This window comes from Myotis myotis, unplaced genomic scaffold, assembly GCF_014108235.1.
Source record: "Myotis myotis isolate mMyoMyo1 unplaced genomic scaffold, mMyoMyo1.p scaffold_m19_p_18, whole genome shotgun sequence".
Classification (NCBI taxonomy): Eukaryota; Metazoa; Chordata; class Mammalia; order Chiroptera; family Vespertilionidae; genus Myotis; species Myotis myotis.
In genome coordinates, this window is record NW_023416322.1 from 8,484,215 (window position 1) to 8,700,383 (window position 216,169).

Consider the following 216,169-nt stretch of genomic DNA (forward strand, 5'->3'; position numbering starts at 1 on the left):
CCGAGTCAGGCAAGACCCTGGTCAGTGCCCCCCCCCCACCCCCTCCCTACACACACACAGCAGAGGTGCCGCCTCTTCCTGGGCACCACTTTCTGCCTGGGGAGACTTGAAGCCTCTCTGCAGGGCATGGGCTGACCTGGGCGGTGTCAGAGGGCAAGGCTCACCACAGGCGCTCAGGGCCAATGTGCCAACCCCAGCAAGACAGACGGACAGACAGACAGAGAGACAAGGGTGCAGTGGGCAGAGGCGGGAAAGGGAAGGCACCTGGAAGGGATCTGCAGAGAGCCATTCCCAGCTAAAGACGGTCACTGGCATGATCGATCGGCTGTCTCTCCAACTGAAACAAAGAAGACCATCTCCTGAGTTGGGAAAGCACTTGGGAGGGAGCAGACGGACGGGCGGGGGGCAGAGCACCTGGGACCTGGGCAGGCGTCCCGGCCCTGGGAGGCTGGGCAGCGACTCCTCCTTCTCCAGGCTCCCCACTCAGCCCAGCTCTGTCCCAAGCCCCTGTGACCTGCTCTACTCAGGAAAGACACGCTGCCACGCTCCAGGCTGGACAGGTACAGCCACTGAAACTCCGAGACTGGCCTGGTCCTGCCAGCTGTTTCAGCATCTGGACCGCTCACCGGTCTTGCCTGTGTGACGGGACAGCAGGTGGACAGAGGAGGGTGAGACAACAGTGACAGCCTGATGGGGCCAACTACTGCCACAGATGGCGGGTCCCCCTGCTTCTGGGCACACCGCCTCCCCCACCCCTCATGACAGGAGCAGAGCAGGAGAGACAGTGCCCACCTGGGTGAGCACCCAGCATCTCAGAGCTCGCAGTGAGCTTGGCCCTTCAGGTCACCCACAGCCAATCAGCAGAGCCCAGCCTACCCTTCCGACCGCCAGGCCCCCACCTAGTCAGCTTTCTGTGACCTCACACTGCTGGTTGATTAAAACGAAGCTTGGATCCATAAGTACTGACGTGGAACCGTGTCCAAGATCTATGACAGTTCAAAGTATTTTGCAAGTCATGATGTATTGTGTGATTCATTTTCATAAAATAACACCAACAATCCATGAAATGATGTACATGAAATAACAAACACAGAGGCATGGAACTCAAATCTGTTAAGGGACTTCTTACTATTTATTTTTAAATTTCCCCTCATGTGTGGATCATTTGACAAAGAGCCATGTGACGCTGATCAGGGAGACAATAAAGATGAACATGTGGGTGCCCGCGAAGGAGCCCTCCACCCCACCGCCCTGCGCCACAAGCTGGAGATTTCTGCTTTTCGTCCCTTCCTCTAATTTCTGGGGGGAACAAGGAGTTTGGCTCCGGGAGCCTCCAGGGGTTTGAAGAGCAAGAACCACTTTCTTCTCCCTCTGCACCCCACCCCTCTGCAGCCCCTTCAGCTCTGGGCTGGATGGGATTGGGGGGGGCGGCGGGAGTGGAGGGGGCAGGCCAGACAGCGCCCTTGAGCGGAGCCCGTGCATATGGAAGACCCGGGGAAGACGCGGCACTCGGGCTCGCTCCGCTCCGGTCCCTAAATGACAGCAGATGAGGTAAAGCCAGGGGGTGGGAATGGGAAGGGGTGGGAGGGGCAGAGGAAGTCATCTCCAGGGCCCGAGCGTTGGCTGAGGACAGGAGCCAGCCAGAGAGCGGAGCCTGGGAGAGGGAGGAGCACATCTTGATGCAGAGATGCTGCAGTGGCTCCGGGCGCGCACACACACCAGCGCCCTCGCCCGCCACCGCCGCCAGGGCTGCCGCCACCGCGCCAGGACAGCAGCCAGCGGCTGAGGGAGCAGGGGAGGAGAGGCGGCCGGCCCAGGGGGCTGGTGGCCGGGCTGGCTCTGACTCATCGCCTCGGTCAGCGTCCACCTGCCCCAGCCAACACCCCTCTTTCACCCCAGGTAGGTGGCAACCAATTTTGTCTCCTCTCGCTGCCGCTGCCAGGGGAGGGGGACTCCCCGGGGGTGCTCTTGTGGGCAGGCACTCGGAGCTCAGTGCCCTTGCAACTTAGAAGGGGCAGGGGCAGGGCGGGAACCCCCGCTTCGGGCTGGGGCCAGTCTGACCTCTCACCACTGGGACTAGAAGTCCCCTCCGCCCTGTCTACATGGGTGGCATCCTGCAGGGCCCAGCAGGCCCCGCCTGGCCAGGAAGCTGGCCTCCTGCAGCGTGTTCAAGAATTTAAGCCGGTCAGCGGCCGCTGGCTGACAGCAGCAAATGCCTTCAGAGGGGGCAGTGGCTCTGGCCCCTGCCCTGGCCCCCAGTCCAGGACCAGAAAGTCCCGGAGGCCAAGCCCCAGACCCTGGCCGGCCCCCAGATCTCCCGGATGGAATGGTACTGACTGCCCAGCCTGGAGGCCCCCCTGGAGGCTGCCTCTGCAGGGTGACCTCTTTGCAAAGTCTTGCTTCAGTTCCACAGAGGAGGGAGTGGACCACGAGCTTGGGCAAAGGCCGGTCCAGAAACAGGGACTTAGGGAGGAGAAACTGAGGCAAGTGAGACCCCAAAGGGTAAGGACTGAGCCCACAGGGGCTGAAATTTCTTTTCTTCCCTCCCCCCTCCCCAACTTTGCCTTCCCCCCAAACCCCTCCCTCTCATCTTCACTGGTGGGAGAGAAGGATTTGCATGAAGTTGGTAAGAAAAGGGGCTGGGGCTAGAAGGGGGAGGGACACGGTTTCGGGGTCCAGGAAAAGAGGGCCACCCTTCTCCCCAGCACCATGGGGCTTACATAATGGATCTGCGGTGGGGGGAGCGGCCCCAGGCAGTGCCCAGAGCGGAATCCTGTCACCTGGTCCAGGAGGGGTTGGAAGGCCTGGGAAAGAAGACGGGGGAGTGAGATGAGACAGAGCCTGTGGGAAGAGAGTCCCGGGCCACACGGGACAAAGCCAGGGGCGCTCAGCAAAGACCTCCGGGAGCTGAGCCTGTGTCCCAGGAGGAAACGCTGTCAGTCAAGGTTGTTTGGAGGTTTGGGAATCCAGACAGACAGGATGGGAGGAGCTGTGAGTGCCCGTGGCCCAGCCCTGGAGAAGGATGGGTTTCCAGCCCGCCGGGTGCCTGCCCTTAGCTTTGCCCCCTTTTCATGTCCAGCCAGACCTACCCTCCTTTCCTTTCAGCTTCACTCCTCGGCCATGAACCCCCTTCCCAGCCCAGCCAGCATCATTTCTCCTCTGCTCTGAGGGAGGCAGGCATGGGCACAGCCCAGTATCCCAGTCCATCAGAGCCATCCCGGTCTCCTTCCGGCAGCCGACTCCGGCTCCCCTCCCAGCTCTCTGGCCAGAGAGCCCTCAGTTCCCTCAGCCACGCCTCCTCTCAGCTGCTCTCAGAGGGACCAGAGCAGCCACTGGGGATCCAGGGCAGCCAGAGGTGGGCCACCTGTGAGAGGCTGGTGTGACCTGGGCTCCTGGGGGTGGGGCAGGGGGTGGAGCCCAGGCTCCTGGCCTGGACAGCAGCCCTCTCCAGGGTGCTCACCAGCTAACCCTTACCAGCCAGGCTGCAGAACCACTCCAGCAAGGCTTTGCCACAAGGCCAGAGTTCTTCCTGATCGCCTGTGGGGTCTATCAGGAGTCCCCAGCCAGCAAAGGGGAGGCAGGAAGGGAGAGAGATGGGATGGGGGTCCCTGAGCACATGACATCAGTCACCAAGATCCACCTGTCCTTCCGGTGCTCAGCATGGGCGGTGAGGGAAGCACAAGGCTCCTCTCCCTCTCTCTCTCTCTCTCTCTCTCCCACTCATCCTCTACGCCCCACCTGGCCAAGCCCTCACACTCCTTTCCCTGATCAAATGTGCTCTCCACCTTCAGCCCTCAAATAGAGACACATGTGGGCGGGCCTCTGGGCATTGTGCTCAGTGGGGTGCTTGCACAGGTCCTCTCTGACCCAAACTTACTCCTCAGGGGCAAGCCCTTGGGAGGGCGCCCCAAGGCATCCTCTCTGGTGCTAAGGCTGTCAGGGAAGCAATTCATCTGGGGGGTCCTCCACCCCCCACCCCAGAATGTCCTCAAGCCAAATGTTTGTGAGAAAGTGCATCTCAAAGACAATCTGGGTCTGCGTGTGGCTGGTGTTTGCACTGTTGGAGGGATTCCTGGGGGCAGAGCCAGGGTGTTGAGCAAGAGGAGGTCAATACTCATGGAAAGAATAGTCCAGCGAAGCAGGAGGGACTGAAGTTAGACTGCAGGAGGCACTTCCTCGCCAGAAGGATGAGCCCGAGGTGGGGCCGTCTTTCCAAAGAGGCCATGGGAAACGGGGGTCCGGTCCAAGGTTAAAACAGTCTTGCTTGGGGGTGGAGGTTGGGCTGGATGACCCTGTAAATTTCTCCAGGCTCAGGAATCCTCTTTCAATTGGTAAGAGGCGGGGCGACTAGGACTCCTTTCACTCCCTGCTGCCTCATGCGGGCCATCTCTCCCAGCCTCTCTCATTCTTCTGGACCTCCCCCAGCCCCACCACACACACACGGTTTGCTAACCTGGACCTTGTGGGAGTTTCCATGGACTCTGTCTTGGTGGTCACCATCCTGGAGTAAACAAGTCCTTCCTTGGGTTCAGTGAGTCCTCTTGCTACAAAATAAGCCCGTGTTTCCTTGTTTATCAAAAGAGGATGGGAGCAACAGCAAAGATGTGTGATGTGCTCCCCCAAAACTGAGCCCGTGGCATCGCAGGACACGTGCAGATCCAAGTACAGCTCAGCGTCCTTCTCATCTGATGAGCTGCACAACCATGTCCCCCGCCCCCAAAACACACACACCACACACACATACACACACACACACACACACACACACACACACACACACACAGAGCACCCATCCGGACGAAACCTTGGGGGCCTCCTCTGGCCCCAGCCCACATCCTCTCAATGTCCGCCAGCCGCCACAGACCAAGAGGCTGTTCCACCCATGTCTGCCCGAACGTCGGCCTTCTTGCTGTGTAACCCAGAGGAGCCGTTCGGCTGGGCTCCAGAGCAGAAGCTGGCCTGAGGGGCGGAGCAGGTTCAAGCCCACCCACCGGGCTGGGCGCTGACCGGCCTGCAGGACACTGTCTAGGAGTTGGGGCGTCTCCTTTCTGCAGACAGGAGGGGACATGCAAAATCACTCCCCCAACTTCTTCCCGATTTGGCTCTTCGGAACAAAATTAAAACAATTGCTCTTACTCCTGGCATCTCACAAACGGACCCTCCTCCCCACGCCTCGCTCATGCCTTCATACCAGGCACCGAGCAGGCAGGCGAGTGGGAACCCGAGGGTCGAGGCGCGCCTGCCCCCTGTCCCAGCCCCTCCCGGGAGGATGCAGGCCCTCCCTCTGTCCACATCCCACTCTGAGGGGCTCTCCATGCAGCCATGCAGTCATGCAACGGCAGAGGCAGGAGGGCCAAGGTCTGCAGGCTGAAGATCAAGGGCCAGATTCCCTCAGGGCCAGGCTGAGAGCTCACACACCCACCTTTCCTCAGAGACAGGGCAGTCAGTGCCGGGGCTGGGCCTCAGGGAACCCGCTGCCAATGCAAGAGCCTGCGGACACCTCGGGGTGCGGGGAGGGAGGGAGCACGAGAGGGGGCTGAGGAGGGTCCCAGCTGCACAGCTCCCCTGCCCCCCATGGGGACTAAGAAGGTCCCCAAGCCTCAGGACCTCCTCCAGCGGAGGCCACCTGCCTTCCTCACCGAGGCCTCTCAACCACGGTGCTGCTCCTGCCCGCACCCACCCTGCCTGCCACGTGGCCGCGCCGGGCCACCATAGACCCCTGTCCTCCCAGAGGGGCGTGGAGTGGTCCTGTCCCAGCTGGTGGTTCCTGTCGTAGGCAGAGTCCCCCTCCCCTCTGAGACCCGAGGGAGGGCAGCAGGTGGGGAGGGTTGCGGAGTAGCACCTGCTTGGGGTGCCCCGCGGGTCCTCGCCAGGTGTTCTCCGGAACAGCTGGCGTCTAGATGTGACTGTGCGTCCTGGTGCCCTCCTCTGGGGTGGTGTGCGTGCTGGGCTGGCCCGGGCCCCCGCACCTGGGGGCGGAAGAGGAAGAAGGCACCTGCCCAGATGTGGGAGGCTGTCAGCGTCCTAAACCCGTGTGCGTGCAGCCCCCACGTGGTGACTGTGCAGAAGGGAGCCTGACACAGCCAGGCACAGTGTCTGTGGACATGTCTGTTCCCCCTTCACCCCACCCCCACCCCGACTCTCGCCATGGGCCAGGAATGGTGCTAATTTCACCAGAGTCCCTTGGGGTGGCTACCCCTTCTCACCCCCATGCTGCAGACTGAGGCTCTGAGATTCTAAGTAATGAACACAGTCGTCAGGGCTGTGCTAGCTCGTCAGCTCCAAGGGGGTTGGTTGAGGGCCGCCCCGCTAGTCTGTGCTGTGCTGTGGGGTGGGGCGGGGGCATGAGGGCTCAGGCGGTGCTCGGCGCCTTAAGATAAATCACTTCGTCTCTGCCCTCCCCTGGACGCCAAACTCCCCCTTTGTCTGTCCCCACCCGTCGGAAAGCAGCCCTGGGTGCTCACATCTCCCCCGGGGGTGGCGGGAGGCGGATTCAGGGCCAGGAGCCGGGTGTCCTCAGTGGTCGCATTTAGGAGGCGTGTGTCTTTCATTTTCTGGCTGTTCTGTGCAGGGCCCTGAGCCCAGCATACCCTGCTGTGTGCTAGAGTCCAGCTCTCAGTCTTCCTTCCCCCTCACCCCACCTTCATTGTCCCCCAGGCCCTTTGTTCCCTGGGCCAGCAATCCAGCCAGTGCCCCCTGCAGCCTCTGAACCCCCAAGCAGCCCGCTCCCCCATGTGTTGGTGCCTCATAGGCCCGGCCCCCCTGATGGTTACAGCCTGTGCCCGCCTGTGCCAGCCTGTGCCTGCTCCCCTGTACCGGGCAGCTGGCCTGGGCCAGGCTTGGCTGGCTCGGGGCTCACAGGGCCCGCTCCGGGCCTGGCATAGCTCCACTCTGGCCTGGCTCCTGACAAAAAGGCCTCCCCCATCCTGAGCATTCCAGGATGTGTCACAGGGCAGATGGTATGAGGAGAGGACTGGTCCGTGGGGCTCATGAGCACATCCTCGGGCACATGGCTGGTCCATAAAGGCAGTTTTTGCTACTGTCTCCCAGTGCATAGCACAGCGCCTAGCACATGGCACTAAATGCTGGGAGGAAGTGGACACAGGGCAAGACTGGATGCCACCTGCCTCACCTTCAGGGAGCAAGAAGCTGCAACCTTTGACCCAGACTCCGCCTTGGCACACAGCTGGGCTCAGTGTACACCTGACAGCACTCTCTAGTACCTCTGGTGCAACCCAGGTGCTCCTCCCTCTCAGCCCCTGCCCAGCCCTCCCCGGTCTGTCCCTCAGGGGTGCCTGGGACCCCTGAGCCCTTAGGTGACTGATAAAGGTCTGAGTTAAGCTGAGTTTTAGGAGGAGCAGAACTGGATTATTCACAAAGTATAATAATTACCTGTGGTGACATCATTCTGACCGCTGTGGGGGGAGGTGAGTGATCCAGGATCAGGTCTCCTTGTGGGTCACAGGAGGACAGGGCAGGGCTGGGTTCATGCCCTGTGCAGGCAGGGACACACAGAAACATGCACAAACACATGGGCACACACGTGGGCACACACACAAAGACCAGACATATCCAAACACAGACACACAGAGACACATGCATATACATAGAGACACAAAGACCAGACCTCACATATCCACAGGGACACATAGGCACGACACACAGATACACACCAACATTACACACATGCACGCACACACACGCACAGCCACCCCGCTCTCTCCAGCACTGCGGGAGCAGCAGTGGCTCCTGTCCCAGGGCCCCCAGCTCCCTGGTGGTCTGTCTCTGCTTGGCCCTGGCACACTCAGTGTAAAGCCCTGAGCCCAAGCCAGCACCCTGCCCCCTCACTGAGCTCCCAGACTAGCAGACAAAGGACAGGAATGAGCAAGCAATGATTGAGCCCCTTCTCTGTGCCCGGCTCGGGGATGTGCCACACTAGCGCTAAGGGGGTGTTTCCAAACGTTTTGGAACCATGGGACCCTTAGTTTAAAGCCGGTGTGGGGAACATCGGCTCTTGGGTGGTATAAGGCCCACAAAATCATTCCTTTGGCCCTGCCAAGGCATTAGGGTGAGTTAATTAAATGTTCGATCAAATATAGCAGCTAATTTGTAAGTTGATAATTTTGTATGGCCCGTGAATGATGTTGTTAGAAATATCCAAATGGCCCTTGGCAGTAAAAGGTTCCCCACCCCTGGTTTAAAGGGAACCTTGTGGAGAAGTCTAGTAGATGAAGCAGATGTGAGTGAGGCTGCTCTGGCTGGAGCTGGGGAGGGTCTCAGCCCCTCCTCTCTCTGACCCCATCCCTGCTGTGACCCTGACCCCATAACTTCCCCGGCAGGCACTCCAGTACCTCACTGAACACCAGAACAGTTCTGCAAAGTAATCTCCACTTTGCAGATGAGAAAACAGGCCCCACCGGGGGAATCACTTGTCCGAGCTCACAAAGCCAATAGGAGATGAAGTCCATGTCACCAAATCCTGTCCGTGGAGGCCAAAGCCTGGGCACTTCCCAGAGCCCCAGTGCCTCCCTGTTGGGAGAGCTCCCTGCTTTTGTGCAGCCTCTGGGGTCATACTTCCCGGTTCCTGTGCCTGAACCCCCTGTGACCCTAGAGACCTGAGTGTGTGTGTGGGAGAGAATGTGTGAGAGTGAGGGGTGAAGGTGAGTGTGAAGCAGGGACTGTGTGTGAGAATATCTGTGAGAGAGTGTGTATAAAAGTGTATGAGAGCCCTGGCTGGTCGCCCTGTTGGTTAGAGCATCGTCCTGATACGCCAAGGTTGCGGGTTCGATTCCCAGTGAGAGCACATACAAGAATTAACCAAAGAATGCATAAATAAATGGAACAAGAAATCGATGTTCCTCACTCTCCCTCTCTCTCTCTCTCTCTCTAATCAATTAATAATTTTTTTTAAAGTGTATGAGAGAGTGTGTGAGGGTGAAAGTGTGTGTATGTGAGTATGTGTATGAGGGAGAAAGAGTGTGAGGGTGTGAGTTTGTGAGAGGATATGCGAGTTGGCCCCAGGGTTGTTCTAGGCCAGTGATGGTGAACCTTTTGAGCTCGGCGTGTCAGCATTTTGAAAAACCCTAACTTAACTCTGGTGCCGTGTCACATATAGACATTTTTTGATATTTGCAACCATAGTAAAACAAAGACTTATATTTTGATATTTATTTTATATGTTTAAATGCCATTTAACAAAGAAAAATCAACCAAAAAAATGAGTTCGCGTGTCACCTATGACACGCGCGTCAGAGGTTCGCCATCACTGTACTAGGCTCTGGGGAGCACTAGAGCCTGGTTAGCCCCATCAGTTGTCTATTGAGCTCCACTGTGTGAGTGTGACAGTGATGTGCACAGGCTCCTGGAGGCACATAACACAGCTGTCCTCAAACAGCACCGCACAAGTAAGTGCTATTACGTGCCAGGCACTTCGCCAGGCTTGGTGAGACCTGGAGACACGGTCTCTCCCCTTGGGGGGCTCACAGTCTTCTACGGAGGCGGGCCACGGCACAGTCAGGGTGCGAGCTCAGTTCTAACTGCGTGCTCGTGGGGCATCTTAGGGGCTTGGGTGAGCTTGAATGGGGCCATGCGGGATGTGGACGCGTGTGCCCGGCCTGGGAAGGGCATTTCAGAGGAGGGGCGTCAATGACAAAGGCACAGGGATGGGTGTTGGGGGACGGTCACGGGGCCGGAAGTGCTGAATTTCTCAGTTCAAGTCTGGAACTGAACGTGGCCAGGACAGGGAGGGGCAGGTAGTGGTGAGAGGTGGCCCCAGGCCCTTCCGGACCAAGGCAAGTGGGCGTGAGGCTGGAGTGGGCGGAGAAGGCTGAGGAGGGTTTGGGGACTCGCCAAGGAGCACAGCGTGAAGTGAGGCAGGGAGGTGCGGAGCGTGCTTTGGTTTGCAGACCCTGTGCTGACTCGGGCAGAGTTAGAGTCACCGGCACCTGCCTCCTCCCCTGGCCACCCCCGCCCAGGGGACAGCATCCAGGCCCTCAGCGCCCTGCACTCTCTGCGAGCTCACAGGCTCGGAGCTGGAGGGGACCTTAGAGAGCAGCCATTCTGCAGATGAGTCACCGAGACCCAGGGGGACGGGTTTGCAGACAGTGAGTGGAAGAGCCCCAAACCAGGTCCCCCCTCTCTCCCCTTCCCCGCCACCCCAGAGCCCTCCCCCTGCTCTTAGGTGTCTGCGAGGGGGCAGGCAGGACAGAGGAGCCAACTGGCTGCCTGCTGGCTCCTGCGGCAGCTCTGACAGGGACCTGCGGGATCCCAGTGCCCCAGGCACCCAAATAACCGAAAGCACGCCCCTGAGATGCCACACTCCCTCCAGAACCTGGAAAGCTGGCCCAGAGACGGGAGTGGATGGAGAGGCTGGCCCTGACCTCACTTCTAGGGATGCGGCCCCATCGGTCAGACCGGCAGAGGGGGCTCTGACTTGTTCTCGGGGCCCCCACCCTAGGGAACAGGTTGCCCTGAGCTCCCAAGATCTAGCCAAGACCCCGCTCATCTCCGTGCCAGAGGGAGGCTCCTCCGGGAGCTGCACGGACGCTTTCAGCTCGGGCTTCCTGGCCCATTCGCCCATGTGGCCGGGGCACCGCTTACAAGGCCATATGGCTCCACTGCACAAGACATGAGGACTTACCTGGGGGCACGGGGAGAAGGGGTGCACAGTGAGACCCCTCCACTAGAAGCAAGGCTGGGCCTGAGAGACAGCACAGCTCCCAGGGCGGCTCATTGCCCCCGCCCAGGTAGCCGTGGGGGACAGGGGCAGTGGGCCCCCATTACTAGAGAAACATGTTACTAGTTCCCCAAGTCCGGGCCCGGGCCCTGTTCTCGTCAGAACCCACCCCAAGAGCTATTACAGGTGAGCCGGCAGCTGGCCCTGGCCTCCTGACCCCAGCTGGTCACTGTTTCCCTTCCTGAGGTCCCTGCTGGCCAAGCCCGGGGGAGGGGAGGCGGGGGGGGGGGGGGAGCAGGAGGCAGAGGTAGTGACTGAGCCAGACTCCCAGGGGGCCGTCGGAGACACTCAGCAATGAAAGAGCTCCTTGGTAATAGCCAAGCCCCTTCCCCTGGGCCCTGGGAGGATGAGCGCTTGAGCAGTTCCGGCCTCTCCCAGGCAAGACCCAGACAGCCTGGAGCTGGGAGGGGCGCTCAGCTCAGGGCCCCCACCCTCCTGCCTCCCTAGGTCCTGCTCAGCCTCCTGCCGCACTTTCCTCTCCTCTCCTCCACCTGGGCCTGGACAGCGCCATGGGGACTCTCTCCAGGAGGAAGTCGCAGCTGCTGCTGCTGCTGCTGGCTGTGGCCCTCGTCGCCTCTCCAGGTAAGAGGGCCGCGTGGTCCCTGAAGCCCAGCGGGGTGGTTCTAGGGCTATGTCATTGCTATTATTGGAGCGATGACTACAGAAGTCACTGGCTCTGCAGGGCTGTAGCACTTAACATTTCTGAGGCACTTCCCGGCTAGAATTTCCCCATTTACGGATCTTCCCTCCCTTGAGGTTAGGAGGGGGACTGAGTGTTTGCCCTGTGTAGGTGAAAGAAGCATGATCAGAGGGTGAAGGGCTTGCCCAGGGTCACCCAGCAGGATTAAGGCACAACCAGACCCCACAGCATCAGCCCGCAGTTGAGGCCTCGAAGGCTGCACCGATCAGTAGAGTAGCCAATAGCCACGGGACGATCAAAGTGAAGAGAAATTCCGTTTTAAAATTAGCTCCTCAGTGGTACTAGCACATTTCAAGGGCTGATTGCCACACTGGACCGCAGCACAGATTACAGAACATTCCCGTGGCCGGAGGAAGTCCTACTGGGTGGTGCTGCTCTGGGGTCCCTGCCACGAGCAGGCAGGGATCACACCACGAGGCTGGGAGGGTCCTGGGCACCTGCAGCCTGGCAGACCGCATGGAGCAGGCTGTGGGGAGAGGGGAGGCAGAGCGCCGGGGGCCCAGGCAAAAGGCAAGAGGGACCCAAGCAAAGGCTCTCATGCGGGGGTGCTGCGAAGTGGGGAGAAGGGAGGACGGGCTGATAGGAGGAGGAGGAGGATGGGCTGATGGGAGGAGAAGGAGGAGGAGAGGACAGTGTAGGTTGAGAGGCCAGGGTAGCTGGACTCTGGAGAGGGTCCCGGAGACCCAGCCCGTCTGATAGCAGGAGGATGCTCAGGCTGCCTGCTGCAACTCAAGGGGTTCACTAGCCCCACCACTGGCCTCTCTGCCCTGACCCCCAGCCCGGGTCAATAGACGGTTTTCTCCCTAAGCTCTCCGTGGGAGAAAGAGTCCCCGTGCTCCCCATCCTCCTCTGTCCTCCTGGAGTCCCCGCCAGCTCAGGCTGCACCCACCCCTCCCCCAAGGCTGTAGCCACACATTCTAGGTTCTTGTGGCACCAGGGAAGGACTCGGCTGGCATGCTTCCCACCGTCTCCGTGTGTCCCAACGCCTCTCAGTCCTGCAACCAAGCCAGGGAGGCTGCTGGGAATGACCCAAGGGTGGGAGTCGTCTCCCAGCCCCAGCCCCAGGCCTAGCTGCCTGGGAGGGCCCTCCCGGTCCCCAGGAGCTGCGGGGTTGGGGAGCCCTGGCTGAGGGAGCAGGAGACACCCACCCTGCAGAGAGCAGAGAGGGGCCTGGGCCGCTCAGCATTGCGCCCTCAGGGATAGCTCAGTGCTGAGACCCCCTCATTGGAGGCAAGGGTGTGGGCAGCCTCCGGGGTCCTTAGACCCAGAGATGCAGGGAAGGCCACAGGAGAGGGGACCCGTCTTGCCACGTGGCAGAGCTCCAGAGACTGCAGTGGAGCCTCCTGTGGCTGGTTCCCACCCTCCCAGGAAGGTGCCTGGGCCCCACCTCCTCGCGGCCCTGCCCCAACCGGGGCTGCACCTGCTGCAGGGAAAGGCAGAGGGCTCCCCTCACACTCACACCCCTCGCCCCTCACCTGTGCTTGGGGAGCAGAGTTGCCAGGACAGGGAACCCTGCCTGCGTGTGTGTGCCATGTGGGTGCACATAAGGGAGTGTGTGCGGGTGAGGGGTGTGGGCACCTGCATCTGTAGACATCGGGGTGAGGCTGTGCACACAGCTGCGTGCAAGGAGAAAGCTTTCCCAGGGCGAGAGCCAGTCTGAAAGCATCGGTGCCCCTGGGCCCACTCAGCCGCCCCACCAGGGTTCCTGGAAGACAGAGTTACTGGAAGCTGCTGTTGAACAAGATGGCTCCCAGCAGCCCGGCTGCCTCCGCCCCCCTCCCTCCCCTCCCGGCCCCTCTCTGCAGTCCCAGCTGGGGCAGGGGTCCCCTCCCCTCCACCACCATCATTAACTTGGGATTAAGCCGGGCCCTAGCCGCCATCTCCAAGGCCTGAGGCGGCAGTGAAGGGTGGTGATGGGTGGTGGGGAGCGGGGAGGGGGGTGGAGGATGCATTTCAGGGAGCTCTGCCTCCATCCTCATTCTGAGAGCTGCTTCACAGCTGCCCTCCTCGCTCCCCAGGGTCCAGGCTGGGCCTCAGCTGTAGCATAGGGACCAAGCCCCCATCCCGGGAAGAGGCCTGACAGCTGGATGCGTTGGGCAAGGAGGCACTAATTGGTTCATGGAGACCCCACAGCCCCATGACCCACCCAGGAGGGCCTGGAATCAGCTGCACTGAGGGTGGAGCAATTAGGGGTGGCCTGGCTCCTGCCTGACACCACGAAGGCGCATGAGCCTGGACACAGCAATCGGCACAGGGGCCACTCCCCACCCCCGAGGGAAGGCAGGTGCGACTCGCTCCCCCCTGTGCCCGGTCCCCGCCCTGGTGAGGATGGACACTGGCCCTGAGGTGCCCGTTTGCTCAGCGAGTTCAGGAGACGGAGGTGCAGACCTGTGTGCGCCACAGACTTGCCCCGTGACCCGCACATCATTCCCTCTTCTGCGCCTCTTTCTTTTTTCTTTTTTTCTTTTCTTTCCTTTTTGTTAATCCTCACCCGGGGATACTTTTCCATTGATTTTTAGAGCGAGTGAAAGGGAGGGGGAGAGACACAGAGAGAGAGACATGGATGTGAAAGAGACACATCGATGGGTTGCCTCCTGCAGGCGCCCGGGGCCTGGGATCCAGCCTGCAACCCAGGTGGTAGGTGCCTTTGACCAGAATTGAACCCGGGACCCTTCAGTCCTCGGGCCGACGCTCTATCCCCTGAGCCAAACCAGCCAGGGCTGTGCCTCTCCTCCTTGAGCTGTCACACTGGCATTGTATACAAATGCCCCCAAAGCAACGTGTACACCATCCACCCATCAGAAAGCCTTCCCTCCTCCCAGGTTCCCCCACCCCGCACTTGGGTCCAGCAGATGCCTGCTGAGCACACGCCTGTGCCAGGCTGAAGCCTCCCACAGACCCTGGGAGGGAGTCCACCGTCTCTCCATCGCACAGGTGGAGATGTTGGCTCAGAAGGTTCTAGAACAGCTGGTAAGAAGCTCAGAACCAGGGCCCTTTCTCTCAGGACAACCTGCTCCAGGGACATATATTCCTTCTCCCCCTTTTGACCAGTGACTTCCCACACCTCCCCCGAGGCCGACCTCACAGCCCGAAGACCAGCTTTTCCGAGAGATCCCGACTGCAGGCTCCTTGGGGAACAGGGGCTGTGTCTTACTCATGTTTGCAACACAATGTGTAGCCCAGTGCCAGGTATACAGCAGGTGCTCAATACCCGTGCAGGATGGGTGATCGACTGAACTAACTTGCCCTGATCGGGCCTGTCCACCCTATTTAAATTCCACTTTTAATTAATTGCAATTGAATAAAATGACGAATTCGGTTCCTGGTGGCACTAGCTACATCTTGAGGCTCCATGGTGGCTTATGGTGCCAGACTGGACGGTGCAGAAAACAGAACCCTCCCACCCTGTGAGAGTTCTCCTGGGCGGCACCGCCCCAGAGGCCGGCTCCAGCCCAGTCCCTGAGGCCCTGTGTCCCCATCCACAGCCGGGAGCTCGGCCCGGGGATCCCCGGCCACCTTTGGCCCTGTCTTTGAAGACCAGCCGCTCAGTCTGCTATTCCCAGAGGAGTCCACGGAGGAGAAGGTGACCCTGGCATGCCGTGCCCGCGCCAGCCCTCCGGCCACCTACAGGTGAGACCCCACGGTGGTGAGACCCCATGTGGTGAGACCTCGGGACGCTGTGCGGGCAGGACTCAGGAGGCCCTCCTCCCGCTGCAGGTGGAAGATGAACGGCACCGAGATGAAGCTGGAGCCAGGCTCCCGCCAGCAGCTGGTGGGAGGCAACCTGGTCATCATGAGCCCCACCAAGGCCCAGGACGCTGGCGTCTACCAGTGCCTGGCCTCCAACCCCGTGGGCACCGTGGTCAGCAGGGAGGCCGTCCTGCGCTTCGGCTGTGAGACCAGACCCAGGCGGGAGGGGGGTGCCAGACATTCGGGGGGAGGGGAGGGGGCTGGGAGGAGTGTCCAGAAGAGGCAGGCGGCTGCGTGGGAGAGCCCGGTGGGCGGGAGAACGGTGCCTGAGCACGGCCTGGTCTTCCCTCCAGTCCTGCAGGAATTCTCCAAGGAGGAGCGGGACCCCGTGAAAGCCCATGCGGGCTGGGGAGTGATGCTGCCCTGTAACCCCCCTGCCCACTATCCAGGTGCGTCGGGCCCGGGCCCGTGGTTGGTTAGACAGAGGGCCTAGGAGAGTGCCAGCTGCTCGCAGAGGGTGGATAGAAGGTGGTGAGTGGAGCCTGGAAGCTCACCCTGGGCCCTCAGCCTTAAGTGGTGGTTCCTTCATGGGCCCATCATTTCCTAGCACTGAGCCCTGCCTCCCCCTTCCGGCTGGGAGGTCCCTGCGGGCCGCTCGCTGTCAGGTGCACTGCACTTCCCAGGGGCAGGGATAAAGGGCAATCTTCCCTCTAGGTCTCCCCTCCGCCCAGCTCAGCTCAGAGAACGGGCTCTCAGGAGAGGGTCTGCAGACCCCCACCAGCACGTCGGGGTCCCCCCCAGAGTCGCCTGTTAGCCCAACACCCCCCGGTGTCCTCATACTCCCCCCGTCCTAGGCCTGTCCTACCGCTGGCTCCTCAATGAGTTCCCCAACTTCATCCCGACGGACGGGAGGCACTTCGTGTCCCAGACCACAGGGAACCTGTACATCGCCCGGACCAACGCCTCGGACCTGGGCAACTACTCCTGCCTGGCCACCAGCCACATGGACTTCTCCACCAAGAGCGTCTTCAGCAAGTTTGCTCAGCTCAACCTGGCCGCTGAAGGTCAGGGTCGGCCGGCAGGCCGGGCGGAGAGGGCTGAGGGGCAGGGGGTGTGGGGAAAGGGGTTTCCCTCGGAGGCTGTGAAGCAGCTCACAGGGCACAGGGTCTGGGGCCCAAACCACCGGGTCCTCCTGCTACAAGACCTCAGTCGCTCGGCCCAGGTCCCCACGGGGAAAGGGACTTAGGATGGAGTCGGCGCTGAGCTGGGCTGCGATCCTGGCACGGGAGCACCTGGCCCGGGCCTCTAGCATCCGACCTGCCAAACCCTCTCGCCCCAGATCCCAGGCTCTTCGCGCCCAGCATTAAGGCCCGGTTCCCAGCGGAGACATACGCGCTGCTGGGACAGCAGGTCACCCTGGAGTGCTTTGCCTTCGGGAAGTGAGTGGTGGAGGCGGGAGGGCGGGCAGGACACGGGTGACCCCAGAGAGAAAGGGGGGAGGCGGGGGCAGCACTCAGTCATCTTGGTGCCTCTCTCAGGGTCTAGCAGTGCCAGGCCCACCGTTTGCAGTGAGGCCTAAACACCCGGCCTACCTGGTTCAAATCCCAACTCTGCCACTTGCTGGCTGGGGGGCCTTGGGCAAATTACTTAACCTCTTTGTGCCTCCGTCCCCTTATTTGCACATGGTGATAATAATAGTTCCTGCCTCACAGGGTCATTAGAGGAGGCAGTGAGTTAATATACATGAAGTGCTCAGGACAGAGCCTGGCATTTAGTAAGGCTTCTGTGGATGCTGACAGTTACCTTTCTATTTTATTTTACTTTTTAATATATTTTTATTTCTTTCAGAAAGGAAGGGAGAGGGAGAGAGAGAAACATCAATGATGAGAAAGGATCATTGATCAGCTGCCTCCTGCAGCCCCCTACCGAGGATCGAGCCCACAATCCGGGCATGTGCCCTGACCAGGAATTGAACCCGGGACCTTTCAGTCTGCAGGCCAGCATTCTACTCACTGAGCCAAACTGGCTAGGGCAACAGTTACCTTTTTAAAAACTGTGATAGAAATCATGCTCTCCCAGGAAAAGGATTCACTGGGACAGGCTACGCAAATTGTGGGTGCTCAATACATATCTGTAGAATGACTATCTCCTGCTATTTGAGGAAGCCCAGGCTGTCCCCTGCTTGGTGGAGAGCTATTGGGCTTCCAGATAATCCAGATGTAAAGACTCACTGACACCTCCGTCCATTTTAGTGCACAGGTTACTAACAACAAGAGGCCCTGTGGAAAGTAGAGGTCCAGGCCCTGTTGGAGAGAGGGGGAAAGGGCCCATAAAGACCCAGGTCACAGGCCACTGTTGGCGAGGGCCGGCCCAGGAGAGGCACGGCGGTCAGCACAGGGTGGGGGCAAGAGGGCCAGTCAGCTTCTGGCACAGACCACACAGAAGACCATATTCACGGGTTCCACACTGTTCAGGGGCGTGGAGGGAGGAGGGAGCCCCCTCTCTGTCCCTCCCCTGTCTGTGCTCCAGGCTCACCCGGGAGAGGCCCTTCCCAGGCCCCTGGTGAGTGCCCGCCTCCCCACCCCCACCTGCCCAGCATCTCAGGAGGACCTGAGGGTCTGGGTGTGGGGAGCTGCCCGCACAGGGGCGTCTGACTAGCTCAGTGCACCCCCCTCGCTTTGTCTCCCTGCCAGCCCTGTCCCCAGGATCAAGTGGCGCAAAGTGGATGGCTCCTTGTCCCCCCAGTGGGCCACCGCTGAGCCCACCCTGCAGATCCCCAGCGTCAGCTTCGAGGACGAGGGCACTTACGAGTGTGAGGCGGAGAACTCCAAGGGCCGAGACAGCGTCCAGGGCCGCATCATCGTGCAGGGTACGAGGACCCCTCTCCCCACCTGCATCCTGGTCTCCAACCGAGGCAGTCCATCCCAAAGCCAGGGAGGAGCCTGGGAGGCCCCTTGCTTAAGCCTCGGGCTCCAGGACTGCCCTGGGTGTGGGGACAGAAGAGGCTAGCGCCGTGGCCAGCTCAGCGCTTCAGCTGGTGTTACAGAAAACACGTGGAAGGCGTTAGGAGGGTTTAAGTTGCTAAGACAGCCAGTGGCACGGGCTGCATGTGCCAACTTGCTGGAGCCGCTTCTCACCACATCGCGGGATGCTGACGGCTCCCTCTGCTGTCAGACGCAGGAACTGCAGCGCTGCAATCCCGGCCCATTCCATGAGCTGGAGGCTCCTTCCTGCTCAACTCCAACCTCTCTCTCTCCCTCGCTCCCCACAGCCCAGCCCGAGTGGCTGAAGGTGATCTCGGATATGGAAGCTGACATCGGGTCCAGCTTGCGTTGGGGCTGCGCAGCCGCCGGCAAGCCCCGACCCACGGTGCGCTGGCTGAGGAATGGGGAGCCTCTGGCCTCCCAGGTAGCGGACTTGGGGCTTCCTCCCACGCCCCTGCCCCCCCACCCCACCCCCACCTCTGAGCTAAAGGGTGTTTCTAGGTGCTTCTTTCCATCCCAGAGTCACTTGGCCACAGGCTGGTCAACTGGATAGACTCCCGACTGAGGTCCAGGCACAACTCAGCCACAGAAACACCGTGTGGTCCTGAGTGGGTCACTTCTTCCCTCTGGCCTCGGTGCTGATGTACAGGGAGGCCCAATGAATCAAGTCCTGAATTCCAGGCGACTCTGAGATGGGACCCGGCATCTGAGCCCCTCCTCCAGGGAGCGGGCCCCTCCACCCTGGGCCTCCAGTGGTCCTGATGCCCCTGGCCCACCCTGCGCCCCGCTCTTTTGCACAGACCCGGGTAGAGGTGCTGGCCGGGGACCTGCGGTTCTCCAAGCTGAGCCTGGACGACTCAGGCATGTACCAGTGTGTGGCAGAGAACAAGCATGGCACCATCTACGCCAGCGCTGAGCTGGCCGTGCAAGGTAAAGGGCCCAGGGAGGCTGGGGACACCCCCGGGGGGCACAGGTGGGGCGCTAGGAGCCGACAGGCAGCGTTTCTAAACACACAACACACCTGGCAGTTTTCCTTCGTTTTCCACCAGTTTCTGAGTAGAACTCAGGGATTTAAGAAAGGAGATGAGGTGGCTTGTTCTCTGTCTGGCACAATTTAAATGTTTGTTGCAGTGGGGGGAAAAAAGATGGCAAAGTCATCGGAAACCAGATCAATTAGATTAGCGTTTAGCCTGACCCTTCAGCTCTGTGTCTGTTTACTAATTTGTAAAATGTGGGCAGTAGTCCTGCCCTCACACAGCTGTTGCGGGGATTCAATAAGATGACAGGTAAAGCATGAGGGACCTGCCCAAAGCATAACAGGTGCCCAGTAACTGTTGGCAGCTGCTCATATTCTTATTGTGTGACTCGAGCTCATGAAAGTTTAGTCTTCTCATCTGTAAAATGGGCACAGTGATGCCTACCTCATAAGTTGTAGTGAGGCTTAAGGAAGGCTCATTCATTCATTTGTTCATTCTACTAATATGTATTCAGTGCCTCCTCAGGTAAGGTCTCTGCCTTCAAGTATCTTTCAATTCAGTAGAGAAAGAGGGCAAATAAACACAAAATCAAATCATTAAATAAGATAATTTCAGCCGAGACCGGTTTGGCTCAGTGGATAGAGCGTCGGCCTGCGGACTGAGGGGTCCCAGGTTCGATTCCGGTCGGGGGCATGTGCCTGGGTTGCGGGCACATCCCCGTTGGGGGGTGTGCAGGAGGCGGCTGATCGATGTTTCTCTCTCATGGATGTTTCTGACTCTCTGTCTCTCTCCCTTCCTCTCTGTGGAAAATCAATAAAATATATTTTAAAAAAAAAAAAGATAATTTCAGACAGCCATTAAAAATACAGACTAAAAAAATAGACAAAAAAAAAACAGACTAAAGAAAATCTGATAGTGAGGTAGGAGGAGGGGAGGCGGGGAGGTGGGTGGTCAAAGAAGACCTCTCTGAGGCAGTTGCTTTGAGGATGTGACCCGAGTGTTAAGAAGGAGCCGGCCATGTGAAGATCTGGGGGATTTCCAGTGCAAAGGCCCTGGGGCAGGAAAAAAGGTGGCATTTTCAAAGAACAGAAATGGCCCAGGTGATTGGAGCACACTGAGTGAGGGGCAGAGTGGGGTGAGATGGGATTGGAGAGAGGGACTTAGCTGTGAGTCCCTGTGAGAAGCTGGACTTCATTCTGAGTGCCTAATTCACATTTTAAAAAAGATACCCCTGGCTGCTGGGTGGGAAAGAATTGCAGAAAGAAAATACAGAAACAGGAAGACCGATGTGGGGGCCTTTTCACAGCCCAGCAGGGGGTGTGGGGCTTGTAGCAGCGCGTGGGGGGGGGGGGTAGTGGGTGATAGGAAGGGGTGGATTCCGGGTGTATTTTGGAAGTGGTGTTCTAAGGATCACTCACGGACTGACCACGAAGGTACATAAAGTGCTTAGTACACGCCCCGGGTGACTGTGGGGTGCTCCCCTTTCCTTCCAGCACTGGCCCCCGACTTCAGGCTGAATCCGGTACGGCGCCTGATCCCTGCAGCCCGCGGGGGAGAGGTCATGATCCCCTGCCAGCCCCGGGCAGCCCCGAAGGCCGTGGTGCTCTGGAGCAAAGGCACCGAGATCTTGGTCAACAGCAGCAGGTACCGCCCGCACCCCACCCCAAGCCTCTCCTGCTCCCCCGCAATCTTCCCCGGACCGTGTGCGTCCCCGGGTTGGCCACATCGGCTCTGTCCTGGCTGCAGAGTGACAGTCACTCCGGATGGCACCTTGATCATAAGAAACATCAGTCGGTCAGATGAAGGCAAATACACCTGCTTCGCTGAGAATTTCATGGGCAAAGCCAACAGCACGGGCATCCTGTCTGTGCGAGGTAAGGGTGTGGCGTGGCTGAGGGTGGTGGACTCGGCCACGGGGGCACCATCCCTCCTCACCACCGAGCCCTGGAGTCCCACGTTCCTCCCACTCCAGGACCCGGGTTCATTTGGGACCACCCTCTCGCCCCCATCCAGGATGTAGTCCTGCCTCCTTCCCACACACCCGTGGGGCTGCTGGGAGGTCCGGATACGTTGGCCACGCTGCCCCTCCTCATTCCTGGGACTTAGGACAAACCTCTCCCCTCACCCACCCAGAGGCCTTGTTTTTCTTGGCAGATGCGACCAAGATCACCCTAGCCCCCTCCAGTGCCGACATCAACTTGGGCGACAACCTGACCCTGCAGTGCCACGCCTCCCACGACCCCACCATGGAGCTCACTTTCATCTGGGCTTTGGACGACTTCCCCATCGACCCCGACAAGCCTGGGGGTCACTACCGGAGGGCCAGTGCGGTGAGGGCCAAGGCCGAGAGCCCAGAGCCCCTCCCTCCTTTGGGATAGACAGGGGGCCCGAGATGGCCTTGACCTCCCAAAGCCTTTCCCCTCTCCCTCGGGAACGCCAGCCAGGGCAGACTCGCTCTCGGGTTCGTAACCATCCTCCCTAGAGTGGCAGTTGCCCGTGCGTTTAGGAGAGATGCGGGACAGGCCTGGAGGGCCCTCGGCCACTCACTCCCACTGTTGTGATCCTGCCCCCCAACGCCAATGGCGTCAGTCACTTGGACCCTTGTTGACTGTCTCGTGTCACAGACTGTGTTTGGTCCCCGGGGGGACTAAGTGGGGAGGAGCTGATTCCTCCCACTGAACAGATGGGACCGAGATACAGGGAGGGCCGGACTCAGTGCACTGGCCGGATCTGCACCCCCTGACCTGCCCGCTCCCTGTCCCCCGTGTGCAGAAGGAGACAGTTGGAGACCTGACCATCCTGAACGCCCAGCTGCGCCACGGTGGGAAGTACACCTGCATGGCCCAGACGGTGGTGGACAGTGCATCCAAGGAGGCCACAGTCCTGGTCCGAGGTGACGGGGTTTCCCACTGCCACCCCCACCCCAACTCCCTCAGCTGAGCTATTCTCATCTTTGCTCCCTAATTCCCCGCCTCTCCCTGAGCTGTGGGGAAGTGTTTCTGACAGAAGTTCGCTGAGCCGAACTTATCTGGAGGTTCCTCACAGAGTCATAGACCCTAGATCAGCGGTTCTCAACCTGTGGGTCGCGACCCCTTTGGGGGTCGAACGACCCTTTCACAGGGGTCACCTAAGACCATCGGAAAACACATGTATAATTACATATTGTTTTTGTGATTAATCACTATGCTTTAATTATGTTCCATTTGTAACAATGAAAATACATCCTGCATATCAGATATTTACCTTACGATTCATAACAGTAGCAAAATTACAGTTATGAAGTAGCAACGAAAATCATTTTATGGTTGGGGGGTCACCACAACATGAGGAACTGTATTAAAGGGCCGCGGCATTAGGAAGGTTGAGAACCCCTGCCCTAGGTGAATAGAATCGTCTTCCTCCAAAGCCAACATTTTAGAAAGCGTCCCCAACCACATCCCAAGAGTGGAGGACTTTGCTGAGGCCAGAAGTTTTCAGTGCTGGGAAGTCAGTGCACGTCCCTTTGTGAGGGTCTCTGTGACCCCTCCAGCCTTGGACACATCCCACCCACCACGCAAACCCCATGCCTCACTCTCCCACCAGAGCCTGTGTTTGTGGCGCCCTCTGCTGACCCCACTTGGTACTTCACCAGCCCAAACCAGCCTGGGGGAGGTTGTCTCAAATTGGAAGCTGCCTAATTCTGACCCACAATGCTCTGACCTCTGGTGCAGGTCCCCCGGGCCCCCCAGGAGGCATGGTGGTAAGGGACATCGGCGACACCACTGTCCAGCTCAGCTGGAGCCGTGGCTTCGACAACCACAGCCCCATTGCCAAGTATACCCTGCAAGCTCGCACTCCGCCTGCAGGGAAGTGGAAGCAAGTTCGGACCAGTAAGCATCCTGCACTCTCAGGATGGACAAGGCCTGGCTGTGTGCCAGCAGTGGGGGCAGGGGGCAGAGGGCTGGGGCTGAGCCTGGAGCTTCAAAGAGGGACAAGCTTGGGCCATCTGCCTGCAGAGAGCTCCCAGGCCAGTGGGGAGATGGTGGCACGTGGACAGGGAGAGTTGAAGGAGGAGGCCCTCTGTCTGCTCCCTGAGCACTGGCAGGAATGCTACTGGGGCAATGACTGCATGCACGGGGGTGTGGGGTGCCCACGACACCAGCAGAGGCTCCAGGGCGGGGAGGACTAGTTTTCTGGGCATTTCTGGAAGAGGTATTGAGTGCTCTGTATGTGTCAGGCCCCACCCGAGGGCTGGGCACAAAGAGGTGGGCCAGGCTCCGGCCCTGCCCTCTCCATTCAGACCACCGACTCCTCCGTGCCTTGCAGATCCCGCCAACATCGAGGGCAACGCGGAGACCGCCCAGGTGCTGGGCCTCACACCCTGGATGGACTATGAGTTCCGGGTCATAGCCAGCAACATCCTGGGCACTGGGGAGCCCAGTGGGCCCTCCAGCAAAATCCGGACCAAGGAAGCAGGTCAGTCCTGGTGTCCCAAAGTGCAGTAACTTCAGGCACAGAAACTAGCCCTCCTCCAAGGGAGCCCCAGGCCAAGACCAATTCACAGAGTCCCAGGCCTGCTGACCGGGCTTCAGACTCTAACGCAACATGAAACGACGCAGGCCAGGGCCAGCCACTGCTCTGCACACAGCCCTGTGCACTGACCATGGCCTGACCAAGGCCCTCATTAAAACATGGGGCAACCTTACAGCTCCATGTGAATCTACGATATCTCAAAACAAAAATGGTTTTTTACTGGGGAAATAAAACACAACGAAGTTTGGAGAAGGGAAGGGTCGCACTGGCAGAGCCTGGACTTGAACCCAGGACCCTGGGGTGCTGGGCAGATGTCCTCCCTGGAAGTGCACGAACTGCAGAAATCAGTTATGAGGAAGGTGTGTGTGTGTAAGTGTGAGTGTGAATATATGACTGTGTGTGAGAGTGTGTGTGTGAACCTGTGTGAGCAGGGGTGATTGTATATGAGTGTATGACTCTGCGTGCGTGTGTGTGTGTGTGTGTGTGTGTGAACCTGTGTGAGCATGTGTGAGTGTTTATGAGTGTGTGACTCTGCGTGCGTGTGTGTGTGTGTGTGTGTGTGTGAACCTGTGTGAGCAGGGGTGATTGTATATGAGTGTGTGACTCTGCGTGTGTGTGTGTGTGTGTGAGAGTGTGTGTGTGAACATGTGTGAGCATGTGTGAGTGTTTATGAGTGTGTGACTCTGCGTGTGTGTGTGTGTGTGTGTGTGTGTGTGTGAACCTGTGTGAGCAGGGGTGATTGTATATGAGTGTGTGACTCTGCGTGTGTGCGTGTGTGTGTGTGTGTGAACCTGTGTGAGCAGGGGTGATTGTATATGAGTGTGTGACTCTGCGTGTGTGTGTGTGTGTGTGTGTGAGAGTGTGTGTGTGAACATGTGTGAGCATGTGTGAGTGTTTATGAGTGTGTGACTCTGCGTGTGTGTGTGTGTGTGTGTGTGTGTTGTGCAGGGGCCTCGGGAAGCAGCCAGTGTCTCCCAGTCCTCCGGATGGTTCCCTGGGGAGCAGGAGGAATGGCTGTCTGCCCACAGCCCTCCTGAAAGTCAGTGTCCGAATCTGAGTGGGGCAGGAGGGGGAGACGGGCTGGTCAGCATCTGCCGAGAGGCTCCTGCCCGCCCTCTGAGCCTTTCCCAGGCAAAGGCCCAGCACGAGAGCCTGTCTGTCCACCAGCCCCAGGGCAGGGTCCCAGGACTGGAAATCTACCCCAGAAGTGGGGGCAGGGAAAGACCTGAGAAAGAGGCAGGACACTGCCTGGCAGTTAACAGAGTTTAGGAACGGAAACAACATGGGCGGGGTCTTGCGGCTGCAAGATGAAGTGGACATTCCGTGCCGCCTGCCGGCACCAGAAGTAGATGGGTAAACGGGGGAGTCGTCACAGCTACTAACTAGGCTCTACAGGTGCAGGTGCGGGAAATTACTCTCCCTCTTAACCAGGTCAGGACAAGGGCCTAGTCCAGGAACCAGCCGGAAGCAGGAGGAGAGCTGGTTTATGTCAGACTAGGCATCATGCCGTCTCTATGAGGGTTTTGGAAGGACCCTTTGGCTGGAAGGACACGTCCTAGAGCAATCTCTGGTCCACAGAGCCCTGGGGCCCCGGCCGGGCAGCAGGGAACCAGGACCCTGCCTCCCCTTCTCCTGCCCCACAGGCCTGCCCCCTGGAGGTACAGTGGGGTCTGCCTCCTCGTGCCCCTTCCACATAGTTTCCTGGGTGCCCCGGGCTGACTCCGGGCCCTTTCTGAAACCATTCCACAGCTTTGACTGGGACCCTCCTGAGGACGGAATTCCAGGGGCACGTGGACTGGGCTTCCGGCAGGGCCAGGTGGGAGGGCGGCAGTCTCCTCACTCTGCGCCCCAAGAGTTCATGAGCACACAGAGGCCGCTGTGACGCAGAGGAAAGATGAGGGGCTTTGGGATCAGAACTGAGTGCACATTCTAGCTGTGCCATTTCGCTCTGTGACCTCAGGCAAGTCGCTTAACCACACTGGGCCTTAGTCCTTCCGCCCTGAAAGGGGGACAATGACGCCCAGCTCGCAGAACCAGATGGGCACTGCGATTAAGCGCTCCTTGCAGGTGACAAGGCCCCAAGCTATGGTCATCAAACCAAGTCATAAGACTCTAATCGCTGCAGAAATATTTTGATCCTCAGCCAAGTTACCCCCTGTCAAGCTTCATGAGCTGATGAACTATATCCTTGTTTTAATATCAGCCTTGTTGAATGATAGAGACAATTGGGAAATTAATTCTGCCACAAAAGAAAAAAGTAAAACACCCTGCAACCCAAAATAAATGTTTTTGTGTCAACTACATTCTGAATTACTCATTCCCCTGAATTTAAAGCACACGGGAGCTGGTCTCTTATTTAGTTTCAGCGACAGGAGGGAAGGAGGCAATCATCATTGATGGAATACACACACACACACACACACACACAGAAACACACACACAGAGAAACACACACACACAGACACACACACACAGAGAAACACACAAACACACACAGACACAGAGAAACACACAGAGACACACAGAGACACACAGAAACACACAGAGACACACAGAGAAACACACACAGAAACATACACAGACACAGAGAAACACACAGACACACACACACACAGACGCACACAGAGAAACACTCACACACACTCGCCACTGTCATTTTTAATCTTATTCTCTTTACAGCCCTTTGAGAGGAACAGAATCCTCCTCCTACGGAGGCAGAATCAGGCACAGAGAGGTTAAGTAACTTGCTCAGGGAAGCACAGCTAGTAAATGGCAGAGGTGGGATTTGATCTTGGGTCTGCCTGACTCCAGGGCCCACGTCCAGAGGGACTGTTAGAGGACAAAACCAGGGCCCATCTGAAGGGGGGCCCCACCCTAGGTCACTTCACTGGCTCAGGCTCAGGGCTCTTGTTCCCTCGCTGCCCATTCACCAGCCCATTGACATCTGTGTCCCTTGGTCCCCACAGCCCCCTTCGTGGCACCCTCCGGGCTCAGCGGAGGCGGGGGAGCCCCTGGCGAGCTCATTGTCAACTGGACGGTAAGCGCTTGGACAGAGGCGAACCGTGCCTCCAGTTCTCTGGGGGACAAGTCCTTCCCCCTCCTTCTCCCCCAGTCCTGACTCGCCTCTGGGCGGGGCTGCTGCAGGGAGAACCCAGACAGAGCCACTACCCAGTCCCACGCCACCGCCCTCTCCCTCCCCGGCACCCGCGGCTCCCGCAGGAGCGCCTCCTGGTGAAGGTTGGGTAGGGGCGCAGGATGGGCAGGGAACGCACCCACGGCCCTCACCCGTGCCACGCTCTTGCCCCTCAGCCCATGTCACGCGAGTACCAGAACGGAGACGGCTTCGGCTACCTGCTGTCCTTCCGCAGGCAGGGCAGCGCCGGCTGGCAGAGCGCGCGGGTGCCCGGCGCCGACGCCCAGTTCTTCGTCTACAGCAACGAGAGCATCCGGCCCTACACGCCCTTCGAGGTCAAGATCCGCAGCTACAACCGCCGTGGGGACGGGCCGGAGAGCCTCACTGCCCTCGTGTACTCGGCGGAGGAAGGTGGGTGACCCGGGCCCACCCTCTGCCCCCCCTTCACGGCTGCTACTCCCCCCTCCGTCCCGCAGTGGGGTGGAGAGGACGCGGGGTGCCCGCGGGGAACACTCCCCCCTCCGTCCCGCAGTGGGGTGGAGAGGACGCGGGGTGCCCGCGGGGAAGACTCCCCCCTCCGTCCCGCAGTGGGGTGAAGAGGACGCGGGGTGCCCGCGGGGAAGACAGGCCTGGGGCTCTCAGCCGCTGGCCTCCTTTCCAGCCCTTGCCACCTGGGCTCTCCTCAGGCCTGGGAAGGAAACGGAGGCCCTCGGGGACCCCGTGGCCTTGGTCCTGGACCCTGGGACCTAAAGATCTTAGCAAGGGCCGTCGGGGTTGGTGGCTGCTCGGTAGGACGCGAGGAGGCCCTGGGAACCCAAACCCCTTCTGTATCGGTCCCCAGAGCCCAGGGTGGCCCCGACCAAGGTCTGGGCCAAGGGGGTCTCCTCCTCAGAGATGAACGTGACCTGGGAAGCGGTGCCGCAGGACACGAACGGGGTCCTCCTGGGCTACGAGGTGAGCACTGACCTGCGGCCTGGGAGAGGGAGGAGGCTGGGGTTGAAGGTTGGGGGAGGCCGCCCAGCCGGCGGGGCTCAGTGGTTGAGCGTCGACCTGTGAACCAGGGGGTCGCGGTTCGATTCCAGGTCGGGGCACATGCTGGGGTTGTGGGCTTGGTCCCCGGTGTGGGGCGCGCGACGGGAGGCCGATCGGTGGTTCTCTCTCTCCCTCTCCCTCCTTGGAGCACTCATTCACTCACCTGGCAAACAGCACCCAGTCTGTGCAGCACTGTGAATGCAGCTCTAGCTGAGAACCAATGGCTGGTGCCCACGGGGAAGACAGGCCTGTAGACAGCTTTGAGATGCTAGGCCAGCACCTGCACGGGAGCTACGGGAGCCTAGGAGAGGAGGGGCCTAGGAGAGGAGGGGCCTAGGAGAGGCGGGGCCTGGGGCAGGCGGGGCCTAGGGGAGGCGGGGCCTAGGGCAGGCGGGGCCTAGGGGAGGCGGGGCCTAGGAGAGGCGGGGCCTAGGAGAGGCGGGGCCTGGGGCAGGCGGGGCCTGGGGCAGGAGGAGGGTGGAGGGGCCGAGGGTGGAGGGGCCTAGGCCGCAGTGGGCAAACTGTGGCTCGAGAGCCACATGCGGCTCTTTGGCCCCTTGAGTGTGGCTCTTCCTAAGCCTTAGGAGTACCCTAATTAAGTTAATAACAATGTACCTACCTATATAGATTAAGTTTTAAAAATTTGGCTCTCAAAAGAAATTTCAATCGTTGTACTGTTGATATTTGGCTCTGTTGACTAATGAGTTTGCCGACCACTGGGAGGGGCCTAGGAGAGGAGGGACTTGGGGAAGAGGGGCAGGTTCTGGAAGGGGCATGGCCTGCCCCTCTCATACCAGAGTCCAGCTAGCTCAGCATCCTCAGGGCTGCAGGGAACAGCATGGCCCCCTCTGGGTACCAACTGATCATCCTGTCCCTACGGAACTCTGGACCCAGCGGTTTCTGACCTGAGCCCTGGGCCCACCGATGAGCCCACACTATGGGGCGAGGTAGCCAGGAGGAAGGGGTGAAGAAGCAAGGATGTCACTGCCTAAGGAAGCCATCCGCCCGGTCCCCAGGGATGTGGTTCATACCGTTCCATCAGAGTCAGCTGGGTGTTAGCACTACAGGTTAGGCAGGCCCCACTGAGGAGTTACTCCCCACTCAGGGAGCAGGAGAGGAACAGAATGTGGGGGCCAGGTCCGGAGTCGGGGGAGCCCTGCACTGACCGCTGAACCTAGGGTATCCCGGCCCCTTCAGATCCGCTACTGGAAAGCTGGGGACAAAGAAGCAGCCGCTGACCGTGTGAGGACGGCAGGGCTGGACAACACTGCCCGAGTTACTGACCTGCACCCCAACACCAAGTACCATGTGACCGTTCGGGCCTACAACCGGGCGGGTACTGGGCCTGCCAGCCCGTCTGCCAATGCCACAACCATGAAGCCCCGTGAGTCTGCTGGCCTGGGGTGGGAGACAGTGTGTTTGGGGTGGGGGACAGTGTGTTTGGGGTGGGGGACAGTGTATTTGGGGTGGGGGACAGTGTGTTTGGGGTGGGGGACAGTGTGTTTGGGGTGGGAGACTGTGGGGGACAGTGTGTTTGGGGTGGGGGACAGGTGTGTTTGGGGTGGGGGACAGTGTGTTTGGGGTGGGGGACAGGTGTGTTTGGGGTGGGGGACAGTGTGTTTGGGGTGGGGGACAGGTGTGTTTGGGGTGGGGGACAGTGTGTTTGGGGTGGGAGGGGGTGTCTCTAGGATCACTCTTTCCCCCGGTGCAAGACAAATGCTCCAGCCCACAAGCCTGGCTGGACGGAAATGAGGCAGCAGCCTCGTGAGAATGGGACTCGGATTCACAGCCTCTCCCACCTGTGGGTTCTCAGGGGGTTTGTTTCTGAGGCAGCTGTGACGGATGTTCTGGGTGCAGCGGCTAGGCGGACACTCAGGAAAAGGCTGGCCAAAGGCAAGGGGTGGGTGGTGAGGACACACTCACAGGTCAGCCCGCCCAACTTCCTCCCTCCTCCGGCAGCTCCTCGGCGACCTCCCGGCAACATCTCCTGGACGTTCTCGAGCTCCAGTCTGAGTATTAAGTGGGACCCTGTGGTGCCTCTTCGCAATGAGTCTGCGGTCACGGGCTATAAGGTAGGAAGGGATCGGCCAAGCACTGGATGGTGGGAACGGCTCGTCTGCATTCGCAGGGAACACAGAGGGCTGCGCTTTGTAGCAGAAGGGACCTGCGTTAGATGTAAGAGGAGATATACGAATGGGTCTCCAGGTAACTTGTAGTGGCCACTATAAGAAAGGGGGCGAGGTGGTATGGCTGCAGGAAGGCAGGGTTCAGGGGGGCCGTGGTGGCCTGGGGGAGCCTGGGGTCCTTCCAGCCTAAGGGGTCTGCAAAAACAGTGCAGCTGGCTGCAAGCTTTTCTCCACCAATGACGCGCTTGCTGAAGAGCCTGGTCCTGGTCAACAGGAAACAGGAGGGGTGAGGACGCAGGCCCTCCTGGGCCCGGTGCCTCGGGCCGAGGGAGGGGGAAGAATCGGCCCTGGTGTAAGTGACGCCACTGCCCAACCTTCCCACAGATGCTGTACCAGAATGACATACACCCGACGCCCACGCTCCACCTCACCAGCAAGAACTGGATAGAGGTTGCCGTCCCTGAAGACATCGGCTATGCCCTGGTGCAGATTCGGACCACGGGGCCTGGAGGCGACGGAACCCCGGCAGAAGTCCACATCGTGAGGAACGGAGGTGCCGCCTCCCCCCACCCCTTCCCCCCGGGAGTCTCAGGGTCCACTCAGATGCCTGACGAGGGAATCCTTCCTGCCCAAGGCAAACCCAGTCCAGCCAGACCCCAAGGGGAAAGGGGACAGCAGGCAGGAACCAAGTACAAAGTAGTCCTGGAAGTGCCCTTGCCCCCCCACCCCCAACCCTCACCCCTCTGAGAGCTGGGGAGGTGAGCATGCTCTTCTCAGGGGGCCAGGGGGAGGCTGAGGCCCTGAAAAATCCCGTAGGAGTGTGACTCTCAGTCCGGAAGCCTGCCCTCCATGAGCCTCCATAGAAAGGCCTGGGTCCCCTCGCAAGAGTGGGGTGTGGTGGGGGTCGGGGTACCCAGCCAACCCTGCCCCACGTTTCTGCCTGCCCCTTCCAGACACAAGCATGATGGTGGAGAACTCAGCAGTCTGCCCGGCCCTGCGCCCCAGCACCATCCTCTCCCACTCCATGGCCATGCTGGTCCTCATCGGCCACCTGGAGCTCTGACCCTGGCGCCCCGCCCTCCACCGCCGGACACCACCTCCGAGGATGCCGCCAGCTGGCCCGGCCCCTCCCGATGCCAAGACGGCCCAACACTGTGCCTGAGGATGGCTGGTTTTAAATACCTACTGTAGACAGTGCCCCTTTCGTAGGAGGTAGAATATTTCATATTCTGCCACTGGCTAGAACCCATGCGAGGATTTTTTTTTTTTTTTTTAAATCAAGAGGCACCAGGCAGTAATTTCCATGATGATACGGAACCCGTGCCGGGCCCTCTGGGTGCCAGGCCTATGGGAAGAAGGGCATCGGAAACATTCCCTTCACATCCTGGGACTGCAGATGGACTCTGTCCCCTGAGGGCAGCGCCCCAGACCCAGCAGGAGCACTGGATGTGACCCGGCTGAAGTGGAACAAGGCATACACATGAACATCCCTCAGTCTAAGGAGAGAGCCACCCCGGGACCAAGGATCCCCCTACTTTCTCGAGGGGCAGCACGGCTGGACCCTGGCACTGCCCTCGATGACTCCCTGGAGGCTCCTGCCACCTGACCGGGTGGCTGAGCACCAGGGCCCTGATGGCTGAGCCCCTACAGCATTGGGGGTGATACTCCAGACTGTGGGGGCGGGAGAGGGAGCTAACAGGGACTGAGAGGCTGGGACACCTGGTGGGGAGGGGCACCAGACTTGGCCTGACGCTGCCCTCTTAGCCAACACTGCCAACCCGACCTGTCACCCAGAGTGACAGCAGCCACCACAGGTGGCTGGGTGACCTAAGGGCTTGCCTTGGGGAGGCCCCCCACCCACCAAGACCCATTCTGCACAGTCCCTCCAGGGTTGGGCAGGAGGCCAGAGACGGGTGTGTGCCCACCCCCTCTCCAGCGCGGCCTGCAGGCGCAGGACTCCACTCCCCCCGCACGGACCCGCTGGCGCCTGGGAGAGTGAACCGCAGGCTTCTGAGAAGGACAGAGGATAAACAGGGCCCTGCCTGCGCCCAGGAAAACCCGATCACCTGGCCAGACCCGTCCCCCGGGCTGCCTCAGACCGTTCTTTGGCATTTCTCCAGAAGAAAAGGGGTTAATAAACGGGACCTCCTGCCTTGTGCTCTGGGTACCTTACCAGTCACAGAACATGAGGCTGTAGAGCTCACCTTGTCCAAGCGCCTCACTTTACAGAGGAAGACACTGAGCTCGAAAGGCTCAGGGTCACACAGCGAGTCCGCGACGGGGCTCAGATGAGAACTCCGGCCCCCTTGTTACGGTGGTCAGGGACAGTGGGCGTGGAAAATTCTGCTTCTGGAGACTCTGGCGGGTGATCACGGGGTGAGCAGCCTGGCTGGGGCCAACCCAAGGTGTGGGCAGATTCTAGGAGACATCAGGCCCTTGCCTTCGGAGCCTCGCTTCTGCTAAGACCTCACTATGCCGTGCTGGCTTGAAGCCCCCGTGCCCCTTACCCTTGTTCCCAGAGGCCAACGCCAGGACAGGGATTCCCCAAACCCAAGGGGCAGTGGCGGCACAACCCGTGCTGACTGGTGGCCCTTGGCATCCACAAGCATCAGGACAGGTATCTCGTAGGGGACGGGCCCCCATGCCTGGTTTTTGTCGTTTACAGTGAGAGCCCTATTTTGCTATGGTTTTTTAAACTTTTAAGTCCTGCTCTATTTTCCAGGGCAGGTTTATGTTGATGTTTTTACCCACTACAGTTTTTTCAAAAATGTAAGCTCACACCTCTTCTCCCCACCACCTCTGCACCGACACCGCCCCAGCCCAGGACTGCCTCCCTGGAGACCAGGCCACACCCTCCTCGCCTGCTCCCATCCATCCCCCCAGGCAAGGTGCTGGGCTCAGCTCTGTGACCCTTACAGGGACCACAGACTTGGCCTCGCCTCCGTGCTGACCTCCGTGGCGGTGATCAGGCCATGCCTTGCTCTGTCAGAAAGGGGATGCTCACAGGAAGAAACCTTCTTCCAAGGTTTAGCTGATTCTGTCCTCACTGCCAGGGGAGCAGGGGACAGGCGTCTGTGCTGGGCCCTCACTGCCAGGGGAGCCTAGAGCAGTGGTTCTCAACCTTCCTAATGCCGCAACCCTTTAATACAGTTCCTCAGGTTGTGGTGACCCCCAATTTCATTGTTACAAATCGAACATAATTAAAGCATAGTGATTAATCACAAAAACGATATGTAATTATATATGTGTTTTCCGATGGTCTTAGGCGACCCCTGTGAAAGGGTCGTTCGACCCCCAAAGGGTCGCGACCCATAGGTTGAGAACCGCTGGCCTAGAGGGATGAGGGGTTTGGCACGGTGCCTAACCAGCGAAGCTGGAGGCTGCAGTCCTAAGCTTGCCTGAGTCAACAGACACCACCAGTGTCTTAGCTCTGAGGAGGCCCATTAGCAAAAGGGAGGAAGGCAGGTCTCTGGGAGCTGAGGGGGGGTTCTCACTGGGAAAACTCAGTCCCAGGGTAAGTGAACCACTGTGCCGGGAGGACCTGTTCCAGGACGCAGGACTACACTAAAACCACGTCCTGGCGGCTGGAGACTTCAGGGAGCGCTCAGGTTGAATGAGGACACGCAGGCTTGTGAAATAGAACAGCCTCTTGGACAGGAGCTCGCCTGGGGGCGGAGTAGAGGAGATGGTTTCTCGGAGTCTCTTCCTGCCCCAGGGGCCTCCGATTTTCATCTCCTCTGCTGCTCGATTCTGGGTCTCTCCTCTCTCATCCCAGGCCCAAGCAGCAAGTACTGTGTCCCCCCCAGTTTAGTGGCCAGTAAGTGCCTTGAGGACCAGGGACAGAGACGGGGGAGTTTCTCTGCTCAGTGTCCACGGGCTCGGCCCGCAGGCTCCTCACCGTGGCCTTGGCTACCTGGTCTCGTGGCTCTGACAGGCCCAGGGAGGGCAGCTCTCTCAGGATGGGGTCTTGGGGCCCATCAAAGTCAGGTTGTCTACTATCATCAAATGATCCAGATGCTGCCAGGAAATAGAAGGGCCAGGTCAGGGGCGGGGGGAGGGGGAGGAAGGGGGGGCTGGGGAGGCTTTTTCTTTTGATAAAGAGACTAAAGTGAGACAGAAACACCTGCAGCGAGAGCCTGGATAGCAAGAAGCTTCTACCTTCCTAAGAAAGCCTTGAGGAAGGTGGGCATCTAAAGTCTAGTGAGGTGAGGCCTGGAGGGGGGAGATGCTGCGGGGTGTCCCTCCAGGGCTGAGATCCTTAGACCCAAAGGTGCCGGCACAGGAGTCCTGGGGCGCCCATCTGCGGTGGCCCCGCCTCATCACAGAGGGAGGGAGCTCACCCAGGCAGCCCGATGCCCAGCACTGCCTCCTAGCCATCCCGAGAACCACCCAGTCCGTGCTCTGGACAAGAACCCAGGCTGGCTGACGATTTTACTCCTGTATCCCTTCCCAGCCAGAGGACTGTCCTCCTGGTCTCAGAAGGACTGCCACCTGGGCTCCTGTCGCAGGGACAGAAGTGTCCTCAAACCCGGCCTGAGGCCCAGGTGTGGTGCCGATCTCCCTGGGGAGGCCTCACTGGGCTGTGTCCTGGGGATGAATGAGGTTGCCAGAGGCTCCTGGAGTGGTGTGAGGGACTAGCGAGGCATTTTAAAGGGACGCCAATGAGCCCCATGGAAAGAGGTGCCCGGTAGCTGTCTATGTATATGGTCATAGGTTTGGGGAAGGTACCATAGAAGGAAACTGGAGAAGGGAAAAATGGGCCAGGTAGCTTTGCCTAGAGCCCAGGAAGCCTAGCGCCCTTTTGGGCTGGGCCCTGCCTTGGTCCCCGCACTCCAACTTACCCACCTCTCCAGGGCCTGCAAAGCTGAGAAAGGCTCCGGGCCCGCAAGACCTGGGGCTTCCTCGGACCAGGGACCTGACTCTGTGTTTGTACAGATGGAACCACTCCCACTGGCCTGTTGTCTGTCTCTCTCTTGTACTTCTTGTAACAATAGTTATTGACTCTGGTAGCAGGCAGTTCTGAAATAAAGACGGTTTCTCCACCTGTGGAGGCAGCCCGCCAGCTATGAGTGTTTTATCATCAGCCCCAACACACCTCCTCCTCCTCCTGTTCCCTAACCCCGGGCTCCTGTCCATACCTCCCCTTGCCCCCAGACAACTCAAGGCAGTCACACCGTGCAGCCCGTGCTGCTCCATGCAGTCCTGCGGGGGAATCAGCCAGGTTTAGGGCAGCCCAAGCAGCACACGGCGGGCATTCTGCCAGACAACACGATGGGCAGTCAACAGTGCCTGTGTGATGGTGCTCTTTCAAGGTGCCCCGGGTTTTTAAGACATTGGAGGTATTGACTCAACTCTACCCAAGAGACACAGCGACTCCCACCTGGAGAAAAGGTGCCTCCAGTGTCCGCTCACAGCAGCCAAGAGAACTGGAGTTCCTAGTCAGAGCTCCCAGCTGCAACCTCTCTCAGCATCAGCCGACACCAGCCACACTTGCGTTACGTCTGAGTGCGCGCAGGGAGCCATTTGTGCAGCCCTGTGTTCCATTCGTTCCGTGCACAGCAGGCAGGGATCCTCCCTTTTTCAGGGAACAGGGAGGCGAAGGCAGGCAGAGGCCCCTCTACTCGCTACTCAGCCTGTGCCTGGAGCTGTGCAGCAGCAGCAGCAGCGCCAGCTGACAGTGGCCCCTGAGGGGCCAACGTGGATGGCAATGATACCTCAACAGGCTCTTCCCTTTCACTTTGCACCCAAATGGGTGGCTGGGACCATTGGCCACTCTAGACCCCAAATTTTAGTCCAGCCAGCATCTCCTTGCCCCTCAAGGCTGATTGATTACATGCACAGAATTCAATGAACCGAATTGGGTTTGAGTCTTCACTAACACATCGAGGGCCTTTTGTTTTCTTCCCTGTTCAATCACTTCCCACTCTCAAGAGTCAAAATTCAAGAGTGCCATGCAGAGGCTATAAACCTAGCTCTGCACAACATTCCTTCCATGCTTGGCCACCGACGTGCTGCAGAAGTGACAGAAGTGACTCGGCTCCTCTTGGGTCTCAGTGTCTCCATCTGTAAAATGTGGAACCGTACCCCCATCCTCCTCCCTCCTCAGCAATATCATCTCGAGTTACCTACACAGATGTTGTTTCTATGGCCTTTGAAAGTATAGTAAGCTCTCTCCTGACGGCTCCGGCAAACTGTCAGGCAGTGAACTAACAGACATCAGTAATAACTCTGCCCCACTCATGCCCAGTCCTTCAGTCTACCAAGCAGTTTTACTCACAGGCTCTCATTTGATCCTTACAATCAAGTGTTTCAAAGACGAGGACCTCAGAGGGTCAGAGCTTGCTCCATTGCACAGTCAAAAGTAGAAACAGAAGCAGAACCCAGGTCTTCTGAAACCCATCCCCTCTGAGGTAGAGAGAAAGGGAGGGGAGCGTGTATGTGTGTGTAAAATGTAAGATCTCAAAATAAGAGCAGTAGTAAAGACTCCCTGTGCACGGCCTAGGCCAGCGGTCCTCAGTCTTCACTATGAAGCGGAATGTCCTAGGCCCGTGGCCGGCAAACTGCGGCTCGCGAGCCACATGCGGCTCTTTGGCCCCTTCAATGTGGCTCTTCCACAAAATACCGGCTCTTCCACAAAATACCGACTTCTGCGCCTGGGCCACAAAGTTTCAACCGCACGTGGTATTTTGTGGAAGAGCCACACTGAAGGGGCCAAAGAGCCGCATGTGGCTCGCAAGCCATGGTTTGCCGAGCCGCAGTTTGCAGACCACTGTCCTAGGCCACTCCCACAAAACAAACATGCCTTGACTTGTGGTTTCTATGTCTCTAGGACACCGAAAGGACCTAAAAGCGGTGACTCCCCAGTGCAGTAAGCACATCCGGTCCCAGCCCTTGGTGTCTATCCCCACACTCACAGGAGGCAGAGCTCCCTGGAGAAACAGCAGAGTCCGGTTTGGAGAAAGTCCAAATGTGGACCTGAGACTCTTATACGAGGAAGCAAGGACATATTCGAAGTCAAATGAGATCACATCTAAAGGACAAAGAGCTGCCTTGAAGGGACTCCTCCTAGCCAAAATTGGGGACAATTTGAATATCAAAAACATGACAACAGTAATGAATTATATACAATTCGCTGACTAAAAACGAGGATCCATTGAGACCTCAAAAATAAAGAGTAAAGAGAGCAGCTCTTCTTTACAGAAAATTGCAGGCTAATAAACACAGAAATGATGAATGTAAAGAATCAACAGTTTGCAACCCCCACATGCCATCATAAGGATCATGAATGGATTCCAAAATGTTTGTGGACATTTTTTTTAGAAAACCAGATAATCACAAAGTATCATCCCACAGATTAATTACAAAAGGGAAAAATATACTGGGGTGGGCAAAAGTAGGTTTACGGTTATAATACAAATAAATACAAGGATAAACTTTTGAGTACTAGCTGTAAACCTACTTACCTACTTTTGCCTCCCTCCCCTCCCCCACCCCCATATATACCTCTGGAGAGGCCTAGCAACAGCAGTTCAAACTGGCATCATGCACCTACTGAGGTGATGCAGTAAGTACATGTCATCGTTTACATAGGCTCTTGTCAAAATGTTTAAGATTCATTCCTCGGAAGCTTATCATCAGGAAACAATGACAAATCCAGATTTTGGGACACTATTCAAGACAACTGACCTAGCTAAACTCTTCAACCAAATCAATGTCATGAAAAACAACAAAAATAGCAGCCAATCTGTTGTAAAATAAGGTGTAAGAGAAACAACCAAATGTAATATGTTAACTTTCACTTGCTCCTGGATCAAAAATTAAATTAAAAAGCTCTAAGATTTTAGGAAAATTAAAAAACACACACCAATTCTATGTGAGATTAGGGGACAGTTCATTTTCTTAGATGTGATGAAGATATTGCCGTCACACAAGGGAATGCCCTTCTTAGGAGGTGCATACATAATGTAGGACTAAAGGCCAGTGTCTGTGACTAGCTTTCAAGTGGTTCAGGAAAATCAGTATTTAGGAAGATCATTGCAGCAAAATGTTCAAAGTTGATGAATTTAGGTAAAGAGTCTATGGGTGTCACCAAACCTTTCAACTTCTCTATGGGTTTGATGTTTTGTTTTGGGTTTTTTGAAGAGAACCACTGGTCCAAGTCTTGGTTTCTACTACCTCCTCTGTAGCCAGAGAGACGTGAGGTGAAGAAATGCTATAATTTTCTCAGAATTAGCTTAGCTGCAGCCAAGAGCCTTTTCCCTGCTGGTTCTACAAGCCAATTATCTCAGACAGTCTGAATGGCCTCTGAGGGTCTTAGATTGGATTTCCCATGGAGGAAGGTACTAATCCTCCCTTAAGGGGCCTTGGCTGCTGTAAGAAACCAAATACACTTGACCTTTCCAGGAACACATGCTCCAGGGCACAGAGAGAGCTAGGAGAGAAGCAGGGGGCAAGCCAGGGAATTTTTCAGGGGAAACCTGTCAGATGAAGACTCCGTGTTTTGCCAGGAATCAATGTTACACTGAATACAGAGAGTTCACCTGGGAGGATGCACCTGGGAGGGTGGAGAGGGGCTAATAAATTATTAACATTTAGTGAGGGTCTATGATATACTGAGTCAGATGTCATGGCTAACCTTGGCTCTGGTACACAGGGGCCTATGCCCCACTACAAAGCAATTTGTTCAATATCTATTCTAAGAAATTTGAGGAAAACGAAAGCCCAACTGATTATGGGACAATTGAAACAAGCGCAAGTGATTTTTAACTAAAGAGTAGGAAAGATGTATCTCCATTCAGCTACTGTCCATTATTTTTATTGAGGAAAAAAGTGTTTCCACTAGAAAAGCCATTACTAATATATACCCTTCTATGTGATTATGCTGCTCAGAAGGGAGGAGGTGGTGGGGAGGCATTCAAGATGTGAAGGGTAGAAAATAAATGCAAGTTTGGAAGACAGAACTGTCCCCGGCAGAAGGGGAGATGCGTGCAGTAAGGTTATCTGGGTACCTAGTGGGCAGGGAAGTTCAAGAAGAGGTCCATCTGGGACACAGTTGAGATACTGCCCATTGCTACCAGGATGCTGTCCCTTCTCCACATCCCCACTCACTCTTTTGGCTCTGGAAGCCCTCCCTCTGGCTGGTCCACAATCAGGCAGCCAGAATGCTCCCCTGAAAATCGAGCTTGGCTTCCTGAGCAGTCAAGTCCCACTTCCTGGGCAGCCAGCCCTTCAGGAGCAAGGCCTATTAGGTCTAAAGGTTGGCATTGCTATGGCCCACCCTCTGCCCACTCCACAAGGCAATGCCCAACGACACACTGGCAATCACTCCACTAGCAATTCCTATTCCCAAGGCTATAGCCACCTTCTTTCTCCATGGTGGACGGGGAGGCCTGGAATAGTTACCCAGATCCACTTCCAGGCCCTCATCTACTAACTTCTGATCCTCGGTGAGGGACTGCTGAAAATCCAGCTTCACCAACTGAGGAGGAAGGACCCTCACCCCAAAATAGAGCCTCTTGACAAGTCTCAAGTTTTTTAACAGCTGCACATCACACCGGTAGGTCCCAGAGTCCTCCTCGTGAATAGATCTAAACTTCACAAAGTGGGAACTGGCTCGGAAGGGCTTGAAGACTTCATCATCAGTGGAGATGATACCCCGAGCAAGCCTCCAGGTGAACTGGAACGCTTCCTGCCCGATCTCCAGGATGTCTGAACTCAGACAGCTCAGCTCAAATTTCTTGCCTGCGAGAACGGTGAAATGGAGCATCCCACAGACCCAGTTGGTCAGACATTCCAAGCGCTGAGACTTACACTTCCTTCTCACTCCATCGGGGCCCACCTCACAGACGGTCTCCTCCTTATAGCCAAGGCCACAGGTGACCGTACAGGTGGTGGCGTTGACAATGACTTTCCCCACAGCTTCTTGCAGCTTCTCAGGGATGGCCAGTGTTTTAGGCAAAGTCATGACAAAAGGCGGACAGAAGGCCAACACCAGGCTTCCAAGGATAAAACTCATGGCCAACGTCATCATGTCTCAGTAGACATGTCACCGCCCTCGGACAGCACCTCCAGGTGTTCCAGTTGAATCTCCTCCATGATATCATTAACTCAATTCCTTCGACATGAGATATCCTTCAAAGTTGGAAGACAGGATGCATTGTCAATAAAACATTGCCACTTCATAAGCCAACGTCCAGTCCTTAACAACAGGTGAGGCCACAGGCAGGAGTCACAATGTTGCTGCTTTACCACCTCTGCTTGTTAGTGACACCCTTACCAATCCTTTCTTTCCAATCTTTCAATGACTTTAAATCCACCTCTTGGGAAGACAAAGATCTCAGAGGCTGAAGTGAATTTCCAAACCACCTCAACACATGACTTCAAAGAGTGAGTTTCCCTCACTCTTTCCCCTCCCCGCCAAATTGTGGATCTAATTTAAAGGGTTTCAAAACCCCAGTTAAATCTGACCAAATAAGAAATCAAGTCTTAAAAGAGAGGACTAACTTGAACTAAGTTACTGACTCTCAGTGCTCCTAAACCTTCTATAAAAAGGATTAAGAACTCTGGACGAGAAGGCAAGTGACTTATCCTTCCTGAACCGCTGTCTGATTTCTCCTTTGGAAGTTAAAACCTTCATGTCTATTTCAGGAAGGTCATTTTGAGCATCAAATGAAAAAGTGTACACGAAAATACTTTGTAAAGTGAGAGACACTGTTCCTGTGTAAGGAATTTTACATAGAAATGAAAATTCATGAAGACAAGGGCCAAGAGCTCTTTTAAAATCAACTGTTCCCACCAAGGTACCGAGATTAAAGGCAGCGCCTCTCCACCTCCCAGGCACTTTTCCTTCCCAAGGGCACCGAAGGTGTTTTCTGGAGGAGAGGACGCATGACCCTAGGCCTGTGCCCTTCATTCTGGAGGCTAGAGCAGCTCATCTTTCACTTGGGCCAGCGTTGCTATGAAACAGCTATGATGTCAAAGGCAGATTCTGTCACATAACAGAAAAGATTAGCAGGCCAGCACTCAGACGTGATGATTAAAATCAAACACTTAAGTAGCCTTTATGAAACATCTTGCTTAAGAGATGACTCGTATTCAGTGGGTTCTGAAGCTATTTAATGTAGGGGGAAGGGGCCAGTAAAGGGGACCCGAACTGTGCTCATGCGTGCTACGCTCCTTGGAAGGAAGCTCCTCGCATGCGTTTCTATAACCTGCAGAACACCTCCTCGCACTGGTGGTGTTCTGGTTATGGGACAACTGAAACAAACGCTGGCCTCTACTGAGTCGGTACACACACTTATACTGAATTTAAAAATATGAAGAGATCATTCCTAGATGATCTTTTTCACACCTTTTGTTTGAATGGTTTATTTATAATCTTGTCCAGAGGCAGAAACCTGGTTACCTTAGCATCCCTCCCCCTCCCAGCTCTGTATTTTCACAAAGATCCTTTTCTGTCATAAAGCAAAGGGGCAGGTGAGTTTCAGAAGTGGTGAGTGCCTACAACACGCATCTACACCTGTTCTTTAATAAACATCCAATTTTATTTACAAAGCATTAAAGCTTCAGCAAGAAGTACCCAAGGCTAAGTCTCGTCTTGTACAAAACTACAGAACATTAGAAAACAGAAGGAGGGGGATGAAAAAGGGAAGAAGGTAATACGCTTATATTGTACAAATTGAGAAAATCACACTGAAATGGACAGATTTCAGGAGCTGAAAAAAATTCCAAAAGCATAAATAATTATGAGGAGCTGCTGCCAGAACCCTTTGTATCACAGTTGGCACACTATTGCAGTGCATAGCACACAGATTTGGAATGGAATGTCTGCAAATGAAAATATGTCAGCCACCTACTAATCTCAACCACTGGTCTGAGATGAAATATGAAATTCACAAAACATGCATTTGAGGAAAAAGTAGTGGCATCTAAAAATATAGACATATTGCAACTGACTCAAGGACAGATCATCAACCACGGAGTATTTTGGTTCAAAAAGATGGAAGAGGACAGAGGCTCTTACTGATGTGCTCTACTTTGATTTCCATCCCAAAATCCAAAAGGTAACCAACCTGTTTGGCTCCTAGAGGAGCGCCCACCAGCTGATAGAGATTTCACAACAAGCAATGTGCAAACTCCCCTTTGAAAACACTGTGAAAATGATGATGCATGTTAAGCACTCTGGTCAGCTAAAAGCTCTCCTCAGACCAGTGAACTCCCCACTCCCGCCTCCCCACCACCCCCCCACATACACACACCTGGTTTCTTTACTCTGGATTTTCAGAGAATTTCAAACACCTAATGTACACATCCATCCAATATGCTACCTTTTATATAAAAGAACAGCAAAAGCAAGATGTAAAAAAATTTTTAAAAGCTAAGCAACCTTTCATAGAAAGGAAGTGACTGGAACATGTCATAGGAAAAGGAGCTTGGATACAAGGAGGGGAAGATGCGATGACTGACAGAAGGACAGATATTCACAAGCAATGATAAGAAAGTTTTGTTCCTTCATCTGTGATTTGAACTGTGGCTGCTGCTTTGATTTTGGGTGGTTTTACTGTCGTTCTTGCATAGATTCCCCAACCCCAATAAAAAATAAAAAAACTGCTGAGAGACACCTTGGTTTGTTTCCATCTCTGGAAGCCAGCACAAGTGAAGCAATATAAACTACTGATGATTCTTTGCTGGAGACAAATGAAACTAGCTCCCTTAAAAAAAAAAACAACAAAAAAAACTATAGACACACACAAAACATGATTAATGCGAATGAACCAAACTGGAGGGAAACATGCAGTGAAAGGAAAACAAAAACCCCTCTTGAAGCCCAGCTTGAGCAAAATGGGGTCCATTGGGAAGAGGAGCCTTTCTCATCGTTCTCCCCTTTCTACAAATGTCAAATGTTTCAAGCACTCTCTTCTTTGCCCATCCTTTGTACACAATATGGAAATACAGGAGGAATCTGGCGAAAGGGTAAGTTTCAAAATGGAAGAATATGCAACAGAAGTTTTCCAAGGATACTGGCAGCAGAATTTCAGATAAGAACAAGTTACTCAAGGACGTGCACTGAGGATAGAAGGCAGGTAGGAAACAGGTCAAAATGATGCGGGGTACAGTGAGATTAGATGAGCAAAAGAAATATCTTTTCTCCAGCAACATAACTCATATTAAAGTGTAAATGAGTCAAACTCCCATGTGATGTCTTCACAAACCCGCATTCCTGAGAGCCTATTTGGACTTATGCTTGAAAGGGAAGGGACGTATACTCTTCGTTCATAATTCACTTCTTCATTCAAACATAAAATTCACTCCTTCCACCTCCTGGGCGAAGCAGAGGCATTTACTTTAAATTAAAGTCACTTTCAAATGACTGAACAGTGTCCAGAAGCCACATGATGGAAAAGTGGGGAAGACTGAAGCACTTCAAGGATCTTCATAACAGTTCAGAGATTGCTCCCCCTGCTAGAGATCAGACACAAAAAGATTTCTTTTAGTATCAATTTAGACCGGTTACTCACAAAACACTGATGGATGCTGACTGATGCAGGACAAGCACACATGGGCTAAGAATCCCCCCACTTTAAGCTAAAACCAACTCCATCCCCACTTACTCTTCTTCACTGAGGCAATAATCCAAAGCCCAACCTCCACCCCGTACTTGCTCGGTGCGGCCCCAAAGGGCAAGTAAGGCAAAATGATCAGAGTTCTACACACTTTCTAGGCTGTTGTTAACCATTCTCCAAGGTGTTAACAAATATTGCTTTATAACCCAAAAAGTGCAGTCAGTAAAGGAAATTCTAGGGCCCAGCATCTTCAAATCTTTCATATATGAGACTAATTAGACACTAAGTGATTAACAGTGAGCAACAAACCCTTTCCCAAGCACCCCTATTCCTTAAGTGACATTCTCATCATCACCTTAGAATTTCAAGTAGGATGAAATGTTAATGAAAACTACCGTTGGTATTTCTATGTGCCAACAACTGATCAATAAATAAAATCCTCAATAGTAAAATCAAATGAACACTTTCCTGATTGTTCCATAGAAGCTGTTCAAGCTCTGAGGGACATCCTTACATGGGCTGCTGTGAAATATTAACTAGGAAGTGTAAAAAGAGAACAAGGTGAAGAAAATCCTCCCAGGTGTCATTGGGAATGGGAGAGAACATGCCACTTGAGGGAAAATAGTTAAAAAATAATGGCCCAAGTTATGGAAGTACCCATTTATACCCTTCGCTTTAAACCTGATTTTTAAAGTAAAAATTAAAGCACAAATGAAAACTGGCAATAAAAATATATTTCCATTTGCCTGAGAACAGACTGAAATTATAAACTCTTCCTGGATGCTATATTGTCAAAAATCAGATTTAAACTTTATATAGTTCAGTAAAATAAAAGTGTAGTAAGCACCTATTATGCAGATCTCTCTCAACAAAAACATAGTAATTAATCTCTTGAGTCCATTTTTTAAAAGTCTCGAGATAGAAGAATCTATGCCACTTAACACTTTAAGGTTAGTTTTGCTGACTGTCCCCTCGGGTACATACCCTAATCAATCTAGTTTTAACAGTTTAAAATGAACACAACATTGACATTTTAAGCCTAAATCATGACAGGAAAACCAAAATAAACCAAAACCAGAGCAATCATACTATGAGCAAGACAAGGTACACAGAAACAGCAGCACAAGAGAAGACCTCCAGGCATTTAGTCTGCTCAAGGACACACATTATTTAGTTGCAACAGAAAGGCAATCTACAATAACATAAAATTCAGCTGAAGAAGAGCAGCTACTACTAGTACCTTTCAATAGCAGCCCAAGCCAGAGTGGCCTAAGAAAATACTGGAAATGGATTTCTTAAAATAAATGTGTTTTATTGATTTTACAGCAAGATGAAGGGAGAGGGAGAAAGGGAGGGAGGGAGAGAGATAAAGAGAGAAACATAGATGCTCAATCAACTGAGCCACAACTGCCAGGGCTCGATACTGACTTTCAAACATTACCTTAGTCAGCTAATAAAAATCACAAAGAATGAGAAAGAATATCTAAATAGTCATCTGATTTTAGCAGAAATTCATAAATTATTTGATAATTTTTTAAAAAGCAAAGAAGGGAATTAAAACGGTCACTCACTACCAAGCATTCAAAACAATCTCAGATTCGGGAGATGGTTAGGAAGCCCAGGGTGGTAGGCCAGCATTAGGCGGGGTAGTGGGAGGCCAAACTCAGGGAAATCTCCCCGTGCCTGTCCACCCCCAGAAGCAGCGCCTCTGTTCATCTCGGTCACTGCACTCCCATTAGACCCAAGTGCACACCAATCCCTTCATGCCCACCATCTCACGAGCCTTTAGACCACATATGCTGACAGACCACAGCTTTGTCACACTTGCCACTGATGTTTACTGCTAAGGAGCCCTAGTTCTTGGGCAATCCTTGAGCGGCCACAGGGCATTGGGGACACTGGTGGTTCTGCTTGCATCTCACATTTTGATCTGAGGACTGTCCTCTGGAGAGTAACTAATAAGGAAATTATGGGGAGCCTAATAAGTGCCATATTGGTCTGGTCTTTCCAAAAAGTCCCAAGGTCACGGTCACCCTCACCACATTTCACGGATGGGTCTTCCCTCATCACAAAAAGTGTGTCCTCATGGATGTTATCCAATGCCGAGGAGCTGTCTGTTAGGGAAGAATTTTCTGTGGCTCTAAATTCCAGAGAGCAGATTATTTCTATATGACTTATGTGTCTTCCAACCACCCTTTGAAATGCATAACATGCTGTTGCAATAGGAACACACTATAGTAGCTTCATCAGGGCTAATCAGGGCTTACGAAAGGGTTTCTTCAATAACTCCTAAATTGTAGATATTAACAGTTGTTATTTATGTAACTTGAGCAGTAACACAACCTACACCTATAATCCTGCCTTCAAATCATTTAGTTCAAATGCAAAGCTAGGGCATTTTGAGGGAGGCGACCTTGAGTTGACCCTCAGACTGAATTGATTTGGGGGGGATCCTTGCACAGGGGCCATGCTCATCTCTGGAGCATCCCAATTTTAGTGTATGTGCTGCTGAAGCAAACACCTGAACTGATTTCTGAAGACGGTTCAGCCTCAGGCATTCTGGGTCAGATTTCATTTCTGAATACCTCAGGGAAATCTATCTACAGTGATTGTATGCTGCGTTTTACTGAGAATCTCCAAGGTGTGGAAGAACATGAAACTCAAATACCAGAGTTTTTATCTCTATGGCCATGGGGAACTATCTGAAAATTAATAGCATGTGTCAGCCAGCCTGTGCCAGCCACCTGTGCTTGCTCAGGCCCTCCAAGCTGACCATCGTATTGGATGAAGCCCCACTCTTGCCCGAAAAATCCTACACAAAGATATGATGGGTTGTCTTGCAACGGAGGCTTCTACTGGAGTTATCTGTAATCCCCAGTTGCACCACTCTCCCCAGATTTGCAGCCATCACAACGATCCTAACCAAACTGCAGCTGGTCAACAAGCTGGATGCAGCTCTCCGAGAAAGTCTTGGAACCACACCACAAGGCCCCTATGAGGTTTCTTAATGACCCTGCCCCTCAGCAAACTCGAGTTTAATCTGACCATTTCAGTTTTGAGGCTTCCATTCAACAAAAGGTCAGGGCACCAAGGCCAGGGAAGAAAGGAGACAACAGCAGAAGGAAGCCTACACACGGGGAAGTACGCATGCACACATCATGAGAAGTTGGTGAAATGTTTGCAATAACTATGCAGTTGTTTTGTCTGTGTGTTGTCAGAAAATGTGTCATCACCCTGGCTCTGTTAGAAGTCTCTAGTTCTGGTAAAGGGTAAAGCTATTAAAACAGTTGTGTCTACTTATGGTTGACCAACTCAAGTACCTAATAATGTAGAAATAAAAATCCAGCTTGAAGCGTCCAGCTATTCCAAGATAGAGGTTCTAGTCTTTAATGAGGTTGGTGCCTCATTTATCCTGGTCGGCAAAGTGAGTGGAAACAAACTTCCAATAGGCCCCTGATAATGGTTTCTATTCTTTCTAGAAGGAGCTTTGAAATGCTGATTTGTACCAGTACTAAAATATGTAGTCCACATCTAGTTCAAAGTATCCCTGAAAACTACATTCAGTATTTTGAAAAGTTTACTGAATAAAAGGGCCCATTCCTTTAAGGTTGAGGAAACTTGCCAACATTGTGATTCTGACTCTTCCAGACCTTCCTGAAGCCCAGCTGAGAACCCACTGCTGTTACACTCTGCAGACGCCAGCAGCACCTCACCGGGTGCCTGACAGAAACCCAGTTTGGCGAATGTCAGAGATATTTAGCTACTGCTAGTGACCACACCAACTAAACATAAAAGTTGAAATCACTCTATCATAGAGAGAAAACTTAATGGTTTATTTGCCATACATTTATTATCACAAAGCAAATGATTAATTATAGGAGCGAGGAGACTATGTCCTAGAATATTTCAATTAATTCACTATGTTTGGCCAACTTTTAAATCACCCTGAAGCATTTCGGCTCTGTGGGCCAGAAAAATCTACTTACACCTTAAATTGTGTCTTCTGTAGTAGCAAGTGTGCAAGAAGTGGGTGATAAAAGAATCAATTTTATTTAATATGTCAATTACTAATCTGCAATCTTTATTGACGATACCCATATAACTCTTTTAGGCTATTTAAAAATATACAGATTGAGCCTTTGGTGGCTTGAATGTGGAGGTGATAACTATCAGTGAAGCACCATAAATGTTGGGAAAAGTGGGGGTTCTCAGTGGTAAGGTGTTGGGCTGTGAAAAGTGGGGATGTTCAGTGATAAGGTGTTGGGCGGTGAAAAACTAAAGTCTAGCTCATTTGAGGCAGAATACTCAAAATGATGAGTCACTAATCCTGCTTCAGCTTCTCTGCAGAAGAGAAGTCATGTGCACAATGACTTAAGGTATAAGCAAGGAATTCTGTCTCACATCCCAGTGCATCTCATCATCATATATTCATTACAATTGTAAAGCAAGGGGGGAGGGGCTGAATACAGCCAGATATTTTATCATTGGGGCGCTGAGTCTACTGACCTAGCCACCGAAAAACTGAGAGTACTGTATTAACTAAAGTAACGCGTTGTACATAAAACAAAGTTTCTAAAACCCAACAATGTTTGAATAGAATGGATTCTAATTTGATTACTAGTTTCCAAACAAGAGACCAAAGCCTAGAGTCAAAAATATTTGATAGAAAACTGAAATTGTTCTCCCATCCCCTAATAAAAATTCCTCAATCATATAAAAGTAAGAAAACTCAGTAAGTTTCAAAAGGCTTAGGTGTTAAGAAGCTACAAAGATACTGTAGTTCCTGTCTTTTTGGTAATCTCTTGTTTGAAAAACAAAAACAAAAAAAACAACTCATCTTCTTTTTTTATCATGATAGTACTACCAACAACTTAATTATTGCTTCTAGACCACTGGCAGAGAGACAGAGAGAGAATGAAAAAGGGGGAGGAAGGAAGAGGGAGGGAGGGAGGGAGGCCACAGTTAAATAGTCAGGGGCTATATAAAGCAAGCTTATATTCTGGTTATCTGCATGGCTCTTTCATTTGAGACAAAACAAACATCTAAGAGCAAATACAGATGAAGGAATGAATTAAACTAGGGGTTGTTTCCCCTTTTCGGGTCATGAATTCCGATAGGAAATCTAATTATAGGTATGGGCATCTTCCCTACACAAATATTCACACAATATTCTGCATTCACATAGTATCAAGGGAATGCAGACCCTTAAACCTACTTAGGGACCCAAGTTAAGAGCCACGGGATTAAGCCAAATCTGTTTGAGCCTGCCCTTGTTGGAAGCTTAAAACTCAGAGAACACCTGCCACTTGGAAAAAGGAGGAAGGAAGAAAAAGCGCTGCAGGAACATGAAGTCACGGGCCGTACACAGCAAGGCCACAAAGCAAGCCGGACAGCGCTCCCATGTGTCCTTACCTGTCAGGGGCTGGCTGAGTTCCGCCTGCACTTTACCCTTCGCTGATCCTTCCAGAGGCAAACCTCTGTCCCCTTTGTAGAGTTTCGGTTTAAATGGAGAATCTTTCTCTTTACCTTTTGATCCTTTAGGCCGGCCTGCTTGCTTCTTCTTGGATTTGCCATCCCCCTTCACACCCAGTAGTGGATGGACTTCTGTAAAAGGACAGACAGGCATGGAAAGGAATCCAGACACCACCAGCCCCATCACCCCAACTAAGCACATGGCATGCCACCTATCCAGGAGCAAAGGATGTTGCCCTTATGCCCAGATCCACTAATACAAGGAGAAAAATTTGCTTTATTATTTATAAAACTATACAAAGAATGGCCATTGAGAAATAGTTGCTTGGCCAAAGGGCACATATAGCCTATGTGGACTGCACCAAACCACGGCAGCTCTAAATGGAAAAGTAGCTGAAAGACACAATGACACTGTACACACCAAGGCAGAACAGGAATGCACACAACCAGAATGTCATGTGAGAACAGAGAGGAAATGGGCTTTGGAACTAGAGTCCCGGGTAAGAATCCTGACTCAACCACGTGATTATTAAGGCTCCCCAAGTCAGACTGCAAAGAGTATGTAGGAAGAAAGAAGACTGTCCAAGTCTGACTAGTACTTTACCACCTAATAAACTCTTCAGGGGCGGGGTGGGCAGCAGCGATGGAAATGGTGGCACAGTGAAACAAACTCAGAGCCAGATGTCAGAAAACTTAACATGTGTCGTAATCTTAGGCAAAGTACAGAGGGCAGAACCTCCCATTTTGAAAGAGAAGTGAAAGCACATGAAATCATTACAAAGTTGTAGAGACTCATGGGAAAATTCCTTCAAGGTAAAATCACTGAAACAGGAAACCACCAGATTGTGTGAAGAGTAAAAAGTGGTGTCTCTCAGGAGGCAGAGAGGAGGCGGCTCTCACCATCATTTGGAACTCCTTGAAGTTCTATATTGGTTGTTTTGGGCTTCTTCTTAGGTGGCTGGGACCCATCTGCGGAAGACTGCCTCTTCTTCTCTGAACTAGCCCCTTCGTCTATCAAGGAAGTTTGGACGGCATCCGGTGGGGGGCCATAAGGATTTTCTTCTGGGTCTTCTACCTCAGGGGCAATGGGTAAATACAATAGAGCCTTTGAATCTTCCAGCTCTTCATCACTATTTGGAATAAGATCAGACAAGGAATTGGAAAAAAAGAGGAGACAGTTGCTTAAATCAATAACCCTTCCTCTAGGACAGAATCACCTCTATTAACCATTAGCAATTCCAGGTATGGATCTGGAATTCTAAGAAAGCCAGCATGAATGAAAGGAAATCAGACAGCCTGATTAATAAAATCAGTAGTAAAATTAAGTGGCATAAATGAGTTATTCCGGTTTCAGATGTTCTAGCAGGGGAGAAAGGAAGGGACTTCATGTATACAGAAGCAGCTATCTCTTGGGGCTAATAAGCAGATGGGACTGAAGGGCCAGCCACGGGGAACTGCAGAGGAGGAGCGTCCTGAGGCCTAGGCCCGAGGTGGCTCACCTGCTACAGAAAGCAGCAATAGGGTCCACACTGGTGACATCCACTTCTTCATCCTCAGCAGCATCAGCCCCTGCCGGACAGACAGACAGCAGAGGCGTGAAAAGTGCAAAACTGCTTTTCACTTGTGGCTCATGATTTTCATAAATGGAAATTCAGGAGAAACCAAGGAGGAGAAGCAAACGGTTCGTTTATTTAATCATTCAACAAATATGTGCTAATTGCCACCATGTGCTAGACATGGGGACTACAGTGAAACCAAGACACTTGGGAACAGTTCTTCAGTAAAAGCTTCATAGTCTAACTGGGAAGTCAGATGTTAACAGATCATTTCAATTCAACATAGTAAGTGCTACAGTAAAGGTATGTTCAATGTGCTAAGTAGATGAGAACAACTTATGTGAAAGTCTGAAGCTTCACAGAACACAATCCAATCATACCGATAGTCTAGCACATGTTGTGGTCCTGCTAACACACATGAGGCGTGCAAGTTCCCTATTCTTACAAAATAGGGACCTAATTCCAGCACCATCAAGGTGATCTGTGGCATTAACTACTCACTGACAGTGCCAACTGGGCAGAATGAGCATTCACATACTGAAACTCCCACTAGATATAAAGCCCTTTGTTAGAAACCATGGGATAAAAAGTCAAATCTTTATTCTCAAGGAGTTTCCTACCTGGAAGTTCAGAAGATAGAGAAAAATATCAATGATCATGATCATAACGGGATGCCTATCAGAACTGGCACTACACTGAGTGCTTTGGGTGCAGTACCTCATCCATTCCCCACAACCCTAAAAGGCAGGCCCTATTATCCCCACTCTTATACACACGAGGACATTCAGGTTGAAGGAATAAGTTCTGAATACAATGTGACTCCACCTGAGCTCTTCACCGTCACGTTACTGACAAGGAGAGACAACACATGACACAGCTGAGACTCCACATGTGTGGGAGCTTTGCTAAGTGCTGCAGGTAAACCCTCAACTAACCATCTGTAACTGACCAGGAAATGCAAAGTGAAATGTCAAGAGAGCTGGCAAATCCTAGTAATAATGTCCATGTAAGCTCTAGTCAATTAAAAAAGGTGACGTTTTAGACTAAATGATGAAGTAAACTTTCAACACAAATTAAAAATGAATACTAAATAAAGCAATCAGTTTTCCTTTGAGAAATACTGTCTGCAATGGAGAAATGTTACCTGTCTGTTCCGGCTCACTCTTATCTTCATCTTCAATATCAAACTCTGATTCCCTTTCCTCGTACTCTACATTTTCATCCAGCTCTTTGAAGTCTGGTGCAAAGGCACTCCAATTTTCCTACGCCACAAACAGAGTACATAGCCATCTGAGAAAGCAAGTCTGTGCTCTAGACACTAATTACATATGTGAGAGATTTACACATAAAAACAACTTAGAATTCGGAGATCAAATTTGATGGATAATGAAAATCAGGTATCTATAGGTTTTACTATATTAAGGTATTTCCTACCTTAAACATTCCAAGTTATTATTAACTGTAGTTCTTTCATTAAAAAAAAAACCTGCCATCTTTAATCTTTTTAAGATGTAAAACCAACTCCATCCCCACTTACTCTTCTTCACTGAGGCAATAATCCAAAGCCCACCCCGTACTTGCTCGGGACGGCCCCAAAGGGCAAGTAAGGCAAAATGATCAGAGTTCTACACACTTTCTAGGCTGTTGTTAACCATTCTCCAAGGTGTTAACAAATATTGCTTTATAACCCAAAAAGTGCAGTCAGTAAAGGAAATTCTAGGGCCCAGCATCTTCAAATATTTCATATATTAGCCTGATTATGAGTACACTGATTATAAATATAATGAAAGGTGCTTAAAATAAAACCAAGATATAAAACAGAAACTGAGCTGAAAATAAAAGCAAAAGAATACTCTATCTCAGATAAAGAAACAGAAAAATGTAGCAGAAAGTCCACTAGACTTCTCGCTGAAAACAACTAGTAAATTGGCTATTGCCCAAGACCATCCCATCAAAATAAGGCAAATCTAGGTGCACTGAACCTATTTAGGTTACAAGATTCATATGCAAGCCAGCTGGTGTGGCTCAGTGGTTGAGCATCGACCTATGAACCAGGAGGTCAGGGTTCTATTCCCAGTCAGGGTGCATGCCTGGGTTGCTGGCTCGATTCCCAGTAGAGGGTATGCAGGAGGCAGCCGATCAATGACTCTCTCTCACCATTGATGTTTCTATATCTGCCTCTCCCTTCCTCTCTGAAATCAATCAATAAATAAAAAGAATCATACGCAAAAAAAAGTAAATAAGGTAATTTTTAGTGTACTATTTGTAAAATTCTTTGATAAAAAAAAGGGGGGGTTCCTAGTTTCAAAGTAATTAAACCAGAAAAATACTTACTACTTGATTCTGTGCCCAGATGGATACCACTCCACTAGAAATAGATGCTATGATGGGTCGAACAGGATGCCACTAAATTTAACAAAGGAAAGAACAACCAGGTCTAAGAAGGAAGCCACACATCGGTTACAGAAGTAACAGCAGCAACCCCTCATCCCACTCACAGCCACATCCAGCAGGAGCTCCCCTCTCGTCCCGTGGAGGATCTTCACCAGGTTGCCTATGCTCTTCTCCCAAATGTACAGGGCGTGCTGCCGGGCTGACCCGGCCACTATGTACTCCCCGTCCCCAGAGAAGCAGCATTTCTTCCACGGGGTCCTAAAGGACACAGAAAGCACCCAAGGAAAACTGGAACCTGAGCCCAGGTTACGAATCAGCACACACTCTTCTAGGGTCTGCTACCCACCTATTGACCAAGTCCTGTAACTTCTGCATAGGTTCCGGCTCTCCATCTCTCCCACAGGTTAAGATTTCCCTGCCATCATAAACTCTGATTATTCGATCTGCCGTGTTAATTAAAAAGCAACTGCAGAAAGGAGAAAAATCACAAGTCAGGAATCTGTTTCCGTTAACATTTTCTATTACAACCTGTTACTTAGAACAGTGCCATAAAACACCGAATAAACGGGGGAGAAACTGAGTGAAGACCTAAGTAATGTGCTCAAATGCCTATGCATCTCCTGCCACAATCCAAATGAAAATTTAATTTGAAGGAAAATATTTTATATACCTTCTGTGCATCCTTGAACCCTGCCTGTGCAAACTAACAAACCAGTCATCAGTACTGACTGAGATCCAAGACCTGTAAATTGAAACCAGCTTGCTGAATTCCCAGTTAAATGTATATAAATACTTCATTTCTCTGGCCTGTTTCATATATAATATATTCTTCTTAATGAGTTTATAAACTATTTCAATTTAAAACGTTCCTTTGTTTTTTACTGTTAATAACTTTAGAAATTTGTCTAAAATATATTATTACACACGCTTCTTCCAGACTTTACTGACAAACCTTTTCTTAATTGAAGAGAATGTCCCCGAAGCATTAAGGGTTCCTACATGAAATAGGATGAGTGTTACCTCTTTTATTGACAGCCTATTTCTTCTTGTCTCTGTTGATATGTCTACTTCTAGCTGGATAACCAAACTTACCAGAAAAACACTGGAAATTAAAGGGGTAAACAGGCTGGTTTTATGTGAGTAAAGTGTATGTTCAGTTACTCTGTGAATTGTGACATCTATTCTAATTATAATAATAGCTCATCTTTACACAGTGCTAACCACATGCCAAGCATTGGTTCCGCACATATCACTCAGATATTCTTTCTGTAAAGCAACTGCCTGATAACCTCCTGATAAAGAAGATGTACTAGTAAATGCTGGTTCAATGAAGTAAATTTAAGAACCAGATATTGACAGTTTCTAATAACCATTTTTAAAAATATTTTTATTGATTTCAGAGAAGAAGGGAGAGGGAGAGAGAGAGAGAAACATCAATGATGAGAGAGAATCACTGTCCGGCTGCCTCCTGCATGCCCCCCAATGGGGGTCAAACACACAACCCGGGCATGTTGCCTGACCAGGAATCAAACCAGGACCTCTTAGTTCATAGGTCGATGCTCAACCACTGAACCACACTGGCCGGGCTCTAATAACCATGTTTAAAGTAAACTTTTACAAAATTATAAGTAAAATATACACAAAAAGTGTGAACCAATGTATTTTTGCATTCCACTCAATTTTAAAACTGTCCCTAAAAAGACAAGGTCTCACCTCCCCTTCCGGGCAAACTCTATTGACTTAATGGCTGTGGTATTGCTTGTTCCAGTTGTTACTCTGAAGGAAGCAACAAGATCTTGAGAATCTGTTTTTAAGACCAAAATCTAAAGTTTAAAAAAAAAAGTTAAAAGTAAGTAAGTATTCAGGTAACTTACAGTAATTGGATCTGGCTTCTGTTTCTAAAACTGGGAGAGACTAGGTAAAAATATAAACATCTTTATTCCCATGTATTCAACTTGATTAACTGGTATTGCCTTTTACCTCTTCAAATAAAGGACAGTGTCTTAATCTATTCTTAAAAGAGAATGTTTAGTGTTAATCACAATGATCAAAAAGTGAAGCAACCCAAGTATTCATCAACAGATGAATGAATAAAATGTACATACATACAACGGAATATTATTCAGCCTTGAAAAGGATGGACATTCTGGCACATGCTGAGCATGGATAAATCTTAAGGATATTATACTAAATGAAATAAGCCCGTCACGAAAAGACAAATACTGTATGAGTCCATTTATATGAGGTACCTAAAGTAGCCAAATTCATAAAGACTGAATGATAGTTACCAGGGGCTGGAGGGAGGGGTAGGGGTGTAGGAACAGGGAGTAGGGAGTTATTATTTAGTGTTTTGCAAGATGATGAATGGTGGTGATGGGTGCACAACAATGTGAATGTACTTAATACTCATGAATTATACATTTTATGGTTAAGGTGCTAAATTTTATGTTGTATGTACTTGATGGGTTTTTTTACTACAATGTGCCCTAGTTAAAAAAAATTAGGGTGCCTAATGGAACTACAAACTCTAAGCTTAAAAGGTACCTTAGCACTCGTCTAACCTGACTTCTACAAAACTACAGGTTACGCTAGCCTGAATTATACAATATTTACAGAACTAAGTATTTTCACCAGCAGTAATATAATTTAGAAATGACCCTTCCTTAGTACCCAGTAAAGGCCCTTCTATCTTTTTCTAGGCCACATAATCTCTGACCACTCTAAATCCAAAGAACAGAAATTATTAAGCATGAGAGAAAAATAAGCTGTATTTGCAGGAGGCATGCTTAGAGTGGGGGTAAAAGAAATTTCAAAGGAAGTAGCACAAGTACACATGAAGTGAGGCAAAGCACAGGATGACTGAGGGGTATTTTGCTGGCTTCTAAGCTTACCTTGCCTTTTGCGTTTCCTGTATAGATATATTCCCCTCGCCTATCAAAAGATGCAACCACGTTCAAGTCCGAGTCATCGTCTACCGGTAGAACAACATGTTTGGAATCTGAAAGGGTCAACATGACAGGAGCAGATTTCATGGGACACACGAGAACCTTGTTCCTGTTTAAAAATATGAATAGTACATTGGCTGTTGCTTTGGTATCAGAAGGTTGGTACCCTCACTTACTCTTCTAGCCCAAGCAAACTGAATGCAATGAAAGCCTAAAATCTAACTGTCTCATGATAGAGAAATGACTGAATAGTTATGGAGTCCTACCTTGACAAAATAAAATGTAATCACTAAAAATAAAAATGTAGCAAGCTAGTAAAATATGTATGAAATTAAGTAAAATACTTATGAAAACCATGTAAAAAATACATATTTATGAACATGTAACATGGCACATCTGTGCTTTGTGAGCTTTATATAACCACCTTTATATGTAAAAAGAACTTGACCAGAGAAATGCAGACAGTTATGTCTGGGAAACAGAATGATTAGGTAATTCTTTCTTAAATGCAGTTTAATACTGAATAATTTCTTCTACTAAAGAAATCCAAAAATGGGGAGGGAAGAGGGCAGGTCAAGGACTAGTTATTATACTTATTCCTATCTTTGTCCATTTCCAAAGTCCTATTTTTGGCCAGCTTTTCACTATATAACTCACTCCTTAAAATCTATTTAGTAGAGCCAACCTAGACAGGAAGACTTTTTATGTGGAAGGTCTAGGGATGTGTGAATTTGCTTCCCAAAACCTTAAACTGAAATTGTCATGAGCGTGGAGCTAATCCATATAAAATCAGACCCCACCCCAGGAAGAACAGCTCAGATTAAACATACTGATCTCGTGGATGATACTGGACTTTTAAGATGGGTGAAGGGAACCGAAACCTCTGGTCGCAGTCTCCTGAGAGAACATCCCACTGTGACACTATGTTATCAGTGGAAGCACTCACGAGCTTATGACCATCTCGACTCCAGCTGCGAAGGGAAAAAGAGTAACTTAGCACATGTTTTAAAGTAAAGTATATCATACCACTCTTATGGGCAAAACCGCTTGAGTCACATTATTACCCTAATTGTATAGGGTCAATATTTCTTTTTTATTTTTTTTATTTTTATTTTTTATTTTTTTAAAATATATTTTATTGATTTTTTACAGAGAGGAAGGGAGAGAGATAGAGAGTTAGAAACATCGATGAGAGAGAAACATCGATCAGCTGCCTCCTGCACATCTCCTACCGGGGATATGCCCGCAACCCAGGTACATGCCCTTGACCGGAATCGAACCTGGGACCTTTCAGTCCCCAGGCCGACGCTCTATCCACTGAGCCAAACCGGTTTCGGCAATATTTCTTTTTTAAAAACATATCCACAACAGGCTCTCCCAACTAAGCAATAAATAAGCATGCTTTTGTGACATTTTCATATCTAATAACAGAAGGTCTTAACAATTCAAGATAACACTACAAGTGGCTCTGTGAAAGAACATGAGCATATTAGTCTACAATCAGCAAGCACTTAAGTGTTGATTTAACAAAAACAGGTTATTTTCTTAGGGGTGGAGAGGGAGTATCTGAGTTTTCTGATTGCTCCTCCAGTAGTACCTTCAGAGCTTAAACAAATAATAAAGATAAGTATCTGTTATTTAAAACTAGAGGCCTGGTGCATGAAATTTGCGCACGGGTAGGGTCCCTAGACCTGGCCAGTCATCAGGGCCAAACGTGGCCTTCTGGCTGCCGGCTGCTGGCCAGGGCCTTCCTTCATTCCACACCACCCCCTGGGGGTCAGCGCACGTCACAGCAAGCGATCAAACTCCCGAGGAGATAATTTGCATATTAGGCTTTTATATATATATATAAGATAATTAAGAAAGGAATGAAGGAATGAATTCCTCCTGCTAACTATAGCTAAGCACCTAGACATTATATACAAACAAACAGAAAAAGACTCTGAAAGACAGACAGAAGACAACTAGCTAGAGACTGCAGGATAAAGAAATGACTTAACAGTTCACTGGGTGTTCTTTTTGCCTCCCATGTCCTAGACCAGCCGTGGGCAAACTACGGCCCGCCGGCCAGATCCGGCCCGTTTGAAATGAATAAAACTAAAAAAAAAAAAAAAGGCCGTACCCTTTTATGTAATGATGTTTACTTTGAATTTATATTAGTTCACACAAAACTCCATACATGCTTTTGTTCCGGCCCTCCAGTCCAGTTTAAGAACCCATTGTGGCCCTCGAGTCAAAAAGTTTGCCCACCCCTGTCCTAGACCAAGTGATGGAGAAGCCAACAACACAGTAATACCAATGGGCACACGCAAAAAGGCTAGAGAAGAGCCTGTTTTCTTTGACCAAAGAACCAGGAAAGGACAAACCAGTGAGACAGAAAACGTTTAGACAATAGTCACTTCACTCCAGCAACCACCACAGGAAAAACTGCAACCCCCGTCAACAAGGTTTACATAGAGAGTCTAGACTTCCACTGCTGCCCAGTTCACAGCACAGCACTCTTCCCTCCTAGCTGGTGTCTTTCACGCCCACCAGGTGGCAATGAGGATCTCAGCCACAGAATTAGTGTAGACCAGGCGGGGAACAGGAACAAAGCACTTGGAGCCTTCCAGGCAGGACAGTATCAGCCTAGGAGGCCCAGTGGGGAGGCTGAGTTTCCAATCTCACCCAGCATATGGCAGCCAAATGAGAAACGTGGGCTTCTAACCCACCTGGCAATAACAAGATGGTGCCCTCCCTTCCCGTTGGTGCAGTACCAGAGGAGGCCTGCTAAAACACAAGATTTAAATAATAAATAAGCTCTACATTCTTACAAAACAGCACCTAAAATGCCCAAGTTGCAAATGGAAATCACTACCACCCAAGAACAAAGAAAATTTCAACTGAAATGAGAAAAGTCAATCAACAGATACTAACACAGAGATAACATAGATTTAGAATTATCTGACAAGGATTTAAATGCAGCCATCATAAAAATGCTTCAATAAGAAACTGCAAACATGCTTGAAATAAATGGGGATAAAAAACAAACACGAAAAGTCTCAGCAAAGAAACAGAAGATACAAAGAAGAACGGAAATGGGAACTTTATAATTGAAAATTATAACTAAAATTAAAAAACAGCTCAGCTGGCATGGCTCAGTGGTTGAGCATCGACCTATGAACCAGGAGGTCACGGTTCGATCCCCGGGCAGGCCACATACAAGAATCACCCAATGAATGCATAAATAAGTGGAATGACAAAAAAAAAAAAAAACAAAACACTCAAGAGATGGGTTCAGCAGCCAATGAAGAAGAAAGAGGAAAGAATCAATAAATAAAATTTAAAAACTGCAATCTGAATAACAGGAAGAAAACAAATGGAAAAAAATGAACAGAGCCTCACAGACCTGTGGGACTATAATAAAGATCTAAAGCTATATTATCAGAGTCCTGGAAGAAGAGAAAAAAAAGTAGGGAATAAAAGTATTTGAAGATATAATGCTGAAAATTTCCCAAACTTGGCAAAAGATTATATAACCTACAGATTCAAGAAACTGAATAGACCTCAAACAGGGTGAGCTCAAAGAAATTTACTCTAATACCCAGAGACAAACTTCTGAAAACTAAAGACAACGAAAAGAATCTATTTTTTCCTCATTCAGCAAAAAGGGTTTATTGGGTCTGGGGGAAGCCTGAAATCCAGAATGTGCAGCCAAGGCCAGCTGGGTGGAGGTTTCTGCCCAGAGGAAAATGGAGGAAGTTCAAAGAAAAAAAGTCTTAAAAGCATTAAGAGAGAAATGACACCTTACCTACCAGGTATATGGAACAATTCACATGATAGCAGATTTCTCATCAGAAACCATGAAGGTCAGAAGGAAGTGACACATTTTTTAAGTGCTTAAAGAAAAGATCTGGCCGAAACCGGTTTGGCTCAGTGGATAGAGTGTCGGCCTGCAGACTGAAAGGTCCCAGGTTCGATTCCGGTCAAGGGCATGTACCTTGGTTGCGGGCACATCCCCAGTAGGAGATGTGCAGGAGGCAGCTGATTGGTGTTTCTCTCTCATCGATATTTCTGACTCTCTATCTCTCTCCCTTTCTCTCTGTAAAAAATCAATAAAATATATTTAAAAAAAAAAAAAGAAAAGATCTGTCAACCCAAATTCAATATTCAGTGAAAATATTCTTCAGGAACAAAGAGGTAAATCAAGACATTTGTCACCAGCAGACCTACCCTAAAAGAATAGCTGCAGGAAGTTCTCTAAACAAAAAGGAAATGATAAAAGAAGAAATTAGAACATCAGGAAAAAAGAACAATGAAAAGAGTAAAAATATTGGTAAATAAAGACTTTTTTTCCTTCTTGAGTTTTGACATATGAAGCAAAAATCAAAATACAGTGGGGCCTTGACTTAAGAGTGTCCCGACTAATGAGTTTTTTGAGATACCAGCTGTCTCTCCGCTGATTTTTTGCGTTGAGTTGACAGAGTAATTTGAGTTAACGAGCTCCTTAATGAGCTCGGTCTTGGAACGAATTAAACTCGTAAGTCAAGGCCCCACTGTACTGTCTTATGTGGGTCTCAATATATACAGAGGAAATATTTAAGACAATTATAAACAAAAGAGGGTAAAGAGAGGAAAGGTTTCTTACACCTCATTTGAACTGGTAAAATGTCAACGCCAGCTAATGGTGGTAAGTTTTATATATATAATATAATTCCTAGTAGCTACTAAAAAGCTAAAAACATACTACAGGTAAATCAAAATGGAATTCTAAAAAATGTTCAAGAAACCCACAGGAGACAGGAAAAAAGAAAACAGAGAATCAAAAACAGAAGGAAGAAACAAAAAAAGAACCCCAAAACCAGTACTTATCCAAATTTTGCAACAAAGAGGAATCGCTAATGAGGACTTAGCAGGCAATACATCTCCATGGTGAAGAACATGGGCTCAAGAGTCAGACTTATGCCCGGACATTACCACCTTCTGGCTGTTTGATCTTTGGCAAGTTATATACCTTTCTAAACTTCAATCTCCTCACCTATAACACAGGAACAGTAATAATTACTACCCATAGGAGGCTGTTGAATTAAAATCCATATATATAAAAGGCTAAGTGAAGCCAGTAGGTATGACACACACTGACCACCAGAGGGCAGGCGCTCAACGCAGGAGCTGCCAAGTGACAGCACCTTTGCAGAGTGCCCTCTTGCACTCTGGGACACCTCGGGGGATGTCGGACTGCTGGTTTCAGCCCAATCCCCACAGGCCAGGCCAAGGGACCCTGCTCACTCCGCAGATGCCATTTGTGCCCCAGTGCCGCCCCAGGTGCAGCCAGCCTGGGAGGGACCGCAGGAGGTTGGCTCCAGGGCATGTCTGGCCCTTCTCGCCCATTCCCACCCCGCTGGCCACCTTCTAATTAATTTCCTTTCAATGTGCACGAATCCGTGCACCGGGCCTCTAGTATCTTAATAAAACTGTTAAAAATAAATCCTTATGTAAAAACACAACAATAAAAAAGAAATGAAAAGCAATGGAGCTGGAAGGGACGTAAGAGATCACCCAGGCTGGTGCTCTCCCTTTGTATATTAGAGAAAAGTCCTGCCCAAAACCACCAGTTCATTAGTGGCCAAAACTAGACTGGGATTCGGCCTCCCCCCAATCCAGTGCTTTACAATACTTCTGCTGCTTCTACTTAGACAAAAGAAAATATGTTACTGTTTAGTAAATTTAGATTTGATTAGGTGCTTTTTTTGGCCCCAAGTTCATTTAAAAGAAGTGCTGTGCCAAAATAAAATTTTCTAAATAGTCATCTCAGAGAGTAAGAAAGTAATCAATAGGAATTTATATTAAATCAGAGTTCAACTCAAATTATCTGACAGGAAGCCTTAATAACTATACAGTTCAATGAAGAAATGGACATGCTTTGGATAACTAAAATTGCTGGAATCAAGAACCTGGACAAGGCTGGACTAGATAACTTCCAAGCTTCTCTCCTAACCCAAATTTTTTTATTTTAATGAAACATCTTTATCACAAACATTATTACAGGTACAATCAGTAAATATCTCTTTTCAGTACTGAAATATTCTCAGACAGAGCTTTATACAAATCCATATCATTACAAAGGAACTTGAAGGACAACATAAGATCAAGGTCTACACCAGCTATGAGTAATTACATTACTAGTGGCTGGATTAGTAATATTAAATATTAAAATATCTACAGTAAGATTGCCAATTACACAGTCACCATTCATCCCACTACTTTAACTCATATTAAACATAGTAATATTAAAATTCCTTACCATAAAGAACAGACTGGATGGATATGTGCACTAATTATTTTAGCAATGCCTCTTGTCAAAAAATCCCAGATGACAATTCGGCCATCATTACAGCCAACTGCAAGCAGCGTGCCCCACCTGTTAAAGGTGCAAGTCAGGGCCATGCTGATACAATCCAAAGTTCCATCAGCTTCCTAAAATTAAAACGAACACAAGAATACAGACAATAATACCCAGGTGTGCAAATTATTTTGTAAAGGTTCTCTACTATCTATGGACACTTCTGTTGAATTTAAATCATGTTGTACACAATAACCTCTACGTACGTTCTTGTATCAATTAAACTAGTCAAAATGAAGAAATATTTATAAAAGCTAACAGAATATTTGGAAACAGGTGTGATCAATTTCTTACACTACCACTGTAACTTTGTACACACACTCTAGAGGACAGCTAGGCCAAATATAACAAGATTCATTGAAAGAGTCATCCCATTGACCCAGTAATCATATTTTTTTTATTTATCCCAAGAAAAATACTTTAAAACAAGGACCCTAGAACAACCTATATGTGTAACATTAGAAAAGCCAAATAAATTTTTTATATTATTATCAAGCCATTTAAAATAATCATGACTACAGTGAAATATATTCCAATTATTACACAAAATATTTTTACATTTAAAAAATAATGCACACTTATAGCATACATATTGATTTATTACTATGTAAAAGCATTGATCAAAACTAGAAAAAATCTATATACAGGTGATGGTGCTGTTTGTGATCCTTTAATCAAAGTCATTTTTAATTTAAAGGGAAATGAACTATAATATTTACATTATGGTGAGCTTTCAGGCTAACTACCTATCTGCCTCCCCAACTTAAAATTGAACATTTAGGTCCTCATTATAGCAAAAGATATCATCACATTTAATACTTGTCAAAAAAAAAAAAAAGAGATCAAAATGCATTTCCCACTCAAACACAAGAGCTAGTGAGTTATCATGTTCCTAAGACTCACAATACTATACTCTTACCTCTGGATAATTCTGCCCAAAGGACTCTGCAACAAAACAGAGAGAGAAATGTGATGGAACACATGTGGCACACCAGGGACCCTACAGCTCATGAATGGTGCATAGCAGTGACCTGCAAAATGTGGATGGGAACTGAAGCCCTTTTCTATTGTCATTATCATGTCAAGACGGTACTTGCTTTTTTATCCTCATTATCTCATGTTTATAGATGCGTTCTCCTGAAGCTATATGACCTATGATATTGCAACAGAGTGAACGTAGAAGCAGATGTAAGAAAACTGCCAACTTCTATTTAGGCAAACTTTACAGAGATTTGTAAAAATGTAAAACAATGCCACTCTTCTCACTAAATTTTATTTTGTTTTAAAGTACCTATTTTCCATAAAAATGTGTTACTTATTTAAACATGTAATGATGTTATTATGCTTATTTTTAAATAACAAACTTTTAAAAATCAAATCAGTCAAATTATCTTAAGTCCCAACTACTCTCTAAAATCTTTATTAACAACAGCCAACCAGCAGTGATCATTCCCCTTATTAATAGCATTTAGGTTGTAACATAATCTGGCAGTTGGTTAAGCACATTAAGCAAACAACATTTTGGTACAAAAATCCCCGACTGCAATATTAAATTTGGTATTTAAACATTAGAAGTAATAAACATTTCAAGCTATGGCTATGATACCGCCTGCTTGCCAAAAGTTTAATTTCAGCCCTAGCTGGTCTGACCCAGTGGAGTGTCAGCCTGCAGACTGGAGGTCCGGGTTCGATTCCGATCAAGGGCACATGCCTGGGTTGCAGGCTGGATCCCCAGTAGGGGGTGTACAGGGGGCAGTCAATAAATGATTCTCTCTTATCAGTGATGTTTCTATCTCTCTCCCTCTCCCTTCCTCTCTGAAATCAATAAAAATATATTTTTTTAAAAAAGTTTAATTTCAGCAGCAGCACCATCTTTGCCAGTATTTACTTAGATTTTATTACAATGGTTTTTAAACTATACACTGAGAACTACAGGTTCAAGAAAGCTGCTTTACATATAGGGCATCCAAATAAGATATGTTTCTCTCTCTCTCACAATGAAGTTTCTTCTTCTCTTCCGTCTTCCTCCCTCTCTATTTAAAAGAAAAAAAAAAAAGTCTGAAAACCACTTTCATTACATTTTGTTCTTAAAAAAAATTAATAGAAAACATCAAAAAAACCCAGGCTCCATAGTTAAGAAAACCAAAAGAAAGATGAAACTCAAGGTAACTAATTGCCAAAAAGGGTAATTATCTTGATTTATCTAATGTGCGCATGTATTATGTGACTTGCTTCTTTAACAATATATACTATACATTTTTCCAAATCAATAATATAGCTTGATGTTCACATGGTTGAGAAACAAACAAAAATTTATTTAAAAATTAAAACCGGGAGGCAACTAAGATGGCGGCATAGGTAAACACCGGGAAATTGTCGCCTCACACAACAATTGAAAATTACCGCAAAGGACTGAGCAAACATCATCCAGAACAACAGGAAGGCTGGCTGAGTGTAAATTCTACAACTAGAAGGAAAGAGAAGCACGCTGAGAGCCAGAGGCGCTGCGGAGGTGAAGTGCAGAGGTACGGCGGCTCGCGCGCGCGAGGAAAGGGGGTAGCACCTGAGGACGCGGCTGTCTTTTTGAATCACAAGCTCCCTACGGCTCTGAACTCCGGTTCCGGGAAGTCTCTGGGGACCCAGGACTCATACGGGGAGAAGCTGGTCTGTCCGGCAGCGGGCGAACTTGAGGGCGGCTTTCCCTCAGAGGTGCTTGCAGCCGTTACCGGGTCACTGAGACGCGCGACTCCGGAGAATCGGCCATAGCTGCTTTCTCCGCCCTTTGACTCCCTGAGACCCCGCCCCACCCAGGCTGCGGCAGAGGCTTTTGCATGTGAATGTACCTAACTGCAGCCCAGCCAGGCAGACCCGGAACTTCCAAGGGAAGGCCCAAGGCCCCGCAGCGGCTTGCATTGCTTCACAGCTGAGCCTCTTCGTGGCTCCTGCTGTGTGGCCTCAGGCAGAGGCTGAATTAGCACCTCCTTAGATCCAGGAGCCACTGTACCCAGTGGTCAGAGGGGGTCCATCCAGACTGCAACTCCTCAGATCCATAAGGGACACACTCAGGGGGCAGACTCGTGAGCACCAAAGCCCCACTGAAGCAAGTCTTGCCCCAGAAGGGTGTCTTCAGCACAGAAGTTCTCCCACTTTAGACACAGCTGATTCTCACAGCCAATTGGCCTGGAGGTCAATTCCTCCCAGTGATTCTACAACAACCAAGGCACCAAGAGTGCACCAAGAGTGTCCACCCCAGGTAACTGGGGAGGCTGAGCTACTGGGCCCTACAGGACACCTGGCGCACAGGGCCACTCTATCAACACGGGGAAGCTGCCAAAATGCGGAGACAAAGAAACAGGTCACAAATGGCAGAAATGGAGGAAAGCAAACGATTGGATATAGAGTTCAAGGCCACGTTTATAAGGTTTTTCAAGAATTTTATGGAAACCGCCGATAAATTTAATGAATCCCTCAACAAGTATAGTGAGACCATGGAGGACATGAAAAAGGACCAACTAGAAATTAAGCATACACTGACTGAAATAAAGAATAATTTACAGAGATCCAGCAGCAGACAAGAGGATCCCAAGAATCAAGTCAAAGATTTGAAATACAAAGAAACAAAAAATACCCAACCGAAAAAGAAAAAAGAAAAGAGATTCCAAAAATATGAAGATAGTGTAAGGAACCTCTGGGACAACTTCAAGCGTACCAACATCAGAATTATAGGGGTACCAGAAGGAGAGAGAGGGCAAGATATTGAAAACCTTTTTGAAGAAATAATGACAGAAAACTTCCCCTACCTGGTGAAAGAAATGGACTTACAAGTCCAGGAAGCGCAGAGGACCCCAAACAAAAGGAATCCAAGGAGGACCACACCAAGACACATCATAATTAAAATGCCAAGAGCAAAAGATAAAGAGAGAGTCTTAAAAGCAGCAAGAGAACAGTCAGTTACCTACAAGGGAGTACCCATACGACTGTCAGCTGATTTCTCAACAGAAACCATGCAGGCCAGAAGAGACTGGCAAGAAATATTCAAAGTGATGAATAGCAAGAACCTGCAACCAAGATTACTTTATCCAGCAAAGCTATCATTCAGAATAGAAGGTCAGATAAAGAGCTTCACGGATAAGAAAAAGCTAAAGGAGTTCATCACCACCAAACCAGCATTATATGAAATGCTGAAAGGTATTCTTTAAGAAGAGGAAGAAGAAAAAGGAACTCTTACCATTTGCCACAGCATGGATGGAACTGGAGAGTGGATAAATACCACATGATCTCACTCATTTGTGGAATATAATGAACAACATAGGCTGATGAACAAGGACTGATCCAGAGACGGAGAGGCATTGATTGGACTGTCGGGACTTGGAGGGAAGGTAGGGGAGGGTGGGGGTAAGGGGGAAAGATCAACCAAAGGACTTATATGCAAGCATATAGGCCTAATCAATGGACATGGACAACGGGAGGGTGAGGGCATGAGCGGGGGGGGGGAGGGGGGAGTAGAGGGTAACTTGGGGACAAGGACACATATGTAATATCTTAATCAATAAAAAATATATTAAAAAATAAAAAAAATTAAAAAAAAATTAAAACCAACCCTGGGCAGCGTGGTTCAGTGGTTGAGTGTCAACCTATGAACCAGGAGGTCACAGTTCGATTCCCCGTCCGGGCACATGCCCAGGTTATGGGCTCGATCCCCAGTAGGGGGTGTGCAGGAGACAACCAATCAATGATTCTCTCTCGTCATTGATGTTCCTCTCTCTCTCTCCCTCTCCCTTCCTCTCTGAAGTCAATAAAAATAATAGTAATAAAAATAATTTAAAACAAATTAAAAAACAAAACCTAAAAATATACTACACTCAGGAAGGACCAAGTGTGACTTGGGCTGTGTTGGGAGGAGGGAAAGCCACACAAAAGATTCTGAGAGAACCCAGCATCCAGGACCCTTTTAATGCACGATTACCCCTCAACACATGTTACCTCTGATTTTGTATTTTTATATTTTGGGGTGGGTTTCTTTTTTTTTGAGGTTCATCCTGGTTAACAGGGGTACAATAAGGAGTTAAAGGAACACAAAGAGAAAGTGAACACAAAAAAGACTAAGCTGGTTTGGGACACTTTGGTTGAAGAGTCTGAGCGAGAATGCCATCGCGCAGGGTTAGGAGAGCACAAGGCCTCTCCTCGGAATGCTCAAGACCACTTTCGTATTCTCCATCCTCCCACCAGCTACCATTTCCTGTCACAAGTAGACTACTTAGGCTTGGTTAAAGACCATTAAGGGGAAGATATGAATGCCGAAGAGAAATAAACCCCGGTCAAACCCTTTTTTTCTACCAGGATCCTTTCTCCAAACTGCCTTTGAGCTTCACGGGCCTTCCCAGCCTTCTTCCTCCCAGCCTGGTGATATGGGAGAATGTCTATTCTCTAAATCAGGAGTGAGGAACATCGGGCCTGCGGCCATATCAGGCCGGTGAAATCATTTGGTCTGGCCCTGCCAGGCACCAGGGGTGAATTAATTAAATGTTTGACCAAATATAGCAGGCTAATTCTTAAGTGGATAATTCTGTATGACCCAAGAATGATGTTATAAATATCCAAATGGCCCTTGGCAGGAAAAAGGTTTCCCCACCCTCTAAAGTGAACATCCCCTCCTTGACGATTTGATTATCATGACTCTAAAATTTCATGGTCTTTTCTCTCAATGTTCCTATTATTTCCTACTTGCCAACCAATTCCTCCCTTTGTAGCAGTTAGGTCCAGAGTAGCAGTTTCCATTCTGCTCCCTCAATCTAACAAGTGATGACGGAGTTGGTGGCATTTCTTTTAAAGAAATGCAACTGGCAGGTGTCTAGATCACTGAACCCACAACACCCACCCCAATCCAATGCATCACTACCATAATCACTACATTTCCTAGGCTCCAGTCTTGCCTCCCTCAACACTTCTTAAAGTTGCCACAACTTTCTAAGCCCCAAATCTCATCATTTCACTTACTGCTAAAAAATATCCCTTGCTAAACAATATACTGAACTCCTAAGAATAATTTTTTAAAATATATTTTTATTGAGTTTATTTAATTCAGAGAGGAAGGGAGAGAGGGACAGAAACATCAGTGATGAGAGAGAATCCTCCTGCATACCCCACACTGGGGACTGAGCCTGCAACCTGGGCACATGCTCTGACCGGGAATCGAACCGTGATCTCAGGATTCATAGGTAAACGACCAACCACTGAGCCACACTGGCCAGACCTAAGAATAATTTAAAAAAGCAATTTCAATCTGGCCTCAGCAGGGATTTTCCTATTTCTCTTTGGCTAACTCCCCATCAGCACTTAGTATGGAACTTGTATAATCCACCCTAAGCCCCAGCTATAAACAACTCACTGTTTCCTGAATATGCCACACACATTGTACCACCACTGTTCTCTGCGCTGGTAATCACCTCTCCAACTGTCCCTCTGAAAAATCCTACTTCATATTTACTGTCTGGGTTAAAAGGCACTTCCTCTTGTAAAATCATCCCCAAATTTTATTGTCAGCCCCAACAATACAGAATTAACTGTTCTTTCAGCTGGTTCCAGTTATCTCCTCCTAGTTCTATATATTTATCCAGGGCAAAGGTTGTATCTTATTTCAATGTTTTTCAAACAGTAGGGCCCAATCCACCATAAACGGATAAATCGATTTAGTGAGCCACACATTTTTAACATATTAGCAGACACCAGAGGACACAGTGTTAACAAGGATTAAGTGTAATTTTGAGAAACTTAGTTACATATGTTAAGACTAAATAATGGGTTGTGATAGAAAATACATGTTTATTGTGAGTTGTGGGAAAAGTTTGAAAACGCATGTAACTTTGTATCTCCAGTGCATACTGCCAGACACACCTCAAAGGCTCAAAAAGTGGTTGCAGATTTAATATCTTGAGTGTCCACATTAAGAACACACTATCAGCCTTAACTGGTTTGGCTCAGTGGATAGAGCGTCAGCCTGCGGACTGAAGGGTCCAGGGTTTGATTCCTGTCAAGGGCATGTACCTTGGTTGCGGGCACATCCCCAGTAGGAGGTGTGCAGGAGGCAGCTGATCAATGTTTCTCTCTCATCGATGTTTCTGACTCTCTATTCCTCTCCCTTCCTCTCTGTGAAAAATCAATTAAAACAAAACAAAACACATTATCACTCATTTCCTGCCTCTGGCCAGACAGCCCTTAGCACGCTCCCACAGCCACATCATTCCTGCTCCTTTCGCTCTGTAACACTGCCTTTCCTGCTTTAAAACTCAGTCACCCCCATAGAGAGCTGTACCTTTTGGACCTTGCCTTCTTTAATTTTATTTTAATTCTTTTTGTTTGGTTGGTTAATCCTCACCCAAGGATACTTTTTTCCATTGATTTTTAGAGAGAGTGGGAGGAGAGAAAGAGACAGAGAAAGAGAGAAATATCCATGTGAGAGAGAACACAGTGGCCAGTTGCCTTCCACACACTCCAACCACTGAACCACACCAGCCAGGACAGAACCAGCCTTCTTTTAAATTGCATAACCTTCCAATACTCACTATTCCTTCCTAAGTTCCACCCTCACGAATTTTCTGTATTTAAAACACACAACACACAAACAAAAACAGCCACCTTTCCCATGTGCTATCTCTTTGAAGGTACTAGCCTATCATCTTTCCTCTATATTTTTAGTTTTTAAAACTAAGGATCAATTCTTTCCCTCCATTTTGTCTCCCACACCTTCCTAAAATCGTTGTAGGTTGGTTTCTGCTGCTCAGGTTGCTGAGGGGGCCCCAAGCTGCTTACGGACTAAACAGAGCAGCCCTTTTCCAGCTCTCAGCCTCAAACGCTCTGCAACTGGCTTCTATGGCAGACTCCACACCCACCTGTTTGGATAACTATGTGGAAAGCACCTAAAAATATGCCTCGCTCACAGTAAGTACTATGTAGCTGTTAGTTAACTTATTACCATCGATTTCTCTTCCTACCCCTAAAATAGGCAATTGTCCGAGATTCGGTCCTCAGCAGTTTCCTTTTCTGCCCCCCCACTGACTCCCTTGGTCTACCTACTCACAAGGTTTCAAGGAGCCCACCTGTAGGAAGATTACAAATCCCTCCCACAAACGCTACCCTACCTCCTGAACCACAGATCCACACTCCACATGCAAAATGCTGCCCTTTGCCACGCTCCCTAAGTTATCAGCAACGCCGCTGTGGGCTCCCATCCTTCGTCACTCAGTCTCTTCTCCCATCGGCACCGCACTGATCCTCACATTCTGTCCACTCTGCTTCCGGGACATCTCCTCGTCTGTTCCCAGCTCCGGCCTCCCACACCACTCCTCTGCTCCAGCCCTGCAAGCTGGTTTCCACCCTCCAAGACTCCATGAACAACGTCGTCCGGCAAATCTTAAAAAGAAACCCACCGCTTTGTTGGCGCTACTAACCAGGTCAAAACCCTTCCATGGATCTGCCATTCCTTCCTTAAAAAGCACAGACTGTCCAGCTGGGCACTCAGGAGCCTCCCCAGAACAGAGGGCACCAACCCCACCCCCTGACCTTCTCTTTACTCACATGCCCACAACCTGGCCCCGCAGGGACATCCTCCGGGCCTCCTCCCGCCGATGCCTTCAGGCACCCTCCCCGCTCCGTCCCACCACAGTCTGCCAATACTTTACCGATCGCCAATGTCCACGCCAAACCCCAAGGCCTCCACGCGCTTTCTGTTCACGGTACCTTCCTTCCCCTGCCCCAGGGACATTCCTTCCCTCTTCTGAAGGCTCTCGGCGATCCGTAGTGGCTCTTAAAGGCCTCCCTGTGTTCTGCCATACCTTATGGCTATTCACATGGCCTTCTTAACCTTGCTGCCTAACAGAAATCTCCTTAAAGGTAAAGACCATTTAAGAATCTTGCCCTGACCAGTTTGGCTCAGTGGCGCCGCTAGAGCGTCGGCCTGGCCTGCGGACTGAAGGGTCCCAGGTTCGATTCCGGTCAAGGGCAGGTACCTTGGTTGCTGGCACATCCCTAGTGGGGGGCGCGCAGGAGGCAGCTGATCGATGTTTCTCTCTCATCGATGTTTCTGACTCTCTATCCCTCTCCCTTCCTCTTTGTAAAAAAAATCAATAAAATATATATATATTTTTTTTTTAAAAAAAGAATCTTTGTAGCCCCTTTGGACAACCAAAACCACCTTCTGATTACTTTTTTTTTTTTTTTTTAAGAGAAACCTATCCATAAAGACAGCAAATCGTTTAGGAGTTCCGGGAACTCAGGCCTTCCTAGGCCACCGTGCTAAACACACAATGAAAGCCTGAAGGAAGAGCCTACGGTTTTTAAACACGAGGAACTGACTCGGAGAGAGGGGGGGCAGAAGGCAGCCTCCTCGACAGTTCGCGCCCGTGTCGGACACACCGTCCCTGGCGGCTGCGGGGCTTCTTCCATAGCAAATGGGGATACCTGGGTGCCAGGGCCAACTGTGCCATTTGCTTGTTTAGTGCCTTCAAGTCGCGCCCCGCGGAGCCCTTTTTTCATCTGTTCAACGAGGGGCTTCCACTAGTGGTTCTCAACCTTCTGGCCCTTTAAATACAGTTCCTCATGTTGTGACCCAACCATAAAATTATTTTCGTTGCTACTTCATAACTGTAATGTTGCTACTGTTATGAATCGTCATGTAAATATCTGATAGGCAGGATGGTCTTAGGCGACCCCTGTGAAAGGGTCGTTCGACCGCCAAAGGGGTCGCGACCCACAGGCTGAGAACCGCTGCAAGATCTCCACGTTCCCCTCCTTGGGCCTCCCGCGTTTCTACAAAAAGGCTTCACCTGCCCGGACACCCAGATGCCCCCCGACAAGTCTTCAGAGCTTCGCCCCGAGCCTCGCTCCCTCCGACTCCTCCTTCTCCAGGAGCTCAGGTCCCGCCTGTTGTGCGGCACTTGGGCACCTGTGTCCCTGTCAGCACAACTAAGTCACAAACTGCCCCTAGCTCTCCGACACGAACGAGAAAGTGGCCTCGGGAACGGCGATGCATCCCGCGGGAGCAGAAGCTGGCTTCCTCCTGCTGCTGCTGCTGCTGCTGCACATCGGGAGCGCCCCGGGACCCGCAGCACAACTAGGTACCTCAGGCTGCAGCCTGAATGCCCTCCCGCCCGGCTCCCTCTCTTCCAGGACCAAAGGCTTCTTCTCTACGCCGCAGCCACAGACTTCCTTACCGAGCAACTCGAGGTTCATCCCTGAGAACTCTGGACGCCTGGTCTCAGCTCCAGCGACGACGCCTTCCCCGCGCCGGCTTCTAAGACTGCGTCTCAAAGGGGGGGCGCTGCGAATAGCCCGGCGCTAGCTCCGGAGACTTTCTGGTGTAGAAGACCCTTCGGCTTCCGCTTTCTTCCCCCGCCTTCTCTGTTCGTTTCAAGTGGGCTGTCCAAATATATGCCTAACCAAAAAGGAAAACAGGCTCTGTGGAAATCGTTTGATTATGATATTTATTAAGGAATAAAAGTGTTTTCGTCACTTTGTACTTTAAAAAGCGAGGCGCATGCACTTGAGGATGTTTCTTCCCGGGTTATGTACGTGAGCTAGAAATTTCAGGCATATAGTTAGACGACTAGAACTGCTCTGTTATGTGTTCAGCGGTGTTGTCCCGGGCGGCAGCCTCGGCCTCCGCAGGAAAGGTTCCGGGCAAACACGACTGACAGGAAAGCTGGAAAGGTCAGCCCCAGCGATCCAGTGTGGAGCCGAGGCGCGTACTCACCTGTATGTAGCTAGTTATTGTGTATCCGCCTTTACATTTGTAAAGCTATGCCATTGATCCCCTAGAAATGCGCGACAGTGTTTGTTAGGCCTTTACCTCAGGCTTTCCCAGGGTTGACCAGGGCACTGAAAAGGAAGTGGAATGAGAGGTGGGCTGAGTACCCCGGAGCTCAGGCTGTGATGAGATACACAAAGCAATTAGAGACAGCCAGCTGATGGTAACTAACGAGGAGGCAAACTCTGTACGAACAAGTTTCAACTATGGATGCTGTGGGCTATCACAAAACAACAACTGCGTTGTAGGTCGCTGCAAAAAGCCAGATCACCTGTGTGGGTTTAACGCCAGGAATCCCAGCTCCACCCTTTGGGCAATATTTTATTCTCTGTGCCTCAGTTTTCTTAGATGTAAAATGGAGGTGATAGTAGTACTTACAGAATTACTGTGACGATTACATGAGGTGGCATGTGAAGTACGTAGAACAACAAGTGCCCCGTGAATATCAGCTACTATTATTTACAAACTAGTGGCCCGGTGCACGAATCGAAAGGAAATTAATTAGAAGAAATATTTTTAATATCGCTGTCCGCCCTTTCTCTATAATAGAAGTGTAGACCAAATATGTGATCGACAATGACAGATCGAAACACACGCGTGTGATTGGCGCCAGCGAGAGCTTTATATGTATCGCGCATGCACAAGTCAACAGCCTTTCGTGTATATAGAATAAACTTGCTGAATTAGACCTGCTTTCTGATTTAGCTAGACTTTTCCCAGCCCAGTGAAGCACCCCAACTTCTCTTTCAGGTAATTGTCAGAACACAGAAGTAAATATCAACCCGACGCAGATTATTATTGTAGATCACGCAGGGAGAACAAAGGGTAAAATATTTAACTGCAGCAGTGTTTGACTCTATTCTGTGCGGTGTGAAAACCTGAAGTCATTTTCAAGGTCCACCATTTATTACTTCTTTTCAGTCGGGTCAAGTTTCTAAGCTTTCTAAATCTCCATTTTCGGGCTAATGAAAAGATAATAGGATTCCACGGAGCCTCCTGTCTATCTACTGCAGGACTTCTGTGAGGATCCAATGAGATGAGGCACGGGAAAACGCTTCACAGACATTTGCTTAAAGTGTAAATGTTTCCACCCGACTATAAAGCAAGTCGTGTTTCTGGGCTGAAGAAACTCCAAGGAGGCTAGTCGCTAGGGAGAGGAAGCCAGGCGTTGCTACATGACAGCATTACTGGGCACCCACAACGACCGTTTCCGGCTGGCCACGGGTCTTGGCAGCGTCGGCTGTGATTTCGTGGGGTGTTGCTGGGGGGTGGGGGTGGTGGTGGCGGGGCCTGTGTCCTACTTGGGGGAAGCCAAGTGTTGCTTTGTGGGCGCCAGGTCGGCGCTGCCCTTTCTCTATAAATGGCCAGTGCACATCACGGCAGCTCCTGCGTTGAGTGTCTGCCCCCTGGTGGTCACTGAACATGTCAGCTGGGCAAAGGGACACTTAGTATATTGGCCTTTTATATAGATCACTTTCCCCTAAGTTATCTCACTTCTTTCAGGCCGTTAGGGTAGATATCAGTCCAATTTGACCAAATGCAGTCACTGAGGCTCAGAGATAATAGACAGTTTGCATTCTGTGACATATCCAAAACATTGCCAAAAAGTCATCCAAAAATATGGTACTCCGGCAATGACATATAGGAGTATTTCTCAGCACTCTTGTAATCAGTTCATTATCATCAGTTCTCACACACTGACAATTGAATAAATGAATAATGTCATTGTTACATTTATTTTCATAATGAAGATGAACAACACTTCACATGTGTAAATGTGTGTTTTTCTCTTCTGTGAAGTGGCCTCTTCATGTCCTTTGCCTATTTGGGGGGTAGAGTCTTCATGTTGTAGGATTTTAAAAGCAAGGAATAAGATCAGACTGCTGCTTAAGAAAGAAAACAAGGACAGAGTAGAGTAGGGATTCATTAGAGGAATGGAGAGCAATTAAGAGATTACTGCTGTAATCCTGTGGAGAGCCGAGGAAGACCTGACTCAAAGCCACGATAAAGGGAAGAGAGAAGGCAATGCCTTCAAGAGAGATGTAAGAGACAGAACTGATAGAGCAGCGGTTCTCAACCTGTGGGTCTTGACCCCTTTCACAGGGGTCGCGTAAGACCATCGGAAAACACATATATAATTATATATATTGTTTTTGTGATGAATCACTATGCTTTCATTATGTTCAATTTGTAACAATGAAATTGGGGGTCACCACATGAGGAACTGTTTTAAAGGGTCACGGCATTAGGAAGGTTGAGAACTACTGTGATAGAGGGTTAGCATGACTAAGATGTTTCTAGTTGGGGCGACTCCATTTGCCATAACAGGGAATGCAAGGAAAGGAACAGCTCTGGCAAGGCAGATGGAGAGTCCAGATTGGTACATGTTGGGTTTGAGGAGCCTGTCGGAAATTCAAGTGACCATACAGACTTGGAATTCAACGAAGAGATCCAAGCTACTGTATTTTATCAATTCTAATATGGACACTTTACCACACTTTAACATCCCTTGGCTATGAATTGCCCAAACTGTATTCAGAATTGAGCCGCATCTCACTCCCCACTGGAACATTCCACTGCAGTGGTCCCAGTATTTATCGCGATGGTCCATTTTTAACAACTGTCACTCAGTTTTCTTTAATAATCCCACCATCACAGTGGCTTCTGCTTCTTGGAGCCAACCCCTCCTTGGGTGTAGTCATTGAAATGCAGCAAATTATCAAAGTTACACCTCAGGGAAAACTTGGGCCCAGCTGGTCTTCACTCCCCCTCCCCCCAACCCCACATCTTGTGAGCACTTGGCAGCATCCTCGGGCAGCCTGTCCCTTCACCTGCCCTGGCCTGCACCCCTCGCCCCAGCTTCTGGTTCAGCAAGCTCCTCCAAAGCTATTCTTGCAACCCAGGGCAATTTGGAGGATGACACCAGCTGCCACAGACTCCTCCTTTTGCCTGAATTGGATGGAGAGTCCTACACATGAGGCTGTGCCAGACCCCATGGCTGGAATAGAGATGAAGAAGCTCATTTGCCAGCCTCCTCTTCAACTCAGAGGGCCAGTGGGGAGTGTAATTAAGAAAGGAAAACTGGCCTTGGAATGAGGGGACATGGGAGTTAGTCTTGTCCTTGCCTCCAACTAGCTGTAAACATACACTACAATATACAGATGTTGTATTATAGTTGTACACTTGAAACCTATATAATTAACTAATGTCACCCAATAAACTCAATTAAAAATACATTAACTTTGAAAATAATTTAATTAGCTGCGTTAATACATTTAAAGTGTTTATATTAAGTACTGACAAATTGGTCTTTTGTGGCTATATTCACCTCCCAACAATATAGGAAAGTAGTGCTCGTAACCCACACTTATAAAGAGATTTCTAATATTTATCTTCAGGAATCTGATAGATGGAAATATCTTTTTGGTTTTCATATGCATTCCCCCTGGTTACTAGGTAGGATAAATATATTTTTCAAATTTTTAATTAGGCAATTTGTTTTTATTTTTGATTTGTTTCTTCATATATTAGGGATATGAATGTATTTATCAGTTATATAATTATTCTCTCCAAATTAATGATCTGTCTTAATTTTGCTTTTGGTGTCTTTGGATGTATATATGTTCTTTATAATTTCTATCATTTTTTTCTTTATGGCTTTTGGGTTTCTGATCACACCCAAAAAAGTTCTCTCTTCCTCCAAACAATAAATGAACATACTTACACACATTTTTTCCTGGAAGCAGAAAGCATAGTAGTTAGTTGTAGAATGAGAGGTTCTGGAACTGGACTTCTTAGGTTCAAATCCCAGCTCTGGCATTTATCAATTGCATGACTGTGGTACTTAATATTCTCATCAGTAAAGTGGGGTTCTGGTGAAGGTTAAGTGAATATATCTATGTATCTATATATGTAAATATATAGATAAGATATAATTTAGAATAGTGCCTAGTATATAATAAATATTCAACGTGTATACCATTATCAAGTTCCTTTATAGTTCTTTTTAATATTTAGATCTTTAGTATGCTTTTTTGTGTGCATGATTTGAGTCTATTTTTTTCCCAGGTGAATAGCTAGTTTTATAACGTCTATTTTTCCAGATCTGAAATACCACCTTTAGAATATACTAAGGAACAGGCCATCCCTAAGAGACCTCAACCAGTTCAGTGGCCACCCATGATAACTGCACTTCACGGACACCTTGGGGTTCTACTAAAGGTAGAAATTTCTAAGTTAAATTGAACGGTGTTCAGAAACGTGGTGGACTCTCCCCTTGGAACCCCACCCAGTCACAGGACCAGGGAGGCCACCCTGTTGCCTTACTCAAGTAACAAGCGTGCTGAGCGATGCGTTCTTGGAGAAGCATACACAACCTAAACATGTATACTTATACTATAGGCTATTTTTTCCAAAGTAGTAATGGTTAGAGAGGAAGTTAAGAGAACTCACATGAACTCTATACAGCACAGGGCACAGCATGTGAGATGGGGTGTATTTGGCTGTGAAGGGCGGGCTGGGATTAGTGAGAGTTTCACAAGTGTAAGAAGCTCATGTGCATTACATGCCTTTTGTGTGGGGGAAGGCAGAGAACCACTGAGATTCAACGTTAGCTTTTCCTTTAAGACAAAAACAAAACAAAACACATAAGCTGTTTAAGTTGTGCTGCCATCTCCTGGCTGAACTTGTGTTGCAGTCAAATCACAAGCAGTTACAGCACAAAGTGATGCAGCCATATAAGCATGAGATAGTAACCCAGACAAGTGCACCCTGCAGAAGGTGGCATGCAGCCTGCTGACACTTCCTGGTGACCCCTGCTGGTGCCCCTCTGCTGGCAGTGGCCAATGCTGGTGCCTGCCAAGCACTGCCTAACAAGCGCATCAGAAGGCGGGGTGAGCCTAAATAGAAAATTCAAACATTCCAAATGCAGATGGTCCGGTATGTAGATTCCAGCCCCAGAGCCCCTCACAGTGTGATAAAGAAGAGCTAGGCTTGTGCATGAGCTCAGAATGCTGCAAGTTTGTGCTGGAGAGAAGCTGGAGAAACGTGTGTGAACCTAGGAAAGGCTCTGAAAACTAGATTGCTATCGCCACGCCTTGCCCTCTCTTCTCCACTGTCCCACCTCCCATTTCCTTGCCCCACTTTCTGGTCGTGCTAATGTCAAGTACCTGGGAATCAAGAGTGATCTATGGGGGGGCAGCATGTTCTACCGTATCCACCTCTAAGACAAACTGAAAGACATCTGACTGCAGAGGTCCCCGTGGAAAAGGGACAGAACAGGGAGTGTCCTGGTGACACGGGGGAAACAAAAGCCAAACACACATGAACTTAAAACGTTAATGCGGTCTTTATTATACAGCACATCTGCTATTTGTACATCCAAACAAGTATACAGAATACTCTATAAAACCAAACCCAACCCTTTAGAATTACACGAAGCGAAGGCTTATCCCTTTAATTGTGTCTCTTAAAAATACGCACAATTAACAGGGTCCTGCTGTAACAATGTGGAAATGTAACAGTGTGGAAAGAGACGGGGAGCACAAGAAAGGAGAGCGGGTAAGGACTGAAGTTTGTGCCAAAGTAATTTCTCTTGTTATTGCACTTTTATCTACACACTTAGTATGTTACACTTTTATTTAACACTGTAATAAACATTAGTGCTTTACAACAAACAAAAATATTACATAAAGACAAAAGACAACAAGCTGTCCAGACCGATTTCTTTTTAACCCTCTGGGGAAGAAGGCCTACCCAGTGCCAGGTGTTCAGTCTCTGCCATCCTCTCAGCTGGACTGGATGTTAACACAGCAGGTGAAGTTAAAAATAAAACCCTTGTAAGAACAGTAGTGCTACTTGAAACCCCCAAGGGAGTTTGCAATGTAAGTTTCTCAAGGTTATTCCCTCCTTATCTATTAACCTCCACTAGCCCTAACCACCCCACCTCCGTATTTAGAAGGATAAACCCTCTCTTTTTTTTCCTCTCTTAAAGAGAAAGTGGGTTATTTGAGCCAGCAAATCCCAAAATCAAGCTTTGAAATCTCAAAGAAGCTCCTCTATTGGCAATGGACTCTGGGAGGGCCGTTGAGACCGCTCTGATGCACTGTGGAGTTTGAAGGTCCCTGATTGGGCAGATAGAACACCAAGCATGCCTTCTTGCCAAAGCAAGGCCAGAGGGCGTCTCTATTCCCCCAAGTGCTACTGTGACCACCAATCCCCCCTGGTTTGTCAGTGCTGACCAATCCCCCGTGGCTTGTCAGTGCTGAATAAAAACCAAAAAATAAAGTGTCATTCAGTGCATGTATCATGTTGCAGCCCAAACCACTTCTCCGGTAACAAAAAAATGTTTCCAACACCTTTGACAGCTCAAGCAAAGGTGAAAAAAAAAATGCATTGAAGAGCTGACTGGTACTAGTTGAGAGGTCTACCAAGCCCCTATATCTGTGGTAGTAATATATCCTTTCTTCACTGTTTCCTTGACTTTTAGTGTTAAAAATTAGGAGAAGCTGCTGCCTATGCTCTGTCCCCCTGCAACTGATGTAGTCACAAGTGATTCTTTGGTCTGGGAAGAACCAGCACGTTCCAGAGCTACTCTCTGCAGAGGATCAAGGGGCTAGGGCATGCCTGTGGAAACCTCACCCAAGCGAGCATTCCTCCACCCATGACTGACCTTGCTTTGCTGCTGGCTCCTTAGGCACAGGTCAGCCACTCCTGGCTCCAGACTCCATTCTTCCAACTGCTCTGCAGAAAGGTCCCCCACTCAGTTCTGAAGCAACATAAGTGATCAGACTGCAAGGGCATTAAAAATGGCCAGGTGATCCTTTTCGGGCTGGGGGAAACTGCCATAATTAAACTGACTAGAAGAATAGAACACAGGGTAATTATTTCATCTCATCCTTCTCTGTGCCACCCTCCCGCCCCCCACCCTCACCACTAGCCCAAAGCTAGGAGGTAAAATCTTCAGACTTTGGTCTTGCTGAGCCCTTAACAGCCCAATTGCCACCAAACTTCTTTAATACCTAGTATCTTCCCAAGTAATATACAATACAGTACATTTCACGGCATTCCATTACTTTAATAATAATGGGTGCCAAGGAAAAAGGAGTCTGAAATTTGCTAACAATGTTGTAAAACAAAAGCACAGTATACACGTGTTACACATATGTACTCCTGCACTCAGCCTGCTGAGTGTTTAAATAACACCTCCAAGTGTCTACATGGGGCTTTGATAGCCTGAAGACTTTCAGGAATATTCTGCACCTTTTGTCAGAATGCCTTTTTAAAAAAAACTTAATGAACTGTAACACAATTACACGTCCATTAGCCCTTTCCTCCCCACTCAGGCAAAAAATATGGGGAATCTGTTAGAAAACTGATGTTGGAGAGTTTTTCAGTTTCTCCCTAAGCCACAGGGAGAAATTGAAAAGGGACTCGGGGTGGAGGCAAACCTAACCTCCCATGTCTGAATGGGGGTATGAACTAAGGCTTCCGAAGAATGTTAGGAATGTGGTCTCCATAATGGGAGCACAGACTCCTGAGTATAGTCAGAGTTAAAATGACTAGAAAAGGGAACTATATAAAACTTTCTTGAAATTTCTAGAAAAAGGAACTACTATATAAAGCTTTCTTGAAATGTCATACAGAACAAGACTTATACAGATTTTCCATCAAGTAGAGACTACTCGCCTCTACTTTTTAAACTTGAAACATGGCTTCCTGGAAGGCCCATCATAGTCCCCAGAAGGGCAACGAGTTAATGCTGACAAGAATAGAGTTATTTGAAGTAAATAAGTGTTAAAAATTCTAAGAGATACACTGAACATTCCACCAAACAAGGCTGGAGCCTATAGAACCCAAAGACCAGGTCAGTCAACCTGTCATTTGCAAGTCAAAAGGACTCTATATGGGTTTCTAAAGGGCTACAAGTGCTCAAGGGGCTACTATACTCATACATGTCATAATCAGAGCCCAGGAGAGGCAGAGTTAAAAACTGAACTTTAAAAGTTATATGAGCCCGGCCGGTGTTGCTCAGTGGTTGAGCGTCAACCTATGAACCAGGAGGTCACAGTTCGATTCCTGGTCAGGGCACATGCTCAGTCCGTGGGCTTGATCCCTAGTGTGGGGCATGCAGGAGGCAGCTGCTCAATGATTCTCTCTCATTATTGATGTTTCTATCTCTCTCTCCCTCTCCTTTCCTCTGAAATCAATAAAAAAATATTTTTTAAAGTTATATGAAAAAATTTTTGTAGACCCATGTATACCGTTAATGTTTGAGAGATGGACACTCTGTGACAACCCTGGAAAATTCCAGCAACGAACCTGCCCATTATCTTACACACCTACTCAGGGACCTGTTTCCCAGTTTGGGACTAGGCACAGGGTCAGACCACAGTGCTTGGGGCTGAGGCAGATGGAGAAGTTACTCACTCCACTGTCTATTCCCTCACCTACCTCTTTCTCTAAATTGAATGGACTATTTGGTTGAGGGAGGCTTGAAATGGAGATCTGAGATGCACCAATGTTTAAATTGTTCCCCTTCCTTTGACTGGCATAAGAATTTCTCTTCTGATGCACACTTCATGGCAAACTCTCTCAAAGACCACCACCCACCTTCTGAATGCAAGGGAGGGGCCCTCCCCAGGCACTAACACCCAGGGGTAAGGGGCACACACGGAACTACAAAAAGTGTTCTTCTCTTCCAACTGCTTCTTTTCTGCTAACATTTAAAATAAGGAAAAAAGAAGGGACAAGTGGCAGAAGAAACCTTGGTTAAAAAGCTCAACGATCAAATTTAAAAACATCAGTGTGTTAGATTCAAACTCAAAAGGAAGAGTTTCTGTTTGTTTGTTTTTAAGTTTTAAAAAACAAGCTGGTATCCGTCTAGTGGGTTTGTATGGAGACCCATGGCCTCCAGATCACTGTCCACTTCTCAGGCTCACTAAATACTTCACACTGAGTCAGTTTTACTCAGACACTCACCCCTAAGTATCTTGTTAACTGGTGCTTCCTCATCTTGAGGATGAAAAGAGAGAAAAAAATGAAGACCCAAGGGTAGAAGAGATTCTGTTTTAGGAGTAGCGGTAACTCAAAATCCAATAGCACGCACACACTTTTGTCTTTGTGGCCTCTTGGTGATGTAACTGTGAAGTACTCTCCCAGAAGTCAGGGCTATGTGGTCCTATAAGTGTAAACACACTGGCATTGGAAGGAACAGGAGCTTTGTTTCTAGCATTATCGCTGGGGCCTCTGGCTATTGCAACCAGAGATCTCTGGGTCTCAGTATCCACACGTTAAGTTTTTGCGCTTATGTTTTCACAATTCCAGAACTGAGCTTACATGTTCTAATGGTTCTGACAACTGGATAGAACCAAACTATCCCTAGCTAATGCCAAAACTACGAAAATTATAGTTTTTAATACTATTGCCAATGCAGTGTCCCACTTGTCTTAAAACCATACAGTGAAACAGACAATGGTAACATTTACCTCCTTTTCAGTTCTGAGGCCAGAACATTGCTTTCTTCAGCCTTTTACCCATGTCCTAGACAATCTTTTGCTAAAGAAATAGCTTGAAGCATCAGTGAACTGCTGAATATGCTCAGCCATTCGGACAGCACTATCCAGGAGTCACCTCTGCCTGGGGAGGTCTCAAGCTGCCCAGCAAACATCAGTTCCCCCTGGGAGCTCTCTTAAAAAACTGTCAAATTCTTTCCATGGCCAAAAAGTGGGGGAAGGAAAGAATAAAGAGTAAAAGAGAAAGGTCTTTGCTTTCAAGTAGAATCATCTAGCCCTCTGTTTGGCTGCTCAGAATTGGACTTGCATAGCCGGTCCATGATGCCCTGCAGCATGGGCTGGACAATGCCCAAGAGAGGTCTCTGAGAGGGGTCGCCGTCCCAACACGCTTCCATCAGCTGCCAGCACTCCTCATCAAACACAGGAAGGCGCTCGGGGCGGGCCCCTAGAGAAAGGAGCATGGAAACAAGACCAGAGTTAGTGAGAGGGCGACCAATACAACAAACAGGCATGCTCAGCTCTCAGGCTGATGACCCAGCTGGGGCTCGGGATGCTCAAGAATGTAATAAGCTTTGACTTCAACTGCAAATACCTAGGTTGGAACCTAATAGTAACAGTGACGGTAAACTGGAACACACTGGCATAGCAAGTTGAAGAGTTGGAAATTTTAAAGAAAAGCCTTTTTGAGATAGTTCCATAATGTGTTGCCGGATGGGAGGCGCTGCTGCAGTGCCTGGTCTCAGTCTGCTCTTAACGGGGGAGTTTGGATAAAGTAGGGCTTGTGGCTCTTACCTCTCCGCACATTGTTCCAGAGATGGTCTTTGCTGGCACACCTCTCAAATGCCTCAGGGAGCTTGACAGAGCCTGAGCAGATATACCAGAAAAGAATGCCAAACGCGTAGACATCCACGGAATTATCATACTTCCCTACAGCAAGAAGGGGTGACAAGCAGTGAGCCAGGGAGAGACAGCCATACCATCACCACTAACTTGCACCTGCAGAGGTCTTTACACACTTTTATCTAAGGCTTTTATCATCCATTTTCTCTCATAACAACCCTGTTAGGCAGGACACATTCATAATGCCCATTTTACTAGTATAATAAAAAGAACTATGGCAGTGAAGGCTAAAGCTAGATATTAAGAGCCCCAAGACTAGAACTTGACAAAGGAGAAAGAAAACATGCCTTTTATTTTAATGGGACAGTCGAAAAGATTAATTTCATATTAGGTCATATTAGGGAAATAAAGTTAGAAATACTGGTGGGTGGGCAAGTTGGAACCAGAGTATAAAGATTTTTATAGGCAGACAGAAGAGTCGGGAGTCAGTGGACAGCAGAAGTCATTTATGCTTTAGAGCAGTAGATGACATGAAGAAGAGTATTTTAGAAAGATTATTCTGACAGCAACAGAATGGACTGCAGTAGAAACAATCAAAAGAATTTAAATATGAAGTAACCACAACACATGATAGCAGGGGAAACAGAAATTTAATTTTTTTTCTTTAGTTTTGAACTTTATTTATATGGAACCATATCATATGTGCGGTGTTGTATTTGGTTTCTTTGCGTTATTGTTTTGTGAAATTAATCCATGTTTTACTAGATGCATTTCATTTTCATTGAGATTCAGTATTCCAATGATTCTCTCAGAATTTAGGTATTATATTAATAGACATCTAAATAGTTTAGATGTCTAGTTTAGCTTAGAGCTTCTATTACTTGGTTCTGCAGAAATTTAATTTTAAAGAAGTAGTCTAGAGAAAGAAAAAGGATGACTGTGTCCTTTGTTCGATGTGGGCAGGACTATCGCCCTCCAGCTAAGTCCTCATCCTTATGTAGATCACTCAGTGACGGGCTGGGGGAGGACCTGTGCATGAGGCCGGTGAGAGGAATTCAGACAGATTGCTAATTTAACTACTACCATGCCACCTTCCATCTTCCCCAACAATCATACAACCCCTCCTCATCCACTCAGACAGGATCAAATCTTGGAGTGATTGTTTAGTCATTCTTTTCTGTTCATCACTCATATCAACTTTTAAAAAAACTTGCCCATTCCTCCTCTGAATTATTTCAAATCTGTCACTGTTTTTTGTTTTAGCATGACCTAATCATGAAGACAGCCTCCATTTCCCTATGTTGGTTCTTGCCACTCAAGTTCCCTCTACCTACTCCTGCTAAGCTAATCTTCCATAAACATTTTTCATTCCTTACCTGCTCAAGAGTGCAATAGCACCTTACTTCTTCAACATTAATTCTTCACTCCTCTGTGTGAATTTCAAGCTCATTGCATTTTCCCTCCAACCTGGTTTGCTAGTATTCCCCAAATGGATTTATTTCCTGTCATGCTTATTTCTATTCCGCATTTTTTCTCATATTTTCCATTCCTCAGCTTCCAGAATTTTCTTTCTTTTATGATACATGGTTAGACGCTAGAGACAGAAAGACCTCGATTCCATTCCTAGCTCCATGACTTCTAGCTCAGTGTCCTGGATGGATTCTTCAGCAATCTGGCCTTGACTTAACTTTATCCATAATATAGACACAAAAATGCATCAATATCACTGCAGAATTCTAGTGAGGATTAAATGGAATAAAATATATGAAAAAATATATGCTGCCTAGCTCAAAGAATATACTTAATAAATATGAATTCCTTTCCCACTTACCAATTTTTCCAGATCAGACTCAAGCTCTAACTAAAATATTACCTCTACCACAAAACTATCAGACATTTCAACCTTCATTTATCCCTTTTCTGAATACCAACATTACATCATGTAGCATTTAACTTAGCACTTTATCACATGTTGTCTTATACTGCCCTCTTAAATTATTTTACCTGTTAGTATATCTCTGCTATCTATAAGTTCTTTAATAATAAGCAACAACTCCTAACATAGTATAGGAGTTATCAATAAATTCTTTATGATTAAATAATTGGCTGATTACGGCAGTTATGGCCCAGAGAGACATCCAAAAGAATAGTTGGCGACTCCTATTTGCACTTTGCCTCTTTTCCTCTTTACTTTCCCCTACTTGTCTTAGTTTTTCCTGCTCTCTTTTCTCCCTTGCCTGTGCTGGATCTGCCAGGACTACTTGTGTACACTGCCCGTAGCTCAAAGGGTAGCACTCAGGTTAGAGTACAGAGCCCCATCCAAACCCACTCCCTGCCCTCCAGCTTACCTGTGAAAAGTTCAGGGGCCATATGGATTGGCGTCCCCACAATGCTGCCTGACATCATGGCCTCTGGCTTGCAGAATCCTAAGTCAGTGATCTTGGCTCGGTTCTGCTTGTCCAACTGCCAACAAAGCAGGTAAGAGTCACCCTGTGTCTGATCCTGCACAGAGCATTCAGCTCAGCTGCATCCCCAAACTCGCAAGTAGGTGTCTACCTCATAGCAGCACTTAACCAATCCTGCCTCTGCCTCCCTGTCTCCAGATTCATTCCCAATAGTATCTTCTCCCCAGACTGTAATCAACCTGATGGGGGGACTGCCTTTTTCATCTTGGGGTTCCCAGCACTTAGCATAGTGCCCGGCACTTTCAGGAGCTTGAAAGAATCAGGAAGAATGAATAAGTGAAGAACACTGTGGAAAGTATTTCAGTTCCTGATTTTTATCCTCTGACCTCCAGGCACCAGGGAACAAAGCTTCTAAGTAAGAACACTGAGGTCCTCTGGCCATCTGAAGGAAGTTTCTGGAATTCTCTGTAGTTTCCTTTCCTAAAGGTCCAAGAGAATAAACCTGTGTCTGATTTGGAAATTGAGAAGCCTCTTAGATTTCAGCCTATAATTTTAGGAAGATCTTTCCTTTCCCCCAAATTGCTGTCTTTACACATCATTTAAGTGATGCCAGAGACAACCCAAGAATAATCCAATCTGTTCTTGAGAGGAGTACGTCAAAAGATTCTTTGTAATTTAGATAAGAGTCTCATGACATTTTAAGGAGCATTTACCCATCTCGGTCCAGTATTTCTGATCAAACCCTAAGCAATAACAAGACTTGGAATCCTTAAAAATATCACTGTCACAAAGCGAAAATGGCGGAAGAACTATTCTAGATTAAAGGAGGCTAAAGAAATATGACAACAAAATGCACTGTATGATCCTTGGCTTGGATCTTGGATCAAATAAATAGACTGTATGTGAGATAATGGGACATACTTGGGACAACTGGAAAATGTTAATACAGACAGTATATTAACTAATAGTATTGTATCGATGTTAAATTTCTTGGGTGTGATAATGGCATTTTAAAAAATATATTTTTATTGATTTCTGAGAAGAAGAGAGAGGGAAAGATAGAACACCAATGATGAGAGAGAATCATTGAATCTGCCTCCTGCACAACCCACACTGGGGATCAAGCCTGCAACCAATCATGTGCCCTGACTGGGATTCGAACAGTGACCTCCTGGTTCATAGGTCAATGCTCAACCACTGAGCCATGCCAGTGGGCATGATATGACATTTTAATTACATAGAAGATACCCCCCCCCCTTTTTTTAGGAGATACAAGCTGAAGTACCGGCATACCTCAGAGAGATTGCAGGTACGGTTCCAGAACACTTCTATAAAGCCAATATAATATTGCAATAAAGCAAGTCACATGAAGTTTTTGGTTTCCCAGTGCACATCAAAGTTATTTTTATATTATACTGTAAGTCTGTTAAGTGTGCAATAGCAATATATCTTTTAAAAAACAAGGTACATATATTAATTAAAAAATACTTTATTGGTAAAAAATGCTAACCATCAGGATGGGAGCTTTGGCCTCAGACTGATGGTGGCAGTAGTGCAGATGGGCTGGGCAGGGACCATGGCAGTAGCGGCAGAGGTGGCAGGGGCAGGGTGGCTGGTGGTAGAGGAGGCTGCAGTCTTTAGGGAACTGTAGGTGGAGGCATGGTTCGGGCCAGGATCGAGGAGGCCTGAGGGGCACTTCGGATGTCACATGACAGCTTTGAGAGCTTTGCATAGGAGTGAACAACCAGCCCTACTTCTGTGAGAGTGGTCGCTGCTACAGGCAGCCTGGCTGCTGCACCTACTACTACAAGCTCTGGTGGTTCTGGCCGCTCTGGACTGTCCTCATCCCCTTTAACTACTGTTGCACATTCCATCATCCACGAGCTAGACTCTGGCTGCAGCCACAGCAGCGGCAGCATGAGATTAACTTGTTGGCCCACCACGGAGCATGCCACAGAGCATGACATGGAGCGGGCCCTGTTCCTACCAGCTCACTGCTTGACCTTCGCCTCCTCAGTGCCTTCAAGCCCCCCAGCCTATGAGGATGTGGTTCACCTCCCAGTCACACCACCTCCTTACACTGCCATCCAGGTGCCCCTTGACTGTTCCCAGGGAATGACTGCGGCTCCTCTACTACTAGCTGTCCTGCCCACTGCAAAGGAGCAAACACGAAAGGTATTTCTTCCTCCCCCGAGTGCCCCCCTCATCAGCAGAGGGAGCCTGGGGCATGGGTTGAGCCCTGTCCCCATATCCTGACGCTATTACGAGCTGCCTGGTGACTTGGGTATGGAGCTCTGCCCTTATTCCGACTCCCGCACGGGTGAGTCAGTCAAGGAGGCTAGGGCTAGATCTGGGGACCACGCCCCTTGTACATTGCCCCTAGATCCCATACCCCAAGTTTCTTCTGTGGGGCTGGTCCCAACTCCCTGAGTTCTCCTCGGGCTCTCCCTGCCCTCCCAGAATCTGTCTGAAAGGGCTGGAGTCCTGAGGAGAGGGGCTGTGCTGGAAGGACTGTGCTAGCTCTACCTCCAATGACATGCACAGGAGCCTATGATCTCACTGAAGAGATATGAACAACAGCAAAAAATGCTAACCATCGTCTGAGACTTCAGTGAGTTGTAATCTTTTTGCTGGTGCAGGGTCTTGCCTCAATGTTGATAGCTGCTGATTGAGCAGGGTAGTGCCGGCAACAATTTCTTAGAACAACAATGACGTTTGCTGCATCAATTGATTCTTCTTTTCACTAACAATTTCTCTGTAGCATATGATGCTGTTTGATAGCATTTACCCACCGTGGAACTATTTTCAAAATTCAAGTCAGTTCTCTCAAACCCTGCTGCTGTTTTAACAACTACGTTTATGTAACATTCTAAATCCTTTGTTGTCATTTCAACAATCCACTTTCTTTGCTCATCCATGGGAAGAAATTCCTCATTCATTAACGTCTTATGAGATTGTAGCAATTCTGTCACATCTTTGGGCTCCATTTCTAATGCCTCCACTGAAACTTTGACCCCCTTTGAAGACATCCACGAGAGCTGGAATCAGATTCTTTCAAACGCCCTGTTAATGTTGATATTCTGACCTCTTCCCATGAATCACAAATGTTCTCAATGGCATCTATAATAGTGAATCCTTTCTAGAAGGTTTTCAATTTACTTTGCCCAGATCCACCAGAGGAATCACTATCTATGGCAGCTGTAGTCTCACAAAATGTATCCCTTAAATAATAAGACTTGAAAGTCAAAATTATTCCTTGTTCCATCGGTTACAGAATGGATGTTTTGTTAGCAGGTATGAAAACAACATTAATCTCCTTATATATCTCCATCAGAGCTCTTGGATAACCAGGAACATGTCACTGAGCAGTAATATTTTAAAAGGAATCTTTTTTTCTGAGCAGTAGGTCTCAACAGTGGGCTTAAAATATTCAGCCAACATGTTGTAAACAGATGTGCTGTCATCCAGGCTTTGTGGTTCCACTTATAGAGCACAGGCAGAATAGATTTAGTGTGATTCTTAAGGGCTCTAGGATTTCCAGAATGGTAAATGATCAGTGGCTTCAACTTGAAGTCACCAGCTGCATTAGCCCCTAACAAGAGAGTCAGCCTGTCCTTTGAACCTCTGAAGCCAGCCATGGTCTTCTCTAGCTGAGAACCTCATAGAAGGCCTCATCTTCCAATAGAAGGCTGTTTCATGTACACTGAAAAGCTGTTGTCCAGTGTAGCCACCTTCATTAATTATCTTAGCTAGATCTTCTGGACAACGTGCTGCAGCGGCTACATCAGCACGTGCTGCTTCATAGTTTTTCCTTAAACCCTGTGAACCTACCTGTGCTAGCTTCAAACTTTTTGTCTGCAGCTTCCTCACCTCTCTCAGCCTTGAAAAGAACTGGAAAGAACTAGGGCCTTGCTCTGGATTAGGCTTTGACTTAAGGAAATGTGGCTGGTTTAATCTTCCATCCAGACCTCTAGGCCATTCTCCTCATCAGCAATAGGCTGTTTTGCTTTCTTAGCATATGTGTGTTCACTGGGCCGCACTTTTCCTTTCCTTTGAGAACTTTTCCTTTGCATTCACAACTTGACTAACCAGTACAAGAGGCCCAGCTTTTGGCCTCTTGACTTCCGACGTGTCTTCCTCACTGAGCTTAATTATTTCTAGCTTTTAATTTAAAGTGAGAGATGGGTGATGTTTCCTTTCACCTGAACACTTGGAGGTCATTGTGAGGTTATTAATTGGCCTAATTTCAACATTGTTGTGTGTCAGGGAATCAGTAGAGCAGTCAAAACACACACATTTAATAATTGTCACCATATATGGGTATGGCTTGTGGTGCCCTAAGACGATTTCAATAGTAACATCCAAGGTCATTAATCACAGATCACCATAACAAATATAACAACAAAAATTACCAAAATGTGACACAGCGACATGAAGTGAGCAAATGCTATTGGAAAAAAGGCACCAGTACACCTGTTTAAGGCAAAGTTGTCACAAACCTTCGATTTATAAGAAACACAGTATCTGTGAAGTGTGTTGAGCAAAGCACAATAAAACAAGGTATGTCTATATTTAGGAATGACAGGTTATCTGCAATTTATTTTCATAAGTGTGTGTGTGTGTGTGTGTATAGAGACCACTAGGAAAAATAAAGAATATGAATCTGGGTGAACAGTATATAGGCTTTCATTGTACTGTTCTTTTAATTTTTCTATAAGTTTAAATGTTTTCAAGTGTTGGGAGAAAAAACCTAAAGCAATATGAACTGGGTCTCTGATGCAAGTCCCCCCTCAACTTTAAGTTCAAAATAACCACCCAACTACTCTGCTATTAACTCTACTACTTTCCCTCCAGTCTTCTCCTAGAAAGACCACTTAACCCAGCGGCAGCACGTTCTGCTGGAGAAGCAGCTCTTCCTTACCAGCACATTCTTCAGTTTGATATCACGGTGGACGAGTCCCTGGCTGTGCAGGAAGCGGATTCCTTCCACCACGTCTAGTGCTATCTGCAAACGTGTCTTCAAGGTCAGCCCAGCCTTGGGGAAACAAAAGCTTATTTGTCACTAGCAAGACAACTTGTCAATCCAATCTGCTTACACCAACGAAGAGTTCCTTATATGGGGTCTGAAAGACTGGCTGCACTAGGGTATACAAGGACAGAAAAGTGGATGGAAAAAAGGGGGAAGAGGAAATCAGTTAGGAGAGGGAAATAAAGAAAAAGCAAAGAAGAGCAAGCTATGCAGGCCAGATAGAATCCCTTGGAGGTTGTATTTTAGCTGGATAATCCCCACATGTGACTAGGAGAGGTGCACCCAAACGACTAGAGGCATGAGCTCATTCTAACCCCTAAGCACCATACTGACTTCTCATGGTTCCTGCAAGTATTTCTAAGGATTCTTCTGTCCTACTTCTGGAAGCTTCCAAACAAACTGGTACAGGAGAAATCTATGGGAAGGGGCCTACCCAGATATTCTGGGGTTAGCTTTCCCCCCATTCTTCTAAGCTCTGGTCCATAGACAAAAGAAACCTCTAGTCCTTTTGGTGGTTATTTTATTTTATTTTTTATTTTTTAAAATATATTTTATTGATTTTTCACAGAGAGGAGGGGAGAGGGATAGAGTTAGAAACATCGATGAGAGAGAAACATCGATGAGAGAGAAACATCGATCAGCTGTCTCCTGCACACCCCCCTACTGGGGATTTGCCCGCAACCAAGGTACATGCCCTTGACTGGAATCGAACCTGGGACCCTTGAGTCCGCAGGCCAACGCTCTATCCACTGAGCCAAACCAGTCAGGGCAAAAAATATATATATATATATTTTTTTTTACAGAGAGGAAGGGAAAGGGATAGAGAGCTAGAAACATCGATCAGCTGCCTCCTGCACACCCCCTACTGGGGATGTGCCCGCAACCAAGGTACATGCCCTTGACAGGAATGGAACCTGGGACCCTTCAGTCCCCAGGCCGACGCTCTATCCACTGAGCCAAATGGGTTAGGGCTTTGGTAGTTATTTTAGATGAGGGAAACGCAGCATCCAACTGAGGGTCTTTCACTCGAATAAAATCTTTTGATAGCTTCTTGCTATCTATTAACAGAATTTGAATTCTATGGAAACTCTGAACATTTTCAGTCCTCTATAACTTGCTCCAAACATTGCTTGACACATTACCCCCTCACCCCTCAACAATTCCAAAATGAACCAGCTCTTCCAATGTTGATGAGTGTCCTTACTGGCCTTCCAATGCTCTTGGCATTGCACTATTTCCTCCCCCTGGTATGGCCTCTTCTTCCTAACTGTCCAAATGTTAGCCATCAGTGTGTACTTGTTACACTCAAGTGCCCCATCTTCACAGAATATTCACTGACTATAATTCTCTTAAAAGTCCTGGTAATTATACTTTTTGACTCTATGGTGCTTAATAAAGGGCCTTGTACAAAGTAGTCACTACTACACATATGTGTTGACTAAACAACAAAAACTGGTTTATACACTGACAGCAAAAAGGGAGAGAACAGCAGCGTTACAGGAAGTTTGTCTGTGCTTCTGAGTCGTCTAGATATCCCACCATAGGACGGAAAAGTGGTTACGTTACAGTATTCTGGATATGAACTGGGCCAAAAAACAGATTCTGAAAATTTTTAAAGATTTTTTGGAAATAAGGGTAATAAAGCTTGATTATTCCAACAATGTCTTATAAAAGGTTGAAGCTCTAAACAAACAAGAAAGGATGAAAGGCCAGGCAGGAACCTGCGGATCTGGCTGTCAGCTGGACCTCACTCTCCCTGCCTCGCCTCACCTTCAGCCCAGTGTAGAGGTCCCGGTGGAGCCGCTCCATAATGAGCAGCACGGCAATGCTGGAGCCACCACCATAGTTGTAGTCGATGACAGAACCATGGAGGTCCACCAACCGCTCATGCTTCGGCAGAGACCTGGCAGGAAGGAGAGAGGTCTGGGCTATAATGCACAGCATGCCACATGTGGGAGGAACACCCTGAAGACAGGCTTAGTCTAGGCCCATAGGTAATGGCCCTCAGTACAGAGAGAGGGCACGGAGAACGGCTTCTCAAACAAGGACAAAGAATTATGGAATCTAAAAATTGATAGGTATTAAGAACTAAGGAAGAAAGTCAAATGAAAGGATGAGTCTGAGAAGTCAGGATGTTGGGAAAGGGCAGCCAAACACAGTAAAGACCTTGAAGAGAGCAGTTTCAGACCAGACATAGAAATACTGGTCCACACATTCTTAGACCTGGGTGTGGAGGGACCCGGCATGCTGTAGCTCTTGGTACAAAATTTATGCCAGGCTTCTGGCTTCTTCTCTGGACCTTTTTCCCACAGAGGTGAACGAGAGCCTACCCACCTCATGTAGTGAAACTCCAGGGCCAGGTCATTCCAGTGCTTCTCATCGGGAGGAACCACCGACTTGAGGGCGCAAGGGAAGTGTCCCCCCCAGTTGTCACAGAGGTACACCACACCATACTGGCCTCGGCCCAGTTCCTGTCCCAGTTTAGGTTTATCTACAAGGTACAGAGACAGAGATAAGGCAGGAGGGATGGGAACTTGCTGGGCAACCTCCCCAAAATTCTTAGCCATGGACCTGCCTAGAGGCAGGAAGTCATAAGTATGCTTGGGAGAGATTCTAATGTCATTCGAAGCCAGCAGAAAGTAACCGAACTGGTGTGACAGAAATAGACCTCGGTCCTGTTCTTTGGAGTACATAAATAGCAGAACCACACACACTTCAGGAATGCAACAACACATCAGGGAGTGCTAGGCAGCTTCGCAAGGACGCAGCTTTGGACACTCGGATTCTCCAAGGCTGAACAGGAGCACCCTCCTCCAATTTACTGTGGAAGAAAGGACTCACGATGCAGCAAGACATCCTGTAAAGAACGGCTCTCCAGAGAAAGGCGCGCCAGGCGGGGGGCATGATCTTTCCGAACCTTCAGCCACAGATCCTCAGTTTTCTCCAATCGGCCTGAGTGGCCAGCTTCCAGCTGGGAGGACACACACACAAAAAAAACATGACCTAGTTAAGTCCCTAGCTCTGGCTTCCTCCCCTGTTGTATAAGAATAATATCTGCCTCATAAGAATAACTGTGAGAATTAAATAAGATGTATGTAAGATATTTAGCTCAGAGATTAGTCATAATGGGCTCTCAACAAGTAGCAATTTTTCCTCCTGGAGGCATATCACATCTACCCACCCTCACCCAGCACACACATATAACACATATTCTCTCACACACATACACCAAAGGGACAAGCAGATGTCATATAATTACAAATTAGTATTGAACTTGGATAGTCATCCCTTTCTGTCATCAATCCTAAAATTCTACATAAACTTACACAAAATTCCTGCCCCTTGATTTTTATTCCTTATTCAATGAAACGGGGAGAAATTAACTGATTCCCTGCATTCTCCCTAGAGTTAAAATAGAAAAATATCCACATGAAAAACTTATTAACAAAACTTCCTTAACGTAGAGGGTGGGAAACCTTTTTCCTGCCAAGGGCCATTTGGATATTTATAACATCAATCACAGGCCATACAAAATTATCAACTTGAAAATTAGCCTATGTTTTCTACATTTGGTCAAACATTTAATTAATTCACTCCTAATGCCTTGGCAGGGCCAGACCAAATGATTTCATGGGCCTTATATGGCCTGTGGGCCAGACACCCTTTAACAGAATAAATATATATATGACTTCTTAAAAATTATGTGAACAGGAGCAAAATATTCTCCAATGCATGAGGTTCTTCTCTGCTTGACCCAGCTGTATCTCCCTCCCTACATACCCACCTGCCTCAAGGAGGCTGCAAAAGCCTCATGAGAACTATTGAGCCGGGTCCGGAACTGGCTGCAAATGCTTTTGGCCAACTTGGAGGCACTGAGGCTCTCAATGGCTTCCTGGGCCACCTTCCTCTTCCACTCTATTGTGACGGCAGGTGGGCTCACCCACGTGATGCGCTGGATGATCTGCCAGGACAAGAACAGTAAGAACACGGAGGGATGGGAGACAGAAACCACTAAAAAACACCAGACCCTCTCCATTCCTTTTAAAATATTTTTAATTGATTTTTTTAGAGGAAGGAAGAGGGTGAGAGGGAAACATCAATGAAGAGTAAAGCACAGATCAGCTGCCTCCTACACTCCCCCTTCTGGGAATCAAGCCTGCAACCTGGGCATGTGCCCTGACTGGGAATCAAACCAGCAACCTTTAGGTATATGGGACGATGCCCAACCAACTGAACCTCACCATCCAGGGCGGGCTCGCTCGCTCCCTCCCTCCCTCCCTCCCTCCCTCCCTCCCTCCCTTCCTTCCTTCCTTCCTTCCATTGATTTAGAGAGGAAGGGGGAGAGGGAAGGAGGGAAGGAGAGAGGAAGAGAGAGGTGGAGAGGGGAAAGAGAGGGAGAGAGAGAGAAACACTGATTTGTTGTCCCACTTATTTGTGCGTTCCTTGGTAGATTCTTGTATGTGCCCTGATGGAAGATTAAACGAACCCACAACCTTGAAGGGTCAGGATGATGTTCTAACCAACTGAGCTAGCCCGCCATGGCTGGTTTATCCATCCTTAAGACAGAAGCCCTATGAAGTCTAGGACTCCACTCTAATTCTATCTACTTCAAAATCAGGGCTCAGCCCAAAGGAAAGCATTAAAGAACAGGAGGCCTAGTCTACGTGCTTACAAACTCTCAATACATTATATCCAGTACCAGGAAGTACCTGATAAATCCCTCAGTGAAGTTAGTAAATAATTCCATTTAAAAGGAACCACATACGGCCTCAGGCAATAAAGCCTGGTTCTGAGAAAACATTTAGGTTTGGACAAAGAAACATGAAAAAGCTAGTGAAGCAGTCTTACGGCTCCATAAAATAGAACTTAAACACACCACGTTTAGGAGTTCAAGGTAGCAATGTTAACAATTACATTAGAATAAGCAAGAACCAGAATCCTCCCAGGAAGGCAAACTAGGGAAAATGGCCACCTCACACTAACAGATCCTAGATATTGTGACTAAGATTCATTCGAGTCAACTAAAGGCTGACCATTTTTTCTCTAAGCAACCTCTACCTGTTTGATTTGCTCCCACAGCATCCTTGTCACCGAGGAACCTGAGTGAAACGTGACTTCCACATGATAGGCAGCATTTAAGATCTGGAAGAGAACACACAGAAGAAAATCAGTATGCCCTAAGTGGTTTTTTACAAAAGGCAATAAATGATACTTACTTCAAGAATATAGCCTGGTCTCAAGGTTCTCAAACTTATCCCTCAATATAAGCGCAGAGTCAATGCAAGTTGATCATCTATGTTGGGACTATTTGGGCCCCTTTCCTTCACCTTCCCGCTCATTGCCTTAACTGCAATTGTACAGTTCACGAGCACCCCCCACAGGCAGTGGTCATGACAAGAAAACAAAACAAAATTCTAACTGGATCAGCAAAATGTTGAAAGGGAAATTGCTGGCTACCTTGAAGTTGGGCTTGTGTGTGGATTCTGTTTCATGTGTTATCTGTAACATGGTGTCTTAAACACTCTTTGAGTACCTGTTTGAGATTATTACTGGTGATGTGAACTGAGATATCCTGAGACTTCTCTAGGCTCTGCAGACACCGTTCCAGGGTTCCAACGAAGCTCTCACGTAGGTAATCCACCGAGCTGATCAGCTTATTAGCCACCGCCTGATTCAGCCGGGAGATGATGAGTTCCTGGATCTGTCGGATGCAGCATTTGATCTCTCTGGTGCCCACTGGTTCCCCATTCTCAGGAACAATGACATCTGCAGAGGCAGAGAAATGAGCTCGGTGGCAGGGAAGGGCGGGCACACTGAATAAAGGCATCTCCCAAGCCAAGGAGCTACCATGACAGTGGCTATAAAACAAATGGTCAACTGATGAATTCTGACCCTCAGGATGATCAGGGGCCATGTAATCCTCAAGTACTTAAAGGAGCTAAGAATCCTAAGAAGGAACAATTGTATATAGAATAAGCCTACTGATTTTGTTAGCTTTTTGGTCACATTTATAAGATGGGAAGAACATTTATTGAGTGCAGACTCTTTGAGAGCACTATAGTAAGTATTTTACATATGTAGTCTAATTTAATCCTCACAATAACTTTGTCAGGTGGGTATTATTGGTTATATTTTATAGATCAGAAAACAGCCTCACAGAAAGGACAAACTGGGCATTGGAAATGTCCAGTCAGGAAGTACTACAGCCAGCATTTGAACCCAAAGCTCATGAATTCCAAAGTCATATTTCCCACCACCTAGCATATTGAGAAAAATCCCAGAGTTAGGCATTCAATTCTAATCAATTACTAGGTAAATATAAAAAAATTATATAGCCGAAACCGGTTTGGCTCAGTGGATGGAGCGTTGGCCTGCGGACTGAAGGGTCCCAGGTTCGATTCCGGTCAAGGGCATGTGCCTGGCTTGTGGGCATATCCCCAGTGGGAGATGTGCAGGAGGCAGCTGATCGATGTTTCTCTCTCATCGATGTTTCTGACTCTCTATCTCTCTCCCTTCCTCTCTGTAAAAAATCAATAAAAATATTTTTAAAAAATTATATAAATATAAAAATTGGAGCATTGGTTATCCCCACTAATGGCTGTTTTGCAAGCCAGAGGACAGAAGAAGTTAAGAGGAGATAAATTACCTACAAAAACTCCACTCCTAAAAAGGCATTCTTGTGTCTACTGGTGAAAATTTAATGTCACCTCTTTGGAGGAAATCTGGCAACATCTACCAAAATTCTAAGCTCACCAACTAACAACAAGAACAAAAAAAAAAACCCCTATATACCCTTTGACCTAACTACTGTGCTTCTAGAAATTATTTTTCTAGAAATACACCCTTACAAGTCCCAAAGATATATATGGACAACAATGATCAATGCAGAGCAGTTTGTAATAGTAAAAAAGAAAAGAAAAGAAAAAGAAATAGACTAAATGTCCATCAGTAGGGGAGTAGTCAAATGAATTTAGGTATAGATGCATTAGAAGAAGACAAACTTGTATGCACATTTATGGAAAGATCTCTAAGACATGAAGTAAATGTAAAAACAAGGGGCAGAAGATATGGAAGAAAACTGGGGGACAGTATCTTTGACACCTTTGAGTTAAGTACCATGTATACAGGTATTATCTTTTCAAGCAACAAATATTTTACAAAGTATGTATGTCTTGATACTAAGTGTATATGCATTATCTTTATTAAAAACAACAACAACAAAACAGTAATAAGAATCTGGCTTCATAGAACATGTGGTAGATATCTCCTAAATCTATTTATTGTTGTCTCAAGAATACCCAGAAAAGACTTAGAACAACGTAAGAAGTAGGCACATGGCCAACCAGGTAAGAAGATCCACAAAAACACAATGCAGTTAACAAAGCCAGACATGATCTATTTGTTTCCAGTTACTCCTACGTCTGTTGAACTAACCATTGTATCCTAGACACCAAACATGATATGCCTGGCACATAATAGGCAATCAAATATTTCAATGCCCAACCTAGCTGCCCTATGTGCTCTATGGTACCAGCACTGCCACTCCAGTCTCTCTAATTATTCAGGAGACTTCCTAGGATTTCCACTGCAAGTGAGCATTTCTCAGCAATTCCTCCCCACTGTAGGAAGTCAACAAAGAGGTATTTTTGTTCATCTTTAGAAATACAGGTAAGAAATGAGGCATCCTCTGTATCTGTAAGTTTAGCAGCCATATACCATCATTCAATACTCATTCATTCTCCAAAGATGTACTATAACAGACTGTGCTATTTGCTGCAGGGGATATAAGATCCAGATCCTATTCTACTTCACCTTTAGGATTTTAGAAAATAGAACAACATAATTATTAATAACTATAATAAAATAGCTAAGAAAAGTAAAGAAACTTCATGAAAAATGTTACTTGGAAGAGGCTTGAAGGGTAAGTAGCATTCACAGACAATATAAGACATTTCCGGTTTAGAACAGGGCATGAGCAAAGGAAAAGGAAAAGGAACATATAGAGGACAGCAAGCAGTTGAGAGCAACCCAAGCAGAAATTACAGAAGGTGCATAGTGGGAAATTAGACTGGGAAAGTTGGTAAGGGCCAGGCTTGGGAAAACCTTTAATACTAGGCAAAGGAGTCTAAACGTAATCTGTAGGAACAGGGAGCCAATAATGATGAACTGGCGAAGCAGAGAAAGATGTCACTGAGATCAATCAGGTAACAACAGTTTCATTAGACTAAAGAGGAGGAATAGGAAAGCAAAGGGAGATGTACAACATGGAAGAAGACACATCAGGAATTGGCAACCAACTGGATGTGTGGATGAGAGAAAGAAAACAGTTAAAGACTATGCCGAGGTTTTGAAGCTGGTTACCAGGAAGACAGTGGCATCCAGCACCTAAGAAGTAAAGCATATGAAACAGAGTATTGGCTCAGGAATCAGACTATATCGATTTAAATTCTGCCTCTACTACTTAGGAGTTGTGTGACCTTGAGCAAATTAACCTGAGCTTCAGTTCCCTCATCAAGGAAATGGCAATAAATAGAATTCACCTAGGGAGGCTGTTTTTGAAACACACACACACACACACACACACACACACACACACACCAGATGCTAGGTCCCATGTCAGAAATTCTGATGAATTAGTAGTCTCGAGCATCTCTATTTTCAAAAAGCCTCCCAGGTGTAACTTGCAAACCATGTCATGGTAATGGGTAGTAGAGCTAATGTTTATGCAGCTGTCAGTATACAAAGTCAACAGCATCTAAAACCAAAAGATCTGACTAACCACTTTGGCCCAACTTTATTCATAGCCATTTGTAAGAAAGGGACCACCAGAGAAGCTAAAAACACTACTTTGTGAAATCCTTCTAAGTTGGGTTTTAAGAGCAACCTGAAAAGAAAATGGACACCATGGCTCACACGCAAAAGGACCAATAAAGTATGGGGCTCTGCCAAAGGAGCCAAGCTGAAAGCATGACTTAGTATCATTCGTCAAGCAACTCTTCTCCAGCTCCATTAAGGTCAAGGGACCCAGACATAGACTGGAGATTACAGAGCACTATTAGGATGGATTCACCGGCAGGTGGCCTGAGAGTCCTGAGAAGGAATGACAGGGGCATCTTCTAGGAAGGTCTCTGAGAACAAGGGGCCACCTAGGCTGAATGTTTACAGTGGCTCCTGCTGATGGCAGCGGTGTACATGAGACAAGCCTGAGTTTCTCCATTTCCAGCTGGAAAGTGCAGAGGCTCCTGTAGTTCCGGCACCCCACCAAGCGAGCTCTCAGGGACCTACCTTTAAACTCCATGTTGGCAGCTTCATCCAGAAGTTCCTCCTTCATGGTGTTAAGCGTCTCAACAATCATGTCCTTCATTTCCTCCTGCTTTCGGTTGGCAATACTCATCAATGATTCATACAACTCATTTTCCATTTTTCGCGTATATTCCAGACGTTTGGGAGTAATCTGCAGGTCCCGCTGCATGTCAAAGGCCTGGTTAATAAAGATGTCAAGGCAGCAGCAGTGCACCAGGTTCAGGGCCTTGGCTGCGTCGACCAGGCGAGCCTGTAGCATCTGGTGAGAAAATGTGCTTAAGTGCCTCAGCTTCTCACTTTGTTCCACCAACATGCTCTGAGCTTTAGTGTCCTGGCCAGCGGCCCCCCAGTTACAGTGACTGATGCTCAGATAGCCCAGGTCAATGAGCTGGCGATGAAGTGGTGATCGTTCATTCTCCATTCTTTTAGTCGGGGAGTCGATTATCTCTGAGCCCAGCTTCGGTACTTTGAAAAAGAATATGGGAAAAGAGAAATACTTTCGGATTTCCTGAAGCTCTTGCTCATCCCTCTCGGAGAGTTCATCTTTGTGGAATGCATAGGTTATCACAGGCAAAAAATCATTCACCAAGTCACCCAGAACATCCACTGTGGGCCGGAGGCCTTGGCACGGTGCTACCACAATGTCCACTTCCTGGAAGGGTAACGGGGTCATATCAGCACTTCAGAGTCAACCAATCCTTGCCTCCCCAAAGTCCCACACTGAGAGCAAAGTCCAGCTCTATAATGAGGCAATCGGGCTTTGGCATGCCCTAATCATCTGTCTGCCTCCTACCCCCCTCCCTGGTGTAGCCCATGCAGGCAGGCACTCGTCTAGAGAGAGTGAAAAAACAAGTAAGTAGAAAGGATGGCAGACCTTCAGCCATTTCAGATGAAGAGAATACTACTTAGTCCCTGCCTTCCTCTGTTGCTTGGAAACTCTCACTCATTCTCTCTGATGAAGAAATGAGGCAAATAATGGAAGAAAGAACTACTATGGAAATTATCAGACTGAGAGTGAGTCTGCCTGGATGGAACATGCCTGCCCCTCTTGCACTCCTCTCACACCCCCACCCCCACATCTCTAACCTGGCTAACTCCCAAGCATCCTTTAAATCTTGATGTGTATGTCCTGTCGTACCCTTACATTCTTTCCTATTACATAATCCCAAGCACTCTTTACCTCTCCTTTTCTTAATGTTCGACACATTTAGAATTTATTTATTTAAAACACATTTTTCCCATTAGCCAATAAACTCTTTAAGGGCAGCGACCATGTCCATCTTGTTCATGATTATAACTCCAGTGTCTAGCACACAGTAAGCCCTCAATATTGTTGAACCAATCAAGCAATAGCAACCTAAAAGCCAGGTTTGCCCAACATTATTACTGTTCTATTCTGAGAGTCTACAGGTATCCCAAAATCTTAGCCACCTGAGTCTTGAGAATACCTTTTTTCTCATGATTTGGAAAGGCAATGTCCTCTACAGACAGGGGTGGCCAATTAAGTATGCGGGGCTTCCAGGAAAGCTCTTCAGAGGGGATATGATTCTATGATCCTACCAAGAAGTATGCCCTTTGGCCTTGCCCTTCTTGCCTGGCAGCACAGCGATGGTCATAGGCAGCTGTAAGGCAAACCTCTGTGCAAGCCAGAGTTAAGGATGACGAAACGAAAAGAAATAGGCCGCCTGGAAACCTGATGACCACAGAGCTGCCACACAAGCCCTGAACTGCCTAGCTCCAGACTTCTTTTATGTAAAAAAAAAAAAAACTTAACCTGTGTCTTATGTAAACTAGCTCCTGCTTTTCTGATTGTCTTTTACCTGTGACTCAACCCAAGCATAACTGATATACCCACGTTCCTAAAGTGAGTTTGGTTTAGGAACAAACCTTCTACAGGTTCTTTTCCTAGCCAACAGTTTCTGCTTTGTGTTTTACCTCTTTCCTGAGGATCTTGAGGCACTTTGGAGCATATATTTCCATCCACTGCATTGCTGCTCCTCTATAGCTCTGAAATTGTCTACTGTGCCTGGCATTCCAGACCTAAGGGTTGACCAGGAGACTCACGCCTGTATCACCATTTAGGCACAACAACTCCTGATGTCTTCAGGGGGGTCCACAAGCTCAAAAATCAATCCTCCACTGAATTCTAGCACATTTTACAGTTATAAAAGAACTCAACAACAAATCTGCCCAAGTCTGTCTCCTTAACAATTGTCAGATGCTGAAATTGTACTTTATTTGAAATCTAAAAGATACACAATTTGTTTATTTTCTTTCAGATTAATGTTCTGTTTTCATTCCTTACCTTATTTCAGCAACATGTATTTCTGATTAAATATTTTTAAAAATCAAAACCTAGGCCCTCTTCCTTTTTGGTCTCCTTCTTTAGATAAGTAAGAAAGGACTAAGAAATGCCAGCTTATTGTTTCTCATGCTGTGTGTGTGTGTGTGTGTGTGAGTGAGAGAGAGAGAGAGAGAGAGAGAGAGAGAGAGAGAGAGAGAGAGAGAGAGAGAGAGAGAGGGAGGGAGAGAGGGAGGGAGAGAAAGAGAAGTCTCCCATTCCCAGCAAAGCACAAAGGTCTCACTTCCCCAACAAAGTGCTAGTAAATTTTACCCTAAGGTGGGTCACATAAGTGTCACTTGGCTGGCCACTTTGAGCCCCCTAAAGCGAAAAGTGCTTTTAGCATCTCACCATTTGTATTTGAGCAAACACATCATAAATCCATCTGTTTGCCATCCAAGCCTAGGCCAAGAAAAAATCTGCTGATTCATCTGTGCCTCGAATTGCACGGAATGTTTTCTGATTGGAAGGTTAGTCTGACATTCACACTCATGTTCAAAACAAACCCTCCTTGCCCCAGCCGGTTTGGCTAAGTGAATAGAGCATCGGCCTGCGGACTGAAGGGTCCCAGGTTTGATTCCAGTCAAGGGCACATGCCCAGATTGTGGGCTCAATCCCCAGTAGGGGGCGTGCACAAAACAGTTGATCAATGATTCTCTCATCATTGATGTTTCAATCTCTCTCTCTCTCTCCCCCTCTCCCTTACTCTCTGAAATCAATAAAAATATATTAAAACAAACAAACAAAAACAATCAAACCCTCCTTCAGTTCCGAGTCCCTGCCACACTTCCTGAGGCATATTCATAAAAAAGGTAAGAGCTTCTAAGTTTAGAGTTGAACATACAGCTACCTAAATGCCAACATTATAATTGCATATAATAATTAGAAAAAGACTAGATGAAAATCCCAAGAAATGAAAGTTATAGTATGGTAGAGAATTATAAGTGAAAATGCTCTAAAAATATTTATTTTCAAATTTCAAAGCTGTCTTAAATATACATATTTTAAAGATATAAGTCAGTCAAACTTATTACGGGAGTATTACAGAAGAAAGCCTAAATAGTCAAACCAAATAAGTGTTCTTTAGAAAAATTTCAGGAAGATTTTTGTTTGCTTGTTTATTTGATGGATTTTCTTAAAATTCTAAAATAAATTTCCAGGTTTTCCTCATAGGGCCACTTCGTGTGCAACAGAACCATGAGCCAAAGCTCAAGTCCATTTGTAGAAGCAATACCCTTTCTAAGACATAGCTGACTTTATTTGCTCAGAGCTGCAAATTCATTTTTTAAAATGGATTCAAGGTTTTCTAAGGGTAGGTACTGCCTGATACAATGGCACCTAGAAAGAAATTTTCCACTCCTAAGCATTTCTTGTACTAAAAAAAAAAAAAAAAAAAAAAAAAAAAAAAAAAAAAAAAAGGATAGAAAACAAGTACCATACTCTCTCTTCCCCATTCCTCAGTTAATAAACTCCTGCGGTGATCTCACTATTCTGACTAGCCTAACTTCTAGAGGACGGGCAAGAGCTGCTGGCTGAGCTCCTATACAAATGAGACTGGAATGCGATGTGATTCTGCAATACCGACGGTGAAGGGATGACTCATGCCTGACAGTTATAAACAAAAAGGAAGCCAGCACTGTCTCCTGGAGACAGGGAGGAAAAAAAAAAAGGATGAACCAGAGCCTGACCTCCAACTATCTTCTCCTTCCCAGCACCTAGAACAGTGCCTGGCCTTCATAAGTATACAATAAATAAATGTGAAGTAGATGGGTAAATAAATGATGCCTTTCCTACTTGTTCAAATCACTTTCAATACCAGGAGAAAAACTTTCTATCTTTCAATCCACATCCTATATATTTACCTGGAATTGCTGTTTGCCTCTCCTCCAAGGATGAAGCAGTAAGCATTTTGCTCCTAACTCAATGAAGGAATAAGAATCTCAGGGAAGCATGAGAATATCCCATAATTCCATTTTAAGTCACAGTAAATTCCTAAAGAAGCTTCTTTTGTGGAATGCATTCCGTACAAATCTATGGAATCTATAGAAGTTGATGTTACCATCAATTTTCTTGGCAAGATTAAGAGAAGGTAATAGAGAGGAGATTGCTACCCTGCAGACACCAGAACTCACCTCTTGGGTTTTGTTTTTGATATAAATGACACAATCTTAAATGCCAAGAAGAAATCAGCCACCAAAGAAGCCTGGCCGCTCCCTGAGAATGCTGGCTCTCTCACTGACAAGAACTCCTTACCTGTTCCGGGCACAGTGCCAGCACTCCGTTATAGCTAAGGAGGACTATGCTAACTGATGGTTCAGACAGAAGACAGGAAGGATAAAGCTGTCTCTGCTTTTGCTACAGTCCTGAAAGCTCAGGTTTACATCACAAGAAGAGAAGTACACAAAGATATAACTGTCCTGCCCTCGCTCAACAATGGACACAGCTCGACCTCCTCCCTGCCTCCATATTCTCCCTATTTTTACTGCCAATTCTTCTCCCAGGCCAGTCTCACAGGGCGGTTGAAAGGTTCTTCCTGTTTGTTTTTACACAGGGTTGATTCTTCTACATTTTCATATAGCTCCCTGAACTCACTATCACTCTTAAATTTATTTACATATTAAGAAAAATACCTATTCCTGTTATATTGTAGAAAATACCTTGACTCTTATTGGTACAAATACTCTCCAAGGGGAGCTGTAACTGCAGTTTCTGGGCTATAACATGCCTGCCCCATAAGCAACTGGGACTAGTCTGAAGCTAACCCAGAGCCTTATCCAGCAGCCAACATGGAATGGATACAAGTTCATCTCCTACCTAGTAAAAGTATCAGTGTGGTTAACTCAGATGCCAAAAAACACAACCCCAACCAAAGCCCTAAACTAGCCACAGAAAGCATCATGCCAACAGTGGAAATATATTTACAATCCCGAACACCCCAAAACAGGGGCTCTGCATCTCAGCTGATAAGCACGAAGCCCTAAGGACCAGAACTTCTCTATGTTGCATACTTGTATGAATCAGGTAAACAGACAAGGTGACAAGAATGTACTAAACAGACACTATGCATTCTACCACAGACACACATAAAGCAGGAATCTGAAGCTTTGGTGTCTTACCACTTACTAGACTCGAGGGGATGGGGGAGAAAGAAGGAGAGGGAGAGAGAGAGAGAAAGGAAACAGGACAGTGGAGAAGAAAGAAGGAGGAAGGGAAGACTTTACCTTTTAACTTTATGACTTAAACTGTTGTATTATTAACCTTTTTATAACATTTCTCTTATTTCATTTTATTACAAAAGAACTTCATAGTGAGTTATGAAGAACTTTGTCTCTAATTAGAGCAGGATAATAACCATAAGTACATGGGGACCAGGAGGGCTTAGGTTTGACAAAATGAAGGAGTCCCAGTGTGGATGGTTCTCAGGTGGGTGACAGAGAGGCAGGAATCTTCTTCTCAAGGACACAGATTCATTCATACAAAGGGAGGAGGGAACTGGCTTACTATGTGCCAGACCCTGTGCTGGGTGCTTTACAAACACTCTCTTATTTAAGCCTCACCCCAGTCCTAAAAGATATGGATAACTACCCCATCTTACAAATGAGGGGACAGTCAGTTAAGTAACGAAGCCAGGATGTAAACCCAGGTCCATTCAACTATAAAGACCATGGTTAAATAGTAACTGAAGGTCCACCGTATGTCAGGAACTATCTGTTAGGGACGTTCTGAAAGAACAAAGATTGGACAAGATGATGTCAGGGTTCCTGACAATCCTTGTGTTCTATGTTAAGTATATGTTTGCTGCAAAGTAAAGGCCCAGCTATGAAACAACCCTCCAAGGACTGGGTGAGAAATCACCAAAGAAAATAAGTTTCATAGTCCCAACAACAGTTTTGCATGTTGACAGTACTTTCAACCTCTGTCTCTGAATTAGGGAAGACCCCCTACCCCATCATCCTCTACTCAAAGGGATCGGAGACAGCAGAGCTGAGACAGTGAAAACAGAGAGGGAAGTCATTTGATGCAGGAAAGAGGCAGGATCCTAGAAAAGGGAGAAGACAAAAGAGGAAGGTTACGATTATAATCGCAGCCAGATTTCCTCCCCAAGAGCTAACCTTGGAAGGCTAAAAATTAATCACTGGTGGTGAATTGAGAAAATGCAGCCTCAACTTCAAGCTGTTCCTAAGAGATATCAAGTCTTCTCTCATGCGCATAAGGATTTTTTTAAACTTGCCTTTAAACCGCACATATCCTTAAAAGGTAAGTTAACCTGTAAGTATTCCCAGGTTTCTTGGCAAAAAAAACATGTACAGAGGATGGTTACATTCCACCATGTATGTTAGTGTGTGTTAGGGGAAAGGCAAGAGAGATGTTAAATTCGAAAAATACAGGGTTATTGTCAGAAGGAATTTATAATTAATGACTTGCCTGAACTTCCCATATCCTTTATTAACATATATTTTAGTTCCCCTTTCTTATTGCCCCACAAAAATCATGGTTTCTTTATTTTAATATCTCTTGAATATCATTATTTTTCTCTTATATCTGTTATCCTAACTTCATTATCTAACTAAAATTAAGCAACACACAACAAATTTAGTTCTAAAAGGTGCCATATTAAATGACAATAACTAGACAAAAATTGAGAGAAGCTAACTTTCTAGCAACAAATACTTTTCTGTAAATTTTGGAATTAAAACTGTACATAAACGTTTATTATTTTAAGTAAGACCCTTTATAATAAATTGGGGTTGTGAAAGTGTTAACTGAGAAATTAAAAATATCAATGTCTATAAAATTTTGAAAAGAACATTTCCATTGAAATCTATTGATTGAGGGTTATAGAAAACTTTACTACTCCAACTGGTTCGAGTTAAAAATAAGTTTTTAAAAAAAGTTATTTGCAAGTTATACCTTTTCTGGAAACGTCAACCTACTTCAGTTCCCTATCAGACATCACTATGAGCCAAAAACCATGGCAGCGTGCGGCAGCCTGGCTGCCAGGTGACACGTCCATTTTTCCCAAGGGCCAGAAAACACCTGGTGGGGACAAACAGGCTACTGATAAGCACAGAACAACCGAGAGCTACGGGCCCGCCACGGTAAAGAAAACAACGCTGCTGGAAAGCAGGATCTCAGTTAAGCTCAGTAAATTTAATCTTCTCTGCTTCTTTTTATTCCTTTCTTACAGATGTTCATAGGAAAGAAATACACAGACACCCCCACATCAGACTGAGACAACGCTGAGGCAGACAACTGTGTTCCACTGGACTTACAAGAGGAAGAACAGAGGAAAGGCGGTGGGTAGATGGATGTACGCAAAGAAAGGGGTGAGGGTGCAGAAGGGGAAGTATGTCCACAAAGACAGAACTAGTGCATATGGAGAATGGTGAAATGTGTTGCCAATTGGAAAATGCTGCTTTAAATTGAACACTAAACAAGGTTTTAGAAACTAATGGCTTGACTACTGAATTATGAACCAAGAATCTCCGGGGACCAGAAGTAACAAGCTGGGAACACACAGCACTATGGGTTCATGTGAGTTGGCCTATTTCTAGAAAAACTGAAAATGACTAATTTATGAAGACTTTAAAGTAACAGATCAGAAGAATGACCATTGTATAAGAGGGCAGGGGAAATTCTGCCTTGACAATCTGACAGTTGCAAATGAACATCCATTTCCCCTAATTCAATCTTGGTTTCCTTCAGCTAAATGTTTCTTTTCTTCACCACCCCTTTCATACACCAAATGGAAGGGCTGTTTAGAGCTAACTCGCTGGTCCTAAATAAAAAGAGAGCTAAACAAAAAGATCTTTCTCACTGGCATGAAACATCTTCAAGGTGGCTGTGAAATGCTCCCAGCAGTGAGCTGAGCATGGCTGATGGGCTTCATGGAGACAGGAGCCTGACTGTAGAGACAGGGCAGGGCCTGCGCTCCACAAAGGCTGCCCCTGTGAGGCTCAGCATCAAAGGGATCAAACTTGGAACCGTTGGGGTCCGTTGCTATTTCTACATCAAAACCATTAGTGAATAAAGCAGATCCGGAGAAACATTGGCTAAGGAAGCCTCAGAAACCACATGAAACAGAAACACAGGCTTGTGAATTCCTCAAAAAAAAGAAGAATATTCCTCAAGAAAGAATATATATTTCAACTGTGTGAAGAGACAGCTGGTTTGGTATCTCAACTCCCCAACTAGGTAGCCTCCTCAGGTGTCATCTCAGTCTGAGTGCTTAGCAAGATCAGGAGCAAGCACCACTCTCAGCAGTAAGCGAGGCGCTCAGCCAGGCTCCTGGGGGAAGGCTCTCACTTTCCCTCCTTGCATCCCCTCAATTCATAGGACAAAAGTGAAATGAGCGTTAAAAATGAAAACCAATAAAAGAAATAAATATTTAAAAATTGAAACCAATAAAATGATGGGGTACAAAGAAATAAAATCATTTGCCTCTCCTGCGATGGCTTTGCTCACATTCCAAGACTGTTTTTAAAAGGCAATAACAGGAAAAATCACTACCCAACCCAGAGCAGGCAGTCATTTCACCCATTTACCCTGTTCTTAAGCTGCAGGTCACAATGTATGAGGTCATAGCAACCATTTAGTGGTTGCTATCATCATTTTTCAAAATGAAGTCAAATAGAATAGAAAGAAAAATATCAGTGTGTTTTGCAAGAAGTAAAAGTATTGGTTCGTGAAACTTTATTTCAAAGTATATGTGTATGTATGTACTGGGTCCTGTTATAAAATGTTATTTCTTACAGTGAATTAAAATCTAAAAAAGTATAAAAACCACTGAGCTGCTGAAAACTGCAAGGAACCAGACCAGGGCAGTATACTATAGACAGATTATGTATGGATCAAATATTTATGCCTGTGAAGAAGCTCATGGGTCAACTGAGGAGCCTCAGTCAATATACAAAAATTACTCGCAGAGTTATCTAAGAACTCTCACAGTGTCCCTGAGCTGAGAAATGCAAGCTCAAGGTGTGAAAACAGGAAAGTCGCCACTGAAACTGACCTGAGAGAAAATGCTGCCCTATATACATAGTCCCCTCTAGCTTTTATCAAGATAAAATAGACCTGGACTCTGGAAGGAAATGAATTTCTATTTCTAGAATGTCACTGACCATGGCTACAACCAAAGGACTCATTCATTGACTGGGAGATCAAGCCTTATAGAACAAGAGTAGGTGAAGACGTTATAAGAAGAAAGAAACCGCCCTAGCTGGTTTGGCTCAGTGTTTAGAGCAGTGATGGCGAACCTATGACACGCATGTCAGAGGTGATACACGAACTCATTTTTTTGGTTGATTTTTCTTTGTTAAATGGCATTTAAATATATAAAATAAATATAAAAGATATGTCTTTGTTTTACTATGGTTACAAATATCAAAAAATTTCTATATGTGACACAGCACCAGAGTAAAGTTAGGGTTTTTCAAAATGCTGACACGCCATCACTGGTTTAGAGCTTTGGCCTGCAGACTGAAGGGTCCCAGGTTTGATTCCGGTCAAGGGCACATGCCCAGGTTGCAGGCTCCATCCCCCATGTTGGGTGTGCAGGACCCAGCCAATGATTCTCATCATTGATGTTTCTATCTCTCTCTCCCTTCATCTCTGAAATCAATAAAAATGTATTAGAAGAAAAAAACCACTCTCCTAGTCCTGCCAAGCTAGCCCGTCCTTCCTAGCACAACTAACCAAGGTGATGGACCCTCTATGCTGAGAGTATCTGCATCCTCGTATTCCTACCCACTCCTGACCCCTGGCATAGTCACACGCTTTGTCCATCCCCATTCAGTCTACTCAAATAGCCCAATCCCAGCTATACAGGAGGAAAGGAAGCCTAGCACAAGAGACAAGTCCTTCCTAAGTGGAGACAGCAACACCAGACAGGCAATATGATCTCTTAGGATACGCCATACGACCTGTGCTCTCTTTGCGAGTTTACTTGAAAAGAGAAGCAAATGATATTCTCCAGATCTCATAACATCGAGCCAGACCTGTCTTCACATTCCCAAAATTCCTTAGAAAGTAGGAAACATGCCTGGCCAGTGTTGCTCAGTGGTTGAGCATCTACCCATGAACCAAGAGGTCGCTGGTTCAATTCCCAGCCAGGGACAAGCCTGGGTTGTGGGCTCGATCCCCAGTGGGGAGTGTACAGAAAGCAGCTGATCGATGATGTTTTTCTCTCATCATTGATGTTTCTATCTCTCTCCCCCTTTCCCTTCCTCTCTCTCTAAAAATCAATAAAAACATATTTTTTTTTAAAAAGTAAGAAACATGATCTGTCCCACTTAGCAAATAATGGCTAAGCCTAAGGAAATACAAAATTCTTCACTTGTCTCAACTCTAATAAGTGCATGCCCTAGCCAGTGTGGCTCAGTTGGATGGATGCCATCCCAGGCACCAAAAGATTGCCAGTCAGGGCACATGCTCTAGTTGCCGGCTTATTCCCCAGTGGGGGGTGTGCAGGAGGCAGCCAATCAATGGTTCACTCTCACATCAATGCTTCTCCTCTCCTCTCTGTCTCTCTCTCTCTCTTTCTCTTAAAAAAATCAATTAAGAGATACATATATTTTAAAAAACAACAACATTAATTATCCATCATCTTATTGTTCCTTTTAGAAAGGAATGGCTAGAGATAATCCTAGAACACGTTACTGCTAAGAAAGAAAAAAGGATTTCTACCCTTGAACATAATCATTCTGTAAAAGCATGGCGAGATGCAAGTATCACATTCCTTCTATTTTATTTTATTTAAATATATTTTTATTGATTTCAGAGAGGAAGGAAGAGGGAGAGAGCGATGGAAACATCAATGATGAGAGAGAATCATTGATCGGCTGCCTCCTGCACACCCCACACTGGAGATCAAGCCCACAACCCAAGCATGTGCCCTTGACTGGAATCAAACCCCGACCCTTCAGTCTGCAGGCCAACACTCTATCCACTGAGTCAAACCAGCCAGGGCACATTCCTTCTATTTCAGAAAGGGAGACAGGAGGCAAGGAGACAAGCCAGTTGCTTAGGGCCTTGCAGCACAGCAGCAGAGGCAGGGATGGGCACTGCTACAACCTTGTGTGTTTTCAACTTCCTATACTATGTTCCTTTAACTCCATTAGCTGATGTTCAGAGCCAAGGGTATATACTGCCTCTGAGAAAGTTCAAATACAAGAAAAGTTGGTATACAGTTGTATAAGTATGAGATTGGTACCTGTAAGAGAGCATGCTGCATCGTCACCTCCAGTTCGGCTAACACATGGGCAGCATCCTCACTGTCCTCTTGGACCTCCAGGTCCTCCTCAGGGATGGTCTCCCAGGCACCCTGGTGAGCAACGGGAGTGTGGCTGACCCGAGTCTGAGTCCCGTAGGTGAAGCGGAGGCGCCGGAGCTTACAGCTCTCCTCACTGCCCAGCTTGGTGGTAGGAAGCACCTGCACCCCCAGTAGCAGGTTCAATAGCTGGCACTTGACATTACAATCCTGGCCGAGGATCAAGATGCAGGGGAGGCAGTCCACAATCTGCTGGAGGTACTTCTCTTCCTTAGGTGGGAAGGAAATGCAGCTCAGCTGGCCTGGTTGGGGAAGGGGAGGGTGGAGAAGGAGAAAGGAGGACAGAGAGAAGAGTGAGGAGGGGTAGAGAGAGATTCACACAGAGACCCCATTGGGATGCCAGGGTCCTAGAGAAAAAATTCCTAGGAAGCTCTTGGTTGAAGGAGACATCAGGAAAACATCCCAGTCAGAAAAGGCTCCTTATATATCAAACAGAATTCCCCTCCCTGGCTCGTCCCCAAAGCAGTTGTTTCTATCCAGAAAGGTAGCAGTGACCTGATCTACCCTGCCCCGTCCTTCTCCATCCAGGGAAGGGACAGCCTAAGGCAGTGGTCAGCAAACTCATTAGTCAACAGAGCCAAATATCAACAGTACAACGATTGAAATTTCTTTTGAGAGCCAAATTTTTAAAACTTAAACTATATAGGTAGGTACACTGTTATTAACTTAATTAGGGTACTCCTAAGGCTTAGGAAGAGCCACACTCAAGGGGTCAAAGAACCGCATGTGGCTCGCGAGCCGCAGTTTGCCGACCACTCGCCTAAGGAGTTTACAAGGACTCAGATCATTAAATTGACAAAGCCATTAACCGGGATGTGAGTCCAAGGAGAAACCACACCTGAATATGTTAAAATGAAAACCTTCCTTAGGACAGAAGATCTAATACTTGAACATATTCGACCTTTTTAAATGTCGCTACCATGTGAAGTTTTAGCTTGTTATTTTCCTCCTTGATGACATATTTTATAACTAAATGTATGGGACTCTCTAAGTACACACATATTGAAATAAAAAGTTACTTAAGTTTACATAAGCTCTAGGATCTTTTCTGGCTCATCTCTCTGAGAGCTGGAGATAGCAACCCAGTTGCCAAGTCATCTGTTTTCTGAAAGCATCAGATACTCAATTAAGATCAATATCTCCTAATCAAATCACATTCCCGTGTACGGACAGGGAAAGAACTGCCTGTTAGGATCCAGGCAAATCTAGGAAGAGATGTGATTTATTTAAAAAACATTCTTTCAAGACAACCACACTTCCACAAACAAGTCCAATAGTGTTCAAGACAGAACAAAAGACTTCCTAAAGCATGAAGACCCGTTTGAGGAAAGGAACCAGAAGTCAGTTGACTGAAACTCAGATTCTGAACTCCATCGTTCCCCCACTTGTCCAGTGCCAGTGCCTGCCTATCTCTATGATTCAGGCAACCCTTGAGTTTGTTCAGAGGGCACAGACACATGGTTCTTAGGCTGTAAGAAGGCTGATCTGACATACATCTTAATTGAAATGTGGGGTGGCACCAACAAACAGTATTCCCTTTAGTCACTTAACCACGAGCTGCAAACCTTCCATACATTGTTTATTTTGTTCCTATACATGAAGCAAGAGAGCCCAGACTCACTGAAGAGGTTGGTCTACTTTAGGGTGTACCTATCCTGCCACATCATTAAACCTTAAACCTCCTTCTCTTCCACAAATGGCACCACCAAACAGTTTACAGGGGTCCACTTTCACCCGGATCCCTGTGTGCATTTCAGGGAGCCCTTCCTTTCAGGTCTGTCTGCAAGCACGCCACCTGGCTGCACATGCACATCAGCAAAGCTGAAGCAAGGAAGTCTATGCTTCAAGGGAAGAGACGGGTCCTTTGAAAAAGCAAAGAGCGTAAATGAGGGCCTAATTCTGTGTGAGGATTTCCTAAACGCAAGAGTAAAACACCAGACCACTGGTCTAACTTTGAACTACCATCAGAAGCAATGGGACACAGCCAATTTCTTGTATGACCACTTAGCACGCAGCAATGGGCTTGTTCTGAGTGCCTGCGTATCTTGTTCACAGCTAAACACTTGTCACAGTCTACTCTAGTTATCTTGTTTATAATTAGCGGAACACCCAACACAACGACAAAAACATAGTAAGTACTTTATGTTACACCTTTGTTCGCTCTGTGCAAGAACCCATTTATTGTGGAGAATTGTTTATAGAAAGCTGTAAGTATTGTGCTAAAGACTCAGGAAAGTCCAGTGCCATGATGAATCACTAAGGAGCGACTAACATTCCTAAAAACTTCCTTCATCTCCCCAATCACCTTGCAGAATTCATTTAACTACCGAACTCTCCGCCTCAGCAGTGAGAAGTCCAACTAGATTCACTCTCATCTACACTTCCTATCTTTCCTCTCTTCTCAGTTCTCCTCACATCCTCAGATAGGTGCCAATTCATTCTGACAAACTTCATAACTCCTAAAACAAAAATTGGTACATAATAAAAACCTGAATGAGATTTGTTATTGCTGCAGCTAGGAGAGCGGGTAATCTACACTAATAAAAGAGAAACATGGTAATTGGCGTACGACCGCTACCCTTTACATTGGCTAATCAGGGCGATATGCAAATTAACTGCCAACTAAGATGGCGGTTAATTTGCATATGTAGGCACAATGCAGGGAAGGGAAAGGGAAAGCAGGAAGAAGCCCCCTGCCACTGACAGTGATCTGAAACCCAGGGGGGAGCTAAGAGGGGAGGTCAGGGCAAAGGCGGCCCTGGGGGCCGCCTTTGCCCTGCCCCCCAGCCATGATCGGAGAATCAGGCGCCTTTGCCACCCTGGCCAGTGATAGCAGGAAGTAGGGGTGGAGCCAGCGATGGGAGCTGGGCACGGTCGAAGCTGACAGTCCCGGGAGCTAGGGGTCCCTTGCCTGGGCCTAAAGCGGAGCCCGCGATCACAGGGCTGCTGCAGCTGAGGGTCCCTGCTGCCCGGGCCGGACGCCTCTGGACGCCTCGGCCAGAGGCGTTAGGCCTGGGCAGGGGTGGAGCCTGCAACTGCGGGGAGCTGGGGGTCCCCTGCCCAGGCCTAATGCCTCGGCCAGAGGCGTTAGGCCTGGGCAGGGGCAGAGCAGGAGATCGCGGCGCTGCTGCCGCTGCGGGTGCCCACTGCCCGGGCCCGATGCCTCGGCCAGAGGCGTTAGGCCTGGGCAGGGGCGGAGCCTGCAACCACGGGGAGCTGGGGGTCCCCTGCCCAGGCCTAATGCCTCGGCCAGGGGCATTAGGCCTGGGCAGGGGCAGAGCGGGAGATCGCGGGGAGCTGGGAGTCCCCTGTCCAGGCCTAATGCCTTGGCCAGAGGTGTTAGGCCTGGGCAGGGGCGGAGCCTGCAACCGCGGGGAGCTGGGGGTCCCCTGCCCAGGCCTGACACCTCTGCCAGAGGCCTCAGGCCTGGGCAAGGGGCCGATCCGGTAATCAGCGATCGTAGGGTAATGAGGGTCAACTCCTCTGGCCTAGGCATCAGGCCTGGGCGGGGGGCGGAGCCAGCATTCGGAGGGGGCTGGGGGTCCCCTGCCCAGGCCTGATGCCTGGGCCAGAGGCATCAGGCCTGGGTGGGGGGCGGAGCCGGGGATTGGGGGGATATGATGGTCCCCTTTCCCAGGCCTGAAGCCTGGGTCAGAGGCGTCAGGCTTGGGTGGGGGGGGGGGGGGGGGGGTGGAGCAAGCGATCAGAGGGAGATGGGGGTTCCCTGCCCAGGCATGATTCCTGGGCCAGAGGCATCAGGCCTGGGCGGGGGTCAGAGCCAGTGATGGGGGGAGATGGGGGTCCCCTGTCCAAGCCTGACACCTCTGGCGGAGGCGTCAGGCCTGGGCAAGGGGCCGATCAGGCGATCGGAGGGTGATGGGGGTCTACGCCTCTGGCCGAGGCATCAGGCCTGGGCAAGGGCGGAGCCGGTGATGGGGCGGAGAGGGGGGTCCCCTGCCCAGGCCTGAATCCTGGGCCAGAGGCATCAGGCCTGGGCCAGGGGCAGAGCCAGCAATTGGAGGGGTCTGGGGGTTCCCTGCCCAGGCCTGACACCTGGGCCAGAGGCATCAGGCCTGGGCTGGGGGCAGAACCAGTGATGGGGGGAAATGAGGGTCCCCTGACCAGGCCTGACGCCTCTGGCAGAGGCGTCAGGCCTGGGCAAGGAGCCAATCCTGCGATTGGAGGGTGATGGGGGTCAACGCCTGAGGGCTCCCAGTATGTGAGAGGGGGCAGGCTGGGCTGAGGGACACTCCCCTCCCCCACCCAGTGCACTAATTCGTGCACCGGGCCCCTAGTCTTATATAATAAAAGGTTAATATGCAAATTAACCAAACAGTGGAATGACTGGTCGCTATGACACACACTGACCACCAGGGGGCAGGCACTCAATGCAAGAGCTCCCCCTAGTGGTCAGTGCACTCCCACAGGGGGAACACAGCTCAGCCAGAAGCGGGGCCCTCAGCGGGCGAGCGTAGCAGCGGTGGCGGGAGCACTAAGTACCCCTCAGGGGGGCGGGCTAAGCCAGCAGTCGGACATCCCCCAAGGGGTCCCGGACTGCGATAGGGCACAGGTTCAGCTGAGGGACTCCTCCCCACCCTCAACTGCAAGAATGTTGTGCACCAGGCCTCTAGTAGATAATGAAAATCAACTAAGCATTTTCAGAACCAGAGGGAGAGATCTCAACATCTCTGAGACACTGTCAAATATAGGAAAGCCAGTAAAACATGCTCTACATGAGCCAAAAACCACAGCACACACCCCATTATTCATCTGACCCAAATCACCATGCACACACACACACACCTCTGTAGTGACAAAAACAGTCACTACAAATAGTACCACTAGTGTCAAATAGCCATAGACCAGTGCAATGGGCCAGGGGCCGACACTGAAACCAGTTTTAATTTTTGTTTCCATGCACAACTAGGGTTCTATGTGCAATCATTTTCACTGAAGAAAGCTCTTATATGGATATTACAATTGATTTTTCAATATCTCATTATCCAAGCCCTTTGCTTCTCCTACAAATATTTATCTTTTTTTGTTTGTATTTTTTTATTGTTTTCAGAGAGGAAGGGAGGGGAGAGAGAGAGAAACATCAATGATGAGAGAGAATCATTGATCAGCTGCCCCCTGCACGACCACCCCACCCCCCTCACCGGGGATCGAGACCACAACCTGGACATGTACCCTTGACCAGAATCGAACCCGAGACCCTTCAGTCCACAGACCGATGCTCCATCCACTGAGCTAGAGCAATCTTTACCTTTTTTTTATTGATCTCCAACGTGTCTACAAGATTTGAACAAGGGCATGGAGAGAAGTGAAGGTGAAACTAGACCAGTGATGGCGAACCTTTTGAGCTCGGCGTGTCAGCACTTTGAAAAACCCTAACTTAACTCTGGTGCCGTGTCACATATAGAAATTTTTTGATATGTGCAACCATAATAAAACAAAGATGTATATTTTTGATATTTATTTTATATATTTAAATACATTTAACAAAGAAAAATCAACCAAAAAAATGAGTAAGTGTGTCACCTCTGACACACGTGTCATAGATTCGCCATCACTGAACTAGACTGTCTCACTCCTTGATTCTCTCAGCAAATGGTTCATGGTTCTGTGAGGAGGAGTGCAGCATCGAATTGGAAACAGCACTAGAGAAGGGAGATATCCTGGTCTCCAGCTTCACCGCTGATTAGCTCTGCGACCTTGACAACTCACTTGCTTTGTCTCAGCCTTGGATTTCTCATCTCTGAACTAAGGGATTTCAGTGGTTCTCAACCTTCTGGCCCTTTAAAACAGTTCCTCATGTTGTGATCCCCAACCATAAAATTATTTTCGTTGCTTCTTCATAACTGTAATTTTGCTACTGTTATGAATCATAATGTAAATATCTGATATGCAGGATGGTCTTAGGCGACCCCTGTGAAAGGGTCGTTCGACAGCCAAAGGGGTCTTAACCCACAGGTTGAGAACCGCTGGATTAGATCATCTTTAACATCCTTTCCAGTCCTAAAATTCCAGGATTCCATCAGGTTTTAACTGTTGAAGGAAACATAACTGAGGGGATGGGTGGTTGGTCTGGTTGTTTTTACTCTAAGTTATATGTGAATTTAATTATGCACGCTCCGCCTGGGCTACTACTGAAACTGCAGATCAAAAAACATGACTGAACTAGCCAGGGGCTCTGAGGACCTACAGTGCAGTGCTAGCAGTTCGCTAAAGAAGATGAGAAACTGCAGGCTGACAGGAGGAGGAAGGAAGGAACCTGCTTCAGAGGTGGAGCAGCTGCCCCACTGACAGTTAAAGGACTTCAGAGTTAATCGGGTTTTCTTTGTAATTAATATAACAGCATCTGCAGATGGGCTGCCAGAAGGCAACGGTAGGGCTTCCCAGCTGGAGCACATTAACCCTGCCAACTCTGCTGCAGGAAAAGTCAACTCAAATTCAAGTGCAAGCTAAGGCTTACTTTTCTCTCGGTAGTTCCTAAATACAGATTTTCTTGATTGCGATTAGAGCTGGCCCTTGAACAATGTCAACAACAAAAATATAGGGGCTCCAACAACCTGCCAGTTGACCCTTGAACAACGCGGGTTTGAACTGACCCACTCAGTTTGATTGGAAAAGGCACGTATAAGTGGACCCAAGCAGTTCACACCGACGTTGTTCAAGGGTCACCTGTACTTCTGAACAAAGCTTTCAAACCAGAAGAAGAGCAACTAAAATAGCAACCCATTTTGTTCATTTATTTTAGATAATGAAGGGGAGCAAAATATACCACTCCAAAATGCCTCTGGCATGTTGATTGATTTTAAGCTGGTTATTTTTAAGAAACAGCAGACCCAGGTGAAGCTCTGAAAACTGAGAAGTTACCCTTTTGTAAGAAACATTTATAAGGGAAATCTCCTGCGTAAGGGTATCTTCCTCTCAGTAGCAGGAAAAAGATGACTCTAAATCTCTAGACACTCTTATCAATGAAGAAGGGAAAGCTTAGATCTGCATTAACAACCTTACCTGTGTGTGCCATGCTTTTCCTGGTGACCTCCCATAACTACCCACCCCCAACAACATCTGTCTCTAGCTGAAGATGATATTTAAAGTAGTAACTTGGACCATTTCAGAATTACTCACTTTTCCTGAGCTTCTCCCATGTATACAGGAGGTATGCATATTATCAAATTTCTGTTTGTTCTTCTCCTGTTAATGTCTAAAAGGGAAGAGAAATTATTTTTCCTACCACAGTAACATTTACTGACCCTTTCTAAGTACATAACTTGAATTCCCTCATGTCATTTAATGTTCCTGATTCTACCAGAGAATGAATATTACCCCCATCTATACTAATAAAAGGGTAATATGCTAATTAGACCGGGTCAACCGGCCATCTTCTGGGCGTCCGACTTCCTTCCAGACAAAGCCATGGTGTTGGGGGCTGAGGCAGAGGCAGTTAGGGGTGATCAGGCCAGCAGGGGAGGGCAGTTGGGGCCGGCAGGGGTTTAGGGGCAATCAGGCTGGCAGGGGAGAGCAGTTAGGGGTGAGGTCAGGCCAGCAGGGGAGGGCAGTTGGGGGCGAGATCAGGCTGGCAGGGGAGGGCAGTTAGGGGTGAGATCAGGCCAGCAGGGGAGGGCAGTTAGGGGCAATCAGGCTGGCAGGGGAGAGCAGTTAGGGGTGAGATCAGGCCAGCAGGGGAGGGCAGTTGGGGGCGAGATCAGGCTGGCAGGGGAGGGCAGTTAGGGGTGAGATCAGGCCAGCAGGGAGGGCAGTTAGGGGCAATCAGGCTGGCAGGGGAGAGCAGTTAGGGGTGAGATCAGGCCAGCAGGGGAGGGCAGTTAGGGGCAATCAGGCAGGCAGGCAGAGGGGTTAGGGGCAACCAGGCAGGCAGAGGGAATTAGGGGCAATCAGGCAGGCAGGCAGGTGAGCGGTTAGGAGCCAGTGGTCCCAGACTGTGAGAGGGATGTCCGACTGCCAGTTTAGGACATCCCCCAAGGGGTCCCTGATTGGAGGGGATGAAAGCTGGGCTGAGGGAATTTTGTGCACCAGGCCACTAGTTTATAGATAACCGTCAACATTTATAGGAAACAGCTTTAAAAAAAGAGCCCAGCCCTAACCGGTTTGGCTCAGTGGATAGAGCGTCGGCCTGTGGACTGAAGGGTCCCAGGTTCGATTCCAGTCAAGGGCAAGTACCTTGGATTGCGGGCACATACCCAGTAGGGAGTGTGCAGGAGTCAGCTGATCGATGTTTCTCTCTCATTGATGTTTCTAACTCTCTATCCCTCTCCCTTCCTCTCTGTAAAAAATCAATAATAAATACACACACACACACACACACACACACACACTAGAGGCCCGGTGCACAAAAATTTGTGCACTGGCAGGGGTGTGTGTCCCTCAGCCCAACCTGTGCCCTCCCACAGTCTAGGATCCCTCGGGAGATAACCACCTGCTGGCTTAGGCCCGCTCCCCAGGTGGCAGATGGCAGGCCCGATCCCACGGTGCCTGCCCCGCCTCCCCAGGTTGCAGATGGCAGGCCCAGATCCCGCGCTGGGTCGCAGACAGCAGGCCCGGATGGCGGCTGGGCAGGCGGCGGATTGCACTGTCCTGCCCCGCCTGCAATATGCAAATTTAATGGCCATCTTTGTTGGGTTAATTTGCATACTCTTCTGATTGGCTGATGGGCATAGCGAAGGTATGGTCAATTAGCATCTTTGTCTTTTATTAGTGTAGATAAAAAAGAGCCCATGTTTCTCTATGTATCTCTAGGCAAATAAAAGGTGGAACACAGGGCAGTACAGGAGCTATACCTACGTCTCAGGGGACCAGTGTAGGGGAGGAAAACTTTTCCTTCTACCCTTCTAGATTCTTTGGCTGGTCTAACAATCTAATTAGTGTAAGACACATTAACAGGAGTAATTGCCTATGAGTACAGGACCCCCATAAGAATATGAGACTCACAGGCAGTCAGCAATTGAGATTTATTTGCCTTACTGAGATAAGGTCTGGGACTGCAAAGGTCAGGAAGGCATTTTTAGGAGGATGGAAAGAGCAAAAGTTTGGTAAACAAATGTTTGCCAGGCCATTCAGAGATAATGGAACTCAGAGAGGACTTCAATCTCCAGTCCCTGCCAAGCTTCCCCAGACCACTACACCTACCCATGCTCTTTGTGGCTAACAGTATGATAGTTCTCTTCATAGACCAGGACCTCTATTTAAATTCTTCTAGACAGTTAAGGGGTAGGTTAAAAAAAGCTCTATGTCATTGGACCTTCATTGTCTTCAGCTCAAAATAGTTCATTTGCCGAAGTGCCACATTCTGGGAGACTGGTTCTGAACCACTTTACCAGGTTATTACTTAGTAGTAGACAATAACCCTGAAGGGTGGCAGAATATGCCATCCCAAAATATGCTACTTTGGCATAAGGATTATTTTGAACTGAAGGTACTTGGCACACAGCAGGTTTAAGAAGAGCGCTCTGACCTCCCCTTTTTCTTCCTGAAAGCAGGAGATAAAAACCCCTGGCAGATGTTCTTATACCAGAAGGAAAGCAACATCGTTATCACCAGGGACCAGGAGTCAAGGCCATGAAAAATCTGTACAAATAAGCCTTGTTAAACCACCCTTTGTCTTCCTACTTTTCCACCATTAACTGCCCTAGCTCAAGCCCCTGTGTCTTGTCATGTTTTCAAATTTACTTCTGTTTATCCAATTCAGTAAATGTTCAACTCCGTTTCTTTGGGTCTTCATTCTCTTGTGAGGACCCCCAAATACAAGGAATATTTAATAAGATGAATATGCTTTTCTCCTGTTAATCTATCCTACATCAATTTAGGTCTCAGGCCCAGCTTCGAGACCCTAACAGAATAGATATTTCCTCCCCTACCCCCCTACCACATTTTCCCAATCTGCATAAAACACAACTTAGTAACTGCAGAACCCCAATGTAAGCAGACTGACAGAGCCACCATGAAAACTGCCCCGAGCCCAATTTAAAGCAGACGGACAGTCACTACGAAAATTGCCCAAAACCAGAAATAAAACTTGGGGGGAAAACACAGTATTACTATTAGCTGGTGTATATTTTTTTAAAATTATTGTTATCCTAAGGTCACTAGAGTCTTTTTCCTATAAGAGTCTGTAGGTGCTTTTCAGAAAAATTTTAATGCTCCTCTTACCAGTTGGTGTGTATTATCCTTTGGGTTTGAGGGTAAGACTATTCTAAAAAGAAAGAACTGGAGAGAAGGAATACTGCCGGGAGCCGGTCCATCCTTGCTGTTTCAAGGGACCTGGCATATATGGCATACTGTTCTTAATATGTTTGCTCACCTTCTTGGCACTATGTTTTAACCAAGGTCACCTCTCTGAGAAAGGTTGTTTCCCCAGGTAGGGATTTTCCCCTGAAGTTAGGGAGGGAATAAAACCCCTTAACTAAGTGCCAGGCGGGTAATTAATCACTTTAACTATGAACAATCATGCTTAAGCTACATAATCTTTACTCCCTGGAATGGAGATAAGAAACGCCCTAACCTTTGGAATAGAGATTGATAGGATTGGAATCAACTGGTATAAATACAGATGTAACAAGACAACAGGACACAGAACCTAGACACAGAACCTACACAGAACCTAGAGACAGAACCTAGCGAGAGAACATGGCAAAAGATCTTGGACAGAACCTGGCTACAGAACCTGGATAGAACATGGCAAGAGAACCTGACTAGAACCTGGTGACTGAACCTGGCTGGAGAACCTGGACAGAACCTGGCTGGAGAACCTAGCGAGGGAACATGGCTACAGAACCTGGCTGGAGAACCTAGCAAGAGAACATGGACACAGAACCTGGCTGGAGATCCTAACCAGAACTTCGCTGGAGATCCTGAACAGAACTTGGCTGGAGATCCAGACCAGAACTTGGCTGGAGATCCTGGCTAGAGATCCTGGCTAGGCTGCTGATCAACTGAACGCTGTCTCCGTGTCATTCCTTTTTCGCCGACTCCGTCCACACCTTTGGGACCCCTGGACCTGCTGGGGTCCCTACTAATGGCCTTTTATGTCTCCACTGCCCATTAGAATAGGTACTTTAAAGTGTTTTGGAGTAAGGGCAATGGAGTTTACCACTCTCCTTGCCAGTTTTCCATCCTAATCAGTATTACATTCAAGAGGTGAGTGAAGGCCAGGGTAAGTTGTAGTCTATGGCCAAGCTAGGAAGGCATTCAATGAAGTGAATGAAATGGGACTCTGCCTTTGCCCCATACTATTGAACTCATGGGCCTTCAGAGTTCATTCAGATCTCAACAGTTCCTACTGCGATCTTTGTTCCTGGTCCACAAGGATTTCCTCCTTCAGTCAAGTTTTTCTTTTTAACCTCACTTTTAACATTAAACGTACAGTGCTCTCTGAAAGTGAATGAAAATATAAAGGATTTTATAATTCACTAAAGTAATCAGTAACACAAATATACATTTCCACAAATAATTAGTGATGTTTTATTTCTTAATTACATGTGCCAAGAGTAAAGTATAAATCCTAAGTTGAGAAATGAAGCTTACAGTCTTTCTACTACAACTAATTCTCCTACAAGTTTCAAAGTATTGAGCTACAAAAATCCCAGGAGCTGAGAGAAAAATAATTCTGCTAAGAAACATTTATCATTCCCAAACAAGCTCTCTGACCTTCAGCTAAATTTAAAGAATTCTGAATTAGAGTAAGCACCCCCTTTAAGGAAAACACATGCGTAGGTAGTCTGGGTTTCAGAAACTTCAGGACCAAACAGTACAAGATATTTTGGTTGAAAGGGATGGTTTTTAGAGATTAGAGATTGAAATGTACTCAAGAATTCAAGCTTGTATGGAAAACTGAAAAGTCAAGCTGGTAGAAATGTCACTGAAGTCCTCCTACCTGATGGGCATCTCTGATAGTTTTAAAGAAACAGGCTGTCCTGGCACCAGGGAGGAGAACGCGCCTCTGCCCCCAGCTCGATAGCCTCTGGAAGTTATGAGAAATGAAGAGACGCACTCAGCAGCCTGCTGACAAGCTCCTTTCTGGGTGAAACTGCTCCTGAGGCTGGGCATGCTGCAGAGGGAGCACAAAGGCAGCTGGCAGCTGAGGCTGGATTTACAAGATGCAGAGATGGAAGTGGCTCCTCGAAGAAGGACCCCATGCTTCACCAAGGGCTTAGTTTCTGTCATTTGGAAGGCAGCATCTTATAACTAGTAACCAGTAAGAATGATCACAGGAGCAAGCTCAAACTGGGCTCACAGAGAACATAAGCTTAAAAAAAATTTAACTGATAACAGATTAAAATCCATTGAAAAAACTCTCAAGTGCAGACTGATATAAATAGATAAACAAAGGAAAAGGAGAGCTCTTCCTCAACACTGAATACGTACTAAGAGATACAGAAGGCATGATAACTAAGAGATACAGAAGGCATGATAACTAAGAGATACAGAAGGCATGATAACTAAGAGATACAGAAGGCATGATAAGTATAATAACCACCACTGAGGCAGATGGCAGTTGTCAAGTAGACCAAGTAGATGCTACATCTGGTGGTATAACAGGAACAGGATTATCAGTGAAATCTTAGAACACCTCCCCACAAAAAATTAATCGACTGGATGGAAATTTTCATTTGGAGTATGGGATGGGGACAGATATTGGGAAGTGTCAAGAATGGAGAAGAGCCGAAACCAGTTTGGCTCAGTGGATAGAGCGTCGGCCTGCGGACTGAAAGGTCCTAGGTTCAATTCCGGTCAAGGGCATGTACCCGGGTTGAGGGCACATCCCCAGTAGGAGATGTGCAGGAGGCGGCTGATCGATGTTTCTCTCTCATCGATGTTTCTAACTCTCTATCTCTCTCCCTTCCTCTCTGTAAAAAATCAATGAAATATATTTAAAAAAAAAAAAAGAATGGAGAAGAATTAGGCTAATTTGGGTAAATTTGAAGGAAAGGTACAGATTTACTAGTAACAAACTTCATACTTTAAATATGGTTTCTGAATCCAAAACAATGTATCCAGCTCCCCTTTTTATTATTTAAGTCTTTTCTTTAAGAAACCAAAAACCAAATTAGAGCTTTAATACTGTGGTAAAAGAACTGGAGTCTTAGATGAGTCGCTGGCATTGGGAGATTCAGTGCCATCTATCTATCTATCTATCTATCTATCTATAATCCTATCTAATAAACGACAAAAAGGGTAATTGACCGTACCTTCGCTACACTTCCCATGGGCTAATCAGGGCGATATGCAAATTAACTGCCAAAAAAGATGGTGGTTAACCGCCAACAAAGATGGCGGTTAATTTGCATATGTAGGTGCCAAGCAACGGAGCGAAGCCGGCTGGCCCCCGGGCAGGAGCAGCGAGTGAAGGCCAGCGTGGTGAGCGAAGAGCAAAGAGGGAAGCCTGCCGCGCCAGCCTCCGCCACGCTCCGGGGCCCACGCGTGGCGAGTGAGGAGCTAAGCCCCTCACGCCAAGCCAGCCCCTCCCGGCGAAGAATGAAGGCCTTGGTTCCAGGTGCCGGAGAAAAACTGGTGCCAGCAGCCAGAGGAAGGGGCCCCCAAGGGGCCCCAAACAGCAAGAGGGCACAGGCTGGGCTGAGGGACCCATCCGAGTGCACAAATTTTTGTGCACCAGGCCTCTAGTCTATATATATAAAGAGCCAGGGGCCGTCACATCCGAAACAACCAAACAGATGACCGAACAGGCTGAGTGGGGCAACAAGGCCGGCGGGGGGTTAGTGAGGGACAACCAAACGACTGAGCAGCAGGCTGCATAGGGCAACCAGGCTGGCAGGGGGAGCAGTGAGGGGCAACCAGACCAGCAGAGGGGGGCAGTGAGGGGCGACCAGGCCAGCAGGGGGGGCCGTGAGGGGTGACCAAGCTGGCGAGGGGAGGGGCAGTTGGGGGCAACCAGGCCAGCAGGGGGGGCAGTTGGGGACAACCAGGCTGGTGTGGCAGCGGGGGGGGGGGGGGGGGGGGTGGGGGGGGGGGTTTGGGGCAACCAGGTTGGCAGGGGGACCAGTTAGGGGCAATCAGGCAGGCAGGCAGGTGAGCAGTTAGGAGCCAGTGGTCCTGGACTGTGAGAGGATGTCCGGTTGCCAGGATCAGGCCTAAACCAGCATCCGGACATCCCCTAAGGGGTCCTGGCTTGGAGGGTGCAGGCTGGGCTGAGGTGACCCCCTCCTCCCCCAGCACAAATTTCATGCACTGGGCCTCTAGTTTATAAAATAATAGGGTGGGTAAGATATCAGCCCCTAAAGTAATTCATTAACTTAATACTTATCCCATTCTGTGTGTCTGTCTGTCCTCTCTAACTTGGCACCATCACTGGCAGTTGTGAAATGTACCCAGGATTTGTTGTAATCAGGTATAGTAAGACATGCAGACAGCGGAATGACTGTTGTGAAGGCAGAAGTTCTTACAGATCCCAAGAGACAGGCGCACAGGATATCATGCAGGGCCACATGGGAGGCACCAGGGTCTGCTTGGGGTGGCTGGGAGGCAGAAAGAGGGGAGGAAAGCTTGGGCAAAATCCTTTGTTGTAGTTTTTATGGGACAGAATACATGAGGCAAGGTGTGAAAGCTGAGCAGGTTTAGGATTGGATAGTTTCAATAAATTCAGCAAGGTGTGGTCTCGGGGATGGTTCCTAGTTGTCCAAAGCCTGGGTGATTAGGGCAAAGAAATTTTTTTAAAAAATTTAATTGACCGCAAAGGGGAAAATGGTGACTTTAAGGTGAAAACCTAGAGGACAGTAACATGACCAAGGATCAAGCTTAATGTCTCCAGGAGTCAGGTGGGCTGACACCATGCACACCACATCATGTCTGTGCCTAATCCTGCTAAGAGCTCATGACCCAAGTCTGATCATGAGGTAACAACAGATAGATCCATGCGGAGGGTCATCCTACACAAAGTAAAACCAACTCTTTAAACCTATCACAGATATAATAAAGGCCTGGGGAAGGAGAAGGAGAGACATGACAACTAATGCAACATATACTCCTGGACAGGACCCTGGATCAAAAAGAAAAACAGACATTATTGGAACAGTTGGCAACATCTGAATGGGATCTCTGGACTGGATAGTAGCAGTGAGTCAATATTAACATCCTGATTTGTGGGATTGTATGCTGGTATGTACACTGGAGTATTTACAGGGGATAAGACAACCTACTTAGAGCTTGCTTTCAAACTGCCCAGAAAAGGAGTAGACACCATTGGGTGATGGAGCCAATGCAATAAAATGTTAACAACTGGGGAATCTGCATGAAGTAGTAGGAGAGCTCTTTGTATTGATCTGGCAAGATTTGTGTCAGTTTGAAATTGTTTCAAAATAATATTTTAAAAATGAGCCAAAAGGATGCCTAGCAAAGTGACCCAGTTCTGGATCTCAGAGGAGAAAGACATCAAGAGATAGAATTTTACTTGACAAAACAAACCAAACCCAGCAGGTTAAAAAAAATGCATTAAATACGGCAATAATAGAATTTAAACAATAAGTTTCTTTGTTGTCTGCACTTTTGCCCTTCACGTTACTTTCTGCCTCCTCAGTCTTCCTGTGAAGGTTTGCTGCTGCCAGATCAGAGTCAGGGGAGTTCAAGGCACTAATCTAAGTAGTTCAGGATCACATTTAGAATCCAAATCCTCAAGGCTAAGCAGTAGAGACAAACATCATGCTCCAGGTCAGGCACTTGGATAAAAGTTCCTACAACTATCCAGTTCACAGAACAAGAACCCACCAGAAGAAGCTGGACCTTGGACTGCCTACAGTGGTGCCTCTGATTACTCAGAAGTGGGGAATATATCTCCACCTCTTCTGGTCTCAGACCTCCTTCTTACCAGATGCTAGCAACTCACTTCTATACCAACAATCCACGTTCCCAAAGGGGAGCAGTGGAACGCCTCCATTACCACCTGGAATGAGAGCCAGCAGAGCAGGAAATGGTTCAATCCGGAGAAACTGAAATGGGTTTTGACAGTGGGGCACTTGTATGCCGGAAGAATACTGTTTCCCCTACATTCTTTCCTTGCACCTAGATATCTCCATAATGTTAAAAGTTAAGGCTAGATTATGTTGTGCAGCATATTACTAAAAAGTAAACTCCATTTTGGTTCAGTCACTGTCTCTCTAATTTAAATAAAGTTTTTATTCAAATAAATCTTATAATCTAGCTATATTTATGACAGGGCCTTAGTCTGCTCTGAAAAGTTTGTCTTGATTAAAAAAAAAAAAAAAAAATCTTGGGAGCCCTGGCTGGTGTGGCTCAGTTAATTGGAGTGTTGTCCTCTACACCAAAAGGTGGCAGGTTTTAATTCAGTGGTTCTCAACCTTCTGGCTCTTTAAATACAGTTCCTCATGTTGTGGTGACCCCCAACCATAAAATTATTTTCGTTGCTACTTCATAACTGTAATGTTGCTACTGTTATGAATCGTAATGTAAATATCTGATATGCAGGATGGTCTTCGGTGACCCCTGTGAAAGGGTCGTTTGACCACCAACGGGGTCTCGACCACAAGTTGAGAACCGCTGTTCTAATTGGTCAGAGCACATACCTAGGTTGTGGGTTTGATTCTCAGTCTAGGCACACAAACAGAAGGCAGCCGATCGATGTTTCTCACATCGAAGTTTCTCTCTCTTCCTCTCCTCCTCCTTCTCCACCTCCTCCCTCCCTCTTTTCCTCTCTCTCTTTAAGAAAAAAAAAAAAATCAATTAAAAAGAATTCTCTCCCCATTATATAGACTGAAAAAGTTAAATACGCTAAGATAAAATCTTGTCCAGCATAAATAAGGCATTAAAACTCTTAATCTGGCCCTAACCGGTTTGGCTCAGTGGATAGAGCGTCAGCCTGCAGACTGAAAGGTCCCAGGTTCGATTCCAGTCAGGGGCATGTGCCTTGGTTACGGGCACATCCCCAGTGGGAGGTGTGCAGGAGGCAGCTGATTGATGTTTCTCTCTCATCAATGTTTCTAACTCTCTACCCCTCTCCCTTCCTCTCTCTAAAAAATCAATAAAAATATATTTTTTAAAAAAACTCTTAATCTGATGAAGCTACAATTAGACCTACTTTACATCTGAGTTAAAGAAAAGGAATAAAGTATTTTTTAAAAGAAATGTGAGGTTTTCATTTTAAAATCAAAGGCTTTTATGACTACATGACCTATCATAATTCTTTGGGATAGTTTTTGATGCATTATTAGTTAAACAAGTGAAAAGAAAAACAACCTTCAAGTCCTACTTCCCATGTTCCTGCCCGGAAACCACCCCCGCAAGGAACGGAAACACATTATAGAGGCCCAACTCCAAAGAGAATTGCAGTCGTAGGTTCCCACAGCCACAGGGCACCAGGCTGGGCATGCGTCCAACCACCACACTGCCCACTAAAGGGACAGAAACAGGCACCACTGCGCCCCATGCGGCAGGCACTGCAGCTGTGGGCCATCGGGGACACCAGTGGGCCGCACCCCCCCACCCCACCCCCCGCCGCATTGGCCAACTTTTCTTCGGTTTGATTTGGACTTTGGAGGAATATTATATATGGCTGGTTTGTAGCTCTAAGCAAGGGGGCACATATCTCAGCCACTGCTACACCTGGTTCTCTCTGTTAAGGTGGCAAGTTCCAGGATACCCAAGATTACCAGACTCCCCATTTGGCAAAGAATAAAGTTTCAAACATGAGGTGGACTAAACTTAAGACTGGAAATCCCACAGGGACTCCAGTCAGACCTTGGAAGGTCAAAAACGAAAAATCGGCCCAGCCAGAGTGGCTCAGTGGTTGAGCATCGACCTTTGAACCAGGAGGTCAGGGTTCAATTCTTGGTCGGGCCATATGTCCACGTTGCGGGCTCGATCCCCAGTTGGGGCGTGCAGGAGGCAGCCAATTGATGATTCGCTCTCATCACTGGTGTTTCTATCTCTCTCTCTCCCTCTCTGAAATCAATTTTTAAAAATATTTTTTAAAAAGGAACGAAAAACTACATCTTCCACATGGATTCACCCTCTGTGCTCTTATGAATGACAGCATTCAGATTCCCATATAGGAAGCAAAACCTACCATTCCTAGAGGTGAGCTATTTTCCTACAAGAAGTAAGGAACAAATTTTACCTTAGGTCTTAAGACTGTTAGGAAAGTCCTGGTTGGGTAGCTCAGTTGGTTAGAGTGTCATCCCGATATGCAAAATCCATGCTTTCTTTAAAACTACATATGTGGGTTCAATCCTAGTCATGACACATACAAGAGTCAACCAATGAATGCATAAATAAGTGGAACAACAAATCGATGTTTCTCTCTCTCCTCTCAAATCAGTATTTTTTTAATTTTAATAAAAAATAAACAAACAGTTAAGAAAAAAAACACATGCGCCCACACACCTCATACTCTTCATACTGGCTTCCTTGTGAGTAACCTCTGAGAAAGATATGAAGATGACAAACACTCTAACAATAATATCACAAGCCCTGGCCAGTGTGGGCTGGTTGGTTGAAGCATGTCCCATACACTGAAAGGTCATGGGTTTGGTTCCGGTCAACATGCCTAGGTTGCAGGTGCAGTCCCGGGGTGAGACTGCTTTTAAATCATACAAACAAGATAATTATAATTACTCCATAAAAGAGTTTGGGTCCTGGCCAGTTTGGCTCAGTGGATGGAGCAACGGCCTGCGGACTGAAGGGTTCCAGGTCCAATTCCAGTCAAGGGCATGTACCTCGGCTGCAGGCTCTTCCTCAGCCTAAGACCTGGTCAGGGCACGTGCAGGAGGCAACCAGTCAATGTGTCTCTCTCACATCGGTGTTTCTCTCTCTGTGTCTCTCCCCCTCCCACTCTCTCTAAATATCAGTAGAAAAATATCCCCGGGTAAGGATTAAAAAAAAGACAGTTTGGGCTAATTTTCCTGTATTCTTTCAGAAAGTTAATAAAGCATGTCAACTCCTGTTTTATCAATGCCATTTAATCTTACAACTTCCCATATGCCTTATCCCTACTTCCTCTAAGGCAGCTAATGGTTAATTAAATAGGTAACCAATTTGTAGAAAACCAGTAGAAGGAACATGATGAAACACTAATCCTTCTTTTTTTTTTTTTTTTTTTTTTAAATATATTTTATTGATTTTTCACAGAGAAGAAGGGAGAGGGATAGAGAGTTAGAAACATTAATGAGAGAGAAACATCGATCAGCTGCCTCCTGCACACCCCCCAGTGAGGATGTGCCCGCAACCAAGGTACATGCCCTTGACCGGAATCGAACCTGGGACCCTTGAGTCCGCAGGCCGACGCTCTATCCACTGAGCCAAACCGGTTCGGCACTAATCCTTCTTTCATAACATCAACTTGGAATGAATAATATAATTACTTGGACAGTGGTTCACCATTCATTATGTGTCCTGCGCCCAGTACAATGAGGCATTAATAAAGGTTTGTTGAGTGAATGAGTATTAGGAATTTACTTCCCATATCATGGCAAAGCTCTGATACTGGATATCTGCATGCAACTCATTCTGTGGGACATGAAAATCGTTCTCTGGGATACTAGCAAAGAATGCCACTCCAGCCTAGTCAATCATCTATCAAATGCACATTATTTTTTTAGGGGCCCAAAGAGCAAAATGGGGCAAATCTATAAAAAGTATTTTCTTTTAGGGGGAAAAACCTTTCTGAAGTAGAAACATTATTCCAGAGTCTACTAGCCATGGAAGTAATTGAAAAGATATGTCTGTTATGCACAAAGCACTATGGTAGAAATTGTAGGATACAAAGATGAGTAAAAATAATCTTTACCCTGAGGGGTTCACAATCTAGTCAGAAGGATAAGATAAATACATCCATAGCTATCATGCAAAGAAGTAAATAATTAAAAGCATAATCGGTATGTGCTGAGCCTATAGGAATTGAGCAGCAGATATAAGGGGAAATTCATATTTGCCTTTACTTCAATAACATGTTTTTAAGGTTTTATTTTAAAAAGATTGTTTTTGAAAAGTACATTTACTGCAGGAAGATTGTTTTTTTCCCTTAACCTAGTGAGTCAGATAACAGAAGTATGAAGAAATAAAAAGCATGCTGGCAAAGCGGACAAAGCAGAACAAAATGTAAAGACCAGAATGAGTTTTTATTTAAATCTATGCTTTCTTTGAAACTACTTGCAAGGCTGAAGAATTAATCACACTGAAATCAGTAAACATTGAAAATGATAATAATCTTAAGGTAATAATGTCTTTTAGGAGCAGGCAGAACTATCCCAACCTTTTCAGTTGTGGGCTGCCCTATGCCATGGGAAAGGCAGATTAGAAAGCGGAAAGATGGTAAAGGGAAAGGGTGCAAAAAGCCCTTGTGTTTGGGGAGGCCATATCCTCCCAGAGGCAAGGAGGTAGCAAGATCAGCAAATGTTAGGGACTGGACATGGGACGAAGGGGCTTGGATATGTAGTGTCGCTTTATGTTCACTCAATCAGATAATAATGTCTCAACTGAGGTAAATTAGGGTTCCATGACAAGCTATGGAGCCTGGGTTATGACTCATTTGCAATAAGATCTCTCCCCTGCCAGGGTGCACTTTATATTCCCATGGCCAGGTCAGAAAGAACAGGGAGGAGTCACAGAAACAGAACTGGAGCTTAGAGACCTGCGCCTAAATCTGGTTCTGGTTCAAAATTGCTCTGTCCCACATTCTACTTTTTGCTTCTCTTATTCTTCCCCTGACCCATCATATTCCAACTTCTTAAGCTACTGTTCACCAACTACACACACACACACACAAACACACACTAATAAACTTAGCACTAATTATATGCCTGTACTGAGTGCTTTGATGTATATCTTTAAAGGTCATGATGACTTTGTGAGGCAGACATTATCACTCCCATTTATTTATTTAGATAATTCACATATCACTGAATTGTGCAACCAACACTACTATCTAATTCCAGAACATTTTCATTCCCCACAAAGAAATCAATATTCATTAGCAGTCACTTCTCATTTTTCTCTCCCCATCCCCTGGCAATCACTGGTCTACTCTTTTTATGAATTGGCCTATTCTGGGCATTCCATATAGATGGAATAATAAAGTAAGTGGCATTCTTACCACTCCCATTTTACACATGAAGAAACCAAGACTCAAACAGGTTAAGTAACTTGCCCCAGGCCACACCGTTAATAAGAGGCTGAACTAGAAGAGGAACCCAAGTCTGATGCAAATGCTTGGGCTTGCTTCTGATCACTACATGCTGCTTCCATCCAGGAAGAAAACTGAAAGAGAAAATGCAAGTTTTAGATGTACTTGGAGAAAGAGGGTTTTTCACCTAAGGTAATATAAGGTAATATAATATTGTTTAGCTAATAATGCATCAATTACACCATCTCTGCTTATATTGAAATGCTGAGGCAGCTCCTCTACACAGACATGGCAAACTACTAGGAATCACACCAACCCACCTCTTTCTGTTCCATCCCACAACCCCAACTTCTCCCACCCCCAACCCATGCAGGGGGCAGTTCTATAAATCCAGGCTGGAGAGAATCTCCTCTCTCCTGACTTTCTGTCCCTTTCCCAGATGTCACTCTGCCACTTAAACTCCATTATCCACACCAATGTCTGTCTAAGGAGTTCAAGAAAAATGTCTGCTTAAATAAGTGCACTAGTGTTTTTCCTCTTCTTTTTAATTCTGGCAACCAGTTTATACTAGTTGTGACAACCAGAGGGTGAAGAATGTAGGAGAAGTCAGGCTGTTGGCTAACCAAAGGCAAAGAGCTCTAAAAAGAATCATAACTCACATAAAACACCTACAATGCCTCCGCTTTCTGCCATTTTTCTGCTTTACGCATTAAGTGTGCATATGGTTGAGATCAGATTATACTTTTCTGGAGGACCAAGTTCAGGTCTTCCTTTTCATCTCTCATCCAACATACACAAATAGGTACACGATAACACTGATTATTATATATATGTATTTTTTTCCTTGGGAGAAAAGTATAAAAGGGAAAATGATTTCCACTAATCCAAGGCCAAGGCCAATGTCTTTGACTCTTTATCCCCTAAACCAGGCACTCAAAAGTTTATTGAATAATAGCAAGTACTTAGCAGTACCAGACACTGCTCTAAATACATATAACTCCCCACAACCCTGAGCGCTATTACCATAATAATCCCCATTTCCTGAGGAGGAAACTGGCCCAGCAGAGCTGTGATCTGCCCAAGATCATTCAGTCAATAGGAGTGGGAGTCAGGATTGAGGGAATGCAGGACACTGGAGCATTCCAATTAATAGACACATTTGAGTCATCCTGGTTTCTTAAAACTGAGAGACTTATGATCCATTGCAATAGCTAGGAACTCCAAAGGATCTAAAAACAAGAAAAGCAGTTTTCCCTTTGCTACTTTGTAATAGTCCATCTGCCTTTTTCAGAAGTGCTCAAAGCCTTTCTCTCATTACTTCTGAACCTTCTGACAGCGGAAAATTGACGGATAGGGGAGCTCTCCTACCCTATATAGTTAGGTGAAAAGAAGGCCACAGAGGAACTCAATTAGGAAATTTCACTTATAATTCAGTTTTCTTTGTTACAGTCCAAGCTACTCTCATTTTAGAGTTCTATGTCATCTATTTTTTTAACTTCTAAAACATCATGTGCATTATATACAGGGTGGGGCAAAAGCAAGCTTACAGTTGTGAGTACGTGAAACAGTTTATCCTTGTATTATTATTTATTAATTACTGTATTATTTTCCGTATGAGCAACTGTAAACCTATGTTTGTACCACCCGTATGTATACTGCCTCCAGTGAATGCAAAGCTGTCAAAAGTAAGAAGGAAGCATAATTTTGGGGTCCTTCCCATCTAATTTGTGGTTAAAAGTGAAATAATAAAAACAGAGTGAATCCATGATCTTCAGTTGCTCAAAGACCATACTACATCCAACACTTAGAAGCACGCCCCATCCTGATATGATCTTAAGACCTTCTAGAGCAGTGGTTCTCAACCTTCCTAATGACGCGACCCTTTAATACAGTTCCTCATGCTGTGGTGACCCCCACCATAAAATTATTGTCGTTGCTACTTCATAACTGTAATTTTGCTACTGTGATGAATCGTCATGTAAATATCTGATATGCAGGATGTATTTTCATTGTTACAAATGGAACATAATTAAAGCATAGTGATTAACCACAAAAACAATATGTAATTATAGATGTGTTTTCTGATGGTCTTAGGCGACCCCTGTGAAAGGGTCGTTTGACCCCCAAAGGGGTTGCGACCCACAGGTTGAGAACCGCTGTTCTAGAGATTGACAGGACGAAAAACTGAGTGTCCCGCCCTGACCAGCGTGGCTCAGTTGGTTGAGTGTCATCTGTGCACTGAAAAGTCGCTGGTTGGATTCCTGGTCAGGGCACAGGCCCAAGTTGCGGGCTCAGTCCTGGTCAGGGTGAGTGCTGGAGGCAGCCAATCCATGTTTCTCTTTCACATCAATGCCTGTCCGTCCCCCCCCCGCCCCCTTCTCTTTTTCTAGAAAAACTTTTTTTTTTAATCAAGTGACCCTTCTCTTAACATTCCAAGTCCCTACGAATTAGAAACCCACACTCACAAAAGAAAGCTGAGATGGTCTCTGAATGAACTTGACCCTGCGAAGAGAGCCTGTAGAAAGGAGAGAACAAGGGCTACTCGTCTCGTAAGGAGCGGCTCCTCCTTTAACACAATTACCTACGCAGCTGGGGAAGTGGCGTCCCCAAAATATACATAGAAGGGCTACCTCACTAATTTCCCCCCCAAAGATAAAACCCCTCACGCTGACAGGAACCGAAGCATTTTATGGAACAAAATCAAATTGCTCCCAGCGCTGTCATCTGTACCCTCTCTTCGCTTTCATTTCGGGTGGACAGAGGCTGAAGGGAGTTAAAAAACGCTGAGATTGGCTCGCCATGCAGTCAACCAGAAAAGCCAATGAGGCAACATGCAAAAGGTGCCTTTGTATTCCTAAGCTGACTTTTCAAGGATAAAAACTAGAGCCAACCAGGGTACCCTGAAAACCTCCATTCCTCCGAGGTGGATCTACTCCCGTGGTGTGTTTCTCAATAGTAATTCAAGAATAAATAGTTGTTACAAAACAGCAGCAGTAGAGGGTCCTTTGTTTTGCGCTGTTTTATTAGATAAGCTCCAAGAAAACCCGAGCAGGGAAAGCCAGGGGAAAGCACTGCTAAGGGAGGGCCAAAGTGCGCACTCCGGGGTCATCGCTAAAGTCATGAGCCCTCCCCACCAGCGGCTTTCTGAGGGCCTCACAGAAGTCAGTCCCCTCCATCGCTCCACTTTCAGAACATCTCTGGGCGTAAGATGTCAACACCACAATTCCAGCACAGCTAGTGTCAGGGCCCTGGGCAGGCCAATCCAAGACAGCCCAGGATGGCAGATTAAGTATTGTGAATCAAAGTTACTTAAGGAACGGCCTGTACAAGAAGAAAACCCTAACCTCTTTGTCCCCATGTGATAGGCACCCTCCTAGCTCCACAGGGCTGAGACAATCTATCACAAGAGTTTAAAAAAATCCAGTCAAGATCTAACCGGTTTGGCTCAGTGGGTAGAGCGTCGGCCTGCGGACTCAAGGGTCCCGGGTTCGATTCCGGTCAAGGGCATGTGCCTTGGTTGCGGGCACATCCCCAGTAGGGGGTGTGCAGGAGGCAGCTGATCGATGTTTCTCTCTCATCGATGTTTCTAACTCTCTATCCCTCTCCCTTCCTCTCTGTAAAAAGTCAATAAAATATATTTAGGAAAAAAAAAATCCAGTCAAAAGCTTGTATTAACAGACCTTGTATTGCCTTCACTAACTTACTACTCAATTTCAAACTTTGCTTAGATTCCTTTCTAATAAGCACTAACTTGCTTTGTTCTGTCAATGTGTCACATTTGTTTCTTTGGCTACAAGGTATAAAAAGGTGCCCGGTTGGTCCTGGCTGGGTGGCTCAGTTGAAAAAGGTTTCGGGTTCGATTCCTGGTCAGGGTACATACCTAGGTTTCGGGTTCAATCTCCAATCGGAGCGTATGGGAGGCAACCGATTCATGTTTCGCTCTCTAAAAACCAATAAAACACATTCTCTGGTGAGAACTTTTTTTTTAAAGGTGCCCGATTGGATAACTTCGAGCCTCATTTTATGATCTGATCGTATTGTTATTCTCCTATGTGTACCTATTAAATTGTTTTTTTCTCCTGTTAATTTAGTCTTGTGTCAATTTTATTATTTTATTATGAGTCCAGCCCTGGAACTAAAGAAGGGGGGGGGGGGGTTATAATACAAGTCATCCTCCTCCTCCCATTTATCCCAGGAAGTAAAATAAAAACCTTTTTATTTACATCTAGGCTAATTAAATGTAATAGTAGAGTATCATTAAGGGCCTTATCACAATCTTACTATCTTATTTTTATTACTGTTTCTGGAGTCTCAGACAAATTTAGGATAATAAACATGCAACTTCGGAAATATAGGGCCCAGTGCACAAACCCTGATGAGTTTAACAATTCGTTCCATTCTGAGCCTCATGTTCAAATCTGCTATCAGCCTCTAATTTGTGTTTTCTTAAAGTGTATTTGCAGACACTTGTATCAGATCCCCAGAGATGTTTTTATGTTTAGATTCTTAGGACCCACCCACTAGACCTACTCATTCAATCTGTGGAATAGAGCCGGAGACATATTTTATTTCAATTTGATGTTCATACATACTTCAGTGTGAATCACTAAATTAACCCCACTGACTTCTTTGCTATGTTGTCCCCAAGGTATCTGTCTTTATGGGATCCCTTGCAACCTAGGTTATTTTCCTAATTAGATACAGTCATTAACAAACCAAACCCTCTAGTTCCCCACCAATAACGAGCAGTTTAAGAGGAAACAAGAACCTAAGAAAGATCGAAGACGCTGCACAATTTTAAGTGCTTATAAAGCCTCTAACGCATCCCAGAGAGAATCGTGTCTCAGGGCCAAAAACAATCCCTTCCCTAACTTCACCATAAGCACCAGCAACATCTGTCAAGTCGCTGCCACCCAGCAACTATCACTTATTTCCCTTAGCGACCCCAGGGCCATGAGTCCATTCCTTACTTCAAAGCTGCCTCCCAACTGGTGCAAAAGCATTTCACACACACACTCAAACATGCCTATCACACACACACTCAAACACGCCTATCACACACATACCCAAACACGCCTAACACACGCTCAAACACGCCTACCACACACATACCCAAACACGCCTAACACACATACTCAAACATGCCTAACACACACTCAAACATGCCTATCACACGCATACTCAAACACGCCTATCACACACTCAAACACGCCTATCACACACGTACTCAAACACGCCTAAGACACGCTCAATCCACCATAGCTCGCCGGCTTCCTCGGGCCCCGGGGGCACCCTGCCTCCAGCCCCTCCTCCAGCCCTGCATCCCAAAGCTGGGACTCGGAGCCACAGGGGCTTGGCCCCCAACACGGAGCAACTTCCCGCCCTCCTCGGGGTACCCCCGCCCTCCCCGACACCCGGCCTCCGCGCCCGCCCGCGCACAGCCCGGTCCCCTGGCTCCAGCTCCGGGAACTCCAGCCTGCGGGCGCCTCCCGCCCCCAGAACCCCAGCCGAGCCCGCGCCGCCCCTTCGCTTCTCCCCACCGCCCGGAGGGATGCCCGCCCCGGGCATGTGGGATGCGGCCGGCGCAGGCACGCGGGCCCGGCCGCACGGCCCGTGTCCCGGCCACCTCTCCCCGGAGTTGTTTTGCAGGGCAGGGGTGCGGTCCACGTCCCGCTGGCCGCTCGGCCCTCTCTCCTAGCGGCTGCCCTCCTTACCGGCCTGCAGCCCGGCCTCGGTGGGGGAGGAGGGGCAACTGTGACTGTGGGAGCCCTGGAGGTCGCGGAAGAACTTCTGGGTTTCTCGCAGGTTCTGCCGCAGCCGGCCCAGGTAGCGGCGGTAGCGGCTGAAGCTGCGGCACAGGTCCCGGATCATTCCGCCGCCGCCCGGGCCGGGACCCGACGGCGGCTCGCTCCCCCACCGCACCCCGTCGCCCTCCATCGCTTCAGCCCGCTGTCTTCGGGGCTCCGTCCCCAGCCCGCTGGCCCGGCTTCCCTCCTCCCCGCCCCCCAGTGCTGGAGGGAGGAGGAATCCGCCTCCTAACGCCCCCGCCTGCAACCGTCCGGGCTCCGCACTCCGTCACCGCGGTTAAAAACAGACCATACTGCAGTGCGCCGCGGACGGAACCTTTATCTCCACGATCCAGAAGAGTGAGGGAAGAAGGATCGTTGGAACGCGCCGTGGCTGCGGTGTCTCCTGGGACTTGTAGTCCACACCCGCTGATTGTGAATGGTACTCATCCCCTTTTGGTGTGAACCTTACTGGTTCTTCTGCTTACACGCTCTCCTCGCTTAAAAAAGTGTTCCTACTCCCGGCGTAAGTGTCTCTGAGCAGAGAGAAGAGCTGCAGGACCCGGACGCCAGCAGAAGCGGGGTGCCTTATAGAAAGATTCTAATAGCAAAGAAAAGGAAGGAAACAGGACGGAAGCCAGTAATATCTCCATGGTTACCCTAATGACTGAATTTCTGGATACAGTAGATACTGGGGAACTGGGTAAAAATACCCTCGAAGTAGGGAAATCCCTCATGTTTGTGTTTCCTCCTTTTCTTTTCTTCCTTTTTAAATATATTTTTATGTATTTTAGAGAGGAAGGGAGAGAGAGAGAAACAATTATGAGAGAGAAGCACTGATCAGCTGCCTCTGGCATGCCTTCCACTGGGGATCAAGCCCGCAACCCAGGCATGTGCTCCCGGAATCTAACCGGGATCCTTCAGTCCGCAGGCCAACGCTCTGTCCACTGAGCAAACCGGCTAGGGCTCCTGCTCCTTTTCTGACTTTCCTTCTCCGAGTGTGGGAAAGGGGTGTGTGAAAGGTTCGATAAAGAGCTTTAAACTGGAGCTCATTTGGTTTCTTGAAGTAGACAGCTGGTTAAAGGGAAGTTGAGGTTTGTAGCCTTCCAAACAGGTTCTAATAATCTTAATTTGGCTTCTGCTAATATAGAACACTTTCATTCACACAGACTGTCAAGGAGCCCAGAACACGAATGCAGAGAAGACAAAACTTGACAACCACCTCTTTTTCACCTCCTGCTTTCTCTCCCCTCTTCTCTAGGCACAGAACCCTCCTGTCTTTCTTGATGTGAAAAGACCCCCCATATTTCACCCAAGCCAGACTTCTCTGACAGCCTGAATAATGCAGTTCCTCAACTGAATTTAAAGAGACTGTAGTTTGAGTCTGAACTCCCCCAGTGCCTGCCTTGGGACCTATGAAGTAAGGGTTTTGACTAGTTGATCTTCAAGCCCTTTGGGCTCTAAAATTTTAAGTCTTGCTTTAAAATCCTTGCGTCTGTCCCCCAACATCTCATCCCTTGGGTGCAGGTACTCTAGCTAAGTCCTGTATGATAATTGGATTAGTGCCATGTAAAATGTGAAGGCTTTATCTTTTTAGCATGTTACAAAAAGGGGTCTCTGTTTCACATGATCTCTATTTGGTAAATGCCTTTGAAGGGTCCTGGTAAAGAGGGGGCCTCAAGCTCCTTCTCATGGACTCCCTTCTACTTGCTCCCATACTCTTCCCTGGCCACGCCTCCTCTTTGCAAGACCCCACAGACAACCCATAAAAAGGCTCAGGGAAACCAAAAGGAAGATACAAAATGGAAAGTTTAATACCAGAGGGTTGATATTATTCTTAAAAATGAAGCAGCAGCACTGTAACAAAGCAATGTATGCTGACTTGCTACACAAAATAATTTCTAGCGAAGATCAGATGAGCGAGTACTTGGGCTGGAATTGCCCAGAAAAGGAATAGGGCATGAATATCTACTGAAGACAGGAAAATGTGGATAGGCAGAATTAACCAGTTAACTGCCATGTGTCCAGAACGGAAACCATCCGCACACGCCACGATATTTTGAATTTAATTTTAAAAATCAATTTGCAATGAATATTATAAAAACAAATGTATTACTCACAATTCGGGTGTTCTTGAATATTTTCAGTTGAAAATTCTCACCAAAAAATGATTTTTTAAAGCCTCTATAGACACGGCATACAAAGGGCTAATCAGGGAGGGCACTGTGTTAGGTAAAGGTCATGGAGCTCATTCTTTTAAAAACAATTCATTAGTACTTGATATTTATTTTTTAAATGAATAAGACTGTGGTATGAAATTCAAATAGTACACAAGGGAAAAGCAAGTCTTCCTTTTTCTTGCTGTCTTCCCGTCACCGAGTTCCCTCCCAGGAAATAACCACTGTTACAGACATAGATACTATATAAATATGTACTTTTAAACACAAATGATAGCCTACTATACTAACTCTACACTGCCCTCGTAGACTTTCCCACACCAGGACATAGAGACCTGCCTTATTGTTTTTAACTGTATAATATACTACCATATGGATTGGAATGTTTACTTAAGAAGTCCCCTGTCGATGGACCATTAGATATTTTGCAGTCTTTTAGTGTTACAATGCTGCAATAACTAACCTGCATACATAACTTTTAATATGCATGAGTATGTCTCATCCCCCTTTCTATTTTAAAGAGAGGAAGGAAGAAAGAGAAAAAAAACGTCGATGTGAGAGAGAAACATCAATTGGTCCTGCACACGCCCCAACTGGGCGTCAAACCCGAAACCTGGGGATGTGCCCTCACGGGCAATTGAGCCCACCACCTTTTGGTGTACAGGACGACGCTCCAGCCAACTGAGCCACACTGCCAGGGCGCATTCCCATTTTCGATCTGCTGAGGAAAAGTGATCATTTGTTTTGTGTTGTTTAAAATCTTAATGCTCGTGAAGCATTAAGATAGACGCTTTCTAACTCACAATCACCTAAAGTGAAAATACATATTTTATTCAGATATCCAATTCTAAGGACAAATAAATGAGCAGCAGGTTTTGAATGATAACAAGAGAGGATTTATGTCAGTATAGGAGAGTGTTTCCAGAAAGCGACGACAGTTCAGCAGTTAATGAAGATGGTCTACTTTTTTCTCTTCTAGACCACTGAAATGACAGTAACTAGATTTTTATTTTGTTAATCCTCACTTAAGAATATTTTTTTCCATTGATTTTTTAGAGAGGGTGAAAGAGAGGGGGAGGGACAGGGAGAGAGAGAGAGAGAGAGAGAGAGAGAGAGAGAGAGAGATTGGTTGCCTCCCATACCCACCCTGACCAGGGTAGGGGATGGAGCCTGCGACCGAGGTACATACCCTTGACCGGGATTGGAATTGAACCCACAACCCTTCACACTTCAGTCTCAGGCTGACATGCTAACCACTGAGCAACCGGCTAGGGTCAGTAACTGGATTTTTAAAAGCATAAACCCACAACAATGAGAAGAACCGGTACTAAAACAAAAACAACAACAAAATAGAAGCTGAAGAGCAAATGGACAAGTATTAACTAAGTGAACCAACCCGGAGAAACCTAAATTCTAAACCCAAAGCGGAAAAAAACTGAGAGTCCATGTGTCTTCCTTCTGCTTGTGAAAATGTTTTTAAAAATATGTAAAGAAAAAAAAAAAGGCTGAGGCCCAATTTAGTTAATACTGCAGAATCCCTCAAGTCCCAGTAATTAGTTGCAGGAGGTACAAGGATTTTAGAAGCTGTTTAAGATCAGTTAGATCTCCAGGTCACCTCTCCCTTCTTTAACTGCCCTACTCCTCTTAAAAGAAGACTGTTTTCTTTATTCTCCAGAGAGGATTAAATAGGAGGTCTCCTTACATACAGGGGGATTAAGTTGAATGTATGGATATTAGATGCTAAAATTCTCAGCCCTCTTCCTCCACTGAGTTCCTAGGTCTCTGGCTACCAGATGTTTGCCCTTCAGAGAGGAAGCTTGAAGGTCTTCTTCAAGGTGTCTGGCCAGCCCAAGAGGGAAAGCGCAAAGATCCTGACATCAGAGCAAGAGGTGTTTGTCCGGCTTGTTCACTGCTGTGTCTCCAGCCCCTGAACAGTGCCTGTCCCTTAGTGGGTGCTCATTAGATGTTTGTTGAATGAATGAATGTCCACGGTAGCATTTTTGAATATTCAAGAAAGCACAGGGGAGAAAATAAAGACCACTGATGTTTCTATCCAGAAAGAATCAGTAGGTTTCCATTTGTATAAGTTAATGTGGTCCACATTGGAGGAAGAGGAATGGGTAAGAAATATAACTTTCTAACTTTACTGTTCTATGACAAGTTCCTCTTGGTTAGATGATTTCTAGAAAGATTCTGAAGCCTTGGACCTCGCGTTCATGTAGGTGGGATTCGAGTGTTTTCTTATGGAACACCAAAAGACATTAACATTGACTTCTGCCAAGTGAATTAGAGACAAGCTTACTAATAGAAAGTATTACTATTCTCCATCATGAAACATAAAATCACAATCAGAAATCCAATAATTAAGAAACCCACAAATTAGCCCCAGTCGGTTTAGCTCAGTGAATAGAGTGTCGGCCTGTGGACTGAAGGGTCCCAGGTTCAATTGTGGTCGAGGGCACAGGCCTGGGTTTCGGGCTCGATCCCCAGTAGGCGGCGTACAGGAGGCAGCCGATCAATGATTCTCTCTCACCATTGGTGTTTCAATCTCTCTCCCTCTCCCTTCCTCTCTGAAATCAATAAAAATATATTTGGAACAAAAAAGAAAGAAATCCACAAATTAAAGAGAGAAATACAATTAAACACTTCTGAGTTTCCCATAGGTGTTTTACTTCTGCCCAATTGTTGTCATCTTCTGAAGTTATCACTAACAGGCAAGTGAAACTCGGCTCCAAAGAAGAGAGGAAAAAAATAGGAAAATAAAATGAGATAATAAGATTTGTTAACCATTTCTTTTCTATGAATTGGGAAAAGATCACCATTATCAAGTTTAGCCACAGAAGCGTACCTTCTTCCAGCTCAAAACGGATTTCCAAGGGAACATGTTTGAGAATCCCTGTTTTATTTTTTTGTTTGTTTCTGTTTTGTTTTAAAAATCCTATTCTAGCCCTAACCGGTTTGGCTCAGTGGATAGAGCGTCGGCCTGCAGACTGAAGGGTCCCGGGTTCGATTCCGGTCAAGGGCATGTACCTTGATTGCGGGCACATCCCCAGTAGGAGGTGTGCAGGAGGCAGCTGATCGATGTTTCTAGCTCTCTTTCTTTCTCCCTTTCTCTCTGTAAAAAATCAATAAAATACATTAAAAAAAAAGAAGAAGAATCCTATTCTAGACTATCTTGCTCTCTTCTCTGCTTATTCTGTATATTGCTGATGGTGTTGCAATTCAGTGCCTCTCAAACTTTAATGTGCACAAGAATTGTGTGGACATCTTGCTAAAATACACTCCTGATTCAGTAGGTCTGGGGCAGGACTTGGATTCCACATTATTACAAGCTCCCAGGTGATGCCAGTGCTGCGGTCTGTGGACCACACTTTGGGAGGCCTGGGTGTGCAAAGACAGAACAGGAGTTAGCAAAGCCACAGGGTTAAGCAAATTGTCTTGGAGTCAAAGAGACCTGCATTCAGATCCTAGCTCTATCCCTTCCCGTCTGTATGCCCTGGGAGACATTCCTTACTTTCTCTGAGTCTTAGTACCTTCTTCAGAGAGTTACCGTGAGCATTAAAAGAACAACGCCAATTGTAAATCTCAAATTATGTTCAAGTTTTTAAAAAGCAGTATCTGACACATAATAAGCACTCAATCAATGGCTGCTGCTTTTATCAATTATATTATCAATATGACAAACCTGAGTTCTAGCCCTGACTTGCAACTTTACCATCTTGGGCAAATTGTTGGCCCCTCTGAGTCTTCATTTTCTCATCCATCAAATGAGATAATAGGTTATTATGAGGATTAAGATGAGGGGGAAAGTACTTTTAAAAATGCTCAACACAGAGCCTAGCACATAAAAGACACTCAATAAAAGATAACTGTGAGATGATGGTGCTTGCTATAAACCCAAGTTCTAAAAGCTGGCTTCTGGTAAAAGGGAGAATCCTATGATTGTGCTCAACATCAGTCTTTGGTTGGGATGAGCCACAGTAAATGGAAATTAAATTTTGTAAAAATTTAGGGAAAAGCATGAGTCAGAATCTGACCCGAGTTCCAGGGCTGGTTGTGTTGCTACTTACTTTGTGATCTTAAGCAAATAATTTAGCTTCTTGGAGCCTCAGTTATTTCATCTGTGTAGTAGAGTTAATAATACCTAACTCATGGGGTTGTACAGATTGAATGGCATAATGTGCAAAGCAGTTAGTACGCTGCCTGGCACATAGGAGTGCTTAATAAATGTTTTCTTCCCTGGAGACCAAAGGTCTATAAAACTGAACTAAATGCATTCTATTTAATTATACATCAAGTATCATTCCAATGCTGAATATTTCATCAGTGGCATCCCTGGCTGTTAGGATGCACAGCATGAAGGGGAAAAACAATTAAAAGGAATTTGGTGCAACCCCAAACAGTGATAATCTTGTTTTACTGCCAAGTAGAGGAACAAAGTTTCTAGAACTTTTTCTTTTTTATTGATTTTAGGGAGAGAGAGAGAGAGAGAGAGAGAGAGAGAGAGAGAGAGAGAGAGGAGGGAGAGAGAGAGAGAAAAATCGATTTGTTGTCCCACTTTTTTACGCATCCATTGGTTGATTCTTGTATGTGCCCTGACCGGGGAACGGATCCACAACCCTTGGTGGGTGTATTGGGACGATACACTAAACCAACAGAGCTACGTGGTCCAGGTTAGAAATTTTTTAGAGTAACTGACCCAAAGCTTTCCAGAAGTCCTAAACATGGTTTTGCCACAATTCATTTCTCATCAGCAAGATAATATTGCTTTTCCCAGTCTAAGTGGTTTGGATTCTTTCTCCACGATGTTGTCTGACACTTTAGTGGAATTCATTGTTGGTTCATGTTTTTGCCTGCCCAGCGTAAAACATAGCAACAGGTTGTATTTTTAAATCTCTGGGCCAATCCTGGATGGAGGAAGATGGATAGATGAAAACCTGTCAATACCCTTTTCTGTGTCCACGCTCTCTTGGTAGAGGTTTTCTGAAAGATTCTGAAGCCCAAGTTCTAAAACATATTCCAACTGGCTTAGTATGTATCTATCCATACGTGCCCAACATCATGCCCGAAACAGCTCAACCTATTTCAGCTGAAAGAAAATATCTCTCTCATATCATCCTCTGGCCTACCCGCTTTCTCATGAATCCGGCTCTGAAGGGAGGTGATTTAAAGGAAGTGAGGCTTAGGATTCCGAAGCAAAAGTGGATGGAAGGCATCCTGGTCACGAGAACATTCCCCAACCCCAAATGGTAGAGGAGAGAGGGAGTTCCACGTAGCAAGCTGCACATACATCTCTAAGTGCATGGAAAACAGTCCTGGGACCCAGCAGAGCCACCTTCCTACGTTCTAGGGCAGCCGTGGGCAAACTACGGCCCGCGGGCCGGAACCGGCCCGTTTGAAATGAATAAAACTATTGAAAAAAAAGACCGTACCCTTTTATGTAATGATGTTTACTTTGAATTTATATTAGTTCACACAAACACTCCATCCATGCTTTTGTTCCGGCCCTCCGGTCCAGTTTAAGAACCCATTGTGGCCCTTGAGTCAAAAAGTTTGCCCACCCCTGTTAGGGTCTGGGGCTCCTATCGTTCTCCTGCTCTCCAGTTCTTCTTAAAGGGCTAGTGACCCATTTGGGCAAGTTTCCAGATGACATGAGCATCCATCTCTGGCCTAAGGAGGATGAAATGTTTTAAGGATGTGGAGCAGGGGTGGGCAAACTTTTTGACTCGAGGGCCACAATGGGTCCTTAAACTGGACCGGAGGGCCGGAACAAAAGCATGGATGGAGTGTTTGTGTGAACTAATATAAATTCAAAGTAAACATCATTACATAAAAGGGTACGGTCTTTTTTTTTTTTTAGTTTTATTCATTTCAAACGGGCCGGATCCGGCCCGCGGGCCGTAGTTTGCACACGGCTGATGTGGAGGAATAACGGGGGAAAGTAGTATTACATTTAAGACATCATAAAAATAAATACATGTCAAATAAAATTTTCAACAGCACTCCCATCCCATCATGGTTTCTACAAATTTTACCCATAGAGTTTATATCACCTTTAATTCTTATAACAACCCTGGAAAGATAGATATGTTTACCCCCTAATTTATAGACAACAATTGAGACGCAGGTTAAGTGATGTGTCTCCGTCCAAATAGCTAATAACACACATTCATCCTACTCCAAAGCCCTTATTCTAGCTCAAGGCAAACTCTGTATTCTAATGTTTCCATTTTACATCACTTAAAGAAGGCTTTTTGTGTTTCTATATGCTTATATGTATTTTGCTTAAGAGCAACATAACATTCCATTGTATCGTTATGCCATTGTTTCTCATTCACTCCCTATTCTTGGGCATGAGGGTTGTTTCAGGCTTTTCATGGTACTAAACATTTTTGTTGTTGTTGTGCCATTACTTGCTTTCTTTATAATTATTTCCCAGGATAGTGGGAATTGAGTACAGACATTTATATGACTTGGTCTATACACCGCTGAATTGCACTGTCATTCTGTCTTGACTGGAGTACTAACTCCTTTCATCAGCACCCTGTGAGAGTACAAGGCAAGCCTGGGTGGGTGGATTCACCAGTGAAAACAGGCCTTTGTCTCTCTGTCTGTGTGAGTATGCCCCAGGCTGGGTGAGACTGGAAATTGTTTATAAGTATGCATACTTCAGAATGAGATCTCACATGGGATGGTGTGATTCCCCTTCCCAGAAGAGGCTCCCTTGATTGAGTTGTCTTTTTCTTTGTAGTCACAAGATCAGCAGCAAGTTTTTCAAGCAACTGACATTTTCCTCTTGATTCAGACGGTGGCTCTCGTTCCTGTTCAGAAAAGGTGTGGTAGCTGTTAGAAAAGGAAACCAAGATTTCAGCTCATGATTGGCCATTCCAAACTAGGTGCCAAAGGGTTGGGATAATTTATACCAAGAAAGGAAGCCCTGGCAGCTAGAGCGGGAAAAAAGTATGAAAATTACTCAGGAGGAAGTAACAGTGAGGAAAAGCCATCCTAGAAAGAAAAAAAAAAAAAAAGGAAGCTCTGTTCTCACTGGTGGAAGGTAATTTTGAGATTATAAATTAATATCTCTGAATCTTAGTTATCTTACATGGCAAGAGTACCATTTGAGGGCATTGAAAGATTTAGGTTGAAATTATATGGCACATAATAGGCACTCAATCCCTAGGCAACACTGTGGTAGGCATTGTGGGAAAAGTACACACACTGAAGGCAAGCAGAACTGGTTTGGCTAGCTCTCTCGAACCAGGTGAACTCAGGCAAGTTTTAGTTCTCTTTGAGCCTCAGTTTCTTCAACTGTAAAATGGAGGTTACAATACTGAGCTACTAAGTTTGTTTTACAGACTAAAGTGAGTGTGTGCTAGGCATACAGGAAGTGCTCAATGAATAGGAGATGGTATTAGCTCGCAAATCTATCACTCTATGCGATTAGCCAAGTCTTCTACTACATCAGTGTTTCTCAAACTTCAGTGTGTATAAGAATCACCTAGGGGCCTGGCCGGGTAGCTCAGTTGCTAAGAGCATTGTCCAAATATGCAAGGTTGTGGGTTCAATCCCCAGTCAGGGCACATATAAGAACCAACCAATGAATGCATAAATAAGTGGAATAACAAATTGATGATTCTCTCTTCTCTCTCCTTTCCTCTCTCTCTCTCTCTAAAAATCAATAAATAAAAATTTAATCCCTAGCTATTTTGGTTCAGTGGCTAGACCATCATCCTGCGGACCATCATCCATGGAGTGGAAACTTCGGACACTGGCTTTGCTGCTATCTCTGCTGAAGTCCCGGCTGCACATCCTCCAGGACTAGTTTAAGGGAAATGGGACTTTACCAACCAAGGGACATAACTCTATGCAAATAAAAATCACTCATTCTCCCGTGTGAGTCTTAGTAAATTCTTTTTCTCACGATATCATAACGGCCCCACTCCCATTAGCAAGGGAGAAACCCCACCCTTGCAACTCTGATAACACAGGAACCATACTTTGAGAAGCACTGCTCTGTGGTCTCAGAGAATAAAAACAAAAGGTGTTTTTCCCATTACTAATATGCCATAAAAATTCTGTAATAGGCAGGTGTTAAAGAGATCCAAATACTGAATGAGTACATATTCAAGATGACGTATAGTTCTTGCTTACTTAAAGGCTTTCGAATCATTCTAAAGCAACATTTTATCCTTTTAACATGAATGATATGGATGAATGTGTGTAACACTTCTTCCTTAGTCTCCTTAATCCATCCCAGAGAGCTCTCTCTCTCCTCTGGGCTGTGGTAGGTAATGACTGCTCCCCCCCTCACCCGACTCTGAGTGTTGACAGACATTACTTCTTCAATCCTGTGCTGCTGTTTTATGTTTCATGTGTGTCTCATATCCCCAACCAGACCTCTTTTTAAAAATATATATATTTTATTGATTTTTTACAGAGAGGAAGGGAGAGGGATAGAGAGTTAGAAACATCAATGAGAGAGAAACATCGATTAGCTGCCTCCTGCACACCCCTCACTGGGGATGTGCCCGCAACCAAGGTACATGCCCTTGACCGGAATCGAACCTGGGACCCTCCAGTCCGCAGACCGATGCTCTATCCACTGAGCCAAACCAGTTAGGGCCCAAACAGGCCTCTTTAAGTGCAAAGGCAAGGACCAATGACTTTTTTTGTTCTCTACCTTCCACAGGCATCTTGTAAAGCATTTGTACATATGTGTTTCATAAATATATTTGAATGCATGTCGGTATATTTAACTATAGACTAATACTCATTGATAACTTCTTTACCACAAGAGTGGTTCAGAATTAATCGTGAAAAGGTGAGCTACAGGCTTTTAGGGTTCGAGTCAGGCAGATCTCAGGCCTATGAAAGGGCTATGATCTCTCCAAGCCTGTTTCCTCTTTCATAGTGTGAGAGTAACACCTGCCTTTGCAGAGCTGCTGCGGGGATTAAGGGAGCGAGAGTTCACAAGGTTCCCAGCGAAATGCTTCACACCTAGGTTTCTCTGTAAATGGTAGCTGCTTGCTCTTATTATATCTAAAAGTACCGCATAGAATAGCAGATGAAACTGCCGTAGGTATTTACCTTCAGTAGTAAAATAATAAACAACGGATTTTCTCTGAGTCAAGCTGACATTTTCTCTCTTTCCTTCTTCCTTGTTTTTTTAAGGTCTAGCATTTTCAGCTTTAACTAACAGATTGTCCGGAGGTTTGTATGGTTCCCCTATAGAGACGGGGAAGGACACAAAGCAGCCATTTTACCAGTCCCAGGCTTCCACACAGAGCAGTATAATCAGGGTTTAAGTTTATGCCTCACAAACCTCCTCTGTTCATGGCCATGATTATTGTGACTTTTCTCCCATCACTGAGCAGCAACAAGCACCCAGAATGAGGAATATGCATCCTCCCCGAGAGGAGAAACAGAAACTTCCAGCTTTTTGTACTCCAGATAGGAGAGCCACCGCTCCAGGGACCAGCCAGACCCTGGAGCCTCCCATACAGGTCTAGGGCTGCTGGGAGCGCAAAGGTCACAAGAGGGGCAAATCTGTTCAGTTTGTTCAGTCCTTTAAAACATCGTCTGGTATCAGAGGTTCTGTGCTATGGAGGAATAATATATAGCATTTCTGAATAAAAAGAGTAATTATAGTTTATTTCTGAAGGTGAAAAATTGAAATAATTATCTAAGAATAAGGTGGTTAAACCATGATACATTCACTTGGTAGAATGGTAAGCTGTCATTTTAGATGTTTACTTAGCATATGTCTAATTGCATATGCAGTAACATGGAAAATGCAATAACATATGGAAAATGCTCCTGAGTACATTTTAAATTAAAAAAAACACCACAGGATAAAATTTGTTTAGACACAGAGCCTTCTCCAACTCACGAGTGAAGCAGAGCCTTCCCGGTCCAGCCTGCCTTTTACAATAGCCAATAAAAACCGTGTATTGCGGTGGTGGGATGGTGATGTCATCAACACTCTAGCCAATCTCCCTGAGGATGATTTGCATAGTTTCCTCCTCCCAATTCCACAGAACCCAATTTGTTTTTAAGGGGAAATGGCTATCTCCAAAAGAAAGGGAAGAAAGTTACGTTAACAAGGGAATATTTGTAATGATGCTGGTATCAAAACACAGTGATCAAAATTATTATACCTAGTCTTTCTAAAGAATGCTTTCACCTTCTAAGAAAAGCAGTCTACTCAGTATGTTTAAAATAGCTCTCAAGCCCTAACTGTGGTTTGGCTCACTGGATAGAGCATTGGCCTGTGGACTGAAGGGTCCCAGGTTTGATTCCGGTCAAGGGCATGTACCTTGTGGGCACATCCCCAGTAGGCGGTGTGCAGGAGGCAGCTGATCAATGTTTCTCTCTCATTGATCTTTCTAACTACCCCTCTCCTTTCCTCTCTGTAAAAAATCAATAAAGATATATTTAAAAAAATAAAAATAAAGATACATAGTCTTTAAATAAATAAAATAAAATAAAATAAAATAGCTCTCAAAAACTACCTACCCATTTGATACATAAGATGTTTTCTTTAATTAAAATAAAACTTTTTAAAATAAAATAATCTCAATAAAAAAATTTTTAAAGAATTTCTACAGAATAGGAAACAATTTTTTTGGATAATCTACAAGCCTCTTGCTATTGGCAAAAAGAAGTCTTTTATTTCTCAGACTTAGTTGATTTTACACACACACACACACACACACACACACACACACCCTACTCTATGCTTACTTGGTCTCAGCAACTTATCCTCTATAATTAAAACTTTATCAGTTTATCAGGCTAAATGAACTGGCTGTGGACAAAGGAACAGGATTCCACAGCCCTTATCTTTATCCTTGTTTATCCAACTTACTGGTCTAACAAATCTGATACCACCAGAAAAGCCCCCCTTCAAACAGGGATTTCCTTTCACAAAAATCATTCATCCTGGTGAGACAATTCCGCCTTTCTCATGTGGCAGACAGGGGCGTGGACAAGTTGATTATTTTTGTGTCCTTCAGGTTTACTGAGCACATCAAGCCTCTTCACATACACTGTCTAGTTAATCCTTACAATAACCATCTAGGATAGATATGATCAGCCCCTGTGTATAGATGAGAAAAACAAGGGTGAAAGAAGTTGAGTGATTTGGTTGCCCAAGAACACACAGGGAGTAACAGAACCATAATTCATACATGGGTTTTCTAACACCAAGACCAATGTTCTTCCCACGAACTACCCATGTTATTCATTTGTAATGAACTAGTGATGCCAAAGCAGAAAGGGGGAATGCTACTCTTAGCTACCAACTATAATTTCTTGCTTTGTAAATCGCAATTTTTTTTGTCTTATCTTGAACATCGAAACATAGTATGTGCCTGTATTTTCCCAAAGAAGCCTAGAAAAATAGAATGATCCAATCCTTCAAGTAGAATTTCAATCAAAATACTTCCAGGTTCTATTTGTCTCAGGTACCCAAGAATTTACTATGGCTAATGATAATGTGCTACCAGCTTCCAACTGGCTGTTGCAGGTCACGCAGCTCACTACACAGACTTCCCACTCAAACTTCCTTGGCAGTAGCATATTTGTTCTACAATATGACACTCAGTGGAAGTCAGAAGTGGGTGAGACACATTTAAATGAACCTCCAAGGATAGAACCGTTGGAGTGGAATGTACAACACTTTTGAAACCAGATGACATCTCTGATGATAGGTATCGCCCTCATTCTGTGCCAGGCAGTATCTAAGTGCCTTACGACAGAGGTGGCAAAAGTAGGTTTACAGCTGTGAGTGTATATGAAATATACATCCTTCTGAGTTAATAAAACTATTGTAATAATCATAACCTGCATGTCTGTTTCCATCCGAACTCCTGTAAACCTACTTTCACCCACCCTATCACCCAGTACCCACTAAGGTAGATATAGTCAGTATCCTCCCCTTCCAAATGAGGAACCTTGGAATAAAGAAGCTAGAGAACTGGCCTCCAATCACATACTCGGTGGAGAGCAGAGCCAGGATTTGTCCCCAGGAAGTCTGGTCACAGAGTCTGAAGTCTTAACTACCATGCTATCCTGCCTCTCCAAAATGGAATGTAAAGTATTTGTTGATTTCATGAAACACACCACAGACTTTTTGTTGATCTGCATCACACCTTGTTAAATATGGCCACAAACAGGAAATTTGGCTATGTGTACGATAATATAAAAACCAAGGCCCTGGCCGGGTAGCTCAGTTGGTTAGAGTGTTGTTCCGATATGCCACGATTGCAGGTTTGATCCCTGGTCAGGGCATTCACAAGAATCAACCAATGAATGCATAAATAAGTGGAACATCAATGTCTCTCTCTCTAATCAACAAATAATTTTTTTGACCATATATATTTCTTTATTGCTTAAAGTATTACAAAGAGTATTACATATGTCTCCTTCCCCCCGCCCTTGACAACCTCCCAGTCTCCCCTCCCCCCAGTGTCTTTAATTTTTTTATTTTTATTGATTTCAGAGAGGAAAGGAGAGGGAGAGATAGAAACATCAATGATGAGAGAATCATTGATCGGCTGCCTCTTGCACGCCCCCTACTGGGGATTGAGCCGGCAACCTGGGCATGTGCCCTTGACTGCAGTGGAACCTGGAACCTTTCAGTCCACAGGCTGACACTCTATCCACTGAGCAAAACCAGCTAGGGCAACAAATAAAATTAAAAAAAAAAATCAAACTTAGGATCACTTCAACCTAGTACAGAAATGAGGCGTAAGTCAAAATGATAATGGTCTCTGCTTCCTTAAAGCTTCACACCATCTCTCCACGTTTCTTCAGCTTAGAGTCAGGTCATGAACATGTGTCCATGTAGGTTCACCATTTGCTGGTCACTGCTTGCCCCCCCCCAAGACTGGCCCAGGGTCTGTGGGGCCCCTGCACTTCTCTGGGGCCAAACGGGGGGCAGTAGACTCCTCTGCTTGACATCTTGCACCCTGGGAATCTGCCCACTGGTTCTGTCTAGATCTGCCTGGGTCTTCATGGCATTCCGCCTTTCCCTCACCATTAGAAATGCTATAGGCTTGCATTGTGTTTCTTCTACATTGTGTCTGATACTGTGTAGTGGATGTGGGGGGTGGTTTTACATTCCCAACCCATCCTAAGTTCCCATCTTCTAAAAAATGGAGCTGCCTAGTTTAGAAAGTAAACTCTTAACACCTTAGGCTCTTCTAGGATGTACATTAAGGTGAGTGATTAGAATGGGAAGCAGATGGAAGAGAGTCAAGAAACTCACAGGCTAGTAGGACTGACATGAGGCTAGAACAGAATGATGGGTGTAAAAAGGGTTGTTACACTGTGAAACAGTGGAGATTGTCACTGTGACTCACAGAGTCAGTGTCCCTTTCACTAACAGTCTGGGCCAGGGGTTCTCAAATGTGAGCTTGCATCAGAAATACCTGGAGAGCTTGTTAAAACAGATGTCTGATTAGGTAGATCTGGCTGGTGTCCAATAATTTGCATTCTATCAAGATTCCATGTGCTGCTGCTGCTGGTCCCAGAACCATTCTTTGAGAACTGCTGTTCTAGGCTGCTGGACGGGCAAAAAGTAAGCACACAGTAGGCATGCGGATGGCTTTGCTATTACTAGGGTCTGTATATTGGTTACCCCAATATTTGCTCTCTTCTGCCTTCAGATTACTTGGTGCAGTTTGGCTGAGATTTATGGGAAAAAGAGATTGCATTCCTCTCCTTCTCTTCCATACGTCCCACTCTCCTGTCATTAATATCCTTTCTTATTTAAAAAGCTCTTTACAGTTTACAAAGCATGCTCACACTCATTATTGGGTTCAAATATGAAAGACTTTGTCATTCCTGAGCATAAAGCTAAGACTCATGAGAGTTAAAGTGGGGGAAGGGGCAATGGGACAGAAGAAGCACCCTTCCCTTTGCGTTTGCAGCACTGAATGTAGCTATGAGTTTCTGTTTCAGACCAAGTTTCCTAGGGACCAAGGTCTTCCACATTGAAGGGATAGCTATATATCTACAACAATAAAATCGTAATATGCTAATTAGACCAGAAGTTCTTCCGGACGACCTTCTGGATGAAGCTGGGGCTGTGAGGGAAACCCTGGTCCCAGGTGCCTGCTGGCGGCCAGAGGGAGGCCCGGGTCCTAGGTACCAGAGGGAAGCTGGTGCCGGCAGCCGGGGGAAGGAAGGCCTACTCTTGCATGAATTTCATACATTGGGCCTCTAGTCTATATGTATAAAAGGCTAATATGCTAAGTGTCCAACTGTCCGACCATTCAACTGTTGACCAGTAGCTATGACGTGCAGTGACCACCAGGGGGCAGACACTCAAAGCACAGGCACGGAAACATGGAACAGACTGATGAATCTCAGAGGGAAGCAGGGAAGGGGGGAGGGTGAGAAGAGATTAACCAAAGATCTTATATGCATACTAGAGACCTGGTGCATGGATTCGCACACCAGTGGAATCCCGCAGCCTGGCCTGCACCCTCTCGCAATCTGGGACCCCTTGGGAGATGTTAGACTGCGGGTTTCAGCCTGATCCCGCAGGCCAGACCAAGGGATCCCACCGGTGCACAAATCCGTGTACCAGTACTCTAGTATGCATATAATGTGCAAAGTTAGAGTGAAAAAAAGCGGTGATGATAAGCATACCTACTGCGCCCCTCCCCACCAAATAAAACTGGGTGGGTGGGGGGTAATCCCGAGAGTCTTTCCTGGGAGGTTCCCTGCAGCATCTGTCAGCCAGGTCCGGGGTGGCCCGCTGTCCCCGCCCCTACTCCGCAGCCCTCTCCGCAATGCCAGGACGCCCCAGCAGAGCCCTCCAGACTTCTGGGGGCGCCCACCGTGCAACCAACCCTAAAACGTGGCCGCGCGACGCCCCCTCGGCCCTGCAGGCTTCCCATTGGCTCGTTGCCCTTGTCACTCCTTCCTTGCCTCGCCTTCCCCTGCCAGGCGGAGGCGCCGGGCCGGGTAGGTTGCGTTCGCCGTTGGCTTTGGCTGCGGTCGCGGCTTTGCAGCAGGCGGCGCGCCGGCGGGGAGCGGGCCGCGGGCGGGGAGCGAGGAGGCCCGGCGCGCCGCGCGCCGCAGGCTCCGCGACCGGTCCATGCGGGGCGAGGGCCGGGGGCAGGGCCGGGGGCCCCAGCCGGCGCCGAGGGCGGCCGCCGAGGTCCTGCCCGGCCGGCTGCCCCCTGCCCTGCCTCGCCCAGAGCCCGGCCAACCCAGGGGGATGCGCTGCGCTGCTCAGCTCCCCTGCCCGGCCCGCGCCCTGAAGCAGAAAGTTCGGGGCCCGGGGGCCACCCTCCTCCCCCTCCCGCTGCCATGACCGCCCAAGGACTCCCGCCGGCCAGCCTCCACTGTGCTCTGCCTCCGCGCTCCAGGTCGTCGGGAACTATTCCAAGCTGTAACCAAGGCTCCCCTCCTCGTTCCTCCCTCCCTCTCCTTTAAAGATTGATTTCTCGATCCAAGAAATTGTATTCTGTCGACTCCTTCCCTCGTTGGTCACTTAGACCCTGGGCCTCGTTTCTGAGTGTAAGAGGGGGTGCGGTCTCCCCCCAAGACGGCTCCCCGGAAGGACAGATTCCCCGGGCCGACCCACATACAGCATGAAGAGGTGCAAATCGGACGAGCTGCAGCAACAGCAGGGAGAGGAGGATGGAGCGGGGCTGGAAGATGCCGTTTGCCACCTGCCCGGCGCGGACCCCCGGCCCGGGCTGGCCATGGGTGCTAACTCTGCCGGCGGGCCAACTTCAGACGCGGGCGCTGCGCCCAACCCGGGACCCCGAAGCAAGCCTCCCGACTTAAAGGTGAGCGCAGACCCTCCCCTGGCCCGGCCAGCCGGCGACTTAGCTCTCCCTGCCCCGCGCCCTAGTGCTTTAACGGGATGCAAGTGCTGGGAAAGCCAGGCAAAGGTCAGAGAGGATGTTGGGCCAGAACCCGGGGCCGGACTTCAGGTACCATTTGTGCCTCTTGTCTTTCGGCTCCATTTCAGGCTTCTGTGTTTGTTCCTCATTATTCAGCAGACCTTCTAGTGACTCACCCATAAAGATTGTTTGAAAGATATGTGTGAAGTGCTTAGTCTCAGACAAAGGGCTGGAGAAATCCAAGATGCTAACCAAAATGTTGACACCCACTTTCCGTCCTGTGAGATGGCAGGGGGAGGAAATGACAGCCGGGAAGGCCAAACAGGACCGACCCTTCGTCTTCTTTGCTGAATTAGTTTCCTCCTTTGGAGACCTTTCTGGATGAAGCTCAGTTTGCCCATCTGTGAAAGGGGAGTGTGGATCTCTTGCCGTTAGGTGGAGCCAGAGGTTAAGCTAGTGCTTGGCGATCCCTTCCGTGCCTGCTTGTGGAACCAACCCCTGGGTGGAGAACTGACAGGTGGCCCAGCACTTGGGCTGGTTTGGGGCCTCGGTTCAAGTTGCACACATGCTGAGCCGGCAGTTTGAACCAGAATCCGAGAGAGAGCTGATCACACGCAGCGGGGAGGAGTGGTTTATTTTCCAGCCTGAGGGTGCTGAGGAAATTACCGAGCTGTATTGTGTATGTCTCTGTATTAATGAAAACAGCAGCTGCGATAAATAAATGCACCTTTGCTGTAGCGGGGACTGCAGGCTCATGCTTCTGAAGCCAGCTCACCTCCAGACTGAGCGAGATGTCAGCCCCAGGGAGGAACTTAGATGCCTTGGAGGTTGATGCCTCGAGGAGATTTTCTCCAGACGGGGTGCGAGGTCTTGACTAGGGGAGTGAACGGACTCGCTATGTTCAGGAAAGCCTGTATCCTATAGCAGCAGACACCGAGGAGCTCAGCAGAATAAGCCAATGACATTCCTCGTTTGGCCTGAGCGGCTCAGAGTCAGGAAGTCAGAGCGCAGGTGAGTGTGCTCTTACCTGTGTGTTACCTGTCTGTGTTCCTTGGGGGAGGGATGAGGTGGGGGTCCGCTAGCTCCTTGTGTGTAATTTAAAAAAAAATGGTAGTAGTTACTCGAATGTGACCTCTGGTTCTGCTGCCCGTCTGGGGCTAGCCTCATGTCTGAAATGAGCTCTGCTGGCTAGGCTGTGCACAGGACGCTGGGGCCTGGCCCCGCTGTCACCCTTGAGCCCACCCTGTGTGCTCAGGAGGTGTCGGTCCTATGTTAAAGGAGATGGGGAAGGGACAGGGATGCCCGGAATGCTGTCGTGGGGAGGGGCCAGCCTTCTGCTGCAGGCTTCAGCTTCAGCTTCATTCCGTGCCGCTGTAGATGAGTTTGGCCGGCGAACTCTGATTCCTTAGTCAGGTAGACCCTCAGCCTGAGTCCAGAAAGAGCAGCTCGGAAGCCCCCCACACCCTAGCTTAGGCCAGCAGTGGAAACTGGGCTCCGTTCATCCTCCATCCCCGCCCCCCCACGCCAAGATGGGCTGTTTGTGGTGTGAGGGCTGCAGTGTCTGCCTCTGTAGATAAAGCTACTTTAAGAAGCTGGTTCACCTCACTCTATAACCCTTCTCTCTCTCTCTCTCTCTCTCTCTCCACCTTCATTCTGGTTGCGGTAAAAATAGCAACACCTCTACATTTGATATTGAATGCTGAACCCCCCTGAACCAAAATTAACACCAGGTGTGACAAAAGGAGTTGGATCCTCCCCCTCCCACCCCCAAGAAAACATACCACTGAGGCGGACCCAGCCCTGTGGACCCAGCTTGGCAGCAAGGAGTAGAAAACGAGCCGCTGCCTGCTGGTGGGAGCGCAGGGAGGCGGGCAGGGTGTTTATCTCTGTCTGCTTTCACACATGTTTACAGGGAAGGGACCTCAGAGCCAGACATGAACTTGGGGGCTGTTGCAGTTTGCTTTGCTGTGTGATCTCGGGCAAGTCACTCAACTTTTCTGAGCCCCTTTTCTGGAGAAAGGGGCTGGAAATACTAAATGTGTCCAGACTTGTTTTCCCATGCTGGCACAGTTTCCCAGCGATGGAAAAATTCCACCATTGGCTCTGTCTAGCACGGGGTCGAAGCTGGGTTGTTTTCGACTTGATGGCAGTACCAGAAAGGGGCAAGTTTAATTTTTAACACCCCCTGCTTCACACCTGTGTTTGGCCCAGGGAGACCAGCAGTTCCTGTTTGCTTTTGTTTTCATCTTAAACTTTGGAGAAAGGGCACTTTTGGTCCCTCAGTCCCACTTCTGTATTCTGTGACAGCTGCAGGCATGGTGATGGGTTGAGTGCATTGGAGGAAGTCATCTTGAGAAAGGGGCAAAGAAAGTAAGAGGCCTTCTGTGAAGCACCTCCGCTGAGGTGAGGGGGTGGGGAGAAGAGAGCATTTTAGTCTTTGCCAGAGAGATCTGAACGATGCCCTGACCAGTGGCGGCCTGAGGCCTCCCTCCCCGTCCTTCCATCCTTCAGCCCTTCGGTCCTTGGGCGTTGTGGAGCATCTCGCTCTGCACTGTAAACTTCTGCTCCCGTGGCCTGCATCTGTGGTTATGGGGTGAGGCGGGCCAGTGAAAAGAAGGGGAAATAGTTAAGCAACAGTCTTAACGAGTTTAAGAGCCATCCTAAAGCCGTAACTGACAACCTGAAAATGAACATTGCCCTACAGGAGGCTTATGCAGCTAGTGTGGGGGCCGTCTGAGCAACTCCTCACGCCACAATCCAGAAGTCACATCCCTCCCCTCTGTGGCTTGGGTTCCTGTCGAACCCCTCGAGCTTATGTCTTGATTCCACGGTCATCCTTATCCAGTCCTTTGCTGCTCCCAGAAGCCCTGCTAGGAGATGCCAGGATTGCTGGCCACGGAGAGTGCTGGCTGACCAAAAGTACACTGGAATTCTCCAGCGAGGAGCCCAGCTCCAGGGAGAATGGGAGTGGGGATGAGCTCGGGAAAATGGCAGAAAAGGGACGTGCAGCACACATTCCTGTTACAAATACAGCAGGTGATAGATGTTGCTGAGGTCGGGGGTGGGGTGGGGTGGGGTGGAAGAGGTGGGGGGGGCGGTGGAGGGGGAGTGGCTAAGCACAGGTCCCTGGTCGTGTCCTGATGCAGTTCAGAAGCTGAAGTCAGGGGAGGAAACCCCCAATCTTCTCTCCTCTCCCCTCTTTCTCCTTTCCCCCCTCCCCCCTCCCCTGGCCCCCACTCCTCCCCACCCCTCACCCCCTCCTTCTGGTGTAGCAGGAGGAATTTCCGGAAAGGAAGGGTCTGGATGTGCCGGCCAGAAGCCTTTCCCTGGAGGTTCTCTTTTCCCTCACAAAAGCCCCTGCGAATAATTTCCCCAGGGATTTCTGGGCAGTATTTATATTTTTCCAGGAAGAAACAGGGGGTGGCTCCAAATTCCATTATTCGAAGTGCTTTTGACCCAAGACCCATTTGGGTTCCTGCTCATGTGCTTTCATTCCCACCATACACTGGTCCCACGCAGGAAGACCAGGAAAAGCAATTAGAAGCCGAGGGCAGGTCACAGCCGCTCCCCCGCCTTTGCTGGTGAGCTCTGCGCTCCAGCCCGCACCCCACGGCGGCCCTGTTCTCTCAGCTCTCCGGCCGAGGGCCCACTGGAGAAGGGAGCATGGTCCACGGGTACTGAACGCCTTCAGGGGGAAAGGCACTGTTTTAAACTGTGAAATACGACATGCATATACACAAGTGTCTGAAAAGATAGGTATGCTTTAAGTAACAATCGCAAAACAAACACCCCATCTCCCTGCTACCCAAGTCAAGAAAGAGAACGTTGGCATTCCCAAGAAACTCCGCTTCTTGTTCTGTTCTTTTGTTTGTTGTACTTTTCTTTCTTTTTTTTTTTTTTTTAAGGCCTAGGGTTTTGATAAAATTAACGGGTCTGGGTTTCTCCACTTTTTCAGTGGAGGAGACAAGCTATTATTCATAGGAATGTGGGCGGGATGAAGGAGTGTGCGCTCTGGGACTCAACGGGAGGTTACCCTGGCAAGCGTGTGGCTCTGTATGGCCTGGCTGCACCTTGAGGCTCCTGGTTCTCCTTTAGAAGTGAGGTGCTGAGGTGTGGAGACCCCTGCAATCTCAGGTGGGAGCTGGGCCCTTGGGGGAGGCAGGATTGAGGTAGACCTCAGAGCAAGGTCATGGAAGATGAGTTCTTCGGCAACAGGCACTGCTTCTGCCTCTAGGTGAGCTCCAAGTCAAACAGGATGGGGTACTTGCAAGAAAAAGTCACCCATCGAAGGACATGTGAGTTTCAAGGTGCTTCAAGCATCATACGATGGAGTCAGAAGCACATGGAAAAGATGTTCTGGGGGAGGTGGACAGAGAGCAAGATGTTAAAGTAAGGGTAGGATGTTAATTATCAAACAAGAAGACCGGGGCTTTCTGGATGGGGAGTGAAATGGCAGGTGCCAGGTGCCTCTAGGGACAGCATCCTTTTTGGCGGGGATGGTGCTTGTTTTCCCAGCCCTGTAAGTAGTCAGGGCCAGTGGAGGATGTCGAAGAATGGTGAGGTCACCTGTTTGTTTTGTTGTTTGTTAATCCTCACCCGCGGATATTTTTCCATGGTTTATTTTTAGAGAGAGTGGAAGGCAGGGGGAGAGACACAGAGAGAGAAACATCGATGTGAAAGAGACACAGGGATTAGTTACCTCTGTCACACGCCTGGGCTGGGGATCGAGCCTGCAACTGAGGTACATGCCTTTGACCAGAATCGAACACGGGTCCCTTCAGCCTGTGGATCTGTGGTCTGCTGCTCTACCCACAGAACCAAACCGGCTAGGGCAGTGGTTGGCAAACTGCGGCTTGTGAGCCACATGCAGCTCTTTGGCCCCTTGAGTGTGGCTCTTCCACAAAATACCACGTGCGGGCGCGCATGTACAGTGCGATTGAAACTTCATGGCCCATGCGCAGAAGTCGGTATTTTGTGGAAGAGCCACACTCAAGGGGCCAAAGAGCCGCATGTGGCTCGCGAGCCGCAGTTTGCTGACCACTGGGCTAGGGCGAGATCACCTGTTCTTATCCCACCTGCACTTAATGTGAGGAGGGCAGGGCTCCTGAGGCCTGGGATTGCCCCACTGCCATCCCCTCTGTCTGCAGTAATATTCAGAGCAGCCCTGTACGTAGGCTCAGGAGGAACCAGTGCCCGATGGGAAAGCATGTGGCAAAGAATCTCTCTGTTCTCCTGCCACGTGTGTTCTAGATCAATTCCCAGCTGCCTGGTTCTAGTGGGAACTGTCCTGCAGGCCCAGTATTTACCGAATGTCCTTTCAGTGCATCTACTTGTGTCTTAACTGCCAATCCCATTACCAAGAATCTCTCCCTCAAGGAATGGAAACATCTGCTGGGATCTGAATTTGGGGTTGAAGTTTTTTAAAAAAATGTGAGTGTTGGGGCTGGGAAAAAAGCTCAGCTGGCTTCTCAGTGATGGTCTTGGAGGCCAACTTAAAACCCATCTCCACTTCCATTGCTCCTGTAGGAAATGGCATCTCCTTTTGACATCCTCATAGACGAGGAGGGCCCTTCTTAGAACGGGGTCTTGACTGGTCCACCTCAGCCAGCCAAACGCGTCAGCCTCTCTCCTTATTAAGAAGTCAGAGCAAAGCTGTTGAGGGATAGCAGGTACGTTTCGTGATTATGTGAGAAAGACAGCCCTTGACTTTCCAAACCAAATGGCGAAAGGCTTCCTTATTTCAGCCAAGTTAACTGAGGGACGCCCGCCCTGGAAAACAAAGCCGGCAGTGGGGACCCGAGCCCCACCTGAGCCCTGGGTGGAGACAGTGAACACTTGGGGTTCCTGGGTCTGCCATGTGCCTCCACGCCAGCTGGATCTTGTCAGCTACTCAGACAAGGGTTTAAAATGCAGCAGGAGGGATCTGGGTTAGACACCAGAAAAAGCGGCCTGACTAAGGATGAAATGACCTTTTAAAGATACTTTTTGAAGACTTGGATAGCTCCACTCAGAAAATAAACATAATTAAGAAGCACTCGCCATGTTTGTGTTGAGGTCTCTGCCAGGTAATATCAGGGACACAAAGATACAGATGATATAGGTCCTGTCCTCCATCCACGCATATTCTCATTGTGAATTTCGTCCAAAAGCCAGTGAAAAGTTGGGTGACTTTGAGAAAGCAGGGGAAGCCATAGCATGAGGCAGGACATGATTAATTGCAGATCATGTGCTCTCTAGAGCAGCGGTTCTCAACCTGTGGGTCGCGACCCCTTTGGCGGTCGAACGACCCTTTCACAGGGGTCGCCTAAGACCATCCTGCATATCAGCTATTTACATGACGATTCATAACAGTAGCAACAGTACAGTTATGAAGTAGCAACGAAAATAATGTTATGGTTGGGTCACATGAGGAACTGTATTTAAAGGGCCAGAAGGTTAAGAACCACTGCGTCTAGAACAGTGATGGCGAACCTTTTGAGCTCGGTGTGTCAGCATTTTGAAAAACCCTAACTTAACTCTGGTGCCGTGTCACATATAGAAATTTTTTGATATTTGCAACCATAGTAAAACAAAGACTTATATTTTGATATTTATTTTATATGTTTAAATGCCATTTAACAAAGAAAAATCAACCACAAAAATGAGTTCGTGTGTCACCTCTGGCACGCGTGTCATAGGTTCGCCATCACTGGTCTAGAGTCTAGAGTTCAGAGCAGGGGTGGGGGGCGGTGAGCTCACTGCAGATGGTGTGGTCAGAGAGGGCTTTACGGAGGGGGAGGCAGGGAGAGGGTACACCATGCAGGTAATTTGAATCACAGTCTTCTATGCTGGTGGATGTTGAGTCTGTTCTGCCTAATGACCCGATTGGTGAGGTCACTGTCCCACCTTGTGTTGGCTCTAGACCAGCCGTGGGCAAACTACGGCCTGCGGGCCGGATCCAGCCCGTTTGAAATGAATAAAACTAAAAAAAAAAAGACCGTACCCTTTTATGTAATGATGTTTACTTTGAATTTATATTAGTTCACGCAAACACTCCATCCATGCTTTTGTTCCGGCCCTCCGGTCCAGTTTAAGAACCCATTGTGACCCTCGAGTCAAAAAGTTTGCCCACCCCTGCTCTAGACAGAATTCTGTAAGCCACTAAGGCAGTGGTTCTCAACCTTCCTAATGCCACAACCCTTTAATACAGTTCCTCATGTTGTGGTGACCCCCAACCATAAAATTATTTTCGTTGCTACTTCATAACTGTAATGTTGCTACTGTTATGAATCGTAATGTAAATATCTGATATGCAGGATGTATTTTCATTGTTACAAATTGAACATAATTAAAGCATAGTGATTAATCACAAAAACAATATGTCATTATATATGTGTTTTCCGATGGTCTTAGGCGACCCCTGAGAAAGGGTCGTTCGACCCCCAAAGGGGTCGCGACCCACAGGTTGAGAACCGCTGCACTAAGGAAACGAGGAACTAGAATAAAATTGGGAGTGGGGAAATCATTTGCCTGAGTTGAGGTCTGTTTTTTAATGTCAGCTCTGACGCTGGAGAAGAAATGATTCACAAAGTCTTTCATCACTGTGCTTCTAATAGAAACTCTTCCTTGTGCTCTTTGATGCCAGACCTGGGGTGGCAGCTCCTGCCCCCCTCCAGTCCCGGGGTCCCCGCCCGAAGCTTCTGAAGAGCAGTTGGAGACTTCTGCAATTCACTTTGCATCCCAGATAGGAGAACTCTGTGGGTTTTTACAGCGATTAGCTCTCTAATGCTGGCCCTGTTTCCATAGAGACCCTATAAATAGAGAAACGTTGGCGACTTAGGCTCACTGAGGCTCACTGTGACCCAGTCACCCCCCTGAACCCTCACAGCCAAACCTTTGTGGGGGACAGAGGGAGTTTCTGACCCAAGCGTGAGGAAGGGACATGCAGTCAGCTGCCAGGTGGGATACGTGAGCTGTAGATTAGTGTGACTTTGCAAGATGCTTTCAGCTTTTCTGGGAGTTGTTAGGAGCACAGGGACCTGTAGGAATTAGAAGCCACTTCGGCTGCTTTTCATCAGATGGTGGCAGGGACTCTGTACCTCGAAGCATTTTCCTTTTGGCCTCATGCAGCTGTGTTTGCAGATTTTGGAGCGAACTTCCTCTTGGGGGACCCACACCCAGGGAGGACAACAGATGGAGCCTGGCTGTTCAGAGACCACAGGCGTTTCAGGAAGGATCGAGTCCTCCCTTTCTTCCGGAGAGGATGATGTCACCAAAGAAGATGGGGTCCTTCCTGCCCTTAGAGAGAGTTCCAGGGAAGGAGGCAGCACCCTCCCCTCGTTCTTTCCCCATGCATAGGCAGCTGACGCCGGAAGCTCTCTTTCTGCTCACTTCCAGCCTCTAGGCTGTTTGGGGGTAGATCTTGATTTTTCTTCTGAGTCCGGAAACCTCTGTTTGTGCCCACCTCTGACTCTGAACCATCTCTGCTCTTTTCCTACTACATGGCTTCATTTGGCCCCCAAAACTGAAGTCTGGCCGCTGGGGAAAAAGCAAAAGTCCTTGTGGAAAAGCAAGTGACATTTAGTAGCTGGAACCTGTTAGTTAGAGCAGGTGGTGCCTTCTGCTGCGTTGGTGGCTAAGTTCTCCCCAGCTAGTCACCATGGTTTTCCTCATTCCCCAAACTTAAGACTGGTTTGTGGACGTGCTGAGTTGTTATTGTTGTTGTTTTTTAACACACCATGTTATATCAAAACTCCTTCACCACCTCCTCCCTGGCACCCACGTGCAGAAGCAGCCCGGCCCGCCATCCTGCACCTTGTGAGGAAAAGCCTTTGGGTGTGGAGCTCACCTGCCCCCACTATCTTTGGACTTTTTCTTTTCTTTTTTTCTTTTTTAATATATTTTATTGATTTTTTACAGAGAGGAAGGGAGAGAGACAGAGAGTTAGAAACATCGATGAGAGAGAAACATTGATCAGCTGCCTCCTGCACAACTCCTACTGGGGATGTGCCCGCAACCCAGGTACATACCCCTGACCGGAATCGAACCTGGGACCCTTCAGTCCGCAGACCGACGCTCCATCCACTGAGCCAAACCGGTTTCGGCTATCCTTGGACTTTTTCGTTCCCTTCCTTCGCGCCTACCACAGGCTTGAGCAGACTCCTCCACGCTGCTGGGCCAGAGGTCCTGCGTCCCTTCACCTGCCACACAGGTGGGGAGGTGTGACACGAAGCCACAGCGTCGAAGGTCTTGCCCAGGTCCGACAGGTGACACGGATGGAGTTACCACTCAGTCCCGGGAGCCGTGCGCCTCCTGGCCCAGGCGTTTGTTTTGTTCTGAACCCGCCTTTGCCACTGTCCCGGGAGACAGATAGCCACCGTGTCCGCTCTAGGGTGGGGGTCGGTGTGTGAGCAGGGGAGTCCCTCAGAAGCTGGGGGTTTGTCTGTGTGATTTGGATGAGCCCCGTAGCGGTGCTGGCCTCAGTGCCTTCCCCTGCGAAACGGAGACACTGCTGCTGTATCCGTCACTCCTCCTTCCTGAGGGTAGGCTGGCCTCAGGCTGCAATGACAGCATCAGTTGGACAGCACTTTGAAAAATGCTGTTGTGTAATATTAAAAATAAGCGGACCAAGGATGTTAGGATGCAAGGCCGTGTGGCAGACAGCGCTGGCTGCTGTCCATGGCACCTCCGCCCATTTCCTGGGGCTGAGTGGGGGCAGGGAGAGGAAATGCTGCCAGGCGCTGGGACCTTTGGAAGGGACTTTTTTTGTTTGTTTGTTTTTTTTGCCTGAGTGGATATGGAAGGTTGACCTCACTGTGGGAGAAGCCAGGTTAGGAGTGGTGGGGAGAGGAGAAAGACCCGGAATAGGATGCTAGAAAGGCAGTTGGTCATATGTGATGTGACCCTTTGGCAGAAGCAGCTGGACAAAGGCCAGAGCCAGCTGGCCCATCCACGGCGCTGGAGGGAGGTCTGGTATCAGCCTGGGCATAAGGAGGAGGGAGGTGTCCTGGCTCATGCCTGGTCTGGAGACGGCGAATCTGGCCCTTTCTAGCCCAGAGCCGCTTGTGCTCCCCAGTCCAGGCTGCCTTGGACGCATTGGTTCTACCCAGAGTGGATTCAGGTGGTCCTGCCTCGTCGGGCCCGGAGGGATGGTGACTCCCGTGGGAAACCTGGCATTGTGTAGCCTGAACTCAGGGGCAGTCCCGGAGTTACATTCTTGAGAGGGAATGGTGGTAGCTTTAATTTACTCGTCTAAAAATGGAAATGTTACTGCTGTCACTGTTGTTAGTTTCTGGGAAAATCAGATGAGATGATGCAGGAGGAAAAGCACATTGAAACTGCAAAAGGTTAGTTTACAGTGAGTTCTGATGATGTAATTTATCTGGTCGGTAGGAAGGGTGAGGCCAGGGCCCCGCCCACTTGGGGGATTGTGGTGAGACAGGGAGGTGAAAATGAGAATGCTAGCCTTTTACACAGCTTCGGGTCGTGTGGTCACAGACCGCTGTCTGTGCAGCGGTCTACACAGACAACGCGGGGGATAGAGTCACAGCGAGCGTGGGGCAGCTGATGCAGAGCTACAGGCGGCGTCTTTTGGTTTCTACACAGTCTAAGTTTTCTGCTCTGGAAGTTTTGTTTCCAGAAAAAAAAAAAGAAAATCCAAGAAGTGTAATCCTTTGGAATGTTTTTAAAATGACGGAGGCTGCCTCATGCGATGAAGGGCTGCTCCTCCAGATGTGGCTCATGGGGCCCCAAATGGCTGGGTTCAGAGTTCCCGCCCAGGAGTTACAGACTGTGGGTTCTCACCTGGTCCTCCCGGTCCCGGCCCTCCTCCCATTGGCTCTGGAGCTCTGCTGAGGGCTCATCCTGGCCAGAGAAACCAGCCCCCGACAGAACAGCTGTCTGGGATGACAGCACACATTGTCTCGCCTGGCCCGGTGGTCCAGCTGCCTCTCTGAGCAGCCCTGCCTGGGAGCAGGTGGGGAATCTCAGCGGCAGAGCTGCAAGGGCAGGCTCAGCATCAGCAGAGCTGCCAGGGCCTCACTGGGCCCCTGGGCCTCTTGGGATTGTTCCAGTCTGAGGGGAAAGGTTCTCATTTGGACAGCAGGTTTTGATACATATGCTAAAGAAGTGGTCACATTACTGACGACACTAAAGGTATGTCCATAAGAGTTTATTTGTTGATTAAAAATATTTTTTATTGATTTTAGAGAAGAAGGGAGAGGGACAGGGAGAGAGAGATAAAAACACCAATGATGAGAGAGAATCACAGATCGGCTGACTCCCGCATGCCCCCCATGGGGGATTGAACCTGCAACCCAGGCATATGCCCTGACCAGGAATCGAACTGTGGTCTCCTGGTTCATAGGTCAATGCTCAACCACTGAGCAACACCGGCTGGACATACTTATTTTATTTTTTTACGTTTACCAGTTGGTTATAAGGGACGTGGAAGAACAGCCAGAGGAAGAGGTACATAGGGTGAGGTCTGGAGGGGTCCCAAGTGTGGGAGTTTCTGTCCTGAAGGAACTGGGGGGTGTCCCACCCTCCTGGCATGTGGATGTACTCACTGACCTGGAATCTCCAGTGAAGTTTATTTTATTGTCAACAATACCAGGAACGAGATTGGTTCCAAATAATAGAAAATCATACTAGTGTTGTATAGACAAAGCGAGGTTTATTTATTTCATGCAGCAGGAATCCCAGGATAGGCACTCACAACTGGTTTGGTGGTTCTGTAGGGCCCTCAAGTTCTCAGGCTCTACTGTGTGCAAACAGACCTTCATATCATACCAGTTACCTCGCGGCAAGATGACTGCTGCATCTCCAGCCATTACCTCCACATTCCAGTCGGGAAGAAGTAGGAAGGCCAGGACCTTTATTAGGGAAGCAAGTCTTTCTAGAGAGTCTCACCTTGTTTTTGTTGTTGTTGTTTGTTTTTTGTTTTTTTGGCTAAAACTGTGTCATGTGGCTACTCTTAGCTGCAAGGGAGTCTGCTGAAGCAAGAATTTTTAGCAGGGTGCATGAAAGCTATGCAGTTTGGTTGATAAGAAAGAAAGGGGGAAAGATACTGAGTGGGCAGTGAGCAGTGTCTGCTACGACAGCATAGCCTGATTGTATGACTCTGATTTCCCCAGAGTGTCACACTGAGGCCTCTTTGGAAATGGATGCCTGGTGGTCTAGAGGAGCCCGTGCAGCTTGAAGGAGGACCTACCTTAGAATGAGGCAGGGGCTGGGGGCGGGGGAGAATCAGACCAGAGGGAAACCACCTCCGAGCTGCCTGCGTGTGCCCCTGCGCATGCCCCTGTGCCCCAGACTAGCCACGAGGATCTCACCAGTAACCCTGAGCCCACGTGTGGGTTGGGAATGTCCTGTGGGGAGCCATGGAGGTGCAGTTCTTTGGAAGGAAAGGAGCAGGTCTGGGCTGCCACCTTTCTGCAAGGCGTGACCTTTAGGTGTGATGGGCCCTTTAGAAGGTCTTTCAGGTTCAGACAGCTGTAGGGGCTACGCTACACTGATCTCCCAAGAGCAGACGCCTCACTTCTGCCCACCAACTGGGCATTCGGGAGCTTTCCACTCACCAGGGCCCTTTGTCTCTCCCTCTTAAGAAAACCCAGCAGCTCTCGGAGGGCTCCATGTTCAGCCACGGCCTGAAGCACCTGTTCCACAGCCGCCGCCGGTCACGAGAGAGGGAGCACCAGACGTCTCAGGATTGCCAGCCGCAGCCGCCGCAGCAGCAGCAGGGCGTGTCTGACCATGACTCCCCGGATGAGAAGGAGCGTTCCCCCGAGATGCATCGGGTCTCCTATGCCATGTCCCTGCACGACCTGCCCGCCCGGCCCACCGCCTTCAACCGTGTGCTCCAGCAGATCCGCTCCCGGCCCTCCATCAAGCGGGGCGCCAGCTTGCACAGCAGCAGCGGGGGCAGCAGCGGGGGCGGCAGCCGGCGTACCAAGAGCAGCTCCCTGGAGCCCCAGCGTGGCAGCCCCCACCTGCTGCGCAAGGCCCCCCAGGACAGCAGCCTGGCCGCCATCCTGCACCAGCACCAGTGCCGGCCCCGTTCCTCTTCCACCACTGACACGGCCTTGCTGCTGGCGGATGGTGGCAATGTGTACCTCTTGGCCGAGGAGGCCGAGGGCATCGGGGACAAGGTAAGGTGGGACAAGGTGAGGGCCTTTCAGGTGGGGGGCTACTCAGAGGCAAGTGCTATTTCGGGGCGCAGGGGGTGGTTCTGCACCTGGGGCTGAGCTGGGGGCCCCGCACAGTGGGCTTGGACACCTGTTGCCTGCGGATCAGTCTACCTGCCTGAAGGAGGCAGAGGTAGACTGAGCCAAAGCCAGAGATGATCCCAAAGGCTCAGGCTGATATTAATTTTGGTGTGTTTTCCTCAAACATGCTATTGAGAGGAATCACGTGCGGTGGTTAAGAGCACAACCCTGCTTCTGCCACTCACCAGCTCCATCAGTCACTTAACCTCTTTGTACCTCAGTCTCCCCAGTTGAAAGTGGGGATAATAATAGAGTTGTAGGAGTAAATGGCTTCATATGTGTAACATACTTGGAATGGAGCCTGGTACAGTGGCGTTTTTATTATTATTACCAACCAAAGAAGATAGAGGCGGGATCCGTGAAGTGCTGTTCAGCAAGGAGACAGTCTAGTTTGGTACTTCCTGAACTTATTCATGTAACAGGTATTTATCGAATGCTTGTTCTGTGCTATAAGAATGAACAAGCTAGAGGTATGTCCTCAGGGAGCTCGCTGAGTAGCGGGGAGACAGGGGGGAGAGTGGACCGATGGGGTGATGAGGCTGTGCTAGAGGCCGTGGGAGCTTCAGGAGAGGGAGGCTGGAGGGGAAGGAGGAGTTGGCAAAGACCTTGTGGAGGAAGCCATCAAGCTAAATCTTGAAGAAGGAATATAATTTAGGCAGCAAAGAACTGGGTGGAGGGGACCAGAGAGGGAAGGTGCAGTGTGTACAAAAGCTGGTGCCAGAGGCTCCTAGGGCAGCGGTTCTCAACCTGTGGGTTGCGACCCCTTGGCGGTCGAATGACCCTTTCACAGGGGTCACCTGAGACCATCCTGCATATCAGATATGTACATGACGATTCATAACAGTAGCAACATCACAGTTATGAAGTAGCAACGAAAATAATTTTATGGTTGGGTCACAACATGAGGAACTATATTTAAAGGGCCAGAAGGTTGAGAACCACTGTCCTAGGGGCTCATTGTGGTTGGAGAGACCAGCACTTTGGGAGACTGACAGGTAGACTGAGGCCAGTGAGACATGGAGAGGAAACAAAGTCAGAAAGCACTTGGCATTAGAATCAATATTGCAAGTGGAGAAGTGGATATGGAAGATGAAGAAGGGAAGGCTGAGAGGCTGGCTCCAGGGTTTAGGGACGGGCCTTTCCTTGGTTAGGAAACACGGGCGGAAGGAGCATGTTTGGGAGGAAAGTAGTAAATTCAATTTTGCTGTTTAACTACAGAGCACCATGGCAGCCGGGCTCATGGGGCGAGGTCTGGGCTGGGTCTAGCGCCCCGGAAGTCAGCACTGAGCTTGAAGTCGGTGTAGATGAGACTCCGGGAGGGCATGTGTTGAGTGAGAAGGAGACCAAGGGCGGATCTGGCATACAGGGACAGAGCAGCCAGGTATGTAGGCGAGAGGAAGCCAAAGCCAGAGGAGAAAGGCATTTGGAGGAGGAGGAAGTAGTCCACAGAGTGAGTGTGGCCGGGGTGCAGGTCAGATCTGGGTTTGGGAATGTAGATGGGTAGTAAGTATCAAGGTGGGGCTGTGGGGGTCACTGGTAACCAGCAAGAAACCACTTCCAGGCCATTGAGGGAGATGGTGGGAGGGGTGGCAGCATGTGTAGTCTCGGGGAGGAGACAGGCCAGTGATGTGGGGTTGGGACAATTTTATTTTGAGTGATTTTTATTTTTATTTCATTTTATTTTTTTGAGTGTTTTTTAAAAGATGGTCAGGGAGGATTGCAGATCACATAGGGCCCAGTAGGCCAGGAAAAAGGCTTTTGACTTTTTTTTCTCTCAAGTGAGATGGGAAGTCATTAGAAGGTTTTTATACAGATGAGAGACACCTTTCAAGAAGATCACTCTGGCTGCTGGGTGGAGAACGTGCTATGAGCCAGGGCATGAGCCTGGAGCCAGCTAGAAAGTGCTGGAAGCCTCTAACGGGGAGGTGATGCCTTGCAGCCAGGTGGGGGTAAGAAGTGTGGGTTCTGGATTTGCTTCAGAGATCAAGCTACATCCATTTCCGACAGATGTGGGGCACAACAGGGAGCAGGCAAAGATGGCTTGCGTGGTTTTGGCCTGGCAGCTGGAAAGAAGAAATTGTCCTCAACTGAGTTGGGGGAAAGAGGCAAGTAGAACAGATATTTGGCAAGGGCTGTGGGGGTAGAAATGGAGCAGGTTTTAGACATGCTACATGTGAGATGTCTATTAAACGCCCATGAGGAAATGCTAGCAATCAGACGAATAAATCTGGAGTCTCGGGGAGAGGTCCAGGCTGGAGGCATACACTGGGGAGTTGTCAGTGTGTAGACAGTGTTTAAAACGGTGGCGCTGGACCATTCGCAAGCAAAGTTTCAACTGTGAAGAAGTCTGTTCCAAGAGTGAGATCTGGATGTATCTCCAGGAGGGTAGCATGGCCTTGTGTGTATGTGTGTGTATGTGTGTGTGTGGGGGGGAGGGCAGGGGCTCCGAGGGGCCCAGCACAACCGTCAGCCCTGCATGTGAGGCAGCCAGGCCCACGGCTCACTGCTGAGTCAGCGAATACATTTTAAAAATCAAATTAGAACAGCTCTGTTAAGTGAAGGTCGCTGGTGCTAACAGCGACTGTACTCTAACAAGAGAGAACATGGACCGCGTAGTCTCTGCCCCTGGGGCAGATGGAGCGGGTGGGCGGTGGGCCCCGGGGGACGCTGGGAAGGGTTGTAGATGTTTGCTGGCGGGGGAGCTTCTCCCAGGGTTTTCCGTGTGGCTCGTATTTGGCCTTCACAGAGCCCTGGAGATACCCAGAGGGCAGGCAGGGTTCTCTTCTTGCTGCCGGCCGAGGCCAGGCCCAGAGACTCTTGGATGAGCTGACTGGGGTCAGGGTGGTGATGGGGGAAATGGTTGTTCCTGTGATTGTTTTCTATCCCTATTGAAAGCTTTCAGCTCCCCAAAGCTTTGTCACGTGCACTGCCTGGTTAATCTTACTAACATCCCTGTGAAGCAGGCATTATGATCTGCGTTTTACAGCTGGATAGACTGAGGCTTAGAGGGAGGAATCAAGGGGCTGCTTGTCTGAGGGTACCCGGCTCGTTCATGGCAGGGAGGAGACTAGATCCGATGTTTTTATGCAAGATCTCCCGTGAGCAGGTTTGCCTCGGCCCAGGGAGGGTGGCTTGATCTCCTTGTTGACATTTCCCTCGGTTACACAGCTGCCGAACCTGGAGCTGTCCCTCCAGGGACTGGTGTGGCCCTGGGGGGATCCTTCTAGGTCGGGGGGAGGGGGGGGGGCTGCTCTGTCAGCTGACTTGCCCAGACCCAGAGGCCATTGGTTGGTGTGAGAAGCTGTGGTGGTTCCCCCTGGTCTCTGGCATGAATAGGAGGTATTCTTCTCTCTCGAGTAAACACAGCCCCACATGCTCTCTGCAAGCTCCCTGGTGATTACTAGCATCTATTTTTAATTCATAAGCCTCCCTCACTACAACACCCCTTGCCATTGTTTAGAATGCACCAGCTGGCTTTCGGACCAGAGCCCCGTCCAGAGTCCTCTCGGGGGTTGAGTTATCAAAACACCCCGGAGGCAGCCGAAGTTCCTGGGCTGCCCTGGAGAGGCTCACCCGACCCCAACCTAAGAAAGTAGGGGCCCTGGAGCCCCGAGGAGAGCTTGGGCTCCGCAGAGGGACAGGATGGGGCCCCCAGCCCCAGCCGCAGTTCTGCCCTGGTGATATGGTCTGGCTGTCATTTGTTCTCTTCAAACCCAGTTAGCTGTCTTTGAGGTTGTGCCTTAAATGAGTCCCTTTAAAACAACAACAAAGTTGTCATCTCAGCCTCACCATTCTGCTTTCTATTATTTGTGTGACACTGAGCAAGGTAACTACTCTGTCTTATATCTATAAAGTGGAGAAACATTGTCAGCATCTGCTGGCACACTGGGGCATTGGCAGGTGAACAGAGAAGGCAGGTGACACGACGTCTGGGTCCCCATCGGAGTGTGGCCTGCTCCTGGGAATTCCCGCGGCTGCAGCAGGAGCCACTGGTCATAGGTGAAGTGACAGTGGATATGGGCTGCCTCAGCGGATGAGTTCCTACCCTCTGTTTTAATGTTTTCTTTGCTGAGCAGCAGTTTCTAGAAAATGTGTACTCAGGAAAATTGAGTAACTCTTTCCTCCTGCCTTCATTACCTGGGAGCGGATTGGCAGGGGTTAGCGGCCCGTGTCCCTTTTCTCCTGTTCCTTCCTGTCTGGATCGTTCATTGCTTCCCTTCCAGCCTTGTTTACAACCTCTCCCCTGCCCTGGCTGGCGTGGCTAAGTGGGTAGAGCATTGGCCTGTGCACCAAAGGGTTCAAGTCCCAGTTAAGGGCACACACCTGGGTTGCAGGTTTGCTCCCTGTCCCCAGTCGGGGTGTGTGCAAGAGGCAGCCGATTGATGTGTCTCTCACATCGATGTTTCTTTCTCCTTCCCTCTTTTCCTCCCTCTCTCCCTCCCTCCCTCCCTCCCTCCCCCTCTCTCTGAAAAGCAATGGAAAAAATATCCTCAGGTGAGGATTAAAACAAATTTTAAAAAAACCACAAAAACCTCTCCCCAGCTGTCACCACATTCCTCCCGCCCCTCTGGGCTGTGCATGGTGTCCCCGGGAGGCTCCGTGGCGCAGGAGTGTGGGTTACAGCCAGCTCTGCCCAGCAGCCCCTGACCTTGCCCTCCTCGCCCTTTCCCCTCTGTGCAGTGTGCTCCATCCCCTCTGAGCACAGGGAGCAGCATGGCGGGTGGGGAGCTGGGAGCTCACAGAGGGTGTCTGGGCAGCCTTCAGAGACCAGCAAGGAGGGCCCAGTGGCAGGAGGGCTTTTACGGACAGGCCAGCCTGCTGCCCCCCGCCCCCCCTCCGGCTTCGAGGGCAGGCAGGGTGGGGAGAGGACCAGGTGCTGAGGAGTGAGGAGGAGGAGATGATGTCATGACTGGACAGTTCCCTGCGCCTGTGGAGGTGTTATCTCCAGGCCCAGCTGGGGAAACCAGTGGCTCATCAGCTAAAGCAGGGCCGGCTCCGGACACTCCTCCACCAGATTCAGCCTCAGGGGGACTTCCCCTCCGCCTGGCGTAAATAAGCACCCCTCTGTGCTGGGGGTGGGGGGTGGGGGTGAGGGGCCGCCCTCTGCCTGAGGCTCTTGCCAAGAAGACAGAGCTTGGCAGGCACAAGGGCTCTGGTTTATTTATGTCTGGGAGCCTGCTGGTTCAAGGTGGGTGGGGTCGGCTCTGCTGAGAGAGGTTTCCAAACATGTCCCCTCGGCAGCTGGGGAGGCCAGGCCATTCATCTGTGCGGCCTGCCGATGGGTCTGAACTTGTAGGCAAGTTACACGGGAGGCCGAAGGGGTCCCTCGGCCTGTCCGCGCAGATGCATGCGCTTTGGAGCCTGTGGCGCTGCTCCCGGTCACAGTCACTCTGTACCTGCTCGAGTCTGTGCCAGTTGCTGGGGAGGACAGCTGCTGTCTCTCTTCCCTCCTCCAGATTTCATCCTATTTCCCTTCTCTCTCCCCCCACCTCCTGCCTGGAGAGGCTCCTTAGGCGGCGCAGGGCCAGAGGCAGCCAGCCCCGTGGCCTCAGAAGAGCCTCCACGGCCAAGGCAGGCAGCTCTGTGATTTGCCACAAACTCTTGCTTCCAATCCCAGTGATTAAAAGCCCGGATTTCCCAGGGGCCTCCAGGCCCCACCACAGCAGTCTGCCTTACGGTATCTGGCAAGCCAAGTTGTGCACAGCACAGGGAATAATCAATAGTGTCGTCATAACTTTGCATGGTGTCCGAGGGTCACACGTATTGCGGGGGTCATTTTGTAAGTTACATAAATGTTATTGCGGGGGTCACTTTGTAAGTTACATAAATGTTATTGCGGGGGACACTTTGTAAGGCATAGAAATGCTGCATCGCTGTTATGCACCTGAAACTAATATAATATTGTCTGTCAGTTGCACTTTCATTTTAAAGAAAGTTCTCTCTTTAGTCTGATTTGAATTCCAGTTTCAGGGGAATCCCCTTTCCTTTTAGGGTCTTGCCAGTCAGGGGAGGGGCCAAACATGAGGACTCTGCCCCTTACCTAAAGCTCTGGCCCCAGAGGGCATGAGCAGCAGCTTCCTCTCGACTTTTAGAACCGACCGTGGGCTCAGGCAGTGTCCCCACAGGCACCTGGCCCTGGAATTAGGCTTTCTTCATCCTTTCCCCACTGACATCCATGACTTTCTTTCTAGATAGAAAGTTCCCAGTGCTCCCAGATTAGCTCTGGCTTCTGAGAGTACAGAGTCCCCGGGTGCAGTTAGGTAACATCACATTACCTCGCCCAGACCTGATGTCATGTGCTCGCCACCTGCTTGTCTCCAAGCTCAGGCTCAGCCCCTGAGGGCTGAGATGATGCCGGCCCAGACACAGGTGGGCGACACCAGTCAGGCCCCCAGCCTGCTCCCTCAGGGTCGTCGGCCTCAGCCTGGGCCTCGGCACCCTCTGACACGCACGCCCCAGCACTGCCAAGGGAAGTTGCGCAGAAGGGTCTGGTGTCAGCCCCCATGCCAGCGCGATAACCGTCTGCAGCAAGAGGAGCCCTGTCATCTGGCTCCAGACAGCGAGGAGCCGGCGCTGGTGATGTGGGCATGGGGCATGGGAGCTGGCACAGGTCTCCCAGACATAGGCACATTCCTCCCTGATCCAGCACATCCCTGAGATGTGAAACATGACCCTCGCCCCCTCTGGTGCCAGATGAGGCAATGGAAATACAGTATCACGAACCTGATCCCCGCCTCTGCCTCTTCTTTCTTTTCATAGGCACAGTTTGGGCTTTCTCTATTTATACCCTCTGAGGCAGAGGGCACTGACATAGGAGCAGAGAGGAGTGCACACCACCTATTGCCTTCCTTCTGGGCTCCCAGGGGCTCCCCGGTTTTGCAGTAGGGGGGCTGGAGGCAATGAGTGAAGTTTCTAAGAACAGTCGCCTTCTCTCCTCTCTCCAGCAACAGGCGTTGGGGTGTTGCAAGCAGCTTGTCTGACTGTTCTTGGTGCCCCCGGCCCACTTCCCACCTCCTGCAGAGACGGATCGGATGCCCCTGACTCCTTTGTCCTTTTCGACCTTCACCCAAGTCTGGATTTGGAGGATTCTCCCTGCATCCTTTTCCATCTCTCCAGATACCCCACCCCCGGGACCCCAGAGCGAGGCCAGTATCCATAGCTAGTGAATAATTCAACAGGCTCACAACAGCGAGCTCGGATCCAAGGTGATACCGCGCCCAGGAGGCCTCCTCGGGGCGGCTGGAAAGGCGAAGCCTGCCCTGGAAAGACCAGAGCCTGTAACACTAACTTCCTGATATAAGGTTTCTTCCCTGACTGCAGAGGCAGCTCCACACCCTAATACTAGCTGGGTCGCACGACTCCTCGGGGGCTCAGCGCCATCGTGGGCCAGCCCCTGGGGCATGCTGGGCACGTCCCTCTGCGCCTCCCCGGGCAGCACAGCACGCTGCAGGTGCAGAGCGCCTTCGGTCACTCACGGCGGCTCCCGGGAAGCTCTGAGCCCTTGAGGCAGCAGGAGGCCTGAGAGTTCTGTGTTCAACCCTCCCTCCGCTTTTGGTGGAAAGGAGCCCTTGGAAATTATTCTTGGCAAATAGGGTGGAGTGGAGGGTGCTTTGTTTCCTAAAAATTGCCCCCAAATAGTGCTTTCCTCGGGGTCACCTTCTCTTAGCCCTGTCAGGATCCCCTCCGCCAGGAGAATAGAGTGGCCAGGAAACCCTTGGCATCGTCCCTCTCTTTACCTGCCTGGCACCAGTTTTGATTTTTTTAAGAAGCAGCCTAGGTGCGTGGTTCTCTCCACTGCCCAGCATCTGGCTCATGACGTTGCCCCAGGAGGGCTCCGGAAACAGGAGTGTCTCTGGCATCAGACGGACAAAGGACCAGCGGGTAGCAGAGATGGCCTCCTCCCTCCCTGGAAGCCGCTGAAAGGTGGCGTGGCGTGTGCATGCGATGTCGCCCCATGGCTTTCTGGGTGGTGGCCTTGCTGCCTGCTTCTTCAGCCCCTTCGGCCAGGCCTGCCCACCTGCCCCTGGGAAACACTCCCGCCCCACCCACCCTGGTTCCTCTGGTTCATCCTGAGGAATGTGAACCTCCTCCCGCATTTCCCCAGAGGGAGGCCAGGCTCCTTGCTAACTGGGGTTCCCGAGAAAGTGCACTTTCCGGCTGCAGCTAAAAGTGAGTGTTAGGTGAGAGACCTCTGCATACTGACCATTTCCCAAGCCCCGAAGTCCAAGAGGTGAGCCTTAGAGACCGGAGCCCTTCACGGAGCAGTGCTAACAGAGATGTGACAACTCATCTGGAGCCTGAGATACTTTTTTAAGGCCTCACCTTGTATTCCGAGCCACTAAATTTAGCTGCTTTTCAGCGTTAGACTTTGCTCCTACAGACTGACTTCTCAGGTTCCCCATCTTTCAGAATGTGTGGTTCACGCTTTCTTTTTTTTTCTCCCAAGACAAAAAAGTAAGTAGGAAGATTTAAAAAAGGAAGGGACTGAAGAATGATCACAAGGGCAAAGGGAGAGACAAGAAAAATTTAATACTTAGAGTGTTAAAGAAAGAAGGGGCTTGGCATGGAAATGAAGGGAGCCCAGTGGGAGAGGGCTGGGACCCGCCGGGTGCGCAGAGCGGAGAGCCTGCGAGCAGGACCTGGCTTCCGTCCAGGGTCCCCTTCCAGGGTGCCGTGAGCCCACCTGTCGCCCCCGGACTCAGGCTAACTTGCAGAAGTGGCGAGAGTGAGGCCTGCCACCTGCCACCGCTCAGCTGCCTGGGCCTGCGCATCCCCAGTGACTTGGCGAGGTGGGGCCTGCGTCTGTGCCAGGCCCCGGAGCAGGTGGCAGGGCAGCCAGCGGACGGCCAGGACTTACCAGGAAGGACGCGTAATGGCACTTACCGAGCTCTGTGGCGCCTGTGCTTTCAGAGCCTGTGGCTTTAGCACCCACTGCAGCTCTTCCTGTGTCCTTCGGCCACTCTCAGCTGTGTCCTTACAGCAGCCACTTTCCTGGCTTTTTCTGTCCCAGGCAAAGTCTTCCAGGGGCCTTCTATACTGACCATGGCATGTGTGTGCGTGTGCGTGTGTGTGCACACGTGTATGTGCATGTGTGTGTGTGTGTGTGCGTGCGTGCGTGCGTGTGTGTACATACACAGGTGGTGACCAGTCATCTATTAAGTAAAACCTATGACGTGTTATGCTCCCATTTTACCTTCACTGCAGCCTGGGAGCAGCTAGAATACCAAGGCTGGGCTTCAGAAGAAGTCTCCAGGGCTCAGCTCATCCCCCTCTTCCCGCCGATGCCCTGGTCTCATTCCCTAAGGCCTCTTCCTCCAGGCAGCGGCTTTGTAGGTGCTGCTGCCTCGTGCAATTGTGAAGTGAGTCCGAGGCCACACAGCCTGAGCGAGGCCACACAGCCTGAGCGGCAGGGCGAGGACTGACAGCAGCCTCTGGCTCCACACCCTCCGTGTGCCACTGAGTCCCAGCCAGCACCGGGGACCGCCGTGCCTTCCTGCCGTATGCCCACTCTCAGCCAGGGGCCTCCCCAGCCCCCCCGCTCCTCTCAGGCCCTCCCACTGCTGTTGTGGACACTGAGTATCAGAGCCTCTGGTGACTCGAACAGGGTCCCTTAGCAGGTCTGGACCCGAGACCCAGGCCCTCGCCGTCCATCCGGAGGCCTTGGGCGCCTGCTTCCCCACCCAGAGCAGGAGGCAGATTTGAGAACAGTCCTCACATGCAGACAGAAACTGACTGGAGGATCGGGGATCGCCCCTGCGGGCTTGCCCAGCAGGCACCGCTGCTTCCTGTTTGCTGCTTTCCTCTTAGCAGACTGTTGCTTCACCCCTGAGCTCCACCGGCCGTTTCCTGCGTTTGTTAGTGTGCTGCTGGGTAGGTGTGTCTGGAGGGGAGCTGGATCCTCTCATTAGGGGATGCCAGCGGCCGTGTTGGGGTGACTCTCCTTAGGGTCATCTTGGTGGTTCCGTGTGGCCTGGTAGAAAGCTCTTCCGGGTGCTTCTGAGCCTTCATGATCCTTGGCAGCCTGGGGAGCGGGACCTGTGAGGGGTCCTGAGAGAACCCCAGGGCTCAGCTCATTCAGCCCCTCCCACCTCGGGGCTCCTGGAGGAGAGGTTAGGAATCCTAGCTTGGGGGAGCATAGAGAGGAGGGGCTGGGGAGGGTCGTCTTGAGTGTGAGGACCAGGCCATCTCCATTGCTGCTGCAGTAGATGACTGTCTCCCGTGGCAGCCGAGTGAGATGACACAATCACTTTACAGACATAAATACTGAGGGAGGGTCGGTCTCATGCTGGGCGCAGCACAGGGCCTGGCGTATTTGCCATCTGACCCCTGCCTTCCTAGGGACAGCAGGCCTATTTATACATAGACATTATGCAAGAGGACAAGTGCTCAGTGCCAAGGCGTCAAGTGAAAATTGAGAGAGCTTATCCTTTATAGACAGGAGGCTGCCGAAGTGGTCCCTGACCCCTGACCTCAGGCCAGAGCTGGCCCCAGAAATGAGAATCTGTGTTTTTGTTTTTGTTGGGCTCCTGTCCTCACAAACCCCAAGTCATCGGCCACCACAAATATTTGTAAGGTTTTCACAAGCCCCGGGTGGGGATTCCTGCCCCTGGTGTTTTGGCTGCAGGACCTGGCCCTGGGCCCCAGAGATAACACTGGGCCCTTCTTATCTCCTCACACCTTCTTGAACTTGGAACCACCCCATCAGCACGATCCATGTTGACCCTCAGTATTTAAGCTTTGAGTCCCTCACCAGACTCAAGTGGGTGCAGAATCCATGTCTTCTCTGACTGGTGACTCTGCCATGGGAAGCTGCCCTTAGAGAGACGCAGCAGACCCCAGAACTCTGTGGCCTCCCCACTACCCTCCTCACAGCTTGCTCTCCTCAACTGTGAACCTCTGGCCCCCTCTGCTGGCCATTCCCAGGATTTCCTGCCGATACTGTCAAGATGAAGGTCAAGGAGGAAGAGGCTGCTGTGAGTTTACCATTAAGTTTTATCTTAGATGTTTTTGCCTGGGCAGTGCTGCTGGGGGTGAGGGTAGGGGTGGGCCGGGGGGAGAGGGGGAGCAGAAGCTAGTGGAGCAATAGCTGCAGGGGTGTCCAGAGCACAGGGTGGATTTCTAGGAGAGGACCTCAGGGCAGAGGAATTCCCCGGTGAGGCTGGCTGCAGTCTGGGTATTGGAGGAAGGAGGGTGCATTGAGAGGGTGGTGCCTTAAGCCAGGGGGCAGGGCAGCAGGGAGAGGCAGAGGACTTGGCTAAGCTGGCTGCGCAGGGATCCAGCAAGGAGCCCTTTTGGGCTCCAGCCCTGTTGGCTTTGGAGAGCTTTCGATCCTGGAAGCCTGGCTAGGAGACCCACTCCCATTGGGAGGCTGAAGAAGGGTGGACTGTACCTTTTTTTGTGAGAGGGGCTGTGATGGTGGAGGGGCTGTGATGGTCCAGGCATGCACGACGGCAAGAAATGATGCAGGTGCACACGTTAGAGTTGCTTCCTGTCACCCCTGGGTCTTCCGTGCTCACTGAACTCACATGGCAACAGCTGGACTTGGGGACAGGCAGGGTGGGTTGGGCAACAGCTCATCAGAGCTTGGTCTACCGCCCGGTGAACGCTTTTGTCTCCTTCCAGATGGGAAGGAGCAGTGCGAGAGCCCCAGGGGCGGGGGAAATCTCTCAGAGCAATCCGCCACTAATCCTTGGGCTGGGCCTCAGGCGAGATGGCGGCTGCAGAGCCTGGGAGCGCCGGCACCCCTGCTCGCAGGCCCCGGCTTCCCTCGGCAAGCCCAGTGCTGCCCAGGGACTGTGACCTCGGGGGTCCTGCACGGCCTGCAGAAAGCTGGGGCCCTAGAGCCCCCGGCACCCCGGCACCAGCACAGCTTCAGGAAATGGTACCCACACGGGTGAGGCCCCTGGTGGGTGGGAGGAGAGTAGCTGATGGGTGGGGCAGGGTGATGGAGAAAGCCACTTGGGCAGTTTGTCAGGCGGGCTGTGCTCTGGGCTCAGGGTGCGGCTCCCCTTCTCTCCCTTATAGAGAACTCTTTGTGGAGGGAGAAGGAAGGAGGGGTGAGCACTGGGCCTCCAGGCGCAGGCTGCCCAGTGCTGGGGGGGCCTGTGAGGGGACCTTGTGCAGGAGGCGAGTGAACCCCGGCACTGATGCTTCCAGAAACCAGTAGCCACATGTCCCTCCACCCGGGGCTGGAGGAGCTGATGTGAAGTTACGTAGAAGGGCGTTCCTGGTGTGGCTGTTTATGTCCATGGAGACACAGTGACAGGCAGAGGGGAGTGTGACTGTCCATGAGCACTGACCCAGGGGGCCAGTGGGAGAGTCTAGAGGGAGCAACATGTTGGGCGCTGGGAGCTTTGGGAGAACTCAGAGGAGCCCCCAGGTGGGAGGGCAGCTCGGGGCCTCATCGGGTCTGTGGGAGTGAGGAGAGAGGGTACTATGGGACTTTTGTGTGGACAAAAGGGCATTGTCAGCAGGGTAGGGAAGGAGGCCATGGAGTGGAGGGTGTGGTTTTGACCAGAACCCAGGGGGGGACCTAGGGAAAAGGCCTGGCAGCTGAGGGCTAATGAGGGGTGTCCCCTAGGGACAGGGTGGGGGGAGTGTCGCTGGCTGCAGGAGGAGGCTGATCAAAGCCTCAGCCCGTGGCGCTGCCTTGAGATCGTGGGTGCAGCATGAAAGGATGAGTGGTCTTTTTCGTCTGTGTGTACCCTGCACTTCGGAATCCTTGTAGCAGCGTGAGGTTGCTTGTAAACCACAGAGGCCGGGAGAGCCTGCGCATCTGCCCTGCCCCTCGAGGCCCCCGTGTGGAGGTGGGGATGTTACTGCAGTTTTTCACTCCACTTTACCCCAGTGAACAGGCCTAGTGTACAGACCTGCTGCCCCCTGTGTACCCCGTTATCTAAGCATTTGCCTCCCAGCCCTCTGGAGAAAAGCTCAGGCTCTCAGGCACCGGTGGGACCACTGGGCGGGCTAATGTGCTCCCCTCTGCTCTCCCATTCCTGTCTCCACCTGAGGGTGCTCGTGTCAGCTGTGATGCCGCATGTCTCAGGAAGAGAGAGAGCCAGCAGCCCAGCAGCTGTGCCCGCTGACTTGGTGAAAGGGGGGCAGCCCCTGATGCCAGGACCGAGAGCTGGGGTAATGATCCTGCCTGCCATGGCTGGAGTGCCAGGTTGGAATGGGAGATGTCCGGTTCCCTCCCTCCCAGCTGCCTCTTCGCGCTGAAGGACTGTAGTCGGCCATGGATTTTCCTCTCCGCCTGGCCTGGCGTACCTCCCTCCCTCGCCCTCTGGGAGCTCATAGGAAAAGGGAATCTGGGGGTTCTCCATCCTGGGAGGGGTGCTCCGATCAGTCACGGGGCCAGAAGTGAGCAGATGGAGGCATCTTGCTGAGTCGCCTGGGACAGGCAGCTCCTGACTCACTCGCCTGCTGGGCCTTTAGCCACTGGAAGCCCAGGCCCTGCTCTGGGCCGTGTCCTGAGAGGACCTTGACCCGCTTGGCCAGGCCCACAGCCAGGGCAGTTCCGACCCCCTTTCCCGACCCTGGGAGGGAACCTCAGGGCAGCTCTTCCCGAGTGACCGGCTGCCGTGTCCTCTTAAAGGGAAGCACAGGAACCCGAGAGCTCTTTTCGTGTAAGAGCGACCTACCTTAGTGCTGGCTTCCCGCCCCTGGGCAGGACTGGACGCCCATCTCTGTGTCAGCGGCTCTGGGGACCCCCCAGGAGCTCTCTGTACATCTAGGAAGGCACTGCCTGTCCCTGGGGGTGGGGGTCAGTCTAGGCCCCTCTGCAGTCTCCTGGGAACTGGGAGCTCAGGTGTGGAGCACACACCATCGTTAGGACCCGTTCCCTCCCACACAGAGCTCCACGTGGGCTGGGGTGCTTTCTGGTCCACAATGTCTCCTGTGTGCTCCCGGCCTCGGGGCCAGGCTGCTGGGCTAGTGTGCGGAGGAAGGGCCGCTGTCCCGTGCCTGGGCCGGCTTAACACGAGGACATGAGCTCAGGCCTGGGAGGAGGGAGGAGGCCAGGGAGCCAGGGCTGGGGAGCTCCTATAATCTGGCCCAGTGCCTAATCTGGTTTTGCTTAGAGTGGCTGGGGGCGGGGGGCAGGGAGGGGAGGCCAGGCCCTGTGAGCCATGTGCAGGGCTGCTTCCAGGGTCTCACAGGGGCAGGGAGAGGGAAAGGGCAGGTAGGGCCCTGGACCCTAAAGACAGCGTCCCGGTTCTGGCTCCTCCAGGACGTTCATCCGCACTTCCCGGAGCCCAGTCTCTGTGAAGAGTCAGGGCTTTGACGCGGGCCCTGGCTGGCGGGCACCCTGCACAGGGAGCGTGCCGTGGCCTCCCGAATGGCCTGGCGTAGAAGGGGCTCACGGAAGAGGCATGGCCTCGCTCCACAATCTCCTCTCAGACCTTGCCCAGCCTGTGCGCAGGGGTTAATGCGGGGTCAGGTACCTGTGGAGTGTCCAGCCCCTCTCAGGCCGGAGAGGGGGGGAGGGGCCCTGGGCCAGGTGAGCCCCTGACAGTGTTGAGAGAGGAACAGTGATGCCTCTGTAGCCAACGCCGTTTGTGCCCTGGGCTGGGGGACCCTGGAGTTCCACCCGCTAGTGACCGGGATTGAGTGACCAGTGTTGCTCTTCTTTTTACTCACCCAGCCCCAGGAAGGGGGTTGGCAGTGAGTTAGCAACAACCTCTGCTCTCCTGCAAATGGGGCTATAAGATGAAGGACCCACATACCCTCCACAATAGGACATTGGTTGGACCTGCAGCCCAGGCTAGCAGGTGGGAGGACCCTGGCCTTGCACACTTCCAGGTGTGCAACCATCACCTCTAGTTCCAGAACATTGTCCTCACTCCCAAAGGAAGCCTGTATCCATCAAGCAGCCACTCCCCATTTCTGCCTCCCAGCCCTGGCCACCACTAAGCTGCCTTCTGTCTCTATGGATTTAACTGTTCTGGATGTTTCATATAAATGGGATCATTTAATAATGACCCTTTGTATCTAGTTTCTTTCACTTAGTGTAATGTTCTGAGGTTTGCAGTGTTGTAGCACGTGTCAGTACTTCATTCCTTTTATGGCCAAAAACATAATATTCCATTGTATAGATTGACCAACTTTGTTTGCCATTTACTATTTGATGGGCATTTGAGTTGTGTCCACCCTCTGGCTATTGTGAATAGTACTGCGATGAACATTATGCACAAGTATTTATTTGAATACCCATTTTCAATTGTTTTGGGTATATACCTAGGAGCAGAATTGCTGGGTCATTTCATTTGGTAATTCCATGTTTAACTTTGAGGAACCACTAAATTGTTTTCCACAGTGGCTGCACCATTTTACATTCCCACCAGCAAGCTGTGAGGGTTCTAATTTCTCCACATCCTTGCCAACGGTTGTTATTTTCCTTTTTAAAATTACAGTCATTCCAGTCGGTGTGAAATGTTGCTTAATTTATCCTTACTTGTTTTTGAGCGCCTTCTGTATGCCCTGAGGTTGTACTGCCACTCTTGACTTACTCAGAGTGACTTGTTTCATCTTCCTGATAACCCTTTGGTGTAGGTAGAATTACACCCCTTTTCTAGATGTGAAAACTGAGTCTCAGAAAAGTTAATGACAGATCCAAGGGTGCACAGCTGCTAAGTGAAAGCTGGGATTCTAAACTGGTGTCTGACCGCAAGTTTAGTGCCCTTTCTGTTCCCAGCATGGGTCCTATCGCCTGTCTCTTTGCTTTTGCTGTTTTTTTCAAATCTTTCTCCTTTCCTCATTCTCTGCTTGTAACATCCCTCTTAACAGCTTTCTCCTTCTGTGCTCTCTTTTTCCTTCCTTAGTTGAAGCACCCTCCCTCCTTGTCCCTCTGCCCGTCTTCTGCCACCTCCTTGGCTCTCATTTGCTCAGCCACCCCCTCTCCCTTCAGTCCTTAAAGGACACCGCTGCTGTAGGGGGTGCCTGGGGAGGCCAGGGCGTGGAGAGCGCCCCCTTACTCCTGCGTGCTCCCTTCCTCCATGGTGACGAGGGCGAAGGGGATGTTCTGTGACTGGAGACGACCAGCAGGACCCAGGCATGGCAGACCTCAGTGAGTGGGGAGTGGAGGAGCCGCGAGGAGGCTGGTGTCCTGCTGCAGGACCCCAGGGCAGAGAAGGGGGTGGGCGAGGGGGCCAGGGTCCCAGCCCCAGGTCACTGCAGCCCACCATCAGACTCCAACTGGTTTCACCAGTGTTGTTCTCCTCTCGATCCTGGGGTTTCACAGCCAGCTTCAACTCTGCTCTCCATGTGTAAGCTAGCTGGCCTCCAACGGGGGCCAGACTCCAGGCTGCCAGAGCAGAGCTGCGTACACTCCCTCGCAGTCCCGAAGCACCTCCACTTTTCACAGCTTCTCCGAACGCGTCTCATTAGTGCCTCCCACGCTCCTCCAAGACGCTGGGACCGCGGCCACCCTCCTCGTTATAAGGATGAGCGAACGGCAGTGCTGAGCCTCAGGCAGCGACGCAGCCAGATGCAAGCTCGTTCTCTGGGAATTCTCTCTCCAGGAAGAGCGTGGAGAAGAGGGAAGGAGTTGAGTTTCTTTGGAAAACACAGGGGCCTTATGAGAGGGTCAGGTTCCTTCATTGTAAAGCTACGCGTTGCAGATAGAATTTTGTATCGTTCACTTCCTATATTGCCGCGTCAACACTGAGTAAACTTGTTGGTATAATCTCTTAAATACATGTCATTCCTGCCCTGAAAAAGAACGGTGCTGCGTAGACCCCACAGCATTTTGAGTGCCTTCTGTGTGCCCTGCAGAAGAGCAGTGCTGATCACTCAACTCCCGGTCCTATGTGACCCTCACCACAGGCCTGAGAGTAGATCTGGTCACCCCTGTGTCGCCGGTGGGGACACCGAGGGGCAGGACAGTTGAGATGGGCTGTTGGCCGTCACTGCAGGGAGCAGCGTAGGAGGAAGGGTCTAACTGCAGGCTCGGTTTTAGGTCAGACGGGTGGGGCCATTAGACCTGGGGACAGACCACGTGAGGGGCTGTGGCCTGGGCGCCTCTGCTGTTCCAGGCCAGCAAGTCAGAGGAGCAGCGTCCTGCCGGGATGAGCGTGTGGCAGGAGGGCCAGGGGACACGAGGGGAGACCCAAGCGAATGTAAGAGGGAAGTCCTGACTGCAGGAGAGGTGGGGAAGGGACCTCGGTGTCCCCAGCGTTCCCAGTGGAACCCCGACCTGAAAAGGCCCCAGAGGAAGGCCAGGAGGAGCCGCCCTCCCCTGGCTCCCGAGGACGGCGGGGCCATTGTTTTCAGTCGTGTTTTCACTACTTGGTATCTCGGCGGACCTTGAGTTGGGTGACTTCTGCCTGTAATTGGCATGGGCTGTTTCCAGTTCTGGAGCATGTGACTGGGCCACTTGCTTTGTGTTTGACCCCTTCCCCCACATAGACCTCACCCCGCCCCTGCCCCCAGACATATAAAAAGCGATGATGTGACCCAGCCGAGTTGGGGTGTGTAAAAATACATGGGGTTGAGCCATTTCCTGCTGCTTCCGCTGTTGCGTGGCGATAAGACACTGAGACTCGGTTGTGGAGAGAGATCTTCCAACAGGCTGGGGGGAGCCGGCCCTGGAGGACAAAGCTCCAGGCCCACCCGCCCTCATCTGACCTGCGTTTCCCATCTTTCCTGTCTTCTGTGACCTTCCCTTCCTCCCTGCTCTCCCCCCACCCCCTTATCAGTCTCTCTTTCCTTTGTGCTAACCCTGACTCACTGAGGGTCAGGGGCCTGCTTGCCTGCTGGCGAGGAAGGGCTGTCATCTCTTTCCTGCACATCCAGCCCCTTCCCAGCAGGGCAGCTGGTACCTCTGGGCCCCAGACCGCTGCCTGCTTCCCTCAGCCTGTGGGTTACTTCTGGGACAGAGGCTTCGGGGAGCTGGCCAGCAGGGTGGCAGGGGGCGCTCCCCCCCCCCAGTTCTGGGAGCCTGGGCAGGGTCGGGCGCTCCCACCATCATGAAGCGGAAGAGGTTGCCGACAATCCCAGTGACCTGGAAGGTAACGGGCCGGGAGGGTGCAGCAGAAGTGGGGTGACCCGCTGAACTGCATTAGAGAAGCCGGGGTGGGGAGGGCGGGGAGCTTCCTGTGCCAGCGCTGGGGCCAAAGTGTGGGCTCCGGTCAGGTCTGAGCGAGAGGCCGCTCAAGGCAGGAGCCGGTGGGGAGGTTGGGTCCGGAGGGACAGCTTGTCTCATCCCTGAGAATTCAACCCTGTGGCTCCAGTGAAGCCTCAGCCCGCGTGGTCCATGTGGGCAGGAGGCCTGACTGCTCATAGTCACGTGAACTCTGCCCCGAGGAGGCACCCCTCTGCCTGGACTGCACTCAGGGCCATTGTGGGATCAGGTGGATAGCAGGTGGCAGGTGAGTGAGGGTGGCTGAAAGGGATTCTGTTGTCATGCTGAACCTCTTCCTGAGGTTCCCCGTCACCTGCCTCCACTTTGTAGGTAGAGAAGCCAGGTCCGCAGGTGTCAGGGGCTCCCTCCCGTGGTTTCCTGGTGGACCCAGGCTTCCTCTGCTTGCCTCCTCCCCTAGGTTGACAAGGGGGACCTCGTGGGCCTGAGCCTCTCCAGCGGCCCCGGCCATGGGGACACCGACGGCCCCATCAGCCTGGACGTGCCGGACGGGGCCCCCGACCCTCATCGGACCAAGGCCGCCATCGAGCACCTGCACCAGAAGATCCTGAAGATCACGGAGCAGATCAAGATCGAGCAGGAGGCGCGGGACGACAACGTGGCGGAGTACCTCAAGCTGGCCAACAACGCGGACAAGCAGCAGGTGTCGCGCATCAAGCAGGTGTTCGAGAAGAAGAACCAGAAGTCCGCCCAGACCATCGCACAGCTGCACAAGAAGCTGGAGCACTACCGCCGGCGCCTGCGGGAGATCGAGCAGAACGGGCCCTCGCGGCAGCCCAAGGACGTGCTGCGGGACATGCAGCAGGGGCTGAAGGACGTGGGCGCCAACGTGCGCGCCGGCATCAGCGGCTTCGGCGGCGGCGTGGTGGAGGGCGTCAGGGGCAGCCTCTCGGGCCTCTCGCAGGCCACCCACACTGCCGTGGTGTCCAAGCCCCGGGAGTTCGCCAGCCTGATCCGCAACAAGTTTGGCAGCGCCGACAACATCGCCCACCTGAAGGACCCCCTGGAGGACGGGCCTCCCGAGGAGGCGGCCCGGACCCTGAGTGGCAGCGCCACGCTCGTGTCCAGCCCCAAGTACGGCAGCGACGACGAGTGTTCCAGCGCCAGCGCCAGCTCCGCCGGGGTTGGCAGCAACTCCGGGGCCGGGCCCACCGGGGTGCTGGGGAGCCCCAAGTCGAACACACTGTACGGGGCGCCCGGAAACCTGGATGCTCTGGTGGATGAGCTGCGGGAGATCAAGGAGGGACAGTCGCACCTGGAGGACTCGATGGAGGACCTGAAGTCTCAGCTGCAGAGGGACTACACCTACATGACCCAGTGCCTGCAGGAGGAGCGCTACAGGTGGGTGCTCCTCCACCCTCGCCTCCGCCCAGCCACCCCTGGCCTGAGGTGCGGGGCCCAGGGCTCAGGCGCAGGGCTGTGGAGCAAGTGGAAGAGCATCCACAGGGCCCTGCGCTGCTGGAAGCCTCCTCTGGTCTGGGCAGGGAGACGGGAGTACAGGCCTATGGGAGGGAGGCTCTGCCTGTCTCAGGAGCTGTGAGCATCCCCACTTGATTGTATGTGCTCTGTGTACAGAAGGGGAAACCGAGGCAGGGACCAGCTACATGGCCTCTCCTCTGGTGAGGAGCACTGACTCTGGAGTCAGGTGACCCGGGTTCAAATCCCAGCTCTACTCTTTACTGTTTACTGTTTACTATTGACAAAGCCCTTACTGTACTCAGCACCTGGTTCCCTTGTCTGTGTGAGGGAAGAACGTGAATCCCTGCTTGAAATGTCCGTGAGGATTGAATGAAACCAAACCTGTGAAGTTAAAGGGTGTCAGTCTCCGGCACGTCAGTGTGCATTGAGCTACAGCCCTCCTCCCCTCTGCCCACCTGCTCTTCTGCTCTGTGCCTCTCATGTGGCATTGGCACTCGCTCCCTGGGATTCTTGGGGATTTTATCCTTAGCACTTTTTCTTTTTAAAAAAATTATTTAGCCCTAGCTGGTTTGGCTCAGTGGATAGACCATCGGCCTGTGGACTGAAGGGTCCCAGGTTCGATTCCAGTCAAGGGCACATGCCCGGGTTGCAAGCTTGATCCCCAGGAGGGGGCATGCAGGAGGCAGCTGATCAATGATTCTCTCCCATCATTGATGTTTCTATCTCTCTCTCCCTCTCCTTTCCTCTCTGAAGTCAATAAAAATATATTTTAAAAACATATTTATTGTTTTGAGAGAGAGAGGAAGAGAGAGTGAGAGACATCGATTTGTTCTTCCACTCACTTATGCAGTAATTGGTTGATTCTTGTATGTTCCCAACTGGGGATCAAATCAGCAACATTGTACTGGGGGCGCTCTAACCAACTGAGCTGCCTGGCCTTTTTCTTGTTCGTTTATATGAAGGAGGTTTGGAATCCTGCCTGGAAACTAACCACCCCCACCTAAGAGTCATCTTTCAATATTCGTGCCTTCAGAGCAGGGATTGTTACTCTATATTCCGGTGTGCCCGGTACCCAGGAGAGCATCTTAGCTCAGGGCAAATTCCTTAACCTTCTGTGCCTCAGTCTTTTTATCTGCAAAATGGGGGTGACTAGTACTTGGCTTGTGGGTTGTGATGATGATCCTATGAGGTAATCTGGGTGAAGTGCTTAGCACAACACCTGCTCCTGAGAAGTGCTGTGTAAGTAGTACCTTTCATTGGTGTCGCTGAACACATGGGGCGGGTTGAGTGACGGTTGAGAATGAATGGAATTGATCCCGGGGAGAGAAGGGAGGCTCGAGAGCCAGGCCTGGTGTCACACATCCTCCCTCTGCCAGGTACGAGCGGCTGGAGGAGCAACTCAATGACCTGACCGAGCTTCACCAGAATGAGATGAGCAACCTGAAGCAGGAGCTGGCCAGCATGGAGGAGAAGGTGGCCTACCAGTCCTATGAGAGGGCTCGGGACATCCAGGTACAACCAGGGACCCTTCTGAGGAGGCCCCAGGTGTGCTGACAGCTGGCAGCAGCCAGAGGGTGAGGCTTTACCAAGTGGGGGGTGGCGGGCACAGGCTATTGCATCAGCTGGGGCAGACGGACACATGGGTGAAGCGGGTAGTGTGGGGTGAGGTGAGATAAGAGCGGAGCGGCCTGGGCAGGGTATGCACTGTGCAAAGGCAAGCTGACGGGCGAGGGCCGCCGGTGCCCCCGGCTCTGTGATCGCAGCCCTGCCCATGAATGATGGGAGTTCCCAGTGCCTCAAGAGGAAGCTGGGATTGGGCCAGCTCCGCCCCTTCCCACATTAATCAAGACTCCAGTTTGCTACCAGCCTGCCCAGAAAGTCATAAGTAAAGGGCTCTGCCCACAGCTGCAGCTGCTCAGCCTATAACTGCCTGGCCTGTGGAGGGGGAGCCTGTGCACTGTCCCTCTCTCATGGGCCCACCCTCTGTCCCCACAGGAGGCCGTGGAGTCCTGCCTGACCCGGGTCACCAAGCTAGAGCTGCAGCAGCAGCAGCAGCAGGTGGTGCAGCTGGAGGGCGTGGAGAACGCCAACGCAAGGGCGCTGCTGGGCAAGTTCATCAACGTGATCCTGGCGCTCATGGCCGTGCTTCTGGTGTTCGTGTCCACCATCGCCAACTTCATCACGCCCCTCATGAAGACGCGCCTGCGCATCACCAGCACTGCCCTCCTGGTCCTCATGCTCTTCCTCCTCTGGAAGCACTGGGACTCCCTCACCTACCTCCTGGAGCACGTGCTGCTGCCCAGCTGAGTGGCCAGCTGGTCCCTACCCCGTGCTCCCCTGGCCCCCATCTGGCCCTGGCTCTCCAGGAGGGATCTTGGGACTCCCCACTCCCTTGGACTTTTTCATGTGTCTGGTTTGGCCTCTTGACCAAACTGTTCATTCCAGCAGCTCCTGCCCCTTCTCTGTTGTTGCTTCTGTCTGTCACCTTCTCCCTGTTGGCTAGAGGGGGACCTCCAGAGCAGCCCTGGCTGGAGGTGGTGGGGACATCTGTGGCCAGATGGAGCAGAGGAGGACACCGGCAGGGACTGTTTTGATTGCTTACATTTGCACAAGGATGTCTCCCAGCTGACTGGGATGCAGCCAGGCAGGAAGGCCCGTGAGCACAGGAGCAGGAGAGGGCCGTGCCTCAGCTTCCCCAGGAGCCCACCTGGTGGCCCTCGCTGCTCCCTCTGAGGCTTTGCTGGCCCCAGAGAGAGGGAGGGCCTTCCCAGCCTTGGGCACCTGCTGGGCTGGGCCAGAGAGAAGGTTTGAGGCTAGGTTCTGGGCTGGCCCTTTTGGGAGCTGGAGGATGCAGGCCCTGGAGGCCTGCTGGGTGTGACTTTGGACTGGAGTTTTCCCTGTTCTTCTTTCTGCCTGTCACTGGATCTGCTTTTTCAGGGAAACAGGCCCCAGGGGCCCTGAGCCTCAGCCTAAGCCCTTAGGCCCCTGGGGGCGCGCTGGGCTCTATTTATTTATTTATTTGTTCATCTGTCCCTGATGCCTACAGAGCTGAAGCCAGGGCTTATTCTTGGCTGTCAGGCACTTCCATACCATTTAGCCTCTGGATCATCCTGGCCGGGAGAAGCGGGCAGCGCCACCCAGCCCCTCTCCCAAGCAGCCTTTCGAGCCAGGACAGGAGGAGCGAAGCTTCTCTTTTATGTGTCTATTTATTTTGTGTGTGTGTACTTGTGTGGAGGAGGTTGTTTGTGGCTTTATTTTTTTAAGGCTCCGGAGTGTTGTGTATGGTTTCTCTTCACATCCCAGCCTCCCCGTGAGCACTTCCAGGAAGAGAGGGGATTTCTCAGAAAAGGAGAGAGAAATCCCCTAGAACGGGAGGGCAGTGGCTGCCAGCTGTGGACCTTAGGAGAAATAAATAGCCTCTAAATTTTCAGCCTTCCTGTCTTGTGTTGATTGATTAGGCTGTCTCCGTGGAAACCGGGAGTCTCCCGGCTCTCCAGCATTGTGGTGGGTAACACACACCGGGCCTCACCTATTGGCCTCAAGTCTTCTTCCTCTAGGTCCTACATTGAACAAGGGATCAGCTGCTTTGCTCAGCCTATGTGAGAGGGCACCTACCTCCTCCTGCCCTCCTGGAGTGCTGTCCAACAGGCGGGGAAGGAGATTTTCTTAGCTCGGAGAAGATCAGCAGCTGGAGGCCTGGACAACAGCAGTCTTGCCCAGAGGTGGCCAGGAGAGGGCAGCATACTCCTTAATTCTTAGGTTCAGTCCCTAGGGGCCTCTGTTGGCCTTAGTGTGGCCTTATCTGCTCTGTAGCCAGAGCTGGAGCAGGGCCTTAGCATAGAGGCCAGGCCCTCTGGCTGCGTCTCCCACTCCTGGCAAGTTAAGGGCACCCGCAGAAGGCACCGGGTTCCTGGCAAGAACACTGTGGGAGCTTGAGTCTCCCTAAAAGGAGAAAGATGCTGGCTGCCAGCATTTTAGAAGCAAGAGGGTGGGGAGAGCACCTACCCCAAAGTCCTGGCCTGTAGTGAGTGTACCTGTGGCCAACTCCCATCCTTCCCGCCCCCTCCCAGGGCACCCGTTTCCATATCTGTAATACGGGATGGGTGCAGTAGCTGCTAATTTCAAAGGGCTCTGACATTCTGTGGTTCTGTAGGTCTGAGAAGTCAAAAGTTTAGCTGCCTCCATGAGGGGACTCCAGGAGCAGGGCCAGGCCCTAACGAGCCCAGAAAGGGCACTATGCTGGTACCAGGAGCAGGGCAACATTTTTGTTGTTGCTAATCCCACTGGAGGATATTTTTTCGTTCCTTTTTCAGAGAGGGAGGGAGGGAGAGCAAGAAACAACGTGAGAGAGTCATATCCACTGGTTGTCTCCTGCACTCCCCCCGACCAGGGCTAGGGATCAAACCCGCACCCCAGGTACATGCTGTTGATCAGGTGCGTAGGCCAAGGCTCTAACCACTAAGCAACGCCAGCCAGGGCAGGAGTTTCACCAGGTGACCTCACGGGGCCTCCAACAGTGTCATTCCTGGACCCTGCACCCCCCCCCCTTTCCTCCCAAGCACATGCACATCTCCCTGGGGGGGACTGGAAGGGAGGCTGCCTGGCTGGGAGCCCACATTCCTGGGCCCTAGGTGGGGGCTTTCCGCTCCAAACTGCAGACGTTTTCCACATTCCTCCCCAAGGTCAGGCGCCTTCTCTGTGCTGGCTTTTAATGCCACTGCAGCCACAGTCCGCCCTGAAAGGGAGGGGGGGCAGAGGGGCAGGCTGCATTCTCAGCCCGTCCTGAGGCTGCAGGCCCGGCAGTGCAGGAAGAGGGGGAGGTCAGCCTCAGCTCTGGTCACCTGCAGAAAGGACCACTACGCCCCTTTGCCTTTTCGTGATAACGGGGTGCCCAGGAAAGCCCCGCCCCAACTGGGAGCTGGGTTTTGCTACTCTGATGATCACAGATGCTTCCTTGTTTGGTCAGACCCTCCACCCTCTGTAAAGAGGGGGTGAGCGGCCCCCATTCTGGACCTGCCTCCCTCTCCTGCCAGAGGTTCGCAGGGTGGCCTCCTCTGCGGGGGACCATCCTCCCTCAGCCGCAGGACCCACAGGCAGGCTCCTCCCCCGAGCACCTGTGTGCTGGTCCTGGCCCCACACCTGGGGGCTCGGAGGGCTCAGTCAGGCCTGTACATCCTGCAGCCTTGCCTGCCCGGGGCGGGGGCTGCCCGGGCTTGGTGTTTCCTGTTCCAGCAGCACCTGGGCAGGTGGCTGGCCTAGAGCCGCACGCTTCCGGGGCCCACACAAAACTTGCGCTTCCGCCAGCCGTGTGGAACCCGTGGGGCTGTGGCAGGTGCAGGCTGAGCAAACACCACAGTCAGCGCAGCACCGGCCGAGGGCGTGACTTCCCCTGCTTGCAGGTTATTCTGGGGATCCCAGGAGAGGAGGGATGGAGGGGAGGAGAACAGACCCGGGCCACAAGGTGGGAGAGGAGAGGCGCTGTCTCTGGGGCACCTGCAGGGATCCTCATGGCTTCATTTCCCGGTGTGGTGGGGCCCCCAAGTGAATTCCAGACCCCAGTGTTAGAGCATGGGCTTTGGGGCCCGCAGACCTGGGCTCGAATCCCAGCGCTGCCCTTGCCTTAGACAAGGCTCCAGCTGCTCTCACACCAGCCTCCTCATCTGCCAGTAGGAAAGCGAATGACGGGCATCGCGGGTTTAGGGGGCAGGAGAGAGGGCATTCGCGGGACTTGAGCTTGTCACCTAAAACCTAGTGGGACTAACCCAAGGCAGTTCTGGCTACTCCTGCTTCCTGGGTCCAGGCCCCGTCCGAGTGCTGAAGAACCGCTCACAGGAGCCCAAGGCAGACCCTGCAGGGCCGCGAGGGCTGAGGGGGACTGAAGGTCTTGGCCTCCGATGCCTTCCCTGCGAGCTTGCTTATTCCAGAGCCGTTCCCTCAGTCTCAGAAACAAGGCGGCCCAGTCCCCAGAGGCCAGCCCCAGCCTGAGAGGACGCAGGAGGCCTGCCTGGCCCAGGCCGCGGCCTGTGTGCTGGCGCTGGAGTGGGTCAGTGCACAGCACCGAGGGGCCTGGGTTTGCGTGTCGACCTATGAACCAGGAGGTCACGGTTCGATACCCCATCAGGGCACATGCCCAGGTTGTAGGCTCGATCCCCAGTAGGGGTGTGCAGGAGGCAGCCGATCAAAGATTGTCTCTCATTGATGTTTCTATCTCTCTCTCCCTCTCCCTTCCTTTGTCTGAAATATATATATCTGTATATATGTATTAATATATATATTAGTATATATATCTATATATACTAGTATGTATATACTAATATATATATATATATATATATATATATATATATATATATATATATAATTTTTTTTTTTTTTAAGAGGCCTAGGCTTGAGTGACTGAGACTCAGCCACTTGCTGGCTGTGAGGTCCTGGGCCTCCGTTTCCTCATCTGAAACGATAATGATTCCAGTGCGACCTGAGTGTCAGGCTGTAACTGAGGCTGAGGAATCTCGGACACTTGGCTATGGTGCCTGCCTCCACCCCGCCCAGAGCTCTCAGAGGGGAGATACCGGTCGGGAGGCCGCTGGACCATCTGAGCCCCTGGGAGGGATCCCACTTGCTCTCGGCCTGAGAGGTTGCAGCCAATCTCCAGATGGAGAGGGAGGGGGAGGTATGGCCCCGCCAAGCATGCCGGGACAGCTGTGGGGAGGGCGGGAAGGCCGGGACTGACCTCAGCACATCTGGACCTGCTGGCTGGGAGATTATAGGGAGGTGGCTTCTGCCTGGCAGGTGTGGCTCAGTGGTTGAGCATCGGACCAGGAACCAGGAGTCACGGTTTGATCCCCCGTTCAGGACACATACTCTGGTGGTGGGCTCGATCCCAGTAGGGGGCATGTAAGAGGCAGCTGATCAATGATTCTCTCTCATCAGTGTTTCTGTCTCTCCACACCTCTCCTTCCCTCTCTCTAAAATCAATAAAAATATAAAATAAAATTTAAAAAATTACCTTAAAAAAGAGAAAGGAGGTGGCTTCTATGCACAGCCATCGTCTACTCAGGCGTGATTGAAGGGTGTGGGAAGGCCCAGCCCAGACCAAAGTTATGGCAACATCAAACCCTCTTTCGGTCCAGAACCTTACAGCTAACACATGCTTTGTGCGAACACGGATCCACTTTCTCTTCACTACAGCACTAGGGGATGGCTAAAGAGATGCCAGTAAATCCCATTTTTACAGACAATCAAACTGAGTCTCAGAGAGATGAGGGAAACCTACTCATGGACACAGTGGTGAGCGGCAGGCCCAGCACAAACCCAGCCTTGCTGGCAATGTCACTGCCCTAATAAAGCCCGACACCCACGGTGAGGTGAATGTTGCTTCTTCATGGACAAATGCAAGTGCTCTCAGGAGGGTAAACCTTAGCGTGTGGTTAGCCCACACCGCCAGGGAAGGAGGAGGTTAGGGCTTGTGGGGTGAGGAGAAAGCACTTTCACAGAGGCGGAAAGGTGCTCGCTTTGGCAGCACATATACCACTAAAATTGGAACTTTGCAAAGAAGATCAGCATGGCCTCTGCGCAAGGATGACACACAAATTCGTGAAGCGTTCCATATAAAAAAGAGAGAGAGAGAGAGAGAGAGGCAAAAAGGGAAGACAAGCCCTGACCGGTTTAGCTCAGTGGATAGAGCGTCGGCCTGTGGACTAAAGGGTCCCAGGTTCGATTCCGGTCAAGGGCATGTACCTTGGTTTCAGGCACATCCCCAGTGCGGGGTGTGCAGGAGGCAGCTGATTGGATGCTTATCAATGTTTTTAACTCTCTATCCCTCTCCCTTCCTCTCTGTAAAAAAATCAATAAAATATATATATAAAAAAAGAAAAGGGAAGACAACACTTCTACAAATTCCACTGACTTTCTAATTTTCCCCAGAACTGGGTCCTTTAAACCTTGAAACCTCAGGCCAATCCCAGAGGAGAAAGGCGAGAGGGTCCCAAGGAACCACTTATTCACCCAGTCAGCAAAGCTATATACACGTCTGCTTTGCGTAAGACACAGAGGATGCTGAGGTGAGCTAGGCAAACCCTTTCTCTTCGGACACCTGGAGATCTGTCCTGGAAGACAGAAATAAAAATAGGTAAATGACGAGGCAGCTGGGTAACTGCTGAAACAGCTGTGATCTAAGGAAGAGCAACCACTGCTGGAGGGGAGCTGGGTTGGCAAGGTTCTCCTCGCTCGATGACACACCCTTCGTCATACATTTTTCACCCATCCCAGCGCCTCCTAAGTCTTCCAGCCAGAAAGTCCTGCTGGCCTCATGTACCTCCCTCTTGCCCAGCACTGCCCAGGACACCTGGCCACGCCCAGTGATGCCACCCTGTGACCTCAGCAGCCAGGTGAAGGGCTCTGGGGCCTTTATGGAGTCTCTGGCCAATGCTCCCATTATACGGATGAGGAAACTGAGGCCAAGACAGGGGAGATGACTTGCCCAAGATCACCGAGGTGCGGTGGTCCTGCAGGAGATGTCCCCACCACGACACTGGAGGGGGGTGACTGAGGACCCTGTGCTCTGTACGTCCTTGAAGAAGGAAGGTAAAAAGGCATGCGGGGAGACCTGACTCCACCCTGAAGAGAGGACGCTTTGAAGCCAGGGGGAAGAGAGAAGGTAGGGAAAGCACCTGTCAGGACAGGCTCAGATGGTGACAGGGCCCGAAGCTCATGCTAAGACCTCAGTTTCCCTCCACAGATGGACACCCCTGCTGCAGGTGTCTGCTCACTACGAACCTCAGTTTCCCCCTGTGTGCAACAACCCCGGCAGCCTGCCATTCTGAGCTTCCGAGAGCTGCAACCCCCGGAGGCATCGGGAACCGAGGCTTGGGCTTGACTGGGGGCAGGAGGGAGGCTCTGCCCCTCAGACCAGACCAGGCCCTGCTTCGGGGCAGGGGTGGCACCATCGGACACTGACCCTGAGTTACCCTCACTCTTCCCAGGCTCCCCCGGGGCCCTGAGGTAGGGTGGGGTGCTCAACAGGCCTGCTAGGTGAGAACAGGTCTGCGGGAGGTTTAGGAAGGGTGTGGTGGGGAGGGCGTGCCGCTCACACCCCGGTGTGATCACTCCAGGGGGCACGCCTGCCAGCTTCCTCCACGGTGCCAGACGGGGCAGGGCAGCTTCTCGCATCTTAGCAAGGAGCGAGGGGAGTTGGACACCCGCTCCCTCACCACTCACCCAATGCCAGCTCACCAGCCCGGCCCTGGTGGGTGCTGGAAAGGAGGGCCCTGGAGCCAACTCCAACTGCCCAGAGCTGTGAGGACAGGAGTGAGGAACCTGTCCTCACAGGCCCAGCTGGCCAGAAGCCTGGCCTCCCTCGGCTGCCTCCCCCAGAAGGAGCAGGAGCAGACAACTGCCACAGGTGACTCACCACTGAGCCTTCTTGCCAGTCCCACTCCCGGGGCCAGCCCAGGACAGCCCAGCATATCTCCCAAGGGGGCTGGAGACCAGCCTTCCTCATGGCCAACTTCTCTGGGTGTCCAGCCCTGCTCCCCCGCTCTGTGCAACAATCAGGGTCCATGGGGGAGGGGGTTGTGTTTGCAGCAGATTCTGGCAGTCAGAGCAGATGCCTTGGTGAAAGCAGACAAGGCCAGGGGGCCCAGACCTGGCCCGAGGTTTGCTGCCCTGCCCCCAACCCCTCTCCTCCACAAGGCAACACCCATTCTCCCTGAGTCCAGGGATGGAGTGGACATTGTCATTTCTTCATCTCCTTCCATGATAGCACTTGCAGCACTTGTGAGTCATGACCCCTTTGGAGGTCGAACGATCCTTTCTCAGGGGTCGCCTAAATACATCCCGCATATCAGATATTTACATGACGATTCATAACAGTAGCAACATTACAGTTATGAAGTAGCAACGAAAATAATTTTATGGTTGGGGGTCACCACAACATGAGGAAGTGTATTAAAGGGCCGCGGCATTAGGAAGGTTGAGAACCACTGGCTTAGACCCTGCCTCACACTGATTCCCTTCTGAACGACCAAAGATGTGGGGCCCTGGGGAGTTCCAGTCCATTCACTCCCGTGAGATAGAGCTCACGGTTGGAAAGTATTCCCTTTGGCTGAGGTACTCTCCACCTCTGTGGCATCCATTCCCAGCACTTCAAGAACTGCATGTCCCGCCCCATCCCCATCCCCATCTAGAATTCTTCGTTCTGAGCCAGATATGCTCAGCTTTTCCAGTCATTCCTCCTGAGACTGGTTTTAAGACCGTTTGTCAGCTGGCCTGTGTCCTCTGGACACGTTTCCATTGATCCGCATTTCTCTTAAAACACGGTGGGCACGACGCCTCAGCCGAGGCCAGGCCGGCATGGAGAGTGATACCAAGACCTCACGTCCTAGACTCGGGCACCATGTGGATGCGTGAGCTCCGCTGTCTTGCTGGCCTGCTCAGAACTCGGGCTCCGTGAGCATCTCCATTAGCTGCCTCGCCAGGTCCATGTTGGGCGGTATGCACAGGGCACCCCAGCCTGTGCGACTGCTGATCCTTGGAGGCCCTCTGCCTGCCTTGTGGGCAGTTCCCTGGCAGATGACTCCCCGTCGAGGGAGCCGCCCCAAGGATCAGGCCTCTTCATAGGTTTTTACTTGTGGATTCCTTTCAGGGTCTGATGGGAAACCCCATTCTCTTCCTAGAAAAATGTACTCGCAAATGGCAGCAGGACTTTCTGCAGGCCACCCCTGGACCCAGGTTAAGAATTCCCATCTGGAAGCTGATGCCTGAACAATAAACTCGGCGACAGCCTTCTGTTCAAACTATGGGCCCAGGGCAAAGTCAGGAAAATAACCTCCCAGACCAGTGCTGTGCTCAACAGCTCACAAAGCATGTTCACGTACATCACCCCAGAAAGACCCTAGGGTACAGATTTTAACTGAACAAATGAGACATCGAGGTCCAGAGATGTGCAGTGACTTGCCCAAGGTCACACAGCCATCTGGGCAGACTCCTCTACTCACACGGGGCCTCAGCCCAACACAGTGGGGAAGACACAACGGAGGGTCCTCTCCTGCCCCGCCCAGTTGGTTGAGCATTGACCTGTGCACTGAAGGGTTGCCAGTTTGATTCCGGGTTAGGGTACATGCCAGGGTTGTAGGTTGGAGCATGTATTAAAAGCAATTTATTGATGTTTCTCTCTCTCTCTCTCTCTCTCTCTCTCTCTTTCTCTTCCCTCCCTCCCTCCCTCCCTCCCTCCCTCCCTTCCTTCCTCCCTCTAAGTGTGTCCTAGAGTGAGGATTAAAAGAAGAATCAGCTCCCCTTGGCTACTGGGCACACTGGTCCTGGCCTCTGTGATGAGCTGTGCTTCTAGCAGCCTCCTTCTTGGCAAAGGCAGAGAAGGGCTGTGTGTCAGGTTCTGGCTTGTGGGAGGGGAGGGACAAGGGCAGAACCAGGCCTGGAGCCTGAACCTCAGGGAAAGAGGCTCCGGCCTCCACCTCTCCCAAGAGTGCGGACAGCTCTCTGGGCAGGAGCATACCCTGGGGGAACAACATGTGTTTGGGGGCCCGGGGGGTGGGGGTGGGTGAGGGTGGTGGAGGCGGGTGGTGGAAGGGTGGGGGGTGAGGGAGGAGATGAGGGGGAAGGGAGTCAGGATACAGAGCACATCTGAGTGTATGGGTCTAACACAGGCACCAGAACTATTTGAGGTCAGTTTTTAAGTTTCCCCAAAATTCTTATTTCCTAAAACCCCCTCTACTTGACCCAGAGAACTCCTCAGCCTGTGAAGGCGGCCCAGCTCACTCCCTGCAGGAAGCTTTCCCCAGGCCCTGTGGCCCAGGGCCTTGCTCTCTCCACACGGCCTGTGTTCAGACCCACTCGGGCACTGTGTTCAGACCCACTCGGGCACTGTGTTCAGACCCACTCGGGCCTGTGTTCAGACCCACTCGGGCCTGTGTTCAGACCCACACGGCCTGTGTTCAGACCCCACTCAGGCCTGTGTTCAGACCCACTCGGGCCTGTGTTCAGACCCACTCGGGCCTGTGTTCAGACCCACTCGGGCCTGTGTTCAGACCCACTCGGGCCTGTGTTCAGACCCACTCGGGCCTGTGTTCAGACCCCACTCAGGCCTGTGTTCAGACCCCACTCAGGCCTGTGTTCAGACCCCACTCAGGCCTGTGTTCAGACCCACTCGGGCACTGTGTTCAGACCCACTCGGGCCTGTGTTCAGACCCACTCGGGCACTGTGTTCAGACCCACTCGGGCACTGTGTTCAGACCCACTCGGGCACTGTGTTCAGACCCACTCGGGCCTGTGTTCAGACCCACTCGGGCCTGTGTTCAGACCCACTCGGGCCTGTGTTCAGACCCACTCGGCCTGTGTTCAGACCCACTCGGGCCTGTGTTCAGACCCACTCGGGCCTGTGTTCAGACCCACTCGGGCACTGTGTTCAGACCCACTCGGGCCTGTGTTCAGACCCACTCGGGCCTGTGTTCAGACCCACTCGGGCCTGTGTTCAGACCCACTCGGGCACTGTGTTCAGACCCACTCGGGCACTGTGTTCAGACCCACTCGGGCCTGTGTTCAGACCCACTCGGCCTGTGTTCAGACCCACTCAGGCCTGTGTTCAGACCCACTCGGGCACTGTGTTCAGACCCACTCGGGCACTGTGTTCAGACCCACTCGGGCACTGTGTTCAGACCCACTCGGGCACTGTGTTCAGACCCACTCGGGCCTGTGTTCAGACCCACTCGGGCACTGTGTTCAGACCCACTCGGGCACTGTGTTCAGACCCACTCGGGCCTGTGTTCAGACCCACTCGGGCCTGTGTTCAGACCCACTCGGGCCTGTGTTCAGACCCACTCGGGCCTGTGTTCAGACCCACTCGGGCCTGTGTTCAGACCCACTCGGGCCTGTGTTCAGACCCCACTCAGGCCTGTGTTCAGACCCCACTCAGGCCTGTGTTCAGACCCACTCGGGCACTGTGTTCAGACCCACTCGGGCCTGTGTTCAGACCCACTCGGGCACTGTGTTCAGACCCACTCGGGCCTGTGTTCAGACCCCACTCGGGCCTGTGTTCAGACCCCACTCGGGCCTGTGTTCAGACCCACTCGGGCACTGTGTTCAGACCCACTCGGGCCTGTGTTCAGACCCACTCGGGCACTGTGTTCAGACCCACTCGGGCACTGTGTTCAGACCCACTCGGGCCTGTGTTCAGACCCCACTCGGGCCTGTGTTCAGACCCACTCGGGCACTGTGTTCAGACCCACTCGGGCACTGTGTTCAGACCCACTCAGGCCTGTGTTCAGACCCACTCAGGCCTGTGTTCAGACCCACTCGGGCCTGTGTTCAGACCCCACTCAGGCCTGTGTTCAGACCCACTCGGGCACTGTGTTCAGACCCACTCGGGCCTGTGTTCAGACCCACTTGGGCCTGTGTTCAGACCCACTCGGGCCTGTGTTCAGACCCACTCGGGCCTGTGTTCAGACCCACTCGGGCCTGTGTTCAGACCCACTCGGGCGCTGTCTGGTCATTATCTGACCCCTCTGCTGGCAGCTGCGGCCCAAACTCAGTGCCTCACCCCACCCCTGGCAAGTGAACTCTAGACACTAGAAATGACAGGCTGTCTTTTGCCTCCACTTGTTCTGTGACTTTAAGCGGGATCCAAAGCCACGGTCAAAGCCAGCCAGGCCCCTCAACGTGTCCTTTCAGACCTTCTGAAGGAGCCCGGCCAGTGTGGCTCAGTGGCTGAGCGTCGACCCATGAACCAGGAGGTCATGGTTCAATTCCCCGTCAGGGCACATGCCCATTAATCAATGACGGAGGCAGCCTATCAATGATTCTCTCTCATCATTGATGTTTCTATCTCTCTCTGCTCTCTCTTCCTCTCTGAAACCAATAACAACCTTAAAAACAAAACAAAACAAAAACCTTCTGAAGGAGCAGCTAACAGCTGTTTCCAGGCTCGGCTGGGTGAGGGAGAAGGTTCCGGAAACTGTCATTTCTGTCTTTCCTCCAACCAGGCGATTTCCCTTTGCTCCAAACAGTTGGCAAAAATGGGCAGAAGAGGGGTCCAGAGCTTGGAGCATTGCTCTGCGGACAGCTGGATGACTCTGTTCTCCATTGGTTTGTGGCCTGGGCCAGGGCTGGGGAGTTGCTAGGAGAGTGGGGGGAGGAAGGGGAGAAGGAGGACGGAGCTTAGGTTTGTTGTGGGCCTGGGGGGGGGGGGGGGGCGGGAGGGGGGAGGGAGGACTGCTGCTCAGGCCTTCAATTATTCACTCTTATCGCAATAAATGCATGCGCTCAGATTGATTTTGTGCATCTGTCTCCTCCCCTGGACTACCAGGCTCTGGAGGGCAGGAGCCATATTTTATTCCATTCAGGATCTCCAGGGCCTGGTGCGGTGCCAACTACACAGCGATGCTCAATACACATTGAAAAAAGCATCACCGCAGCCCCCCCCCCCCAGTCTTATATCTGGGGCACCCCTGTTTCTCTCAGTGGGAAGAGCTTCTGAGAGGCTCCCCTGCAGGTGCAGGCAGCGGGCGCCTCTCCCCTGGCTGCTCCTGAGGCCAGTTCCTTGCGGCTGTTTATTTCCAGCCCCAGTCGTGCTTCTTAGGTGTTCCTGCCCCCTGGCCTGAAGCCCTGCCCCGCCCCCAGCCTTGGCTGCGCAGCCTGCCCAGACGTTGATTCACCTCCCGCCAGCCCCCTGATAGACCTCCCCCACCGAAACCACAACTATTTTTAGCAGAATCTCGTGTTTTTGACATCCTCCTCCGCCCCCACCCACCCTTCACGTGTGTCACTTCCCTCTTATATAACAACAACATTGAGGATGGTGTGTTTCTCGCTGGCCTGTTTGGCTCCTGGGGGCTGTCTGGATTCCTTGGGGGCGGGGGGGGGGGCGGGGGGGGGAGGTGACTCTTGGGCCAGCTCAGGGAAGAGGTTTGTCCCCCCAGGCGGTCACCTGGGCCCTAAGCAGCTAGAGGCCTGCCCCGGAGGCCCTTGGACACTCGCTTTCCTCACCGCTGTCCAGAACAGGGAATTCTCCATCCTTTCCTAGGTAGGTCAGAATCCCAGTATCTGACCCACGTTCTTCTCAACCTCACCTAAGCCTGCCCTGCCCTTGGCGTTGCCAAACTTAGCAAATGAACATTCAGAACACCCATTTCAATGTGACTTCCAGGTAAACAACAGCTTTCCAGTTCAGCGTGTCCCAGGCAATAAATATACTGAAAAAGTATTTGCTGTTTATCTCAAGCTCACACTTCAGTGGGCAGGCATGCTATGTTTTGTCTGGCACCCCTACTTGCTGCGTTCCCTCTCACCAGAGCCACCGTTTGGAGATGTTCTGGTGTCAGGATCCCTTTACACTCTTAAAAAATCACTGCGGGCACTCGAGGTTTTATGTGGGTGAGTTGATATTTATCATGTTAGGAATTAAAACAGAAATTTAAAAAAACCATTTATTTTAAAATAACAGTAAGAACAAATAACTCATTACACGTTTGTGTAAATACAACCTTTTAATGAAAAATAACTGTATTTTCCAAAACAAAAACAATTAGTGAGAAGAGGGACATTTTTTCACAAGGCTAAGTGGTACGAGTCTAGCATTGGCTGTGGGGAAGGACAGCTGGACGGTCACATTTCAGCCGAGTGGCCTCACGTGAGACCCTGCCTCCGGGCCTAGGCACCCAAAACCGCCAGTCAGGCAAGCTCCTCCCTTTACTGACCCATCTAGTGACCAAAGAGTGGGGGCCCTGCACAGTCAGGGCTCTATCCCACATCCACACCAGTGGTCCCATTACAACCAAATCCAGTGGGACTTGAGCGTCTCACACATTTTCTGTACCAGACACACCCCCTTAGCACACTTACCTCTGCCTTCAGGATCACCCTGTGGGCGTTAGTTTACAGTTTATAGCTCCAACTTTATTATATATGAATTCCTTGAGGGAGGGGACCAGGCCTTTTTTGTGTCTGTAGTTTTCATGGCACCTAGAACAATGGTAAGGTCTCAATACATGTTGACAGTTTATGAGGGGATGGGTTTTTACTGATTTAACTACTCGATTCCCCTTTATAAAGGGCTGGGGCCAGGGAAGGGGTGGAGGCCCTTTATTAAACATATATATCGGGCACCTACTCTCACGCCTTAGGCTTTCTTTGTGGAGGCTGCAGTGACAAAGCGTGTTCATGCGTCGCCCCATTTCATCCCTGCAGCAGCTGGGCTGTGTGAGTGGACTGTGAACGCGACCTTTGCAATGTGCTCTGCCTGAAGAATGTGCTCAGCCAGGGAGGCTGTCTCTGCGGCACCGAATATGTGTGTGGGGTGCTGTCCAGGGCTGTGCTGGGCAAGGGTGTCCTGAATGCAGCCACCTGGTGTGTCCGGCATGCCATGAAGACCATTCAGCGGGCGCTCCTTGCCCAGCTTTCATGCTCTGAGCGACCTTCCCACTGAACTTGAGCTTCCCCGTGGGTGAAATTGCCAACAGAGAGTGAACGTGCTCATCAGCAAATCCAAGTATCTGGTTGGTTTGACGGCAGTTCTACTTTTCAGAATAAATCAATGAGCTGGCACTCCGATTGTACCCCTTCATCTCCTGGAGACTGTGAGTCTGCCCTGGGGTGACAGGCAAGGCTTCTGAGCAGCAAAGTGAGGCCCGGACCCTGAGCTGTGAGAAGGTCTCAAGGAAACCTGTCACCATGTGGGGCTCTGCCAAAGGGCGAGCCTGCCCTCCAATGGCTTTTCCATCCACAGGGAATTGGGCACCAGGCTTGCTGGCAGAGTGAGCCGGGAGCCCTTTAGTGGGAGAGGGGGTCCATGCCAGGGCTGGCCTGCTGCTGCCAGGCAGGGACCTGCCTGCTGGACATCAGAGTGGTCCCTCAGGGGTCAGGAAGACTGAGGCTCACAGGCCAGGCCAGGCCAGGAGGGTGATGCGCAGTCCCCGGGGGGAGCTTTGAAAGGTCATCGCACCCTTTCGCCAGCTTCCGGGTGGGCAAGGGGTCAGTCCTGCTGCACTGATGAGTGCCCCACAGTCCAGAGCCTAGGCCAGTGGCTCCAAACCTTTTTTTGGCCACGCCCCCCTAAGCATCTCTAAAATCCTGATGCTCCCCTGTGACATGTAATTCTTATTATTCAAAAAGTGAACTCCTATCCACATGGAGGGAGCCTAAAAGGCCATTAATTTGGTCTAAACAAGCTTCCAAAGAACATGGCATCCATGACGGAGAAAAATAAAAGAACAAAAGGACAGTTGAAGTACCGAGGAAGAATCCTAAGAAACTGTTAAATAATATGAAGTGACATGAAAAAATAGCAAATAAAGTTTCAAAACATATAATAGAGAACTGAAATGCACAAATATGTCACAATATGTATTTATATACTGCATAGGAGGTCCCTAGGACCATAAGAAATGCAAAAAAATTCAGTTAACAACTCCTCGAATTGCCCCCCTTAAAAATCAAATTGCCCCCCTGTGGGGCATGTGCCCCATGTTGGGAACCATTGGCCTAGGCCAGTGTAGCCTGGAGCTGGGATTGTCACCAAGAGGAGAAAGTGGTGCAGAGCAGGGAGGTGGGCCTGTGACTCTAAAGGCAGAGCTGACCACTTCCACCTGGACATGGAGTTTCGGCCTCTCGGGCTGGGAAAATCCTGACTGGCCGTCTGTTTATCCCGGAAGCTGAGTCAGGCTGACCCTATCTCCTAAAAAACTCTGCTGTTTTTAGAAGTCCATTAGTCAATCCAGCCTGCCCGCCTTCCTTTCCTCTGGGAATTTCTTTGGGGGAGGAGACAGAGGGGTGAGACTGACCCTTTCCTGGAGGCCCAAACCTGAAATCAGAGTTTTCACCCATTTATGGACTTGAAGCCCCTCCCCCACCCGAAGATTACTCATTTCTCCGGTGTGACCTAAGAGCCCCGCAGAGGGGACTGAGCGGAATTGAGAAGGTGGGATTAGTTCTGGAGAGTTTGGAGACTGGACAGAGAAGGGAAGAGATGACTGATAAGCCTGGGGAATTCCTTTGCGAAACAGCAGGGAGGGGAGGGAAGGGGAGGATTTTAGAGCCAAAGAAGGTAGAATGTGTGTGTGTGTGTGTGTGTGTGTGTGTGTGTGTGTGTGTATGTGTGTGTGAGAGAGAGAGAGAGAGAGAGAGAGAGAGAGAGAGAGAGAGAGTCGATGGGAGGAAGGAAGGAGGGAAGGAGGGAAGGAAAGAAGGAGAAAGAAAGGAAGAAAGAAAGTGATCTGTATCCCAGATAGAAGCTGCCTGCAGGCAGAATGAAATTCCTCTAAATTTCTTTCTTTCTGTCAAAGGCCATTTGGATATTTATAACATCATTTAAAGGCCATACAAAATTATCAACTTAAAAATTAACCTGCTACATTTGGTCAAACTCACTCCTAAAGCCGTGGCAGGGCCAGACCAAAGGATTTCGAGGGCCTCATATGGCCCACAGGCTGTTCCCCACACCTGCAAAGGCAGCAGCTCCAGGGAGGCAGATAAGGACCCTCAGCTGGAGTAAGTCCTTAAAATTTTATATATATATATATATATATATATATATATATATATATATATATATAATTTATTTATTTATTTTTTTCAGAGAGTAAGAGAAAGGGAGAGGGAGATAGAAACAATGATGAGAGAGAATCATTGATTGGCTGCCTCCTGCACGCCCCCTACTGGGGATCGAGCCCGAAACCCTTGACAGGAATTGAACCCAGGACCCTTCAGTCTGCAGACTGACACTCTATCCACTGAGCCAAACCGGCTAGGGCTGGAGTAAGTTCTCAGACTTCAGTGTGATCAGAGCCACTTGCCAAGCTTGTTGAAATGCTGATTCCCGGGCCGCAGTGGGCTGTGCTCAAGCTCCCCAGGGATCTCAGGGAGGAAGTTCTGAGAGGCAGGAAGAAGCCGGGAGTTGGAGGGCTGGCTCATCCTCTGGGGGCTGGGTGGCATTTCCAATGTTCTTAGAAAACCCGAGAAAGCCCTTCAGGATGTGCAGCTGTGGAGCTGCAGAGCCAGAGGGTCTTGAAAAGCCTTTTAGTGCAGCCCCAGCCCCTCATGGCGTAGATGGGCAAACCGTGTCTTGGGAAGGTTCGACTACACGAAGGACCATTTTTCTCCAACCTTCTCTTTCCTAAGAGAGAGCCCCTTGGTCTTCCTCAGAAGAAAGCCAACCCCAACCAGGCAAATTGCCTCCCCAGCTCAGCAACACCCACCTCCCCTACTAGCAAACTTCCATTAGCGACTTATCAGCTACGGAAGTAGCTGCTTTCCTATTCAATAAAGTCCTAGACTCTACAGCTCAGAAACTTCTGCGATCATGTAGTTCCACATTCCATCCCGAGCAGGGATTCCTTCTCACAATTCCTAAATCTCTATCTCCAATTCCCGTCTCCTCCTCCAATTGCAGCCGCCTTAGACATCTTATCACCACTGGAGGACTAAGTGCTCCCAGCCCCAGCCCCACCCCCACCCCCACCTCCACCCCTACCCCCCCACACATTCTACCTGCAACCCTTCCTGGTCTCTGAGCTAATGGCCACTTCATGCTTCAAGTCCTTCAGGCCAAGGATCATGAAGTTGACCTCCCACCCCTTAGCTCTTCTCAAAATCGAAAGTCAGATCATGCCACGCCCCTTGTTCAAAACTGGCTCCCCATTTCGTTCAGAATAAAAGCCAGAGCCTGTATAATGGTCCAATGGGAGCTACTCCCCACCCCTCATCTCTCTTGACCCTCTCCCTCTCCATGCACTCTGCTCAGGCCTCACTGGCTGTTCTAGAACTTGCCCAACCTGCTCCCACCCAAAAGCCTATGCTTGGCTGTTCCCCCGTTGGAACACTGTTCCTCCAAATATCTGCATGGTTAGCTTCCTCCCCACACAGGGCTTTGCACAAATGCCCCGTTCTCGGTGAGCCTTCCTCTGATCATTCCTATTTGAAACTGTATTCCCTGTCCCCTCCATTCCAGTGCCCCATCCCCATTCTCCTAACACTTATTGCCTGTTGATATAGTATATACTTTTTAAAGAAGGTATTAAATTGCTTCTTGACTGCTCATGATAATAAATGCTACACAGGCTTCTTTCCCATCAATAACTGTGTCTGGTACCACAATTCAACTTAGATAGGATGTGCCAACAATCATTAATGACCAAATAAACTTTAATGGCGAACTCCAGGTCACACAATGCAGCATCTGTCCATGCGACCACACCAACGTATCTGAAGGCAACGGCTTTCTTGCCCAAGCATGTTGTAAATACATTTCAAATGGAAGCTAGCATCACCCTGAAGGAATTCTAACTTCACGCTGATGACTTCAGAGTAGACAAACTTTACACAGCACATTTATAAAAAGACACATTTATCAGCATCATGATCAGGCTATTACATTTAGCAATCAACAGCACAGGTACCGAAAACAAAACAAAACAAACATCAACACGAAAACCCTTAGCTGGAGTGCTTTCCACTTTCCTCAGAACAGAAATGAAAATAACCTGTTACACAATTAGTCACAAATACAGTCCTTGTGGGTTTTGCCCTTTCACATGAGTGTTGCCTAAACCATGTTTTCTTGGTAGCGGCGAGGCCCGGCTGCCACCGAGCTGGGCTGAGCTCACAAATCGCTGTGACCTGTGGCTGCCCTGGCCCTTCTCCGGCTCTCCTCTCCTCTAAGCGTTGTTTCCTGGCAGTAATTCAAACCTTCTGCCACTGCCACAGCTACCGCTGCTGCTGGAACCGCCCAGCCACCTTGGTTTCGTGGTTTGGCAAAGTACGGCCTCCACCACCATAGGGGCCAGAGCTTCTGCCTCCAAGGTTTCCTCCTTTCATGGGACCAACATTTGAAGAGGGAGAGTTGTAATTGCCAAAATCACTGTAGCCTCTGCCACCTCCAAAACCACTTCCATCGCTACCAAATCCATTACAGCTGTCCCCACTGCCACACCCCCATATCCACCACCACCCGGCTGCCACCTCTGAAGTTTCCTCCACGGCCAAGGTTGTCATTCCCACCAAAACCACCTCCAGGAGCAACACCGAAGTTTCCAGAACCACTTTGGCCGGAGGAAGCACTGGCCATTGTCTGCTTAGACAGGCTCACCTCCCTCCACAGCTGTGGCCGTTCGCTGTGTGGTGCTTCTGAGCGACAGCCTTGCCTAGAGTCACGGTCACCAGAGCAAAGCCTTTCTTTTTCCACTGCCCCGGCCAGTCGTGGTTTCAGCCACTTCAGTCTCCCCACGCTGTTCACAACAACCTTTCGGTGAGTTTTCCAGGGTCACCTTCCACAACCACCGACAAAACCTTTCCCCCAATAAGTGGGCACCGGGGCTTTGGGAATTCTCTCGAGACAGCCCTCTCGGTCCCTCACTCTTCCGTCCACCCCTGTGGCCCTCACTCGTGGCTGCATCCACCTCCGCCACAGTGGCCTCGTGACAAACCAGAGCCTCCGGAACGCTTGGTGTTTGGGTCTCTCGTCCCCACAGCCTGTGAGTGTCCCCATGGCTCAGGATGGCTCCTCAGACTCCAATCGGCTATTTGAAACCTCAAAGCTCCAATGAAAAGCTTTCTGCAGCCATTCCAGCTCTTTTGGGGACTGACTTAGATGTAGGACCGTGGGAGGGGAGACGTCCTCCGGCAGAAGTTGATGTACTATGTGGTTTACTGTTTTATGGCTTTATCTTCCTCCACTAGAATGGAAGCCCCGTGAGGGTGGAGATTATTGTCAGTTTGTTCACAAGTGAATCCTCAGGGACTAGAACGGTGTACATGGTGGGCGCTCGGGAAATAATTGCTTACGGAAGGAAGGAATGAATGAATGAACACATCACGTAGGTGACTGCCCTACAAGGGAATCCTGGCTCTCAGGAGCCCCTACCCAGGTCTTGGTCCTGCTCTCTGAGCCTTGAGCCTACAAGTCCATTTCCTCTTTTCAGAAGACCACTCCCACCATCTATTATGTGGTTTCCCCTCAGTCTCCTCTTTTGTTTAAAAGTGCCAGGCTCTTCAGTTAATCCTCTGTCCTGGGTCCATCTGGGTCTTCAGTCCTCACCGCATGCTCAGCGGCCAGTCAGGTGTCAGCTTCTGACTCAAGGAGCTGACCCAGAAGCTCCAGCAGGGATGTGCGCACTGTGCCTGGAGGGGAAGGTGTTCCCCACACAGCAGAGTCAGGATCCCCAGAGCCCACCAGGAGGGTCCAAGGCCGCCCTCTGAAGGGGTGGTCCTGACCTGGGGACAGGCTAACATGCCAGGGGGTGTCCCTCCTTCCACACAGAGGAGACTTGGTTCTCCGAAGGGGCTTCCACTCAGGGACAGCCTGGATGGACTTGCCCAGGAAAGGACTGAGCACGGGAGAAGATTCTGACCAAGACATTTCTTGTCTCGGTTTCCGAGGGCCCTTTCCTGTCTCCCCACACTGGCCCTTGTCTTTGTCTGGGTTATTCACATTCCGGAAGCGCTCATGTGGCACTAAATATTCCTAGGACTCCAGCCTTCTCCCCTGGGGCCCAGCGTCATCTCTCGGAGCCTGCTTCTGGAATGCTTTTGGTATGAAGCTTCGTGGCAGGTGAGGGGAAGGGCCGTGCAGTGTGGGATCCACAGCCCGAGTCTAGGTCTCTTTAGGGCCGGGGTAATGGGTATTCTCTATCCACCCAGACTCTCCTTCCCTGGCAGGCTTCCCCCACATCACCCCTCTGCCGGTGCGCCCTCCCAGCCCCTGGTTTAGAAGGGGTTAAGCAAACAGGTCACTAGGAGGACAGTTGTCTCAGGATCTTTAAGTTCCTTCTCCACTGAAATGCCAGCTTCCCCCCTGCTGAGATAGTGCTAATGGGATGAGGCAGCAGGGACCATGGCCTCCTTCTCCCCCATTTCCTTTATGTGGCTGCCCTTCCTGCCAGTCCCTCCCCTCACTTAGGCTTCTCCTTGTTCCCACTCACCCTCTTCTTTCCCAGCTTCCTTTGGGGCTTGTAGAGATAAGGGGAAGACATTTTTGTAGGACGAACTACTATATACCTCCTGCCTGGGAAAGAGCCTGGCGTGTAATAAATGCTCAATAAATATTTGTAGTTCAATTCACTTATATTCTTGCTCTCAACTCTCCAACCCAATCCAGATAAAATGTACCCCCACCCCATCCCACTAAGATTTGGCATCCCAACGACCTGGATTTGAGGTCTGGTTTTCCCACTTGCTAAGTAGGCAAGTTATTTAATGTTTTTGAGTCTTAGTTTCCTCTTCTGTCACACGAGAATGATGAAAATTGTATGCCGGGAGCCGGTCCATCCTTGCTGTTTCAAGGGACCTGGCATATATGGCATACTGTTCTTAATATGTTTGCTCACCTTCTTGGCACTATGTGTTTTAACCAAGGTCACCTCTCTGAGAAAGGTTGTTCCCCCAGGTAGGGATTTTCCCCTGAAGTTAGGGAGGGAATAAAACCCCTTAACTAAGTGCCAGGAGGGTAATTAATCACTTTAACTACAAACAATCATGCTTAAGCTACATAATCTTTACTCCCTGGAATGGAGATAAGAAACGCCCTAACCTTTGGAATAGAGATTGATAGGGTTGGAATCAACTGGTATAATTATAGATGTAACAAGACAACTGGACACAGAACCTAGACTCAGAACCTAGAGACAGAACCTAGCGAGAGAACATGGCAAAAGATCCTGGACAGAAACTGGCCACAGAACCTAGAGACAGAACCTGGCTACAGAACCTGGATAGAACATGGCAAGAGAACCTGACTAGAATCTGGTGACTGAACCTGGCTGGAGAACCTGAAGAACCTGGCTGGAGATCCTGACCAGAACTTTGCTGGAGATCCAGACCAGAACTTGGCTAGAGATCCTGGCTAGGCTGCTGATCAACTGAATTCTGTCTCCGTGTCATTCCTTCTTCGCCGACTCCGTCCACACCGTTGGGGACCCCTGGACCTGCTGGGGTTGGACCCCAGCAATTGTATAAAATGAAATAACACAACCCAGGGCTTGATGCATAAGCACTGGTAGCCCCTATTATTTTTTTGAAATATATTTTTGTTGATTTCAGAGAGGAAGAGAGTGGGAGAGAGATAGAAACATCAATGGTGAGAGAGAATCATTGATCGGCTGCCTCCTGCATGCCCCTCAAAGGGGGATCAAGCCTGCAATCCGGGTATGTGCCCTGACCTGGAATCGAACCGTGTCCTCCTGGTTCATAGGTCAATGCTCAACCACTGAGCCATGCCAGCTGGGCTATAACCCCTATTATTATCTCCTAAGTTTCAGTTCTTTTTCCCATCATTCAAAGTCCCCTTCCACATTCTCTGAACTCACAATTTCTCTGTTGAATTTTACTTATTTTTAAAAATCATTCTTATTTTTCAATTGCAGGTGACATATCTATATATATATAAAAGGCTAATATGCAAAGTGTCCCCTTGGGAATTCAATCAGGAGACTGGGAGTTCGATCACTCACTATGATGTGTGCTGACCACCAGGGAATGGTGTGGAATGAAGGAAGGCCTCAGCTGGCAGCAGAAGGTCCTGATCGGCCCTGATCACCGGCCGGCCTAGGGACCCTACCCGTGCACGAATTTTGTGCACGAATTTTGTGCACTGGGCCTCTATTAATATTATATTAGATTCAGGTGTGCACTACAGTGATTAGACATTATACAACTTACTAAGTGATTATGCTGATAAATTTCATACTCATTTGACACAATACATAGTTATTAGAATATTATTTTTTAAAATACATTTTTATTGATTTCAGAGAGGAAAGGAGAGGGGGAGAGAGATAGAAACATCAATGATGAGAGAGAAGCATTGATCAGCTGCCTGCTGCACTCCCCACACTGGGGATTGAGCCAGGGAATGTTGAGAAATCAACTGACAGTCTAATGGGAGCTCCCCTGTAGGTAATTAACTGGTTTTGCTGCTTTCAAGATTCGCTCTTTGTCTTTAAACTTTTGCATTTTAATTACAATGTATCTTGGTGTGGGCCTCTTTGGGTACATCTTGGACTCTCTGTGCTTCCTGGACTTGTATGTCTATTTCCTTCACCAGGTTAGGGGAGTTTTCTGTCATTATTTTTGCAAACATGTTTTTAGTTTCTTGCTCCCTCTCTCTTCTTCCAGCACCCCCATGATGCAAATGTTGGTATACTTGAAGTTGTCCCAGAGGCTCCTTACACTGTCCTCATTATTTTTTGGTGGTGGTGGGGGTTCTTTTTTCTTTTTGGGTAGTTTTTGCTTCCTTACATTCCAAATTGCTGATTTCATTCTTGCCTTCATCTACTCTAATGTTGATTCCCTGTAAATTATTCTCTATTTCAGTTCATGTATCCTTCATTTCTGACTGGTTCTTGTTTATGGTTTCCATGTCATTTTCTATGCTGTTGAAGTTCTCATTAAGTTCATTGAGCATCCTTATAATCAGTGTGTTGAACTCTGCATCTAGTAGATTGCTTATCTTCATTTTGTTTAGCTCTTTTTCTGGAGTTTTGTTCTGTTCTTTCATCTGGGACATGTTTCTTTTCTCCTCATTTTAGCTGCCTCCCTATTTTTGTTTCTAGGTATTAGGTAGAGCTGCTATGTCTCCCAGACTTAGTAAAGTGGTTTAATGTAATAGGTGTCTTGTAGGGTCCAGTGTGCAGCCTCCCTGGGCACTCCAGGTATATCCCTCCCCCCACCCCATGTGAGCTGTGTAAACCCTCCTATTGTAGTTGAGTTTTGATTAATGTTGGCACATTAGAGGGAGGGATTTACCCGCAGGCCAATCAGCTGCGAAGACTGGCTGTGACTACTGACCACCAACCTCCAAAGAGAATCAACTGTGCAGGGGCCACTCCACAGAGCACAGAGCTGGATTTACTTGAGCAGTGCTCTAGTGCCTGCTGAGTCTGCCTCTTGAGTGTGTCACTTGTGGAGATGATTGGGTGATGCTCCGAAGCTGCCCACCAGGTGCACTAGCTTTTGGGCCTCCTGGAATGTGCAAGCCAAGGTTAGCTGCTGCCTGTGTTCTGACTGAGGCCCCCTTAGAGGTGCCCAGGTGAGGCTCAAGGCTGTGAACCAAGTCCGGCTGCTGCTAGTGTCAGGCCTGGGGCCACTTAGTGAGAGGTATAGGGAACACTGAGGCCAGATGCTGCTTGTTTGAGAGATTTTAGGAAAGTCTGAAGCATGAGCCAAGACAGGCCATTTGTATTGAAAAGCCACTGGTGGGCACCCAAGTTGGGTGGGGCAAGTTCTCTGGGAATCACCAGGGCAGAGTGAACAGTGTGATCCAGGTAGATGGAGACTCAAATATGGTGCCCACCTGCTGGCTCTAAGGGGGTACTGGAGGCGGGGGGTCTCTAGAAAGGAACAATGGCTTCTGCCAGCACTTTTGTCAGCAGAAAGATGCTCCCCTTCAGCTCCCCCCTGATGCCAGACAACTGAGTTCCCTCCTATATGTTACCGGTGCCTTTTGAGTTGCTGCCCTGGTGCTGGAGCTCAGAGGGAGTGAGTCTGAATAAGTCTGTGTGTAGGCCCTTTAAGAGAAACTGCCTGGGACTCCAGATGTCCTCCATCTCACTCAGTTACAATCCCTGCTGGGTTTTATAGTCAGAAGTGATGGGGACTTCTCTTCCTGGTACTGGAACCTGGGCTGGGGGGGCCTGATGTGGGGCTGGGACCCCTCACTCCTTAATTTTTATCCAT

General features: G+C 49.3%; 5 protein-coding genes, 1 non-coding gene and 1 pseudogene across 15 annotated transcripts; 4 read left to right on the forward strand and 3 right to left on the reverse strand.

Moving 5' to 3' along the window:
• Positions 1 to 1,653: 1,653 nt before the first annotated feature.
• On the forward strand, positions 1,654 to 33,086 carry CNTN2 (contactin 2). Its single transcript, XM_036344717.1, has 23 exons — positions 1,654 to 1,899; positions 11,183 to 11,317; positions 14,921 to 15,065; positions 15,153 to 15,328; positions 15,479 to 15,574; positions 15,980 to 16,189; positions 16,465 to 16,564; positions 17,819 to 17,994; positions 18,397 to 18,533; positions 18,910 to 19,039; positions 20,580 to 20,730; positions 20,833 to 20,960; positions 21,241 to 21,416; positions 21,859 to 21,979; positions 22,797 to 22,955; positions 23,392 to 23,541; positions 26,565 to 26,635; positions 26,908 to 27,142; positions 27,573 to 27,685; positions 28,961 to 29,147; positions 29,723 to 29,835; positions 30,274 to 30,442; positions 30,843 to 33,086. Exons 1-23 carry the CDS (start codon positions 1,680 to 1,682, stop codon positions 30,950 to 30,952), a joined length of 3,408 nt encoding a protein of 1,135 aa, XP_036200610.1. The 5' UTR covers positions 1,654 to 1,679; the 3' UTR covers positions 30,953 to 33,086.
• A 4,327-nt stretch (positions 33,087 to 37,413) lies between these two features.
• TMEM81 (transmembrane protein 81) lies at positions 37,414 to 41,236 on the reverse strand. The gene has a single exon (XM_036343286.1). It carries the CDS (start codon positions 39,917 to 39,919, stop codon positions 39,140 to 39,142), a length of 780 nt encoding a protein of 259 aa, XP_036199179.1. The 5' UTR covers positions 39,920 to 41,236; the 3' UTR covers positions 37,414 to 39,139.
• Positions 41,237 to 42,240: 1,004 nt separating this feature from the next.
• On the reverse strand, positions 42,241 to 72,583 carry RBBP5 (RB binding protein 5, histone lysine methyltransferase complex subunit). Of its 6 annotated transcripts, none has more exons than XM_036343282.1 (14): positions 72,409 to 72,583; positions 63,120 to 63,145; positions 62,102 to 62,274; positions 56,649 to 56,789; positions 55,765 to 55,927; positions 54,587 to 54,696; positions 53,220 to 53,339; positions 52,978 to 53,131; positions 52,814 to 52,885; positions 51,624 to 51,741; positions 50,423 to 50,492; positions 49,824 to 50,053; positions 48,978 to 49,055; positions 42,241 to 43,350 (listed from the first exon to the last, which is right to left on the reverse strand). In XM_036343282.1, exons 1-14 carry the CDS (start codon positions 72,425 to 72,427, stop codon positions 43,322 to 43,324), a joined length of 1,503 nt encoding a protein of 500 aa, XP_036199175.1. In that variant the 5' UTR covers positions 72,428 to 72,583; the 3' UTR covers positions 42,241 to 43,321. The 6 variants fall into 6 exon arrangements, with proteins under 6 accessions (XP_036199175.1, XP_036199172.1, XP_036199176.1 ...); XM_036343279.1 differs by having other exon boundaries at positions 48,864 to 49,055; XM_036343283.1 differs by lacking the exon at positions 51,624 to 51,741 and having other exon boundaries at positions 48,864 to 49,055; positions 49,824 to 49,994; positions 72,409 to 72,579.
• Positions 72,584 to 78,329: 5,746 nt separating this feature from the next.
• DSTYK (dual serine/threonine and tyrosine protein kinase) lies at positions 78,330 to 138,948 on the reverse strand. 2 transcript variants are annotated; one of them, XR_004973201.1, is made up of 14 exons: positions 138,586 to 138,948; positions 111,643 to 112,001; positions 100,073 to 100,742; positions 96,321 to 96,553; positions 95,846 to 95,929; positions 94,572 to 94,748; positions 93,629 to 93,758; positions 93,122 to 93,278; positions 92,558 to 92,690; positions 90,680 to 90,793; positions 85,702 to 85,816; positions 83,306 to 83,440; positions 82,487 to 82,958; positions 78,330 to 79,858 (listed from the first exon to the last, which is right to left on the reverse strand). XR_004973201.1 is itself a non-coding variant. In XM_036342452.1 (13 exons), the coding sequence occupies exons 1-13, from the start codon at positions 138,806 to 138,808 to the stop codon at positions 82,771 to 82,773; spliced, it is 2,718 nt and encodes a 905-aa protein (XP_036198345.1). In that variant the 5' UTR covers positions 138,809 to 138,948; the 3' UTR covers positions 78,330 to 82,770. The 2 variants fall into 2 exon arrangements, 1 of the variants encoding a protein (XP_036198345.1); XM_036342452.1 differs by having other exon boundaries at positions 78,330 to 82,958.
• LOC118672792 lies at positions 87,418 to 88,188 on the forward strand (annotated as a pseudogene).
• Positions 138,949 to 155,964: 17,016 nt separating the features above from the next.
• On the forward strand, positions 155,965 to 192,930 carry TMCC2 (transmembrane and coiled-coil domain family 2). Of its 4 annotated transcripts, none has more exons than XM_036343204.1 (5): positions 155,965 to 156,643; positions 169,285 to 169,827; positions 188,481 to 189,421; positions 190,876 to 191,011; positions 191,495 to 192,930. In XM_036343204.1, the coding sequence occupies exons 1-5, from the start codon at positions 156,443 to 156,445 to the stop codon at positions 191,804 to 191,806; spliced, it is 2,133 nt and encodes a 710-aa protein (XP_036199097.1). In that variant the 5' UTR covers positions 155,965 to 156,442; the 3' UTR covers positions 191,807 to 192,930. The 4 variants fall into 4 exon arrangements, with proteins under 4 accessions (XP_036199097.1, XP_036199099.1, XP_036199101.1 ...); XM_036343206.1 differs by lacking the exon at positions 155,965 to 156,643 and adding an exon at positions 157,264 to 157,711; XM_036343208.1 differs by lacking the exons at positions 155,965 to 156,643; positions 169,285 to 169,827 and adding an exon at positions 180,682 to 180,917.
• Positions 192,931 to 197,002: 4,072 nt separating this feature from the next.
• LOC118673883 lies at positions 197,003 to 197,112 on the forward strand. The gene has a single exon (XR_004973535.1). It is a non-coding gene; the product is annotated as a U6 spliceosomal RNA (small nuclear RNA).
• The last annotated feature ends 19,057 nt before the right edge of the window (positions 197,113 to 216,169 follow it).

Excerpts from the sequence above, each read along its gene's own strand:
- CNTN2 (XM_036344717.1), top strand. The coding sequence starts at position 1,680 with ATGCAGAGATGCTGCAGTGGCTCCGGGCGCGCACACACACCAGCGCCC. Across the intron at positions 21,417-21,858 it reads ACTACCGGAGGGCCAGTGCG|AAGGAGACAGTTGGAGACCT; the intron begins GTGAGGGCCAAG and ends CCCCGTGTGCAG. Across the intron at positions 30,443-30,842 it reads CCACATCGTGAGGAACGGAG|ACACAAGCATGATGGTGGAG; the intron begins GTGCCGCCTCCC and ends TGCCCCTTCCAG.
- TMEM81 (XM_036343286.1), bottom strand. The coding sequence starts at position 39,919 with ATGATGACGTTGGCCATGAGTTTTATCCTTGGAAGCCTGGTGTTGGCC.
- RBBP5 (XM_036343279.1), bottom strand. Across the intron at positions 53,132-53,219 it reads TTACAGGACTTGGTCAATAG|GACCCCGTGGAAGAAATGCT; the intron begins GTGGGTAGCAGA and ends TGTGTCCTTTAG. Across the intron at positions 52,886-52,977 it reads AGCTCCTGCTGGATGTGGCT|TGGCATCCTGTTCGACCCAT; the intron begins GTGAGTGGGATG and ends TGTTAAATTTAG.
- DSTYK (XM_036342452.1), bottom strand. The coding sequence starts at position 138,808 with ATGGAGGGCGACGGGGTGCGGTGGGGGAGCGAGCCGCCGTCGGGTCCC. Across the intron at positions 95,930-96,320 it reads CCAGTAATAATCTCAAACAG|ATCTTAAATGCTGCCTATCA; the intron begins GTACTCAAAGAG and ends GTTCTCTTCCAG. Across the intron at positions 85,817-90,679 it reads TCAAACTGAAGAATGTGCTG|TTGGACAAGCAGAACCGAGC; the intron begins GTAAGGAAGAGC and ends CTTTGTTGGCAG.
- TMCC2 (XM_036343204.1), top strand. The coding sequence starts at position 156,443 with ATGAAGAGGTGCAAATCGGACGAGCTGCAGCAACAGCAGGGAGAGGAG. Across the intron at positions 156,644-169,284 it reads GCAAGCCTCCCGACTTAAAG|AAAACCCAGCAGCTCTCGGA; the intron begins GTGAGCGCAGAC and ends CTCCCTCTTAAG. Across the intron at positions 191,012-191,494 it reads AGAGGGCTCGGGACATCCAG|GAGGCCGTGGAGTCCTGCCT; the intron begins GTACAACCAGGG and ends CTGTCCCCACAG.